The 273451-nt window shown below is 42.3% G+C and overlaps 7 protein-coding genes and 3 long non-coding RNA genes across 15 annotated transcripts; 6 read left to right on the forward strand and 4 right to left on the reverse strand.

Moving 5' to 3' along the window:
- The first annotated feature begins 25182 nt into the window (after window positions 1-25182).
- LOC124271154 (solute carrier family 15 member 4-like) lies at window positions 25183-50767 on the forward strand. Its single transcript, XM_046706227.1, has 11 exons — window positions 25183-25342; window positions 41009-41338; window positions 42456-42554; window positions 44179-44264; window positions 44713-44852; window positions 45578-45747; window positions 46400-46575; window positions 47337-47523; window positions 47735-47935; window positions 49117-49251; window positions 50132-50767. The coding sequence occupies exons 2-11, from the start codon at window positions 41029-41031 to the stop codon at window positions 50362-50364; spliced, it is 1737 nt and encodes a 578-aa protein (XP_046562183.1). The 5' UTR covers window positions 25183-25342; window positions 41009-41028; the 3' UTR covers window positions 50365-50767.
- On the reverse strand, window positions 49510-49776 carry LOC124271195. Its single transcript, XR_006896972.1, has 3 exons — window positions 49715-49776; window positions 49625-49672; window positions 49510-49576 (listed from the first exon to the last, which is right to left on the reverse strand). It is a non-coding gene; the product is annotated as an uncharacterized LOC124271195 (long non-coding RNA).
- LOC124271163 (ankyrin repeat domain-containing protein 17-like) lies at window positions 50715-53862 on the reverse strand. 3 transcript variants are annotated; one of them, XM_046706260.1, is made up of 3 exons: window positions 53634-53862; window positions 51705-51990; window positions 50715-51629 (listed from the first exon to the last, which is right to left on the reverse strand). In XM_046706260.1, exons 2-3 carry the CDS (start codon window positions 51735-51737, stop codon window positions 50772-50774), a joined length of 891 nt encoding a protein of 296 aa, XP_046562216.1. In that variant the 5' UTR covers window positions 51738-51990; window positions 53634-53862; the 3' UTR covers window positions 50715-50771. The 3 variants fall into 3 exon arrangements, with proteins under 3 accessions (XP_046562216.1, XP_046562197.1, XP_046562206.1); XM_046706241.1 differs by having other exon boundaries at window positions 50715-51990; XM_046706250.1 differs by lacking the exon at window positions 53634-53862 and adding an exon at window positions 53303-53452 and having other exon boundaries at window positions 50715-51990.
- A 3832-nt stretch (window positions 53863-57694) lies between these two features.
- LOC124271131 (RUN and FYVE domain-containing protein 2-like) lies at window positions 57695-146401 on the reverse strand. 3 transcript variants are annotated; one of them, XM_046706202.1, is made up of 16 exons: window positions 146189-146401; window positions 123846-124016; window positions 123043-123160; window positions 122182-122286; window positions 120969-121092; window positions 120176-120246; window positions 119760-119834; window positions 111639-111810; window positions 107603-107719; window positions 102895-103062; window positions 83169-83266; window positions 73325-73411; window positions 66258-66387; window positions 64959-65053; window positions 63726-63852; window positions 57695-61922 (listed from the first exon to the last, which is right to left on the reverse strand). In XM_046706202.1, the coding sequence occupies exons 1-16, from the start codon at window positions 146394-146396 to the stop codon at window positions 61785-61787; spliced, it is 2004 nt and encodes a 667-aa protein (XP_046562158.1). In that variant the 5' UTR covers window positions 146397-146401; the 3' UTR covers window positions 57695-61784. The 3 variants fall into 3 exon arrangements, with proteins under 3 accessions (XP_046562158.1, XP_046562164.1, XP_046562171.1); XM_046706208.1 differs by lacking the exon at window positions 146189-146401 and adding an exon at window positions 130814-131333; XM_046706215.1 differs by lacking the exon at window positions 73325-73411.
- LOC124271187 lies at window positions 76909-77295 on the forward strand. Its single transcript, XR_006896968.1, has 3 exons — window positions 76909-76967; window positions 77117-77153; window positions 77230-77295. It is a non-coding gene; the product is annotated as an uncharacterized LOC124271187 (long non-coding RNA).
- Window positions 85830-95050, forward strand: LOC124271176 (prepro-gonadotropin-releasing hormone-like protein). Its single transcript, XM_046706268.1, has 4 exons — window positions 85830-85920; window positions 92988-93174; window positions 93722-93784; window positions 94539-95050. The coding sequence occupies exons 2-4, from the start codon at window positions 92989-92991 to the stop codon at window positions 94593-94595; spliced, it is 306 nt and encodes a 101-aa protein (XP_046562224.1). The 5' UTR covers window positions 85830-85920; window position 92988; the 3' UTR covers window positions 94596-95050.
- A 280-nt stretch (window positions 146402-146681) lies between the features above and the next one.
- On the forward strand, window positions 146682-182062 carry LOC124271202 (bifunctional methylenetetrahydrofolate dehydrogenase/cyclohydrolase, mitochondrial-like). The gene is given in 8 exon segments (XM_046706287.1): window positions 146682-146765; window positions 153553-153611; window positions 160729-160916; window positions 165768-166043; window positions 170575-170682; window positions 173011-173168; window positions 173170-173230; window positions 181283-182062. Coding segments are annotated over 7 exon segments (948 nt in total). The 5' UTR covers window positions 146682-146765; window positions 153553-153579; the 3' UTR covers window positions 181408-182062.
- A 3134-nt stretch (window positions 182063-185196) lies between these two features.
- Window positions 185197-186063, forward strand: LOC124271213. The gene is made up of 2 exons (XR_006896978.1): window positions 185197-185428; window positions 185549-186063. It is a non-coding gene; the product is annotated as an uncharacterized LOC124271213 (long non-coding RNA).
- Window positions 186064-210152: 24089 nt separating this feature from the next.
- Window positions 210153-249535, forward strand: LOC124271221 (paladin-like). The gene is made up of 20 exons (XM_046706302.1): window positions 210153-210967; window positions 215355-215524; window positions 228781-229005; window positions 230054-230212; window positions 231207-231370; window positions 234346-234436; window positions 235052-235179; window positions 236011-236122; window positions 236535-236621; window positions 237197-237292; window positions 238097-238228; window positions 238476-238592; window positions 239734-239913; window positions 240777-240827; window positions 241555-241704; window positions 243046-243201; window positions 243605-243685; window positions 246919-247059; window positions 247873-248028; window positions 249065-249535. The coding sequence occupies exons 1-20, from the start codon at window positions 210898-210900 to the stop codon at window positions 249206-249208; spliced, it is 2610 nt and encodes an 869-aa protein (XP_046562258.1). The 5' UTR covers window positions 210153-210897; the 3' UTR covers window positions 249209-249535.
- A 2380-nt stretch (window positions 249536-251915) lies between these two features.
- Window positions 251916-271035, reverse strand: LOC124271231. 2 transcript variants are annotated; one of them, XM_046706312.1, is made up of 4 exons: window positions 271026-271035; window positions 257468-257789; window positions 255186-255325; window positions 251916-252313 (listed from the first exon to the last, which is right to left on the reverse strand). In XM_046706312.1, the coding sequence occupies exons 2-4, from the start codon at window positions 257547-257549 to the stop codon at window positions 252095-252097; spliced, it is 441 nt and encodes a 146-aa protein (XP_046562268.1). In that variant the 5' UTR covers window positions 257550-257789; window positions 271026-271035; the 3' UTR covers window positions 251916-252094. The 2 variants fall into 2 exon arrangements, with proteins under 2 accessions (XP_046562268.1, XP_046562276.1); XM_046706320.1 differs by lacking the exons at window positions 257468-257789; window positions 271026-271035 and adding an exon at window positions 256242-256327.
- Between the last annotated feature and the right edge of the window lie 2416 nt (window positions 271036-273451).

Here is a 273451-nt window from a genome sequence, read left to right on the forward strand (position 1 = left end):
GGCAACCTGTCTACTAAAGTCAGTGAAAGCGGCAACCCTGTTTTACTACAGCCAGTGACAGCATCAACCTGTTTACTACAGCCAGAGACAGTGGAAACGTGTCTACTACAGTCAGTGACAGGGTTAACTTGTTTACCAGTCAGTGACAGCGGCAACCTGTTTACTACAGCCAGAGACAGTGGCAACGTGTCTACTACAGTCAGTGACAGGGTTAACTTGTTTTTACCAGTCAGTGACAGCGGCAACCTGTTTACTACAGTCAGTGACAGTGGCAACCATGTTTACTTCAGTCAGAAACAGTGGCAACCTGTTTAGTACAGTCGGTGACAGTGGCAACCTGTTTACTACAGTCAGTAACTGCGGCAACCTGTTTACTAGTCAAGTTACAGCAGCAACCTGTTTATTAGTCAGTGACAGTGGCAACCTGTTTACTAAAGTCGGTGAAAGCGGCAACCTGTTTTACTACAGTCAGTGACAGCGGCAACCTGTTTACTACAGTGTCAGTGACAGTGGAAACGTGTTTACTACAGTCAGTGACAGCGGTTAAGCCTGTTTACTACAGTCAGTGACAGCGGCAACCTGTTTACTACAGTCAGTGACATGAGTCAACCTGTTTACTACAGTCAGTGACAGTGGAACCTACGGTGTTTACTACAGTCAGTGACAGCGGCAACCTGTTTACTACAGTCAGTGACAGCGGCAACGTGTTTACTACAGTCAGTGAGGGGTTAACCTGTTTACCAGTCAGTGACAGTGGCAACCTGTTTACTACAGTCAGTGACACAGCGGCAACCTGTTTACTACAGTCCTGTAACAGCGGCAACCTGTTTACTACAGTCAGTGACAGCGGCAACCTGTTTACTACAGTCACTAACAGCGGCAACCTGTTTACTACAGTCAGTGACAGCGGCAACCTGTTTACTACAGTCAGTGACGTGTGGCAACCTGTTTACTACAGTCAGTGACAGGGGCAACCTGTTTACTGACAGTCAGTGAACAGTCAGTTACAGCGGCAACCTGTTTACTACAGTCAGTGAAAGCAGCAACCTGTTTACTACAGTCAGTGACAGTGGCAACCTGTTTACTACAGTCAGTGACAGTGGCAACCTGTTTCAGTACAGTCAGTACTTGCACAGGTTGGCGGCGGCAACCTGTTTACTACAGTCAGTGACAGTGGCAACCTGTTTACTACAGCCAGTGACAGTGCGGCAACCTGTTTACTACAGTCAGTGACAGTGGCAACCTGTTTACTACAGTCAGTGACAGCGGCAACCTGTTTACTACAGTCAGTGACAGCGGCAACCTGTTTACTACAGTCAGTGAGTGACAGCACCTGCAACCCAGTGACTACTACAGTCAGTGACAGCGGCAACCTGTTTACTACAGTCAGTGACAGTGGCAACCTGTTTACTACAGTCAGTGACAGTGGCAACCTGTTTACTAGCAGTCAGTGACAGTGGCAACCTGTTTACTACAGTCAGTGACAGCGGCAACCTGTTTACTACAGTCAGTGACAGCAGCAACCTGTTTACTAGTCAGTGACAGTGGCAACCTGTCTACTAAAGTCAGTGAGAGCGGCAACCTGTTTACTACAGTCAGTGACAGCAGCAACCTGTTTACTACAGTCAGTGACAGTGGCAACCTGTCTACTACAGTCAGTGACAGGGTTAACCTTGTTTACCAGTCAGTGACAGTGGCAACCTGTTTTACTACAGTCAGTGACAGCGGCAACCTGTTTACTACAGTCAGTGACAGTGGCAACGTGTCTACTACAGTCAGTGACAGCAGCAACCTGTTTACTACAGCCAGTGACAGTGGAAACGTGTCTACTACAGTCAGTGACAGGGTTAACTTGTTTACCAGTCAGTGACAGTGGCAACCTGTTTACTACAGTCAGTGACAGTGGCAACCTGTTTACTACAGTCAGTGACAGCGGCAACCTGTTTACTACAGTCAGTGACAGCGGCAACCTGTTTACTACAGTCAGTGACAGCGGCAACCTGTTTACTACAGTCAGTGACAGCGGCAACCTGTTTACTACAGTCAGTGACAGCGGCAACCTGTTTACTACAGTCAGTGACAGCGGCAACCTGTTTACTACAGTCAGTGACAGTGGCAACCTGTTTACTACAGCCAGTGACTGCGGCAACCTGTTTACCAGTCAGTGACAGCGGCAACCTGTTTACTACAGTCAGTGACAGTGGCAACCTGTTTACTACAGTCAGACGACAGCGGCAACCTGTTTACTACAGTCAGTGACAGCGGCAACCTGTTTACTACAGTCAGTGACAGTGGCAACCTGTTTACTACAGTCAGTGACAGCGGCAACCTGTTTACTCAGTCAGTGACAGCGGCAACCTGTTTACTAGTCAGTCAGTGACAGCAGTGACAGCAGCAACCTGTTTACTACAGTCCAGTGACAGCGGCAACCTGTTTACTACAGTCAGTGACAGTGCAGCAACCTGTTTACTACAGTCAGTGACAGTGGCAACCTGTTTACTACAGTCAGTGACAGCGGCAACCTGTTTACTACAGTCAGTGACAGCGGCAACCTGTTTACTAGTCAGTGAAGGTGGCAACCTGTTTTACCAAAGTCAGTGAACAGCGGCAACCTGTTTACTACAGTCAGTGACAGCGGCAACCTGTTTACTACAGCCAGTGACAGTGGCAACCTGTTTACTACAGCCAGTGACAGCGGCAACCTGTTTACTACAGCCAGTGACAGCAGCAACCTGTTTACTACAGCCAGTGACAGCAGCAACCTGTTTACTACAGCCAGTGACAGCAGCAACCTGTTTACTAGTCAGTGACCTGTTTACTAGTCAGTGAAGGTGGCAACCTGTCTACTAAAGTCAGTGAAAGCGGCAACCTGTTTACTACAGCCAGTGACAGCATCAACCTGTTTACTACAGCCAGAGACAGTGGAAACGTGTCTACTACAGTCAGTGACAGGGTTAACTTGTTTTACCAGTCAGTAACAGCAGCAACCTGTTTACTACAGTCAGTGACAGTGGCAACATGTAATTTTCTGAATAAAATTGATATTTTATACTTATCCTGACTCATGCTCTTTTGCTTGTCTTCTTCTTCTTGCGAACATAGTGGAACACTTGTATCTCCCTAATTGAAGCTCCCTTCAATGTAAAATCACTAATTAGTACTCACCAAGAGTTGCCTCCCTCTTCCAAAATGCGCGGGAAAGGAGGCGCCACCTCTTCCCTCATGCTTCACTCTCTCCTGTTTTAGCGAGCCCAACACTTGAATTTACAGGGAAATCCAAAGTGTTATGTGGGGAGGATGGGAGGGCTTACCTCATGAGTCAGGATAAGTATAAAATATCAATTTTATTCAGAAAATTACATATTTTTCCTTATCCTGACTCATGCTCTTTTGCTTGTAGAATCCTACGGAAACGGAGGTGGGAAACAGAATACTTTGGACTTACATAATTAGTGATTTATATATATATGTAATAACCCCCTACGGGAACTTCATAATGGCACTGTAATTAGGATAATTCCTGCTGCTATAAAACATAAGTTCTACCAGCTGCCATAGATGGGGGTACTACAATAATTAGATACTATGATAATAGTAATAATGGTATAAAAAGCGACTTCAAAGTGGAGAAGCTGACCCAAAGTACATTAAACATCAAGTACTGGGCTTAAGACTAATGTGACTTAAGATATGTATATAATTAGCACAAAACTCCGTAGAGTTATAAGCTAGATGATACTGGTATGATATATACATAATAATCTCGTGAGACTATGTCTCATCGTCTACGAGGGACTGTCAACTGCTGTGCGAGGACCATGGGACCGAAATGGTGAATACCTGAGACGTCCTCGGTGGTGATATCTCTCAGATAGTGGTTAGCAAACACCATGTCGGATTTCCAAAAGCAGCCCTCCATAATGGTATTCAACGAGCAATTTCCGTGTAGAGCGAGTGTGGAAGCCAGTGCTCTGATTTCATGTGGATTACATGCTCTTGGAGGGTCGAGTCCTGCAGCCTTGTAGGCACGAAGTATGACAGTTCTGATCCATATCGATATGGTGGTACGAGAGACTTCGGTCTGAGTCGCTGTCGATAGAGGGATGAATAACCGCTTGAGTTGTCGTCGCCTCGTTTTGGATCGTTGTAGATAGATTTGAGTGCTCTCACTGGGCATAATGATAGGTCAAGCGTATCATGAGGTCCGAGAATTGAGGAAAGTGCAGGGACATGGAATAATCTGTCTGGTTGACCTGGCAATTGATTCTTGGCGATAAAGTCCCATCGCAGTCCCATATGCACTATGTTTTGATTGTCGTCGAAACGTATTCTCTCATAATCTAGTGCGTGAATTTCTGACATCCTGGCTGCCGTTGCTAGGGATAACAGGAACAATGTTTTCTGTGACAGAAATTCAAAGGTTGTTGATTCCAGTGGTTCATAGGCCTCACTTGTGAGGTGTTGGAGCACTATATTTAGATCCCATGCTGGAGCGCGAAATCTCTGTTTCTGATCCTCCAATCGGAATGAACGTAGTAAGGCCAGTAACTCTGGCGTTTTCGTTAACTTGACACACGTTCTCATAGTTATCACAGAACTTAGAGCTGCGAGATATGTTGACAATGTCGAGCCTTTTAGACGTTTAGTTTGTCGTAGGTAACACAGATAGTCAGCCACTTGTGGATGTGTAGCATTTCTCGCTGTAAATCCCTTTTTAGCAGCGTATGTTTCAAAACTGTGCCACTTGTCGTCATACAAGTTGCGCGTAGAATTGCGTAAAGCAAGCGTGACTGCTTTCGCCGCTCTGGCTGAATAACCTCTCTTGTTTAGACACACTTTAATACAGTCCATACGTGAAGTTGGAATGCTTCTGGGTTTCCGTGCGCTTGTTTGGTGTGAGGATGTACTAGTAGATTCGAGCGCTTTGGTAGCTGTAGTGTTGGTTGTCCGATTTCTTGAATTAGAATGGGAAACCACGTTCTCGCTGGCCAGTAGGGCGCGACCAAAATCAGTTGGAGGCTCTGAGTTTGTCTGATTTTCTGTAACACCTTTGGAATTAGCGCTGGCGGCGGAAACGCGTACGCGTTGAGGCCTTCCCAGGATATGCTTAGTGCGTCCGTTGCCCACGCTTGTGGATCCGGGACTGGTGATACGAATGTTGTTAGCTGATTGTTGAAGCGAGTGGCGAATAGGTCTACTAGCGGAGCTCCTATTTCCTTGATAATCTGTGCAAAGATTTCTGTATGGAGCATCCATTCTGTCGGTGACGGTAGATGTGGCCGAGAGAGTGCGTCTGCTAGTACATTCTTGGCTCCAGGAATGTGACATGCTCTGACATGTATGTTGAGATCGTCGATTAGATCGAACAGTTGAAAGCATAGAGTCAATAGGTTCAATGATCTCGTTGAGCCTTGTTTGTTTACATAAAACGCCACTGTTGAGTTGTCGGTGTGAATCATCAGATGCGCATTCCTGTAGAATGGTGCTCCAAATGTAGTAGGGCGTTGATTACTGCTTTCATTTCTAGCATGTTTATGTGCAGCTTGCTCTCTTGCTGGTTCCATAACCCTGATGCCGTCCGGTTGGCGAGATGAGCTCCCCAACCTTGGAGCGACGCGTCTACATAGAGATGGGTTTTGAATTCCGGCTCTGTTAAATAGATGCCTTCGCAGACATTCGACCTCCTGGTCCACCATAGTAGATGAGGTCTGATGTGTTTCGGTAGACTGAATGGTTGTAGGTCGTCGAGATGAGCGTTGATGAGGACCTGTAACGGACGTAACTGTAGTCTGCCTCTGACTGTCATGTCTTGGGCTGACGTGAGGAGACTCCAACAGACTCTGCCATTGTCGTAGTGGTAGCGGAGAGAGTAAGGCTTGTGGAATGGTCTGTTGGATCTTGAGCGATCGGTCCTCTGGTACGACGATACATGTTGATGACCTACATTGACGAACGTTGCACCACTGCCGCTGTTACAGGTCATTGGCTCCCTCCCTCTGCAAGCAGTCAGCGTTCTGCTGTTTATTTTGTTGACAGTTACATAGACAGATTCTTTAATACAAATGCATTAAATCGGTGATTTACAATGTGATTAGGTTGTCTGACAAAACATCCACTTGCACAGTTTGAGATCGATTAGATCATTGGATGAAGAGATATTTACAAAAAACCGGGTCCAAATGCATTTCATGCCAAACTATAGTCTAAAATAACGCGATATAAGATTTCTGATGATACAACGATGCAAACAATTTTGGATAAATTTCATCTGATCATTGCATCAAATTTATTTGTAGTTATATTTTGGGGTATTTTTTAACGAATCACTGGTAAATCTGTATAAAATGTGCGTGAGAGATTTGTGTGTTCCACTTCGTTTACGAGAAAATACACACCGTAAGTTACATAATTTCTACATGTAGCACAATACCTATCAGAACAAAACTACCATTTAAAGTGGTGAATCATCACTCTTGTCTAGTATCGTTTGAACTTTGGTGGGATATGGGTTATAACAGGGAGTATATGTTTGTATCTTTCTTGGTCTACAGTTTCCCAGTGCTGTTGAAATAAGAACTATAAGTCACTGGTGTAAAGTCATTACGTCAACACATAAGTTACCTCATGTAGCGTATAAAGCAATGGATAATGTGACGACCTGTGTGGATATTCAATTTGATCTCTTAAAGGTGGTGAAAAGCATGCTTCAACACATCGGGTTATCTTATGGGTTTCACAGTTTTTCCTTCCGCCTCCTGGCTGAGAAATGGTATATGGTCTCTGCTTCAGGCAACTGTTCTAAATCATTTTTGCAAAATATTCCATACTGTTTAAAGGTACTGTTTACACATGAACTGATGTATTGTAAAACAAATTCGTAACGTTGAAAAGATTATTGTCATGAGTTCAATAAATGATAAAAATCAGTGAAAATTGGCGAATTCTTAAAGATCACATATACTCTAGGGGGTACAAATACATAAATCACTAACTGGCATCGCTATAAATGAAACCCCGTCATTAAAACTACTCACTTCGATCTTTAATCAACTTAAATCGACCTTTTTGACAACAGTGCACAATTCTCACCCGCGAACGAAATTTCAACCAACCAGAGCGGCGCGTCTCTGTGACGTCATATGAGGAATAGATATGAGGGCTGATGCAGAATTCATCTACATTTCAGGGGGTAAATTATCTTGTTTACAGGTTTGTATAAACCTGAAATCGTGACAATCGTGAAATCGTGTGGAAAATGAAAGCTATATGTTCTCACAATCTACTGTCATTTAATTTTGTCTCCTGCTTTGCCTAGTTTCCGAGTTACAACTTGTTTTCATAGACGATTCTGTCAAAATCGCTTTCGTGTCGTCAGGCCTTATTTGTATAATGACTGATCCAAATTGATCCCATTTCTGTGTTTTTTTACCTCGATATTTAATCATGTCATGTAAAACTATGACGTCTATTACGTATGATATTAAAAATTGACATTTGATTTATTTGAATCGGTAAACTAAACAACCCTATTTTGCCATTGCTAGAAGAATCTGAAATTTTACTTAGGTACATTGTAAATAGGTACATACAGTTTTAGCACACAGCAAATGCTTATATGTATTTCTTATGCAACAATGAAGTTCTGTTTGTATTCTCAAAACAGTTTCGGCCCGTAAGTTTTCACATGCAATTAAAATTGCATGCAATACAGCAATTGTACTCCCTCGTTGTAATGAATGAATGGTTTATTCTCATGAAGATCACGCAATAGTGACAGAGAAATATACAAATGTACAGATTTGTTTCATGGGAGCATACGTCGTCCGGTTTTCACATAGTTGCTTATTTTTAACAATAGTGCTTTATGCGTACAAGACATGAGGGATATAAATTTATCTAATGATGGATAATTACAATAATAGTTTGGTAGGAATGAATTTCTTACATTACTTAAACATGGACAATATAACATGAAGTGAAGTTCATCTCCTATTGTGTTCTTACACAATGTACATAATCTTTCTTCTTTAATAATATTATACCATCTACCTGTTTCTATTGAAGGTTTATGGTTACAAGTTATAATATGGAGGTAAGCCAAATGCGTACATTAAATGGGAGGTGTAATAGATAACTTTCAAGGTAACCCGTGTTAGGTGGTATAAACCTACACATGTTATTTGTCATCATTCACTTGATGGTCAGTTAATGAATTTATAACAGGTATAATTAGTGGTAACACCACTTAGATTACCCGACAAAGGTTCCCATTTGGCATTTCTTTTGTCTGGAGTAAATTTTCAACATTATAAACATCGATCAAAGGATTAACCGATAACACGCTGATTGATTAATTACTTTGTCTTACACAGCGGATTTGTCAAAATGTAGTGTTATGTATGTAGATTTACTAATCTATACTGAATACACTCTTTTGTGTCTGTGTCTGCGTAAAAACAACGTCCTTCTTTCAAAGGATTAACCGCCAATACAGTCATTGATTGCTCATTATTGGCTAACTAAATTACCGTTTATAAAGAATGGCGGACATTATGCAATTAGTTGCCAGGTGTGCTATCCTGGGTGACCAATGAGACTATACACCAATGTGACATACCTGAAACGATATATCACTTTTTCGTATACTAGACTGTTAAAAGACACATTACTTGGAACAGCTGCAGATGAATGGCATATCACTCGTTTTTGTGGATATTGATGGATACATTCCTCGAGCAAGGTAATAGCCTGACATTGTTCCTATAAATTTAATCTGTTTTAATTTTAATATTTGCATTTTGTTTTTATTCATTTGTCGTAGCATTCAACAGAATCGTTGTTTTCGCCGTGAAGTGTAATGAGACATACACTAGGGCGTGTGTGCGAATTATGATTCACATTGGCAAACTATAAACTGTCTAGATATTACAGTCCTGTTATAAATGCACTATAAGTATCAGCAGATCGTCTGCTTTTTATTTAGTTTAAAAATGCATACAAGTATGATAATAAACTAATTAGGATTATAAGACCAAATATAAAGACGTACATGGACTAGTATCTACATACTGGTGAGTGCACGTTAACCACGTGAATGTAGCAAGAAATTTATCGCGCAGTATTGTCACTTCGACCCCCCACCTCGCTTCCGTGGAAGAAATCGTTATGTTATAAGTTGTGTCATGCAAAATGCTTTTGGTTATGATTCAAATACATATTTAACTACGAGTAGAAAGTAGTTTTGATTTTCCAACTTGATGAAAACAAACCATAATCTCATTAATTCTAACAGACTTTAGCCCGTGACTTCATGATTTTCAAACATGGCGGCGCCCTGTCGCGAACATCCGCCAGTCTGAGTATAAATGCTATTTAGGTTTGTTTTCACCGAGTTACAAAATCAAAACTACTTTCTACTGGTAGTAAAATATGTATTTGATTGATGTCCAATAGGATTTTGCATGACATAGCGTATAACATAACAATTTCTCTCGTGGAAGCGAGGTGGGTGTCAATATAATACTACTTACAGTATTAATGTTACTTCGACCACAACCTCGCTTCTGAGGCAGAAATCGTTATGTTACAAGTTGTGTCATGGAAAATCTTTATGATCATCAATCATATACATATTTTACTACAACTAGTAAGTAGTTTTGATTCTTTAACTTCCGTGAAGCGATCTGAACACAAGTAAGATATCGTTTCAGGCTTCCACAACGCTCGCTTCGCACTCACAAACATAACCCATTTTGCACGAACTGCGGGGTCCTGTGGAAATCTGTGCATGGCGACACCATCGCCCGACCTCTAGGAGCAATTGACGACAACGCAACGATTTGGCATGTCTTCGTTGATGTCGAGAAATCATCAAAATGACGAGCTTGCTACATGCTTTCTATACAACTAACTGAAAATCGTTCCTCATATGACGTCACTGCAGTGCTCTGGCGACAGAGTTACGTAACCTGTCTGGGGTTTCGTTGGCGGGCGAGAGTGAAGCAGGCGACTTTTTGGCAACTTTTAATCGCTCGGTACTAATTAACCACAAGTTTTTAAAGAATGAAATTGGTGTTCCGCATAAGACTGACCACAAATCTTTCATATGTAATAGTTAAAAGAGTGAAAAAAAACAAAGTTTATTTGTTCTTTAACAAAACTTTACACCAAAACGCAGCTGTTTTACATGTACGATATTTGCACATGCTTTTCAGCAATTTGATGCATTATCCTCGTGCAGTTCATCTGCATAAGGTTTGCACTTGGTTCTCCCAAGTTAGTGGAGAAATCAATCTTCGATGTAACCATATATAATATACACATAACATATAGTGAGTGTTTTCAGTAAGTGTAAACTGTGGATGTATATTACCCTACATGCATCAGTGTAGGATCTGAAGTTATTATAGAGTGAATCTGACTTTCAGAGTTTGACATATAACATCAACTAGACTGACATTACTAAGTGCTCGAATATTTACTGTGATGTGTTGCACAAGGTTTTAGATACAGCCGAGCATTCTCTTTCTAGGACGATGTTTCATGAATGCATATCAAACAATGGAATGTGTCCACACTTAAAACAGAAACATCCTCACAAATTACATAGAGACGGGACCCCCATAAAAATTATATCGCTATGATAAATAATTATTTTCGATAAAGTAAAAGGAACATTTCCAATGAGTATATCACAACGATCTCAATAAAACGTATACATACTCCAGCGTTTGGCTGATTTTCATTGGTCGGCTTGAAAGGATCGTGTTTGGTTACTCGGTGGCGTTGACGTTTTATGTTCCATTAAAACTGGTTACAGAACACCCGGTGTTTTCATGACTAAACTTAAAGTCTTAGTGCTTGTACTGCAACACTTCGGGTGTTACCATATGCGTCTCTGTTACGGGTGTTACCATATATGCCTGTGTTACGGGTGTTACCATATGCGTCTGTGTTACGGGTGTTACCATATATGTCTGTGTTACGGGTGTTACCATATATGCCGGTGTTACGGGTGTTACCATATGCGTCTCTGTTACGGGTGTTACCATATATGTCTGTGTTACGGGTGTTACCATATGCGTCTGTGTTACGTATGTTACCACATATGCCTGTGTTACGGGTGTTACCATATACGTCTGTGTTACGGGTGTTACCATATACGTCTGTGTTACGGGTGTTACCATATACGTCTGTGTTACGGGTTACCATATACGTCTGTGTTACCTGTAATGTGGATTCCAGATTTTCTTCTTTTCCCGACTACAGTGTTATTGACAATCAGGAATGTCCATGGCCTTCAATTACTGTGAATGTCCATGGCCTTACACAGTAATTGGTTAACGTAAAGCCATTTCACTATGATATTTTGTACCCATTCCACAGCTGGAAAATATATATAATATACAGTTTTTTCCAGAAATTATTGAGAAAATCTGTGTTTCATAATGCTGATGATAGAATTATAAAATAGATGTTACATAATGTAGTAAGGTTCTCATTATTTGAGGCAACTCTTGTAGGCTTACGGATGAACCATACTACGTCAAGGGTTATCTCCCCTGGTGTAGCAGACGGCTTCCATTGTTGACATGGCGGATTTGAGAGTATAGTCCGTTTGGCTCAAAATCGGACCGATGAATTGCAATCTAACTCGAAAACTACTAAGCATATAATACTCAATGAAACGCTGATCAAAATCAACACATCAGACCAACTCTGTGATTTTTTCTACAAAATTTATGCCCTAAAAATAAAAAAGTTGTTTAACAAACCATCACTAACATTTTACTAACAAGTTCACTACTAGTATTTGTTTGGAGGGAGGACTGCAAAGAGGGGAACAGCCAGGTGTACGCGGAGTACGTGCACAAGTGCCGACAAAATTATTGAATCATGACCTGTGCTGTGCTGTCTCCATCCTTTCTCGCACACCTGGCTGTTTCTGTCTTTAGATTGCAATTACTCGGACCGATTTTGAGCTAAACGGACTTTAGAAGAGAAAAGAAAGCTGATTCTAGATGATTTTGAAAGGGTTGTGACTAATGCTAAAGAGTTAGCAGGTAGACATGGCATTCCTCACATTCCCCTGTCTACAGTATACAGAACTGTGAAAAATATTCAGTCAGGAGTTGGGATTGAGCACAAGGCAGGGACAGGGAGGACAAGGAAGTTCAGTACTACTGATCGCCGGCGACTTGGTCAGATTGTGAGTTGGGGAAATTGAAAGCGTTGAGAATATCAGAAATGAGATGATTAACAGAGGACGTCCTTAGGTATGTAATGCAACCCTTAGGCAAGAATTAACGACCTAACTGGGTGAAAAAGAGCGGAATTCCCTCACCTTTGATGAAAGATGCACAAAAAAGAAAGACGTTTAAACACAGGGGCGTGTTACGCTTAGAAACAGCGTTAGAAAGACATATAGGTATATAGACCCGACCCTAGTACTATATAGTACTAGGGTAGGGTCTTTCTAACGCTGTTTCTAAGCGTTACACGCCCCTGTGCTTTTAAACTGATGTAGGGCTCCCGCAGATCAAGACTGGGATAATGTTGTCTTTTCTGATGAAAGTCCTATCTGTCTGTTTCCGAACTGTGTGAAAATTTGGACCGTGAAACCTATCTACCAACGTCAAGCCTGAAATTTCACTTGTGGGGTGGATATCATCACGTGGAGTGACGCCGTTGTGTATTTCCACTGGTAATCTGACGAAGGAACGATATGTGGGCATCTTAAATGGTAACCTCCTTCCAACGACCCGGTGTGGTGTATGTCTCACAAAGTACTGAAAAGACACTTAGACTGTATGAGAATCATACCTCAACATATTCATTTAAGTAAATCTTTACAGGACATTTTCTTGTAGCCAAAGTGCTAAAAAGACTTTCATTAACGTAAAAGTATGGTCATCCCAAACGGGTAACACGATGCATAGTCCTAATTCCTGCACCCAATCAACAAATACGGTCTCTAGTTTCAGAAACAGAAGACACAATCAGTATCTTGTGTAACCTCCGCCCACCTGGATGACGTTTTGAACCCTCATTGAGTGCACAAGATGCTGAATCCGATGTTGGGGCCACCTGTTCCATTCTTGGTGAAATGTTTGCTCTAATTCATCAATATTCTGGACTGGCGTATCTCTCTGACGAACCTTACGCCCCAGAATGTCCCAAACTTGCTCGATAGGGTTCAAATCAGGGCTTCTGGATGGCCATAGAAGGGTGGTAATGGCTTCTTGATGCAGGAAATCAATGAAGCCGCATGCGCGATGTGACCTGGTGTGATCATCTATAACGATTGGTCTTGTGAGAAGGGAATGATTATCGAAATGAGGCACAACATGCCACTTCAAGATTTGCTCTTGGTATCTTTGTCCATTCAGATCCCTCACTGTGACAAGCTGAAGTTTGCAGTCATACGACACACGACCCCATACACCAAGGATCCTCCGCCGAATGGAACTTCTTCCAGGAAGTTCTTTGAGCATATGCCATGTTCCTCTGTCGCCATACACGCGTTTTCCCGCCAGTAACAAACAGCAAAAACAGATTCTCGTCTGAAAAATGGATCTTCCTCCAAGAAGCCAGGTTCCACCGATGCCGGTAACAGCACCACCGTAATCTTGCATCCATGTGGGCACGTGTCATCAAAGGTCTCCTGGCCTTATACCCTGCTATTTTCGGTCTTTTTCTAACAGCGTTATGACAGAATTGCTGATGTGGAACCCATTGCCGTTTTAACAGTGTACTTGGTGCAAAGGGAAATCGCCGAACAAGTCTAAGTAGGGCTGCGTCTTGTCTAGCTGATGTCTTGCGTGGTCTGCCTGAACGACGCAGATCCTTTATATCGTTTGTTTGGTGATATTTCCTCACTAATCGACTGATTGTTGAGGGGTGGTGACCTGATTGCCTGGCAATTTGTCTCATGGACAACCCGGCATTAACCATACCATATAACTTGCCAACTTTAGGCTGTCTATAGCTGACTGTATTGTCATGACACTGTTCCATTTGCTCCACACTTGTTACCTGCAGCACGTGCATCATGATATGTTGCGTTTGACGTAATAGGTTATTTTTTTCATTTATTTTCATGTTTTTATATGGTACCTTGTGAGATATTGAGAGAAAAAAGTATGGTGTACTTTCTTCCACGCGTATACATACTCAAAGGCAAACATTATCGTGACTGATTTGAATTAGATATGTGAATTAATAACTGATATTCTTATGATGAGACGTTTTTAATATTGCAAGAAAATCATTCCACAATAGAATTGCAAATGACACACTTTAAACTTTTCTGGTTCACACATGCTAATGAGGTCACAGTGAGAGAAAGTTCAAAATGAAATTCACACAGTCAATAACGTGTATGTCCATCATGAGTATTGATTCATGCTTGACACCTACGCCTCATAGAGCCAATCAAACGTCGCAAAGAAGGCATGTGGGATGGCATTCCATACCTGTGGAAGCGCCTGGCAGAGTTCCTGGGGCGTGACTGGGGGATTTGGCCAACGTCTTAATCTCCTCTCCATTCGATAGGGGACAGATCTGGGGATTTAGCGGGCCAGGGAAGGACGTTAACATTGTGCTGCGCCAAGAACTGCTGAACCACCCTGGCGACATTAGGTCTGGCGTTGTCCTGCTGGAAGATCATTCCGGGGCCATTCTGTACCTGAGACCCGTTAAATTTCCATTGATGACAGGCAAAGGTGTACGTCCAGCACTCGTTGTCCGACCCCAAACCATCACTCAACCGCCGCCAATACGGTCGGCCTCAAGGTCACTGTTCCTAACATAACGCTCATCACGTCGCCGGTAAACTCAGTGAAGAGAACATATCTGCACTCATGGGCTCTCCACCGCAGATGTTATCTGCACCACTGCAGGCGTAGACGTTGGTGACGTCATGTCAAAATTTGTCGTCTGGCAGGACATCTGGCACGTATCCCGTGTGCAGCCAGACGCCGGCGAATGGTCCTTGGCGATATCCTGTTGACACCAGGAACTGTTCGGGCTGTCAGTGTGCTTGGTTGTAATCTTTAGCGCAGAAGGGTCGTTCGAATCCAACGATCGTTGCGTGGAGTGGTTACAGGTGCACGGCCGGTTTCAACGACGGCGTTTAGTTGATAACGTCTCCACAACCGGCATATGCATGGTGCTCCTGAGCACGTTAAGCTGCTGTGTATCGTTGCGCTGGGGTGTTCCGGTTTCAAGATGGCTCGCCATCTTTCATTTTCAGTTAGCCATGACATAGAGAAATGCTGGCAGATTCTTCCAAATGTGTGTTTTTCGGACCTGTCGGTGTCTGAACAATGATTTGGTTGACAATGATTCGAGGTTTAGAGCCACACTATTTAAAGGGCACGTTTCATTTAAAGGGCTCTTTTTATGCCCTTTTTCCACGGACTTCTTGAAAGCACAAAAACGCATGCAAAACGAAAACTACCAACAGGGCCCTGTTTAGGTTATGGATTGATTGTATTATAAAGAATATTAAAATCCGTTATAAACATTTTCTCATGTGTTGATCACACTATCATTTGCCGTTGAGTATACTTTGCCAAGTGGTTATCCCCTTGTGTTAGTTACACTATTTATATTAAAGTGTGTGTTTGTTTTTTTCCTTTGTATATAATGTACTTCTGTCTAAAGTAATGAGGTATGTTTTCTGTGTCGCTCTGTACTGTGTGAAAAAATATACTATTGTGATGACATTTTGTTGTGCGACGCCACGTATACCGTTCTGGGCCCGGTTGTTCAATACTCGGTTATCTTAACCGCCGGTTAACTCCTAACGGCCGGTTAAATCCTTAACCGGCCGCTAGGTAACCGAACGTTAAATATGCGTTGTTCAAAACATTGTTAGTCATGCCGTTAGCTAACGTCGCCGTCAAAGTTTAACAGTGTGGTTAACGTCACTGGTTAGCTTCCATATATCCCACAATTCCGTTTTCTGTTTACTTCCGGATTACCAAAAATGGAATCGCGAAATGTCGCCTGCACCCCAAGGAAAAAGAGAAGTCGAAATTTCTCTGCTGACGATGAGACCAACTCTATAGTTTATCATAGGCATGCGAATGTCGTAGCGCTACGAACGCTTGTATTGGAACACAAGGTTCCCGACGTTTGCATATATATTTCAAAGACATGATCCCAGCTCTGTGCGGGACTTACTTCAATTCCGACAACAGAAAAGACATTTTAATGAGAAACTATAGCACAGCTATAGATAAAATATGATGAATCCATGAAAATACATGTAATATTAATAGTAGAAGCATGTTTTCAGTGGATAGAATATTTACAAATATTACAAACAGGAGTTACGCTTAGACGGCTACAGTCTTAATGAATCTTTGAATTCCCACTTATCGCTCACTTTTCACTCCTTAAATTGTCATGACTGTATGGCCAAGTCATTAAGATGCTATCAATATCTTTTATTAATTATTTGCCAAGTCTGTCAAAAATTGTAATGTATGAACACACATTGCCAAATCTTTTAACATCAAACAATATAGATGTTGTGACAATAATACCATTAGCTTTTTATCTGAAATATGCATTCAATGCCAATAGAAACTTAATATGTTACTAGCACCACGTGCAAGTAATCAAACTGTCATTGTACTATAGGCCCCAGGGCCAACACTGCTAAATTTAATCGATCTATTACTCGACCTTACTGTTGACAGGAATCTCAAGAATAAAACTGTGCAATATCGTCATTATCTGAACGCCTTCACAGACGCATATTCCTGAAAGATGTCTTGAAAAACATGAAGCTGCGTCTAATTTATAGATGAACATAATTTCCTCGATACTCATTAATCAGATGAACCTTCATTTAGTTCAATTCACAAGTGACTGCAGAAAATGCATAATTCTTTTTAATGACTTCAAGGTCGGAAAACATGTATTATATTTCATAAGTGTATTATAGAACGCTGTAGTAGATGAACATAATTTCTTCGATACTCATTGATCAGATGAACCTCCATTTAGTTCAATTCACAAGTGACTATAGAAAATGCATAGATAGTTCTTTTCAATTTCTTCAAGGACGGAAAACATGTATTATATTTCATAAGTGTATTATAGAACGCTGCAACGATTCGGCAGAGAAATACTATTGTGCCATTGTATTCCTTATATAAAATACATCAGTGTATAACATTAGCATTCAGATATTGTTATAAAATAAGTTTAACATTCCGAACATTACCGTGTAAAATGACAAGAGATTGAGTTGTGTTCGCTGTGACAAAAAGGGTTTCGATATTCACATATAAAATTTAATCAAAGTGACTACGAAGTAGGCCTGCATATCACTCACAACACACAACGTTTCGTGAAGGCCGGTATTGAGACGCCAATTACATCACATATATTTCATATTCAGCGGCGACAAATGCATCACTGAATTCTAAGGCTGGGACGGGGACGGTACTCGAATCCGGGTCGGGTAAAGCTGGAATCGAGTCCTATTTCTAGGAATCGGGTACCCGGAAAAGGAGAGAGCTCTGTAATGACAAGGGCAGACAATAGCTTGTCTTTTTCGTTTTTGACGTAACACACATTTACATCATTGAGTGAGTGAGTGAGTGAGTGAGTGAGTTTAGTTTTACGCCGCACTCAGCAATATTCCAGCTATATGGCGGTGCTCTGTAAATAATCGAGTCTGGACCAGACAATCCAGTGATGAACAACATGAGCATCGATCTACCCAACTGGGATACGATTACATGTGTCAACCAAGTCAGCGAGTCTGACCACCCGCTCCCGTTAGTCGCCTCTTACGACAAGCATGGGTTACTGAAGATCAATATTCTAACCCGGAAATTCACGGGTTTTACATCATTGGTATTGTCCGATTAATGGAGCATAGTTTTAATGACTGTAATTTATCTGTGCATGAGCAGTGAGTAGTTAAGTTACAGTAGCAGCAGGAACGAAACGTTCGTTGTTATAACGAGGAGTGTAAGTAATGGTGTACTGTCTATATTGGTTAAACAGACGTAAATTAAATAGCTTGAGGTCAGTTTTAATGTCTTATTACCACTTTTTCAAGTTTTCTATAATAGTCTCTGTCAAATCGTGATTGAATATTCAGAGGTTGACCCGAATATTGTATTTCTTATATTTCCGGGTACTCGATATCGATTCGGGTAAGTACATGCGGGTACCTGATTCCCTTTTTCCTACTCGTCCCAGCCCTACTGAATTCCTCATACATTTTAGAATCTAATTACAACTGGTCTTTGTCACCAATACCAAGTGTCTAGATAAACTGAAACGAAAGATATTGGAGGTGGAAACAAATGCTGTGCTCGAAAGACAACACCTGTTTGAAATGTTAAAAAAGAAAATTTCAGACTCTATACTGTGTAGCATTTTCTCAATTTTTAGACACCCATTTGCTTGAAAGAGCATAGTAGCAAGAAATAGGAAATTAAAAATAGATGCAATACAGGAATGTGATGTGTTTATACGAAACTGTCAAGTTTCTGTGCAGAGCGACGCCATGACTGACGCAAAATCACGCAGAACGACAACGGTAATAATCGGCATTTCTGGCCGCTTCTTCTCTTTCTTAAAATGAAAACGATAAAAACATGTAACAATACACAGATAGTCAGAATCATTCTGATTACTAACATCTCATATTTATGTACAAACGATCCCTGAATCAAGGGAAGGGTCCTCGCAAAACCCATGTCTGCCGCCATTTTTTAAGAAATCTCAACGGTAGTGATGTCATACGTCAACATGTTGTACATATTTGGCAATTTCTCTGAGGTGAAGGTCGGTAGAATAAGAGTATACACAATCACCATATCCCGCCGATTACACTATAATGTAATCATTCGGATATTTTTTCATGAAACTATAATTTAATTATCTACATTTAGTCCTGTTCAATATCATATCATACGTGGGTATAGGGTGTACGTGTTTGATTCTTTGAAAGTGTTTGTTTGAATAATATTTACAGAAGAAATTCACACATTTAGTGTAGTAAAACATATATAAACCTTTACACAAGTGTTAAAAGATGAAACGTAGGCATCATGTTCTTGTACAACATGTATTTTAGTTCCTATGAAGGGCATAGTTACATTTTCGTATGTAACTCTTCGTCAGAATAATTTCCAGTATCGAAGTCCAGTCCACGATACACCCTATCCTTTCTTTGCTGAACTGGCCTCATGAAAGCAGTGTTAGCCATGAACGTCATTTGCGAGTTAACCACACTGTTAAAAAGTTAGCGGCGGTCCTTAGGCGTGTTAACTTTACGTCACGTTAACAACCTGTTTAAAGTTAACAGAGTTTTGAACAACAAGATAACCCTCTGTTATTAGTTAACGGTCGGTTAAATGTACTTAACGGCTGGTTAAAAGATAACCGAGTTTTGAACAACCGGGCCCTGGAATCGTTCCGTCAGGCGGTAAGTGTGCAGAAATCCACAGGAACGTAATCCGGACCACGCAGAGCACATACTTGACCAATCACGTCCTCGTGCAGACCCGGACTGGTTTTGAGCAACACAGCTGTGCCAACTGCGTAGATGGATCGATGTCCGTGATGTGTACTACTGAGTGAGGCTCCACACAACATGCAAACCAGTATTATCATAACACTGGATACAGTGGCCTTGTCCACATTCAAATCCCAGTAGGTAGAAGCATGGACGAGCTCAGCAGAGCCGATCGAGTCACAGTATAACTGATGTAGCATCTGGCTGGTACACACCGAGAACCGCCATATTGCCCTGTACAGTTAAGTCAGCTAGCGCTAAGATGGTCATCTGCTTCCATAGTCAGTATCTTTCAACTCGTGCATGTAGTTGTGCTGGTGGAACTGACGTAGTTGATTCTGAGCTTTGGTCATGCCAAACACGACAAAGAAAATTCACTCCCGTGGACAATAACCACAGTGCAAATATAATCTCCGCGCACTCTCGAAGCGTCAGTAAAAGGATGAATGTAGTCCCACTGTGCCTGACATCTCCACGATCCACTGCATGGAATAAGGTGCCATGGAATGAACCAGAATGAAGACAACAGGTTGTAGCTATCAGAAATAGTCAGCTCTTACCTTTACTTGAAAGATACACGTATGATTTAAGTATGTTCTTCATAGTGACATTATTTCTATGGTAAGACATGGCTCCCGGTGCGGCTGGTTATATGGCTACAGGGATGGTAAGCAATGACGATATGGGTAAAGCGGAACTATGAGAGCTGACGTGGATCAGGAGTACGTACTACCTCCCTCCACAGTTTGCCGACATTCATTTACAGGCATAATGTGTGTGTGAATCTCCCAGTGAGGATTTAAAGGTCTGCCCCCTGCTCCTCCTGCATTGCCTGGCCGGAAGTGCAGTAAAGTGACGGCGGCCAATGACGTTGACGCACATGTCTCTTTATCGTGTCCCAGACATGATTAGTGGGGGAAAGGTCTGGATTCATTGCTGGCCACGGTGGGTGAGCATGGCCGTTGTCGCCATGAAAGACCAAATGTCGACCACACGAGCTGTTACCGGGACAACAAGGGGTGTCTGTATGTTGTCCCGACTGTACTGTACAGAGACCCTTCCTTGTACAATACGGAGTGGAGGTCCTTCAGAAATAGAGATAGCACCCAATTCCATAAACGATCGACCGCTACATCTGTCATGAGGTGTGAGGCTGAGACTGGATTAACGTCCAATCTCGCTCATCAAGGGGTTATAATGTGAACCGGGACTTATGTCACGTGACTCTCGCTCAACCTCTGTCGCCCTTCGGTTGAACTGAGGCGGTACATCGACCCTATGCTCTGGCGTACGTTCAGATGACGTCCAACTGATCACTGCGACCCTCCAGGCCTCCAAGACGGCCGGAGCATGGCGATGAACGCACCACATTGCGATTGGGAGCTGTCAGTCATAGCATTTTCCATGTACTAATATTGGACAAAATCATGCCTGACCTTTCGTTCTGCGTTTAAGTTCCTTTCCATATTTTCTTGCAGTCTTATATAAAGGGCTGTATATTGCTAAAACTGTATAAAGGCCATTTAAATGTCATTCAAAGACCTGTATCTAGGCTGTGTTTGTGCACTACACCAATTAACGAACCTGTCACTGACATCGTTCATTTAAAAAATATTGCATTTGTATTGAATGTTTGGCGAATAAAGGAAGTCAACATTTCCATCATCTCCTGTGAGTTTCTGTTTTGTAGAGTGTATTTTATATGGTATTGTAATTATACCTTGGTGAAAGTTAGATCGCTGACTTTATATGCTGGTGACTACAGCTATCTGAGAGTGTTGTTTCGAATCCCGGATAGGTTTCAACCTAAACAAAATGTTAGAATTTGTACTTTACTGAGTAAGTGAAATCCCAACAAAACATATATTACATATTACCACTTTCTAAATAGAAAAGTGCATTCATAGTTTTCGGCCGTGGTAGCCGTACCAGTTTACACTTCTCAGACGGGTGCACAAAGTCCATGGTCTAGACTACCAGTTGCCAAATTGCTGGGTGGCTGAGTAGGTTAAATCGCAGACTTTGTGTGATGGCTATTAGGTGCCTCATTCTGAGATTGTGTTTTCGAGTCCCAGAGGGGAGCGCTACCTAAATTAGAATCTGTACTAATTTAGAAAGTGTAATCCCAACAATAACGTGTTGTTTGGAGACGTTGAGAGAGCAAGTTTGTATCATCTCACGTCATGTTTCCACCCTGTATGTCCAGTCAAGGCCTAGTCTGTATCATCTCACGTCATGTTTCCACCCTGTATGTCCAGTCAAGGCCTAGTCTGTATCATATCACGTCGTTTCCACCCTGTATGTCCAGTCAAGGCCTAGTCTGTATCATATCACGTCATGTTTCCACCCTGTATGTCCAGTCAAGGCCTAGTCTGTATCATCTCACGTCATGCTTCCACCCTGTATGTCAAGTCAAGGCCTAGTCTGTATCATCTCACGTCATGTTTCCACCCTGTATGTCCAGTCAAGGCCTAGTCTGTATCATCTCACGTCATGTTTCCGGCCTGTATGTCAAGTCAAGGCCGAGTCTGTATCATCTCACGTCATGTTTCCGGCCTGTGTGTCCAGTCAAGGCCTAGTCTGTATCATCTCACGTCATGTTTCCACCCTGTATGTCCAGTCAAGGCCTAGTCTGTATCATCTCACGTCATGTTTCCACCCTGTATGTCCAGTCAAGGCCTAGTCTGTATCATCTCACGTCATGTTTCCACCCTGTATGTCCAGTCAAGGCCTAGTCTGTATCATCTCACGTCATGTTTCCACCCTGTATGTCCAGTCAAGGCCTAGTCTGTATCATCTCACGTCATGTTTCCACCCTGTATGTCCAGTCAAGGCCTAGTCTGTATCATCTCACGTCATCATCTCGTCATGTTTCCACCCTGTATGTCCAGTCAAGGCCTAGTCTGTATCATCTCACGTCATGTTTCCACCCTGTATGTCCAGTCAAGGCCTAGTCTGTATCATCTCACGTCATGTTTCCACCCTGTATGTCCAGTCACGGCCCTGTATGTCCAGTCAAGGCCTAGTCTGTATCATCTCACGTCATGTTTCCACCCTGTATGTCCAGTCAAGGCCTAGTCTGTATCATCTCACGTCATGTTTCCACCCTGTATGTCCAGTCAAGGCCTAGTCTGTATCATCTCACGTCATGTTTCCACCCTGTATGTCCAGTCAAGGCCTAGTCTGTATCATCTCACGTCATGTTTCCACCCTGTATGTCCAGTCAAGGCCTAGTCTGTATCATCTCACGTCATGTTTCCACCCTGTATGTCCAGTCAAGGCCTAGTCTGTATCATCTCACGTCATGTTTCCACCCTGTATGTCCAGTCAAGGCCTAGTCTGTATCATCTCACGTCATGTTTCCACCCTGTATGTCCAGTCAAGGCCTAGTCTGTATCATCTCACGTCATGTTTCCACCCTGTATGTCCAGTCAAGGCCTAGTCTGTATCATCTCACGTCATGTTTCCACCCTGTATGTCCAGTCAAGGCCTAGTCTGTATCATCTCACGTCATGTTTCCACCCTGTATGTCCAGTCAAGGCCTAGTCTGTATCATCTCACGTCATGTTTCCACCCTGTATGTCCAGTCAAGGCCTAGTCTGTATCATCTCACGTCATGTTTCCACCCTGTATGTCCAGTCAAGGCCTAGTCTGTATCATCTCACGTCATGTTTCCACCCTGTATGTCCAGTCAAGGCCTAGTCTGTATCATCTCACGTCATGTTTCCACCCTGTATGTCCAGTCAAGGCCTAGTCTGTATCATCTCACGTCATGTTTCCACCCTGTATGTCCAGTCAAGGCCTAGTCTGTATCATCTCACGTCATGTTTCCACCCTGTATGTCCAGTCAAGGCCTAGTCTGTATCATCTCACGTCATGTTTCCACCCTGTATGTCCAGTCAAGGCCTAGTCTGTATCATCTCACGTCATGTTTCCACCCTGTATGTCCAGTCAAGGCCTAGTCTGTATCATCTCACGTCATGTTTCCACCCTGTATGTCCAGTCAAGGCCTAGTCTGTATCATCTCACGTCATGTTTCCACCCTGTATGTCCAGTCAAGGCCTAGTCTGTATCATCTCACGTCATGTTTCCACCCTGTATGTCCAGTCAAGGCCTAGTCTGTATCATCTCACGTCATGTTTCCACCCTGTATGTCCAGTCAAGGCCTAGTCTGTATCATCTCACGTCATGTTTCCACCCTGTATGTCCAGTCAAGGCCTAGTCTGTATCATCTCACGTCATGTTTCCACCCTGTATGTCCAGTCAAGGCCTAGTCTGTATCATCTCACGTCATGTTTCCACCCTGTATGTCCAGTCAAGGCCTAGTCTGTATCATCTCACGTCATGTTTCCACCCTGTATGTCCAGTCAAGGCCTAGTCTGTATCATCTCACGTCATGTTTCCACCCTGTATGTCCAGTCAAGGCCTAGTCTGTATCATCTCACGTCATGTTTCCACCCTGTATGTCCAGTCAAGGCCTAGTCTGTATCATCTCACGTCATGTTTCCACCCTGTATGTCCAGTCAAGGCCTAGTCTGTATCATCTCACGTCATGTTTCCACCCTGTATGTCCAGTCAAGGCCTAGTCTGTATCATCTCACGTCATGTTTCCACCCTGTATGTCCAGTCAAGGCCTAGTCTGTATCATCTCACGTCATGTTTCCACCCTGTATGTCCAGTCAAGGCCTAGTCTGTATCATCTCACGTCATGTTTCCACCCTGTATGTCCAGTCAAGGCCTAGTCTGTATCATCTCACGTCATGTTTCCACCCTGTATGTCCAGTCAAGGCCTAGTCTGTATCATCTCACGTCATGTTTCCACCCTGTATGTCCAGTCAAGGCCTAGTCTGTATCATCTCACGTCATGTTTCCACCCTGTATGTCCAGTCAAGGCCTAGTCTGTATCATCTCACGTCATGTTTCCACCCTGTATGTCCAGTCAAGGCCTAGTCTGTATCATCTCACGTCATGTTTCCACCCTGTATGTCCAGTCAAGGCCTAGTCTGTATCATCTCACGTCATGTTTCCACCCTGTATGTCCAGTCAAGGCCTGGTTTGGACGCTTGACCACTGTGGCTGCGTGATGGTCATTATGATCAGCGACTTTAATGCTATCATCAATGTAATTGCATTATATACTGCCATTGACAGACATATGTAACTGTTAGGTCTTTGAAAAATAAATCTCTCTTCCATATATGTACCTGTTGTATACAAGTACACAGAGTCAATACTACATCTGTGTGAGCGCTCATCGACATTACTCCCATGTCAGCTTGACACCCGTCAGTGTGTCCACCATAGCCGTGGGGCGTGACAGATCACGTGACACTCTGATATGCCATGGTTTCAATGAAAATATCACGTGCGTGGAGTCAATATAGCACAGCGATACAGTGTTATATGCACCAGCAATGCTTCACTTCACACTGTCCCAGCAGCTGAATACATTAACGCGCCTTTCACAAAGTGTTCGAAAACCAGCGTTCACGGACCAGGACGTTCCGATTGTGACACGAGCATGTATAGCATGGTACTATTCAGCGTGTAATTTCTTCCTGCATGACGATAGCTATATATACCACGTCACATGACATGTCACGCGGTGAAATCATTGATGACATAAACATTTTTAGAAAATCGTTTCTATTTCCTGATGGATATGATTAATCATTGGTACTGTCATCTGTGACCCTCAAGAGATCGACTGTCCTCTGAGACAGGGTGTCAATTTGGCTTGTATCTCCCCCAGCAGGTGGATATAGTTCCTCGTCACTGGTTATCACTAAGGTAAGCCGAAATATTTACGCTTTGTGTGTAAGGAAACAATTGATATTATTGACAATCCCACCTTGCTATGAGGTCCCTGTCTCTTGTGTCTGTAATGGAAGGACTGATATCACTGACAGCCCCACATGTGTCTGTAATGGAAGGACTGATATCACTGACAGCCCCAAAAGTGTCTGTAATGGAAGGACTGATATCACTGACAGCCCCCAAAGTGTCTGTAATGGAAGGACTGATATCACTGACAGCCCCAAAAGTGTCTGTAATGGAAGGACTGATATCACTGACAGCCCCAAAAGTGTCTGTAATGGAAGGACTGATATCACTGACAGCCCCAAATGTGTCTGTAATGGAAGGACTGATATCACTGACAGCCCACATGTGTCTGTAATGGAAGGACTGATATCACTGACAGCCCCAAATGTGTCTGTAATGGAAGGACTGATATCACTGACAGCCCCAAACGTGTCTGTAATGGAAGGACTGATATCACTGACAGCCCCACATGTGTCTGTAATGGAAGGACTGATATCACTGACAGCCCCAAAAGTGTCTGTAATGGAAGGACTGATATCACTGACAGCCCCACATGTGTCTGTAATGGAAGGACTGATATCACTGACAGCCCCACAGTGTGTCTGTATATGGAAGGACTGATATCACTGACAGCCCCAAAAGTGTCTGTAATGGAAGGACTGATATCACTGACAGCCCCACATGTGTCTGTAATGGAAGGACTGATATCACTGACAGCCCCAAAAGTGTCTGTAATGGAAGGACTGATATCACTGACAGCCCACAAAAGTGTCTGTAATGGAAGGACTGATATCACTGACAGCCCCAAAAGTGTCTGTAATGGAAGGACTGATATCACTGACAGACTGATATCCCACAAGTGTCTGTAATGGAAGGACTGATATCACTGACAGCCCCAAAAGTGTCTGTAATGGAAGGACTGATATCACTGACAGCCCCACACGTGTCTGTAATGGAAGGACTGATATCACTGACAGCCCCAAAAGTGTCTGTAATGGAAGGACTGATATCACTGACAGCCCCACAAAGTGTCTGTAATGGAAGGACTGATATCACTGACAGCCCCACAAGTGTCTGTAATGGAAGGACTGATATCACTGACAGCCCCAAAAGTGTCTGTAATGGAAGGACTGATATCACTGACAGCCCTCACAAGTGTCTGTAATGGAAGGACTGATATCACTGACAGCCCCAAAAGTGTCTGTAATGGAAGGACTGATATCACTGACAGCCCCAAAAGTGTCTGTAATGGAAGGACTGATATCACTGACAGCCCCAAAAGTGTCTGTAATGGAAGGACTGATATCACTGACAGCCCCACATGTGTCTGTAATGGAAGGACTGATATCACTGACAGCCCCAAAAGTGTCTGTAATGGAAGGACTGATATCACTGACAGCCCCAAAAGTGTCTGTAATGGAAGGACTGATATCACTGACAGCCCCAAAAGTGTCTGTAATGGAAGGACTGATATCACTGACAGCCCCAAAAGTGTCTGTAATGGAAGGACTGATATCACTGACAGCCCCAAAACATGTGTCTGTAATGGAAGGACTGATATCACTGACAGCCCCACATGTGTCTGTAATGGAAGGACTGATATCACTGACAGCCCCATACAAGTGTCTGTAATGGAAGGACTGATATCACTGACAGCCCCACATGTGTCTGTAATGGAAGGACTGATATCACTGACAGCCCCACATGTGTCTGTAATGGAAGGACTGATATCACTGACAGCCCCACATGTGTCTGTAATGGAAGGACTGATATCACTGACAGCCCCAAAAGTGTCTGTAATGGAAGGACTGATATCACTGACAGCCCCAAAAGTGTCTGTAATGGAAGGACTGATATCACTGACAGCCCCAAAAGTGTCTGTAATGGAAGGACTGATATCACTGACAGCCCCACAAGTGTCTGTAATGGAAGGACTGATATCACTGACAGCCCCAAAAGTGTCTGTAATGGAAGGACTGATATCACTGACAGCCCCACATGTGTCTGTAATGGAAGGACTGATATCACTGACAGCCCCAAAAGTGTCTGTAATGGAAGGACTGATATCACTGACAGCCCCACATGTGTCTGTAATGGAAGGACTGATATCACTGACAGCCCCAAATGTGTCTGTGTCTGTAATGGAAGGACTGATATCACTGACAGCCCCAAAAGTGTCTGTAATGGAAGGACTGATATCACTGACAGCCCCAAAAGTGTCTGTAATGGAAGGACTGATATCACTGACAGCCCCACATGTGTCTGTAATGGAAGGACTGACAGCCCCACAAGTGTCTGTAATGGAAGGACTGATATCACTGACAGCCCCAAATGTGTCTGTAATGGAAGGACTGATATCACTGACAGCCCCAAAGTGTCTGTAATGGAAGGACTGATATCACTGACAGTAAAGTGTCTGTAATGGAAGGACTGATATCACTGACAGCCCCCACATGTGTCTGTAATGGAAGGACTGATATCACTGACAGCCCCACATGTGTCTGTAATGGAAGGACTGATATCACTGACAGCCCCAAAAGTGTCTGTAATGGAAGGACTGATATCACTGACAGCCCCACATGTGTCTGTAATGGAAGGACTGATATCACTGACAGCCCCAAAAGTGTCTGTAATGGAAGGACTGATATCACTGACAGCCCCAAAAGTGTCTGTAATGGAAGGACTGATATCACTGACAGCCCCAAAAGTGTCTGTAATGGAAGGACTGATATCACTGACAGCCCCAAAAGTGTCTGTAATGGAAGGACTGATATCACTGACAGCCCCAAAAGTGTCTGTAATGGAAGGACTGATATCACTGACAGCCCCAAAAGTGTCTGTAATGGAAGGACTGATATCACTGACAGCCCCACATGTGTCTGTAATGGAAGGACTGATATCACTGACAGCCCCACATGTGTCTGTAATGGAAGGACTGATATCACTGACAGCCCCAAAAGTGTCTGTAATGGAAGGACTGATATCACTGACAGCCCCAAATGTGTCTGTAATGGAAGGACTGATATCACTGACAGCCCCACATGTGTCTGTAATGGAAGGACTGATATCACTGACAGCCCCAAAAGTGTCTGTAATGGAAGGACTGATATCACTGACAGCCCCCAAAAGTGTGTGTCTGTAATGGAAGGACTGATATCACTGACAGCCCCAAATGTGTCTGTAATGGAAGGACTGATATCACTGACAGCCCCAAAAGTGTCTGTAATGGAAGGACTGATATCACTGACAGCCTGACATTACAAGTGTGTCTGTAATGGAAGGACTGATATCACTGACAGCCCCACATGTGTCTGTAATGGAAGGACTGATATCACTGACAGCCCCAAAAGTGTCTGTAATGGAAGGACTGATATCACTGACAGCCCCAAATGTGTCTGTAATGGAAGGACTGATATCACTGACAGCCCCAAAAGTGTCTGTAATGGAAGGACTGATATCACTGACAGCCCCACATGTGTCTGTAATGGAAGGACTGATATCACTGACACAGCCCCAAAAGTGTCTGTAATGGAAGGACTGATATCACTGACAGCCCCACATGTGTCTGTAATGGAAGGACTGATATCACTGACAGCCCCACATGTGTCTGTAATGGAAGGACTGATATCACTGACAGCCCCAAAGTGTCTGTAATGGAAGGACTGATATCACTGACAGACCCAAATGTGTCTGTAATGGAAGGACTGATATGGAAGGACTGATATCACTGACAGCCCACATGTGTCTGTAATGGAAGGACTGATATCACTGACAGCCCCAAAAGTGTCTGTAATGGAAGGACTGATATCACTGACAGCCCCAAAAGTGTCTGTAATGGAAGGACTGATATCACTGACAGCCCCACATGTGTCTGTAATGGAAGGACTGATATCACTGACAGCCCCCAAAGTGTCTGTAATGGAAGGACTGATATCACTGACAGCCCCAAAAGTGTCTGTAATGGAAGGACTGATATCACTGACAGCCCCAAATGTGTCTGTAATGGAAGGACTGATATCACTGACAGCCCCACATGTGTCTGTAATGGAAGGACTGATATCACTGACAGCCCCAAAAGTGTCTGTAATGGAAGGACTGATATCACTGACAGCCCCAAATGTGTCTGTAATGGAAGGACTGATATCACTGACAGCCCCAAATGTGTCTGTAATGGAAGGACTGATATCACTGACAGCCCCAAAAGTGTCTGTAATGGAAGGACTGATATCACTGACAGCCCCAAAAGTGTCCCACATGTGACAACTACATGTGTCTGTAATGGAAGGACTGATATCACTGACAGCCCCAATGTGTCTGTAATGGAAGGACTGATATCACTGACAGACAGCCCCAAAGTGTGTCTGTAATGGAAGGACTGATATCACTGACAGCCCCATGTGTCTGTAATGGAAGGACTGATATCACTGACAGCCCCAAAAGTGTCTGTAATAACTGATATCAGCCCCTGATATGTCTGTAATGGAAGGACTGATATCACTGACAGCCCCAAAAGTGTCTGTAATGGAAGGACTGATATCACTGACAGCCCCACATGTGTCTGTAATGGAAGGACTGATATCACTGACAGCCCCAAAAGTGTCTGTAATGGAAGGACTGATATCACTGACAGCCCCAAAATGTGTCTGTAATGGAAGGACTGATATCACTGACAGCCCCACATGTGTCTGTAATGGAAGGACTGATATCACTGACAGCCCCACATGTGTCTGTAATGGAAGGACTGATATCACTGACAGCCCCAAAAGTGTCTGTAATGGAAGGACTGATATCACTGACAGCCCCAAATGTGTCTGTAATGGAAGGACTGATATCACTGACAGCCCCCAATGTGTCTGTAATGGAAGGACTGATATCACTGACAGCCCCAAATGTGTCTGTAATGGAAGGACTGATATCACTGACAGCCCCAAATGTGTCTGTAATGGAAGGACTGATATCACTGACAGCCCCAAATGTGTCTGTAATGGAAGGACTGATATCACTGACAGCCCCCAAATGTGTCTGTAATGGAAGGACTGATATCACTGACAGCCCCACATGTGTCTGTAATGGAAGGACTGATATCACTGACAGCCCCACATGTGTCTGTAATGGAAGGACTGATATCACTGACAGCCCAAAAGTGTCTGTAATGGAAGGACTGATATCACTGACAGCCCCACATGTGTCTGTAATGGAAGGACTGATATCACTGACAGCCCCACATGTGTCTGTAATGGAAGGACTGATATCACTGACAGCCCCAAAAGTGTCTGTAATGGAAGGACTGATATCACTGACAGCCCCAAAAGTGTCTGTAATGGAAGGACTGATATCACTGACAGCCCCACATGTGTCTGTAATGGAAGGACTGATATCACTGACAGCCCCAAAAGTGTCTGTAATGGAAGGACTGATATCACTGACAGCCCCAAAAGTGTCTGTAATGGAAGGACTGATATCACTGACAGCCCCCATGTGTCTGTAATGGAAGGACTGTGTCTGTAATGGAAGGACTGATATCACTGACAGCCCCAAAAGTGTCTGTAATGGAAGGACTGATATCACTGACAGCCCCAAAAGTGTCTGTAATGGAAGGACTGATATCACTGACAGCCCCACATGTGTCTGTAATGGAAGGACTGATATCACTGACAGTCTGTAATGGAAGGACTGATATCACTGACCCCCAAATGTGTCTGTAATGGAAGGACTGATATCACTGACAGCCCCCAAAAGTGTCTGTAATGGAAGGACTGATATCACTGACAGCCCCAAATGTGTCTGTAATGGAAGGACTGATATCACTGACAGCCCCACATGTGTCTGTAATGGAAGGACTGATATCACTGACAGCCCCACATGTGTCTGTAATGGAAGGACTGATATCACTGACAGCCCCAAAAGTGTCTGTAATGGAAGGACTGATATCACTGACAGCCCCACATGTGTCTGTAATGGAAGGACTGATATCACTGACAGCCCCACATGTGTCTGTAATGGAAGGACTGATATCACTGACAGCCCCAAAAGTGTCTGTAATGGAAGGACTGATATCACTGACAGCCCCAAAGTGTCTGTAATGGAAGGACTGATATCACTGACAGCCCCACATGTGTCTGTAATGGAAGGACTGATATCACTGACAGCCCCAAAGTGTCTGTAATGGAAGGACTGATATCACTGACAGCCCCAAAAGTGTCTGTAATGGAAGGACTGATATCACTGACAGCCCCAAAAGTGTCTGTAATGGAAGGACTGATATCACTGACAGCCCCAAATGTGTCTGTAATGGAAGGACTGATATCACTGACAGCCCCAAAAGTGTCTGTGTATGGAAGGACTGATATCACTGACAGCCCCAAAAGTGTCTGTAATGGAAGGACTGATATCACTGACAGCCCCACATGTGTCTGTAATGGAAGGACTGATATCACTGACAGCCCCACATGTGTCTGTAATGGAAGGACTGATATCACTGACAGCCCCAAATGTGTCTGTAATGGAAGGACTGATATCACTGACAGCCCCAAAAGTGTCTGTAATGGAAGGACTGATATCACTGACAGCCCCACATGTGTCTGTAATGGAAGGACTGATATCACTGACAGCCCCAAAAGTGTCTGTAATGGAAGGACTGATATCACTGCCCCCAAATGTGTCTGTAATGGAAGGACTGATATCACTGACAGCCCCAAATGTGTCTGTAATGGAAGGACTGATATCACTGACAGCCCCACATGTGTCTGTAATGGAAGGACTGATATCACTGACAGCCCCAAAAGTGTCTGTAATGGAAGGACTGATATCACTGACAGCCCCAAATGTGTCTGTAATGGAAGGACTGATATCACTGACAGCCCCAAAAGTGTCTGTAATGGAAGGACTGATATCACTGACAGCCCCAAAAGTGTCTGTAATGGAAGGACTGATATCACTGACAGCCCCACATGTGTCTGTAATGGAAGGACTGATATCATGGAAGGACTGATATCACTGACAGCCCACATGTGTCTGTAATGGAAGGACTGATATCACTGACACAGCCCCACATGTGTCTGTAATGGAAGGACTGATATCACTGACAGCCCCAAAAATGTGTCTGTAATGGAAGGACTGATATCACTGACAGCCCCCACATGTGTCTGTAATGGAAGGACTGATATCACTGACAGCCCCACATGTGTCTGTAATGGAAGGACTGATATCACTGACAGCCCCAAAAGTGTCTGTAATGGAAGGACTGATATCACTGACAGCCCCACATGTGTCTGTAATGGAAGGACTGATATCACTGACAGCCCCACATGTGTCTGTAATGGAAGGACTGATATCACTGACAGCCCCAAAAGTGTCTGTAATGGAAGGACTGATATCACTGACAGCCCCAAAAGTGTCTGTAATGGAACTGATATCACTGACTGATATGGAAGGACTGATATCACTGACAGCCCCACATGTGTCTGTAATGGAAGGACTGATATCACTGACAGCCCCCAAATGTGTCTGTAATGGAAGGACTGATATCACTGACAGCCCCATGTGTGTCTGTAATGGAAGGACTGATATCACTGACAGCCCCAAAAGTGTCTGTAATGGAAGGACTGATATCACTGACAGCCCCAAATGTGTCTGTAATGGAAGGACTGATATCACTGACAGCCCCAAAAGTGTCTGTAATGGAAGGACTGATATCACTGACAGCCCCACAAGTGTCTGTAATGGAAGGACTGATATCACTGACAGCCCCAAAAGTGTCTGTAATGGAAGGACTGATATCACTGACAGCCCCAAAATGTGTCTGTAATGGAAGGACTGATATCACTGACAGCCCCAAAAGTGTCTGTAATGGAAGGACTGATATCACTGACAGCCCCAAAAGTGTCTGTAATGGAAGGACTGATATCACTGACAGCCCCACATGTGTCTGTAATGGAAGGACTGATATCACTGACAGCCCCAAAAGTGTCTGTAATGGAAGGACTGATATCACTGACAGCCCCAAAAGTGTCTGTAATGGAAGGACTGATATCACTGACAGCCCCAAAAGTGTCTGTAATGGAAGGACTGATATCACTGACAGCCCCAAAAGTGTCTGTAATGGAAGGACTGATATCACTGACAGCCCCAAAAGTGTCTGTAATGGAAGGACTGATATCACTGACAGCCCCAAATGTGTCTGTAATGGAAGGACTGATATCACTGACAGCCCCACATGTGTCTGTAATGGAAGGACTGATATCACTGACAGCCCCACATGTGTCTGTAATGGAAGGACTGATATCACTGACAGCCCCAAAAGTGTCTGTAATGGAAGGACTGATATCACTGACAGCCCCAAAAGTGTCTGTAATGGAAGGACTGATATCACTGACAGCCCCACATGTGTCTGTAATGGAAGGACTGATATCACTGACAGCCCCACATGTGTCTGTAATGGAAGGACTGATATCACTGACAGCCCCAAAAGTGTCTGTAATGGAAGGACTGATATCACTGACAGCCCCACATGTGTCTGTAATGGAAGGACTGATATCACTGACAGCCCCACCTTGCTATGAGGTCCCTGTCTATATATAAACATATTGCAGCTGACCTCCTGGTATAGAGACAAGGCATATGCGAGTGTCAGTTACAGGATAACATCATACACTTCATCATGTTGTACTGCGCAGTGGGATCTGAACTATGGAGACTTGGTATTCTCTTGTGTTGACATGTTACTTGACATACCTGAGGAACACGTCAACGTACTACTACATACAGGAGCAGCGTCAGACCCTATAGTTTAGAGTGAGTGAGTGAGTTTAGTTTTACGCCGCTTTTAGCAATATTCCAGCAATATCACGATGGGGAACACAGAAATTGGCTTCATACATTGTACCCATGTGGCGATCGAACCCGGGCCCTCGGCGTGACGAGCGAACGCTTTAATCACTAGACTACCCCAGCGCCCCTATAGTTAAGATGATGTATAACACAATGTGTTGATCCTCATTATTGTCAATATATACTAGGCGTCATTAATAAAGGGTCTAATGATATAAAGCACACGTAAAGAAACATTTGTCAAAAAATAATAGAACTAAGAGTGTCATCATAATATGTTTAATGTGTTGACAAAGGTGATGCATCGTGACATACAGACAGACAGTTCAGACAGCACTATTAAATCAGTTGTTTAGACCAACCCACCCAAAATGAACATGACAAACATGAAGCACTCGGTCATTCAATATCTTATGTACTCTCCTCGTGCGTCCAATACACAGGTGCACCTTGTTCTCCTGCTCCTTATCAAGTTCATAAAGAAACCTTGCGGAATCGCATTCCATTCCTCTACTAGAGCTCTGCGGAGTCCTGAGAGATCCATTGGTGCTAGGTGACGTGTTAGACTAATGCTTAGTCTCTGAATGGATATAATTTTGATAGTAACAAACAAACCTATTATAAATTGAAAAGGAGACCTAGGGAGACCAGAGATTCAGAACCTGGGGAAATCTAGACTTGCTTCATTTAGGGCTTTAGCACTGCAGGGAAGGCTAGGCGGGAAGGAACATAATGTGGTTCAGGGACTGTGAGACAGACTAGGTGACGTGTGTACACACGTCGACCGAGTTCATCCCAGGCATGCTCAATTGGGTTGAGGTATGGGGAGCATGCTGGCCACTCCATCCGCTCTACACCCTGCTGCCTAAGGAATTCCGTGACAATCCTGGCCCGATGAGGCCTATCGTTGTCGTCTTACAGTCAAAAGGGTCGACCATAAAAGCCATGCATAGCTTGCAGGAATGGTACTGTTATAGGAGCCAGAATCTCGTCCCGATAACTCTGTCCGGCAAGATTTCCGTCGACCACGTGCAGTGGAGTACGTCCAGTAGGAGTTATCCCTGCCCAAACCATGAACGATAGTGAAAAAGCATCAACACATGTGTATTGTCCTCCACTTTCCATGGATAGAGCGACTTGCACGTGCAAATCATTAACATTAAGTGGTTTTCCATATTGACTATTTGAATAAGGAATGTGCCATTTGTAACAGAATGTATCGGTCGTTAGAAAACGTAATAATGATATGTCAACGGCCTGACGTGTTTTTCCATACTGTTACGAAAGTTCGTAATAGATTCAGTTGTTTTATATTTCAAACAAAAACGAAGATTTTGAAACTTTCAAGAAATAGTGTTACCAATAGCTTGACCCTTCATTAATGACGCAGAGTATAATATTCATGATACTCTATACCGACAAAGGACTTCGATATCTTTACAGATGATATGACTCGCAGCTAAGGCGTGAATGTCGACCCCGTGCAGTGAACGTGATAACACATGTGATAACACCAGCTACCGTTAAGCTTAAGTGGGATATCACCACAAGCCTGACGAGAAACTTTACCCGACATCACCTGTACTATGTCAGACTACAAAATGTATGATAAATCTTATAAACGCATTGCTTAGTCACGCCTTTCTAGAAGTGAGACTGTTAAAGGGTTACAGATGCCAAAACGACCTTTTATGTCTAAGTTCATATAAATGAGACAACAATTCTGATACAGAAGGAAAACTATATAGCCTAAGAAAGATGGTTACTATGAATGCCTTGAAGAAGACTTAGCAGTCTGAATAATTCAAAGCGGTTTGCACCCTTGAAGATCCGGGTTAGAATAGGTCTTCAGTAACCCATACTTCTCGTAAGAGTCGACTAACGGGATCGGGTGGTCAGGCTCGCTGACTGGGTTGACACATGCCATTGTGTCCCAATTGTATCCCAATTCCCTGGATTATCTGGTCCAGAATCGATTATTTACAGACCGCCGCCATATAGCTGGAATATTGCTGAGTGCGGCGTAAAACTCAACTCACTCACTCACCCAAAGCGGTTTGGACTTTTACTCACCACTTATGTATCAATTGTGAGACATACAAGACGTGAAATATCAACAGCCATTGCAAATTCAAAATCATCTAACTGTGCCAGACCAGATAACAGTTTTCAGTAAGTTCTCACACCGAGATTCTATTGAATGTTTTGGTTTATATATGTACTAGTTTCAAGCCTCGCTGGTTATGTGTCATGTTTCTGCTACATGTAACTTTGTGACCGATATACAAGTGTTTTCAGTGGACCATATAAACATATATGTAGCTGAAGCCCAAACTCCACAGATATCGTATCCTATTGCGACATTACCAGCGCATCTTTTCAGTCAAAATTATAACGTTTCACGATATTTACGTGGCTTTTAGGAAAATACCCCAAAAGCAGTAGAGGCGCACCCTCCTGTGTACGTCAGTAGACATAATACATAAAGTGTGTGTGTGAGAGAGAGATATTGGCAGTTTGGGGGGCATGCTGATAAAACGCCGAAGGTCAAGCGGTATTGCACGGAGAGTATAGTACAATCAATAACACCGTACAACAAAGGAGATTATTACATTCTGTTACATCTTGCTGTAATTGTATACAACCAGGTATTGACTTGGATGACAAGTTACCTGATAGTTTCGACTGTTCACTCGGTGTACGGCAGGGCTGTTCTCTATTATTCCTTTATTTCTTTAATAAGTGGCATATCAGGCCGGAGCCTTGTCGGGTGCCAGAAATTCAACCCGACCTTGTACACATATTGTACTTTGTGCAGATGCTGCTGATTTGTTTCTGATAATCTCTTTAATCTAAAATAACGTGTTTGCTGAAGGAGTTGTAAATGACACCAGTAAACTGTCAGCGTCGATGAGTTGAGGTGATAGTTGAAGATCAATGTCGTGCTTTACATATACTTAAGCATATATTTGCCTATGTGATATCTACAGCCATTGACATGCTTCTGTGATCCAACCGATATTTAAGTGTTCCCAGCAAGACACAAATTAAATCTTCTCAAGTCAACTAAAAACTGAAACCATAGTCAAGGAGATGTTTCCTTTACGGGGGTATGTGGCTGCTTTGTTGTTGGTGAACAGCTATTGTTGACATCGCAACGGGGATGCCCAAAACGAAACACGTGGTTGTGCAGATTTGAGCCCTTTGCGCGTGCCAGGATCAGTAGTTCAAGTCATGTTGTACGGCCGTTGGTATGACAGCACGTATCTTTGAACTTGTACATATCTAACACCGGCTATTTGGGGTTTTCCGTCACCAGAAAAGTTGTGATACTAACCGGAATAAGTGTGAAAAGACTCGTTAAACTCACTGAACCTGTGGTGTCAAGGCTGAACCTGTGGTGTCAAGGCTAAACCTGTGGTGTCAAGGCTGAACCTGTGGTGTCAAGGCTAAACCTGTGGTGTCAAGGCTAAACCTGTGGTGTCAAGCTAAACCTGTGGTGTCAAGGCTAAACCTGTGGTGTCAAGGCTAAACCTGTGGTGTCAAGGCTAAACCTGTGGTGTCAAGGCTAAACCTGTGGTGTCAAGGCTAAACCTGTGGTGTGAACCTGGTGTCAAGGCTAAACCTGAAACCTGTGGTGTCAAGGCTAAACCTGTGGTGTCAAGGCTGAACCTGTGGTGTCAAGGCTAAACCTGTGGTGTCAAGGCTAAACCTGTGGTGTCAAGGCTAAACCTGTGGTGTCAAGGCTAAACCTGTGGTGTCAAGGCTAAACCTGTGGTGTCAAGACTGAACCTGTGGTGTTAAGGCTGAAAGTAAGTGAATGAATCACTTAAGTTCTTGGTCTGACACGCGCCAACTGATACAGCTGGCATACCAATACGCAATAGAGGTAAAGGCCGCGGGAGCACGCACACTGTGGTATGAAGACAGCAGATTATGGTTACTCGCTAAATATATTCTTTGAAGCGGAGCTATTGGTTGATTAAATTTGAAAAAGAAATGGCTATGAAATGCAACTCACGTTCTCCGGGTCCAACAGTGAACTAGGTAGCTGAAGTTTGCATAAGGGTCCTCATGAAAAGGGCAATAACATAACTGGCAACATATGACTATCGAGGTGGCCAGAAATCTCGCGCAACGTATATGAGATCTTAGTCTTCGCAACTTCTACATAAGATCCGAGGACACCTGTTTCGGATCAAGTCAGAACGATTTTGCGACCGACTGATGAAATGACTACAATACGTCAACATTAAACATCATAAATCTCGGGTTATACGACACTTGTTCAAGTTCAAACTGTCAACTTGCATCCCACACTGCCTTTTAAAAGCAAGTTGACAATGTTTTTTATTCACAATTTGAAAACTGAATACAAGAAGATCCTGGAATGTCCAACAGGTTCGACAGATTGTCGAGAGTGGGTGGGCTATTCCACATCTCATTCCACGCGAGAGATTGACGATGACGTTGACGGAATCGATCGCACAGGACGTAACTGCCCTTCGATATGACCCGTGTTGTATGATCAAAACATGATTCGAGTGTCACTTTCCCGATCTGGTAGCGATACTCTGGTTGGTCGGATGAAAGGTCTTTTTGACGTGACCCTTGATCTGATGTCCTCAGATATTTGTTTAGTAGAATTGAGAGCTGTTGAGTGTATTGTGTCGCCGGTGTACACGTCGATCAGATACACAACACACCCACTGACTATCACTGAGCGAGGTATACATGTTATCCTTTTGTAATAAAAGGACGGATTCTGAAAGATAATTTACTGCAGCGACCACTCTATCACTTCTGTACTACTCCATCAGCGTTCACGTCCTCAACATGATTGTTTCCCCCCGGGCGGAGCGCGGAACACCGGGGACATGGAGTCCTCGTTCCTGGCTCTTCCATCACGGGGACAGAGATTAGAGTTCTGCTGTCGACCGGATACTGTCCAGAAATCCCTCAACGTATCACAGATATACGGAAAATGGTTCTGTGAAAACTGTAGGCGATATAGAACTACAGCTCATGCAGCCTCATATTCAAGGAGAAGTGGTCAAACACTTGGTGACCACACATGTGACCACGGCTTGTAAATAATCACGTCTGGACCAGATAATCTAGTGAACGATATTACGAGCATCGATCTGCGCCACTGGGATACGATGACATCCAACCATCCGATCCCGCTAGTCTCCTCTTAAGCTTACGAGAAGCATATTTTGCTGGACCACTTTCAACCCGTATTTGTACAGGTCATGTAAAACATGGACTGAATTAAAACCATTTTAAACATGTCTCCATTTTCCTGGACATTAATATATTCTATATCAAATTCACATTAAAGTTTTCTTTTCTTTTTGTCGATGTAATACCATTGCGCATGGGAGATGTACAGATTTGGTCTATTTTGTGTGGTGATACCAGGAAAACTGCCCTTCTCCAGCACTGGCATCCTATCGTTTCCCTCTTGTCCATCAGTGCTGTTGGTTGGATCTGGAACTGTGTTTCTACAGACAATGACATTAATTAAGATACACCTTACAACTGACGAACGCTTTATGGTTGAACATGGCAGTCGGCCACGGTATTTAGTTGACAATGACATTAGGTTTCTTATTCACCCTGATATGAGATATCTTTTCCTTGTTGAGCGCTGGAGATTTGATGGCGGACTCTTGCTGTGCATGGCATTACGTGACGGTTCGTTGACCATAGCTTTTTTTCTTTGTTGCTTAATGCCACACTCAGCAATATACCAGGTATATGAAGGAGATCTGTAAATAATTAAGTCTCGACCAGGCAATCCAGTGATTATCATCGTTAGCATCGATCTGCTCAACTGGGATGCAATGACATGCAGGAGACCCTGGCCATCCGAACCAGCATGGGAAGTTGAGGACCAGTTGTAGCCCGGATCTTCACGGCTTTGCTGACACTGGCAATGGGTGACGGGTTCGTATTGAACAAGACGTTAGGTGACGGGTTTAGTATTGAACAAGAAATAAGGTGACGGATTTAGCATTGGACAAAAATTTAGGTGCCGGTTCGTATTGAACAAGACGTTAGGTGACGGGTTTAGTATTGAACAAGAAATAAAGTGACGGATTTAGCATTGGACAAAACTTTAGGTGACGGGTCTCGTTTTGGACAAGAAGTTAGGTGACGGGTCACATATTGGATAAGAAGTTAGGTGACGGGTCTCGTATTGGACAAGAAGTTAGGTGACGGGTTCGTATTGGACAAGAAGTTAGGTGACGGATTTCGTATTGGACAAGAAGTTAGGTGACGTATTGGACAAGATATTCGGTGATGGGTTTGTTGCTGAATGTGAGAGATTATGTCACGAGACTCGTGTTTAAAATCACATAAGGTGACATCGGGACTCTTGTTGAATATGACGGATTGGATGATGGGAATGCAATGGGATTCAAGAGGCTAAAGGGACAGAACTGGTGATATTCCCATGCTGTGTATTGTTCAAAGACTCAAAGCTGCCACTATGCAGGCTCTGATTCCTCCAGCAGATGTCCTGAATGTGCTGATGACCGTTCCATGTCGATGTCGTGTGTTGCCACCCGATGTTGTAGGTGGTGGTTATGTAGGAAGTGTTTCAGGTTGGAACTGTCTTTGACGTCTACATGCAGGTCCATCCGGACTTTCGTGACATGACTATTGAAGTACCCTGGAAACACCTACTAGAGTCCTGGGGGCTCTGGTTCAGTTGTGTGTATATATGTACAGTAGATATACACTGACTGAAACCCTTTACCTTCATGCTGGCTGATAAGTGTGTTTGCTATGCAGGTCCACATATCTCCGTTGATATGCCTCGATCGGACAACACCAGCTATGAGGCTGACGGGGAAACACAGCGGCTCCTTCCAGACGGCAAGATGGCGGCCACGAAGGAGTATGAGAAGTCAATGAATGATTTTTCGGGTTCTGAGAAGTCACGAAGCAAACCCAACGTGACGTTTGGCGCCACCAAAGTGTTTGTGGTGATGTCCATCCTGATCTGCGAGTTGTGTGAGCGCCTGACGTACTACAGCATTGTCGCCAACCTCATCCTGTTCTGCACCAGCACCCTGAAGTACAGCAGTCCAGATGCAGCCACCATCAGTCTCGTCTTCTCAGGTCAGTCTGGGTCAACGGCACACGCATCGCATTTTCACAAACTCCACACACAAAGTCTTTTTTCACAATTCTAATATATATATATATATTAGTTTGGGAAAACACACACATACACAAACAAACAAAAGACACACACAACACACACACACACATATATATATATAATAGTATATATTCCACTGATATAATGAAAGATGCAATTGTAACCAAAGATCTGAGTTATTGAATGCATCATGTTATTTAGGACATAATCAACTGCAGCATATGTTATCTCTGGGATTGCACCTCGGTAAAGTACAGATGTTAGTATTCACTTTCGAATCCCGGGTGGGATTCAAATACAAAAGTATTAGAATCAGTACTTATAATACCAACTAACATATGTTGGGTGTAAACCATTAACGCATTCTGTGATGTAGATGCTTGCTGTTTGTATATGTGTCAATAGTATTCCTGCAAGTACCGGACAGGTTGCAGATAACTGTGGTGTTTTACTGTACTGATGGTCTGTCTGAAACACACCTCATTCCTCCAGGTTGCAAATATTTGACAATGATTAAAGGTCTAGTTTACATATATTGTTTTATGTGCTCTCATATGTGAACGCCGAGAACGATCGTTATCTGACCTTCAGTGTCAGTGATGTGACCCCGCGCCTGTAGCAGATGATACACTTCAGAGGGGTCACCAAGTGTCAACCCAATGTAGCTATGTGCTACACAGCAGGAGAGCTACAGATCAGGTGCAACTTTATGTTACATCATTTTTCCTGAATCCGTGAGTTAGTGAGTGAACGAACACGGCATGGTGCACGAACAAACAACTTATACCCAATCGTGGACTGATGACATCTAGATCGGTCACAAAGCGAAAGCGGGATCAGAACTAGGTGGTATCTCTCACTTCAACTTCCACCGCGCTAACACAAACTCAGCCCTGTACTTGTCTGACACTTTGTCACTTTGCAATGGCGTACTTTCCCAAGGATCCAGCATGCCATTTTATATATATTTTGAAGATTTCCCTCATTTACTTTTCTCAGCTATAGTTAAATGTGTTTTGGAAAATACTATGTTGTATTGTGAGTCACTAACGCGTGCACACTCCATCTGCGCAGGCGTGGTGTACTTCATCCCCGTGGCCGGAGGCTACATCGCCGACTCCATGGCAGGTCGATACAACACCATCCTAGGAGCAGGCCTGATCTACCTCATAGGTGAGTTACGCAGCTGGCCCAGTATTTCCTGGTCTGTCCTTGACGACCGGGCCCAGTGTTTACACAGGTTATACCCCACAGCGTGACAGTACTCATATAGTGTAGGGCGCTGAGCTGTTAGGGGGTGTGTTGATGTTGCTATAGAACTAACGCTGCACTGACGCTCGCATGTGTTTTATGAGAAGAATGTTTCCATGTTGAAGAAAATACGACACCACTCGACTTAGTGCTGGACCTGAAGCTATGGTTGAGTGTGGACCTGTAGTGCTGGACCATCAGTAACGTGTTGGACCTAATGCTGGGGCTGAACCTAAACCACCGGGCAAAAGAAAGTTATCACTGTTACAGTAATTGTATAAAAACTAAAACGCTGGTACAACTTTGAACCCAAGCAGAAGACATTTACAAAAACGCACCATGGTCGGGATAACAACGCAGCTGTGCGAAAACATCGTACGAATCAAAATGTGACAAACATAATTGTGGGACATTGGTCCAAATGCACATGCATGATTGTGGCATAAATACCGGTGTTGGACAGCACGCATGCAGTAACCAAAAACCCCAAAACAAACAAAACAAAAATAAGCACCACGAATATGCCAAGACTTACGTAAGGGCAACAGGACAAATCGGTATGGACAATATAGGGGCTTCACATTCACAGCTGGTTAGACCCTTCAACAGCAGCCAGATCACCATCGCCGGGCAAATTGATAAACCGCTACCAGCAAACTGGCCAGACCCAAGAGCGCCCAAGAACGGGACGATCAAAAAGTCACGACACCGGCCGAAGACCGCTACATCCGGCAGATCCCCTTCAGGTGCAGATTCGTGACGGCGACGTCACTAGGACACGCCATCAGCAGACGAACAGGCCTTCGACGACTTGGTATGGCTGGTGTACGAGGCCTTCCACGGAATGGCCTTGACCCGTCTAAATCTTCAATGCAGATTGCAATGGACATGAACTGTGGGTCGGTGGCAGCGACGTGACTGAGAGAGAGTGCTCTTTACAGACGAAAGTCGATTCGATCGGTTCAGAGCCGATAGCAGAGTTCGCGTGGTTCGATGTAAATGAGAGCGACTGGCGCCAAACAGCGTTCATGAAGTTAATCCGTTCATACTTTAAAAAGTGATAACTTTCTTTTGCCCGGTAGTGTATGTCCGTCTGTAATGTCTGTAATGACGTGGTGAAACTGTAGTGAAGTGCTTGACCTGGAATTGGGATCTAGTTTTGAAACTAGTGTTGTACGTGTGGTGGTGAAGAACTTTAGGATGGTGCCGGACCTGGATCTGTGTCGGTGACCTGGACCCAGTCTTTGGGGAAGAAGTTAGGACCTCGAACCCGTTGTGTAGTGCTACAGTAGATCTCTTGTAAATTGCTCGAACCACTAGTAAACTGTTGGTATAATTCTAGACCTGTAGTGTAGTGTTGGACCTGGCCCTACAGTGTTTCATCTGTGGTGTAGCCTAGGTGGGTGTGGCAGTATATACGCAGAGTAATCAGAGATCACTATATTGGCAAACAAGGTTCAATTTCATGTATGTGTGGGGCAAGAACTTCTATAATCCTAAATGTTTAACACTGGTGATCGAACCCAATCTCACGGCTCCATTGCAGGTCTTGTGATGATCCCAGCCTCCGCTATAGACTATAAAAGCATGTTCGGTAGGTCGGAGGATGGGTCGGCCTATGACATGACACAGGTAAGTTGGAACATCGGGGGTACCTCAAGATATCGGGGGATATATCAGTAGGATACTTCAATATATCAGTGGGTATATTCAAAGATTACTTTAACATATATGGGGATATATATATCGATGCATCTCGGAAGTTTGTCATGTAACGCAGGCATATAAGTCAAATAGCCAGTCTTCTGAGGGACATAATTATATGGTGATATTCAGGAGTTAAGGGCTACTGATTGCAGACAAGTCAAGGGGGAAACGTCTTAAAACTAGCCATCATAGTAGCCAACGACTGCTTAAATCTACAACGATTCTTACACTGCATAGTTTAATACCTGTTTCCTAAATCTGGAATTCATGAGAAACATGTATTTTGTGTGGCCTTATATGGTGCACTTTTAGCGTCTCGAAATCTCCAGATTATTTTAAAACGACCATCGACTCCGAATCCTGCTTTCTGTAGGAGGCGAGACGAGGATTCTTCCTGGGAGGTCTGGCGTTTGTAGCTATCGGAACTGGTGGTATCAAGGCCAACGTCGGGCCCTTCGGAGCCCAGCAGGTTGAGGGTCTTGGTGAAGCTGCCGTTCAGTCCTTCTTCAACTGGTAATCAATGATTGTACATTTAGCAGCTTTTCCTTGGTATGCAATTATATATTTTAATGACAGTTTGTGATAGGGTAGCTTAATGGTTAAAGCGTTTGCCCTTTACGCCGAGAGCCCCGAGTTCGATTTCCTACAGGCGCACATGTCCTCCGCGTTGACATTGCCCAAAACACCACAAATATCGCCGCTGCGAGCACCCCACGTCGGTGTTCATAACCCTGATGCCCACAGCATGCAGTCGTCTCATCACTGTGACTCCAGCGAGGTCAGCACCCGACTGTGCAGATGCTAAATGTGCAGGGGGTGGTCATCTTGCAGGGATGTCATTCTCGATCCCCGAGTTCTGGGACCGTCAGATGTCTGACCAGTCTGGTTGACGCCTCTCACTTGTCTGATGATGGTCTGCCAATGGCAAATGGCCTCTGGATGTGTGGCTTTAACATGTATACCACTAACAGCCTTAATCGACTTGTTTATATAAAAGGATATCTGTGGCTTCTTGGAAACAGAGACATAATGCTTTTAACTTGTAAGTTACAATCAAAGCACTTTTTAAAATATTTACGTTGTTTATTTTTTTTAAATCCCAAAACGCCAGGTGTTTAGCTTGTTTTGTAAGTTAGTGTTCAGTTCCGCGATTTCCTAATCCTGTGGTTGCAAGTCGCAGTGGTTGTGAATCCCCCAGGCTGGTATATGGAATGTTTAGCCGCCGATCTGTGTTACAGGTTCTACTGGTTCATCAACGCCGGAGCTCTGGTCGCCTACTCTGGGGTAGCTTACCTTCAACAGAACTACAGCTGGGCCTGGGGCTTCTCCGTCCCTCTGTTCAGCATGGTCCTGGCTCTCGTTGTATTTGTCCTGGCCAGAAGTCGATACGAGCACCTGCCTCCTGGAGGTCAGTAGATTCTAAGGAATCACTATCAAATAATGATATATCAAGTGATTGCTAAAAGGTCAGCGTATCCTGCTCACCGATGACGCCAGTCATGAACAGGGGGGTCTTTTATACTCTTGGGTTTGACAAAAAATTACAAACGTTATGAAAACGTTACAAGACTGAAACAGACTTTAGGCCTGTGATACTCGATTCAAATGCGTCCCCATTTCCTGTTTGTTTGTGTCAGGACACTCGAGTGTGCCATCCCGTATTTGTGCTGTAATCACGTCCTGCTGTCAGTGATGGCGCTTGCATTTATTACAGATGATCCATGTACTACAATTCTAGTGTGGACGTTTGAGCGTTCATATGCACCACGATTTATCGGAATGGTTCTACGCCGCGTTCAGCAATGTCCCGGCACAGTTGGGTACACCAGAAATTGGTTTTACAAAATATTCCATTTGGGTAATCGAATCTTGACCTTGACGAGCGAACGCCTCAGCCTCAAAGCTACCCCACCGGTCTTGACGCTTATAGTCCACACATTGTAGTTGATTCATGTGTATGTCTTGTCACACAGAACACAGTTTGCATTTCCACATGACGCACAGTTATAATGAGGTGACTTCCGGGTTAGTCGTGCAGTAACAAGTGAGAGTTGTTTCAGAGAGCGTGCTGGCCACGGTGTTCAATGTGTGGCGTAAAGGCTGTGGCGACTTTGAGCGGGTGAGGAAGAGGAACGGCGGGACGATTAATGACGCGACTGTAGATGGCGCTGTCAGTGTGTTGAGAGTCATGCCTGTGTATCTACTCATGATCTTCTACTGGGCCATCTACTCCCAGGTACCCACACTTTATACAATACTACCTGCCATTAGCCTAAGAATAGATATTAACCAAAGAATAACACATGACCCTGGCGTGAACGCTAAAATAGGACCTGACCTTGAAAAAACCCTCATATTAGACCCAGAATAGACCTAATATAAACTGTAGAATATAACTTGCTTTATCCACCAAACACGAAATGACATAACCCTAGAATCAGAGGTAACCTTGACCTTAGAATACGATGTGCGCTACACCTTACACTACCCTTCAATATAGGCAAGGTCGAGCCCAGGGGAATGAGTCAAACAACAACATAAACTGATGTACACAAGAAAGTAAACATTTGCTGGCTTTGGATCATTTTGAAAGAAAGACATCGTAAATAGTTTGAAAAGTGTTCTGATTGTGACTTACAAGTCGCAAACATTCAAACATTGTGTAGATGTTGCCAAAACGCCACAGACATGTCTGTGACTCGTAAGTCAGAAACAAAACATTTTCTAAAAAGTATTCTCAAAACACCAGGTGCTCACTGTATTTTGAACGTCAATATATTTAAGCGTTGGGAAGACCGTCCATTACATTCAAGCACAAAGCAAGCGTATTGCCGGAAACTAAGCCAATTATAGTTGGGTGTAAAAGAGAATGTCAAACCCAGTATTAAAAATAGCGTCATGATTAGATCATCAAAAGTTACCAGTCTTTGAATACAATTTTTACCAAGCTATGTGTCGTAATTTCATAAGATACCGTGAGTATGTTTTGTTATAAAGATGCAGTCAACGTTCTTCTTGCAAGCTGAGAGGATGAACGTCAAGGTGGGGGACATCAAGATCCCCGCCGCCATGCTGAACATCTTCAACACCATCATCATCCTGCTGCTAATCCCCCTTGTGGACCGTGTCTTATATCCTTGCTTCGAAAGGATGGGTCGTCCTCTCACACATCTCCAGCGAATGGGTGAGGCCTTCTTAAATACCAATACCTGTACCACTGATTAACGCCTGGGGTGAACTAGAACACCATTACTTCAATATATCTGCGGCTATATGGGAGATTGGGAGATGCTGGAGCCAAGGGTGCTTCAGGAAACTACTGACGATGCTACCACCATCTAGGCAGTCTGAACGTGAAATGGGTAGAGTTACATAGTATTTCCCCCCTTGTGCAGGTGTCGGTCTCTTGCTTGCTGGGGGATCCGTGGTAGTGGCGGGGATAGTGGAGATCTACAGGAAGAAGGACATCGCTGCCAACGGCGCCGTCGTCCAGGTGCTGGGGCATGAGAGGTTCAACGCATCCTCAATGTCGGTGTTCGTACAGATCCCAGAGTATGCCTTTGTGGGAGCAAGCGAAGTATTTGCCAGCATCACAGGTGAGAGAACATGTCAATTAAAAACAAGTTTGCACAGCTAGCTACACTGACCTTGACACCGAGCCATGTGGGCATAACACTTCTGTACAACATGGCCTCTTGACGTCAGAATTAACGTTACTACATCAAAGTGCCGTGTAGTCAGCTATATCGGTGTATCCTGTAGTCGGGAATATTAGAGCTATATCCTGTAGTCGGGAATATTAGAGCTATATCGCTGTATCCTGTAGTCGGGAATATTAGAGCTATATCGCTGTATCCTATAGTCGGGAATATTAGAGCTATATCGCTGTATCCTGTAGTCGGGAATATTAGAGCTATATCGCTGTATCCTGTAGTCGGGAATATTAGAGCTATATCGCTGTATCCTGTAGTCGGGAAAATTAGAGCTGTATCCTGTAGTCGGGAATATTAGAGCTATATTGCTGTATCCTGTAGTCGGGAATATTAGAGCTATATCCTGTAGTCGGGAATATTAGAGCTATATCGCTGTATCCTGTAGTCGGGAATATTAGAGCTATATCCTGTAGTCGGGAATATTAGAGCTGTATCCTGTAGTCGGGAATATTAGAGCTATATCGCTGTATCCTGTAGTCGGGAATATTAGAGCTATATCCTGTAGTCGGGAATATTAGAGCTATATCGCTGTATCCTGTAGTCGGGAATATTAGAGCTATATCGCTGTATCCTGTACTCGGGAATATTAGAGCTATATCGCTGTATCCTGTAGTCGGGAATATTAGAGCTATATCGCTGTATCCTGTAGTCGGGAATAGTACAGCTACATACGGCTATATCAGGGTACCCGGTAGTCGTAGATAGAACGGCTATATCAGGGTACCCGGTACTCGTGGATAGAACGGATATATCAGGGTACCCGTGAATAGAACGGCTATATCAGGGTACCCGGTAGTCGTAGATAGAACGGCTATATCAGGGTACTCGTGGATAGAACGGCTATATCAGGGTACCCGGTAGTCGTAGATAGAACGGCTATATCAGGGTACCCGGTAGTCGTGGATGGAACGGCTATATCAGGGTACCCGGTAGTCGTGGATAGAACGATTATATGAATTTACCCTGTAGGTTGTTATACCATACATATTTTCGGCAGAATAATGACAATGTCATTAGCTCATTAAACTTTGCAGACTAGACAAGATCCGTGTATATTTCTGCAGGTCTGGAATTCGCCTTCACACAAGCGCCCCCGTCCATGCAGGGGCTCCTTACAGGGCTGTTCCTCATGACTTCCGGATTAGGCAGCTTCGTATCGTCAGCCATTCTCAAAATTGTCGAAGCTGCCACAAAAGCTGGTAAGTTTCAATGGCGTGCAAATAACCCAAATAACTCCAGCTTGACAAGTTGTTGATAGTGCAAATCATGAATCATCGAATTTATCAATTCCGTAACCAAGCAACTTGTACTCATCCTGTTAGCGATTGATGGTGTCCTTGTAGACAACGGAACTACCTTTGTCTGTAAACCCTGAACTACGGGTGTGTATGTCAGTCTATAAGTATGCACTATGTATCGTTGTATTACATCCATGTATGTTACTGCCCATTAACGCTCCCTTTCACCTTGGTACGTACGTACATGTATGTGTGCATGTTACTGACCGTTAACGCTCCCTTTCACCTTGGTACGTACGTGTGTATGTTAATAACCATTAACGCACTCTTTCACCATGGTACGTACGTGTGTATGTTACTGACCATTAAGGCACCCTTTCACCTTAGTACGTACGTGTTACTTACCATTAACGCACACTTTCACCATGGTACGTACGTGTGTATGTTACCGACCATTAACGCACCCTTTCACCTTAGTACGTACGTGTGTATGTTACTTACCACTAACGCACACTTTCACCATGGTACGTACGTGTGTATGTTACCGACCATTAAGGCACCCTTTCACCATGGTACGTACGTGTGTATGTTACTTACCACTAACGCACACTTTCACCATGGTACGTACGTGTGTATGTTACTGACCATTAACGCTCTCTTTCTCCCGTTCATTTTAACTTGTACGTACGTGTGTGTACATTATATAATATTAACGCGCACGTTCATTTTAACGTGTACGTACATTTGCGTATGCAAAACAACATTAACACTGCCTGTCATCTTGGGACGCACCTACGTACGCATGTGTGTATGCTACAGAACATTAACCCTTCCCCTTCAGATCCCTGGTTCCCTGACGACATCAACAACGGAAAGGCGGAGTATTTATTTTTCCTGTTGGGCGGCCTGATGCTCCTCAACTTCTTCGGCTTTGTGCTGGTAGCGCGCTGGTACAAGTATCTGCCTGCCCCCTCTGAGGAGGAGGACACGGGCCCCGACCAGCTGAAAGGCGTGGATAACGACGGTTACACCATCTGTTACGACGAGAAGGACGTCGTAAACACGAAAATCTGATATATGTTCAAAGCATGTCGTCGCAGTTTCCTTGGATGGAAACTTCTGACAAGGATCCTACGCTCATGTGATCGTTACTTCCTGTACGCCAAAGACTAGATGATTCGCGTTTACATACAATCAGAATCTGATAGACTGCACACCTTGGCCAGCCATGGACTGCATGGATACCGCGCCTTGTACCACACTGGTCAACCCTGGACTTTGGCTGATAGCGGATTCATTTGCTGGAGATTGTTATAGAACATTAGCACTGGCACAATATCATGTACATATACGGATTTATCTTGTCACGTCTTCGTAGGCTGACGTCGTCGTGCGTGCTACAATGACGATCAACAACACTGAAATACCGTACAATTATGTTTATCTTGAATAATAAAAAATATACAATGTTCCAAAACGTATCACAAATCTAGCAAGAGTAACTTCTTCTTCAGCTCTGCGGGTACATCCAGTGACTGTAGCCTACAGTTCCTACCCGAGGTGTACCCGACAAGTTGAGACACAGCTCTGTGGCACAGGCTGCCTAGTGAGTGTGGGGTCTGGCAGTTCGTCACCAGCCAAGCCCACACATCCGGGTTCTGTTCTTCAACTCGTTGTCGGAGGTCAGGGACGAGGCTGAACCGGAACAGGTCTGCTTCTGAACACGGCCTGGTTGCCCACAACATACGCACCATGTCAATGCGTCCAGAATACAGGGCCGCGTACATGGGTGTCATGCTCACCCATCGGCGGCTATGAAGGGTCACTGATTCCTTGCACGGGTTGGCGCCATGTTGTAACAAAACTTTCACGCAGCCTTGATGCCATTTCCTCACGGCCACCATCAAAGGGCTCTGGCCGTGAACGTCGGCCATCTCGGGGGACGCACCTGCTCGTAACAGAGCATCCGTACAATCCATGAAGCCTCCGTTACACGCTTCTAACAACGCCGTCTGGCCGCCCCTGTTGGCGTGGTTTACACAGTCGATACGAGCCAGGAGAAAGTTGACTATGTCAATGTGGTCGTTCCTGACTGCATACATCAGTGGTGTCAAGCCCCAAATATTCCGCTCTTCATGTGGATCGAACTCACTCCCTGCTTCCAGTAACCTTTGAAACGCTTGGAGATGCCCTGCCTTGACTGCTATCAACAGGGCGGTATCACCGTGTATGTTCCGAGCAGACACGTCGCATCCACTGTCAAGCAGAAGGTTGATCAGCTCCACGTTTCCAGCATTCGCCGCTATATGCAGAGCCTTATTACCGTAGTCATCCACTGAACATGACACATCACATCCAGCCTTGAGTAGGATCTTTACCAGCTCAACGTCCCCCCTCTCCACAACCTCCATCAACATCGTCGCCATGCTGGTCCATGACGTTAACATGGTGACCCTTCCGACCTATCTATCCCGTCACGGCCAGCTCACCCTAACAGAACACATCTCAAGCGTGCAGTTCCTTAAGTCTTTACTTCAGTGGAGTTTGTATTTAAGAAATGAATGAATCCTCAGGACCCGAGGGTCCATCTCCACCCTATCAATCAATGAGGTTTATGGTATATCCAGGGAGGGACACTGCAGGACAGCTGCTCCACAGTCACCTCTGTGACCTTGTCAGTCCGCGCTCCACACCATGCATCTGCAAAGTGAAAAAATCAAAACCTTAACATGGTGTGATATGGTTTGTTGTTTTACGCCGCGCCCAGCAATATTCCGGGTACAAGACAACAAAACATAAATTAAGTAAAAAACCATAATTGAATCTGGAGCAGACCAGACGTCGACGAGTTACATAGCCGCAGTAGAATAGAACTTGGTAAAGGCCGTCATAGTTACTTAGACGAGTTACGTATTTGTTTGGACAGCCGTGTTTCTTCAACACACTTGACCGCCTGTCATAATATACATCACCACAAAAGCATAATCATAAGTGGTGTTCAAGTGAAAATGAAAATTTGTCTTCACTTTACCTTAACAAATATCTATCTTAATTTCAGTTTTAAAGTTTTGATAAAAACATATATTAATTATTAAATTGTTTGCAACATTTCAAGCAGCAACTTTTGAGCTCTTCCACCGTCACAGTTCACGGAACTCCATCTCAGACTACCAACTCCAAGTTGACATGCCGAGCGACATACTGGGCAACTACGAGTACAGTCATTAACAGTTTTATATTTAGATAGTATTGAGGGCTTGCCCAACCTTTTTAGCAACAATCATGTGTAAGCCCGGGCTGTTTTTATAATGGTAGCTACGCCCCTTATTAAAGGTCTTTTGGTGTGACCCATCCGGGGATCGAACCAGTGACCTGCCGCTCCCCAAGCAGACACTGTATCTACCTACCACGGAGTGGGCTATAGAAGGAATGCTTCAGGGATAGTAAACTCCAGTGACAACGGGACATTTCGGCTTTGACCAGGCTCTTGCATTGCGAGTCGAATATGACCGGCATCTTTATCAACGTGCATAATTCCAGGTTTCTGTCATATAGCTGGGATATTTCACCAAAATGTGGAGTAAAACGACAAATTCTAAGCAACGTATTAAAAAATATATAGAAAATATAAAACAAAAAACCCATAAATACGTTCAGATCTTCAAGTCACATGACTATACGGCAGCCTGTCAACCTGAACTATAATCGCGACTGAGCCAGACAAGCCAATGATTGATATTACCTGCACCGCTACGATTGCAGTGAGTTACAACTAAACATTGCATCGGCAATATTGCAGACGTTTCGCCATTCCTACACGTGTAATTGATCATTAACTAAGACGTCCGTGGGGCATAATTACCATTTTGAATTCAGTAGCTACAGCTTCAGTAGTCTTATCTTGACATGACCTCCAACTTTACGAAGAGCTACATATCTGTTGATATCTCCCGCGAAAATTTCAACTCTACAGCAAATTTAAAACTCAAATCGTTCATAGAAAGATGTTTACCTTCTCAAACGACCGCAACTCGGTAAAAATACCACCAAACTGACATGCGTGCGAGTGTACCGCCAACTTCTCAAATACTTCCAATTTCCACGAAAATCGTACTTCCCAGTTGTGTTGTTATAACTATATCGACTGCGCATGCTCAGGGTCAAAGAGCATGACCTACATTTGGCCGAATGTCTCCTGTCCCACAGAGTACGCGAACCTCTCCAGGATTCATACCGGCATGTATCATTGACCAGAAGGCGGTATGCTCTCTGGCCCCGACACTAATATGCGCCCCATATGTCCACTCGTTACGCGCGGTCATAAGGATCAATTCTAAACTTACCACATTAAAGAGCACCCACTCCGGAGAGGGTGTTGTTCTCGACAGTCGTCTGTCTCACATCGACTGGCGACGCCGGAGCATGTCATTTCTATTTTTAGAACTATTGCTCGTGTAGGTGGGCGGCGATTTTATCGGTAAACATTACGTAATGGAAATAATGACGCTTCCAATGCCACTCCTTCAAATTTGTTATCAATGTGTATGAAGAAATGACAATCCGCACTCTGGCCGAGCCTGCAGTGATCAGGTGGGATATCACTGAGGGGCTTCGATCAAAGGGAGGTAATTTACATTGATACGTTCTCGCGTACACTAGTGTTTTGGTGTTACGTGGGCCTACGGTAACGGTTTTGAGGGTTAAAAGGTATTCAAACAAGCAGGTTTGTGCAAATGTTGTTTCAAAATTCAAGTATATAAATACACGAATAAAGAGAAATATATTGTAAACACTTACTAACGAACGATGCTTGTTCGACATTTATACGGTATCAGGGAGCTGTTTTAATAGAGGACAGTCATTACTCAGCACTGTCGTATAGATATGTGTGATGGAAATATGAAAAAGCATCTGGTAGGCAGACATAATGTTTAAAAGTGAATGAATATGGTTTTATTAATTTTGTTACGATATCCTAGCAATCTCTCTTTTCATATTTTTATCAATTTTAATCACATCGATTCACATTGTATTCTGGGATTCAGGGAGGGAAAATGGAGAAGCCACTGATAATTAAAGGATATTCAGGATTCACATAGTATTCGGGATTCAGGGAGGGAAAATGGACAAGCCACTGATAATTACAGGGTATTCAGGATTCACATAGTATTCGGGATTCAAGATGAGAAAATGGACGAGCCACAAAGCATTCGGGATTCAAGGAGTGTTTAATTTTCATAGTATTTAGATTGTGTGGACATGTTATCCTAATGGACCATTAGCGTAATGGACATTGGGTATTCAGTTACTGGACTCATGACACGCCTTTCCGACCAACAACTTGCAAATGGGCGAGCTTGGTGTAAGCGTTGTAGCAGGGCAAGTCGGCTTAATGCGGGAGGATACGGAACTCGAATCCATGATGTGGATTCTAGCACGTCCATGCACACCGAGACACCTCAGACGCCTTGTGATGGGTGAGGTGAGGTGAGGTGAAATTGGGTTTAACGTCGTGCTTGAGAATATTTCGCTCCTATGACGACGTGCATGCGTGTGTATGTGCATGTGCGGCTGCTTGTACTAGCCCAGACTGAAGCTGGTTTTATAGTGCTAGCCCACTGAGATACCATGCCGCAGTGAAGCATGAATACCCCACTCAGACACATTATACTGACTCCGAGCCGACCAGTCCTTGTTGTACCCATTAATGCTGAGCGCCAGACAGGGACCAACAAGTACCATATTTTAACGTCTTTCGGTATGACGCGGTCGTGGATCGAACCCGCGACCTTCCGCTCCCCGGGCGGACGCTCTAACCACTACACCACGGAGGCGGTCCCTTGTGATGGGAGTGCATGTGATGTTCACTTATATAACTCAATTTAAGTTCCACTTTGTAAGTATGGACAGGTGACGTGCTTGTAGTTCAACTGGGACAACTTCATCGAGCATCGAGGGCTTCCGTTCAACATAGGAATACCAAGGCGGTAGTTTGACCAGGATAACTCCATCCAGTGTGTAGGGTTTAGGTTTAATATGTACATATGAACTTTAATCAAGTAACAACCATTTAATGTTGAGCTGAGTTGGGCTTTACGTCACATCGGCATTATTCCAGCTATTAGTGACGAGATCATGTCTGTATTCATAAACATTTTAAGTACAAAGATCAAATGATTTTTTGATAAAAAACATATATATTCATTACGTTATTATATTTAAACAGAAAATGTCAAAGCCCCAAATTAAAAAACAAGCAATTCGTCATTCACATTACATAGTTACACTTTCTGATACAGATTGATTCAGGTTGTTAGCAATGAGATGCCCACCCCCGCGGGAATACAGATCTTTCAGATTTGTCGCTTCATAATGATAATCCTTTGCATTTAAAAAGTCCGCAAAGTCAAGCAGAATATGCTTGATGGTGAACACTTCATCGCAAGATATACTCATAGGAGGTCCATCTCCATTTTCAGCAGATAGTCATAAGTAAACCGACTGTGGCCAATATGACATCGTAAAGTTACCTCATCACGTCTTGACTGACAACCCAAGTAGGTATAACCAATGGTTGGTTTCAGTTGTATGTAGTCACGAGAACGCTACATGTTCTTTATGTGCGTTAAATACCAAATCCGCGTATTAACTGCTACATATTTTATTCTGATTAATACAAAACCAAAACTGAAATTGAAATTTGATAACAATTCACTCGTGAGGAATTTGAGGACTACACAACAACGTGAATGTCAACAAAATATGGCCACCATGACCAGTCTGTTTGTCACGCAGTTCTCAAGATTACTGAGATTATATGTGCCACCACAGGCGACCACATCAGTATCTGGCGTCAATACCTCTGGCACACATATAACACTGCCAGTCTAATCCTCATACTGACAATCATGCGTCGAATTCTCAGCATCGGAATCCTCTGCCATTACTCGTGAAGTGCCAGCGTCAGTTCAGCTTTGAACGGGAGGATCTACCTCGAATATAGCTTCCGAAATATTCCCCCCGATTTCCGAAGGGGTTCATATCGGGTCTCGGACCATGGTAATGGTATGGTGACATAGTTCTGCAAATGGGCGATGACTACTGTAGCGGTCTAGCCATGAATATCGGAGGACTGGCAAGGGCACGACGGCGGCACCCAGTGGATAACGTTGACCACTGTTGTAACAGGCAGTGTAATGAGATCTAACTTGCTGTCATACCAAACGCAACCTCACACCATCACTGATCGAGCCACCACCAAGGGATTCCGCAGCTTTGATAATCTCCTTGTGGTATGCCTCGTTGCGACGTTTACATACCCGACAACGGCCGTCGATAACGTGAAGATGTCGACTTTCATTAGACCTAAAAAAACAACTCCATGTCCTTAAGTTGCGGTTTTCTCGGAGCCTGCACCTGGTCAGAATGCCTGCGCTTGTCTGTCAGTGAGGGAAGGACGTCTTATCTTACCCTTAGGCCAGCAGCCTCCTTCTGATGGTGCTGGTGAAGAAGTCAGAATTCCGCTCACCATTCCCGAGCAGTTCTTCGGTATGGGTTTGCATTTTGCCAGACGAATTATGCCTCGGTCATCACGGACATACGATCCTTTACTGCACAGGCATCCACGTGTTTCCTCGTAAGTCCACTAACTGTGTGGTTAATGTTCATGCACCGATACTGCGCATGTCATGCACTTCAACAACTTGCCTTTGTGTACTTCCTGAAAGACTAGGTCTTGTCACATCAAGGATAGTTAATCTTTCAATCATGTGCATCAGTTGTGACACAGTCACTGCAACACTGCATAAAACTGCTCACCCAATGCGTCACAGCACGTGAAAATGTGACCCATTGCGTTTGAGGTATTGTGTGAGATATTACATGTGCATTCCAGTTGGCGAAGTAGGCTAAGGAATGACCAAAATTATTAAAACTGCCCTTAAATTCAGGTGGTAATTAAGAAATGCTCATGCCTATAGGAATTCGAGGACTATATAGTTTGGGTTAGATACCTTCATCCAGTATCTCTGTGCATAACAACATACAGTAACCAAATTGCAGAGTCACCTGACAAGTGCTGTTGCCTCTTTCAAGCAGCAAAGGTTGCTTGGGCCCTATTCCAAGCTCGAATCGTTCCACCAGTGAACTTCATACCACCTTAGGGCATATTCTCTACAAAGGTAACAGCATCAAGCCCAAAGGTAGGCAAGACTGGTTTTACAGCAATGTCCCTTGACACATTGATGCATTTACCAGAGCACAGATTCCATCACAGCCACTATGTCTTTGAGTGATGTAATGGGGGTTCTGGGTAACTCAGTCTTTGATTGCTACAAAACCCATTCACACAACAGTGGAAATCTGAAAGGACTTCTGGTCATGGTCCAAAAATGAGAAATAGGAGTTCTTCAAATGCCTTTATTGGTTAGATTTTATAAATCTATATTTGTCCAGATACATACACATACACATTTGTTGAATATTTACATAAATACAGAATACATAAATACATATATACACATAGCCACACAGCCTAGCTGTATACACACACCAGTTCACATGAGTATGATCAGTTTTGTTCTTGGCTGTGCTTAGAGAGAAGAACTGCACAAATCAAGCCAATAAGTCCTTGACCAAGGTCAACTTGTACTGACCAAACCTGACCTGGATGAGCACACTGATGCATATACACTTTAAACGTATAGCAGTATCCACATCACTCATCCCAGGTTGATCTAATGAAGATAGGATGACAATCAATAAATGTCCCATCTGTTCTTATATTACTTCATTTTGACTTTTCTCATCCTAATACATGTCAATCACAATGAAAGCAAATATTTTGAAGATGGTGTTACATATGTACATCCTATACACCTTGCCCTGACAGTGGACAGTACCACTACCAAACCTACCTTATCAGATGTGTTTAACAGCCTTATGAGCTTAAGAAACTGACAGAGAATTGACTTGAAATGAGGCTAATGTTGTGTTCATACTGACACAAAACCTGTCAGCCTGAGGTTTAGGACACCACACACCCTGCACCTGCATGACAATAGCATCAGAATCATCTAATGCTTCCAGTGCACTTACCTGTGCAAAGTCATGGACTCTTCTCATAACTGTTGGCAACTTATATCCATTAACTCAAATTTGCCATATCAGACATGTAACACGAGTGGGTGTCACTGAATTTCTGATCCTATGAAGAGAGTTCTGGAGAACTGTCCCTGTATTGTTTGTATCTGAAAACCCCTTAATGATTAATTCTAACAGAAAGGTTATGACAAGGACCTCGTAACCCCCATGCTCTATTTCGATGAGCACAAAAGGTGGTTCTGTTTGACATTCTAAAACTAATTCAAGTTCTAGCATTCCCTTTCAATCAACTTATATTCTGATGAGAATTATAATCAAGCTTCAGACTACATCTACAAAGCAGTTTACCCAACAACAAAACAACCTTTGGCTACACTGTCGATAATGGCAAAATGGAGAAGTGATCTCACACTACAAGCAGTGCTTTTGCAATATTCTGTTAGTCTCCCATTGGTGACCTCTGAAATGGGTTTCACACATTGTATTCATTAGGGGAATCTAACCAGAGTCTTTCTACAGATGGGTACTTTAATAAACAGTTAAACCATACACAGTGACTGTCCATGAAACAATGTACCCGAAAAAAACCCCTTGGCAACTTGGCAGCAGTAGTACAGATGCACCCGTAATGATGTCAGGCCATCACATGGTGTAGTTATTGGTGGAGTAGTGAGTGTCGAGGTCTGTTTAATGGAACAGGGACCTCAGTCCACTCAGCAATCATAGGGACTACAACTGTCGTAAGTATGTGTTAAAGTATGGGATTTACAGGTGTTTTGGCTACAACCAGAGTGGGAAGTGCCACAGTAGATGACTGGAGAGGGAACACTTTTATCATTCTGTCTGTCAGTATATGAATCTGTCGGGCCAAGGATATGTTACATCATTCTGTATGTCAGTATATGAATCTGTCGGGCCAAGGATACATTACATCATTCTGTATGTCAGTATATGAATCTGTCGGGCCAAGGATACATTACATCATTCTGTATGTCAGTATATGAATCTGTCGAGCCAAGGATACGTTACATCATTCTGTATGTCAGTATATGAATCTGTCGAGCCAAGGATACATTACATCATTCTGTATGTCAGTATATGAATCTGTCGGGCCAAGGATATATTACATCATTCTGTATGTCAATATATGAATCTGTCGAGCCAAGGATACGTTACATTATTCTGTATGTCAGTATATGAATCTGTCGGGCCAAGGATACGTTACATCATTCTGTCTGTCAGTATATGAATCTGTCGGGCCAAGGATACGTTACATCATTCTGTCTGTCATTATATGAATCTGTCGAGCCAAGGATACATTACATTATTCTGTATGTCAGTATATGAATCTGTCGAGCCAAGGATACGTTACATTATTCTGTATGTCAGTATATGAATCTGTCGGGCCAAGGATACGTTACATCATTCTGTCTGTCATTATATGAATCTGTCGAGCCAAGGATACATTACATTATTCTGTATGTCAGTATATGAATCTGTCGGGCCAAGGATACGTTACATCATTCTGTCTGTCAGTATATGAATCTGTCGAGCCAAGGATACGTTACATTATTCTGTATGTCAGTATATGAATCTGTCGGGCCAAGGATACATTACATCATTCTGTCTGTCAGTATATGAATCTGTCGAGCCAAGGATACATTACATTATTCTGTATGTCAGTATATGAATCTGTCGAGCCAAGGATACGTTACATCATTCTGTATGTCAGTATATGAATCTGTCGAGCCAAGGATACGTTACATCATTCTGTATGTCAATATATGAATGTGTCGCGCCAAGGATACGTTACATCATTCTGTATGTCAGTATATGAATCTGTCGGGCCAAGGATACGTTACATTATTCTGTATGTCAGTATATGAATCTGTCGAGCCAAGGATACGTTACATCATTCTGTATGTCAGTATATGAATCTGTCGAGCCAAGGATACGTTACATCATTCTGTATGTCAATATATGAATGTGTCATCAGCCACTAATTACATGCTATTTATACTTGCCTACCTACACTATTTAGGTAGCTTTGAAAAATACACTATATAATATATATCATTAACTTATGTGATTCACTGGATATGTCAATGTAAGAAAACAAACCAATCACTGACAGTAAATCAAATGTATTACAATGAACAAAGCAGACATCCATGTTTTAGCAGGATTAACCATTTACTCTTCTGCACTATGAAGACAACATTATCCTTAAACGATATAAATACTGGATTGTCATTTGACTGATCATAGCTTATCTTTCATAAACATTTGTTGACCATAAACAGTATGGACAAACTGCTTGGATGTAATGGAGACAGACCTCCAAGAGACGATGATCATCTGATGACCACGTGTGTGTGTCCACGCAGTCTTGGGTTTGTGAATGACAATCCATCACCAACCCGACCACAAGCACCTGCTGAACCAGTGCTTTAAACCCAACAATGTTTGGCAAGCATAGGAAACACACAATAGTTACATGAGCTACTTTGCCTGTGTTTCTACAAGCTACTCAGCCATATGAAACATACCCAAGGTAACCTGGTTAGACTAGGATATGGATTGTGGAGTATGGCAATGGCTAGTGAAACAGTGACAGCATACTGACTGAAGCAGGAAGTTGGAGGCCCATATTCAGTTCTGTACAGTTTTATCAAAATTGAAAAGCACTTAAGTTTGGATTATCAAAGCAAAATGCCTTCACATAAACATTCAACTTTCTTGTTCTGACACAGAACCTTTTCCCTTATCATGTCAATGTTCAGTCCAGCAGTGACTCTCTGCATTGACTCCAATCTACAACAGTATTTCTATACTCATTACATTTTGTAGATATCTTGTGAAAGAAATACAAAAATATCACATTGAATAATAGAAAAAATTATTCTGAAAGTGGCTTTTGTTTCTTTGTTTTTCTCAACTGTGAGACCATATGCGAAACTAAATGTCACTACATGTTAAACAAATGATTCCTTCACTTAAACATCTTGATATACATATTTCTTGATGCAAGTGCAACCTGTCTGTGGTCAAGCTCCTAATTTGTTCCACAGTTATACGTATCACAGTTGTTGTCACAAGAGGAAGAAGGGGGTCCATATTGCACCAATAGTCTGTAATCTCAATGTGCCCAGAAACACTCTCTCCACGGTCCTTGACCTCGCATAGTCAACGTCCATAACCAAGCACGATGAAGTGAAGACATATGTATGACACTGGGCAAAGCGTCAGAGCTTCCCCCTGTTCCATTGTGTTTCCCGTCTGTGTGCTGATGTGAAGACATTGAGATAGACCGGGCTATGTGACAGAGCTTCCCCCTGTTCCATTGTGTTTCCCGTCTGTGTGCTGGTGTGAAGACATTGAGATAGACTGGGCTATGTGGCAGAGTACCTCTGCAGGAGGAGTGCCTGGCAGCTGTCACAGACTCTCACAGGCTTTGACGATGATGGAAGAGGCATTTTATTGTCGGAACATTCATTACAAAAAATATCTCCACAGTTTCGACAGTGGTGCTGAAAACAGAGGATATTCACATTACAGGTGCTGTTGAAATAAGTCTAAAAGGTTCATATACAAAATCAGGCCTGTCTTATTAAAATCTCAATACATTTTTGTGAACAATTGAAAAGATCTTTCCTGTACATGGCAAATGTAATGCTACATCACTGCAGTCATGCAAAGTTCTAAAGACAAACACCTCTAGCTCACTGACGCATGACGACAAATGACCTATCCCTTCCCTGACAAATGACTCGTGACCTATCCCTTCCCTGACAATGACAGGTGACCTATCCCTTCCCTGATATGATATGTGACCTATCCCTTCTCTGACAAATTACCTATCCCTTCCCTGATATGACACGTGACCTTTCCCTTCCCTGACAAATGACACGTGACCTATCCCTTCCCTGATATATGACACATGACCTATAACTTCCCTGACAAATGATATATGACCTATCCCTTCCGTGACAAATGAGACGTGACATATCCCTTCGCTGACAAATGACACGTGACCTATCCCTTCCCTGATAAATGACACGTGACCTATCCCTTCCGTGACAAATGACATTTGACCTATCCCTTCCCTGACAAATGAGACGTGACGTATCCTTTCCATGACAAGTGACCTATCCCTTCCCTGATAAATAACTGGTGACCTGTCCCTTCCTTGACAAGTGACCTTTCCCTTCCCTGACAAATGACAATCCCTTCCATGACAGATGACACATGACCTATCCCTTCCCTGACATGGCATGTGACCTATCCCTTCCATGACAGATGACACGTGACCTATCCCTTCCCTGATATGACACGTGACCTATCCCTTCCCTGATATATGACACATGACCTATAACTTCCCTGACAAATGATATATGACCTATCCCTTCCGTGACAAATGAGACGTGACATATCCCTTTCCTGACAAATGACACATGACCTATCCCTTTCCTGACAAATGACACGTGACCTATCCCTTCCGTGACAAATGACATTTGACCTATCCCTACCCTGACAAATGAGACATGACGTATCCTTTCCATGACAAGTGACACGTGACCTATCCCTTCCCTGACAAATGACATGTGACCATCCCTTCCTTGACAAGTGACACATGACCTTTCCCTTCTCTGACAAATGACATGTGACCATCCCTTTCATGACCGATGACACATGACCTATCCCTTCCCTAATATGACACATGACCTATAACTTCCCTGACAAATGACACATGACATCCCTTCCGTGACAAATGGGACGTGACCTATCCCTTCCCTGACAAATGACACGTAACCTATCCCTTCTCTGATAGGACACGTGACTTATCCCTTCCGTGACAAATGACATGTGACCTATCCCTTCCCTGACAAATGAGACGTTACGTACCTTTTCCATGACAGATGACACGTGACCTATCCCTTCCCTGACAAATGACATGTGACCATCCCTTCCATGACAGATGACATGTGACCTATCCCTTCCCTGATATGACATGTGAGCTATCCCTTCCCTGATATGACATGTGAGCTATCCCTTCCATAACAAATGACACGTGACCTCTCCCTTTCCTGATATGAGACGTGACCTATCCCTTCCCTGACAAGTGACACATGACCTATCCCTTCCCTGATATATGACACATGACTCATAAATTCCCTGACAAATGACATGTAACCATCCCTTCCATGACAGATGACACACGACTTATCCCTTCCGTGACAAATGACGTGACCCGTCCCTTCCCTGACACAAGTGACCTTCACCCTGACACATGGCACAAGATCCCTCGGACTCAAGACAGATCAAGAAGTCACCTTTCTCCTGGATATTGAGAAGTCCTTGCTGCACTGTTTACAGGAAGTGGCTGCATTGTCTCCCACCCACTGAGCCTCCTTCAGCACCAGGTTTGCCTCCCGCATGTCCTCCACCTTCAACTTGGACCTGCAACACCATACAGTACGTCAGCCTTCTGTCACAGATCTCATCAATATCTATTAATATGGTCAAGACAAGACAATTCATGTTGTGCACTAGATCCTTTAACACACAACCATAGGTGACCTACTGGAGGACAGAAATGGTGTGCACTAGATCCTTTAACACACAACCATAGGTGACCTACTGGAGGACAGAAATGGTGTGCACTAGATCCTTTCAAACACACAACCATAGGTGACCTACTGGAGGACAGAAATGGTGTGCACTAGACCCTTCAACACACAACCATAGGTGACCTATTGGAGGACAGAAATGTTGTGCACTAGATCCTTCAACACACAACCATAGGTGACCTATTGGAGGACAGAAATGTTGTGCACTAGATCCTTTAACACACAACCATAGGTGACCTACTGGAGGACAGAAATGGTGTGCACTAGATCCTTCAACACACAACCATAGGTGACCTATTGGAGGACAGAAATGTTGTGCACTAGATCCTTTAACACACAACCATAGGTGACCTATTGGAGGACAGAAATGGTGTGCACTAGACCCTTCAACACACAACCATAGGTGACCTATTGGAGGACAGAAATGTTGTGCACTAGATCCTTTAACACACAACCATAGGTGACCTACTGGAGGACAGAAATGGTGTGCACTAGACCCTTCAACACACAACCATATGTGACCTACTGGAGAACGGAAATAGTGTCACTTGGGTGCTTCCACAGACAATCTCATACGCTTCTCACAAAGCGTGATTTCCTTGATGGTGAATGGGGTGACAATGTGGACTACACAAATGCACCGGTTATTGTGCATAGTCCATAGCACATAGATTGTGCATGGGTTGTTTTGGTCACTCTGTCCCGTGTCAGGATGTTGATACTCAAGCCGCTCTGTCCAGTGGTTTGGGTACTGGGCCACTCTGTCCAGTGCTTGAGGAATTAGGTCACTCTTTCCAGTCTGTGGCGTATTTGCTCACTCTGTCCATTGCTTGGTGTATTACTGCTCGGTCAATCTATTCAGTACATGGGATACCATTTGGTCTTTCAGATAAGTACATGGAACCAGTTTGGGAGGCATTTCTGGGTACTACGTACTCGCTGAGATGAGATCCAAGCTCAGACAAGGCCTTCTCCTGTTCCTCACATGTCTGACCGAGCTGCTCATGTTTGTGCCGCAGACTGTCATACTCCTGGAACAAGGAACAATAGTCAACATCATAGTCAATATATACAAGAAGACAAAGTCATCAATATCCCCCGCAATGGCAAAATACTCTTCATGATTATGTCTACGAGGTAATGATTATGTCAAATATTTAGGTGTGTATGTAGAAAAGTGGAAGGAGAGTATTGAAAGGTTTTGAAAGTTCTGCTCCAGAAAGAAGCACTATCACCAATTTCAGTGTAAGTCAAACTTGTTGCCATGGAAATGCCAAAAATGTTTTATTCAGAATTCCAAAACTACCAAAAGGCACAAGTACACCACCAGATCTATCTATGTGCCAAGTTTGGTGAAGAAATATTGAATGGTTTTAGAGTTCAGCTCTGGAAAAGAGCACTACCACAATTTCAGGCTAAGTGAAACTTGTTGCCATGGAAACGCCAAAAATATTTTATTCAGAATTCCAAAACAACCAAAAGGCACAAGTATACCACCAGATCTATCTATGTGCCAAGTTTGGTGAAGAAATATTGAACGGTTTTAGAGTTCTGCTCCGGAAAAGAGCACTACCACCAATTTCAGTCAAAGTCGACCTTTTTGCCATGGAAACGCCAAAAATATTTAATTCAGAATTCCAAAACTACCAAAAGGCACCAGTACACCACCAGATCCATGTATGTGCCAAGTTTGGGGAAAAAATATTGAACGGTTTTAGAGTTCTGCTCCGGAAAAGACAAATGTGCACGGACGGACGGACGGACGCACGCACGGACAGAGTCCATTTAACGGACAGAGTCCATTTTAATACCCATCAAAGCTGCGTTGCGGGGGATAATATGAGGGCAGCATCAGCCTCCCTACATGGGGTCTGGTTTTGAGGGCAGCTTCAGCCTCCCTACATGGGGTCTGGTATTGAGGGCAGCATCAGCCTCCCTACAAGGGGTCTGGTATTGAGGGCAGCATCAGCCTCCCTACAAGGGGTCTGGTATTGAGGGCAGCATCAGCCTCCCTACATGGGGTCTGGTATTGAGGGCAGCATCAGCCTCCCTACATGGGTCTGGTATTGAGGGCAGCATCAGCCTCCCTACATGGGGTCTTGTATTGAGGGCAGTATCAGCCTCCCTACATGGGGTCTGGTATTGAGGGCAGCATGAGCCTCCCTGCAAGGAATGTGGTATTAAGGGCAGCATCAGCCTCTCCACAATAGACCTGGTATTGAGGGCGTCTAATACCTGCTTGATGTCCTTCATGTGCTGCAGCTCCATCAGCAGCTGGCTGCCATGTGTCTTCTCCTCCTCCAGACTGTGCTGCAACGTGCTGCGCCACTCCCGCTCAATCCGCAAGTCTGTCTCCAGGGCCGTGCTGCAACCACAATACATCTCAACTACAGTCAGTGACAGCAGCAACCTGTTTACTACAGTCAGTGACAGCAGCAACCTGTTTAAGACACTACAGTCGGTGACAGCAGCAACCTGTTTACTACAGTCAGTGACAGCGGCAACCTGTCTACTAGAGTCAGTGACAGCGGTCACCTGTTTACTACACTCAGTGACAGTGGCAACCTGTCTACTACAGTCACTGAGAGCACTCAGTAACAGCGGCAACCTGTTTACTATACTCAGTAACAGAGGCAACCTTTCTAATACAGTCAGTGACAGCGGCAACCTGTTTACTAGTCAGTGACAGTGGCAACCTGTCTACTACAGTCAGTGAGAGTGGCAACCTGTTTACTACAGCCAGTGACAGCGGCAACCTGATTACTAGTCAGTGACAGTGGCAACCTGTCTACTACAGTCAGTGAGAGTGGCAACCTGTTTACTACAGTCAGTGACAGTGGTAACCTGTTTACTACAGCTAGTGACACTGGCAATGTGTCTAATACAGTCAGTGACAGGGCTAACCTGTTTACTAGTCAGTGACAGTGGCAACCTGTTTACTACAGCCAGTAACAGCGGCAACCCATCAAATACAGTCAGTGACAGCGGCAACCTGTTTACTAAAGTCAGTGACAGTGGTAACCTGTTTACTACAGCTAGTAACAGCGGCAACCTGATTACTACAGTCAGTGACAGTGGCAACCTGTCTACTACAGTCAGTGAGAGCGACAACCTGTCTACTACAGTCAGTGACAGCGGCCACCTGTTTACAACAGCCAGTAGCAGCGGCAACCTGATTACTACAGTCAGTGACAGCAGCAACCTGTTTAATACAGCCAGAGACAGTGGAAACGTGTCTACTACAGTCAGTGACAGGGTTAACTTGTTTACCAGTCAGTGACAGTGACAACCTGTTTACTACAGTCAGTGACAGTGGCAACCTGTTTACTACAGTCAGTGACAGGAGTGACCTGTTTACTACAGTCAGTGACAGCGACAACCTGTCAAATACAGTCAGTGACAGTGACAACCTGTTTACTACAGTCAGTGACAGCGGCAACCTGTCTAATACAGTCAGTGACAGTGGCAACCTGATTACTACAGCCAGTAACAGCGGCAACCTGTCTAATACAGTCAGTGACAGCAGCAACCTGTTTACTACAGTCAGTGACAGTGGTAACCTGTTTACTACAGCCAGTAACAGCGGCAACCTGATTACTACAGTCAGTGACAGTGGCAACCTGTCTACTACAGTCAGTGAGAGCGACAACCTGTCTACTACAGTCACTGACAGCGGCAACCTGATTACTACAGTCAGTGACAGCGGCCACCTGTTTAGTACAGTTAGTGACAGTGACAACCTGTTTACTACAGTCAGTGACAGCGGCAACCTGTTTACTACAGTCAGTGACAGCGGCAACCTGTTTACTACAGTCACTAAAAGCGGGAACCTGTTTACTTCAGTCAGTGACAGCGGCAACCTGTTTACTACAGTCAGTGACAGCGGCAACCTGTTTCCTACAGTCACTAAAGCGGCAACCTGTTTACTACAGTCAGTGACAGCGGCAACCTGTTTACTACAGCCAGTAACTGCAGCAACCTGTTTACTAGTCAGTGACAGTGGCAACCTGTTTACTACAGCCAGTAACAGCAGCAACCTGTTTACTACAGCCAGTAACTGCAGCAACCTGTTTACTAGTCAGTGACAGTGGCAACCTGTCTACTAAAGTCAGTGAGAGCGGCAACCTGTTTACAACAGTCAGTGACAGCAGCAACCTGTTTACTACAGCCAGTGACAGTAGCAACCTGTTTACTACAGCCAGAGACAGTGGAAACGTGTCTACTACAGTCAGTGACAAGGTTAACTTGTTTACCAGTCAGTGACAGTGACAACCTGTTTACTACAGTCAGTGACAGCGGCAACCTGTTTACTACAGTCAGTGACAGGGGCAACCTGTTTACTACACTCAGTAACTGCAGCAACCTGTTTACTACAGTCAATGACAGTGGCAACCTGTTTACTACAGTCTGACTGATTGACTGAGTTTGCTTTTACGCCGCTTTTAGCAATATTCCAGCAAAATCACGGCGGGGGACACCAGAAATGGGCTTCACACAATGTACCCATGTGGGGATTCGAACCCGGGTCTTCGGCGTGACGAGCCAACGCTTTAACCATTAGGCTACCCCACCGCCCCGTTTACTACAGTCAATGACAGTGGCAACCTGTGTACTACAGGCAGTAACAGTGGCAACCTGTTTACTACAGTCAGTGACAGCGGCAACCTGTTTACTACAGTCAGTGACAGAGGCGTGGTGTGATTACATGCCAGCATAGTAAGCGAGAAAGCGAGTGAGTGAGTGAGTGAGTTTTATGCCACTCTTGGCAATATTCCAGCCATATAACAGCGGGGAGCTTTATTAAGAATTGCTTCAATCTTCAGTTATTCTGTATAAAACTACACCAAGTACTGAAGGTCAACGTTTGTCTATTTCCATGTAATATACATGGACCATGATTCATTCCTTTAGATCAGACATTTTTTCCAGTTGGTCAGACAGCAGGCAATTCTCTATCATGAATTATATTATATTATCATTTTATATTGCATCACACACGTTTCGTTAATAAATCAATATTATAACGTATCTATGTTCAGGTTTGTTCTGCAATAACTGGAATCTGAATATATCTACTGATTGCCTTCATATTAATGCATAGGAAAAGATTTGTGTTTCAACTGTATACTTGTTCTTAGCATATTATATCATAACTTAACAAGACCTTGGTCACAACAGCTTATCAAACATGACAATAAATACTGAAAGGCGAAAGAAATGTTGTAATATTGGAAATGACATTTAAGTATCAATGTAGTATTTGAACTAGACTAACAACTAGTCTCTGAAATGAACATATCATACAGAAAAAAAGCTCATAGTACAAAAAATAAAACATAATGAAAAGGAGCCCTGAGACTTTCTTCATTTTCAGAAGCTGTGGAAATATAGTCTTGCCACATTTTCTAGACTTGCATGGGCTTTCTTGGATAAATTTGATTGGGGTCTGTATGACAGACTATATTTGAACCTAGTTTATTTAAATATACACCGGAAGTCAAGTTTGAGGAAAACATGAATCGTGGTCAACTAAAGTCTGTTTTGCCCAATAAAGTAGTGTTTTGATTGAGGTTTGAATTTTTTATTTGTGGAAAGGGAAGAGTCCGCAAAACAACTTCCAGGAAAGCATGTGATCATGCATGCATTCAGGCATAATGTGCCAGCAACATTGGACTTGTTTTCTGAAACAGCAGGTATGGCTAGGTTAACAAGAAGTGTTGAGTAATAAAGGTAAGTGAGCTGAAAGTGAGTGAGTGAGTTTATTTTTACGCAACTTCTAGCAATATTCCAGCAATATCATGGGGGGGGACACCAGAAATGGGCTTCACACATTCTGCCCATGTGGGGAATCGAACCCGGCCGTCTTCAGCGTGATGAGCGAACACCTTAACCACTAGGCTACCCCACAGCCCCAATATATGACCCTATCAGTCACAAAAAAAAATCAGTGTGACATATTGCGCAGGCCTGGCTGTCTTCATCTAAACAAGCAGCAGTTTTCTGCAATACTTCCAAGTGGCCTCTTGCAATGACACTTTTAACAAATTTGGCAGCCGTGGACAGTAATAGTAAATAGTCAAGCTCAATTTGTGGTAGACAGATAGTCATTCTGAATATGGCCAACTGTTGGTTAGTTATTTAAAACAAACTGTTTTCTAAGTACCACTATAAGATAACTCAAATCATTCTATTTACGGTAAATGTAAAATAAAGTGGCTGTGCTATTGTTTGTAGCTATTTCTACAGCCCCATATATTTACTATGGGATATGTCATGTGGATTTTTAAGAAATAACTAGGTTGCTCTGAATAGCACAATATACACAACAGGTTGCGATGAAGTTAAATGTTTATCAAAACAAGGATATTCTATTGCTTCTTTTTCAAAGAACAACGTGTTTTGTAACCAGTATTTCAAACCAGTCACTAACATGAGTAATTAATCTTGAACATGACCAAAATTTGTTAACTTTTTCACAGCTTGTCCCTTTTTGAATGTTGTAGAACATCTGACCAAAGTACAATTAAATATTGAACAAGAGTAGTGTATAAGTCATGTCATCATGAACCAGATAAAGTTGCTGTGCTAACACTCTTGGTTCTCTATTAAAGTAAAGGCACTAAAACTACAGAGAGGCTGTCTAATTATCCATAACACAGCAAGTGTACCTCCAAGCCTTGAAATTATCACATCTCTTGTCAAAAAGAAAACTATTCACCCTATTGTACATGAACCAATCAATATAATGTCAAATCGATAGCACCTACGCAATGTCCATAAGGGTTACAGGAGCACTTAACAAAAGGACATGCATTTGATGTTCACAAAACACGTCTCTCCTTCCTTTGTGAAAGTTTGAATTGATGTGCAAGTACATTCAGTGAAAGAAGGGAAAATGTATAGTTATCACAGAGACCTGCTAGCTTGTTCACCCCACAAGAACAATGTCAGCAAACAGGTTTCAATTCTGGCAAAACTTTCCACTTTTACGGTAGACTATCATCAAGCGAGGAAAGGAATGCTGCTGGTGAATAGCACAGATAATCACTGCAAACTATTGAAACAATGACCATCCGCTAGAAACATGGAAGAGTCAGTGACGCTTTTCTCTCTGCAAACACAAGACTAGATGCTGCTTTTGGATGATTAAACCCATAACACTTGACATTTATTAAATTGTCATTTTATACAAAAAGACAATGCAAAAACAATGGTTAACATTCTATTTCATGGGCTTATTACAATATTATACACCAAGTTTCTTGTCTACTTCAAGCAATCAAAGTCAGCATCAAAGAATCTTATGATTGATAAACAACTTTCCTCTGATTGAAACCTATTACTGCCAGATGGGAGTTGTTTCAGTTGTTAGGGAAATGTTACAATTGTTACACCACTATGACGGACAGAGGAACTGTGAACATGACTAGCAGGTAATTGTAAGAAAACAATTTCCAACACTTAGTAAACTGTGCTGTCATACTTACAAAATAAATTGATCATTTCAGGCAGACATGCCCCTGAAGGAATCCGGCTCTAACGTATGTTTTACGTGAAACAATAACAATTTCAGTAAGTCATGTCATAAATATCATACATGAGAAAATTCATTTTGGGAGAAACCTATTATCCTTTTCTTGAAATATTGATCAAACAAGGATGTACAGAAGGGATACAGTATAATGGCGGACAGTAATGATTATTGTCCTGAAACAATCACAATTGCCCGTTTCACAATTTGAGTGATCATGTAGATGATGTAGAAGTGTTGTCGCAGAGATGCTGGGGGGCGTTGGGGACACCCACCTGCCCTGTTTTCATGTTAGATACCACCTGATTATATCTATAGCAGCTCAGTGACAGGGGAAACAAGATGTACCACATCTTCTAGCAAGGCCGATGCTAACTCCTTACAAATCACTCTACTTAACACCTACACACAAAAAAACTATCGTGAAGATTGATAATTTGATTTACAATGTGTTTAAAGACAGAAATCTACAAACAATAAAAAAGACAGTATGTACGCAGTACAACCAAACAGAGTAATTATCCTGGAGATAAGTCATTAAACTATGTATCACAAAACAATCGACCTCTACTTAAAGGTAATAATCGGTTGGACATCAAAACGATGATTATAATTGCTTTTTTAAAGGGACATTATCTATCTAATGTTTATTTAAGAATGATCTTTGTAAATGAACGGTGTACACATATTAAGAAAGGTATTATACTGTATAGACGGCAACTTCTTTATTATACTATTAGGCGATGTTTCAACCTCCTAAAATGCCAATCAAACACATGAATCGCATAGAGACAAAACAGGTATACACATATTGACACAGTACCGAGTGCAGATTAGTAAACAATGGAAACGTAACCCCATACAATGCCTTACAGTCATACAGGACCCCAGTCAGGACAACCACCTTAGTCATATGATGTATGACATCCCAAGTTGTAAGTAAGAAATTGGTTACTTTTAGCACTAAGATTATTCTGTAAAAAAGGTCTGAGCCCCATTAGTATAGCCCTAGTGAGGATTAGAATTTACCAGAAAATATACAGTTCGACTTGTCCAACAAAATGATGTGCTACAGAGTTGCCTTCTACAAATGTTAGAAAACTAGTAGTCTACAAGAAAATGTCACTAGACCTTCCAGAAATTAACTCAAAACTAGCGTACTTATGTTAATTTCAGTCCTTGGGAGTGAAAAGATGAATACATATTATGTCCCAAACTGGGCTTTCGTCACCTAGGAAGCAGTGAGGCTTTCATGAGTCAGGATTTCCACATGATTGTCACTTTCCTCACTTGGGAAGCACTGAGACTTTCATGAGTCAGGATTCTCACGTGATCGTGACTTTTCTTAACCTGGGAAGAACGGAGACTTTCATGAGTCAGGATTCTCACGTGATCGTGACTTTCCTAACCTGGGAAGCACGGAGACTTTCATGAGTCACGATTCTCACGTGATCGTGACTTTCCTAACCTGGGAAGCACGGAGACTTTCATGAGTCCCGATTTCTATGTGATTGTCACTTTCCTAACCTGGGAAGCACGGAGACTTTCATGAGTCAGGATTCCCACGTGATCGTGACTTTCCTCACTCATGATCCCCATGTGACTCAGTTTCAGGCATCCAATATTAGCTAAGGATGAAAAACAAATATAAAGAAAACACATAAATTCACATATAGGATCTAACATTGGAAAATAACAAACATGGCATCATTGAGTCCCAAGGGAGATTACTCCTGCTACACATCAGAAATAGTGCATGCCATGACCTTACCGCTTGGCGTCCTTCTCAGCTACGATCTGCCCAAGTTTGCGTGCTGTTTCTTCGGCTGCCATTTTGTCGGATTCAGCTTTTTTATGTCTACAATACGTGCAGGCGGGGCAGCAACCAAACAACATGCAAAAGAAATATAAAAAAAAATCAACAACACAACGACTAAAGCTGGTGAAAGCAAAAACAACATGTAGAGAGTGTCCTACGATAATGACAGCTGGTAACTATGGTAACAGTGTTGGCAATGAAGGTTTATGGGTTCTTGTGGTTTACTCCTCGGGTACTTAAATCTGGGGACCCAAATCATTGATGTTTACCACCAGGGTAATTAGACCAACCCCTTGATTCAACGCTTCATTCTCAGACACTGCAGGACATACCATTCTGTACATACACCAACTATAGAACAACAACCTACAGATGACTACACTGCAACGTATAGTTTCTAAAACCCTTTCTTAACAATTATATAAAAATACAAGAAGAAAAGACAATGCAGTTTAGAATGCTGTACAGGGTTCAATTTCTGCTATACTTCACACAATAGGAATGCTCAGAGCACATGAAATACATTTGCCTTCTAAATCCTTAGTGAAACTGCACCAAGGTTGCTTTTTTCAAGAATGTGACGCCATAACTAATAACAGTTATCACAGAACTTATCCAGTCAAGAACACTGATGCATCACAGATCTGGTCTGGCAGATTTTATATGTTTAAATTGTTCCCAAACTTAGTTTGTGATGAAAAAACACACACACAGGAGGTCAACTTTAAGACTCAATGTGCAAAAAGGAAATACAACATATTTTGGAATTAATAGTTTTTGAGCGCTGAACATGATAATTATGGTAATGACTGCAAAGTGGTGAAGTGTTAAACTACCAGCCAGTCCACTGCACCATGGTGAGTTGAAGGGCAAGGCTCCACAGTTGCACTCATTATCCTTATTTCAGAAAATCACAGCAGGTTATTTCAACATTTTTTTTCATTATTCCAGAATTTCTTTTCATAAATTTAAAGCACATTTACTGAGGTACTGTCTCCCTGAAATTGTTTGACTTGTGTTCACATTGTAGAAATACAACAGAACGTCTGCCCACATATCTATTTGAACATTTAAATCCATAAAAATGACTTCATGTTGTTGTGATATTGTTAATTTACAATCTCATGAATTCCATGGCATACATATTGGAGATAAACAACATATTATGTCAAACACCAAGCGTCATTTAGTGTTGCAACACTTGAAACAGTTGATAGTCATAGATAATTTGTTCGGTACACTTTAAAAGTTAATCATCTTTCAGGATTTCAACTTCATTTGTTCATGCCAACAAGATCACATCTTTATTGCATTTAAGTTGTGAAATATCAGATAACAGAGAAATGTTGATGGTCATATAAACCATTAAGGAAATTAAGAGAGTAGCCATGTGATATTGCAGCAAGGCTATAGAATGTCTTCTCGACTACAGAGACATTGATTTCTGTGTAATGGGGTAAATGATAGGGTATAGGTCAATGCAGAATGAAAATACACGTGAACTCAGAGATGTTATAAAAGACCAGCATCACAATTTTTAACTCGTTAACACAATTTTGAAAGTGTGATCATATATACACATTTCTAACTTGGTATCACACACTGGGGAAATCTTGTGACTGTATCACACACTGGGAAAATCTTGTGACTTTACTGTGGACCCATCCAAGGTAGAGCACAAGGTTCACTAAATTTACTCGGATTGAAACTTTCATATTTAGTCGTTTAGATTCACCAGTTGTACTGGACATTGCAATACCAAGGGAATCAGATTAATGTACACAGTGCCATCCAGGATAGTTAAAACATCAGATGGAACCATAAAGAAACTCTATAGATGCATTACAGATCTGGGATATGTCTCCATTCTCCTGTAATACTACAAGAGATAGAAATATCACATATTGTGATGTGTGTCATAAATATCACATATCAGGAATAAACACTAATACCTATATTACATTCATACTGTTATTTCAGACATGTTAAACTGTGGACAAATACGAAGGTTCAATGTCACTCTCCAAGTAAGGGATGTTCAGGCAACAGTACCCTCTACTTGATTGTACCCGCGAAGGTCCGGGTTAGAATATTGATGTCCAAGATATTTTTATGGATTAAACTTCTTTTTTAACCAATCAGGTCCGTTCATCAGGTGAATTGACGTGAGGGAAATAAAAAAGAGTTTTAATCCATAAATATATCTTGGACATCTATGTACAACTTCTAAATGCCACTGACAGACATTAGAATATTGATCTTCAGTAACCCATGCTTGTCATAAGAGGCGACTAACGGGATCGGGTGGTCAGGCTCGCTGACTTGGTTGACACATGTCATCTGTTCCCAATTGTGTAGATCGATGCTCATGTTGTTGATCACTGGATTGTCTGGTCCAGACTCGATTATTTACAGACCGCCGCCATACAGCTGGAATATTGCTGAGTGCAGCGTAAAACTACACTCACTCACTTACTCTACTTGATTGTGCCTCAACATAGGGCAGGCATATGTTTCTACAGATGCACCCACACGGTGAGCAAGTCTCCAACACGTGGAAAGGTGGGCTAGATGTACTGAGCAAATACACGCCGCATCAATGCATGAAGCTTCTTAAAAGTGGTTCCTGTTAGGTTACCTCACATCACACTACAACACAAAGATCCTCGGATTGGTTCGCAGTATCAAAGGCACTATTCATAAAATGAAATGTATTCTTTAGATCATATCATTAACATATTTTTACAGTGTTCTGTAAACTGGGCTTCTTTCTGGACAATACAAAGAGATTCATGTTAGATTGAAAACTAAACATAATAAACATCAATCTCAACCAATAATCTTCAGCAGAAGTTGGAAGAACATGAAGACATGAAACTTATGGTTGTCAGTTTCTCTATTGTCTGTGACACTGTGTCACTTCAACAAGTCAATGATGAGTAGGTGTACTGTGTCACTTCAACAAGTCAATGATGAGTAGGTGTACTGTGTCACTTCAACAGGTCAATGATGAGTAGGTGTACTGTGTCACTTCAACAGGTCAATGATGAGTAGGTGTACTGTGTCACTTCAACAGGTCAATGATGAGTAGGTGTACTGTGTCACTTCAACAGGTCAATGATGAGTTGGTGTACTGTGTCACTTCAACAAGTCAATGATGAATAGGTGTATTGTGTCACTTCAACAAGTCAATGATGAGTTGGTGTACTGTGTCACTTCAACTAGTCAATGATGAGTAGGTGTACTGTGTCTCTTCAACAAGTCAGTGATGAATAGGTGTACTGTGTCACTTCAACTAGTCAATGATGAGTAGGTGTACTGTGTCACTTTAACAGGTCAATGATGAATAGGTGTATTGTGTCACTTCAACAAGTCAATGATGAGTTGGTGTACTGTGTCACTTCAACTAGTCAATGATGAGTTGGTGTACTAGTCAATGATGAGTAGGTGTACTGTGTCACTTCAACAAGTCAATGATGAGTAGGTGTACTGTGTCACTTCAACAAGTCAATGATGAGTAGGTGTACTGTGTCACTTCAACAAGTCAATGATGAGTAGGTGTACTGTGTCACTTCAACAAGTCAATGATGAGTAGGTGTACTGTGTCACTTCAACAGGTCAATGATGAGTAGGGTGTACTGTGTCACTTCAACAAGTCAATGATGAGTAGGTGTACTGTGTCACTTCAACAGGTCAATGATGAGTAGGTGTACTGTGTCACTTCAACAAGTCAATGATGAGTAGGTGTACTGTGTCACTTCAACAAGTCAATGATGAGTTGGTGTACTGTGTCACTTCAACTAGTCAATGATGAGTTGGTGTACTGTGTGTCACTTCAACAAGTCAATGATGAGTAGGTGTACTGTGTCACTTCAACAAGTCAATGATGAGTAGGTGTACTGTGTCACTTCAACAAGTCAATGATGAGTAGGTGTACTGTGTCACTTCAACAAGTCAATGATGAGTAGGTGTACTGTGTCTCTTCAACAAGTCAATGATGAGTAGGTGTACTGTGTCACTTCAACAAGTCAATGATGAGTTGGTGTACTGTGTCACTTCAACAAGTCAGTGATGAGTAGGTGTACTGTGTCACTTCAACAAGTCAATGATGAGTAGGTGTACTGTGTCACTTCAACAAGTCAATGATGAGTAGGTGTACTGTGTCACTTCAACAAGTCAATGATGAGTAGGTGTACTGTGTCACTTCAACAAGTCAGTGATGAGTAGGTGTACTGTGTCACTTCAACAAGTCAATGATGAGTAGGTGTACTGTGTCACTTCAACAAGTCAGTGATGAATAGGTGTACTGTGTCACTTCAACAAGTCAGTGATGAGTAGGTGTAGTCAATGATGAGTAGGTGTACTGTGTCTCTTCAACAAGTCAGTGATGAATAGGTGTATTGTGTCACTTCAACAAGTCAGTGATGAGTAGGTGTACTGTGTCACTTCAACAAGTCAGTGATGAGTTGGTGTACCGAAACGTCGCTATTGTGAAAATAAAGAAGTTGATCATCCACAAAATATTGTCATCTCTGTACCACAAACAGAATGCCACTCAAACAAATCTTTGAACTGAATAGTTGAATAGCTACATGTGTGCATCCCTCACCTCTCCAAATTACTGATTGGCTGAATAGCTACATGTGTACATCCCTCACCTCTCCCTGTAACTGATTGGCTGAATAGCTCCATGTGTGCATCCCTCACCTCTCCCAGTTACTGATTGGCTGAATAGCTCCATGTGTGCATCCCTCACCTCTCCCTGTTACTGATTGGCTGAATAGCTACATGTGTGCATCCCTCACCTCTCCCTGTTACTGATTGATTGAATAGCTACATGTGTGCATCCCTCACCTCTCCCAGTTACTGATTGGCTGAATAGCTACATGTGTGCATCCCTCACCTCTCCCTGTTACTGATTGGCTGAATAGCTACACATGGAAAACAGGCATTTCCACAGACCGTTCTATAAATGGCTTGTCATGTAAATCATACAATCAGCAGATGCACAGGGTTGGTAGGTTTCATAAGAACTTTTCTGCTATCAAATCTTTAGTTAACATAGCCCCACAGTGAAAACACTGTAGGTTTAGGTTGCAAGTAATGCTTGGTTTACATGGTCCAGTGAAACATACCATATTGCCCTTAGTCACAGGATATATTAACTAATTATGGTCTGTTTAGTCAATACTGGGGTCCCTGACTAATTATTTGTTTCTGTAAATGGCCAATAGAGACTGGACAGGCAGATAATAAGACTCAAGGGTTTAAATGACCACTTTCACTAGACAGCTATAGCCTGGAGGTTGACAAATGCACTTAGTCTGGAAGTATGGCACCGCTTTATCCTCCTCAGTGGTGGGGGAGGAAAACGTAAGCCACAGGGATATACAAGCTGGCACTCTAACCTGCGCTCCAACTTGGCACTCCCACCCTCACTAATGCTAATATGATTAGACCTCCCCTCCCTGCATCCAAACCAATAAACATGTCAAGGCCATCAGCAGGGCTATAGACGCTCCAAGTCATTAATACCACCATGGAGAATACAGGATCTGATTGGTTAGTGAAATCATGAAGACCTCCGACATAAAACCTACATGGCTGCCAGGCTTCACAGGAAGTAACAATAGAACACTGGTACAACATTACATGCTGTTATCCACACAAAGTTTCACGTGTCCATATGTACCTCTAAATGAATAACACAGAATGAAGCTGGATGCTGCCCTTTTTTGCCCAAACACACATAAATCTGAAAAATTCTGGTCAAGATTTGTGTAACGTTTTAGCAGTGACTAAAACATGGAACAACATTCTGGATAATGAAATCCTAAGTTAGGTGACAGAGTCAAATACATTAAAACCCCATGATGTTTAATTACCCAAATTGCATCTCCACTTACTGTCACTTGAAGCGATTCCAGCTGTGTTAATGTTTGTCTGCGAGTGTCAATAACTGGGAATGGGACCATCATGTTTGTTAGGTATTTGTTCTGACACCACACACAGCAATATTTCACCTTCATGAGGGCAGCCTTCAAACAATCGCATGTGGACCAGACAATCCAGTGATTGTTATTGTGACCAATGACCCATGTTGTGGAGTTACCTTGGCAACCTGATCCTGCGGTCTCTTCCGATCAACATTGGTGGCCTACTCCATTCCAGAATCCCAAAGGGTCTTTGGGAATATGCCATGAGTATGTAACTATCGTAACTATGAATGGTGTATCATTTTGTTGATGGAACTATACACTGGCATATGGCATATCCACAAGACATAGATTTCTTACATACATATGTACATCCACAGCTAAGTTGGGTTGAATGAGTAGCAAGACTAAAACTAAGGATGAATCCCGGGTTTCCTTGTCATGAGGCTTATCTTAACAGTAGATATTTTTAGGGTACCCAGATCATGATAGAGTATTAATATTAGTACCACAGTCAAATATTCCAGGACAACTCTTAAAATATACACTGAATTAAGTTTCTGTCACGTTAAATTCACTACCTATGTGAGGATAACATCAATAACATAAATAATTTAACACTTAATGCGAGTGAGTTTAGGACGACTAAATATGTACAACTTTCATAATCAACAGTAACCACAAATGAAATATATTATCCTGTCAAGCTGGTTGCCCTTTCACTTCATCTTGCCTTACTATTAAAGAAAATAATTGATATTTTTGTGTTTTCCTAGAGTGTGATTAGTCTAAAGTAACAACTTAGTTTCATCTGATATAGAATCCCATGAAAGGTTAAAGAGGTATGGACATATTTCAAACTACCCTTTGATCAGTTCTAAAAGTCATTGTAGATGCCAGAAATAAGTTGACATAAAGACCTGAAAGTTTCTTTCCAATAAGAAAACGTTATCAGGTATCAACTGTATTGAAATCTATTGAATTCCTATTCTCTATATAATATGTATTGACCTATATGCATGACAAGGTCCTCATTGGCCATCAGTGAGTGAGTGAGTGGCTTGGGTTTATGTCTCTTTGACTGTTGTTTTAGTAATATCTGAACGAGTGAGCCTGCTGTGGGCGGACCTCCCTAAATGATGCAGTTCTGACACTCACTTCCCGGTGCGACCACCAAGCTTGAGTATGATGCTAAAAACCTTAAAACAGACACAATCAGCTTTAAAAACCTTTGTAAAACAGTGAATGCTTCAATATAGCAATGTTACACTTTCATCTGCTAAAGGCCATGTTGAATGGAACAGCTTGGTAGGACCATGCGTTTTTTCGCTGAACAACAGTGGAATTTGCTTTACCTAACAGCTTGCACTCCTGCCATGTTGAAGTTGAACAACAGTGGACCTGCTGGGGCACTCCTGCCATGTTGAAGTTGAACAACAGTGGACCTGCTGGGGCACTCCTGCCATGTTGAAGTTGAACAACAGTGGACCTGCTGGGGCACTCCTGCCATGTTGAAGTTGAACAACAGTGGACCTGCTGGGGCACTCCTGCCATGTTGAAGCTGAACAACAGTGGACCTCCTGCCATGTTGAAGTTGAACAACAGTGGACCTGGCTGCTGGGGCACTCCTGCCATGTTGAAGTTGAACAACAGTGGACCTGCTGGGGCACTCCTGCCATGTTGAAGTTGAACAACAGTGGACCTGCTGGGGCACTCCTGCCATGTTGAAGTTGAACAACAGTGGACCTGCTGGGGCACTCCTGCCATGTTGAAGCTGAACAACAGTGGACCTGCTGGGGCATAGCGCTGGGCAACTTACAGTTGTCTTTAGGACTGTCAATCTCATGATAACCAATGCACTTATTTTCACACTAGCGATATTTCAGCACAAGGTTTATGTTTGAAATTGACATACTTTTATGTTATAATTTTCACTTAATGTTTTTAATCATTACACCATTGACTACCCAGACTACAGAGTGAGTGAGTGAGTGAGTGAGTTTGTTTTTATGCCGCTTTTAGCAATATTCCTGCAATATCACAGCTGGAACATTAGAAACGGGCTTCACACATTGTACCCATGTGGGGAATTGAACCCGGTTTTCGGCATGATGAGTGAACACTTTAACCACTAGGATACCCTCCTGAGACTACAGAAAGTAGGTCATAATTTTGTTAAAACAAATAATTACTCATGTCAACATCAGCAGATAATCTGAGTCTTGAGCTGAGCCATGTCTCAAGTAAAGTTACCATACCCTAGTTGGCTTGCATACCAACTGTACAAGTAATTTGATATAAACTGCAACAGGGGTGACATCCAAAGTTTTACAGACTAGGTTTGGTCACATCAAGGTATCTGATGACTGACCTGATCTAACAGTGATACAAGAAGACACATCCCACCATGAACTACTAAGACTTCGCGGTCTACAAAAGTATTACACTACATTACACATTACATCTAATCAAAACTGTGGGCATACTTGTGTATCAGTGTAAAGATGACAAAGCCGGGTTGGCCATATCGGACAAAAACACAGCAAAACAAGCTTTTCTTCTTTGAACCACAGATGTTTCAAATTTCTCATCTACACTGCACAGTATTCTTCACAGAGAATCAGCTGGGATGAACACTGTGCCCTGTGAATGAAACATTTACACTGCTGATAAAACACTGGCTATCTGTGGTACATATGTTGTTGTGATGAAAGCACCACGGTAGATAGAACATACCTGCTGTAACTAAATGTTGGCTACAACAACAACTTCTCTAAATCTAGAGTATATATAAAAACAATAAGTCTCATTTCTAAAGGAATATCTAGTACTGCTTGTATGACAATATGTTTCAGTTCTAAATGAATATCTAGTACTGTTGGTATGACAACATGTTTCAGTTCTAAATGAATATCTAGTACTGTTGGTATGACAGCATGTTTCAGTTCTAAAGGAATATCTAGTACTGTTTGTATGACAACATGTTTCAGTTCTAAATGAATATCTAGTACTGTTTGTATGACAACATGTTTCAGTTCTAAAGGAATATCTAGTACTGTTTGTATGACAACATGTTTCAGTTCTAAAGGAATATCTAGTACTGTTTGTATGACAACATGTTTCAGTTCTAAATGAATATCTAGTACTGTTGGTATGACAATATGTTTCAGTTCTAAAGGAATATCTAGTACTGTTGGTATGACAACATGTTTCAGTTCTAAAGGAATATCTAGTACTGTTTGTATGACAACATGTTACAGTGACCTTCATTCGACTGCTGGATACACCCTAAGCTGAGAACTGTATGTGGTACAAGTGGTGAAGTGTGTCGTGACTAACAAGGAATTTCTGGTACACAAGCAGCCTGTAGTACACACATTCAACAACATATAGTGTGATACTGTACAATAATACTGTACAATCAAAATTGGATTGCATAACAAGTACACAAGTACTTCTTTGGATTTGTTCATCTGAAATCATTGTGATTATCACTGGATTTTATCACTCATGATACATTAAATCAAAATGTGTATTTTTTCACTCCCATGATTAAGCGTTAGTATGGTGATTCACGTCGGTCAAGCTTCTCGGCTATTGGATCTTTCCATTCTGAACAGCAAAAGCTGATGAATGGCAGTATTTTGCACTTTGGAAATGGAGAGGCAGAAAACACAACCCTGTGTCAATGGCAGTATATTACTGACGCTTAAAACCTATTTAAAAATATACAAAGATATAAAATTAGCTCCTTCAACATATTTTTTCATACAGAACAATTTATAATATAGCCAAGTCCTTGGCTAGCATGGTGTACAGTCACGTCCCCGGCTAGATAATCTAGTGGTACAGTCATTCACCTTTTCTCCAAGTCCCGCAGGGTGGTCACCAGCTGGGTCGTCTTCTCCTCCAGCTTGCTCACCATGTCCACCTTGTGTTTCATGGATCCCTCACAACTCTGCAAGCCACAAAAACAACATGAAACCATCCTTCCTCATTCCTTCTCCAACTACCATCGTAAAAATATTGAAGTTTTTTTATATACATCTCTGCAAACCACAAAAACAACATGAAACCATTCTTCCTCATTCCTTCTCCAACTACCATCATAAACATATTGAAGGTTTTTTATATACATCTCTGCAAACCACAAAAACAACATGAAACCATTCTTCCTCATTCCTTCTCCAACTACCATCGTGTAAACATATTGAAGGTTTTTATATACATCTCTGCAAAACCACAAAACAACATGAAACCATTCTTCCTCATTCCTTCTCCAACTACCATCATAAACATATTGAAGTTTTTTATATACATCTCTGCAAACCACAAAACAACATGAAACCATTCTTCCTCATTCCTTCTCCAACTACCATCGTAAACATATTGAAGGTTTTTATATACATCTCTGCAAACCACAAAACAACATGAAACCATTCTTCCTCATTCCTTCTCCAACTACCATCATAAACATATTGAAGTTTTTTATATACATCTCTGCAAACCACAAAAACAACATGAAACCATTCTTCCTCATTCCTTCTCCAACTACCATCGTAAACATATTGAAGTTTTTTTATATACATCTCTGCAAACCACAAAAACAACATGAAACCATTCTTCCTCATTCCTTCTCCAACTACCATCGTAAACATATTGAAGTTTTTTATATACATCTCTGCAAACCACAAAAACAACATGAAACCATCCTTCCTCATTCCTTCTCCAACTACCATCGTAAACATATTGAAGGTTTTAAATATACATTTCTGCAAACCACAAAAACAACATGAAACCATTCTTCCTCATTCCTGCTTGAGGTGCCATCTTAAACATATTGAAGTTTTTTTATATACATCTCTGCAAGCCACAAAAACAGCATGAAACCATCCTTCCTCATTCCTTCTCCAACTACCATCGTAAACATATTGAAGGCTTTTTATATACATCTCTGCAAACCACAAAAACAACATGAAACCATTCTTCCTCATTCCTTCTCCAACTACCATCGTAAACATATTGAAGGTTTTTTATATACATCTCTGCAAGCCACAAAAACAACATGAAACCATTCTTCCTCATTCCTTCTCCAACTACCATCGTAAACATATTGAAGGTGTTTTTATATACATCTCTGCAAACCACAAAAACAACATGAAACCATTCTTCCTCATTCCTCCTCCAACTACCATCGTAAACATATTGAAGGTTTTTTATATACATCTCTGCAAACCACAAAAACAACATGAAACCATTCTTCCTCATTCCTTCTCCAACTACCATCGTAAACATATTGAAGTTTTTTTATATACATCTCTGCAAGCCACAAAAACAACATGAAACCATCCTTCCTCATTCCTTCTCCAACTACCATCGCAAACATATTGAAGTTTTTTTTATATACATCTTCAAATTCCACCTAGTTTCGTATGGGAAAAGGGCTTTCTCCTATGTCGCACCAACTCTTTGGAACTCTTTACCTTTAGAAATCAAACTATGTGAATCTCTCTCAACCTTCAAGTCAAAAGTTAAAACTCACCTGTTTCAAAGTGCCTATGTCTGACTCTTTTACTCAATTCTTTTCAGCACATTGAGCATTCATAAGTGTGTGGACATTTGCGCTTTATAAGTGACATTATTATCATTATTATTATTATCTCTGCAAACCACAAAAACAACATGAAACCATTCTTCCTCATTCCTCCTCCAACTACCATCGTAAACATATTGAAGGTTTTTTATATACATCTCTGCAAACCACAACAACAACATGAAACCATTCTTCCTCACTCCTGCTTGAGGTGCCATCGTAAACATATTGAAGGTTTTTTATATACATCTCTGCAAACCACAACAACAACATGAAACCATTCTTCCTCATTCCTGCTTGAGGTGCCATCGTAAACATATTGAAGGTTTTTATATACATCTCTGCAAACCACAACAACAACATGAAACCATTCTTCCTCATTCCTGCTTGAGGTGCCATCTTAAACATGTTAAAGGTACAGGTGTTCAACTTTGAAAGCAACACACATGAAACCCACCTTGTCCCTGCTAAAACTACCATCTTAAAGGTAATTGCCAGTCAAAATATCAAAACATGTCAAAGGAGACCTTACATTAGAAAGAAAGTTATTGGTCTTCTTACTGACCATGTGTATACTGGGGACCTAAGTTCAATTGACGGACTGATTGGCCAGTGCATATGTTGGATCACAAAGGTCTAACTCTAATTACAGGGTAATTTAGATGATTGACGAGGGAGGGCACGGCACCAAGTCTGGCAACAACATTGTCACCATCTGCCCCATGTGCCGCAGGCAACATGCACCAAGTCTGCATCAACACAATCACACGGGATGCACAGTAATTGAGTTGCAGGTGAAGATGCCACTACCCCACTGGGGAGCCATGGAGATGGAGAGCCAGGGAGGAGGAGGGACTACACCCCCGCTCGCCGCAGACTCTCTCTGAAGCAGCGCCCTCTTCTGCGGACTATATATAGTGGGAGCAGGCAGAAGGTAGTGTGCTGAGACACTACAGGCAAGTACCAAGGATCTGTACAGGTGTCCGCGGCTGTTTCCCACCACAAGCACCAAGCTACAGGTAGGCTATCTAGTTACACCACCATTACTGTATATAGTGCACTTGTAGTCAGTATATTGCTTGTTGTGCCTTGTGTATTACTATCAAGTAAGTAAAGAAAAGCGTATTTCAGTACACGGTCCACCAAGTACAGTGTAGATACATGTATTATATGGTAAGTGGTACTACAATAACAAGAGGATGAAAGTGCAGGTAAAGTACCAGACTTGAAGAATGTAAAGAGATCCTTAATGTATCTAGCACATAATGACTTCAGTGTAAGAAGTTCTGAGAGAGTATTTATTTTTAAATTTCTGTTTTAAAATATCCTAAACTGGGAAAACTAACATTAAAAGTTACATGTCTTTTATAGTACATTTACAGAAAGGACAAAATCTAATGTTTCTAGCAACACCCCCCTGCCTGTAATTATCCAATTCTTAATAATTTTAAGAATCTTCTTTGACCTTTTTGGTGTATGTGAAGCAAATATTGTACAATCGCAAGAGCTGATTTTACTTTATACTTGAGTAAAAATCTAAATTTGAGTGCATATTTAAGTTCTAAATAGTGACTGAACACAACAGTCTTTAACTCTTTGATCAAATTCTAAAAGAAATGAATCAATATTTCTGACACTTTTTCCACACAAACTGAAACCAAACAGAGAAAGTTATTTTGTAACATTTGTGCCAATGTAATTCTACAATGTTTGTCCAAACTTTTTTAACTGTTGTAGTAGAGAATTTACCAATACCTAGAATCTATTTACAAAATGTGACATGAAACTGCTCTAAACATGCTAGTATCTCTTATTGATGACAGTCTTATGCCAAGGGTGAATATAAAAGTGAATGAACAGTCTTATATGTCTACAAGTCAGGGGTTGAAATACTTTATTTTCTAAGTGTGCCTTAGGGCACCAGGCAAATATTTTAAATGTGCCTTTCAGAAATCAAGTGTGCCCACATGTTTTAGAATAAATGACTGTAGCAATGATGATGATCTTTTGAAATTTATTGTTAGTAAACAACAAATGTAACCTGTTTTCTGTTTTCACTGATATGTCTTCTGTTTAAGATCATGGCTTTCTTAAGCTTCATTTGTACTAATTTCCAAACACTTTTAATAGCTGAGAATTTTGTGACAGGTAACTGTTCAACATATCTAACATACACAATTTCCTCTTCAATAACCTAACTATCAGTACTCCCATCACTCTTAATGGAAAACAACCAGATTTCTTTACATCATCCATCATAATTCCATTGATTTCCTGGGCGATAAAGTCAAGAAATGTTTTTGCTTGTTTGTCATTTGCATAAGTGTCTTGTTTTGGGGATTAAATGACTAAAGGTGAGTTATGTTTCTAAAAAATTAGGCGTGCCACAAGGGCACAGAGAACAGTTTTTATCCGTGCCATTTCAATATTTACTGTGCCATGGCACCCTAATATATGGAGTATTTCGAACCCTGCAAGTTAATGTATACAAGTATGTTTCAATAAACATATATAATGTTATATACCAGTCCATAAATACTGACAGACATCTGGCACTAAGCATGTGTAACATATTCACAATAATAAGTACCCTGGAAACTCTGACAAAGGGGGCCACTTTTTGAAAGCATAAACAAGTTAATTTTGCAGGAGTATAGAAACTTTAAGTTCAAGTGACAGAAAGTAAGTTTTTGATAAATTACTACAAAGTCCATTATTTACACAAAATAGCACAGAGTGTCGTGTAGATTTAGTAGTAGGTGGTTATGGTGATTACTTTTACTTTTAGATTAGGGAAGAAGTTTTTGAAAAGGTTAAAAGACATGAAACTTATTGCTGCTAGTAGAAGAAATGCTGCCTAAAATCTCTTTTGTTAGGTAATAATTCCATGTTGTCTAAGTGCTGCTTGGGTGTGTGTTGCCTGTTAACTGTCTGTTTGCCAGACCCACTGATAGCCTTACACAGCTCACCTGGACTGATTATGCACAGTGTTGGATATGATAAATACTATTGTTTTGGTGACACTCTGGCAAAACAAATTGTGAGAAAAACTTGGTGGCAAGACACTGCAACTTTTTGAAAGAATCTTAATTCCAGCAAATAGTCTGATCAAGCTAGGTACACTGCTCAAAAGAAGTTAAAGAAAACCTGAATCTTTCCTACTTCTACATTATGCCAGGCCAGACCATCTATAAGTGATGTGAACGTGTTCCTAAAGTTCTACTGAGGAGTACCTGTACAGTGGCCATATTCCTAGTGCCACCAGCATCATCTGGCTTGTAGAAATAGCATCTTCTATACCAACAATGACACCACTTCACATTTTGTCTACAATCATGGCATTACTATCTAACAATTTTGATTAATTCACTTATCCTGGAATAGGAATATATGCACTTTATCATTTTCATAACACATAACCTTAACAGCCTTCATCATTCCATCCAAAAGAGAACATTTCATATATTCATATCACTGAAACATCAAATACAATGACATTAATAATGATAAAATCTATCAAAGATGTGCATATGTTGTGGTTTGTGCAGTCTGCAGACCACAACATAGCTTTCACCTTCATTTTCAGTAGATTCAATGGAACTGTATTTATTATTAGCTGAGCTAGCAGACTAGAGAATGCTACTGGACACCTACTACTGACTACTGGCTAAAGTCAGCGAAACACAGACAAAAGCACAGGGACACATGTTATAAACTGAAACTATAAAACTAACTGTAAACAGAATGCATGACTGAGAATAATCAAGGGTAAAAATAAATATCATAATATATCATAGAAACAAACAATAAAAACCCTTATTATTTATTATTTCATAACAGCTAAAGTTTTAGTTTTATCCATGTTAACACTTCAGAGAAGCTCCTTTTCAATTACACCTCCACAGTTGCCCATAGATGATCCTAATACAATCTCTGCAAGATGTGTACAGGATCCCTACTTGAAGTATACAAGATCCCTTCATGATCTGGGGCGGTGGGGTAGCCCAGTAGTTAAAGCGTTGGCTCGTCATGCCGAAGACCCAGGTTCCATTCCCCACATGGGTACAATGTGTGAAGTCCATTTCTGGTTTCCCCCGCAGTGATATTACTGGAATATTGCTAAAAGCGGCGTAAACCAAACTCACTCACTCACTCACCTTCATGATCTGTACAAGATCCCTACATGATCCACCCTACATGATCTGTACAAGATCCACCCTACATGATTTGTACAAGATCCACCCTACATGATCTGTCCAAGATCCGACCCTACATGATCTGTACAAGATCCACCCTACATGATTTGTACAAGATCCACCCTACATGATCTGTACAAGATCCCTACATGACCTCCACATGATGTGTACATGACCTTCAGAGGATCCCTTCATGAAGACATGAGACCCCAAGGCAAGGGCAAGGGCTGACCCTGACCTGTGAGTCACTGAAACATACCTCCTCATGACTAATGAGGCACAAATAAACGCCATTTCTGTCTTAACAGACAGTCTGACATTTATGATTTCAACACACACATATATTTATATACAGTTCAGAACAGTTCAGTAGGCTGCACTATCATTGAGTACACATCAGTAAACCTGTACACACTTCAATACACTTCAGACTCTAGCAGAACTTCTGTTTGTTAATTGTCAGTGTTAAATAGTCAGTATCACAAGGCTCATACCTGTTGCTGTGTGGAATGTGGTACACAGGTACAACAGGCAAAGCTCAGTGTAGTTGATAAACTTTAGCTTCCTACGGTACACTCAGTAATCAATTCTGATATTATTAGTTTTAAACTTGTTGAAGAATTTTCAGGATTTTTTTCCTCAAACTTATTGGTATTTCATCCAGAGACATCAGGATCGATATTTGAAGATATCAGTTTCTCTAATTCATTTTTAACAATAATGAGTCTGTTCATCTAATTTGTTGCCTTCACCTCAACAGATCTAGGTTTGAGCTTTTTCAATTGGAATTATTTCACAAGTTTCAAACTATAATGCACATGATTACCTCACTGAATATCTAAAGATGTTCACCTAAAACCTATATCAAACAAACTGAATATACCACCATTCCATGTTTTGTCCAACAGCTGCACAGTATCAACCTGTCACACTTCAAAAGACTACTTTGCCAAAATTTGTTACTAACAATAGCTTCTTACATGCTCTTCAGTTTCGCATAAAAAATACAATATCTTGCAAGCCCTTAATATATGAATAAAACTGTGTTTCTATGAGAAGAGCAGGTGCCCCCTTATGAGCAGGCCCCCAATTAATCTCCCATAACTCTCTCTTCTGAATATGCCTGGTGGTAAGTGACACTGAACACTTGCAGTGCTGCACATCCAATAAACTGTGAGTGTCAGCTCAAATACACAGTACAGATAGGGAACACTGAACACAAAACATCAGTCAGTTGTGGAGATACTGAGTGGACCTATAAGAGAGAGACTTGAACTGACTGTACCAGTAGGATCTAGGTGAAGCATGCCTGGAGATGTCACTGTGGAGGTGGCTACTCAGACCATGGTGTGGAATAAATGTGTTAATATGTCAGTAATCAAGCTGGTCCATACTGAAGTAAGACACAGCTTATCATTGGTCAATGATGACATCTGGATTATTCCATGGAACTATAACCAACCAGGCCTTTAGTGAATGTCATATTTGTTAAGAGACTCTCAACAAGTCCTGTTCTTCCCCATGTGAATACTTATATTACAAACACCATCTAACAAAGCAGGATTTAATTGAATTGTTCAATGAAAAAGTAACTACTCAATTTGCTTTTTTAAATATTTTTTCTCTTGATATTAACCTCAGCCAATCAATTATCTGTTTAACTCCCAAAACCCTCTTTTTATTTATTGGAAGAACATTTATTGAATCCTTGGAATCAATGCTCTATGAGTGGGCTGACCACTTTCTCTTGGTTATCTCCAAGGCTTTTTTTACCTAAAGAACATCTCCCAGAAGTAGGTTGGAGATATAATTGTTTAAATAACTCTCCTAACTCAGTTTAAGGGAGGGTAGGATGAAGCCTTAATCTGCTAAGAAAGCCCTCTTTGTTCTCTGCACAATGGCTAAATGGAGAAATATTCCCACGATTGTAAAACACAAAATATAGCTGTCCGTAGGCTTCAGTCGTACCAGCTACGTTACATGAAATATTACTCTATAAGATCTTTGATCAGGGAAAAATTCTAGAAATGGTTCACAAAAAAGAAGAAAAAACATGATCCTTATAATTCTCTAAATATTCTACAATTCCCACATAAAAGATATTCTAATATTCACAAGCCAATTTTAAACTGAAATTGAGCAAGATGGGTTTGTGCTGAAAAGTGGTTACACAAAATTGGACAATCAAAGGGAAAAAAATTAATCACCTCGAGAAATGAAGAAAACAGGAAGGTAGATGAAACGCTCCAGGATAATACTGTCTGATGAAAGAATTGCAGCAATAGTGTCTGGCAGCCAGTCAGGGAAACAAGTGGTGTACAACCCCAACTGTGTAGGGCTTGTGTCAGTATTGTACAACCCCAACTGTGTAGGGCTAGTGTCTGTATTGTACAACCCCAACTGTGTAGGGCTTGTGTCAGTATTGTACAACCCCAACTGTGTAGGGCTTGTGTCAGTATTGTACAACCCCAACTGTGTAGGGCTTGTGTCAGTATTGTACAACCCCAACTGTGTAGGGCTAGTGTCAGTATTGTACAACCCCAACTGTGTAGGGCTTGTGTCAGTATTGTACAACCCCAACTGTGTAGGGCTAGTGTCAGTATTGTACAACCCCAACTGTGTAGGGCTTGTGTCAGTATTGTACAACCCCAACTGTGTAGGGCTTGTGTCAGTATTGTACAACCCCAACTGTGTAGGGCTAGTGTCAGTATTGTACAACCCCAACTGTGTAGGGCTTGTGTCAGTATTGTACAACCCCAACTGTGTAGGGCTAGTGTCAGTATTGTACAACCCCAACTGTGTAGGGCTTGTGTCAGCATTGTACAACCCCAACTGTGTAGGGCTAGTGTCAGTATTGTACAACCCCAACTGTGAAGGGCTAGTGTCAGTATTGTACAACACCAACTGTGAAGGGCTTGTGTCAGTATTGTACTTTGTACAACCACAACTGTGTCGTGCTAGTGTCAGGCCATCCATCGGTCTGAAGCCAGCAGGAATTCATGACACACATCATGAAACACCATGGCAACTCATGCATCTGTACGTACACAATGTCAGTACTGAGGTTGTGATAGCGACTGAACAACAAGGCTTGATAGGTAAAGCATTTTAAATGAATTGTGATTCTTTTCATTTTTAAATTAGTGTAACTGAAATCAAAGGTCAAGTGGGTTGGGCAAGAGTTGTTGAGTTTGGTGTTGATTCCAGTTATATCAGGACCTGTCAAGGTTAAAGCTATGAGAAAGCCCAGACTTCTGCATATTTCATTGTTTTACAACTTTGATGAAAGCCAAAGTAAAGACAAAACAAGAGTTTAAATCCATGATCAAAAGATACATGCACCCTACGGTACTATATGCTGTACTTCAGGTGGCATTACACCTGTGTCCCTTCCTTCCAGGCATCATTGTGCGGGATGCAGATCCTAATCCCATGATGTGGAAGCACTTATATCTTCTTATAAAACTGACTGCCAGCATGTATAATGTGGACCTGATGGTGTGAGGGTCAATATGTCTGGACAGCTGAGATCTCAAGGTTGTGGGTCACGTGTTTCAGAATGTCCGCACTATCCAGTCAAGGGGTGACAGTGTCAGTGTTGCGGGTCACGTCCGTTTCAGAGTGTTGTGGGTCACGCGTGTTTCAGAATGTCCATTACTATCCAGTCAAGGGGTGACAGTGTCAGTGTTGTGGGTCACGTGTTTCAGAATGTCCGTACTATCCAGTCAAGGGGTGACAGTGTCAGTGTTGCGGGTCACGTGTTTCAGAATGTCCGTACTATCCAGTCAAGGGGTGACAGTGTCAGTGTTGTGGGTCACGTGTTTCAGAATGTCCGTACTATCCAGTCAAGGGGTGACAGTGTCAGTGTTGCGGGTCAATGCGTGTTTCAGAATGTCCGTACTATCCAGTCAAGGGGTGACAGTGTCAGTGCTGCTGCTGCTGCTCACGGTACATGCTGTTGCTGGACAGAACTACCACTTCAGCAACGGTTGGCACGCAGGGAGGAAACGTGGCGGGGACAGCACTAGCTGTGTGTTCCGGAAAGACATCCTCATGCTTGTCAACAAGCTGATCATGGTACGTATACCCACATGGAAACCGTTCTGTCAGTTACTATTACAAACGTGTGGAAATCACTTTCGTTTAGGACTCTGTTAGACAAAGCTATATTCAGAAGATAACCATGATAATATTGCATTCAAAGATGGAGACTAAGATTGCAAAGAACCACCTCAGAGACCTGAACAGAATCTTACAAATACATGCATCTGATGGGAGATGACTGTGGCTCTTCATCAGCTTGACTTAACTTAGCTTAGAGGGATAACTAGGGCCTCCTTTGGAACACTGAAAATATACACCTGTAGAGTAATCCTTATTCTTGACAAGTGCACAAGGTCCCAGCATGTGTATATACTAGTCAGTGTATATCAATACCCATCATCAGTGCAGTGTATATATGGGAGGAATATGTATCCACAGTTGACTTCACTTTGAAAGGGTCCTTCTTTACCAACTTGTCAGGCGTCAATCATAGTGCAGCTTGCTTGAGAGACTTATTGTAGAGAACAAAAACAGTTTAGAATTTGTCATGCAGTGATTAATTTATCCACATGTACTCCAGGAGGAATCCTCTCGTGTGGCCCATCGCTGCCAGAATGGAGTGCCTCACATGGACTTCCCTGAGGTGAGTTGAGTTGTAGGGCTGTGCAATATAACTGGTTTACCGGTTCAGACATGAAAATGATACATATTTGCGATACGAAAACTGGTATCTTGACTTGCATTAGGAAAACTTCGTAACACTTGGAAATCTTTAGATATTTCCTTGCTTCATTTGTGCCAAATATTATTCACATTTTTAATTTATCATGATTAAAAGTTGTTACTAAAGCTTAATCAAGCATAGTGATTTTGTTGTGTTTTTGCTGTAAATCAAGCATTAACTCGATTATAAGTATTTTTTTTGTTTAAAAATACTTCATGCAATATATTGCAATACATATCGCAATATATGCTTTCGCATCGCAATATATCGCAATATGAAAATTCTCTGCAATACACACCCCTAGTGAGTTGAAAGTAAAACACACCACGTACAGTAACGGTGAGTGAGTTGGCTTAGTGCCACCTAACATTATTTGGGTTACACCTTGTCATGCAACATTAATCTTGGAGGAAAGCATGATGCTACACAGGTGTTAACCACTGAACGCATTAACCAGTATCAAGATTAATTTTAGACTGTAGCCTTTAATAGAACAGGCATCTTTTCCTTAGTAAACACCTTCGAATGTTTTATCTGCACTTGAGCTCTATACTCTCGATGCTTCAATGTGGCCCAGTTGTCCTTCAAATACCCTTCCCCTAGAAGCACAGAACTAGTTGTCCCATAATAATTTCCCATGACTGTTTAGAGAAATCTGTATTGTTTATTGCAGCCTGATACAGTGGACGCTGAGTCTGACGGCCAGCTGACCGACAAGAGATGGAAGTGAAGACCATGGACCAAGTGCCCCTCCAGCCACCCCCTGCCCCCTTCAGTGACCCTCAGTACAGAAGATGGCCACGAAGCAACCATTCAGCAGTCAAACATCAGCACACCAACAACAACAAAATAGGAACGAACTCTCAATGTTTATTACGTGACCTGATTAGCTCAATGCTCCAATGACCCCCAGATTGTGCTGATTGTTTCCTTGCATGGAAGCTGTCAGGACAGGACAGTCATTCGACCTGTAGCACAAAACCCCCCCACAGCCTCTGCCAGGTGTGCCCAGGTGTGTCCAGATGTGTCCAGCTGATATCCAGGTATATAAGGAGGTGCATGCATGTCGGGTAGGAAGCTGACTGGTCAGACGTGTTCAGTCAACGTGTGACTTCAACCCATGCATGATTTGATGAGGACAGTCATGTACATACTTGCTATGAAATAAACCTGTTTTCTATGGAATTTTCCTTATTTACATATTACGAACATTGAGTGAGAGTGTTTGGTTTTTAATGCTGCTTGGAACAATACTCCAGCTATATCCTTGTCTTTCACCTTGGTGTGGAAGGCAAGCATGAAGCAATGCAGGTTGTTGATGTTTACACCGGACACATTAAGCGAGAACACGCTTTTTACCCAGAGAGTAGTAACACATTAACATCAGCTGTGTGAGGAGGTAAACCAGAGACAAAGGAGGCATACACCATATTGTAGAATACTTGAGTACTATCGAGGCATGTCAGCTTAATGTGAGAGGAGTGACCAACGTGATGATGTGATGACAACGTCAGTGAAACTCACAACCTACAGTGCTGACAAAACAACCTTCATAACTATAGTTTGGCATGAAATGCATGTGGACCCGTTTTCTTGTAAATATCTCTTCATCCAATGACCCAATCGATCCTCAAACTGTGCAAGTGGATGTTTTGTCAGACAGCCTAATCACATTGTAAATCACCGATTTTATGCATTTATATTAAAGAATCTGTGTATGTAACTGTCAACAAAATAAACAGCAGAACGCAGAACTGCTTGCAGAGGGAGGGAGCCAATGACCTGTAACAGCGGCAGTGTTGGGTCATAAAGGTAAATGCACGTGCAGTTCATGATAGTTACCTGTGCACTTCACAGTGATAGACCGTTTGGATCATTCACATTGACTACTTCTAGCTGTCATCGTAAAAGCTTATTCAGATGATGCTAAACATTTAATTAGAAATGTGTTGAATTTTTTTAAACAAGAGAGCAAACGTAGCAAACCGATTTATAAGGTGTCGGATTACATGAACCGTACAACTTTTGCTCTTGGCATGAAAAAGAACATCGTGCTAAAAATTGTGAAAAATAAACCAACGACCAATAAACAAAACCTTGTACAAAAAGGTAGGCATCCAAAGTTAGATTCTTTTGACATCAGGGTCATCAGAGATGTCATTCGCCGGCTATTTGCTAGAAATGAACACCTCTTCATACCTGTCACATGCATAGCTGACCTACATTGACAAACGTTGACCTTTATGACCCAACACTGCCGCTGTTACAGGTCATTGGCTCCCTCCCTCTGCAAGCAGTTTGCGTTCTGCTGTTTATTTTGTTGACAGTTACATAGACAGATTCTTTAATACCAATGCATAAAATCGGTGATTTACAATGTGATTAGGTTGTCTGACAAAACATCCACTTGCACAGTTTGAGGATTGACTGGGTCATTGGATGAAGAGATATTTACAAAAACACGGGTCACATGCATTTCATGCCAAACTATAGTGCAAAAATAAGATTTGAATGTGATCATTGGATCTGTCCATTCCATGAATATGAGGATACCTTCCTCTCTGTAGTGCGTTTAATGTTCATGCTTCAAATCTTAATCTAGGTACAACCGGTACCCTTTAGAACAACACATTTTGGAACTGTCAGGGTTTTACATGAAGCACAAATGTGCATCCAAGACTAATTTTTGCCAAACAAGCTTTAATTCAAGCCCCTTTTCTCATGGATTGTCTCGTCCTAATGTAACAACTGCACTGCTCATATCAATGCCTTAGCCTAATCATGCCATTAAATCATGGCAGTCATTCAGAACTGGATCAGACAAGTCAGTTTGAGCACTGTTGACGCTACTGGTCCGAAAACTGACTACAATGGTGAAAAACATAGTTGCATTACTATTGTATATATAAACAGGCTGATGGGTCTACACAGAATGTTATGGAAATGGTAAGCAATATACAAACTAACAGCATAACATGCCTCGACCTACAGGTTCAGGAAAACACTTGCAATGTCAACATGGATGACGGAAGCTAGCATAACACGGACTTCCTCTGATAGAGGAGGCACTGAGCTTAGCGTGATGATCATGAGATCAGGATGTGCACATTGGGTGAGTGATGTGGAAGGGAGCCCAAAGTGATGCAAGGCTCAGACATTTAACACACATTAAAAAGTTTCTTGTTTACCAAGGGATGCAGCTATTGGCAGTAACTGTCTCAAAACAATCCCTGGAAATGTGTGAGGCTGTGTAAGGCAGTGTGTGAAGCAGTGTCAAGCTATGTGTGAGGCTGTGTGTAGCAGTGTCAAGCTATGTGTGAGGCTGTGTGTAGCAGTATCATGCTTTCTAAGATGCCTAGCAGTTAGAACAATCGAAAAAAAATACATTATCAGACAATAAAGGTATAGTTTTTTGATGACGTAACAATTGAATGACGTTATCCCGTCACTGCGCCATTCTAGTGTGCCCCCTCGTAATCGAACCATTTTACATGTCAGTTGTCATCGCCTCGTACGGCCTCCTACAGTAAACTACTCCGTTGCATCCCGTTTCTTGGTTTGCAGTTGCTTCACGCAGCTAACATCACTGGAAACATTACATTTATGTTTTACGACGGTTAAAATGTGTCAATTCGACTCACAAGTTTTCAGCGACAGGGTAACGTTCGCAATGTGTACATTCCCACAATGCAATCGTGGAATGTCGCTTGACTACTCAGCTTCATCTGGATGTACTGATCTAAACTTACGTTGGTAGTAGAAATGCGACGTTCATATTGCCCCATATGGTTTACGTTAATGACAGATGTAATTAAAATAATTCAGAGAAGATATTTAATCCAAACCGTAAACCGCCATCAAACTGTTATCATTTGGTTTTTTTTGGTAACATTCGTCTTAACGTAGGGGGGCAGACATATCAATAGAACAGCGCCAGTGAGCCCCCAGCGAGGATTCTTAATTTAGGTCCCCGACACCGCCGCGTTTGTTTTCTACCTTAATTTAATCGTAATTATCCTTAGAAGGTATTAAATTTGGCATCTTAGAAAAGAAATACAGTTAAGCTCTACCACCATGTATAGTGTAATAAAGCACACTTTCGCCCTGAACTATTATAACGTCAAAGCACTCGGACGCAAGCGTCCTCGTACTTTAACTATAATAGTTCAGGGCGAAAGTGTGTTTTATTACACTATACCGGACGCAAGAGTCCTCGTACTTTAACTATAATAGTTCAGGGCGAAAGTGTGTTTTATTACACTATACATGGTGGTAGAGCGAACTGTATTTCTTAAATACGTGAGGCTGTGTGTAGCAGTGTCATGCTATTTGTGAGGCTGTGTGCAGCAGTGTCATGCTATGTGTGAGGCTGTGTGTAGCAGTGTCAAGCTATGTGTAGCAGTGTCAAGCTATGTGTGAGGCTGTGTGTAGCAGTGTCATGCTATGTGTAGCAGAGTCATGCTATATGTGAGGCTGTGTGTAGCAGTGTCAAGCTATGTGTGAGGCTGTGTGTAGCAGTGTCAAGCTATGTGTAGCAGTGTCATGCTATGTGTAGGAGGCTGTGTGTAGCAGTGTCAAGCTATGTGTGAGGCTGTGTGTAGCAGTGTAAAGCTATGTGTGAGGCTTGTGTAGCAGTGTCATGCTATGTGTATCAGTGTCATGCTATGTGTATCAGTGTCATGCTATGTGTGAGGCTGTGTGTAGCAGTGTCAAGCTATGTGTGAGGCTGTGTGTATCAGTGTCATGCTATGTGTAGCAGTGTCATGCTATGTGTGAGGCTGTGTGTAGCAGTGTAAAGCTATGTGTGAGGCTGTGTGAAGCAGTGCCATGCTATGTGTGAGGATGTGTGTGGAGCAGTGCCACTCTGTATGTGAGGCTGTGTGCGGAGCAGTGTCAAGCTATGTGTAAGGATGTGTGTAGCAGTGTCGTGCTATGTGAGGCTGTGTGCAGCAGTGTAATGCTATGTGTGAGGCTGTGTGTGAAGCAGTGTCAAGCTATGTGTGAGGATGTGGGTAGCAATGTCATGCTATGTGTGAGGCTGTGTGTAGCAGTGTCATGCTATGTGTGAGGCTGTGTGTAGCAGAGCAAAGCTATGTATGAAGCTGTGTGGAGCAGTGTCATGCTATGTGTGAGGCTGTGTGTGAAGCAGCGTTTTGCTATGTGTGAGGCTGTGTGTAGCAGTGTCATGCTGTGTGTGAAGATGTGTGTAGCAGTGCAAAGCTATGTATGAAGCCGCGTCAAGCTATGTGTGAGGCTGTGTGTGAAGCAGTGTCAAGCTATGTGTGAGGATGTGGGTAGCAATGTCATGCTATGTGTGAGGCTGTGTGTAGCAGTGTCATGCTGTGTGTGAAGCAGTGTCAAGCTGTGTGAGGATGTGGGTAGCAATGTCATGCTATGTGTGAGGCTGTGTGTAGCAGTGTCATGCTGTGTGTGAAGATGTGTGTAGCAGTGTCATGCTGTGTGTGAGGATGTGTGTAGCAGTGTAATGCTGTGTGTGAAGCAGTGTCAAGCTATGTGTGAGGCTGTGTGTAGCAGTGTCATGCTGTGTGAGGATGTGTGTAGCAGTGTCATGCTGTGTGTAAAGCAGTGTCAAGCTATGTGTGAGGCTGTGTGTAGCAGTGTCATGCTGTGTGTGAGGATGTGTGTAGCAGTGTCATGCTATGTGTGAGGCTGTGTGTAGCAGTGTAACGCTATGTGTGAAGCAGTGTCAAGCTATGTGTGAGGCTGTGTGTAGCAGTGTCATGATATGTGTGAGGCTGTGTGTGAAGCAGTGTCAAGCTATGTGTGAGGATGTGTGTACCAGTGCAAAGCTATGTATGAAGCTGTGTGTAGCAGTGTCATGCTATGTGTGAGGATGTGTGTAGCAGTGTCATGCTGTGTGTGAGGATGTGTGTATCAGTGTCAAGTTGTGTGTGAAGCAGTGTCAAGCTATGTGTGAAACAGTGTCATGCTATGTGTGAGGCTGTGTGTAGCAGTGTCATGATATGTGTGAGGCTGTGTGTGAAGCAGTCTCAAGCTATGTGTGAGGATGTGTGTAGCAGTGCAAAGCTATGTATGAAGCTGTGTGTAGCAGTGTCATGCTATGTGTGAGGCTGTGTGTAGCAGTGTAACGCTATGTGAGGCTGTGTGTGAAGCAGTGTCAAGCTATGTGTGAAGCAGTGTCATCCTATGTGTGAGGCTGTGTGTGAAGCAGTGTCAAGTTATGTGTGAGGCTGTGTGTAGCAGTGTCATGCTATGTAGCAGTGCCTCTCTATATGTGAGGCTGTGTTCAGTAGTGTCATGCTATATGTGAGGCTGTGTTCAGTAGTGTCATGCTATATGTGAGGCTGTGTTCAGTAGTGTCATGCTATGTGTAAAGTTGTGTGTGGAGTAGTGCCACTCTATAAGTGAGGCTGTGTGTGCAGGTGTGTCAAATAGTGTCTGTAACAGTGTCAAGCTATTGGTAAGGCTATGTGTAGCAGCACAACTCTATATGTGAGGCTGTGTGTGTTGCTGTGTCAATCTGTGACGAGCTCTGTGAGAGATTGAGCTCTCCTTGGTCCAGTGACATGACATTTACAGAAAGTCCTCAGTGGAAATGTACTAGAACCAGTTATTCAGTAAAGAAGTGACACAAGTTCCACACAACAAGTGAAAATTAACAATATCACGGGATGAAGTATGTCCTGGGCTGAAAATAGTTAACTGGTCCCCTAAATTTGGTGCTACCTGGGGCAACTGGTACAGCCCTTGTCCTGAAGGAGGGCCGGGGAACAATGCAGATCACAGGGAAGGGGCACACATCCTGACTATTTGCATGTGTTTAACACATCAGTGCCATTGATCACAACATAACGAGTGTTTGCCACTAACATGGCAATATGGCCCACCACTAACGAAGAATGAAATATAACTTATTTACTAGTTTTTATCTTTTGGTCTCATGGAAGATTACCTTTTGTGTGATGTAGTTATCGCGTTAACAAGATTTTGAAAAGTGTCATGTGACCATGAAAAAAAGGGTTAAGGTCACCCTGAAATGACTAATGTCTGCGTAATCCCCCAATGTAAGCTGTCGACATAATTGAAGACATTGGGTGTGACTTTTTATGAGAAAAGTGGGCAAAGTATCGTGGTGACCTTTAAAATAAGGTCAAGGTCACCCAAATTGACTGGTGTCTGTGTCATCCCCCAATGTAGGCTGTCGACATAATTGAAGACATTGGGTGCGACTTTTTACGAGATATTGTGTTTACATAAGTTTGAAAAGTGGGCAATGTATCGTGGTGACCTTTAAAATAAGGGCAAAGGTCACCCAAATTGACTGGTGTCTGTGTCATCCCCCAATGTAGGCTGTCGACATAATTGAAGACATGAGATATTGCTTTAAGAAGAATTGTGACGTACATGTAAACATACGGACGCTGCTGAATACATAGTTCCCTGTTCCGCGCTGCAGTGGTGGACAACAACTGAGCCGTAAGACAGTAATCCAGTACTTGAAGCTGTGACTTAGCCTCCTTACTGCTGTAGCTGAACTACTGACTTACCACGCTACTTCAGCATACTCCGTCACTACCTCTTTCTGTAACATGTCACAATAGGATTCAGTACTCTCCAGCATGGCATCCCACAAGTTTATTCAAGAAAAAAATGTACAGAGGACATTTGATTATATTAAATCAAGGTGTCAGATCATCAAGTCCTAGATAAAAGTTCAGTTCAGTGTCAAAGGTGTGTTAAGAAACACATGCAACAAGCCATAGATGTTTTGCCATATTTAAAGGGGCACTGATCCAGAACAATTGTTACACATGTTTTCTCTGTGGGTACCTGGATGATATCCGAGAATTCTTGACTGATTCGCAACTTCTGTCGGTCCTCCCAGCAAGTGAAATTGATAGTATACAGGTGTATCCTCACACTGATCAATAAAGGTGAATTAAGTTTCATCGTGGAATTAATAGGGAAATGTAGTTATCTTTCTGATCATATTTCAGTTATTTCACAAACTGACGGCAACATATGTCCATCTATTTTATTATGGCTTATCTGGCTAATTCTAGAAGAATTTGTCTAATATTTTGTCTTTATTCACTTTGGAGCTTCACTAATCTTTTTAGCTGATCTTCTTTTTAGGTGAATTTGTAAAATAACTGTAATATCTTGCATTCCAAATTTTTCTACATTCATCTAAGGTCTCATTGGTCAGCTGAGATAGCACATGTGACAACTATTTTCATGATGTCCATTGTTCATTAAAAAACTCTTTTGGTTAGACAACAATCAGCAATCAATCACCATACTATTGGTTAATACTTTGAACAAAGGAAATATATTTTACACCACCATCTACAACAGGCTATTGGTGTATTCTGTTTGCCTTAGTAAACCTACATACATAAACAAACCTTTGACAGATCCATTGTGCCAGATAACAGTGATTAATCAGTCAATGTAGTTAATCCTGTGATCAATGTTTCTTTTAATTTAACTGATAATTCCTCTCTTGCTGTGCTTCCACATCACATAACATGCCAGGGGAGGAAATAACTTTAAAATTGCTAGTGTACTCCGGTAAAGTGGCACATGTAAAATCACTTGCCCTGATAACTTTTCCTCTATACCGGCCGTTTGAGTAATTATCTGAGACACCAGGTGTCAAATGGAACCTTTATCCGGCAGTCCGAGTGGGGTTGTCACTGATTATGATGTTTTAACTTCATTAACTGAGCATCAAGTGAAGGGCGACAAATACACAGGTGTAGGTTTATACCACCACACAACAACAAGGGAGTAGTATAGGCAATTTACTTGTCCACAATGGCAGGGCTGCTGAACGTCATCAGTGATAAATAGCATCATTGTGTAAAATTCCCAGATCCACTTTCAAAATGGCACATAGTTACATTGTATTAACATGGCATAACTTTGTATACACAGACAGCAGTAGTTTACTGTGTAACGTTACAAGTTAAATGCAGCGGGGCACATGTTGCCACCTCAGTGTTCATGTCATGTGACAGGGGCACCTGTCACGTGTCGCTCACCTGCAGTTTGTGGTACATCTCCTGGTTGATGGACTTGATCTCGTCCAGCTGCTGACGAAGTGTCACAATGCTGTCCTGTTTCTCATGGATGTCCCTCTCGAGGAGCCGCATTGCAAGCTCCATCTCTGTCTTCATCCCAATCTGGAGCTCCAGCTCACGTTCTACATCCTGTAAACATTGATAGCATACAGATACACAAGCTGAAACAATCACAGATTTCAAGAATGTCTTCAGCAGTGGTGGCGCTTGACAAATCACCATTCACATCTGTGTCACCCCTGACAAATCACCATCCACATCTGTGTCACCCCTGACAAATCACCATCCACATCTGTGTACCCCCTGGCAACTCACCATCCACATCTGTGTCATCCCTAACAACTCACCACCATCTGTGACCCCTGACAACTCAGCCACATCTGTGTCCCCCTGACAAATCACCATCCACATCTGTGTCCCCCTGACAACTCACCATCCACATCTGTGTCCCCCTGACAACTCACCATCCACATCTGTGTCCCCCTGACAACTCACCAGCCACATCTGTGTCCCCCTGACAAATCACCATCCACATCTGTGTGCCCCCTGACAACTCACCATCCACATCTGTGTCCCCTGACAACTCACCATCCACATCTGTGTCCCCTGACAACCTCACCATCCACATCTGTGTCCCCCTGACAAATCACCATCCACATCTGTGTCCCCTGACAACTCACCATCCACATCTGTGTCCCCCTGACAACTCACCATCCACATCTGTGTCCCCTGACAACTCACCATCCACATCCATCCTCCTGACAAATCACCATCCACATCTGTGTCCCCTGACAACTCACCATCACATCTGTGTCCCCTGACAACTCACATCCACATCTGTGTCCCCCTGACAACACACCATCCACATCTGTGTCCTGACAACTGTGTCCACATCTGTGTCCCCTGACAACTCACACCATCCACATCTGTGTCCCCTGACAACTCACCATCCACATCTGTGTCCCCTGACAACTCACCATCCACATCTGTGTCCCCCTGACAACTCACCATCCACATCTGTGTCCCCCTGACAACACACCATCCACATCTGTGTCCCCCCTGACAACACACCATCCACATCTGTGTCCCCCTGACAACTCACCATCAGCCACATCTGTGTCCCCCTGACAACACACCATCCACATCTGTGTCCCCCTGACAATTCACCATCCACATCTGTGTCCCCCTGACAACACACCATCCACATCTGTGTCCCCCTGACAACACACCATCCACATCTGTGTCCCCTGACAACACACCATCCACATCTGTGTCCCCCTGACAACTTCACCAGCCACATCTGTGTCCCCTGACAACACACCATCCACATCTGTGTCCCCTGACAACTCACCATCCACATCTGTGTCCCCCTGACAACACACCATCCACATCTGTGTCCCCCCCTGACAACTCACCATCCACATCTGTGTCCCCCTGACAACACACCATCCACATCTGTGTGCCCCCTGACAACACACCATCCACATCTGTGTCCCCCTGACAACTCACCAGCCACATCTGTGTCCCCCTGACAACTCACCATCCACATCTGTGTCCCCCCTGACAATTCACTGCCCATCCACATCTGTGTCCCCCCTGACAACACACCATCCACATCTGTGTCCCCCTGACACTACACCATCCACCTATTTTCTCCACATCTGTGTCCCCCTGACAACACACCATCCACATCTGTCCCCTGTCCCCTGACCAACTGTGTCACCATCCACATCTGTGTCCCCCTGACAACACACCATCCACATCTGTGTCTGTGTCCCCTGACAACATCACCATTCCACATCTGTGTCCCCTCACCATCCACATCTGTGTCCCCTGACCCTCACTCATCCACATCTGTGTCCCCTGACAACACACCATCCACATCTGTGTCCCCTGAGACTAATTCACTCTGTGTCCTCTCACACTCACCAGTCCATCTGTGTCCCCCCTGACAACATCTGTGTCACCACATCTGTGTCTGTGTCCCCTGACACTCACCATCCACATCTGTGTCCCATCCTCATCCCATCTGTGTCCCCCTGATCACACACCATCACCATCTGTGTCCCCCACCATCTGTGTCCATCTGTGTCCCCCTGATACCACATCATCCACATCTGTGTCCCCCTGACAACCACCATCCCACATCTGTGTCCCCTGACACCTCACCACATCCACATCTGTGTCCCCTGACAACACACCATCCACATCTGTGTGTCCCCCTGACAACACACCAGCCACATCTGTGTGTCTGACAACCACCATCCATCTGTGTCCCCTAGACTGTGTCCCCCTGCCCATGATCCACATCTGTGTCCCCTGACATATTCACCAGCCACATCTGTGTCCCCCTGACAACTCACTCACCATCCACATCTGTGTCCCCTGACAACACACCATCCACATCTGTGTGTCCCCTGACAGCCACTCACCAGCCACATCTGTGTCCCCTGACAACACACACCAGCCACATCTGTGTCCCCTGACAACTCACCATCCACATCTGTGTCCCCCTGACAACCATCCACCATCCACATCTGTGTCCCCTGACAACTCACCAGCCACATCTGTGTCCCCCTGACAACTCACCAGCCACATCTGTGTCCCCTAGACAACTCATCAGCCACATCTGTGTCCCCCTGACAATTCACCAGCCACATCTGTGTCCCCCTGACAACTCACCAGCCACATCTGTGTCCCCCCCCTGACAAACACACCAGCCACATCTGTGTCCCCTAGACAACTCACCATCCACATCTGTGTCCCCTAGACAACTCACCAGCCACATCTATGTCCCCCTGACAAATCACCAGCCACATCTGTGACCCCACTGACAAGTCACTATAGTCCATTTGGTTTAAAAGCACATCGATGAATTGCGATCTAACTCGAAAACTGATAAACATATAATACTCAATGAAACACCGCCCATAATAAATACATCAGACCAACTCTGTGAGTTTTTAGCAGAATTTATGTCCTACAAGTCAAAAAGTTGTTTAACAAACTACCATTAAAATAGTTACACAGTTCACTATTTGGCATGAGGGAGGAATGCAGAGAAAGGGACAGCCAGGTGTGCGAGAAAGGATGGATACGGCACAGCTCAGGTAAATGAATCAATAGCTTTGTCGGCACTTGTGCATGTGCTCCCGACACCTGGCTGTTCCTGTCTTTGCCCTCCTCCCTCGTAACAAATAGTGAAATGTGTCAAGATTTTAATGATAGTTTGTTAAACAACTTTTTTATTTTCAGGACATAAATTCAGAGTTGGTCTGATGTTTTGATTATGATGAGCGTTTCATTGAGTATATGTTTATCAGTTTTGAGTTAGACTGCAATTCATCGGTCCGCTTTTGAGCCAAACGGACTATAACCATTCCTCTGTCGCCCTGACAAGTCACTAACCATTCCTCTGTGCCCCTCGACAAGTCACTAACCACTCCTCTGTCCCCCTGACAAGTCACTAATGATTCCTCTGTGCCCCTGACAAGTCACTAACCATTCCTCTGTGCCCCTGACAAGTCACTAATGATTCCTCTGTGCCCTGACAAGTCACTAATGACTCCTCTGTGCCCCTGACAAGTCACTAACCATTCCTCTGTCCCCCTGACAAGTCACTAACCATTCCTCTGTCCCCCTGACAAGTCACTAACCATTCCTCTGTCCCCCTGACAAGTCACTAACCATTCCTCTGTCCCCCTGACAAGTCACTAACCACTCCTCTGTCCCCCTGACAAGTCACTAATGACTCCTCTGTGCCCCTGACAAGTCACTAACCATTCCTCTGTCCCCCTGACAAGTCACCAACCATTCCTCTGTCCCCCTGACAAGTCACTAACCATTCCTCTGTCCCCTGACAAGTCACCAACCATTCCTCTGTCAAGTCCCACCATTCCTCAGTCACTAACCATTCCTCTGTCCCCCTGACAAGTCACTAACCATTCCTCTGTCCCCCTGACAAGTCACTAACCATTCCTCTGTCCCCCTGACAAGTCACTAACCATTCCTCTGTCCCCCTGACAAGTCACTAACCATTCCTCTGTCCCCCTGACAAGTCACTAACCATTCCTCTGTCCCCCTGACAAGTCACTAACCATCCCCTCCTCTGTCCCCCTGACAAGTCACTAACCATTCCTCTGTCCTCCTGACAAGTCACTAACCATTCCTCTGTCCCCTGAGTCACTAACCAGTCACTAACCATTCCTCTGTTCCCCTGACAAGTCACTTCTGACTCAAATTCCTCTGTCCCCTGACAAGTCACTAGGTCACATTCCTCTGTCCCCCTGACAAGTCACTAACCATTCCTCTGTCCCCTGACAAGTCACTAACCATTCCTCTGTCCCCTGACAAGTCACTAACCACTCCTCTGTCCCCTGACAAGTCACTAACCATTCCTCTGTCTGTCCCCCTGACAAGTCACTAACCATTCCTCTGTCCCCTGACAAGTCACTAACCATTCCTCTGTCCCCCTGACAAGTCACTAACCATTCCTCTGTCCCCCTGACAAGTCACTAACCATTCCTCTGTCCCCCTGACAAGTCACTAACAATTCCTCTGTCCCCCTGACAAGTCACTAACAATTCCTCTGTCCCCCTGACAAGTCACTAACAATTCCTCTGTCCCCCTGACAAGTCACTAACCACTCCTCTGTCCCCTGACAACTCACCAGCCTCATTTCGGTCTCTCCTTCGAGCTGCTGTTTTACGCCAGTGTACATGCTCTCCAGCCCTGCCCGGTTTGTCTGATATGTCTCACGCTCCACATCAATGTCTTGCTTGGTTGCCTATAAAATCAACAGACCGAAGTGAAATTCACAATCAAATGAAACCAAAGTACCCTGTTAGATTTTCTGAATTAAGTGAAGGTCGTATCAATAGAATACAGCCCTGTTGCATGAAGCCATCTTGTGATAAGATGATAAAACCCATTGCATACAAAGTACAGTACAACCAGAAATTATTGAGAATTTAAGGTTGTAATTTTATATATTTTTTTCACTCATTACTCACGATTAAATGTGAATATTAGCAGAACATAACTCCAGACTCAAAGACAGGTGAATAGTTAGTATTTTGTCAAGTCACCATGGGCAGCAATGCAGGCTTCAATGCAGCGGGGCATACTACTGATCAAAGAAGTTAGAAAGTCATGGTCCATGCTGTCCCAATATCGGACCACCTCTTCTTTCATTTCAGCAATATTTGTCAGATTTTTCTTATTGACACTTTCCTTCATAAGTCCCCAAACATTTCTATTGGATTTAGGTCAGGGCTATAGCTTGGCCAATCTAATAATGTCATATTTTGGGTCCGAAACCAGGCCTATGAATGCGTTGAACAATGTTTTCGGTTGTTGTCCAGCTAGAAAAAACAAACATTTCCATAGAACACGTGAGCAGATGGAAGTAAATATCCCTTGAGAATATCTGAGTACCACTCACTGTTCATATTCCCTTCAAATACACAGAGGGGAGTTGCCCCTAACACAGATATGCCACCCCACACGTTAAATTTCGGACTGTACTTTGGGCGCGCTGATACAAAGGTTTTTCAGTTTGTTTGGTCCAGAATTTCAGTGTATTAGGAAACAGCCACACAGAACTTTCATCTGAGAAAATCACATTGTCCCAGTTAAAATTTCTATGCTGTAAGCACCAGTTCAACCTTCGCTCCTTTTGTTCAGGTTTCATGATCGGTGATGGAATTCCTCGACTTTTCTGCCAACCCATTGCATGCAGCTCAGTTCTAATTGTCTCCTTACAGACAGCCACAGTTCCTCTATCAATCATATCCAGCCTTAAGTTTTCTAAACTCCTTCGTTAGTTTTTAGAAACAAGAATACCAAGCCGCCTCCTGTCACTGACAGTCAATTTTCTGGGCCTATCTGCGCCTCCCTGGTGCTGAATGCCATATCCATTTGCAATATTTTTCAAAACACGATAAACAGTGGACAAAGGGATGCCTGTTCTACTTGAAATCACTTTAGCTGATCTGATGTCCTTGTTATAATATTCTAAAATCAACTTCCTCTTCTCTAAAGTCATCCATACTGAGGATCACTGAAAATGTCGTCTGCTAGCAAGTAAACAAAGGGGGATAACTCTTCACAAACTAATGAAAAAGGATTAACAGAGTTGTCTCTCTTGAATGAAACAAGCACTTGATAGCTGGTCAAGGTTGTTTATACTAGAAATCCAATTAAACATATTCCTAAAATTCTCAATAATTTCTGGTCATACTATATTTGTGTGCCTACAAAATAACAAAACAAAACAAAACATAATGGGTAACAGATTGTTTGTTGTTTAAACTTAGTAATATTCCAGCTATCTGATGACTGAATACACAATACCATTTAGAAAGTGGTCAAATGTAACATATGTTATATTTGGGAGTGTACTTTCTCTGTAAAGTACAGATTCTAGAACTTTAGTTGGGTTGAGTCCCATCCAGGATTCCAACCCACACCCTCACGCACCTAATCGCCAGCACACAAAGTTAGACACTTAACCCACTCAGCTACTCTACTACTACACAAATATAACAGGTGTTATATATGATGACTGCCTTTAACAATGGTGTGACCTATACTGTCTGGGTAGAGGGACACTTTAACAATGGTGTGATCTATACTGTCTGGGTAGAGGGACACTTTAACAATGGTGTGATCTATACTGTCTGGGTAGAGGGACACTTTAACAATGGTGTGATCTATACTGTCTGGGTAGAGGGACACTTTAACAATGGTGTGATCTATACTGTCTGGGTAGAGGGACACTTTAACAATGGTGTGATCTATACTGTCTGGGTAGAGGGACACTTTAACAATGGTGTGATCTATACTGTCTGGGTAGAGGGACACTTTAACAATGGTGTGATCTATACTGTCTGGGTAGAGGGACACTTTAACAATGGTGTGATCTATACTGTCTGGGTAGAGGGACACTTTAACAATGGTGTGATCTATACTGTCTGGGTAGAGGGACACTTTAACAATGGTGTGATCTATACTGTCTGGGTAGAGGGACACTTTAACAATGGTGTGATCTATACTGTCTGGGTAGAGGGACACTTTAACAATGGTGTGATCTATACTGTCTGGGTAGAGGGACACTTTAACAATGGTGTGATCTATACTGTCTGGGTAGAGGGACACTTTAACAATGGTGTGATCTATACTGTCTGGGTAGAGGGACACTTTAACAATGGTGTGACCTATACTGTCTGGGTAGAGGGACACTTTAACAATGGTGTGACCTATACTGTCTGGGTAGAGGGACACTTTAACAATGGTGTGATCTATACTGTCTGGGTAGAGGGACACATTAACAATGGTGTGATCTATACTGTCTGGGTAGAGGGACACTTTAACAATGGTGTGATCTATACTGTCTGGGTAGCGGGACACTTTAACAATGGTGTGACCTATACTGTCTGGGTAGAGGGACACTTTAACAATGGTGTGACCTATACTGTCTGGGTAGAGGGACACTTTAACAATGGTGTGATCTATACTGTCTGGGTAGAGGGACACTTTAACAATGGTGTGATCTATACTGTCTGGGTAGAGGGACACTTTAACAATGGTGTGATCTATACTGTCTGGGTAGAGGGACACTTTAACAATGGTGTGATCTATACTGTCTGGGTAGAGGGACACTTTAACAATGGTGTGATCTATACTGTCTGGGTAGAGGGACACATTAACAATGGTGTGATCTATACTGTCTGGGTAGAGGGACACTTTAACAATGGTGTGATCTATACTGTCTGGGTAGAGGGACACTTTAACAATGGTGTGATCTATACTGTCTGGGTAGAGGGACACTTTAACAATGGTGTGATCTATACTGTCTGGGTAGCGGGACACATTAACAATGGTGTGATCTATACTGTCTGGGTAGAGGGACACATTAACAATGGTGTGATCTATACTGTCTGGGTAGAGGGACACATTAACAATGGTGTGATCTATACTGTCTGGGTAGCGGGACACTTTAACAATGGTGTGATCTATACTGTCTGGGTAGAGGGACACTTTAACAATGGTGTGATCTATACTGTCTGGGTAGAGGGACACATTAACAATGGTGTGATCTATACTGTCTGGGTAGAGGGACACTTTAACAATGGTGTGATCTATACTGTCTGGGTAGAGGGACACTTTAACAATGGTGTGATCTATACTGTCTGGGTAGCGGGACACTTTAACAATGGTGTGATCTATACTGTCTGGGTAGAGGGACACTTTAACAATGGTGTGATCCTATACTGTCTGGGTAGAGGGACACTTTAACAATGGTGTGATCTATACTGTCTGGGTAGAGGGACACTTTAACAATGGTGTGATCTATACTGTCTGGGTAGAGGGACACTTTAACAATGGTGTGATCTATACTGTCTGGGTAGAGGGACACATTATCAGTGAAGTCACCGAGTCCGACCACCCACCCAAACCGTCACTGTCTATGACCAGCAAAGGGGACATATATTATCATTCGGAATCTTCATTATGGAAGAGAGAAGATGTGACATAATGATATAACTATGAATCGTGGTAAATCCAAGTAAATTAATCCTTAGAGGCACCATGTCTCCATTACTCTGCACAGCTACCCAGCCAACTGCAGCCATCATCAACACTGATATAAATAAGGTGGCATGCTCTAACAACTCCAGAAAGGACTGGTGCAATGACCATACCTCCATCTGTTTCTGCAAACCCTCAGTCACTACGTCCCGCTCTCTGCGGAGAATGTCGTTTTCCTCCTGGATAGTCAGAATGCTGTTTTTGGCGATGGCGAGATCTTCTTTCATGAGTGCATTATTTGTCTGCAGGTGCTCCATCTTCTGCTGGAGGTTGGTCACAGTTGCACTGTAATATAAACATTACAAGGATATAGAAGCCAATACACTATACACTGGCCAATACTAGATTACACCCCATAGAGAGGGCCAATACTAGAATAACACGGGTCATTACCAGAATACATGCATAGAGAGGTCAATACAAGCAACACACAGGTCATTACAACAACAGAGGGGTCAATACCAGAACACAGGTCATTACAAGTATACAGGTCATTACACCCATAGAGAGGTCAATACAAGCAACACACAGGCCATTACAACAACAGAGGGGTCAATACCAGAACACAGGTCATTACAAGTATACAGGTCATTACAAGCATAGAGAGGTCAGTCAATCAATTCTTTATTGTATGAAGTCAATCAATTCTTTATTGTATGAAAGGCCATAGGCCCATATACAAAAAAGATACACATTAACAATGGCATATATAATCAACTTTCCAACTAATCAATTCTTTTCTTAACAAAAATGCACTGTAAATAAATAGGGCTGTGTTGTTTTGGAGGTTCTTTGCAGGAAAGTAAGGAAGACAATAGATTAACATTGATTTGAGATAAAGACAGTTGCGGTAGATACTTATTTCTGAGATTTTCATATACAGGACAAATAAACATAAAATGGAATTCGTCTTCAATAATGTAACAGAATGGACATAATCTTTGGTTGTTTTCCATAAAAACGTATCTTCCACGGTTAATTAATAAATCATTAAGGCCTAATCTCAAACGTATAAAAGCACTGCAAACATTTCTGAAGCGAAGGTGAGCAAGATAAGACTCTGGCTCAACCAACAACTTAAACTGACAATATGAATCAGATCTTGAAGTTTCATTAATAGTTGAATGCCATTCCTGCTTAAACATATCAATAGCCCGCATACGGAACTGTCTAATAAACATATTTGCATTGCCAACTGTCTGTGATAACCAAATACAACCAAAACCATATCTAAATAGTAAGGTGCAAATATGAGATGTCCAGTTATTCTTTCCAAGATAATCAAGATGTAAAAGCATATTGAAGGATTTTTTAGGTAAACGATGTTCAGGCATATTAATTACTTTACACCAGTATTTTAAACGATGACAATAACATGATATGTACTGCCTCCCACATGGAAACCTCCCACATTCACCATAAACCACAGCATTTGGTGTTGACAAAACATTTAGAAACTTTTTACAGGCAAGCAAATGAATTTTTTCTATAGTATAATACTCTTTAAAACCCCATATTTCAGATCCATACAGTAAAATCGGTTGTATGTGAGAATCAAATAATTTGAAGTAAATAGTCGGTGGAACAAGACCGAGCATAGGAACAACAGAGTGAAGTTGTAAAAGAGCTTTCTTGGCTCGCCTCGCCAGGATAAGTACAGACTTATTCAGATTCAGCGTATGGGTAAATAATATGCCAAGTTATTTATAATCATTCAGAACATTCATACATTTATCTTTAAAAAAACATTTCTCTCTGGCTGACAAAGGACCACCTCTACGGAATATAACAATGTATGTTTTATCACGATACCAGAACAATTATCTCAAGATTACAAGCACAGAGAGGTCGATACCAGAACAGGAACAATTACATGTATTGTTAGTAATTGTTAGTAAACTTACCTCTGAATTATGGTAGCCTTATTCCTGTGGATTCACAGAATACATACAGAAAATCAAAAGAAATTTTAACACTAAGTCATAGCTATTCCTAGTGGTATACCTAATCTACCCCTGAGTTATCTCCCTTGATCCTGACGTCACTGTATTGTTCTCCTAGAACCCTTCATAATTTTTCTAAAAAACAACACATCAATGACATTTTCTAAGGACAAATTTGCGGGGAGGACACAGGGTGGGAACTACTCCCCATAATCCAGAGGTAAGTTTACTAACAATTACTAACAATACATGTAATTGTTCCTAATTATAACGTAAACATTCCCTCTGGATTATGGTAGCCTGAATCCCAAGTAAGGAAGGAGGGTTACCCTTGGAAGATACTACCCTCTATACCACTAACTGAGAGTTGATGACTCAACCTCCAAAGAATAACTATGACTTAGTCAGAGATAAATAATTTATCTCCAGATTGGTCAGTAGCAGTGGGGGAATACATTCCCAGAGATGGAGAGTCTTCTAACTTCCTATAGTTATGGTTGATATGATAGATATCATGATTATCCTCATCTGTATTAGTAGGAATTATATAATTCCTAACTCCTTAAATCCGGATTATGCTAGATTCCTATGAATATATAATGATTCTATTCGAATCCCGAATTGTGTCATTAAACATAATATTCCTTAAACTTATGACATCACTTCCGGTAATTATGATGTCACTTCCTGTTTGATGACCTCACTTCCGGTCTAATGACCTCACTTCCGGTTCCTAGAGACAATCTCTATGATGTAATGCTAATTAGTTTGGGTGACGTCACTTCCGGTCGTATGACGTCACTTCCGGTTCTATGACGTCACTTCCGGTTAACTATCATTAGACTATAATTGTGTTCAACTTAACCTTAGGTAACCACCTTGAGCTCATAATCATATTCTAACGTGAAGCCATCAACCATAGCTCAGAAGTTAGAACTCTGTCCATATTGTGCTCGGTTAGGTGATATATCTAAATGTAAATTCTCTTACCATGTCAACTTGTCTGGCTACATGCTGTCCCTGTAGATGCCAGGTCAACTAAGTACTAACGCTAAATCCCACTTAGGAAATATTGCTGGAGACAATATATCCTTAATCTGAAAAGATCTGATCATTTTGTGAAGCGATGTATCCGAGCCCAAAGATAAACCTTGAACATCCATGACTGAAGCAATAGCTGATCGATATCCCTCAATAGTATTATGCTTCAAATGTTTCTGTTCTCTTAGGAACAAGATAAAATCCGCTGTCATTGGAATGGTGACAGGTACATCCAAGATTCCACACTCATGTCTCCACTGGATGAATCGTCGCCACTTAGCATCGTACAAGGCAGCTGTGGAAGGTCTAACGGATCCTGAAATAGCTCTGGTAGCTTCAATCCCTGATTCCTGAGTGACCTTGAGATAGCTTCCATATGTGTAGCGCAAGTTGCCTGACATTCTTGTGAAGTCTGTTGGACTTGGGTTGACTGATTAGATTGTGCCACAACAGAAGACATAGAGGTTTGTCCACCAATAGTTGTAGTAGGGTGGGAAACCAAGGTCTGGCAGGCCACGCTGGTGCCACTTATAAACTAGACAGTAGTGTTGTTTAATTTTTAACAGAACCTCTGGAATTAGTTTGAACGGAGGAAACGCATCATCCCCTCCCATGATATGGATAGGGCGTCGACTGCCTATGCCAATGGATCCGGTACTGGACTCACAAACGTTGGTATCCGAAAATTCCTGGAAGTCGCAAATAAATCTATGTTTGGAATTTCCCACTTCTGTCCTATCAAATCGAATGCCTCTTCCTTGAGAGTCCATTCGGTCGAGATCACTGTGTCCTGTCGAGATTCTTCCGACCTGGAATGTGGCGCACTCTGATTAAACAATTTATAGCGTCCACTGTTTGATACAGATCCTGAGTGATCCCGAGGAGCTGTTGAGATTTGGTACCTTTCTGTTTGTTGATGTATGCCACTACCGTAGAATTGTCCGACACTAACATGAGACTCTTCCCGTACAAGCGATTCCCCACGCAACGAATCGCTTTCAACAGTGCTAACATCTCCCGACAGTTTATATGCAGATTCACCTCTGACAGATTCCACACACCTTGAATTTGCCAAATGTCCGTGTTCGAGGCATCCGCATAAAGTGTCAGATCCGGTAAACGAGGATGTAATGAAACTCCTGGCAACATATTCACGTCCACCGTCCACCATAATCTCCCTTCGGACTCTGTCTGGACAGGCTATGAGCAGTTCCAAGTCCTCCATCCGAGACTGGTTGAGCCAGATCTGCGGGATTCTCAACCTTAGTCTTTCTCTTACAGTATAATCCTTGATTGAAGTGAGAGATCCTAGAAGGGACATCCATGAACGAACTGATGCAGTTGGCGTCTGTAACATATTGGTTATCATGGTTGATATTTCCACCCAACGATCCTGAGGAGTATAAATACAGCCTGCTCTTGAGTCAAAGATTGCTCCCAGAAACTTGATTCTCGTAGAAGGGACCAGTTCTGACTTGGTAGGATGAACTATTAGACCCAGATGTGTAAACACTTGGATTATAAAGTTGGTTTGCTTCATGAGAACCGCTGTCACCACATTCCTTGCCAAAAAATCGTCCAGATTGCTGTGTATCGCAATCCTTCGTTGATGAAGAAAAGCCAGAATCGGGGAGATTATTTTCGTGAACCACCAGCACCCTGAACTAAAACCTGCGACCGTTCACCGCAAATCTTGGGCATTTGCAAGATCTTGGATGAATAGATACGCATCCTTTAGATCTATACTTAGAAACTTCTGACGAATCAAGGTGCGTAGGTTTGCAATTGATTCCATCCTGAACTTTGGACTCAAAAATAGCTTGTTCAACACTTGCAAGTCTATTATCATGCGCATTTCATCCGAATCTTTCAAGGGGACTAGGAATACCGGTGAATAAAACCTGCATGTCTCATCCCCTGGAGGAAGTTCTATGATTGCCTGTTTCTCCAGTAGCTGATTTATTGCTACGTTTGCCCCCGCTAAACGCTGGCCTTGAAGACAAAACCGACGACCCTCTGGAAAACAAGTCACTGGAGGTTGCTTGTGCCAAGGAAGAATAAACCCCCTGCTCACTACAGACAGGACCCACTCGTCTGATGTTATTAGTTTCCAATTGTCTAAGTATTGGGCCAATCTGACATACCCCTACTGGAGATTGTGTCACTTGAGTCAATATTTCGGTTGATTCAAGTTCCTTTGATGTCAAAGGCATCTCTTTAACGTTAAGCAATTCTTAGACTTCAATAGCCTGTTGACATTGTCCATTAAAGGTGTTATCCGATTCCAAAGGCTGGTGCAATAGAAAATCCCTTGAAACATCCGGTAAATTCCTCACTGAATCTAGCCGCTCAATAGCTGTAAGTCGCCAATATATTCACTTGACTCGCCATCGCATCGGCTAAGGATTGATAAACTACATCCAGAAAGGAATGCACTAACGCCACCTCTTGAGCAGTCATGGAAATCAAAGTGTCTTTCTTAACTACCGTATAATCTTGAAACATCAGTGGGAGCAAAGCACGAACTCCCGCAGAAAACCAGTTTGAATAAGATAGGGTATCAATCGGCGAACAGGCTGCCATATCTAATTCCTTACAATTCTTGAAGGTACAGAACGGTGCATATTCACGAGAGCCTCTAGCATCCTGTAACTGTTTAAAGTCCTTGTCTAAACTTGGTTGATTGGCAGGGATAACATGATCATGAATGGAATAAATGGGTTTATTAGAAACCGTAGGCAAAGAATTCAAGTTGTAGCCTTGGAGAGGCCTAAGTTGTAATTCTCCAACACTTTCTTAAGTGATGATGAATGTGGTAATGACAGCCTGGGCATCCGTTCTGGGGGAAGACAACCTGATAATCTGAGTTCCACGCGAATATCTATCTCCTGTTCGTCCGACGGTGGTGGTAGAGTATTAGGATAAAGTCCGTGCAAAAGTTCCAGCTTTTCTTTAAATGACCAGCCCGGCTTAAAATCCTGTGCTGACATGCCCATAGGATGTACCGTCAACAAGCCTTCTTTCATGGAAAACTCCGGTTGTGAAAAAGGATACACCGATAAATCTTCCTGATCCGTCACATCAGACACTAACGGAATTAAGGGCGGATTGTCCGTGTCTAAATAACCTAGCCGTGTCCTCTGAACCGCTAGGCCTGTGCAAATCAGACTGCTGGGTTGATACACCGTTATCCATAGCAGCCGATCCAGTGGCCTGGCTTGAGCTGGGGCGGGAATCATGTGCCGTCTGAGCCGAGTCAGACCCGTGAAACTCAGCCGCCTGGTCTCCCCGTGGGAGAAGGTAGCAGGCTTTATGCGACAGGGATCAGCCACGGATGACTGGCTCCCGGGGAGAAAGGATGCGGGATGTATGGCCTGAGCCACGGTCACCCCGGATCTGGAGCCGGCTGGGATGACTCCATCCCCGTCGCTTGAAGCCCTAGGCTTCTCCCCCTGTGGGGACCGGCCTCCTATGTACGCCAGGGCGTGATAACCGCTTTTTCCAGTCAGAGCACCCCTGGTTTCCGTAGGAAGGGACTTTGGCTCCCGGCTCTTGCCATCGACCACCAAGCCCCTACGGCTGTCTGCCGTCTTGCCGGGTAATACAAGATCTTCCAAATGTCTTGACAGGCGATCAAATTTTTCGTTATTCCTCATCTCCATATCCCGTACAGATTTATCCATGGCCGCCTGGATATCGGATTTAAATCCCGCCAAAAGTTCTGAGAACGCAGCTATATCCAACTGGGGAGAGGTTTTTGATTTAGATCTAGAATGAGACAGATTTTATAGATAAAGGCGGAAATCCCTAAACTTTCTTCAACATAGAGCATTCTGATGACGATGAATGTTTACGCTTCCTAACTAGGGAGCGAGATTTTTCCATCAACAACCAATCTTCTTCCGACATTTCCTGACACAATAAGCATCGATCTGATATTGAGCAAGGTAAGTCTTTATAACAGGAAGCACGCAGAGAGTGGGGATCAACATCCGCCATGAATTTCTGACATTGTAAACATTTGCTCTGCGCCATACTTGTCAATCAAAAAGGGCGGGAAAACTTCAGACCCTAAATACGTTGGAAATATATATAATATAAATGCAAAACAGCAATGCGATTGAATATTAAATGGAATGCGATTTGTAATTGACCTACATATGAAGAATTGAAGACTTGATTTGAAATGAAAATTTCACTCGATTTTCTGCATGTGATGCATGTGGACCATACAGAAAAATTATGAAGGGTTCTAGGAGAACAATACAGTGATCTCAGGATCAAGGGAGATAACTCAGCGGTAGATTAGGTATACCACTAGGAATAGCTATGACTTAGAGTTAAAATTTCTTTTGATTTTCTGTATGTATTCTGTGAATCCACAGGAATAAGGCTACCATAATCCAGAGGGAATGTTTACGTTATAATTACTGGTCATTACAACCATACAGGTCATTACCAGCATTGAGAGTGAGTGAGTGAGTTTGGTTTTACGCCGCTTTTAGCAATATTCCAGCAATATCATGGCGGGGGACACCAGAAATGGGCTTAACACATTGTACCCATGTGGGGAATCGAACCCGGGTATTCTGCATGACGAGCGAATGCCTTAACCACTAGGCTACCCCACCCCACACAAGCATTGAGAGGTCAATACCAGAACACAAGTCACTACAAGCATGCAGGTCAATACAAGCATAGAGAGGTAAATAACAGAACACAGGTCATTACATGCATAGAGAGGTCAATACCAGAACACAGGTCATTACATGCATAGAGAGGTCAATACCAGAACACAGGTCATTACATGCATAGAGAGGTCAATACCAGAACACAGGTCATTATAAGCGTACAGAGGTCAATACCAGAACACAGGTCATTCCAGGCATAGGGAGGTCAATACCGACACAGGTCATTCCAGGCATAGAGGTCTGTAAAGGTGAGTTTAGTTTAGACCAGACACTCAGCAATATTCCAGCTAAATAATCGGGTCTGGAGCATGAGCATCGATCTGAGCGCATTTGGGAACCAATGACATGTGTCAACCAAGTCAGATAGCCTGACCACCCGATCCCATTAGTTGCCTCTTACGACAAGCACAGTCGCCTTTTGTGGCAAGCATGAGTTGCTGCAGACCTATACTACCCTGGATCTTCACGGGTCCGAGGCATAGGGAGGTCAATACCAGAACACAGGTCACTACAAGCAGAAACAATACTGATATGTACACAGGGAAATCTATCCACTTACTTAAGGTGTCTGTTGAGTTCTTCCAGATAGTTCTTCTGATCCAGAATGGTTGCCATTTTTGACTTGCCTTCCGAGCTACAACAATCAGGTTGAACTGTGTCAAGTACACAATTGTTCAATTACATGATGTAATTCAGTGGTATGTTTAGACAGGGCTCCTCACCAGCTTGAACTGTGTCAAGTGTCAGTTTGTTTAAAAGTTTCATGAAGAGGTTGCCCACCATGATTGCGTGTTGCCCTTGATAACCTTGTCAAGACTACAGTCATGGTGTTATTGTTTGCTGATGAGTTATCTTATTATTTCAAGGTGCAAGGCTCGCCATATTGATTTCATGATTTACAGTAACTACTGCAATGTTTGAGTAACACAAACCTGACACAATAAGCAACTATTCAACAAACATCAGCTTCCTCACCTTTCTGAATCATCGTTGTCGCCATTGTACTTGCCTCCCTTCAGGTACAAGCTAAAGTCAATCACACCCATCTGAAGAGAAACCCACTTGTAAGTATAGCATAGAGCCAGAAATGTATGCACCCAAGGTACATATTGGGACCCTGTCCCACGCCAAACACTGTGACACATCTCTGATGTATTTTGGCAACATTGAGCTCTAGAACAAATCTCTCCAACAGCAGATTTGCAGACTTCCTATCCTAGCCTATCTTAGCCTGTCCACTTGAACCAAGCAACCTTTTGCCAGCTGCGGAACATGTAGCACATGTTACATTCGGGATCACACTTTCTCCGTAACTTTCTCATTGTGTATTCATAACTACAGAACAGTTATGTATTCCACCTTAGTGTATTTACTGTTAACTTCGTGTGCATATCTGCTGCATTCTCTTCAATAATGGTCCTTCAGCAGTTGTTTACCGCAGTTGTTTTCCCCAGTAACCTGGTTCATTTTGTCATTGATTTTCAATACAAAACAACACTTAAGTCATTCACATTTTAGTTGCTGAACATCCTCTAGAAAACAGCAATTCCTGAAGTTATCAGGCACACTGTACAAATCAAAGTTGTACTAACATATATTAACAATCTAATACAACAATTATTTATAGATCTGTTGGTTCCACAGGACCTACAACCTGGTCTAACTAAAACCTAAACATCCACTTACATTTCATCTGCCGAAACAAAGAAATGCAAGAAGACTGACTGTTTGATTACACTCCTGACAAAAGAAGTAAGTTTTTACTGACCGGCTGGTCCAGATCCTCCTCCTTGATGCAGAGGTTGCAGTCAATGACGTTGAGCCCCACCAACAGTCCGGCTATCACCATCCCTTCATCCTCCATCATCAAAGCCCCATTTTCATAGTAGTCACTGAAACATGTGTCACAAGAATTATATACGCCAATGGAACTAATCACTTCACTGTTGTTCCTCCTTCCTAGGGAACCATGCTTCAATAACATGACAAGTATGGCCTGATAATGTAATTATTAAACCATGTTCATTAATTTACATTACAAAAATAAGGAAAGAAGTCACAGAGTCCTGGCCATCATTCTTGATGATAGATTATCACGACTTAGAAACAACCCCCCACTCTGGGACTACCTGCAGAACTATCATGACTTAAGCCACACTTAGAAACAATCCTCACACTCTGGGACTACCTGCAGACATGATGAACTATCATGACTTAAGCAACTCTTAGAAACAATCCCCATGCTCTGGGACTACCTGCAGACATGATGAACTATCATGACTTAAGCCACACTTAGAAACAATCCCCATACTCTGGGACTACCTGCAGACATGATGAACTATCATGACTTAAGCCACACTTAGAAACAATCCCAACGCTCTGGGACTACCAGCAGACATGATGAACTATCGTGACTTAAGCCACACTTAGAAACAATCCCCACACTCTGAGACTACCTGCAGACATGATGAACTATCATGACTTAAGCCACACTTAGAAACAATCCCCGCACTCTGCACTACCTACAGACATGATGAACTATCATGACTTAAGCCACACTTAGAAACAATCCCCACACTCTGGGACTACCTGCAGACATGATGAACTATCATGACTTAAGCCACACTTAGAAACAATCCCCACACTCTGCACTACCTACAGACATGATGAACTATCATGACTTAAGCCTCACTTAGAAACAATCCCCACACTCTGCACTACCTACAGACATGATGAACTATCATGACTTAAGCCACACTTAGAAACAATCCCCACACTCTGCACTACCTCCAGACATGATGAACTATCATGACTTATGCCACACTTAGAAACAATCCCCACGCTCTGGCACTACCTGCAGACATGATGAACTATCATGACTTAAGCCACACTTAGAAACAATCCCCACACTCTGGGACTACCTACATGCACGTGTAAACCATCTTGCCAAACCCCAAATAGCTCTTGTTTTGTCTGCTCACCTCAGTAAATTATCCTTCTTCTCTATCATGATCTTGAAGTAGTCAGCCAGAGTCTTCTGCATCAGGGCAAGGCGGATCCATGCTCGTGCTCGGCCCAGCGGCGTTCTGCAACACAGTCAGTCATGATTAATGGAGAACAATGATTAGCACCAAACAAAACTGGCCCAGTCTCAAACCAGGGGTAATCAACATAATTGTAGTAGCCCTTTGCTCAGTAGCCGTGCACAAAGAAATGAGCAGCTGGTTTTATTTTAATGCATCTCAACTTGACCTAGGATGCCTGTCTATAGATGGGAACAGGTTTAGATGAAATAGAGACATTTCAGAAAACTGGGACCTCTTAAGTGGCCAATATTTTTCTTTTGGAAAATGAACAAAATCACTAAGTTTCGCACGGAGTAGAGCTCATTTGACTTCCCATTATGTACATACAGCCTCATTTGATTCGCTGACCACAACTAGACTGTGCATCAGATGATGCGGGAGGGAACGAGGGAGTCTAGCTTCAGGCTGCCAGGAATATGCCAGCTTACTGTGGGCACAAAGCCTGAAGTGATGCAGGCTTCAGATGTTTACCCCAAGCAAGGATATGATGCTTATGAACCAAGAAACAAGAACTGGATCAAGATTACTGGTTTCTTGTGTGAACAGCAGATTGCTGTGTGTCTGATGACAGGGTCACCTGTTCCCCTGACATGATGGGACAGAGTGTATAAATACATACCCCTGAAATACTGACAATTCAGTTAATGTTTGTCAATATGTTTATTAAAGTTAAGTTCAATGCAAGTTTAAGGAGGCCCTCATATGAATATGCTCTTTCTAAATCAGTGTTGTAGTTCCCTGAAGTCCCTCACTCACTTGATGTGTGGCATGTCCCGCACACTTGTAGTTATCTCCCCTGCTTCAGGGGCAAACTTCTCGACAGCTTCCAGCACACCCCAGAACTCTTTCCGATCTCGCAAAATACCTTTCCTGGCTGAAAAAATTATCACAACCTTATGGCCCAACAATCACATGCTGAAATATATCAACTGTTGGTATAACAAATATGGATGGACAAAGTACTCAATATAGACAGCACAAAGAACCATAGACGATCACTAAAAGAATTGATTTCAATGTTTTCCTTCTCCTTCTAGCATCATTGATAAAGATCATTGCATTCTCCCTACCTTGTTGCTGACTCTCAAGTATAAAGTATAAAACAAAACGGGTGACAGGGACCCTTTGAGTAGAGGCTGTAACGTGGACCACAACATCGAAAACAATCCTCAAATCTGTGGTACCGACCCCAGCTGACATAGCTAACTGATAACTGTGACATAAGTGTAGTTAAAAGCAACGATATATAAACTCATTTTCATGACAGATATGATTGTCACCACTACTTAGCTCTCAGGAATCTCAGACATGAACTTGATGGCACTTCCTCCAAAGATCGGAGTTTGTATGTACATCATTGTGCATTAACTCCTCACACACATGACTAACGGGATCGGGTGGTTGCCACATGTCATCGTATCCCAATTGCATAGATCAATGCTCATGCTGTTGATCACTGGATTTTATGGTCCAGACTAAATTATTTACAGACCGCCACCATATAGCTAGAATATTGCTGAGTGCGGCGTAAAACTAAACTCACTCACTCACACACATACGTTTGAGGCCATGTCGAAGCACATGTTCCAGCACCACGAAGAACTGCTGTAGTGGCACATGGTCATCATCCAACATCCGCCCATGAGCCAAGGAAGAGTCAATCAGTTCCTTCACAATAAGTTTGGACACATTCAACAAGTTGGCTCTTTCAATCGTCCTTGGGTCCTTTCCTGTAACAAAACAAAATACAAAATAGAGCAAACAACCTTATTCACATTCAAGGAATACAAATGATCACTAACAGCTGAGGAATGATGAAACTTTGTCCATACAAGCAGCCAGAGGGTTGTGTTCTTCAAGGACTGACACATGGTGCTCCCACACAGTATCGGTCAACACTTACAGGACCTGGACATGTTGGAGGGGATATTATAGACGAACAACCACACGGAAGAATATAAACGTGAAGATCCAGGGATAGAATAGGTCTTTAGTAACCCATGTTTGTTGTAAGAGGCGACTAATGGGATCTGGGGGTCAGACTCTCACTTGGTTGACATATATCATCATATCCCAATGACATCAAAGCTTGTGCTGTTGATTAGTGAACCGTCTGGTCTGGACCTGATTATTACAGACCAACGCCATATAACTGGAATAATGCTGACTGCAGCGTTCAACAACAAACAAACAAAAACAGAAAAAGGAAAAAGGATGTTGAAATGACACCATCCATGTTGATTACCCTATAATAAGGATGAATGTTCAACATTACTGCATATCTGAGTATACTGTGGATTATATCCAGCCATTGTAACTGGCCAAAACATTCCCCTCGTCAGTACTCCATGGAAGGTTTGGCCACATTGGGCCAGACTTCCTTGTTTGTGTCATGGACAATATCTGAGAGAACATAAGTGAAGGTCGCCAGTGCTCAGCTTCAATACTGCGAGTGATACTATTAATGTTTCTGTAAATAGGACTGCTATTTGTTAAAATAGATACATGAAAATGAAACTCTTGTGCTTAAAGGCTGTTTCCTGTCATCACACATCAATGCATTGAAAAATTATTTATCACTTACAATACTTACTGCAGGTTTGTCTCACTGTTTTACATACAGAAATACTATGTTATCTTGTTTCCTGGGCCTGAAATCTCAGGCGTTTGTGACATCACATGTGTAATGTTACAAACTGAAAGGCTGGGCCTATCTCACTGTACATACAGTAACACTACAAACTGAAAGGCTGGGCCTGTCTCACTGTACATACAGTAACACTACAAACTGAAAGGCTGGGCCTGTCTCACTGTACATACAGTAACACTACAAACTGAAAGGCTGGGCCTGTCTCACTGTACATACAGTAACACTACAAACTGAAAGGCTGGGCCTGTCTCACTGTACATACAGTAACACTACAAACTGAAAGGCTGGGCCTGTCTCACTGTACATACAGTAACACTACAAACTGAAAGGCTGGGCCTGTCTCACTGTACATACAGTAACACTACAAACTGAAAGGCTGGGCCTGTCTCACTGTACATACAGTAACACTACAAACTGAAAGGCTGGGCCTGTCTCACTGTACATACAGTAACACTACAAACTGAAAGGCTGGGCCTGTCTCACTGTACATACAGTAACACTACAAACTGAAAGGCTGGGCCTGTCTCACTGTACATACAGTAACACTACAAACTGAAAGGCTGGGCCTGTCTCACTGTACATACAGTAACACTACAAACTGAAAGGCTGGGCCTGTCTCACTGTACATACAGTAACACTACAAACTGAAAGGCTGGGCCTGTCTCACTGTACATACAGTAACACTACAAACTGAAAGGCTGGGCCTGTCTCACTGTACATACAGTAACACTACAAACTGAAAGGCTGGGCCTGTCTCACTGTACATACAGTAACACTACAAACTGAAAGGCTGGGCCTGTCTCACTGTACATACAGTAACACTACAAACTGAAAGGCTGGGCCTGTCTCACTGTACATACAGTAACACTACAAACTGAAAGGCTGGGCCTGTCTCACTGTACATACAGTAACACTACAAACTGAAAGGCTGGGCCTGTCTCACTGTACATACAGTAACACTACAAACTGAAAGGCTGGGCCTGTCTCACTGTACATACAGTAACACTACAAACTGAAAGGCTGGGCCTGTCTCACTGTACATACAGTAACACTACAAACTGAAAGGCTGGGCCTGTCTCACTGTACATACAGTAACACTACAAACTGAAAGGCTGGGCCTGTCTCACTGTACATACAGTAACACTACAAACAAACTCAAAGGCTGGGCCTGTCTCACTGTACATACAGTAACACTACAAACTGAAAGGCTGGGCCTGTCTCACTGTACATACAGTAACACTACAAACTGAAAGGCTGGGCCTGTCTCACTGTACATACAGTAACACTACAAACTGAAAGGCTGGGCCTGTCTCACTGTACATACAGTAACACTACAAACTGAAAGGCTGGGCCTGTCTCACTGTACATACAGTAACACTACAAACTGAAAGGCTGGGCCTGTCTCACTGTACATACAGTAACACTACAAACTGAAAGGCTGGGCCTGTCTCACTGTACATACAGTAACACTACAAACTGAAAGGCTGGGCCTGTCTCACTGTACATACAGTAACACTACAAACTGAAAGGCTGGGCCTGTCTCACTGTACATACAGTAACACTACAAACTGAAAGGCTGGGCCTGTCTCACTGTACATACAGTAACACTACAAACTGAAAGGCTGGGCCTGTCTCACTGTACATACAGTAACACTACAAACTGAAAGGCTGGGCCTGTCTCACTGTACATACAGTAACACTACAAACTGAAAGGCTGGGCCTGTCTCACTGTACATACAGTAACACTACAAACTCAAAGGCTGGGCCTGTCTCACTGTACATACAGTAACACTACAAACTCAAAGGCTGGGCCTGTCTCACTGTACATACAGTAACACTACAAACTGAAAGGCTGGGCCTGTCTCACTGTACATACAGTAACACTACAAACTGTAACACTACAAAAAGGCTGGGCCTGTCTCACTGTACATACAGTAACACTACAAACTGAAAGGCTGGGCCTGTCTCACTGTACATACAGTAACACTACAAACTGAAAGGCTGGGCCTGTCTCACTGTACATACAGTAACACTACAAACTGAAAGGCTGGGCCTGTCTCACTGTACATACAGTAACACTACAAACTGAAAGGCTGGGCCTGTCTCACTGTACATACAGTAACACTACAAACTGAAAGGCTGGGCCTGTCTCACTGTACATACAGTAACACTACAAACTGAAAGGCTGGGCCTGTCTCACTGTACATACAGTAACACTACAAACTGAAAGGCTGGGCCTGTCTCACTGTACATACAGTAACACTACAAACTGAAAGGCTGGGCCTGTCTCACTGTACATACAGTAACACTACAAACTGAAAGGCTGGGCCTGTCTCACTGTACATACAGTAACACTACAAACTGAAAGGCTGGGCCTGTCTCACTGTACATACATACAGTAACACTACACTACAAACTGAAAGGCTGGGCCTGTCTCACTGTACATACAGTAACACTACAAACTGAAAGGCTGGGCCTGTCTCACTGTACATACAGTAACACTACAAACTGAAAGGCTGGGCCTGTCTCACTGTACATACAGTAACACTACAAACTGAAAGGCTGGGCCTGTCTCACTGTACATACAGTAACACTACAAACTCAAAGGCTGGGCCTGTCTCACTGTACATACAGTAACACTACAAACTGAAAGGCTGGGCCTGTCTCACTGTACATACAGTAACACTACAAACTGAAAGGCTGGGCCTGTCTCACTGTACATACAGTAACACTACAAACTGAAAGGCTGGGCCTGTCTCACTGTACATACAGTAACACTACAAACTGAAAGGCTGGGCCTGTCTCACTGTACATACAGTAACACTACAAACTGAAAGGCTGGGCTGGGCCTGTCTCACTGTACATACAGTAACACTACAAACTGAAAGGCTGGGCCTGTCTCACTGTACATACAGTAACACTACAAACTGAAAGGCTGGGCCTGTCTCACTGTACATACAGTAACACTACAAACTGAAAGGCTGGGCCTGTCTCACTGTACATACAGTAACACTACAAACTCAAAGGCTGGGCCTGTCTCACTGTACATACAGTAACACTACAAACTGAAAGGCTGGGCCTGTCTCACTGTACATACAGTAACACTACAAACTGAAAGGCTGGGCCTGTCTCACTGTACATACAGTAACACTACAAACTGAAAGGCTGGGCCTGTCTCACTGTACATACAGTAACACTACAAACTGAAAGGCTGGGCCTGTCTCACTGTACATACAGTAACACTACAAACTCAAAGGCTGGGCCTGTCTCACTGTACATACAGTAACACTACAAACTGAAAGGCTGGGCCTGTCTCACTGTACATACAGTAACACTACAAAGAAAGGCTGGAGCCTGTCTCACTGTACATACAGTAACTACAAACCGAAAGGCTGGGCCTGTCTCACTGTACATACAGTAAGGCTGGGCCTGTCTCACTGTACATACAGTAACACTACAAACTGAAAGGCTGGGCCTGTCTCACTGTACATACAGTAACACTACAAACTGAAAGGCTGGGCCTGTCTCACTGTACATACAGTAACACTACAAACTCAAAGGCTGGACTATGTTGGCGAGTTGCTGAATATATAGGAAATCTTAGTAAGTGTGCAATATAATGAAACACCTTGGTTTACAGTAGCATATCATCTTTGCACATCTTGGCATATTTACAGGACTCAAAATTAGTTTGCCTGAGAATTATATTTGTGGAGAGGTATAATTTTCTATGTCCCACATCATATTCCATGAGGGACATTGACTTGATATGAAAAGGGCACTAGGTTTGTATCCTATGTATTTCTCAACACTACAAGAATTTAATAAAGCCACCCTAAAACATTGGTTGTGTTCTCTCCATTACAGAGGGATGAAAATGTCTGAGAAGGAAAACCTATTTCAGAAAATCCTTGCACATAATACTTGCACAACAGCTATAACAGCATTAAACATGATGTTTCTTATACCAATGTGATTGTACTACATCGATCGCTTGTATTCTCAGTCTGGCAACAGTCCCAACACAGTTGACAGTAATCCTGTATGTTGTCATAGAGTAAACAAAGTATGTACCTTTGAATTATCTAGAATAGGAAAAAGACAACAACTAGAGTTAACCACATAAATCAAGGAAGACTTTTTGAATGGCACTATTGTTTGTTATGATGTGAGTTGTGATGCAGTAGTATGTGAGTGTCTAAAGCATGGTCTGACAAGCACTTTGGTCAGTCAACTTTAGCATGCTGGACTATGTTTTTCTCCATACCTTGAGGTGTATTTATTATTTTCTGGTAGCACATTAGTTCATCACTTACGAACATGCATTTCTTCTAAGGATGTTTTCACAGCAAATATGTTGAACATGTTCAAGGGTTTAACAACCTTTCGAGAAATGTTGCAATCAATTTTCACCAAATCATTGATTTTCACAAGCGTCTTCAGTGGGGCTTGACTCCTTATACACACAACAACAGAAACAAATATTCTTATTTTAATCTCACATGTACTTTAGTGAAATAGGTTTCAATACAACCTAAAAACTCTTTTGAATGATGTATTTTCACATAAAAGCTCCTTCTAATAAACTTTTTGTTGATGTTTTCATGAGATTCATAGCTTTGTTCACTTAACAATGAAACATTTAGATGCAACAGATGTAATAGATAATTGATGTAATAAAGTTACAGCAAGGTGAAGGTTCATGATCTCATCCTATCAAATTACAGCAAGGTGTCCTGACACGTTTCACATGTTACATCTTTACAAAGTAGCCTGTTGTAATGACATGGAATATCTCCTTATATCTTGGCATACAATGGTATATTGTGATTTATTACATACCCTGTGGTGCAAATTGTGGTCTGTGGTACAATTGAAAGCATGCATGCTTCATTGTTTACTTTGATGTAAACTACATAAATCTGACACTTTCCGGGGCCTCAAACATACACAAGGAAACCTCACATGACCTGATCTTTCTATGCATGAACAGTGGCGATGTTAACATAAGGAATCCTAACACTGTACTGCAGGAACTCCAGGATTCTGACATTATAACAGAGTACATAAAACACCAATAATTAGAGATTCATGACACCGATATAACCACACTGATATAATGACACTGTGTTCTATTAACGACCTCATCTAACACTAATTATCTCATCAGATGTCAGCTCTTGCAGTTATACTTTCATGTTTCTGCCAGTGACACATGTATCATCTCCAGGTGCTAGGTTTAAGGTGGGAACTATTCTTAACTCTTGGTTACCATGGTTACTCTTATCTCTGTTGACAACACAAAGAATGCTGACTATTTTGAACTGTTTCCAGTATTCACACGTTTTACACATTTAACCATGTTCAATATAATATATGCATGATCTTCATTCTGAACTAAATTTTAATTGATGACATAACCAGTTTAGGTCAGACAGATTCTGCCAACATGAACAAATTCCTAATGACACAGGAAAGCCTTCAGAAAATAATCAATATGTTGTTCATCCCAGTTTATTATTGAGACATACCGCACATGTGGAAGATGGTGAACTGACACTAACGTCTAAATGTCACAGATTAACATCAACATAATTTGTCTTCCTTGGACACCTGACAACACCAGCCTGTTGCATGTCAGTCAAATATACAACCAATATGTTTGTTGACACTACAACAATTCACAATTATGTTTGTTCAAATATCATATTTCTCTTTCCCTGAATTCTAATTAATGTCTTAATATCACATACTTATAGATTGTTCACCATATTCAAACACCATAAATTAATTTGAAAAATTCCATCAATGGTATGAACCATATAAGAAATGAGTCTACCCACCTACCACCCTACCCCGCCCCCTCCCCCTGCCTACCATCGTCGGAGGAGACAATCATCTCATCCTGCATCTGCAGCTGGACATCACTGAGTTCCCGCAGACACAGCCAGTCGCCATCAACAGACACACGGAAATTACACAAATAGATTGTTTCTTCTGCCATGGTCCCAATATATGGGGAATCAGTGAATTAGTCAGTGAGAGAGTGCCCCTCCACAGAATATTTAGTGTATGTCGCCAGAGGCAGCTAGAATTGCCAGCAGGCAGGGGACAGTGTGTTCTTCCTCCATGTTGTCTCCCCACATACCAGGAACCTGCTGTCTCAGAGTACAAGGTATTGATCTCAGCCAATGCACACAATCATTATGCTAATATACCCTGGCACCAAGAGCCTCCAGCCTGGCCATCCACTTGCTGGCGAGATGGTGATCACTGAGCTGTAGCAACACGCTCCCCTAACTGTAGCTGCTATTCTTGTCAAGAATGGTGTGGCCAGGTAGCTTATGTTCACTGCTCACCAGTGATGTGAAGCCAGCATCTCATGGCTGACAGCTGAAGCTTCATACATTATGACAATTAGCAGTCCAAGGGAAGCAACTCTTGTTACTTGGCATATTCTAGGACATTCTGATACAGTCGTATTGAAAGACCATGTTCAGAACCAGTGTTTAACTCAAATTTAGTTTTTAGACAGTATGACATTACCAGTATCTTTGTGAACTAACTAGACATTCATTTTTCAAAATGATGCAAAATTAAAACAAATTCTTAAAACTTGCCTGTCTGCAACAGGGATTTACCTTGAGTCCTGTATTTGAGGATCCCTGGGACTCATACTCTTAGTTTTCACGGGTCCTGGACAACAAAATGGGGGTCCCAGACACTTAAATATTATCATTAATACTGTTATTGTATTGTGTATCATGATCATCACTTAATGATTACAGTAACTAAATTGCATATGATACCATAACCCAACTAGTAGCAAACTCCGTGATAACCTATTATATACCTACTCACTGGGACGTGACAACCCATACACCCACTCACTCAGACGTGACAACCCATACACCCACTCACTCAGACGTGACCACCCATAGTCACTCACTCACTCAGACGTGACCACCCATACACCCACTCACTCAGACGTGACCACCCATACACTCACTCACTCGGACGTGACTACCCATACACTCACTCACTTTCGGCGTGACTCACTCACTCACCATACACTCACTCACCGGACGTGACCACCCATACACTCACTCACCCAGGCGTGACTACCCATACACCCACTCACTCAGGCGTGACCACCCATACACTCACTTCAGACGTGACCACCATACACCACTCACTCAGACGTGACCACCCATACACTCACTCACGTGACCACCCACACACTCACTCAGGCATGACCACTCCACTACACTCCATACTCACTCACTTCGGCGTGACCACCCATACACCCACTCACTCAGGCGTGACCACCCATACACTCACTCACTCGGATTCGGACGTACCCATACACTCACTCACTTTCGGACGTGACTAACCCATACACTCACTCACTCAGGCGTGACCACCCATACACTCACTCACCCAGGCGTGACCACCCATACACCCACTCACTCAGGCGTGACCACCCATACACTCACTCACTCAGGCGTGACTACCCATAAACTCACTTCAGATGTGACTACCCATACACTCACTCACTTTCGGACGTGACCACCCATACACCCACTCACTTTCGGACGAGACCACCCATACACTCACTCACTCAGGCGTGACCACCCATGCACTCACTCACTCAGACGGTGACCACCCATACACCCACTCACTCAGGCGTGACCTACACTCACAGGCACTGACCACTCACTCACTCTTTCGGACATGACCACCCATACACTCACACTCACTCGGAAGTGACCACCCATACACTCACTCAGGCGTGACCACCCATACACTCACTCACTTTCGGACGTGACCACATCACTCACTCGGACGGGACATGACCACCCACGCTCACACCCATACACTCACTCCTTTCGGACATGACCACCTATACACTCACTCAGGCGTGACTACCCATACACTCACTCACTGGGACGTGACCACCCATACACTCACTCACTTTCGGACATGACCACCCATACACACTCACTCACTCGGACGTGACCACCCATACACTCCATAGCACCACCCATACACCCACTCAGGCGTGACCACCCATACACTCACTCACTCAGACGTGACCACCCATACACTCACTCACTCGGACGTGACCACCCATACACTCACTCACTGGGACGTGACCACCCATACACCCACTCACTGGGACGTGACCACCCATACACTCACTCACTCAGGACGTGACCACCCATACACTCACTCACTCAGACGTGACCACCCATACACTCACTCACTGGGACGTGACCACCCATACACTCACTCACTCGGACGTGACCACCCATCACTCACTCACTGGGACATGACCACCCATACCCACTCACTGGGACAGTGACCACCCATACACTCATTCACTCACTTCAATTTTCATCCCACTGTGACATGTATTTCATGATTCGGGGTATATTTAACATGTTTCAACCACTCCAAGTTATATCAGTTCAGTATGATGAAGAACAAGAAACAATCAGAGAAGTTCAATTATCAATTACCACAAGAACAGAACTCAAACTTAAGGCTAAACCAAAAACAAGCACTTGAAATATGCACTTTATCCCTGGGCGACTGTGAATGAATACAAACAGGCATTCACACCATAGATAACTGAAAAATAATAGTTCACTCTCATTGATGAACAAAAGTCTAAAATGCTAAATTGGAAATAATTGGGAACATCTCAACTCCTAACCAGGCAAACAATCCAGAACTGACCTGCCAGGTTTAACCTGAAGACGTATGAATACTTCAGATCATTGTATTAATGATACCCCAGCAATGATACCACGTACACTCCAGCAATGATATCAATTATCATGTATACCCAGCATTGATATCATGTATACTCCAGCAATGATACCATAGCATTGATATCATGTATACTCCAGCATTGATATCATGTATCAATGTATGCCACATTTCTCCAGTGCTAAAGAAACTTCATTGGTTGAAGGTGGCAGACAGAATCACTTATAAAGTGCTCCTGTTAACCTTCAAAGCAAGGACAGGCCTAGCCCCTGTGTATCTCCAGGAACTCCTCCAGGAATACAAGCCAGCCAGGTCTCTTAGATCCATTGGACAAAGCATGCTGTGTGTTCCACATGCAAGGACCACCACCTATGGAGATCGATCCTACGCCAGAGCAGCTCCACGACTCTGGAATGATCTGCCAATAAAACTGAGACTTATAAATAACTTGGCAACTTTTAAAATCAATCTCAAGACTCACCTATTCTCAAAGACATACGCCTAGACCGAGTGGACCTTGCTGATACATGTGACATGCATCCTCTCAAATGCTTTTGAGCAGTTATACTGACTGGATTCTTGCGCTATATAAGTTCCTAGTTGATGATGATGATGATGTATAACCCAACAATGATACCATAGCACTGATATCATGTATACTCCAGCAATGATATCAATTATCATGTATACCCCAGCATTGATATCATGTATACTCCAGCAATGATACCATAGCATTGATATCATGTATACTCCAGCATTGATATCAATTATCATGTATACCCCAGCATTGATATCATGTATACTCCAGCAATGATACCATAGCATTGATATCATGTATACTCCAGCATTGATATCATGTATAACCCAACAATGATACCATAGCACTGATATCATGTATACTCCAGCATTGATATCAATTATCATGTATACCCCAGCATTGATATCATGTATACCCAGCATTGATATCATGTATACTCCAGCAAGGATACCATAGCATTGATATTATGTATACCTCAGCATTGATATCATGTAAACTCCAGCAATGATACCATAGCATTGATATCATGTATACTCCAGCATTGATATCATTTATCATGTATACCCCAGCATTGATATCATGTATACTCCAGCAATGATACCATAGCATTGATATCATGTATACCCCAGCATTGATATCATGTATACTCCAGCAATGATACCATAGCATTCATATCATGCATACTCCAGCATTGATACCATGTCTACCCCAGCAATGATACCATAGCATTGATATCATGTATACTCCAGCATTGATATCATGTATATTCCAGCATTGATATCATGTCTACCCCAGCAATGATACCATAGCATTGATATCATGTCTACCCCAGCATTCATATCATGCATACTCCAGCATTGATATCATGTCTACCCCAGCAATGATACCATAGGTCAAATTTGTTGTCTGTCTATTTGTTGTTACTACTAAACCCCCCTGTTTATTGAATTCATCACTCGTGCTGTTTGTATTTAGTTCCCTACTGGCCTCTTCCAATAGACTGATCCAGTCCTAGCCGATAAGCCCCGCCCACCTTGTTTTTGACGTTAGGGGGGACAACCACTGACAAATCACAATGGCGTCACCGCCGGCGAAACGTACGTGTTTGCGAACGTTGTTGATGAATTCTGCTTGTGATCGTTTGTGAATGTTATTTAAAGAGGCAAGTTATACGTATGTGATTTTTAATATAGTTTAGCTGGCAGATTGCAATTGGTGAAAATCAGTTACATGCCCGATGAAAAATGGTCTCAACTAACTACTGAGACTGTAGGAAGCGTAATTTCTTTCGAATCAATTAATCTATCTGGCAATTCACCTCCATCACAGATATTAGCAGGGGAAGGGTAACTGAATTTTGTTGTTTGGGTTTTATAATTTTATAAAAAACGTGAACACAACCACATGTTCATGTTGCAGATCGTTTCAGTATCTATAAATAGATTATCAACACTGCATGGGCGCCTTTACTTGTAGTTATCCGTTGGCATTCAGATTTAGTTCAATAATCTGAAAACATGGGTTTCTATCTTTTAATGAATTAAGCAGAAAATATTTCCCATCTACTACTTCGTGCACCTTATCTGTCTGTATATAATTAATGTAAACAAATCCATCACAGCATAACCTATTTGATCTTATTTGGAAACCTGGAAAAGGTAATTGGGCTTGTAAACAGTATGTTTCCATGGTCGTATCTGGACATACCCAGAAGCAAATATTCAACAGCTGATCTGCAGCAATTCTCAGTAAAGTTTCCCTCTTCAAAATCTGTACACCATGATAATATGACACTGAATATAAGGAAATCAATTTTTTAATCATCATTTCCATTTTATTTTTCTATATGTACTTTGTTGTGGAATCCTAATTTACATACAAACTTCCACAATACTGGACTTCATGAACAGTGTTCACGAATAGCGTCCGACCCTCTGACAAATCGGGCAAATTCGCCAACGGTCTGATAAAAGTCTACATCCCGCCAGCCCCAGTGTCTGGCTATATATTTCACAATGACTTTGACTGAAGTTGTTATATGTGACATGTGTCACTTGTTTACTGTTTATAAATCTTATGTTTGTTAATAATTTCAATGCCAATTATGAGAAATGATAAATCTGAAATGTTTATTTAATTTTATTCTATGGGTCCTGTGAATTTTCAATGGGTCAGACAGACATATGAAACTTACAGGACCCAATGTCTTGTTATTTGAAACACCATTCGTGAACGCTCATGAACTGCCAGCGTTTATGTACAGGTATGTCACAGCACCAGAACACAAAGAAGATCCAGGATACAGTCTGCACCTGTACACTGACCCATCTTCCAGAAATAGGAAACCTGTGATGCAAAATCTTAGAACAGAGGATCCACAGTTATCCGAACAATTAGCTAGCATTGAAATAGAATGTTACACAAAATACAAATGTATTTTTTTTTCATCAGAGATGTTTAACTGCTGACTACTAGTGTAAATAAGGTGCAAAGAATATATCCTATGTTCAAAGCTTTTTGTCAATACAATTACATATTGACATTATTGCTTCTTAAACAATGATAATCTTGGTTTTATAAGATCTGAGACCATATCCCTAGAGGACATAACACTGATTTTGATCTATTTCCTTTTCTCAGATACTTACTATTGACAGATTATTATTTATTTTATTACCCTTCCATGTTTACTAAAAATGCAAGATTCTTAAAACATACCTTGCTATCATTTCCAGTGTATTAATCAATATGACAGTTGTAATATTACTCCTAAAATGTACCAATATATGTGAATAATTCATGTTGTAACAAAACTTGAGATCATTATTAAGATATACACTTTATTTCACTCCGTCCAATACTCCAGAAAGTCACTATTCTTCTCACATAGTTTTCGTATTCGATCAACATGGAGGAAGGTAATTCAATTCAAAGTCCCATGCATCTCTTTATAAAAATTCTGAAATATTTAAAGCATGGTTTTATAGGCACTCATATCAATTAATTTTGATACTTGGATATTGCATGATAGGCAACTGCTGACACTGACAATATTTCCGTTTGAATAAAAAATATTACTCCTCGAATATTTCGCTCTGTTAACAAGATACTGTAGGCCTTCAGATTGTGCTTATGAAACTTAAAATATCCTAAAATGTGTGACAAATTTAAGAATATCTAAGATGGAAGGGGACAATATCTGCCACATTGTTCTTTCATGTAACAAGTTTTGCTATTTCGGTCGACCCTTACCGAAATCAGATTGCCGTCAGATTTGTTTACATTGTGTCACGTGTTTCTTGCCTGTCTCATATCAGTTTTATGGCGTACCTAGTAGTGACTAAAAACGTTAAGCAAAAACAATTTTGTAGTTACAAGAATTGTCCGTGTTTATAACACTTGCAAAGTCTTAAACTGCTATTTGTTGTCATCAATTGGTAATGATTTTGCACATGTGCAAAAGTGTAGAAATTCGTGCAAATTCTCATCAGCAGGCAGAAGTAGGTTTCGTGAACCATGGTGCAGACATTTAACTGATCGCTAGGCCTATCGCGCTCCTTAATCTGCCTCCATTTATTTTTGTCTTGACCGTAATGATTTTGTTAAAGGTACACATCAAATTGCAGCATTATGTAATAAATATAGCGAGTGTAAATGGCGTAATTCGAAGCACATCGCTTCGGACGCAATAAGTATGACAAATCCACACAGCGCGCCCGGCCTGCTGATTGGCCAAAATTGAGGCATGCGCCAGTTTAGATTGACAGACTGGATCGGTCTATTATGTACCACTTGTTATTTCTATTACATGCTATTGTTAATGTTAATCTGCTGCTTGTCACAACATACCATGTATATATGCTCCTCACCATTTGGTTGTACTCACTTTTAGCTTGATAACGATGTAAGAATCTACATCGAAACGTCGCTCAACGCAAATAAACCAGAAGTTGTCATCCATAAAGTTGTATGTTTCATTTGTTGACTCACCAACTTCTAGAATGCCGATCAAACAATAAATGCTAAATAATGACGTTGCTTTTAAGTATCGAACTGAGAAAGTCACTCGGTAAGAAGAATGTGTGGTGAAATAGTCAAATGAAATTATATAAACAGTTAAATCGGTAATCTACTGTCATAACATATAAAAAGCTCGCACCTGTGAAATATCAACAAAACATTAGAAAAATAGCTCACATCAAAGCCTACTCCGAGTACTCACCGCCAGTGAAGGTTTACCGTCTTGAAATGTCAAACGCTTCACTGGTTGACACATAGCTGAGTAGATGTAGATCCTTAACAAGGTTCTTTTATGTAACGAGTAGATTATTTACTATTTGTTGTTTGTGTACACAACCAAGATTAGACTACTCCTGCTCACGACCTTATAATCCGAGAATCCCCGCTTCAAGCTGCGCGAACCTATTCACTGCGCATGCGCTATGGTCCGCAGCACAGTTGTTGTAACCACTTTTCACCCCAGCTGGGGGTGAATTTAGTGAATCGATTGCAGGTTTTTTTCCATCACATTATTTTTCTTCAACTTTATAAGTTGAATTTGCATTTTTGATAATTTGTTACTGTAAGTCCATACTAAAAGGTAACAGAATCTGCCTTGCAAGTAAGCTTTAAGTATAGGATAAAACATTACCCAAGGGAATGCCCAAGGGCCGTAGGCCAGAGGGCATTCCTTGATGGAAAACATCCTTACTTCTTAATAATGCCCGCAGGTCATGTTTTATCCTACTTATAAACCGACCGAAGATATACTTTAGATATAATTTCAATATTATGAATAAATAGGTTTTTATTACAATAGGACTTTTTTTCTGGTACTTTTTACCAAGGACTTTTTTTCCTACAATCACAACATACACCCGTGTGGGTCTCAACAGGAAGTATCCAAGATTGTCTTCACAGCGGGGGACACCACAAATGGGCATCACACATTTTGCCCATGTGGGGAAAATGATACCATGTATACTCCAGTAATGATACCACATATATTCCAGTAATGATACCATATATACTCCAGTAATGATACCATATATACTCCAGTAATGATAACATGTATAGTCCAGCAATGATACCACATATACTCCAGTAATGATAACATATATATATGCATATACTCCAGTAATGATACCACGTATGATCAGTAATGATACCATCATGTCCAGTAATGATAACATGTATACTCCAGTAATGATAACATGTATAGTCAGTAATGAGCAATGATAGCCATGTATACTCCAGTAATGATACCCACATACTCCAGTACTCCAGTAATGATACCATATATGTAATGATCCAGTAATGATACCAGTAATGATACCTCTCAGTAATGATACCACATATCCAGTAATGATACCATGATATACTCCAGTAATGATATATACTCCTCCAGTCCAATGATACCACATGTATAGTCCAGTAATGATACCACATATAGTCCAGTAATGATACCATGTATACTCCAGTAATGATACCACATATACTCCAGTAATGATACCACATATATACTCCAGTAATGATACCATGTATAGTCCAGTAATGATACCATGTATACTCCAGTAATGATAACATGTATACTCCAGTAATGATACCATACTCCAGTAATATACTCCAGTAATGATAACATATACATAATGTATACTCCAGTAATGATACCACATGTATGCTCCAGTAATGATACCATGTATACTCCAGTAATGATACCATATAGTCCAGCAATGATACCATGTATATAGTCCAGCAAATGATACCATGTATACTCCAGTAATGATACATGTATACATGTATGATACCATGTATCCAGTAATGATACCACATGTATAGTCCAGTAATGATACCACATGTATAGTCCAGTAATGATACCATGTATACTCCAGTAATGATACCACATATACTCCAGTAATGATACCATGTATAGTCCAGTAATGATACCACATATACTCCAGTAATGATACCATGTATACTCCAGTAATGATACCATGTATACTCCAGTAATGATACCATGTATACTCCAGTAATGATACCACATATATACTCCAGTAATGATACCACATATACTCCAGTAATGATACATGTATACTCCAGTAATGATACCATGTATAGTCCAGTAATGATACCACATATACTCCAGTAATGATACCATGTATACTCCAGTAATGATACCACATATACTCCAGTAATGATACCATGTATACTCCAGTAATGATACCACATATACTCCAGTAATGATAACATGTATAGTCCAGTAATGATACCACATATACTCCAGTAATGATAACATGTATACTCCAGTAATGATACCATGTATACTCCAGTAATGATACCACATATACTCCAGTAATGATAACATGTATAGTCCAGTAATGATACCATACCATATATAGTCCAGTAATGATACCATGTATACTCCAGTAATGATAACATAATATATCCAGTAATCATACAGTCAGTAATGATACCATGTATAGTCCAGTAATGATACCATGTATGCTCCAGTAATGATAACATGTATAGTCCAGCAATGATACCAGTAATGATATACTCCAGTAATGATACCATGTATAGTCCAGTAATGATACCACATATAGTCCAGTAATGATACCATGTATAGTCCAGTAATGATACCACATATAGTCCAGTAATGATACCACATATACTCCAGTAATGATACCACATAGTCCAGCAATGATAACCAGTAATGATACCATGTATAGTCCAGTGAATGATACCACATATATCCAGTAATGATACCACATATAGTCCAGTAATGATACATAACATGTCGCATAATGATAACATGTATAGTCCAGTAATGATAACACATATACTCCAGTAATGATACCATGTATACTCCAGTAATGATAACATGTATAGTCCAGTAATGATACCATGTATAGTCCAGTAATGATACCATATAGTCCAGTAATGATACCACATATAGTCCAGTAATGATACCACATACAGTCCAGGAATGATACCACATATAGTCCAGTAATGATACCACATATAGTCCAGTAATGATACCACATATAGTCCAGTAATGATACCACATATAGTCCAGTAATGATACCACATATAGTCCAGTAATGATACCACATATAGTCCAGTAATGATACCACATATAGTCCAGTAATGATACCACATATAGTCCAGTAATGATACCACATACATATATAGTCCAGTAATGATACCACATATAGTCCAGTAATGATACCACATATAGTCCAGCAATGATACCACATATAGTCCAGTAATGATACCACATATAGTCCAGTAATGATACCACATATAGTCCAGTAATGATACCAGTCCATATGATCCACATATAATGATGATACCACATATACTCCAGTAATGATACCACATATACTCCAGTAATGATACCACATATAGTCCAGTAATGATACCACATATACTCCAGTAATGATACCATGTATACTCCAGTAATGATACCATGTATACTCCAGTAATGATACCACATATAGTCCAGTAATGATACCACATATACTCCAGTAATGATACCACATATACTCCAGTAATGATACCATATATACTCCAGTAATGATACCATATATACTCAGTATAGTCCAGTAATGATACCATGTATACTTCCAGTAATGATAACACATATACTCCAGTAATGATACCACATATACTCCAGTAATGATACCCAGTAATGATACCACATATAGTCCAGTAATGATACCACATATACTCCAGTAATGATACCATATATACTCCAGTAATGATACCATATATACTCCAGTAATGATACCACATATACTCCAGTAATGATACCACATATACTCCAGCAATGATACCACATATACTCCAGTAATGATACCACATATACTCCAGTAATGATACCATGTATACTCCAGTAATGATACCATATATACTCCAGTAATGATACCACATATACTCCAGTAATGATACCACATATACTCCAGTAATGATACCATATATACTTCCAGTAATGATACCACATATACTCCAGTAATGATACCACATATAGTCCAGCAATGATACCACATTTAGTCCAGTAATGATACCATGTATAGTCCAGTAATGATACCACGTTTAGTCCAGCAATGATACCATATATACTCCAGTAATGATACCATGCACACCCAAGAAATGATACCATGTATACCTTGGCAATGATACCACATATACCTTGCAGCGATACCATGTATACCCCAGTAATGATACCGTGTATACTCCAGAAATGACACCATGTATACCTTGGCAATGATACGTGTACTCCGGTAATGATATCATGTATACTCCAGCAATGAAACCAGACCATGTATACTCCAGAAACTTCACACAGTATTATCAAAGAATTCATTTTCTTAATGTTTCCCTGAATATATTAAATAAAACATCAACTGCTGACTTGTTATTGTATTTGTTACCAAACATACATATTATTATAATTCGTGATATCAGGCATCATATACTCCTCACAAAAAATTAAGCAACAAGTATTTTCAGTGTAATATGAATCTCGATAGCAATTTTTGCTGACATGTTACTGAAAGGTAAATATTCAAAATACATAACCTTTAAGTGACTGTCAAATTGATTTATCTGATAACACTGACAACACCCCGTGAACACAACCACACTCAGAAACAACATGCAAAATGTGTGGCATGAATGTCCTCCACTCTTCACACATGCACCCTGATCGGTGTAAACCTACCTGTAATCATTCCTCTGACACAACAAGCGGGTCCTAACTTCATTTTTATGGACGATAATGCCCGAGAAAGAGTTGTTAACGCAACATCACACATATGGACTGGCCTGCAGGTTTACTTGATCATTATCCCATTGAACAAGCTTGGGACATTATTGGAAGTCGTGTTTACTGTCTCCATGTTCACCCCCAGACTCTGGATGACCTTGAACAGGCGTTACAGAGAGAATGGCAGAACATTTCACAACAGCAACTTTAAAGGCTCATTTGGTCAATGCAAAGACGTGTAGAAGCTTGCATTTGTGCTCATGGTGTTCATATGTGTTACTGAACACTGCTTCACTGTCCAAAACTGACTTGAACCCTAATGTTAACATTTTACTCCATCAATGTAGCACATTTTGCACGACTGTTTCACGGGTACATGCTTTTGATGATTTGTAAGTCTATTATTGCTCAATACCATTTCATTTCATTTTGCTAATCATGTCTACATATGTTTCACCTTTCTATTGCATCATTCCATGATTTGCAATTTCAATAAATGAAAATGTAATGAGAGTACAAATTTGTGTTGCTTAACTTTTGGCGGAGTATATTTGCCTCATAGTGGATTAACTGCTGTCCTATTCTTGACTCTAAATATTTCTGAGCAGGTTTAAAAGGAAAAGCTAGTTGTTGAAACATGTTTGTATCAGTGACTCTTAGTAGTGAACTTGGAAAAGCAATTACAAAAGATTTGTTTAAACAGGTAGACAGACAAAATGCTTGAGAGTCATTGAAAGGGTAGAAGTCATTTATTTTAGCAAGTTTATGACCTTGTTGTGATACTGCTAAAAACTTATTGTGCACATAAACCCACAATGCACCGATATATAGTTTCACTCCTCCATCTATATTCATCTGCATATTTCTAATTGTCTTTATGTCTTTATTAAGCTGCACAAATTCACAGTCTGAGCTAAAATCTTTTGAGTCTAAACATGCCTCTGAACCTTATTTTCAAAGGATTTGAGAATATTACGAGCTCAGTTTACCAGACGAATCAGGTGTTAATCAGACTAACATGACAGTGTCTTAGCCCATGTTTAACATGGTGCATGGATTATCTCCCTTAGACCACGGTGATGCTGATAAGTTCTTCTGAACCTTTGTCCTAGATACTGCTTACTTCCAAATGCACATTGCACGTGAAATAGAAAGAGCAGCAAATATGATGCCCTAATACACAATGCACTACTCAGTGGAGCGTACTTTGCAATGATGTTACAGGGTTTTACACAGACTTTTAAAAATGGGAGTCATGGTGACTCACAAAATTTACTTTTGGGAGTCATTTTCAATATTTGGTAGTCATGAAAATTTTAATATTTCTTTATGTTAATCATTCTCAATATGTAACTGTGTATGTCACACCACCAAATGAAACTACAGCATTGTTCAATTCAAACAGCCAGGATTACTGTCTCCTCTGAGTACTCTGGAACAATCTGACAGCTCTGTGAAAGTCAAACTATCATCGAACAATATCTGTTTTTGCTTATCAAATCGATTTTATTGAACTGAATTGTGAGGGCCACCCATAAAACTTGCGTCAAGCTTGACTCGTATGATAATATTTTGAGAGTCGTTTACAAAATTGTTGCGTCAAATACGCAGGAATCCCGCATCATGTAAAACCCCGATGTTTGGAGTGTATTGTTGCAGACAAGAAACACTCAGCAGATGAAAAAGAAGTCAGTTAAGTTTCTAACTTACAACAGAAAGGCATGCATATGAGATACCACATTCATACACACTTAAGATCAATTAGGACACTGCATACCAGCAACAAGACTATGAATCTTTTAAGTTTGATCCTCCCTCAACTATATTCTGTCTCTACAGTTTGCATAAACTGATCAACATTATACCTGCTTATTTTTAAAATGTAATAATGGGATACTCTATGAGATGACATAAAAGAAAATTCATTTGACACCCTACTACAAGAACAGGTTTGACTGTAAATTTCCTGCTCCTGAATATGCTATGATAAAACAAAGTTAACAAAATTGCCTTGAACAACTTTTGAGAGTGAAAGCCTGCAAGATTATTTTATTACATTAACTACTGATATATGTAACTGAAGATATTATATGACAATGACATACCCCACAGGTTATCAAGGTAAACACTTTTCAAAATGCTGCCTTAAAAACATCATTGAGAAGGATAAGACTAGGCAAAGTGCATGTCAAAACAGGATTCAACTGATTAAACTAATCAACAAATTTTGGAACACACTCAGGAATCTTCCAGCTATATGCTGGTGGTCTGTAAATAATCAAGTCTGGACCAGACAATACAGTGATCAACAACATGAGCATAGATCTATGCAGTTACAATGACATGTCAACAAAGTCAGCAAGCCTAACCATCTGATCTCAACAGTCGCCACATTTCATGATTACAACAAGCAAGTATTACTGAACATGTTGAAGACCAATTCTAACATGGATCTTCACAGGTACACTCACTTATTGTACATAAATAAGCAGATACACTATGGCAGTTTACTGTGGATGAGTAGTTGCATAGAGTGTCATCATGTTTCTCTGCTATGTCATGCATACAGATTAATGATCAGCACACAGCAAGCTGCACAATATCAAAATAACCAATAGATTGTTTTGCAATTATTCATTTCTCTCTCAGACAATAGGAGGTGAAAATAGCAGAAATACCCAAATGCTTTATGGCAAAACAATTTAACTACCAAAAGTGGAGACATGGCAATACTTTCAGCTTTAATGAAACTGAGGTTGAAAAGTGGGAGGGTTTTTAAACTGTTGAAGCATGCCCAAAAGGAAACTCTCAGCCATAATCATTCACACAATTAATAAAAACACATGGCAGGAAAAATTTACTCCCGTCAAGGGAAATGTGGATTAATATTTATAACACCTATAGCATCTATAAAAAACAACAACCCAAAAATCCGATACATATGACACTAATTTCCGGAAGTTTCGTACCGGTTTCTAAATCTCAAGTTAATGAGTTTCATCTTGCCAAATAGGTTGTCACACCTTTTCATGCATTGTCATCACCCTATGTTTATGGTCAAGTACCTAGCATGGGCGGAAATAAGTGTTGCATCTTTTCCTAATCAAAATACAAAATTAAATATGAGACTGAAAGATAAATTCAGATGACAAGTATCCCTTGCTAAACTCACGCTCTCGTTTGACTCTCGGTCGCGGCTGGTTTTCTCGTGGAGGTGGCTTTTGTACTGATTTAGCAACCTTTTTTTCGGCAGCTACTGCAACTACCGGTTTGGGCCACGCATCATCGTCAGCTTTAGGTGCACATGCCGCGAGCTCCTCTTGTAAACTTAGGGTGTTTACACCCCCCTTCGGATCGTGTTTTGATTCTGCAGTCGCCATATTGAATGACCTGACCTGCGACCTCTCGAGGTCGCGGGGTTATGTGTTTCATTTACTACAGTGAAAATAATTATGATTTAGAATGATAGATATTATGAAATGTTAACATTTCAAACAGAAAACATTAGCTTTTTGTGTTTAAAGTTCATATTCTAAATCTCGTCCACGCGAACGCCGGAATATTTCGTCTGCACAAGACCAAAGCGTGGCAAAATTACCAAACGATGCCCGGTTTGTAAACTATGATAGCCAGGCTGTGACAACATACATATAGCTTGAGAAGATGTACTTTTCACCAGCTAGACACCTTCATAAACCAGTGACATCGTATTTGGTGCACTTTCGAAGAGGTTTACATTTAGATATCAGGTAAATATGTTTGAACGTGAACTAGAGTAAAGTGATCGTGATGGTTGTGTACACAGGGTAACACACCACATTACCTAACTGGGCCTATTTATTACCGTTTTAAAATAGGACTCAGGCGCTGATGGAAGTTTTGCCCTTGTAATAGGTTTGTTGTCATAGGAAGGAAGAAGACACGAATATACCTGTCATCTTTTACACAAATTTTGTGACAAAAGACTCGTATTCAGATTAATTCGATTTAGCATCATCAATCATTTTAACTATGCAGGATATTTCATCAGTCTGATATTACACCATGAACGCTTTCTCCACTGTTACTTCTCTTTAAACAATAATCGGAAACCAATGACTGAAAATAGATAGCCATCCCATTTCATGACACACGTAACAAGGATGAATTCGGTGCTGATTTGGTAATGGGTTGGAGATGTTGATGAGTGATGTTCCAGGATGATTTGGTGGTGACAGGTGTATTTGTTTAAATTAAAATAGAAATATCAATAATCGAGGTATAGTTACATGGATACAACAGACACCTACCCCAGACATTCTCATTGTACAGAAATGTAATCTAACAAAGTCCAGATACTGAAGGGTATCGACCCGTGAAGGTCCGTGTTAAAATTGGTCTTCAGTAACCCATGTTTGTTGTAAGAAGCGACTAACGGGATCAGGTGGTCAGGCTCGCTGACTTGATTGACACATGTCATCCATTCCCAATTGAGCAGATCGATGCTCATGCTGTTGATCACTGGATTGTCTGGTCCAGACTCGATTATTTACAGACCGCCGCCATATAGCTGGAATATTGTTGAGTGCGGTGTAAAACTAAACTCACTCACTCACTGAAGGGTATCTGGGATGAGCCCATTTCTCAGTACTTTAAACATGTTCCTTCCATGCTTGTGTAGACCAGACTTTCTGTAGTTTTCTGACCTTGGAGGTTTTCTTCAGTTTTCTGAACCAGAACTGTGATACTGTTGTATGAGATCCATTCCTCTGCACTTAATAAATACAAGCGAACACAGTGTTGCAGGTCTGCAGTGCATAGCAAACATTCTTAATCCATCTGGGAATTGCAACTTGAACTGCTTTCAGTATGAAGTATTAGGTCTCATTCATTGTTATGGATACCAGTGTTCTGATTTTGATTAGGTTACATATTTGTGAAGCAGAAGGTAGCTGGGGTACTCAAACCCCTGGGGTCTGTAGTACCCATGCCAGTCACAACCCTTTCAGCTATAATTAAGGATTAAGTGACTGCATTACTACTGGAATGTACACTTAAATGACTAAAAGGATAAATGTTCAAATAAACTGACTACAAATACACTTGTTGGCTGGTCATGAAATGTACTGATTGCATTCACATTGACTTATTTTGTGTATGAAACTGAAATAGAATAAAATGTCAACAATAATTGAAGACATCAGACACAAGAAAATGTCAAATGTGATAGTTATGGGGTTAAATTAGACAGTGGCCATGACATGTGTATGTCTAGTGTCAGGGTATGAAAACTTTCAGCCAGACCACAGGGCTGGTTAGATGTAAAAGTTGCCAGCCCTGACCAAAACTTATCTGCCCACAAAATATCTTCATATGCATGTCTAAATTTTAACCCAACCATCAGACAGGTGAATTTGAGAATCTGGCTGTCAGTGTTGAAAATAACCCGCCCCGGTTGGTCTGGCAGGCAGGTATTTAGAGCGTTGCTAGTGTGTAATTGAAGGTAACCTTCATTCTGCCTACACTTTATTTATTGGGGGATTACTGGTAGTTCCAAATGACTGAATGCATACTAAACAACTTTCTTTCCTCTGTCATAATACTAAATAGACATACTCTTTTTGCACAAAGTATAAAGACCAGTATGAAATGACTAGGACTACACAATATTACTGGCTATGTGCCTTTCAAATGATATGTATTGCAATATTTTCTTCTGACAACTGATATACAATGCCATCCGGTAATTCTAAGCACATTGATCGCAACACGGCAACTAATGTCTCTTATTTTTTGTGGTTTACGTGACTAAACATGCTGGTATGCATTATAGTTACCTACAAATATAAGTTTTATTGACGACTATAAGATTCTAAAGTTGCATTATGCCATACAGTTGACCTAACCGGCATTCTGTCGACATTGCTTGCTGTCCGGTAATTCTGCGCAGCAACTGATGCGCATGACATCCAGCTGGAGATCCGATTATTTTAAAAAATCACTTCATCAATGTAAGGAAGAGTGTTTCATATTAAATCCAATTATGAATAATGAAGAAAAAGGTTTAAAAGTTTGAAGAAAACAAATTTTCATAAAACTGTCAATTTATCTGTCAATTACTGTTATTTACTTACCTTTAGTGATTAAAAGCCAGTCCCTTGTAGAAATGTCCCGATTTCAAGCGTAAATGTGGTAGCAGACGATTTTACCTTTGATACGGAAGTACGCTATTGAAGCTGCGCAGAATTACCAGATGCTTGGAATTACCAGACTCGCTTGTATTAATAATTAGATAAAACATTATTACAAGTTTTGTCATCATCTTTATGGTTTAAGATAAACTCTTATCTACACAGACAACATAGTGTATGGTTTACGTTAAAATCTACACAAAACAACATGGTCTGTGGTTTAAGATAAAATCTACATAAAACAACATAGTCTATGGTTTACATTAAAATCTACACAAACTTTCATTCACCTCCAATCTTTCTCATTGTAAGTATATATGCTATGAATTATATAAATAGGAAATTGTCCTTATCTATCCAACCATAAGATGGACGTTATCAGAGCAATGCCATTTGTGTTTTGGGTTTGGTTGTAGAAAATAGGATCCTTATCCTCATTATCATTGTGAACAAATTAAAGTCGTTGAACAGCATTTTGAAAGGATATACATAAATGCAAAAAGTTATGGGATTATTTCCCTTTTTGTGATTAAACTGTTTTATTATTAAGATTGAGGTTATCTTGAATATCCTCTTGATATCACAGTCAAGTTACATATAAACACTTTGCTGTTGCCTTTTCATGTCTGACTGCCTTCGTGGTGTAGTAGTTAGAGCGTCCGCCCGGAGAGCGGAAGGTCGCGGGTTTGATCCCCGACCGCATCATACCAAAAGACGTTAAAAAATGGCACTTGTTGGTCCCTGCCTGGCGCTCGGCATTAATGGGTACAGCAAGGACTGATCGGCTCGGAGTCAGTATAGTGTGTCTGAGTGGGGTATTCATGCTTCACTGCGGCATGGTATTTCAGTGGGCTAGCACTATAAAACCAGCTTAAGTCTGGGCTAGTACAAGCAGCCGCACATACACATACACGCATGCACGCCGTCATATGAGCAAAATATTCTCCACCTCGACGCAAAACCCAAGTTCACCTCACCTCACCTTTTCATGTCTATTGGGTATTTCAGAAAGCTGCATCAGGTTTATTAGGATACAGATAGCAAATATGTCTGTCTTTTTCATGTGGAAAGTCGTCAATTTGTGTGGAGATTTCACACATTTGTATCAACGAAATGTGTTTGGTTGGCCTGCTCCTATTACTTGCTAGAACTTAATACCACAGCACCTGTTGTAATTTATATGTTGCAATTAGTGATACCGTATGTACTTTTTACTTTCATACTCAGATAAGCTTTCGTCCCTGTTGTCAGCTGTTCAACTAAAGGAGATAAAAATCTCTGCTTAATCTGCTCTCTTTATGTGCCGATTTGCAGTCAAGGTCCAGTTGTTGTTAGCACAGTATAACTTTGACAATCTTAACAAAATGAGATTAATCATGAGCCATACCAACCACAAGATGGATACACAATGGTTAGCAGACATACAGTGTTTTATAAATTGTGTTAAATAGAACTGGTGAGCGTTTATCAGCTGGAAGTTGTTGTCATTCATTTCAGAGTTCCCTCCCTTACTTTGATGTTGAATTTACTTTATGCTTATAGAATTAATCTCTTCCTTTGAAAAATATGTTGCAACAAACTATACAGCAGATGAAAATATAGGACAGTATGAAAGTACAAACCGTTCAGTATAATATTCAATCCGTAATTAAAATTAACTACTTGGAACAAATCAAAGTAATAAACCTGAATTTGCAACAGAACAGACACCAAAATAAGGAGGTCTAGTGACCTTATACTCGGCTGTGTCATAAGTCAGGTGATGTGTCTGTCTGTGATCCCTAGTTGTCTCAAACTGTCACATAGCAAATAACAGGATACATTCTCACAAAGAATCCCCATGATGCATTCGGTTTATCTGACAAATGAGATTTATGCCTCTTTTTTCATATTTGTGTGACACTGAGAGTGTTTACAGATTGATGGTATTAAGAAACTAATAATACTGCAAACATTTAACAGCAAATTTCTCTTTATGTTACGACAATTCTAAATTTGAAAGAAGTGATTTGTACATTTTTATTGACATATAAAACAAGTGAGATTACATTATTTTGATGTAATTAAATCAGATTTTATGTACCGGTAACAAGATGTAATGTTGATAGTCATCTCATCAATTTATTGTACTTAGGCCTGTGATAAGTTGCCAGACACGCTATTCTACAATATTTTACAAATAATTCTACAGATTACAGGACCTATATATGCATATTGTGAAGCAAGGATCTATCACAATGCAGCTAGTTGAAGCTAGCTGAGGGCAGGCTGATTTTCCAACACTTGTGTTGGGTTTCTATCATATGGTATCAATATTCTGGCAATTACACTTTCCAGGTTAATGTGTGTAACATTGGACATCTGCTGTTCGGTCAGACTGTTGCTGTTTTACGTCTAAGTTGCTCTACAACAATATTGCTTATTTATGTTTTATCACGAGTCACATGTGTTTGCAAACATCACCCATATTGTTGTAGACAACAGGTTGAGATATTCGAGGTTTCAAACCTTTTAAAATTCTTCAGTCTGATTTCAGTTTATTGGAATCATGTCTGTTTCCCTTACATAGAGTTTGATTTCATTTTGCAGTAGATGTGTAGTTTTATGTAAGCTGTGTGGACACTAATTACTATAACATGATATCTCTGCATGTTTAGTCAGGGTTCACTCACCATCAGCTTGGCCAGGGTACCTGGGAGTCTACATTTCATGTGAGAACCGCTTCCGTGGTGTAGTGGTTAAAGCATCCACCCAGAGAGTGGAAGGTTGCAGGTTCGATTCCCGGCTGCATCATACCAAAAAATGTTAAAATGTGGTACTTGTTGTTCCCTGCCTGGCGCTCAGCATTAATGGGTTAAACGGTTATCTCCCATTTGACAGACACCCATTTGACAGACACTGAACTAGAAGGTTATTTAGGGTAACACCTACAGGCATAATGGAACAGTCCACTTTCTAGTGAGTAGAGCAGGGTGAGCCTGAAACAGGTTCGTTACTGAGAAGTTTGATTGTGGGTAAATAGAACTTTGTTGTGACTAAATGATAAATGATTTCTCTTCTCAAAATTGATTTTACTATCAAATACTATCGAATATGAAAACAGGTTTGTCACTGAGAGGTTTGATTGTGTTTATTGATAAAAAAAGGCCCCTCCCAATAATAGCATATGTACAACAGAAGTTAACTGAGAAAACGTTTTGTTGGAGAGATATAAATATGTACATGTTTGAAAACATTCTGATTGCAGTAAATGAGACACCTGCATTGCCATGTAAGATACGATTAATACCAATCAGTGTTCTAATTTTAACAATACTTTCTAAAGATTGTAACAGATTATGTCTTTGAATAGTATACAATGGACATTCAAGGAAGTAATGAAAAACATTCTCACATCCATGGCCACATTGACATGATGCGTCATATTTTAAATATTTATTCTAAATAAATCGTAATGAAGTGCACTCGTCATATATCTTAATATTTCATGCAATAGATATAACTTATTTATTCCATATGAATAATATTTAGGTTCACATTTGTTTTTATTTGATTAATATGATACAACAGTGTCGCAATTTCTAATAGCTAAGCTAATGTTTTCAATATGATGATGCCGACTCCTGTTAGACTAGAAGGTTAAACCAAAATGTTTTTGAAAATAAACTGTTTTATATTGCAGCAATAAAAATTCAAATTACTGTCTTTTCGTCCATCTTTCAAAAAGAATAATATAGCTTCAGTTTGTTCCTATGTTTTTATTTGGACTATTCCATTATAACGTGTAGGTAACAGGTAGTAGATAATCTGTTCACTGAGCCGTAAATGTTGTTGTTTTAAGGTGTCTGTGAACTGGCTGTCTGCGTAATGGGAGGACATCGGCTAAACAATACTGGTCAGCTCGCAGTCAGTATAATGTGTCTGAGTGGGGTTTTCATGATTAACTTTGGCATGGTATCTCAGTGAGCTAGCACTATAAAACCAGCTTAAGTCTGGGCTAGTACAAGCAGCCACACATACACATGCATGCACATCGTCATATGAGCAAAATATTCTTAAGTACGACGTTAAACCCCCATTTCACCTCACTCACCTCACATTTCATGTTAACTAGTTGTTCGTTTACTTATTTTCCAGAACATACAATAGAATCAATTATTCACTGAACTTTAAAATGTTTTACTTTAGTTGTCCTTCATGACTGTCAAATTTAAATGTCAGTCGTAGGTCAAAGGTTATTTAAAAGCTTAAGACATTTGAGTCTCTTTCCTGTGAACCCTGAAGGTTTTTAGGGTTATAATAAGTCCTCAGCAACCCACACTTTATGTGATTGGTTGGTTTTAAGCCACTTTTATCAATATTCCAGCAATTATCACTACAAGGACCACAAGAGATGGGCGTCCCACATTCTGAGGAATCTGTCCTGTAAGCCATTGTTTTGTCTTGACCAGACACAAATTACTAACATAACAAAACTTGATAATTCACTCACTAAAACATTTTTTTATTAATACATTGTATGGAAAGATGTTGAAAGTTTACCATGAATAACTTTCACCATCAGTAAAATCCAAGAGGTCTTTTGTGTTAAGGTGTTCTTCAGTCTGGACTTTACGACTGTTAAAGAACAGAACAACGCCTAGCTCATTCAGTGTGTTTGTTCAATCCTAGGAAACGTTTGGTTGAAATCTCAACTTGAACACACATTGCTCTGCAATATTATGTAATGTAACAGAAGTGGGTGAAATTTAGAACCAAGTTACTTTTACATTGTCTAATATAATGTATCCTATCCGATCAGCATTACTAAACATATACATGTATTTATGCCAGACATAACATGTAGCTTTTGGCTTTCATTAATTCAACTAAAAGTTCACTGCAGCGTAATACAATTATTCATCACGTGCAAGTTATACATATTATTCTAAAGCAAGTTCTATATATAACTAACTAAAAGTGGTTGTTGCATACAAAAATAACAATAGCAAAAAGATGTCCTAAATAGATTAACAGGAACAACAAAAACAGTATTCCCTCTTTGGAATATATTTGTTTGATGATGTTTAACGGGATCAATAGGCTGTTCACACTTGTATCATCATTCATCATTACTGGTTATATAACCCGCGTATCTGACTGGCCAGCCACTGTTTACTTAAAGCCCATACAAGGCATTGACCTGCCTCGGCTGGATAAACATGACGATGTCATCTACTCGGTTTTACAGTTTGAGTTACATACGGTATCTATTGTTGGTTGGCAGACCTGATGTCATGACACAAACATATTGCCATGGAGATTACATCTCTGTGAACACAGAGTTATATGTTATTTACATGCAGGGTGTACAGGATTGCAACAGTATGGACTTATACATCATGAAACCATACTCCTGGCCCAAGACACGTGTAACACTTAACATCAGTCCATCTCACTGATATTTGCACATGTTCTTTACCAGAACAGACCATGTACTGGTTGTCAGTAAGGCTGTAACGATTCACTCGCATATTCGAATTGAACCGTAGCCCTTCATGAATTCAATTTGTTATTCGTGGTCAACAGAACTGAATACTGATGAATATTTACGATATTTTTAAGGGAGCATGTTTTACTTGAACCCTTGTGTACTTTTGGAAAGTGAGATATGCAAGGATTGAATATGTACTAGCCTTGCAGTAGAGCAAGTCATGTTAGCTTGCCAAGGCCGCACATGGAACTGTCAATTATAACTATTACATACCAAATTTGAGTGTCATGAGATGACTGGTTATTGCTGTGACAAATCAAAACTGTCAACATGGGCGTACCATATTGTACATCAATCACTTAACTACAATACTGTATTTGTAAATAACTATTCGTAATCGTTACCCAATATTCATGATACGTATCATATTCGCCACATAGTGTATTCGTTCCAGCCCCAGTTGTCAGGGCTTTACAAAAAGAAACATATTGTGTCCAATATGCATACAACTTGTGAATAGACACAACTAATTTAATGTGCAATTGCAAATGACTGTTTGAATAATTAAGCTTTTCAATACTGTAGATTACACGTCACATATAACAGACATTTCTTTTGTAGTAAGAAACACACTAAACCATTCAGGATCCTATTTTCAGAATCAGGCCTGAAAACCCCTCTGAGAAAAGCAGTCGTGTCTTGCACTTTTACAGCATGAAAAGTGTTTGTCAAGTAGTTTCAAAGCCAAACCAGTACAGATTATATCATTAGTAACTAATTTACTTTTTGCATTTTATTGATTCCTTTTTGCACATTTACCGAGAGTTCTATGTCCACATTACACACCATGGCTTATATCCCTTGCAAATGACGTCTTTGATGCCAAACTGATAAACAAATGACATCATTACACCCCATTAGACCCATTTCTAATAGGTGTAGGTGTGGTTCTTGTGTCTCGATCCAGAGCCTACTGTTTTAATTCATCAGCTGGCTTTGTGTACAGATCAGTTCCACACTGTGATAATGTTGCAGTTTGAACAAATATATACATTGTACAAAAACTGTGACCACGTAATCCAATCATATAACATTCAACCTGACATTCAACAGTATCTTCTGTCAGCAAAACTAAAACATATACCATGCACTACATCTAGCTAGCCAGCGGTGAATGTGCCGGCATTTTAAGTTTGCTGCTTAATTTCTGCATAAATCATACAATATAATTGTCCCTGCTCTTTAAGTTAGTTCAACCCTCATTTTTATGCCGAAACCATATCCAAATGCATCAAGAAGATAAATGCTCTTTACAGTTTTGATGTTCGCTTTATCTCTGATATCATCCACTCATTTTAGGGAGGGCAAATTACTGAAAATTACATATACATCGTAAATCTCACCAGTTTTGACACATCATCACTGAACCAAGAATCTCTGAGAATGTTTTGGAAAATACGCAAACATGAACATAGACATGAACTTTTAGGCCTTATTGCAGAGTCTTTGTAAACTCATGTCACACATATGTTGGTTTTGTTTCGCCTATAGCATCGCCTATATAATTTGAAATCGTTTCCTTCTTCTAAAACCTGAATTCCTCACACAGTTCAAAATAAAATGACAAATGGTCTTTGTCACCAACAGCAAGTGTCTCAGTGAAATCTAGAGAAATATCACTTCCTGATAGCTATGTTATACCTACGTCAACATTGTTATACATATTTGATATTTTCATTGAGGTGAGGTTATGAATGAAAATACACATGATCATTTCTATCTTGCTGCTTACATTTTCAGTTTTAATGCTTCTTTTTCGTATTTTTACATACTTTTATTCACGTGATTAATGTCAGTATTTAGATCTTTTGCTTTGAGACTAGACAGGAGACAAGGTGAAATGAATTGGCAGCAATTATGTCATAATCAATGGGCGGTAACTCTGGTCTGTTTAGCTCAGCAACAAAGACCTCATGATGGCATAACATTTCAGCAATTATAATGAGGGTTATATTTTCATTGTAGAAAAAATGAGTGTATATTTTCAAACTAATTAAAAAATCCTTCTCGTTCACATAAGACTAAATGTGATTCGTGTACACCACCCCTTTAAAGTGTTACCATGCTCTGTCTTTGGTGCTTACTTCTTGTTCGGGTTCAGAGATAGTGCCATGAGTGCTGTTTAGATATGATTACACAATGCCAATTTAGAAAGTGATCAAATGTAACATCTCGGTGGCTGAGTGGGTTAGGCAGCTGACTTTGTGTGCTGGCGATTAGGTGCCTGACTCTGAGGGTATGGGTTTGAATCCTGGATGGGACTCGACTCCAAAAAGTACTAGAATTTGTACTTAACTAAGAAAGTGTAATCCCAAATATAACATATGTTACTGTTTAGATGTATCAGTGATAACAGCCAATCAGCAGTGGCTGGATTTACCTCCTACATCCTCAAACAAACATAATTTGAACAATTTGAATCCAGTGTGCAGGGAAGGAGAAGGAAAATATCTTTGATATGCCCGAAATAGCCTCTCATGTGTTTCAGATTAGCCTCAAAATACTAGCATTGCCTTGACATTTCATCAAAGGATATTTGTTTGCCTGATTAAGTTGCAAGCACATGAGATGCCTCAAGGCTCTTCCTTGGCTGAAATATGAAAATTCCAGATAACTGAACAGTTGACAAGTTTGGAATCTACGATGGGAACATATTATTTGACATAATGGCTTAATTTGTGTCTGTTGAGGCACTACTATTTTGTTTCTGGCGTTTTTAAAGAGAAAGTTCCAGGTTGCAAACCTTGGACATTTGAGAGATGTTTTTGGTCTTTAAATTGTGCCCTGTGTTTTTGTTATGATCATGGCATACCATGTTAACAGTGTAAGTTTGCTTGTTGGCTTTGCGGTTCTCACACTATTGTGGCCAAAAATATTTTGCATTGGATGAAATAAAAAATGGTATTTTTTAAGATAAATCTTCCCGACATTTCACTATTTTAGAGTTGGAACCTCCCTTTAAGTACATGATCTCACTTTGTGACTTTACTGGATGCTTATGATGGACTCTTCAGACGGAGTCCAGACTGTGTAATAAGCACTCCTTTCACATTGAGATGATGTCTGTTATTTGTTTGGTAACAAATTCGTTTCAGACTGAATGATATTATCAAACTGAGTTAACATAGGATGAATCGTGCCTGTTGGTGCAGATGGACTAGCTGCCAGATACTTAGAATAAACAAGCCAATCAGATGGAAGGAGTGTTGAGCTGTTCACATGCATTCCTTGTTTTATATTTCAGATTATTTGTCCTGGACTCAATACTGAATTTCTAGTCTGACCATTGCTAGAAAACGTGATTTTTAACAATTTATTATCTTTTAACAATTTATTATCTTCTTAACACAAAGATATGTTAACATCTTTACTTGACAAGATGGTAACATTTGATCTTGTCAACATGTTACAGTCTTGACTTTACAATATGTTACCAGCTTGTCTTGAAAGACAAACTAAGATATTCATAAAATATCTTTATTTGCCATTTGTATAGATGTAACATATATCATTATTAATTAATTTTAATTGTTCGTGCAGAAGTTTATATAGAAAATCTAATAGTTTGACACCAATCATGCATTGACTGCAGTGTGTAAATATTTCCTTCCATGGTGGTAAGGATGATGTTAAAATGTTTTATTTTTCACGTACTGACAGAAAGAAAGATATTGATTGAAAACATCTTTTTATCAATAAATCCTGAGAACTTGCTGTGTGTTTGCGGCTTCTGTTCAGAGAGAGAGTAAGCTGATGGGGCACCTGCGTATGCCCTTTTATTTCACATCTAAGTATTTCCCTCATAATTATGTAGGAGTTTCCAAAATACAACCCCCATTAACTGTTTTTGTAATGATTAAAACCCTGCCACATTTTCAATGGAACCAAACCCAGTAAATCATGCAGACTGCAACAAACCAAGTGTGTGTGTATTGAGTTGGCTGTAGTCTCAGTTGATGGGGTTGTGTCTTGTTGACAAGGTGGACATACTCCATAGTTGGGCTGCCATCTGTAGGCTTCCATTGGTATTATTATAGGATATTTATATAGCACACATATCAATGCAACTTGTACATGCTCAAGGTGCTGGTATTTTTTCCCTCGGTCATTGGATGTCAATCTTAACGGCACATTGCATTGTCAATCTCAACTCCCTGGGGATCATACAACTTTTGGTATGCCTGATCATGGTAGGCCTGATCAAACACATCAGAAGTTGACCAAATATCATATTTAACATACACAAAATAAACTGACCTCTCTCAATCTGAAAGATGTACTGAACAGTAGCTTCCATCTGAATAGTTCAACCTACAACATCACCAGTAAATGTATGGTTGTTTGAGGGAGCTGTTACCCTACTATGTTGTTTGTTTATTGTTTGATGAAGCACTCTGCAATATTTCAACTCTATGGCACCTGAAATAACTGAACCAGACAATCAAGTGATTGATATCATGAACTGGAAGCCTTAATTCTTACCCGGAATCCCTACTGGGATCAATTATTGGTTTTAGCTTGTATAGATCATAGAGATCGACAATTGAGAATGTCTTAAAGAAATGAATATGTTTCACATCACTGGTGAGTGGTGACATGTTTTTGCATGGATTATTAACAAAACAGCAACATAATTTAGAAGCAGACCATGAATAAAGTCCAAAATTTGTATATTGTGTGAGAAAATTAAACTTTTTTTCCATCGCAAAAGTTAATGTACTCTATTACAGAGCTACAGGTAACTTTTTGGGTCACTGAGTTATGTACTCACTTGTGTTCATCTCAATTGGGTATCCTAATTTTCCTTTGAGTAACCAAATAAATTATACCCACCTCACTCAAACTCAAGTGGGTATTTTGCCATTTTCCATTATTTGTGAAAATAGAATGAAGTTTAAATGTTAAATGTTTGCGTGTATATTATTTATATTTGATTTGTAATATGAGAAAAGATAAGAAAGACTGCAAGTTGTCAAGTGCTGAAGTAGAACCTCACAATATACCTCAGTTATTCTATCTATCCCCAGTAACCTCCATCTGTAGTGCATGGGTCTGCTTACTTCAAATTCTAGTAGTTTTGCTGAATGCCTCAGTATGCAAGCTAAGATTTGACATTTTTGTGTGTACACATGTAAGATCAAATTTATTGAGCATTTACAAAAATTCAAGCATACTTGTAAGCAATAGACTTTATAGGAATTGAGTTTTCACATAAACATTTGCATAATTTACGCGAATACGCAGCTTAACTGTACCTCTGTATTATTGATAATTTTATTTTCATATTGATAATCACTAATAATAGTTGCTATAGTATAGGTGATATTTCCAATTATTGACCATTTTAGCCAGCCCTAATTACTGATCCATGAGGAAGGAGGTAGTGAAGGTGTTCTTAATCACGATGAAGACCTGCTTTCAATTCCCCACAAGGGTACAAGGTGTGAAGCCCATGTCTGGTGTCCCCAGCACCCACCAACCCACTCACCCACTCACCCACTCACCCACCCATACAGTCATACACCCACTCACCCACCCATACAGTCATACACCCACCCACCCACCCACCCACTCACTCACTCACTCACTCACTCACTCACTCACTCACTCACTCACTCACTCACTCACTCACTCACTCACTCACTCACTCACTCGCTCATGCACTCATTCACTCACTCACTCAAACATTTTTTGCCATTTTCTATTCATTTTCAATGTGTCTGGTTTGATAAACATGTTTTATTCAATGTACAGAATAGTCTGTGTTTTTGCTACAGCTCTGGTACAAAGAGTACCAGCAAACAGTCAAAGCATGGTGCTCAGATAAGTGGCAAATAACAAGACATCCCCTTTAATTGGGTGTTTGTGCACATGCAAGATGTGTTCTGGGCATGTAATTTACAAGTTGTTGGATTTATCAACATTATTGATTTTCACTCTTTGAGTCACATTACCAATGTTGTTGACAGTAATTGAAATGATAAACCTAATTCTAATGAATGATTCCAGATTGGCCTCAGCTTGTGTTATAGACGGGAAATCAGTTGCGAAGGCAATCCGTGAGGAAGTGAAATCAGAGATTGATGAGGTGGTGTCCAGTGGGCGTCGCCCTCCCCATCTGTCTGTGGTCCTTGTTGGTGCTGACCCTGCCAGCCAGGTTTATGTCAACAACAAGATCAAAGCAACAAAGCACACTGGTCAGCAAACACTCTGTCTTCTTCAAAGTAATTACTCATGTTGTATTTCAGGATGTTATGGGGTTCAAAGATCACAAATCATCAATATAGTCAGATCTTTCAAAGGAGGTACACATTAAAAAAAATCTTTCAACAGAATTTTGGTGTTTCCACGATTTCCTAGTCAAGGCCTTGGATATGTGGATATTTTCTCTTGTTAATGGCAGTGTGATATGATTGCGTAATTAGCCTTTCTGTTAATCAATTCAAGTAATGGTAATCCGCCTTTGTCTGTTGGAATTAGGCTCCTGCATGATGGTTTCAGTATGTGTGTGACCTGAGCTGCATCACCAGTCACCATGGTCATCAAATTGGTTTAAAGCCCATCTCGCTTGCTCATTTCATTAAGAAAGTTTGAAATATTCCCACTAAGGTTAGGCAGTAGACATGTTTGAAATCATCCCACTAAGGTTAGGCAGTAGATATGTTTGATATAATCCCACTAAGGTTAGGCAGTAGACATGTTTGATATAATCCCACTAAGGTTAGGCAGTAGACATGTTTGATATAATCCCACTAAGGTTAGGCAGTAGACATGATTGATATATTCCCACTAAGGTTAGGCAGTAGACATGTTTGAAATAATCCCACTAAGGTTAGGCAGTAGACATGTTTGATATAATCCCACTAAGGTTAGGCAGTAGACAAGTTTGATATAATCCCACTAAGGTTAGGCAGTAGACATGTTTGATATATTCCCACTAAGGTTAGGCAGTAGACATGTTTGATATAATCCCACTAAGGTTAGGCAGTAGACATGTTTGATATAATCCCACTAAGGTTAGTAGACATGTTTGATATAATCCCACTAAGGTTAGGCAGTAGACATGTTTGATATAATCCCACTAAGGTTAGGCAGTAGACATGTTTGATATAATCCCACCAAGGTTAGGCAGGTTAGGCAGTAGACATGTTTGATATAATCCCACTAAGGTTAGGCAGTAGACATGTTTGATATAATCCCACTAAGGTTAGGCAGTAGACATGTTTGATATAATCCCACTAAGGTTAGGCAGTAGACATGTTTGATATAATCCCACTAAGGTTAGGCAGTAGACATGTTTGATATAATCCCACTAAGGTTAGGTTAGGCAGTAGACATGTTTGATATAATCCCACTAAGGTTAGGCAGTAGCAGTAGACATGTTTGATATAATCCCACTAAGGTTAGGCAGTAGACATGTTTGATATAATCCCACTAAAGGTTAGGCAGTAGACATGTTTGATATAATCCCACTAAGGTTAGGCAGTAGACATGTTTGATATAATCCCACTAAGGTTAGGCAGTAGACATGTTTGATATAATCCCACTAAGGTTAGGCAGTAGACATGTTTGATATAATCCCACTAAGGTTAGGCAGTAGACATGTTTGATATAATCCCACTAAGGTTAGGCAGTAGACATGTTTGATATATTCCCACTAAGGTTAGGCAGTAGACATGTTTGATATATAATCCCACTAAGGTTAGGCAGTAGACATGTTTGATATAATCCCACTAAGGTTAGGCAGTAGACATGTTTGAAATAATCCCACTAAGGTTAGGCAGTAGACATGTTTGATATAATCCCACTAAGGTTAGGCAGTAGACATGTTTGATATAATCCCACTAAGGTTAGGCAGTAGACATGTTTGATATAATTCCCACTAAGGTTAGGCAGTAGACATGTTTGATATAATCCCACTAAGGTTAGGCAGTAGACATGTTTGATATAATCCCACTACATGGTTAAGGCAGTAGACATGTTTGATATAATCCCACTAGGCAAGGTTAGGCAGTAGACATGTTTGATATAATCCCACTAAGGTTAGGCAGTAGGCATGTTTGATATAATCCCACTAAAGGTTAGGGCAGTGTTTATTCCCACTCAAGGTTTGATGATATAATCCCACTAAGGTTAGGCAGTAGACATGTTTGATATAATCCCCCATGTTTGATATAATCCCACTAAGGTTAGGCAGTAGACATGTTTGATATTAGGCAGTAGACATGTTTGATATAATCCCTAAGGTTAGGCAGTAGACATGTTGATATAATCCCACTAAGGTTAGGCAGTAGACATGTTTGATATAATCCCACTAAGGTTAGGCAGTAGACATGTTTGATATAATCCCACGTTAGGCAGTAGACATGTTTGATATAATCCCACTAAGGTTAGGCAGTAGACATGTTTGATATAATCCCACTAAGGTTAGGCAGTAGACATGTTTGATATATTCCCACTAAGGTTAGGCAGTAGACATGTTTGATATAATCCCACTAAGGTTAGGCAGTAGACATGTTTGATATAATCCCACTAAGGTTAGGCAGTAGACATGTTTGATATAATCCCACTAAGGTTAGACAGTAGACATGTTTGATATAATCCCACTAAGGTTAGGCAGTAGACATGTTTGATATAATCCCACTAAGGTTAGGCAGTAGTCATGTTTGAAATAATCCCACTAAGGTTAGGCAGTAGACATGTTTGATATATTCCCACTAAGGTTAGGCAGTAGACATGTTTGATATATTCCCACTAAGGTTAGGCAGTAGACATGTTTGATATATTCCCACTAAGGTTAGGCAGTAGACATGTTTGATATAATCCCACTAAGGTTAGGCAGTAGACATGTTTGATATAATCCCACTAAGGTTAGGCAGTAGACATGTTTGATATAATCCCACTAAGGTTAGGCAGTAGACATGTTTGATATATTCCCACCAGGCTAGGTTAGGCAGTAGACATGTTTGATATATTCCCACTAAGGTTAGGCAGTAGACATGTTTGATATAATCCCACTGTTAGTAGACATGGATATAATCCCACTAAGGTTAGGCAGTAGACATGTTTGATATAATCCCACTAAGGTTAGGCAGTAGACAAGTTTGATATAATCCCACTAAGGTTAGGCAGTAGACATGTTTGATATATTCCCACTAAGGTTAGGCAGTAGACATGATATAATCCCTAAGGTTTGATATATTCCCACTAAGGTTAGGCAGTAGACATGTTTGATATATTCCCACTAAGGTTAGGCAGTAGACATGTTTGATATATTCCCACTAAGGTTAGGCAGTAGACATGTTTGATATATTCCCACTAAGGTTAGGCAGTAGACATGTTTGATATAATCCCATTAAGGTTAGGCAGTAGACATGTTTGATATAATCCCACTAAGGTTAGGCAGTAGACATGTTTGATATAATCCAACTAAGGTTAGGCAGTAGACATGTTTGATAACCCCCGAAACACCAAAATGATCTTCTTTGTCAGTTTACTAATGAATTGACAAAGTCAAGTAAACTTCTGTTTGGTCTCGTAATTTCAGCTAAAACTAGCTTGTTTTTGCAATAAAATCTGCTAAAAAATGTTGCTACGAACTAAGGCTGTAACGATTCACTCGCATATTCTGTGAATCGAACCGTAGCCCTTCATGAATTCAATTCGTTATTCGTGGCCACCAGAATCGAATATTAACAAATATTTACGTTTTTTTAAGGGAGCATGTATTACTTGAACCCTTGTGTACTGTTTGAAAGTGAGATATGCAGTAATGGAATATGTACTACTAGCCTTGCAGTAGCCCAAGTCATGTTAGTTTGCCAAGGCCACACATGGTACTGTCAATTATAACTATTACATACCAAATTTGGGTGTCATGAGATGACTGGTTATTGCTGTGACAAATCAAAACTGTCAACATGGGCGTTCCATATTGTACATCAATCACTTAACTACAATATTTTAATCGTGAATAATTATTCGTATTCGTTACCCAATATTCATGATACGTATCATATTCGCCACATAGTGTATTCGTTGCAGCCCTACTACGAACCGAATTTGTAGACTCATTCATAACTCACAGACTGGCTTTATAGTTTGAAAACTGGAAATGAATTCTTTGGCTGTTCCTTGAGGTCCATGTATCAAGTTCCTTGAGGTCCATGTATCAAGATCCATCGCTGTTTCTAATTTTCTGTCTTGAGTTTATCATGTGCTTTGTGGGTGTACAAATTCATTGTGTTATGATTATGATATCTTAAAGTGACAGTCAACACAGGATTGATTTCTTTCATTAAGACATTTTGGTACAGATATTGGCCTGTACCAACAAATTTTGCAAAATTAATTATCCCACATATGCGGGGCCACATATGCTTGAAATGTATTGTAGCCTGGTGTAGGGATTTGCTTGGATGTCATATGAGAGGTTTGTAGTCAGTATTTATCAGACTGTAGGGTGAAAGAATGGTGTATTTATTTAAAAATATATATGAATAATGTCATAAATTGAAATAATAAATATGAAAAAATGATTATTTTTTTTATGTTGAATAGAATTTTGGATGTGGCTTTTATTCATTTATTCCTTATGCTCTATGTGCCACTAATCATTGTTTTGCTTCTCTTTGAACTCAGTTACATCTTAGCCAAGACTTGCTTTGATATGACATTCTCAACAAGAGATGACTTTATTCTGTTTTATATTTATGTATAAAATTTGTGTATCGAGTTGAATAATGTATTGTACACCAACACTAAATTAGCATTGTAACAGTCTTTTTGTGTGTACCTATTCAGACACACTTTGCATTATCATTGATGTTGTCTAAATCATACAACGAACTGAGCTTTAATCAGATATTTTGTTGCAGCTATCTAATGAACCTTGCTACTGGAATAATGCTTGAATCCTTGAATTAATCTGAAATCCACAAGTCAGTCCTGCCATCAATATTACAGAAGGAGATCAATTTATTGTATGTTTTGATTTACAAGTTTCGTAACTTCACAAAAACTGAGCAAATCATTATTGATTCTGACAGGTATAACAAGTTCCACCCTCAAGCTGCCATCCAGTGTGACAGAGGGGGAACTGTTGAGTCACATTGATTCTTTGAACAAGTCAACGGAGGTGGATGGAATCCTAGTCCAGCTACCAGTTCCACCTCACATCCATGAACGTAAGGTCTGCAATGCTGTGACCCCTAGCAAGGATGTGGATGGTTTTGGTGTGGTGAATATCGGCCGCTTCTGTGTGGATCAGACAGCCTACATCCCAGCAACTCCAGCAGCGGTTCTGGAGATCATTCGCAGGACAGGTATAGTCTTCATTGTCTTTTGTTGCTTCAAAACGTTTCTCAGGTATCACAAATGGAGCCTGGCTTTTCTATATTCTGTAAGTCTCTCCTGATTCCATTGTTCTAATCTGTTTTGAAAAGCTCAAGGTAATGTGTGTGAACTGCTGTGTCTCTGCTCACAGCGGTACATGGACTGTATACCACAAGCTCCTGCTACTGGATGAAGTATGATAAGGGCCTTTCTTCAACCATATGCTCCAGCTGGCTTATGTATGACAGTGAAATTTTTCAAGTAATGTTAAACGGTTTTGAACTTCACTTGATTTTGCACAAGGCTTATGTGATAAACTGAGTGGAAAAGGCAAATGTTGTAACTTCTGGGGCAGATCTGTGATCCAACACAGAATATTGGGATCATATGATTGATAAGATAAACATTTCTGACATATCTAAACCATATGTATGTAATATGAATTTGCCAGTTAACATGCATACCAAATTATAGAAGTTTTAGGCTGCATTTCTCTGATAGAGCTGTTATCCTGTGTTTCCTTGAAGCAAAGAGTCTACCAGAATCACCTCAACTTACATATACTCCTCACAAAAAGTTAAGCAACACAAATTTGTAGTCTCATTACATGTTTATTTATTGAAATTGCAAATCATGGGGAAAAAATGAGCCTTTAACCCCCTGGATGCCACAGGGACATATATGTCCTTCCCCGTCAACCCTCAATTTGAAGTCCAATAAAAATCAAAATATCCCACGCATACAAATAGACTTCACAGTTTCGAATTCTGCGGGAAATTTCCTGTTTCTTGATACCATCCACTATTATTTTAGACAAAGCTCAAGTGCTGAAAATGACCTTTCAAAATAGGCTTCATCGAAAATGTCGCCATTTTTGACACAGTATGAAATAGCGATTCACAGTGTTTTTTGCTGTATGTTTTGAAATGTGAAAATCGGATAATTCCTGGGAGTACTGAATTTCAAAAATATCATATTCATGATCATTGATATCAGTTTTACATGAAATCGCTAATTATAATTCTGAAACGTTGCCGATGAATCTAGAATCGGTTGGGATGTTTTCGAAAATGCACTTACACGAACGCCGTAGAGCGCTTTCCGCCATATTGGATAGTGTTTACAAAATCACGTTTCACGAAGGCTGGTATTGAGACGCCTATTGCATCACGTATATTTCATATTCAGCTTAGAAAAATGCATCACTGAATTCCCCATACATTTTAGAATCAAATTGCAACTGGTCTGTGTCACCAATACCAACTGTCTAGATAAAATGAGACGAAACATATTGGGTGTGAAAACGAATGCTGTGCTCGAAAGACTGCGCAAGTTCGATATGTAAACAAAGACAAATTCCGATTTTACACTGCGTAGCATTTTCTGAAATTTTCCAACATTCATCCGTCTATTCATAGCTCAATACCTTTTGAATATGCATGGAAAGAGTATCGTAGTAAGAAATAGGAAATTATAAATAGATACAATGCAATGATTTGATAATTCATAAGAAATTGTCAAAGTTTCCGTGCATGACTGACGCAATATCACGCAGAACGACAGCTGTAATTATCAGCATTTCTGGCTTCCTATCTTACTTACAGTGAAAACGATAGAAACATATAACAATACACATTTATTCAGAATCATTCTGATTACTTACATCTCATATTTATGTACAAACGATCCCTGAATCAATGGAAGGGTCCTCGCAAAATCCTGTGTATCCTTGTAAGCAAAGCCGCCATTTTGTAAGAAATAGGTCATCGGTAGTGATGTCATACGTCAACATTGTTGTACATATTAGGCAATTTCTTTGAGGTGAAGGTCGGTTGAACAAGAGTAAACACAATCGCCCAATCCTTCCGATTACACTGTCAGTATTATGATGTATATTTTGCGGATAATTCAGATACTTTTTCATGAAACTGACCTCAGTATCTACATTTAGCCTCGTCCAATATCATATCATACGTGCATATAGGGTTTACAGTGTTTTATTCTTTGAAAGTTTTTGATTGTTTGAATAATATTTACATAAGAAATTGACACAGTTAGTGCAGTACACCATATTCTAAACCTTTACTCAAGTGTTAGAAGATCAAACGTAGCCATAACTTCAATTACTTTAGTTCCTATGATGTACAATATTCAGTGCATTTGAACTATTATTGCAGTTTCACATGAACAGGTTAATGAACGGCGATTTGATTAAACCTTATAAGTAAAACCTTATAAGGAATTGTCTTGTTCATTGCACATTTTTGTGTCGTTTTATAGAGAAAACAATGATGTAAATTGATTGGCCAGGTGCGCGTTTGTCGGAAACGTTTTATGATTCACTATCATTGTTTTCGATAATATAATCAATTCATATTCGATTTAAAAATATTGTGATGACAGGATATCAAACTCTAACTATATTTATATGAAAATTGTTTAAAAATGTATAAAGCATGCCATGTCTTCATTTGGACAAATCTTACATCCATATTCTAATATATAGTACATACTAGTTCCATATATAAAAAGCTATCTTTTTTGCATCTTCCATTGCATGCGTATGAAGAGAAATAGCTACATGATCATAAATACAGAAAATTCCTATCCTAAACAAAATATTCAGGTGTTGTGAAATGTTATTTTTCATTTACGTTAAATTGATGCCAAACAGGTGCGCGTATTGCTCATGATAAGATACACAGTCAAACTCTAATTGTTGATATATTCAGGACACTATTTAAAATGGAAAAAACAGTCATTTTATGTTTTGTCTAAAGAGTGTTAATTCTGACAAAGAAGCCGAGACCTTTCACACAATTCATGGAAATTAGGTGAGATATATACTAATCAGCATACCAATGTCAGTCACTTTCCGACGTATTAAAAAAATGCATAAAACAAGCAATGACGCCGACTAAAATGTTGTATTATTTTCAGCAATTTCAATACATTTGAAGATATGGCTAGTGTTCTGGTAATAACGATGCAAAATTAGTCAAAATACATCTACACAAACAGGAGAATATGGGAATCTAAGAACTAACTTATATATCGGATAGGGCCATCCAAATCGCTATTACGTGCTTTCACATGTAGTACGTTGTCATCTTTTCTTATAAATTGTGAAACTACCAAAGCGTATCTGCTCACATTGGGGAACTTTGAACTGGAATAGTTTGGTTCACCGTGAACAAACAATAACAAAAATATAGTGTCTGTATCCACAACAAATACTCTCCATGTGATCTGAGTTACATTGACCTAGTGTTAAGCATAACAGAGTTATGCCCCCTTATCATTATACGTGTATGACCTCTCTGTCGTCGTTTGACGTCGTAGAAGAAAATCCATTTTTGACATTTGTTGCGAGTCATTTTTAATGTTGAGCGTATAATGTTATGCATAAGCACATAAATCCAATTCATATACACTTATGTCGTTCAGATATCAGGCTGTATTTTCTTCGCTCACACTTTCCGTAAAGATGCCAAAATAGACAATTTGTAGCACAGTGCTTTTATCAGTGCAAGATAAAAAGCGGAGAAATTTACTGTTTTTTAACACATAACAAAAATTTGGACAACATTTAGCAAGGTCTATTTTTCAAACCGCCGAGGTAGTTGCACTTATATTTATACCAACGGATAGGAAATTTAATATTCTACATTTCTGTGTAATTTTATAGCCGTACGTAGATCCAGGACCACGCAAGCGCAATTCTCGCACAACGTTCACTTTTCAAACCGTATGAAAATATGCGCCTGAAAAAACTCGGCATCAAGGGGGTTAAAGTTGATGTTGTGGAATGTTCTGCCATTCTCTCTGTAATGCCTGCTCAAGGTCATCCAGAGTCTGGGGGTGAACATGGAGACCGTAAACACAACTTCCAATAATGTCCCAAGCATGTTCAATGGAATAAAGATCAAGTGACCTTGCAGGCCAGTCTTTATGTGTGATGTTGATCAAAACAACATCGTTAACAACTCTTTCTCGGGCATTATCATCCATGGACGCGCATTATCATCCATAAAAATGAAGTTAGGACCCGCTTGTTGTTCTGGAGGAATGATTACAGGTAGGTTAACACCGATCAGGGTGCAGGTGTGAAGAGTGGAGCACATTCATGCCACACATTTTGCATGTTGTTTCTGAGGGTGGTTGTGTTCGGGTGATGTTGTCAACGTTATCAGATAAATCAATTTGACAGTCACTAAAGGTTATGTATTCTTTGAATATTTACCTTTCAGTAACTTGTCGGAAAAAATTGATAAAGATATTACACTGAAAATACTTGTTGCTTAATTTTTTGTGAGGAGTATAGATATGACTTGCATTGATGGAGGCTCTCTTCACCATGAATTGGAATGTATTAAGTGTCCAGAACCAATGTCCATTCTCTCTCATGTTAGATGCAACTGGACAGAAACAGATGCAATGAACAAACTGCACCAACAATACTGCTTTTTTATAGAAACGATACATTCATCTTTCTAATTGTCTTCTCACTTTTGATTCCAGGTATTCCTACATTTGGAAAGAATGCTGTAGTTGTTGGCCGATCAAAAAATGTTGGCCTTCCCATTGCCATCCTTCTCCATGCTGATGGCCGCAATGACACCAATGCTGGTAAGGGTTTAAGGTTGTTACTGTAGTACATGGCCGCAATGACACCAATGCCGGTAAGGGTTTAAGGTTGTTACTGTAGTACATGGCCGCAATGACACCAATGCTGGTAAGGGTTTAAGGTTGTTACTGTAGTACATGGCCGCAATGACACCAATGCCGGTAAGGGTTTAAGGTTGTTACTGTAGTACATGGCCGCAATGACACCAATGCCGGTAAGGGTTTAAGGTTGTTACTGTAGTACATGGCCGCAATGACACCAATGCCGGTAAGGGTTTAAGGTTGTTACTGTAGTACATGGCCGCAATGACACCAATGCGGTAAGGGTTTAAGGTTGTTACTGTAGTACATGGCTGCAATGACACCAATGCCAGTAAGGGTTTAAGGTTGTTACTGTAGTACATGGCTGCAATGACACCAATGCTGGTAAGGGTTTAAGGTTGTTACTGTAGTACATGGCCGCAATGACACCAATGCTGGTAAGGGTTTAAGGTTGTTACTGTAGTACATGGCCGCAATGACACCAATGCTGGTAAGGGTTTAAGGTTGTTACTGTAGTACATGGCTGCAATGACACCAATGCCAGTAAGGGTTTAAGGTTGTTACTGTAGTACATGGCTGCAATGACACCAATGCCAGTAAGGGTTTAAGGTTGTTACTGTAGTACATGGCTGCAATGACACCAATGCCGGTAAGGGTTTAAGGTTGTTACTGTAGTACATGGCTGCAATGACACCAATGCCAGTAAGGGTTTAAGGTTGTGACTGTAGTACATGGCCGCAATGACACCAATGCCGGTAAGGGTTTAAGGTTGTTACTGTAGTACATGGCTGCAATGACACCAATGCCAGAATCTCCCCACTTTTCATAGAAAATAGAACAAGATATCCTAGTTTATACAGGGGGGAAAGTTTGGCCTAGGGGGGGGGGGGAAAACTTTAGCCTAGCCCAAACTTTCCCCGGGGTAAGAATATCCTAGGACAAAACCTCCGCCGGGGAAGTTTGGCCTAGGCCAGATTCTCCCCGGGGAAAGTTGAGACTGGGGAAGAAATGGCCTGCTACACCGGTAAGGGATTAAGGTTGTTACTGTAGTACATGGCCGCAGTGCTCTGAGGAAGAGGAGAGATTTTTCATGGAATGAAAAGACTGACATGTTTGCAGTTCAGGAACTGTTTCACTCTACAACTTCTACGTTATGATGTTCAATGCTGCAAATTATTTCCAGGCCCCTTAGAGTCTCTACACAAAATTGCTTTGTCTATGTAGGCCCTGTTATGGAGTTGAGTGGAAGATATTGATTTGGACTCTAATTGTCCGATTGGGAACAATGTGTTTTGGAACCATTATAAGATACAAGGATGATATTTGTGTACATTATCGTAGAATAATCATGTTGATCTAGTTCCAAATTCAGCATTACAGAGTTACCGGTATTGTCCTTGTTTGATCGTTTGGAACTGGTGCACGGGACCGTCAATGGTTCTGTCAGATCATAGATCAAAGGACATTTGTATGTCATCAGATTATATGTTTTTGGACATCATGTGTGTTTGGATGGCAGCAGTGTTTACTTGCTCTATAATGATGTGCGTCATTAAGGCATTGTAAATACTCTGCTGATGGCCTGTTTTACTGTTGTTCATGGGATGACATGGAGATGAGTGTTGCTTACATGTCCGAAAACCCATTATACGAGGATACATGGATGAGTGCTTCTTTTTCAATTTAATACTTATTACTAATATGTTTTCATGAAATATAATATTGGGAAAGGGTACTCACAAACCTCTTGCTAATGATAGACTAGTGAAAAGATTTAATGAAAAGACAATGCTTGTTATCTTACCTCACACATAAATGTCGATTTCTGATTGGCTGAGCGCTCTTCTATTATTTTCAATGTATCCCGCTTACAAGCGAGTAACATTTCAATGTACCCCGCTGTCAATGGCAACTCATTTGGTACTTCGTGGTAGTAATTCTTTATCTCGAATTACATTGAATCACTTATGATGTACAGAAATTACCGATATTTTGCAAATGCAAATCGATGGAAGGGAGATAACTCTAAATCTGTTTTTCTTGTCAGCAAAATCTAGCGATGGCTACAAAAAGATTTGTACCCGTGCTTCAATCAATTCAAAATTAACATTAAGGTGTTCAGTAAGATAAATACATTGTTCACTGGTCCCTCGGGGCCCATGGGTTGATGTACCCTCGATGTTTGTTTATATTCCCCTAGCCCTTTGGGCTCAGGGAACATAAACAAACATCGAGGGTACATCAACCCATGCCCCCCTCGTGACCAGTGAACAACTTATATTGTTCCAGGTGATGCCACAACGACAATCTGCCATCGTTTCACACCCCCAGACCAGCTGAAGGTGTTCACTTCCACTGCAGACTTTGTCATAGCTGCTGCTGGAGTGCCTCAACTCATCACTGCCGACATGATCAAACCGGGGGCCACAGTCATCGATGTGGGCATTCAACAGGATCAAAGATGAAGAAACTGGTAAAACCAAGCTGGTTGGAGATGTAGATTTCCAAGGTAAGTTTGATAGCAACCATTACCTACAGTTAAAATGTATTTTTCATTTGATGTGACATGGTTGTTTGTAAACATAACCTAAGGTGTGTCCTATTGTTCACTTTCTTTTCAAATCTTAAGGATGTTACTTGAAAAAAATATTACTTTCTCTTCCCAGTAATTCAGCTAAGGCTACGTAAGCTTACAAAGTTGCAATTTGTTTGCTGTCATGCCCCTTCAACCAAAGTGGTTTAATAGATCCAGATAAAAACATGTTTGAGGCTTCTTCCCTCAAATGGGTGATATTAAAAAGAAAAGCAAGTATAAAAGCTTTATATTATCATGTACTTATTTTTGTATTTCAATAATTTACTTATCCCCACTTCCTCCAAAATGGCTTATTTCAAAATCATTACTATATTCGAAACTTTAACTAAATACCCAGTATTCACTTGGATGTCTATATCCATTGAAAATTTTATTCCCTCACTCATGGGTTTAAATATGGCATCCATCTCGCGACATCAACTTAACAGTTGGAAGCAGACATAAACCTCAACACAACAACAACAACACAATATCTGTATCAAATGCTGTATCATCTATCATTCCACTATATTGCCTTATTCTATATTCAAAAGACAAGGTTTGATAAGGGGTTTACTTGGCCCATGGATATCTGAATCATATTTTATTCACCGAAAGTGATTATGGATTTGTAAAAAAGCTTATGTGAATAATGTTCAATTACATTTATACATAAATACAACAAATATTAGATAATAAACAGCATGATAAGAGAGCAAGCAACCTGTGTATATTACATCTTATTTACGCATCAAATGTGCGATTGAATGTTTACATCTTATGGTGACATGATTTGGACAGATGAAGAACTAATGCAATGTGTCTTCATAGGAATGGCAACAGGAGCAGGATGGATTTAGAGATATGTGCTGTTCAAACATGTATGCATTCCCCCAAGTCAGAGCCAAAAATGGACCATTTGGCAAAAATGTGCACCAAAATAGAATTTGAAACTACTGTCGGTTTACAAGAGCAAGGGTGGGGAAGAAGTAGCCTAACTATGCCAGAATCTCTCCCTTTTGATATAAAAACAGGGGTTGGGAAGAAGTGGCCAAGCTAGGCCAGAATCTTCCCCTTTGATATAAGAGCAATTTTGGGAAGAAGTAGCCCTAGCTTAGGCCAAAATCTCCCCTTTGATATAAAAAAAAGTGGCTAGCTAGGAAAGAAGTTGCCTAGCTAGACCAAAATCTCCCTCACTTCTCAGGGCAGAAAACAGAACAAAATATCCTAGTTTAAACAGGGGAAAAGTTTAAACAGGGGAAAAGTTTGGCGTAGGGGGGGGAACTTTAGCTTAGCCCAAACTTTCCCCGGGGTAAGAATATCCTAGGACAAAACCTCCCCGGGGAAAGTTTGGCCTAGGCCAGATTCTCCCCGGGGAAAGTTGAGACTGGGGAAGAAATGGCCTGCTACACCCGGTTCCATTCCCCACTTGGGTACAATGTGTGAAGCCCATTTCTGGGTGTCAACCGCCGTGATATTGCTGGAATATTGCTAAAAGCGGCATAAAACCATACTCACTCACTCACTCTTCCCTCAAATGATTATGGCCCAATTTATTCAAGAAATTTTGAGTCCTGTTTTCATTATTGCCAGCTTCATGAAGCAACCGCTATGTAAATGGGGATTCTTTAAGGTTTTGCCTGAATTCTCCTGACCTTTTTATTGAAACCATGAGGTGTTTTCTGTGGGATATCACAGTATTGTTACCTCACATATACATCTGGGAAAATATTTTTGACGCTTCATCTCCAGGATCATTCCAGGCAGAAAATGGTAAGCTGTTGGTAAGTGAAACTTGTAGTAAAAGTCATCAAAACAACAATATGATCATCAACAACTCAAGCAGAACCTGTTTATGTATGGGGGTGATGAGGTCACTTTGAAAAACTTTAAAGCTTCATAACGTTTTCCTATTATCCCAGGGGCTGTGGGGTAGCCTAGTGCTTAAAGCATTCACTTGTTACGCCAAAGACCCAGGTTCGATTCCCTACATAGGCCAAATGTGTGAAGCCCATTTCTGGTCTACCCTGCCATGATATTGCTGGAATATTGCTAAAAGTGGCGTAAAACCATACTCACTCACTCACTTCTAGTATTCCAATTGTGTAAATTGATGCTCATGCTGTTGATCACTGGATTGTCTGGTCCAGACTTGATCCCCACACAGACTGAGTGAAGCCATATCTGGTGCTCGAATATTGTGGAAGATTGCTAAAAGCGGCATTAAACAACATCCAGTCCAATCCTTGTTTGCTCCTGCCATCATTATTACCATCAAAAGAAATAGTTCCAGTATAATGATGGCATGTTGTCAATAGATGTTTTCAAAAGATTGTTTTTTGTATAATGTTATATATGTTGATTCCCAAGCAAATAAATTGTGCTGTAATTAACAACCAAGTTCACAAATCAATGGTATTACTTTGGAAGTTCAAATTAGTTCAAAGGTAATATTATACAAGAGCAGTGATTATAGCAAGAAAGACAATGATGGTTTGTCAGTTGAGCACAACAGCTGATTTGTTGATATGCTATTACTGATGACATGAAGATGTGTGATCACTGGAGAACGTTTTCATGGGAGACACTGAAAACCCATGCAGTTTACACACTGTGGTATCGCAATGAATCATCAAATACAATGCTGGTCTTCTTGTGGCTTGAGATGTGTGATAAGAGACAATTGCAGGTTCAGCTATGAATTTCTACAATTCAATACAAAGCTGATGATTCTGAAATAAGTTCCTTGGAGCACTTTCCAGATCATTCTGTCTAGTTCTAATACAGGTCTGAATATAGGACACAACTACCCCCTACTTCATCTACATTTACAATATATACTGACTGACTGAGTTTGGTTTTACGCCGCTTTTAGCAATATTCCAGCAACATCACAGCAGGGGACACCAGAAATGGGCTTCACACATTGTGCCCATGTGGGGATTCGAACCTGGGTCTTCGGCGTGACGAGCCAAAGCTTTAACCATTAGGCTACCCCACCACCCCTTTTCAATATATAAGTTATAACAGTTGAAGTGTTGAAATTCTTCAAAGGCATTTAGAAGTTGGTGTAGTAATACAAGACAAATCTTATGGATAACAACTTCTTGATTTATTTTACACAACGTTTCTGGGCTAGTTCTTGCCCCTTCGTCAGGTGGATAATGATCATAGTGAACAATACAGTATATATCTATTGATGTACAGGAAGCCAGATATGTAAATAAGTATATACAAGCGCAAGGGGGCGAAGGAGATATAATTAAGTATGTACAAACAATGCAGTGAGATGAAAGAGAAGAATACAATGATAGGGTATGTTTTTACAATAAGAACAATAAGAACTGCCACATTGGTCCCGTCACTAGTTGTGTAACAGCTGGACTAATGAAATTCCTTTCTCTCTGGGGCAACTTAATAGCAGCTTAACAAACTACAACGAGTTCAAAATACTGCAGCAAGGATTGTTACACTGACTAGGAAATCAGAGGACATCACTCCACAACCTTCACTGGTTCCCTGTGGAACACTGAATCACCTACAAGCTCCTTTGTCTTGTCTTCCAGTCTCTGTCCGGTCAGGCTCCTCCCTACATATCTCATCTGATTAAAGCCTACACACTGGCAAGAACTCTATGTTCCCAAACCAAAGCCATGCTCCATGTTCCCTTGTAAATAATCCAACTCATATCACAATATATCGAACCGAACCCCACTTATGTATATGAGACTCAAGTGTGAATAACATTAGTGTTATGACGTTGGTATGGTTCAGCTGATATATTGTGTTGAGAATTGTTTGTTAAAGTTTCATTGATTATCCGTATTGTTTTCATCCGAAATGATTAAAACTGTTCATGAAAACTATGTAGTGTGTATTGGTATAACTTTGAATACTATTTGTTTCCTCACAGTCTCAATGTCGTAACAATGATGTGATCAGCACAAAATAAACTATGTTTGCGGCCATTTGTTTTTCAATTTAGAGGTTCATAATCAATTTCTTTTTAGTTGGTATTCTATTTTTTCGTGATCAACACCCTTTAAATGTCTAAAAAGGTCAGGTTTCAACATTTAGAAAATAGATATAGTCACAGGTGATGACATACCGTGCACACCTACCGCTACTTGCGGCCACTATGGCGGCCATTATGTTTTTCAAATTTCAGGTCCAAAAAACATTTTTCAGCTTGGAATCCTATTTATTCATGATAAGCATCGAAATACACCATGCCATTTAGAAAGCGGTCAAATGTAACATATTTTATATTTGGGATTACACTTTCTTTGTAAAGTACAGATTCTAGTACTTTTGTTGGGTTGAGTTCCATCCGGGATTTGAACCCACACCCTCAGAGTCAGGCACCTAATCGCCAGCACACAAAGTCATAAGCCTATACTGCGGTGGAAGCTGCGGTGGCTGAGCGGTCTAGGCGTCTGACTTTGAGTGCTGGCGATTAGGTGCCTGACTCTCAGGGTGTGGGTTGGAATCCCGGATGGGACTAAACCCAACAAAAGTACTAGAATCTGTACTTTACTAAGAAAGTGTAATCCCAAATATAACATATGTTATATGATAAGCATTCTTTAAATGTCATAAAAGATCAAGTTTCCAAAATTTTAACAATAGAGATACAGTCAGAGGCGAAAATACTGTACACACCTACCATTATTTTAGGCCATTTTGGTGGCCATTTTGTTTTTCAATTTTGAGGGTCAAAAACATTTTTTTCAGCTTGGTATCCTATTTATTCATGCTCAGCATTCTTTAAATGTCATAAAAGATCAATTTTCCAAAATTTAAACAATAGAGATACAGTCACAGGCGAAAATACTGTGCACAGCTCCCACTATTTTAGGCGATTTGGCAGCCATTTTGTTTTTCAATTTTGAGGGTCAAAAACACTTTTTTCAGCTTGGTATCCTATTTTTTCGTGATCAGCATCCTTTATATAGGTAAAATAGCCCGGACACCAAATCCTACTAAAAATGCCTCTTGCATTACTTTTATCCACAATCGGTGCTAGTCTAATTGGTTTAAGCGACTATAGACAACAAGAAAATAAAAAGACTGACAGAAGCTCAACGACACAACGCCATCAGCCGTTTACAAGGACAGGCATCGCAGCATGAGGTTGCAAGGTACTTCAGCGTGTCCAGACAGACCATCTCAAACCTATGATGAACCCGATACAACAATACTGGGAGTGTTAAAGACAGACCCAGGTCCGGTCGACCTAGAGTTAAAACCGCCGCCCAGGATCTCTACATCCGGTTGAGACATCTTCATTCAAACACCACGGCCGCATCATCCACAACAATCCCAATATCCGGACTGCGCCGCATCTCCGACCAGACAGTGCGCAAATGGCTATGGGAAGCCAGACTTTTTGCCAGAAGACCAGTTCAACGTCATATCGTTCCCTTCATCAACATCAACGGTTGATCTTTGGAACATGACAATGCTCGAACTCACGTTGCATGTGTTTTGACAGGACTTTGGCAAAACAATGTTCAGGTGTTAGCTCAGCCTCCTCGATCATCCGATTTGTCCCCCATTGAACATCTATGAGATACTCTTGATCGACGCTTGCGCCAGCGTATTCCGCAACCTTAGACACTACAAGAACTGCACACAGCAGTTCAGCAAGAGTATCAAAACGTTCTTCAAGACAGCATTCAGCATCTCCTTTCTTCTGTTGGTCGCCGCTGCCAAGCTATTATCGATGCTCCTGGTGGTCACTCCAGATACTGACCAAGTGGCTTTAATAGCCCTCTATAGTTTTACCAAACACTTTCTGGATAAACATGTTTTGGAAATCTTTAAAGTGATGATTTTACTGTAATCGAGCAATGATGTCATGTTTGAATCAGTTATATGCATTCAGTAAGTAAACTTTAAAACAGCATGTCAAGTTTCTTTTTTTGAAGAGTATATTTTCAGGTGCCTGTTTATGTTAATTTGACATTTGGAATGATGGCTTTCAAGGAAATATTACTGTGGAGTATGACTTAGTGGTCATAATTCTTTTGTCAGCAAAATACAAGACCATTCAATGAAAGCCATCAGACATTTTTCTTAGCACTTACAATCGTTAATCTGCCTCACTTTGTGGCAAGGGCCCCTTGTTAAGTGGCTGTCATTGTTTACCACAGTACATTGTAAACTGTTGACAGCAAATACCAGTGCAGGTGAGCTACAGGGCTCTGCCACTGTGTTGTATTATTCTCTGAAACCAAAAGTGTCAACAACCTTACACTTCCCATGGCAACAAGAGCAACTTGAAGGTTGAGTCTGTTTTCAGAACATCCTTGAAAGAGACAGCAGAAAGATGGTGTTTTCAGTAGATTTGATGTATTGGCTTATCTCTCAAATTATACTTGATTGAGCTGGAGTGAGCATGCTTGCAAAAAGTGCCTAGTCTTGACACTGGAGAACACCTTGTGGGTTAGTAATATGTTAGCCAGGAGTTTCATAGGATAAAAAAAGGGAGGAAAAGCCCATTAATCTCCTGGCAATTATGCCAGTCTGCTACCCACACAGAAAAGAGTAATGATCACAATTGTATTTTCCCCCATTATCCATGTATATTGATCTATAAGATCTGCAAAGAAGGATAGAAAACTGTTACCTGTTCCAGAATCATTTTAGTGACTCAGTTGTAAATGTTAGTTGCCATAACAACAAAATAGGTCACATTAGTGACTAAGTGAGTCACATGTTTTAGCTCTGAAGTTCTGTTAGGCTAATCTCTTTAGCGAGACTAGGCTTTATAAGATATTAATGCTTCTCTGTGACATGTGTTTACATAGCCAGCTCTTGTACAGTGAACAAGAGACAGTGCATTATGTATTAGAGAATCATTGAGAGGAATCTCATTTAACATGGAACCTTGTAGATCTCTTTCACCACAGCTAGTCATATCAAAGTGGTGACTGGGCAAGAAATTAGGTGCTTATTTATTGTATGTCATCATGTCTCAGTGGAAGTAGTGGTGGCTGAGCGGGTTAGATGGCTGACTTTGTGTGCTGGTGATTAGGTACCTGACACTGAGGGTGTGTGTTCAAATCCTGCATGGGACCCAATAAAACCACTAGAGTCTGTACTTTATTAAGAAAGTGTAATCCCAAATATAACATATGTTACATCACGTCTCGTGTCTTTGAGGATGTTGAGGGTCACAAAATCTCTGCAGAAACCCAAAATGCAATGATTCCGGCAAATCATTTCAACCTTGTGTGAATGGGAATTAAATCATAAAGAGGTCCATGCACTGCTGATGTACTGGACAGTCAGAGATAACTTATTGAATTGGGCAGTTGGACATTGCCTTGGCTGCTCATAATGAGGATTACTGGTTTGTCTGGTCCAGACTGAAAATTGCTGACTGACGAGGGGGCCATGGGCCATTTTGCACATGAGAATAGGAAATGGCCCCTTAAAATTTTGAAGTTTACCATTGATACAAGGGTTTTGGCCCATTTTAAATTCAGAAAATGGCTAATAATCCTGAAAATGGCCCATTTTCAAAGTTCTCTATCCCAATCCCTGAGCAACACAGATGGTCCTTTTGGGTACAGTCATGCATTATTAACAATTCACAACACCTTCACTCACAGTACATTTCCATACAGTAAGTAAAATAAATATCCATGCAGTGGTATGCAATGTTAGCTTCAGGCTGAATTCCTAGTCTTGTAAAGTGCAGTCAGCTAGTAATAACCCATAAGTACTGGGAGAAATCTGTTTAGAATTAATCATTCAAGAAGACAGTAGGATGCTTTAGTAGAAGTGTGACTCTGGCAAGTTGGTGATTGCCTGTGTTGATTGTTTCAGCAAAGTCATCTCAAGGGTATTAACACTGTTGGCTTGTTTAGTTCTTCCAAGCCATGTTCCACACCTGTTGTTTATAACACTTGGTGCCATGTATATTTGATGTACGCCTGGGCCCAGTGTTGTTGTGACAGATGTCCTCCATTGTTACAGGTGTGAAGGAGAAGGCCGGTTATATCACCCCAGTCCCTGGAGGGGTGGGGCCAGTCACGGTGGCCATGCTGATGAAGAACACGCTGCTGGCATACAAGAAGGACATTGACTTTGAGATGACGTAATCTGTGGACTAAAGTCCCAACATGTTTTGAACAAACGATGTCATTTAATCAAAGGAACAAAAATGATGTGATGTTAGTGTCTGAGAATTCTCTTGTTTTATCCAAGAGTTTGACAAAATGATTGAAAATCATCAAATGACCATAGTTAGTGTTAAGAGTTCTTAGACTTGTTATCTGGGATTGATACAAATTGGTCAAGTCCCAGAGAATTCTCTACTAGGAAATGGACCATTGTAACAAACTGTCTCTGTAAGATTTTATATTTATATTGCAAGAGGCAATCCATCATGACAAGGAGGTTTATGCTTGAGTGTTTTTATCTAGCTTTGTAATTGTCCAAATACTCAAAACGTAGTAGATACTTGTTTCCATTAACTCTGGAACTAGATATATCAGTGTTTTGTTTCAATTAGTTGATTTCATATGCAGCATCCTGACTGTATATTCATAGACTGTTTGACTTTCTGGTACACACATTAACAGATGTGTATCTCTCATTAATAATGCAGTGAAACTGGCACTTGTCCTTTCCCCACGAAATATCTGGATGATAGAAAATAAGTATTGAGTTTGTAACTTAGCTTTTTGTCTTGATTTTGTGAAAATCAATGTCTGTTTGAGTGTTTATGTTTTGAGGGTGAAATAGGAAGCAAAATGAACATCAATTTTTACATACAGGAATATTTCTTAGCTCACAAAGAGGCAGTAATACAATCAGTAAGAGGTGAATGTCTTGATTTTATTAAATTTGTGCTCTAAAACAGCACTTGTCCCTTTCATAGCTGCAGAAGTTCTGCTTGAACAAGTAAAATCTGCAGTGCACTGTTCAAGGTTGGGTCTTTCAAGATTTATAAGTTTTCCTGAAGCATTTAGAATATCTTGAATGCATTATATTAATTGTGCAAGTATATTTCTAGTAGACGTCATTGTTAAGGTACAGTTACAGGGATATTGATGAAAATAGGACATAAATGCCTCTGTCATCATATAATTTCCTGTTACCTTTTCCCCATCTGAATGATAAATGCGACTTCCTGCAATAAAGCTCCATGAACTGTACTGTTGCAGCACCTACATAGGGATATAAGCTTACTTTAAATGATCAATTAGCAGTGTCTCATGTGCCACAAATATTTGTCTATGCTCAATGTGAAAGGTTATAAACAGTTGGTAGGATTTGAGATCTTCTGTGGATTATTAAATCTCTACGTTAGATCTATGGTAAATCTTACTAATTTCTATTACTTTTCGCATTGAAAAAGTATGTCCAGAGAAACACTAAGGATCAGTTTGAGAAATACTTTAACATTTTTATTTTACTTGCTGCTGTAAGTGAGACAAACTCACAGTTCCTATGTCCTATGTCACTGTGTAGAACACACTGCTCTGTGTAGATGTTATGTTTGCATGATCCTTCTGTTGTGTGTATCTTACTGTGCACTGCATCACTTGTGAAACTTGCACTCTGGCAACCCAAAGTCCATGTATTTGTTGGTCTCAATGTTATGTCATCCGTCCATGTGCAACAGAAACACCATTAGGAGGGTTTATTTTAAATTATGAATGCCCAGATGTCTATCAACGCTGTATTTACTTAGACCCTTCACCAAAGCATTGATAACCACTTAGTTTTAGAAATACACTTTAGATTTACAGATATAGGTCCAAATGAGACCGCCTCCGTGGTGTAGTGGTTAGAGCGTCCGCCCGGAGAGCAGAAGGTCGAGGGTTCGATCCCCAACCGAGTCATACAAAAAGACGTTAAAATATGGTACTTGTTGGTCCCTGCCTGGCGTTCGGCATTAATGGGTACATCAAGGACTGGTCGGCTCGGAGTCAGTATAATGTGTCTGAGTGGGGTATTCATGCTTCACTGCGGCATGGTATCTCAGTGGGCTAGCACTATAAAAGCAGCTTCAGTCTGGGCTAGTACAAGCAGCCGCACATACACATACACACACATGCACGTTGTTATATGAGCGAAATATTCTCAAGCACGACGTTAAACCCAATTTCACCTCACCTCACCTCACCAAATGAGTCTGTTTGAGAACAAAAGAACTTGAATGTCTATGGTTAATCTCATGGAAATCATATCTTTTTACTCTGATATGATACTTTTGTGCATCGAGATCTGAGGACATCTCAAGAAGTGAACCTAGAGTGAACTTTCTATGGCTTCATTTTTTACCATTTGTACAACTCATACACACCACACATATTCCTTTGATGGTCCTCCCTTTTGGGTATAGATGCTAGATAAGATTACTGATAACGGATAATTCAGATTGTACTGACAACTTAGATTCCTTGATGCTGGGTGGCTTATTATTAAGTTTACCTAGCATGACTTTCAGTGGAGGTGTCCTCATATCCTACTGCAGAGAGCTCTTGTATCTGTGTAAAAGATCTGATTTAAATTACTTTCTTAGGGACCGTTCATAATTTATATGATGATTTTTTATATTTTATTATATTTTTTATTAATTAATTTAAAAAAATATTATTTTTTTTATTTTATTGTTATTATTATTATTTATTTTTTACATTTTTTTTGGGGGGGGGTCACCCATTTTGTTGTGGGGAGGTAGGGGGTCATCAATTTTATACATCCACATATTAAAAAATTATGCTTAAAAATTATGGGTAGGGGATGGAGGGGTCATTGATTTTGTACATGACACGCAAGGAAGGTCTCTTACTTTGTCCATAAATATTAGGGCTGGTCATTCACATTTTACATGCCTCTCCATAACACACATGCACGCATGCACACAAACACACACACAAACACAAACCCATAGCTATTAGACTATGTGTGCAACAATTCAGTCTTGTTCTCAGAAAATTTTCCTACACATGTAGCTATTGTCTTCACCTGTTGGTACTTGGGAACAATAACGTGAAGAGGCTTGTTTGATTATTATTTTGATTGTTTTCCTCATCTTCAAGACAAGCCTCAGAGGGATTCTAAAAGAAGATACAAGGCTCTATATATGGACTCCTTTTGAATATCTGTCTGATATCAAACAACTGGGAGAATTTTTTACACAATTTCAAATTCATTAATTTCCAGAGGAGGATGATATATATATTCAGGCAGGAAAATAGGTTGATAAAAAAAGACAAATATTAAGTGGGTCTGTAATTAAGAAGTAGCAGGATATGATAGCAAGTTAAAAAAAATATGGTCTCATAAGGTTTCTATTTGGAATCATTTAGATATCATTTGGGACTAAAGATGTTGATTTCAGTCTGACTGTGAGATTATTCCAGCTGTTTCTAATCTATGGAAACATAACAAACACTCTGTACATTGTGACATGAACCAGCTGATAGAGGTGGACTCTGCAAACCCTATTTAACGATTATTTTTATTTATAAATTCTTTTTGCATTGAAAGATAACAAGGTTTCCTGAAACAGCATACTATCTGTGTCAGTGAGCCAGAAGGGAGGTCACAGAGCCTTCCTTTGACAGGATAGTGGGGAGGGTTGCCGGTAGTGAGACTGAGGTGAGGTCACAGAGGCTTCATGTGACAGGGTAGTGGAGGGTTGCCGGTAGTGAGACTGAGGTGAGGTCACAGAGGCTTCATGTGACAGGGTAGTGGAGGGTTGCCCATAGTGAGACTGAGGTGAGGTCACAGAGGCTTCATGTGACAGTAGCAGTGGAGGGTTGTCCATAGTGAGACTGAGGTGAGGTCACAGAGGCTTCATGTGACAGGGTAATGGAGGGTTGCCCATAGTGAGACTGAGGTGAGGTCACAGAGGCTTCATGTGACAGGGTAGTGGAGGGCTGCCCATAGTCTGATGTCACAGGGCTTAGTGACAGGGTAGTGGAGGGTTGCCCATAGTGAGACTGAGGTGAGGTCACAGAGGCTTCATGTGACAGGGTAGTGGAGGGTTGCCCATAGTGGCTTCATGTGACAGGGTAGTGGAGGGTTGCCCATAGTGAGACTGAGGTGAGGTCACAGAGGCTTCATGTGACAGGGTAGTGGAGGGTTGCCCATAGTGAGACTGAGGTGAGGTCACAGAGGCTTCATGTGACAGGGCAGTGGAGGGTTGCCCATAGTGAGACTGAGGTGAGGTCACAGAGGCTTCATGTGACAGGGTAGTGGAGGGTTGCCCATAGTGAGACTGAGGTGAGGTCACAGTGGATGGGCATTTGAAGGTAACACTGTCAGGTTGTGTGAGAAAGCTGCAGATCAAGATGGAAAATGACCAGATGTTTCCTAGGTTTGGAAGAGTTGCATACAAGATGACAAACATTTGTATTGATTACTCATCTGTTACCACACTACAAACAATTAGAAGTATTGTTTTTGTTTTGTTACCATGTGTACCCAACATTTATGATATATATGCTTATTAATATGTGCCATGTCGTTGGAGACAGTGTCTTAAATTAAATTGGTTTTAGGTGTACTTACCTTTTTGTTTGGTGCAGCATTAACCTACCAATCAAGAAGTGCTTGGTGGCCATTGGGTAAACTAATCCATAGCTATTTTAAAGCCAATGCTTTACATAAATATCTTAGTGCTGCCTGTGGTGTGGATGCATGTCATTGTTTTATCAAGGAATATGAATCTCTTAAATCTCTTTAAATATTATATTTTTAATAAAATATATATATATATCTATATATGTTAAGAGATATAGATTTGTTTGTCGTTTTTTTTAAAGATTCAGGTTAGTCCATCGGGAGAACATGCACCACACATAACTGTTGATTAACTTGTGTATGGTTGTTCTAGGTATTGCCCACCATTTCGTTGAAAGAACTACTTGGGGAGGTGTTGGTTGGTTCTGAGTCTCAGGCGAAAAAAACGTCAACTTGAGATTATCCGACAAATGAGTGAGTGATTGTTTGGTTTTACAGGGCTATAGCTATATTCCAGCAATACCACGGGACACCAGACATGGGCTTCACACATTGTACTCATGTGAGGAATCGAACGTTGGTCTTCAGCATGACCAAAGAACGTTTTAACCATTAGTCTACGACCGCCTTCGTGGTGTAGTGGTTAGAGCATCCGCGGGGAGAGCAGAAGGTCGCGGGTTCGATTCCCGACCGCGTCATACCAAAAGACGCTAAAATATGGTACTTGTTGGTCCCTGCCTGGCGCTCGTCATTAATGGGTACATCAAGGACTGGTCGGCTCGGAGTCAGTATACTGTGTCTGAGTGTGGTATTCATGCTTCACTGCGGCATGGTATCTCAGTGGGCTAGCACTATAAAACCAGCTTCAGTCTGGGCTAGTACAAGCAGCCGCACATATACATACACACGCATGCACGTCGTCATATGAGCGAAATATTCTCAAGCACGACGTTAAACCCAATTTCACCTCACCTCACCATTAGTCTACACCACAGCCCCTCGTACAGATCCTCTACTGGGGAACATGTTCGGACTCGAGCGACCCCAGCTTCCGTCAAAAAAGAAAAGAAAAAGACAACCTGGGCATAAAATTGTATGCATTTTCATCTTGCAGATAAAATTTTCTGGCATTTATTCCAAGGAATTAATCAACGACAAATGTCAAATGACCACTCATAATAACCAAATACGAATTTCTGTCATGTTTGATGCCAACCCTGATACTACAACGTTACCCATACCGATATGACCAAGAACTGTCACCCTGGCATACCGCTCGCGCTACGTCATTAACATGGTTTTCTGCCGTCTGTGAAACCAGGGATAATCTACAACAGGGATAGGTCATTCGCTTGCTTTCTTAACCATTTGTACTAATTAGCGTGTGCCTCGTCATGCTCCAACGCACACAGTGACTTGGTTCGCTCCCAGCGCAACTTCGGCTGCGTTTAACAGTACTTCAGCCAGTTTATTGTATCAGTCGGGATTTTACACTGACTGACTGAGTTTAGTTTTACGCCGCTTTTAGCAATATTCCAGCAATATCACGCCGGGGGACACCAGAAATGGGCTTCACACATTGTGCCCATGTGGGGAATCGAACCCGGGTCTTCGGCGTGACGAGCCAACGCTTTAACCACTAGGCTACCCCGCCGCCCCTCGGGTTTTACAATGAATGAATGAATGAATGAAAGAATAGCAAGAGTGTTATGTGAATAAATGAAAGAAAGAAAAAGAACAAAAGAAAGAAATACATATGAAATAAATAAATGATACACCACGGCCACCCCTCCCCAAACATGTTAAAGAACGCAAAACTATCGCTGGAACACATGTGTTAACATCAGCTGTCCTTTTTTAAAAAAAAATCTACTTTGAGACATTTTTTTACATTAGTAATTAATTCAGATATCTTATTGCATGTGTGGAATGGCATGGGCATTGACAGAATGTTAACTGACACTGTCACACATCCCTCAAAAACAGAAAGTTTAGAACTATCACAAAGCGTTGTAAACACCTTTCCAGTTTTGTCAAATACTAAGATCAACAAGAAAGAAAGAAGTTTTAGAACTATAACACTCAAGCATCACAAGGATCGATGGTGGATCAGAACAGATCGGCGATATGTCATATTTTTCACACACCTCAAATACACCCTAACAATTTTTACTTGCACTATTACTTGCAAACACCTTTCAACTAAATGTATAATGCCCTTCTAATAATTAAACGAATATGTGAAAGAAGGTTTTAGCGATAGAATTTAGTCTTTCTTCGCTGTGTACCGAGAACTGAAGCCAGTGAGCCTTGAAACTTTACTACAAATCTACTGTACTAATACTGACACCTAATAACAATTATTTGACTTAAAATGAAGTCACAGAATAGGTAACTTATCTTCTACATGTAGGTTTTCAGTTGTCACAACACACAGCGAATGTAATCAGCTGTTGAAAATAAACCGGGCTCAATCTTAAAAACTACGCCGCCGCCATATTGGCTACACTGGTCACGTGACGAGCCGAGGCATACGCTAAGGTTTTTTTTCGAGGAGTGACCACTTCCCGTTATATAATCTCCCTGGTGAAACTGAAGCAAAACCTTGATTCATCTGTACATGACCACTCCTCGTTATATAGTCTCCCTGGTGAAACGGAAGCAAAACCTTGATTCATCTGTACATGACCACTCCTCGTTATATAGTCTCCCTGGTGAAACGGAAGCAAAACCTTGATTCATCTGAAGAACACTCCTCGTTATATAGTCTCCCCTTGATTCATCTGTACATGACCACTCCTCGTTATATAGTCTCCCTGGTGAAACGGAAGCAAAACCTTCATTCATCTGTACATTGGTTTACCGATAGTGGCACACAGCAGTGGGGTTGCCTTGCCTACGCCAGTCTTTGCCGCCTATGGTAAGTTGTTAGATCACACCAGGGTGAAGCCCTCCATATCGCTGGAATCCAAGCATTCCAGCGTTCTTGACTGGACCTTTCTGGTGTCCCCCGCCGTGATATTGCTGGAATATTGCTAAAAGCGGCGTAAAACTAAAACTCAGTCAGTCTTGACTGGACCTTCGGGATTATGAGGAACATTATCAGCAATCAACTCTATCAAAGTAGACCATCAAAGTTAGCATCAGAAGTTTTCAGCAAACCCTCGCACCATGGCCTGGTTGTGTTTCAGTGTGATCGAGAGATGCAGTATTCATCAGGATGTAATGAAGGATACTGCTTTGAGGGAATGTAAAGAAATGTAATTATGGTTGTTTTGTTATTCAAAAGTGTATACTTGAAAAGGTCATAAATTGAACTAAACTAAACTGGCGTGGCAGTGAACGTAGAGAGTTGTAAAGTATTTGCTTGTCATGCCAAATATCTAGGTCATGCTATACAATGTTTTAAGCCAATTCATGGTATACTTTCACTATTTATAAGATAGAGTTGCACTTCACTGAGTACACTCTAAAATACACTGAGTGCAATAGCTGGTTTCATCTCAAACATAATAATGATTCATCATCGAATTGTTACACAGGTAAATGGCGGATTACTATGTACACATCGTATATGGATAACCACTGCGTTATTAGTTCTTCGGCAACGGCCCAGGCCATACAAATGTAAGCGACAAAGTCTGGGCCAGACTTTCCAGTGATTGACACCACGAGATAAGACGACAGAGTAAGTATTTATGAATCATTATCAAAGAATGATGATACCAGGCGCTCGTGAAACAGTGAGCGTATCCTGCCCCACCGGTGGCACCCGTCATAGATATATGCAAAGGCTAGTCAACTGTTCACCTAATGAAATGCAGGAACGTATGGTACAAGTCAAAATAGGGAATTGCATCGGGCATTATTTTTGTCACTGATGCATCATATTTTGAAATGTTCTCCACATGTCTACCATAACACTTTTTGAAAGCTTTACTGAGGCTTTGAATGTTGTAACCTTGATCAAACAACTGAGCAAAAGTTGGTTTGAAATTTGGGTAAAATGAGCATGTTCGATTGTACCTGAACAGTTGTGATATATTTACATAGATAGCATCCCGGTTGATGTGGCGAACCACTAGGTTACAGCTCCATTGTGATATATTTACATATATAGCACCCCGGTTGATGTGGCGAACCACTAGCTTACAGCTCCATTGTATGGTTTCTCGACTAATCACCAGATCACGTAAGGTCTGATACATTCGAGCCGTTTACATCACAACCCTACATTGATACAGGTCTGATGTAACGTCTCTAATGACGACTGGAGAGGTCAACCACTGGCCAGTATGGCCCTTTGGGATATCTGGCCTATATCCGTGTACGACTTCAGGATATAGTGCCATACTTGTATCAACGGAAACCTTTTGCAAGTTCCCCTGCCCGTAAACAGCTGTCACACCAGGCCTGCGACCTCACAGATCCCGCGGCGTCCACTGAAAAGCAGAACGCCGTGGTGCGCTCAGTAGGGTCTCCTACAGCGCCCAGCAACGTGGTGGCATCTCCATTTGGTGGGGATCGCCTAGAACACAATGCGACGGCGCGCACTTTGAGCATGCACTAAGTAGGTGCCGTTGCTCTGCTCCTGACATGTGCGCAGTAGGAACACCTTAGGGTCACCGTAGCAGCGCAGTAAGGTCTCCTACAGCGCCACAGGAGCTCTGTGGGCGAGCACCAAGGACGCACATGATCGCAGTACGTACGGACGCAGCGGTAATCGGGGCGCTTGCACGGAGACCTCACGGAGTGCTTAGTGATGTCACTGGCGTCCTTATGGCGCGTCTACGCCATTTACACGGAGTGTTATTTATTTTACTGCACTCCCACGGCGACGGTACGGAGTGAGTGAGTTGGGTTTTACGCCGCTTTTAAGCAATATTCCAGCAATATCACGGCGGGGGACACCAGAAAAATGGGCTTCACACATTGTACCCATGTGGGGAATCGAACTCGGGTCTTCGGCGTGACGAGCGAACGCTTTAACCACCAGGCTACCCCACCGACCCGCGACGGCACGGAGCTGCCACGGCGATCATTACGCTCCCACAGCGCTTCTGCCGTGTACATCAGCGTTGGCATGGCGCTTGCAGGGCGTTGCCAGAGCGTTGTGAGCCAACCCCATAAAATGCATTCTCATTTGCCTATATGCATGCGTTTAGGGCACGCCGTCAGCGCAGTGGACGCGTCGTGGATTAAAGATAAAAAAAATGTATATATACACCTGGAACTTAATTAAGCACCCCCTGATATATTTCATGATAGTAGAGCAACTGTTAACCATCGTGAACCATGAATGATATCTCTGTATTACAACACATCTCTAGTAGTCTAAAAGGTGTTTCAGTTCCTGTGCACTCGTCACAATGCATCCCGTGTGCACGTGAAGCATACAACCCACACTTTTCCCAAAATTCAGTTTCTCTGACATGCAATTTATGGGTATAAAAGCAGACAAATTTGTAACTGTCTCCATTAATGAATACTGAAATGGCGAGGAGAAGACTTTCTGAAGCACTAAGGTGGCAAATTGTCGGCATGCATGCAACAGGCATGTCCTTCAAAGCTATTGGACGACAACTGGGCTACAGTCACTCGGTCATCAGCCGACTTGTCCGAAAATATCAGATGATAGATGTGAGAGATGGTCCAAGGCCTGGACAACACTGGAAGACGACGGCCCGTGATGATCGCAGCCTGGCACATCTGGTAAGGCGAGAACCCTTTGCCACAACTTCGGTTTTGAAGCGCCTGTGGTTACCCTACAGACAATTATCCACCAGAACCTTCAGAAATCGCCTTAGGGCACTTGGTATGAGGTCCAGAAGAGTCATCCAACGTCCTGCTCTGTCTGATCTCCATTAGAGACGACGTCTGGAGTGGTGTATGGCCCGTCGCCAGTGGAACCTGAGGACATGGAGGAGGGTCCACTGGTCAGATGAGAGCAGGTTCCTCCTCCACGTTACAGATGGTCGAATGAGAGTGTGGAGGCATAAAAACACTGCTTACGTGCCCAGGAATATCCACCCTACTGTTCCTTATGGTGGAGGATCGGTTATGATCTGGGGTTGTCTTTCACACGACTGTAAACTTCAAATGGTGACTGTCCGAGGAAATCTTGATGGTCAGCAGTACATCCGGGATATTCTCCATCCAGTTGTCGTGCCTCACTTTGACAACCGCCCGTTGGCTACTCACCCGATATTCATGGACGACAACGCCAGGCCGCATCGTTCACGTGCTGTGACCGCACATCTCCAGAATGAGGCTATCATGACATTACCTTGGCCAGCAATGAGCCCCGATTTGAATCCTTTGGAGCACATCTGCGACTTTCTTGGATGCAGTGTGAGGTTGAGAGAACCCCCTCTCCAGCATCTTGCACAGCTGGAAGCTTCTTTGCATGAAGAATGGCGGCAATTGCCACTTGATCGTATCAGAAGGTTTATGAGTAGCATGAGGAGGAGGATTCAAGCTGTCATCCAAGCACGTGGGAGACACACCTGCTATTGATGCCAGACCCATCAGATGTTAACATGTGACATTCCTTGTGCATCATTTCTTGTAATAGTCAGCCATTGACAATGCTACGACCATACTTGTTCAGTGACTATTTTCATCAAGAATCAATAGTGACCAAATCACATTGGTTACGCTATTAAAACAACACGTATTGGAATCATTGTCTTGTTTTTCATTTGCCAATAGATCGTATGTTTCACAATAGCTAAGGTTCCACTATCTTTGGAATAGTGACTGAGTTACTGCAAGGTTTTGTTTCTCATCATCCAGAAAATAGGGGGGGTGCTTAATTAAGTTCCAGGTGTATATATTTTTTGATGCTTTACAGTAAAATAAATCATGATTTATTTTACTGTGACGCATTTCGAGTCGGGGTCATCTCAAAATAATATTTTTTAATCTTTAAAAATCCTTGCAAAGACACCAGGACCTGTGAGCACGCCATGAGCACTCTGTGAGAGCGCAGTCAGTCGCCTCCTATAGAACTCCGTGCAAAACGCGGTAGCACGCCACGGGTGCTTCATAGAAACGCCTCATTCGCCGCAAGGACACCGTTACATCTCCATCTTGTGAAAATATTAAATATAAGTGCAACATTTTTCAGAATTTCCCTCCGATCCTACGGCGCTCTGAGAAAATTCACAACGCCGTGCCAACTCCGTGGAGTATGACAGAGCTTTTAGAGACAGTAAAGCTTGTTCTGGGTAGAAACATGCAACGTGTTCTCCCAGCTTAAAGACTGTAAAACGAGATCTCTCTCTCGGTGGAAACATGCAAGGAGTTCTCCCAGCTTAGAGACTGTAAAACGAGATCTCTCTCGGTGGAAACATGCGAAGATTCTCTCGGTGGAAACATGCGAGGAGTTCTCCCAGCTTAAAGACTGTAAGACGAGATCTCTCTCGGTGGAAACATGCAAGGAGTTCTCCCGGCTTAGAGACTGTAAAACGAGTTCTCTCTCGGTGGAAACATACGAGGAGTTCTCCAGCCGAGAGACTGTAAAATAAGTTCTCCTCTGTAGACCTTACTGGACGTACTTCATGTTTCAAGTATGACATTGTACAGAATAAGTAATTTCATTAACTGGTCAACGGGGACACAGGAACCTGTCATATCTATGCTGTCTCCCAGAGGAGCCGTATGCTGCGACGCCAACATCTGGACGTGCTGAAGTATTCAGTTACACGCGGGAGCAAGAGACAGCCACAGTTTAATGTCAGCGAAGTGGAGCATTAATAGAATAAAATGTTTATCAAACCGTTATGAATGGATCTAATTATTCGCTATATTTCCTATAACCTTAAAGAGCAGCACGACTATAGACTGGGCGTAGATTACTGAGTGAAAGTAATTATCGGTTCTTTGTTACTGCGCCTAATGACACCATCCTCTCCTCTGTTGCCAGGAGACATCAGCGGATTGCCTGTCTCAGCTGGTCACGCAAGAATGCATATCTCACTGTCAATGTAGGTCACTTATTATTACAGTGAAAAGGTAATGACAGTGTTAGTTTCAGAGGGTATGTCAACACATCCTTACGCTTTGACTATGAGTATAAATAGCACCAGTGCTGATTTGAAGACGTTTCAGCTGATTCATAGACTGCTTGATGACGCATAAGCTTTCTCAGATCGAACACTTATTCGGTATGGCTGATTTTCTACATCAGATAAAGTTACCTTTACAATTCAAATATTAAGCACTATCCTACTTTCACCCAGAACGCTTAAAACAGTTAAAATGACCGTATGTCAGGAACAGGTCTCGTACAGTTATGTAGACACCACAGTCGTATGTCGGGTACATGTCTCCTACAGTCATGTAGACACCACAGTCGTATGTCAGGTACATGTCTCCAACAGCTCTGTAGACACCACAGACGTATGTCAGTTACAGGTCTCCTACAGTCATGTAGACACCACAGACGTATGTCAGGTACAGGTCTCCTACAGTCCTGTAGACACCACAATCGTATGTCAGGTACATGTCTCCTACAGTCCTGTAGATACCACAGTCGTATGTCAGGTACATGTCTCCTACAGTCCTGTAGATACCACAGACGTATGTCAGGTACACAGTCTGTAGTACAGTCGTATGTCAGGTACAGACACCACAGACGTATGTCAGGTACATGTCTCCTACAGCCCTGTAGACACCACAGACGTATGTCAGGTACATGTCTCCTACAGCCCTGTAGACACCACAGTCGTATGTCAGGTACAGGTCTCCTACAGTCCTGTAGACACCACAGACGTATGTCAGGTACAGGTCTCCTACAGTCCTGTAGACACCACAGACGTATGTCAGGTACATGTCTCGTACAGCCCTGTAAACACCACAGTCGTATGTCAGGTACATGTATCGTACAGCCCTGTAGACACCACAGTCGTATGTCAGGTACATGTCTCGTACAGCCATGTAGACACCACAGACGTATGTCAGGTACAGGTCTCCTACAGTCCTGTAGATACCACAGACGTATGTCAGGTACATGTCTCGTACAGCCCTGTAGGCACCACAGTCGTATGTCAGGTACATGTATCGTACAGCCCTGTAGACACCACAGTCGTATGTCAGGTACATGTCTCCTACAGCCCTGTAGACACCACAGTCGTGTGTCAGGTACAGATCTTCTACAGCCCTGTAGACACTACAGTCGTGTGTCAGGTACAGATCTCCTACAGTCCTGTAGACACGACAGTCATATGTCAGGTGTCAGATGTACTACAGTCCTGTAGATACCACAGTCGTATGTCAGGTACAGCTCTCCTACAGTCCTGTAGACACCACAGTCGTATGTCAGGTACAGATCTTCTACAGTCACTGTAGACACCACAGTCGTATGTCAGGTACATGTCTCGTACAGTCCTGTAGACACCACAGTCGTATGTCAGGTACATGTCTCCTACAGTCCTGTAGACACCACAGTCGTATGTCAGGTACATGTCTCCTACAGTCCTGTAGACACCACAGTCGTATGTCAGGTACAGATCTCCTACAGTCCTGTAGACACCACAGTCGTATGTCAGGTACAGATCTCCTACAGTCCTGTAGACACCACAGTCGTATGTCGTACAGATCTCCTCAGACACCACAGTCGTATGTCCTACAGATCTCCTACAGTCCTGTAGACACCACAGTCGTATGTCAGGTACAGATCTCCTACAGTCCTGTAGACACCACAGTCGTATGTCAGGTACAGATCTCCTACAGTCCTGTAGACACCACAGTCGTATGTCAGGTACATGTCTCCTACAGTCCTGTAGACACCACAGTCGTATGTCAGGTACAGGTCTCCTACAGTCCTGTAGACACCACAGTCGTATGTCAGGTACAGGTCTCCTACAGTCCTGTAGACACCACAGTCGTATGTCAGGTACATGTCTCCTACAGTCCTGTAGATACCACAGTCGTATGTCAGGTACATGTCTCCTACAGTCCTGTAGACACCACAGTCGTATGTCAGGTACAGATCTCTCTACAGTCCTGTAGACACCACAGACAGTATGTCAGGTACAGGTCTCCTACAGTCCTGTAGACACCACAGTCGTATGTCAGGTACAGGTCTCCTACAGTCCTGTAGATACCACAGACGTATGTCAGGTACATGTCTCCTACAGTCCTGTAGACACCACAGTCGTATGTCAGGTACATGTCTCCTACAGTCCTGTAGACACCACAGACGTATGTCAGGTACAGGTCTCCTACAGTCCTGTAGACACCACAGACGTATGTCAGGTACATGTCTCCTACAGCCCTGTAGACACCACAGTCGTATGTCAGGTACATGTCTCCTACAGCCCTGTAGACACCACAGTCGTATGTCAGGTACATGTCTCCTACAGCCCTGTAGACACCACAGTCGTATGTCAGGTACAGATCTCCTACAGTCCCTGTAGACACCACAGTCGTATGTCAGGTACAGATCTCCTACAGTCCTGTAGACACCACAGACGTATGTCAGGTACATGTCTCCTACAGTCCTGTAGAGACACCACAGACGTATGTCAGGTACATGTCTCCTACAGTCCCTGTAGACACCACAGTCGTATGTCAGGTACAGATCTCCTACAGTCCTGTAGACACCACAGTCGTATGTCAGGTACAGGTCTCCTACAGTCCTGTAGACACCACAGACGTATGTCAGGTACAGATCTCCTACAGTCCTGTAGACACCACAGTCGTATGTCAGGTACAGATCTCCTACAGTCCTGTAGACACCACAGTCGTATGTCAGGTACAGGTACATCTCCTACAGTCCTGTAGACACCACAGTCGTATGTCAGGTACATGTCTCCTACAGTCCTGTAGACACCACAGACGTATGTCAGGTACATGTCTCCTACAGTCCTGTAGACACCACAGTCGTATGTCAGGTACATGTCTCCTACAGTCCTGTAGACACCACAGTCGTATGTCAGGTACAGGTCTCCTACAGTCCTGTAGACACCACACAGTCGTATGTCAGGTACAGATCTCCTACAGTCCTGTAGACACCACAGTCGTATGTCAGGTACAGATCTCCTACAGTCCTGTAGACACCACAGTCGTATGTCAGGTACAGATCTCCTACAGTCCTGTAGACACCACAGTCGTATGTCAGGTACATGTCTCCTACAGTCCTGTAGACACCACAGTCGTATGTCAGGTACAGATCTCCTACAGTCCTGTAGACACCACAGTCGTATGTCAGGTACAGATCTCCTACAGTCCTGTAGACACCACAGTCGTATGTCAGGTACATGTCTCCTACAGTCCTGTAGACACCACAGACGTATGTCAGGTACATGTCTCCTACAGTCCTGTAGACACCACAGTCGTATGTCAGGTACAGATCTCCTACAGTCCTGTAGACACCACAGTCGTATGTCAGGTACAGATCTCCTACAGTCCTGTAGACACCACAGTCGTATGTCAGGTACAGGTCTCCTACAGTCCTGTAGACACCACAGACGTACATGTCAGGTACAGACACCACCGTATGTCAGTCCTGTACAGTCCTGTAGACCACAGTCGTATGTCAGGTACATGTCTCCTACAGTCCTGTAGACACCACAGTCGTATGTCAGGTACAGATCTCCTACAGTCCTGTAGACACCACAGTCGTATGTCAGGTACAGATCTCCTACAGTCCTGTAGACACCACAGTCGTATGTCAGGTACATGTCTCCTACAGTCCTGTAGACACCACAGTCGTATGTCAGGTACATGTCTCCTACAGTCCTGTAGACACCACAGTCGTATGTCAGGTACAGATCTCCTACAGTCCTGTAGACACCACAGTCGTATGTCAGGTACAGGTCTCCTACAGTCCTGTAGACACCACAGTCGTATGTCAGGTACAGATCTCCTACAGTCCTGTAGACACCACAGTCGTATGTCAGGTACAGATCTCCTACAGTCCTGTAGACACCACAGACGTATGTCAGGTACAGATCTCCTACAGTCCTGTAGACACCACAGACGTATGTCAGGGTACAGGTCTCCTACAGTCCTGTAGACACCACAGTCGTCGTATGTCAGGTACAGGTCTCCTACAGTCCTGTAGACACCACAGACGTATGTCAGGTACACAGATCTCCTACAGTCCTGTCGTATGTCAGGTACAGATCTCCTACAGTCCTGTAGACACCACAGTCGTATGTCAGGTACATGTCTCCTACAGTCCTGTAGACACCACAGTCGTATGTCAGGTACATGTCTCCTACAGTCCTGTAGACACCACAGTCGTATGTCAGGTACAGATCTCCTACAGTCCTGTAGACACCACAGTCGTATGTCAGGTACAGATCTCCTACAGTCCTGTAGACACCACAGTCGTATGTCAGGTACATGTCTCCTACAGTCCTGTAGACACCACAGTCGTATGTCAGGTACATGTCTCCTACAGTCCTGTAGACACCACAGTCGTATGTCAGGTACAGATCTCCTACAGTCCTGTAGACACCACAGTACGTATGTCAGGTACATGTCTCCTACAGTCCTGTAGACACCACAGTCGTATGTCAGGTACATGTCTCCTACAGTCCTGTAGACACCACAGTCGTATGTCAGGTACACCACAGTCCTGTAGACACCACAGTCGTATGTCAGGTACATGTCTCCTACAGTCCTGTAGACACCACAGTCGTATGTCAGGTACAGGTCTCCTACAGTCCTGTAGACACCACAGTCGTATGTCAGGTACAGATCTCCTACAGTCCTGTAGACACACCACAGACGTATGTCAGGTACATGTCTCCTACAGTCCTGTAGACACCACAGTCGTATGTCAGGTACATGTCTCCTACAGTCCTGTAGACACCACAGTCGTATGTCAGGTACAGATCTCCTACAGTCCTGTAGACACCACAGTCGTATGTCAGGTACAGGTCTCCTACAGTCCTGTAGACACCACAGTCGTATGTCAGGTACAGATCTCCTACAGTCCTGTAGACACCACAGTCGTATGTCAGGTCAGGTACAGATCTCCTACAGTCCTGTAGACACCACAGTCGTATGTCAGGTACAGATCTTCTACAGCCCTGTAGACACCACAGTCGTATGTCAGGTACATGTCTCCTACAGTCCTGTAGACACCACAGTCGTATGTCAGGGTCAGGTCTCCTACAGTCCTGTAGACACCACAGTCGTATGTCAGGTACAGATCTCCTACAGTCCTGTAGACACCACAGTCGTATGTCAGGTACAGGTCTCCTACAGTCCTGTAGACACCACAGTCGTATGTCAGGTACAGATCTCCTACAGTCCTGTAGACACCACAGTCGTATGTCAGGTACAGATCTCCTACAGTCCTGTAGACACCACAGACGTATGTCAGGTACAGGTCTCCTACAGTCCTGTAGACACCACAGACGTATGTCAGGTACAGGTCTCCTACAGTCCTGTAGACACCACAGTCGTATGTCAGGTACAGGTCTCCTACAGTCCTGTAGACACCACAGACGTATGTCAGGTACAGATCTCCTACAGTCCTGTAGACACCACAGTCGTATGTCAGGTACAGATCTCCTACAGTCCTGTAGACACCACAGTCGTATGTCAGGTACAGATCTCCTACAGTCCTGTAGACACCACAGTCGTATGTCAGGTACAGATGTCCTACAGTCCTGTAGACACCACAGACGTATGTCAGGTACATGTCTCATACAGTCCTGTAGACACCACAGACGTATGTCAGGTACAGGTCTCCTACAGTCCTGTAGACACCACAGACGTATGTCAGGTACATGTCTCCTACAGTCCTGTAGACACCACAGACGTATGTCAGGTACATGTCTCCTACAGTCCTGTAGACACCACACACGTATGTCGTACATGTCAGGTACAGACGTCTCCTACAGTCCTGTAGACACCACAGACGTATGTCAGGTACAGATCTCCTACAGTCCTGTAGACACCACAGACGTATGTCAGGTACAGATCTCCTACAGTCCTGTAGACACCACAGTCGTATGTCAGGTACATGTCTCCTACAGTCCTGTAGACACCACAGTCGTATGTCAGGTACAGATGTCTCCTACAGTCCTGTAGACACCACAGTCGTATGTCAGGTACAGATCTCCTACAGTCCTGTAGACACCACAGTCGTATGTCAGGGTACAGATCTCCTACAGTCCTGTAGACACCACAGTCGTATGTCAGGTACAGATCTCCTACAGTCCTGTAGACACCACAGTCGTATGTCAGGTACAGATCTCCTACAGTCCTGTAGACACCACAGACGTATGTCAGGTACAGATCTCCTACAGTCCTGTAGACACCACAGACGTATGTCAGGTACAGATCTCCTACAGTCCTGTAGACACCACAGTCGTATGTCAGGTACATGTCTCCTACAGTCCTGTAGACACCACAGTCGTATGTCAGGTACAGTCTCCTACAGTCCTGTAGACACCACAGTCGTATGTCAGGTACATGTCTCCTACAGTCCTGTAGACACCACAGACGTATGTCAGGTACAGATGTCTCGTACAGTCCTGTAGACACCACAGTCGTATGTCAGGTACATGTCTCCTACAGTCCTGTAGACACCACAGTCGTATGTCAGGTACAGATCTCTCTACAGTCCTGTAGACACCACAGACGTATGTCAGGTACAGATCTCCTACAGTCCTGTAGACACCACAGACGTATGTCAGGTACATGTCTCCTACAGTCCTGTAGACACCACAGTCGTATGTCAGGTACAGATCTCCTACAGTCCTGTAGACACCACAGTCGTATGTCAGGTACATGTCTCCTACAGTCCTGTAGACACCACAGTCGTATGTCAGGTACAGATCTCCTACAGTCCTGTAGACACCACAGTCGTATGTCAGGTACAGATCTCCTACAGTCCTGTAGACACCACAGTCGTATGTCAGGTACAGATCTCCTACAGTCCTGTAGACACCACAGACGTATGTCAGGTACATGTCTCCTACAGTCCTGTAGACACCACAGACGTATGTCAGGTACATGTCTCCTACAGTCCTGTAGACACCACAGACGTATGTCAGGTACATGTCTCCTACAGTCCTGTAGACACCACAGTCGTATGTCAGGTACAGATCTCCTACAGTCCTGTAGACACCACAGACGTACACAGACACCATGTCAGGTACAGGTCTCCTACAGTCCTGTAGACACCACAGTCGTATGTCAGGTACAGATCTCCTACAGTCCTGTAGACACCACAGTCGTATGTCAGGTACAGATCTCCTACAGTCCTGTAGACACCACAGTCGTATGTCAGGTACAGTCTCCTACAGTCCTGTAGACACCACAGTCGTATGTCAGGTACAGATCTCCTACAGTCCTGTAGACACCACAGACGTATGTCAGGTACAGGTCTCCTACAGTCCTGTAGACACCACAGTCGTATGTCAGGTACAGATCTCCTACAGTCCTGTAGACACCACAGTCGTATGTCAGGTACATGTCTCCTACAGTCCTGTAGACACCACAGACGTATGTCAGGTACATGTCTCCTACAGTCCTGTAGACACCACACATGTCGTATGTCAGGTACAGATCTCCTACAGTCCTGTAGACACCACAGTCGTATGTCAGGTACAGATCTCCTCTACAGTCCTGTAGACACCACAGTCGTATGTCAGGTACATGTCTCCTACAGTCCTGTAGACACCACAGTCGTATGTCAGGTACAGTCTGTCTCCTACAGTCCTGTAGACACCACAGTCGTATGTCAGGTACAGATCTCCTACAGTCCTGTAGACACCACAGACGTATGTCAGGTACAGATCTCCTACAGTCCTGTAGACACCACAGTCGTATGTCAGGTACAGATCTCCTACAGTCCTGTAGACACCACAGTCGTATGTCAGGTACAGATCTCCTACAGTCCTGTAGACACCACAGACGTATGTCAGGTACATGTCTCCTACAGTCCTGTAGACACCACAGTCGTATGTCAGGTACAGATCTCCTACAGTCCTGTAGAGACACCACAGACGTATGTCAGGTACAGATCTCCTACAGTCCTGTAGACACCACAGTCGTATGTCAGGTACAGATCTCCTACAGTCCTGTAGACACCACAGTCGTATGTCAGGTACATGTCTCCTACAGTCCTGTAGACACCACAGACGTATGTCAGGTACAGATCTCCTACAGTCCTGTAGACACCACAGACGTATGTCAGGTACAGATCTCCTACAGTCCTGTAGACACCACAGACGTATGTCAGGTACAGATCTCCTACAGTCCTGTAGACACCACAGACGTATGTCAGGTACATGTCTCCTACAGTCCTGTAGACACCACAGACGTATGTCAGGTACATGTCTCCTACAGTCCTGTAGACACCACAGTCGTATGTCAGGTACATGTCTCCTACAGTCCTGTAGACACCACAGTCGTATGTCAGGTACAGGTCTCCTACAGTCCTGTAGACACCACAGACGTATGTCAGGTACAGATCTCCTACAGTCCTGTAGACACCACAGTCGTATGTCAGGTACAGATCTCCTACAGTCCTGTAGACACCACAGTCGTATGTCAGGTACAGATCTCCTACAGTCCTGTAGACACCACAGTCGTATGTCAGGTACATGTCTCCTACAGTCCTGTAGACACCACAGTCGTATGTCAGGTACAGATCTCCTACAGTCCTGTAGACACCACAGTCGTATGTCAGGTACAGATCTCCTACAGTCCTGTAGAGACACCACAGTCGTATGTCAGGTACATGTCTCCTACAGTCCCTAGTAGACACCACAGTCGTATGTCAGGTACAGATCTCCTACAGTCCTGTAGACACCACAGTCGTATGTCAGGTACAGATCTCCTACAGTCCTGTAGACACCACAGTCGTATGTCAGGTACAGATCTCCTACAGTCCTGTAGACACCACAGTCGTATGTCAGGTACAGATCTCCTACAGTCCTGTAGACACCACAGACGTATGTCAGGTACATGATCTCCTACAGTCCTGTAGACACCACACACGTATGTCAGGTACAGGTCTCCTACAGTCCTGTAGACACCACAGTCGTATGTCAGGTACATGTCTCTCCTACAGTCCTGTAGACACCACAGTCGTATGTCAGGTACAGATCTCCTACAGTCCTGTAGACACCACAGTCGTATGTCAGGTACAGATCTCCTACAGTCCTGTAGACACCACAGACGTATGTCAGGTACATGTCTCCTACAGTCCTGTAGACACCACAGACGTATGTCAGGTACATGTCTCCTACAGTCCTGTAGACACCACAGACGTATGTCAGGTACATGTCTCCTACAGTCCTGTAGACACCACAGACGTATGTCAGGTACAGATCTCCTACAGTCCTGTAGACACCACAGTCGTATGTCAGGTACAGATCTCTCTACAGTCCTGTAGACACCACAGACGTATGTCAGGTACAGATCTCCTACAGCCCTGTAGACACCACAGACGTATGTCAGGTACAGATCTCCTACAGTCCTGTAGACACCACAGACGTATGTCAGGTACAGATCTCCTACAGTCCTGTAGACACCACAGACGTATGTCAGGTACAGGTCTCCTACAGTCCTGTAGACACCACAGTCGTATGTCAGATACATGTCTCCTACAGTCCTGTAGACACCACAGTCGTATGTCAGGTACAGATCTCCTACAGTCCTGTAGACACCACAGTCGTATGTCAGGTACAGATCTCCTACAGTCCTGTAGACACCACAGACGTATGTCAGGTACAGATCTCCTACAGTCCTGTAGACACCACAGACGTATGTCAGGTACAGATCTCCTACAGTCCTGTAGACACCACAGTCGTATGTCAGGTACATGTCTCCTACAGTCCTGTAGACACCACAGTCGTATGTCAGGTACATGTCTCCTACAGTCCTGTAGACACCACAGTCGTATGTCAGGTACATGTCTCCTACAGTCCCTGTAGACACCACAGTCGTATGTCAGGTACAGATCTCCTACAGTCCCTGTAGACACCACAGTCGTATGTCAGGTACAGATCTCCTACAGTCCTGTAGACACCACAGTCGTATGTCAGGTACAGATACAGTCCTGTAGACACCACAGTCCTGTAGACACCACAGACGTATGTCAGGTACAGATTTTCTACAGTCCTGTAGACACCACAGACGTATGTCAGGTACATGTCTCGTACAGCCCTGTAGACACCACAGACGTTTGTCAGGTACATGTCTCCTACAGTCCTGTAGACACCACAGACTTATGTCATTTACATGTCTCGTACAGCCCTGTAGACGCCACAGACGTATGTCAGGTACATGTCTCCTACAGTCCTGTAGACACCACAGTCGTGTGTCAGGTACAGATCTCCTACAGTCCTGTAGACACCACAGACGAATGTCAGGTACAGATTTTCTACAGTCCTGTAGACACCACAGACGTATGTCAGGTACAGATCTCCTACAGTCCTGTAGACACCACAGACGTATGTCAGGTACAGATCTCCTACAGTCCTGTAGACACCACAGACGTATGTCAGGTACATGTCTCCTACAGTCCTGTAGACACCACAGTCGTATGTCAGGTACATGTCTCCTACAGTCCTGTAGACACCACAGACGTATGTCAGGTACAGATCTCCTACAGTCCTGTAGACACCACAGACGTATGTCAGGTACAGATTTTCTACAGTCCTGTAGACACCACAGACGTATGTCAGGTACAGATCTCCTACAGTCCTGTAGACACCACAGACGTATGTCAGGTACAGGTCTCCTACAGTCCTGTAGACACCACAGACGTATGTCAGGTACATGTCTCCTACAGCCCTGTAGACACCACAGACGTATGTCAGGTACAGATCTCCTACAGTCCTGTAGACACCACAGACGTATGTCAGGTACATGTCTCCTACAGTCCTGTAGACACCACAGACGTATGTCAGGTACAGATCTCCTACAGTCCTGTAGACACCACAGTCGTATGTCAGGTACAGATCTCCTACAGTCCTGTAGACACCACAGTCGTATGTCAGGTACAGATCTCCTACAGTCCTGTAGACACCACAGTCGTATGTCAGGTACAGATCTCCTACAGTCCTGTAGACACCACAGACGTATGTCAGGTACATGTCTCCTACAGTCCTGTAGACACCACAGACGTATGTCAGGTACATGTCTCCTACAGTCCTGTAGACACCACAGACGTATGTCAGGTACAGATCTCCTACAGTCCTGTAGACACCACAGACGTATGTCAGGTACATGTCTCCTACAGTCCTGTAGACACCACAGACGTATGTCAGGTACAGATCTCCTACAGTCCTGTAGACACCACAGACGTATGTCAGGTACAGATCTCCTACAGTCCTGTAGACACCACAGTCGTATGTCAGGTACAGATCTCCTACAGTCCTGTAGACACCACAGTCGTATGTCAGGTACAGATCTCCTACAGTCCTGTAGACACCACAGACGTATGTCAGGTACAGATCTCCTACAGTCCTGTAGACACCACAGACGTATGTCAGGTACAGATCTCCTACAGTCCTGTAGACACCACAGTCGTATGTCAGGTACACAGACGTATGTCTCCTACAGTCCTGTAGACACCACAGACGTATGTCAGGTACAGATCTCTCCTACAGTCCTGTAGACACCACAGTCGTATGTCAGGTACAGATCTCCTACAGTCCTGTAGACACCACAGTCGTATGTCAGGTACAGATCTCTCCTACAGTCCTGTAGACACCACAGACGTATGTCAGGTACAGATCTCCTACAGTCCCTGTAGACACCACAGTCGTATGTCAGGTACAGATCTCCTACAGTCCTGTAGACACCACAGTCGTATGTCAGGTACATGTCTCCTACAGTCCTGTAGACACCACAGTCGTATGTCAGGTACAGATCTCCTACAGTCCTGTAGACACCACAGACGTATGTCAGGTACATGTCTCCTACAGTCCTGTAGACACCACAGTCGTATGTCAGGTACAGATCTCCTACAGTCCTGTAGACACCACAGACGTATATGTCAGGGTACAGATCTCCTACAGTCCTGTAGACACCACAGTCGTATGTCAGGTACAGATCTCCTACAGTCCTGTAGACACCACAGTCGTATGTCAGGTACAGATCTCCTACAGTCCTGTAGACACCACAGTCGTATGTCAGGTACAGATCTCCTACAGTCCTGTAGACACCACAGTCAATTGTCAGATACAGATCTCCTACAGTCCTGTAGACACCACAGTCGTATGTCAGGTACAGATCTCTTACAGTCCTGTAGACACCACAGTCGTATGTCAGGTACATATCTCCTACAGTCCTGTATGTACACACCACAGTCGTGTGTCAGGTACAGATCTCCTACAGTCCTGTAGACACCACAGTCATATGTCAGATACAGATCTCCTACAGTCCTGTAGACACCAAAGTCTTATGTCTCCATATAGCTGGAATATTGTTGAGTGCGGTGTAAAACAAAAACCAAACCAAACTCCACCGATTGCCAAGTGTTTCCTCACTAGTCGACTACTAACCGCGTTAATGTCCAGTTGAGCAAAGGTGTTGAGACAAACTATCGATCCAATAACTTGCTATCGTGTATGTTGTGAAAGTCTACGTCTTGCCTTGTCAAGAAAGGTTAATATGCAGTAGATTCTACTGCCGTATTATAATTCAGTTGGAAAAACTGCAGTACACCTACTGTAATTATGAAATATATAACCCAATGTACTTGGCACTTTCGCAGCATATGAACATTCAACCCATAGCTTCCGAGACATTGAGTGAATCACGAGAATGATAGAATGTGTGAACAAAGATTATAAAATTCCTTTCGATTCAGGTGGCGCATAAGTAATGCACATGTGTATGTATCATATGCTTCCAGGTGTTTCTCACTGGTCGGATACCACTGGACTATTCCGAACGCCCTAAATTCTTCCAGCCCCCAGATTTGCTCTGCATATAATAAGTAGCAAACCACTGCTCCCCAACACCCTTACAGGTAACAATGGAATTCAATAGCGACTATGTCTCACAGAGAATAACACTGCCTCATTACCTCTGAAGACAACAAATGTTCTGTCAAAGATAGATATTGGACAGTCTTTGGACACCACAACATTTGCCAGATATCGGACAACCTTGCAGACATTAGTGTCGTTTGCCAGACAGTCATATCAGACACCTCTGTAGACACACCAATCCGACAACCCGGCAGTGCATCAACACCGAAACATTACCTGCAAGTACTTGACATTTCGAAGCAATCACACAGAATATCAGAACAGTCGTATGACTATTGTCTGTACCAATCATCGGAGCAAACCTTTGTCATATGAACCTCTTTCCAATCACTTAAGCACACCTTATCAAGCCAGCTGTGTTTCAATCACTTTAGCACACCTTATCAAGCCAGCTGTGTTTCAATCACTTAAGCACACCTTATCAAGCCAGCTGTGTTTCAATCACCTGAACACTAATTTGTCAAAACAACCTCGTACCAATCACTTGAACACACCTATGTCATAACAACCTCGTACCAATCACTTGAGCACATTTATGTCAAAACAACCTCGTACCAATCACTTGAACATACCTATGTCATAACAACCTCGTACCAATCACTTCAGCACATTTATGTCAAAACAACCTCGTACCAATCACTTGAGCACATTTAGGACAAAACAACCTCGTACCAATCACTTCAGCACATTTATGACAAAACAACCTCGTACCAATCACTTGAACACACCTATGTCATAACAATTTAACACCATTACAATGGTGTGTCATAGCCTGACGCAGTTCCAGTATATATTACAATGGTGTGTCATAGCCTGACGCAGTTCCAGTATATATTACAATGGTGTGTCATAGCCTGACGCAGTTCCAGTATATATTACAATGGTGTGTCATAGCCTGACGCAGTTCCAGTATATATTACAATGGTGTGTCATAGCCTGACGCAGTTCCAGTATATATTACAATGGTGTGTTATAGCCTGACGCAGTTCCAGTATATATTACAATGGTGTGTCATAGCCTGACGCAGTTCCAGTATATATTACAATGGTGTGTTATAGCCTGACGCAGTTCCAGTATATATTACAATGGTGTGTCATAGCCTGACGCAGTTCCAGTATATATTACAATGGTGTGTCATAGCCTGACGCAGTTCCAGTATATATTACATTGGTGTGTCATAGCCTGACGCAGTTCCAGTATATATTACAATGGTGTGTCATAGCCTGACGCAGTTCCAGTATATATTACAATGGTGTGTCGTAGCCTGACGCAGTTCCAGTATATATTACAATGGTGTGTCATAGCCTGACGCAGTTCCAGTATATATTACAATGGTGTGTCATAGCCTGACGCAGTTCCAGTATATATTACAATGGTGTGTCATAGCCTGACGCAGTTCCAGTATATATTACAATGGTGTGTCATAGCCTGACGCAGTTCCAGTATATATTACAATGGTGTGTCATAGCCTGACGCAGTTCCAGTATATATTACAATGGTGTGTCATAGCCTGACGCAGTTCCAGTATATAATACAATGGTGTGTCAAAGCCCTGACGCAGTTCCAGTACATATTACAATGGTGTGTCATAGCCTGACGCAGTTCCAGTATAATATTACAATGGTGTACAATGGTGTCGTAGCCTCGACGCAGTTCCAGTATATATTACAATGGTGTGTCGTAGCCTGACGCAGTTCCAGTATATATTACAATGGTGTGTCGTAGCCTGACGCAGTTCCAGTATATATTACAATGGTGTGTTATAGCGTTACGCAGTTCCAGTATATATTACAATGGTGTGTCATAGCCTGACGCAGTTCCAGTATATATTACAATGGTGTGTCATAGCCTGACGCAGTTCCAGTATATATTACAATGGTGTGTTATAGCCTGACGCAGTTCCAGTATATATTACAATGGTGTGTTATAGCCTGACGCAGTTCCAGTATATATTACAATGGTGTGTTATAGCCTGACGCAGTTCCAGTATATATTACAATGGTGTGTTATAGCCTGACGCAGTTCCAGTATATATTACAATGGTGTGTTATAGCCTGACGCAGTTCCAGTATATATTACAATGGTGTGTCATAGCCTGACGCAGTTCCAGTATATATTACAATGGTGTGTTATAGCCTGACGCAGTTCCAGTATATATTACAATGGTGTGTTATAGTGTTACGCAGTTCCAGTATATATTACAATGGTGTGTTATAGCCTGACGCAGTTCCAGTATATATTACAATGGTGTGTTATGGCGTTACGCAGTTCCAGTATATATTACAATGGTGTGTTATAGACTGATGCAGTTCCAGTATATATTACAATGGTGTGTCATAGCCTGACGCAGTTCCAGTATATATTACAATGGTGTGTTATAGCCTGACGCAGTTCCAGTATATATTACAATGGTGTGTTATAGCCTGACGCAGTTCCAGTATATATTACAATGGTGTGTTATAGCCTGACGCAGTTCCAGTATATATTACAATGGTGTGTCATAGCCTGACGGAGTTCCAGTATATATTACAATGGTGTGTTATAGCGTTACGCAGTTCCAGTATATATTACAATGATGTGTTATAGCCTGATGCAGTTCCAGTATATATTACAATGGTGTGTTATAACGTTACGCAGTTCCAGTATATATTACAATGGTGTGTCGTAGCCTGACGCAGTTCCAGTATATATTACAATGGTGTGTCGTAGCCTGACGCAGTTCCAGTATATATTACAATGGTGTGTTATAGTGTTACGCAGTTCCAGTATATATTACAATGGTGTGTTATAGTGTTACGCAGTTCCAGTATATATTACAATGGTGTGTTATAGCCTGACGCAGTTCCAGTATATATTACAATGGTGTGTCATAGCCTGACGCAGTTCCAGTATATATTACAATGGTGTGTTATAGCCTGACGCAGTTCCAGTATATGTTCTTGTGCTGCGTTGTGACGCCATCTACGCTGACAACAGTGGTCTATATGACGTAACAACCCGCCTTGGTTTGCCTGGACCAAATGCGACCTGTTACGTCTGTTTGACCTTCGCAGTGTGTGCTGCCTCCTCTGGAACTACTCGACGTCGTCTATGTAGGAAAGATAAATGTTTTATCTTCGGGTTTGCTGAGAAAGTTCTTCAATTTTGATGAAAAACCTCGTTCCATCGCCGTCTCTGTTTTGTATGATTCCGCCCGAAACAGTGGAGGATAATGTAATTACTGGGTGATGTTTGCTGCAGCTCCACCGTCAGCTTCGTGCTGAATTAAAAGCGACATGCAATCAGTCCCATGAGCCAGCGCTTCAAGGTGATCACGTGACTTTATTTACGGTTTATCACGAAACTATGTTCCCCGGGCAAACACTGCGTCAATTTTCGGGGCTCCATATAGATCGAGAGCCACCATTTCATTGTTCATTTTGATCTAATGCACCCTATTGTGGCCATTACAGAGAAAGGAGACAGAAGGTGTCGGCAGACCGATAATTACTGCTAGTCAGCTGTATGGTTAGCGGTACCATCGCGGCGCTCACCCACGACCGCTGCTACACTGCGTCCCTTTATCCTGCTCGCCACGGACAACGCTGGCACGGCAGGAGGAGACCGTTGCATCGGATCAGTGTGGACAGGTGTTGAAATACGTTACGCTAATCAAGTTTGTTTTTAGTCACCTGTTTCTTTAAGTGGACAACCTACCTGTTAAGAGACACCATAAGGGAAATTTAGCACCACCACTCGGTGTCGTGTCACATGTCTCCATAGCAACCTGACTCGGGCCTCTAATTATATACCTGTTATATGTGTTTCCATGGTGATGTCCACTACTGTAGACTTCAGTTCTGTACTTCTACTAACAGTGATAACAGAGTTTAAGAAGCGAGGGAGCCTTCACCGTTCGTGATCGCGCGCCCTGAGTTACCGCCTCCCTACCATGCAGATCGGCAGCGCTGTGGACTCGTAAACATCTCTCGCACATTAGACTATGGGAACATGACACTGCAGGAAGCCCCATGTTAACATGAACACAAGCAAACAGGACAACCTCTTACGGAAACGTTCATATTTGGAGGACTAGTAGTGATTTATCAGCATATCGTACAGTGTGGAGTGATTCTCAGAGGTAGTACCATGGGAAGCGCTGCCAGCAATATCAGCCCTCCTCCGTCCCCAACCAACCGGAATCACATCCCACAGCAAGGTAAGGGATCATATTGTCACGGATCACATCCAACGGCAAGGTGAGAAATCACATTGTCACGCATCACATCCAACGGCAAGGTGAGAGATCATATTGTCACGCATCACATCCCATTGCAAGGTAAGGGATCACATCATCACGGATCACATCCCATAGCAAGGTAAGGGAACATATTGTTACGCATCACATCCCATAGCAAGGTAAGGGATCACATTGTCACGGATCACATCCCATAGCAGGTAAGGGATCACATTGTCACGGATCACATCCCATAGCAAGGATAGGGATCATATTGTCACGGATCACATCCCACAGCAAGGTAAGGAATCATATTGTCACGGATCACATCTCGTAGCAAGGTGAGGGATCACATCGTCACGGATGGCATCCCACGGCAAGGTAATTGATCACATTGTCACGGATGGCATCCAACAGCAAGGTAAGGGATCACACTGTCGCGGATCACACCCCACAGCAAGGTAAGGGATCACATTGTCACGGATCACATCCCACAGCAAGGTAAGGGATCACATTGTCACGAATCACATCCCTCAGCAAGGTAAGGGATCACACTGTCACGGATGGCATCGAACAGCAAGGTAAGGGATCACATTGGGATCACAACACTGGGATACGGATCACACCCCCCACAGCAAGATAAGGGATCACACTGTCACGGATGGCATCCAACAGCAAGGTAAGGGATCACACTGTCACGGATCACACCCCACAGCAAGGTAAGGGATCACACTGTCACGGATCACATCCCACAGCAAGGTAAGGGATCACACTGTCACGGATGCCATCCCACAGCAAGGTAAGGGATCACACTCTCACGGATCACACCCCACAGCAAGGTAAGGGATCACACTGTCACGGATCACACCCCACAGCAAGGTAAGGATCACACTGTCACGGATGGCATCCAACAGAAAGGTAAGGGATCACATTGTCACGGATCACACCCCACAGCAAGGTAAGGGATCACATTGTCACGGATCACATCCCACAGCAAGGTAAGGGATCACATTGTCACGAATCACATCCCTCAGCAAGGCAGGACTCCACCCCATCACATCCTGCAATAAGCTTTACACACCAGAAACCTGTGATCATGGTTTCGGATACAAGGTGGCCCCGATGATGCTGCAAGGTCTGTAAGGATCACATCAGGTATACACCACGAATCACACCCCGATGATGCTGCAAGGTCTGTGTATACACCTGCATCACCCCGATGATGCTGCAAGGTCTGTGTATACACCTGCATCACCCCGATGATGCTGCAAGGTCTGTGTATACACCTGCATCACCCCGATGATGCTGCAAGGTCTGTGTATACACCTGCATCACATTGTCACGGATGCATCATCCCGATGATGCTGCAAGGTCTGTGGATACACTGCATCACGGATCGATGATGCTGCAAGGTCTGTGTATACACCTGCATCACCCTGATCATGCTTTACACACCAGAAACCTGTGATGCACCTTTCTGTGATACATCACCCCGATGATGCTGCAAGGTCTGTGTATACACCTGCATCACCCCGATCTTCCCTCCAACATTAAGCTGATATACCTGGGAGACGGTGTAAAAGCGGAGTTAACCAAACTGACTTACTCACTACCTTCAACACTGTAACATTCGTATATACACTATTTAATCAACCAGTTCAACCCTTTGATTCTACTCTGTAACCATTGACTTAATAGAATGTAAGCAAAACTTAAACCCCTTTCCGAAAACGCAGTAACCATTGTCTTGATATCAGGCAATCACGTAACCCTTTTCCCGTTAATCATATTTCGCTTCTACTCCGAGCACGGCGCACGGCCTTCATCGATTATTGGAGCAAACAGAGTCACACATCTAAACATTGTTATCTACCATTCTCGTTATTCTCCATACCTCACATCTACATTGTCAATATACCATCTACCATTCTCGTTACTCTCCATCCATCACCTAGAAAACATTGTCAATATACCATCTACCATTCTCGTTATTCTCCATACCTCACCTCTACCCTGTCAATATACCATCTACCATTCTCGTTATTCTCCATACCTCACATCTACATTGTCAATATACCATCTACCATTCTCGTTTTTTCTCATACCTCACCTCCACAATGTCAATATACCATCTACCATTCTCGTTATTCTCCATACCTCACTTCCACAATGTCAATATACCATCTACCATTCTCGTTATTCTCCATACCTCACATCTACACTGTCAATATACCATCTACCATTCTCGTTATTCTCCATACCTCACATCTACCCTGTCAATATACCATCTACCATTCTCGTTATGCTCCATACCTCACATCTACACTGTCAATATACCATCTACCATTCTCGTCATCCCCCATACCTCACTTCCACATTGTCAATATACCATCTACCATTCTCGTTATTCTCCATACCTCACCTGAACAATGTCAATATACCATCTACCATTCTCGTTATCCCCATACCTCACCTCTACATTGTCAATATACCATCTACCATTCTCGTTATCCTCCATACCTCACCTCTACATTGTCAATATACCATCTACCATTCTCGTTATCCTCCATACCTCACTTCTACATTGTCAATATACCATCTACCATTCTCGTTATCTCCCATACCTCACCTCTACATTGTCAATATACCATCTACCATTCTCGTATAACCCCCATACCTCACATCTACATTGTCAATATACCATCTACCATTCTCGTCATCCCCCATACCTCACTTCCACATTGTCAATATACCAGCTACCATTCTCGTTATTCTCCATCCATCACCTAGAGAACATTGTCAATATACCATCTCCCATTCTCGTTATCCCCCATACCTCACCTCTACATTGTCAATATGTCATCTACCATTCTCGTTATCCTCCATACCTCACCTCTACATTGTCAATATACCATCTACCATTCTCGTTATTCTCCATACCTCACATCTACACTGTCAATATTCTCCATCCATCACAACATCAATATTTCATGTACCTCTCCATTTTCCCTTGTATTGCCAACACTGCTACCGATATACCATATATCCGGCTAGTTTCCCCTTGTATTGCCAACACTGCTACCGATATACCATATATCCGGCTAGTTTCCCCTTGTATTGCCAACACGTCTACCGAAATACCATATATCCGGCTAGTTTCCCCTTGTATTGCCAACACGTCTACCGATATACCATATATCCGGCTAGTTTCCTTGTATAATATCCGGCTAGTTTCCCCTTGTATTGCCAACACGTCTACCGATATACCATATATCCGGCTAGTTTCCCCTTGTATTGCCAACACGTCTACCGATATACCATATATCCGGCTAGTTTCCCCTTGTATTGCCAACACTGCTACCGATATACCATATATCCGGCTAGTTTCCCCTTGTATTGCCAACACTGCTACCGATATACCATATATCCGGCTAGTTTCCCCTTGTATTGCCAACACTGTCTACCGATATACCATATATCCGGCTAGTTTCCCTTGTATTGCCAACACGTCTACCTTGTATTGCCAACACGTCTACCGATATACCATATATCCCTTTGTATACCATATATCCAGCTAGTTTCCCCTTGTATTGCCAACACGTCTACCGATATACCATATATCCGGCTAGTTTCCCCTTGTATTGCCAACACGTCTACCGATATACCATATATCCGGCTAGTTTCCCCTTGTATTGCCAACACGTCTACCGATATACCATATATCCGGCTAGTTTCCCCTTGTATTGCCAACACGTCTACCGATATACCATATATCCGGCTAGTTTCCCCTTGTATTGCCAACACGTCTACCGATATACCATATATCCAGCTAGTTTCCCCTTGTATTGCCAACACGTCTACCGATATACCATATATCCGGCTAGTTTCCCCTTGTATTGCCAACACGTCTACTGATATACCATATATCGGCTAGTTTCCCCTTGTATTGCCAACACGGATACTAATAAACTATCTACCTCATAGTTCCCAACTTTCGATCCCCGACATGTATGCTGAACTGTGTTTCTACCATTGCTTAGATTGACATAGTTCCTTGTCAGTATCGCCACCTCCTTCCGCCTCCCCTGGTTCAGCAGCATGCGCCTATCTTGTTAATTGCAGTATCTACAGTGCGGGTAGTCGCGGTGTGGACTCGCTACCTGTGTCATCGAGCTCTCGTGTGTTCCAACACCCACTTTGTTTGTACATCATAAATATGACATACTGACGGTTATATTAATGTAGGTTCATTATGCAGTTTAAGCTGTAGCCCCAGTCTGTATTCAATAATAAGCTTTATACAGCGAGTTCAGTGGCCGGTAAAGTGACCAGCACTCAATCGATATACCGTCATCACCTTCACTTTCAGCCCACGGGGATACAGGGAATGGACAAGACCATGTGCTCAAGTCACGTGACCAGGTTGCCCCGATTGTCATCAAGGACTGTCGAGAGGAGTTCCAACGGTTGTCAAAGTTCAAGGACCCTATCGTGATGGGTAGGATAGGTGACGGCATGCCACGGCATCCGCTCATCAAGGTACACCCGAGTCGTACTCACATAACATTCCTGGTGCTAACCCAGTCCAGGGTGACAGGCTCAATTGACGGGTAGATCAAAGAATTTAGGTGTAGACATGTAGACAAATTTTGGAAAGTATATTCTGTTTAGATAATTGGTATGTGTTAGTAGATAGCGATCTGGGCCTAGATTTTCGAAGCTCTCTTAGCGCTACGATAGTCGTAAGTGCCATACTATCTTAGCGCAAATAGAGCTTCGAAAATCTAGGCCCTGGTTAGTAATGAAAGCTACGGAGGAATGGATACAGGGATGTGTGTTACAAATATAGAGCATGGATAGAGGGATGAGTGTTACAGATGGAGGGCATGGATAGAGGGATGGGTGTTACAGATGGAGGGCATGGATAGAGGGATGGGTGTTACAGATGGAGGGCATGGATAGAGGGATGGGTGTTACAGATGGAGGGCATGGATAGAGGCATGGGTGTTACAGATGGAGGGCATGGATAGAGGGATGGGTGTTACAGATGGAGGGCATGGATAGAGGCATGGGTGTTAGATATGGAGGGCATGGGTGTTAGAGGGATGGAGGGTGTTACAGATGGAGGGCATGGATAGAGGGATGGGTGTTACAGATGGAGGGCATGGATAGAGGGGGATGGAGGGTGTTACATATGGAGGGCATGGATAGAGGGATGGGTGTTACAAATATAGAGCATGGATAGAGGGATGGGTGTTACATATGGAGGGCATGGATAGAGGCATGGGTGTTACAGATGGAGGGCATGGATATAGGGATGGGTGTTACATATGGAGGGCATGGATAGAGGCATGGGTGTTACAGATGGAGGGCATGGATAGAGGGATGGGTGTTACAAATGGAGAGCATGGATATAGATGGGATGGGTGTTACATATGGAGGGCATGGATAGAGGGATGGGTGTTACATATGGAGGGCATGGATAGAGGCATGGGTGTTACAGATGGAGGGCATGGATATAGGGATGGGTGTTACAGATGGAGGGCATGGATAGAGGGATGGGTGTTACATATGGAGGGCATGGATAGAGGCATGGGTGTTACAGATGGAGGGCATGGATATAGGGATGGGTGTTACAAATATAGAGCATTGATAGAGGGATGGGTGTTACATATGGAGGGCATGGATAGAGGCATGGGTGTTACAGATGGAGGGCATGGATAGAGGGATGGGTGTTACATATGGAGGGCATGGATAGAGGCATGGGTGTTACAGATGGAGGGCATGGATAGAGGGATGGGTGTTACAGATGGAGGGCATGGATAGAGGATGGGTGTTACAGATGGAGGGCATGGATAGAGGCATGGATAGAGGGATGGGTGTTACAGATGGAGGGCATGGATAGAGGGATGGGTGTTACAGATGGAGGGCATGGATAGATAGAGGGCATGGATGGGTGTGTTACAGATGGAGGGCATGGATAGAGGCATGGGTGTGTTACAGATGGAGGGGGCATGGATAGGAGGGATGGGTGTTACAGATGGAGGGCATGGATAGAGGGATGGGTGTTACAGATGGAGGGCATGGATAGAGAGGATTGGGTGTTACAGATGGAGGGCATGGATAGAGGGGATGGGTGTTACAGATGGAGGGGCATGGATAGAGGGATGGGGGTGTTACAGATGGAGGGCATGGATAGAGGGATGGGTGTTACAGATGGGAGGGCATGGATATAGGGATGGGGTGTTACAGATGGAGGGCATGGATAGAGGATGGATAGATGGATAGGGCATGGATGTTACAGATGGAGGGCATGGATAGAAGCATGGGTGTGTTACAGATGGGGAGGCATGGATAGAGGATGGGTGTTACAGATGGCATGGATAGAGGCATGGGTGGATAGAGGGATGGGTGTTACATATGGAGGGCATGGATAGAGGCATGGGTGTTACACACATGGATAGAGGGATGGGTGTTACATGGCATGGATAGAGGGAGGGGTGTTACAGATGGAGGGCATAGATAGAGGGATAGAGGGGTGTTACAGATGGAGGGCATGGATAGAGGCATGGGTGTTACAGATGGAGGGCATGGATAGAGGGATGGGTGTTACAGATGGAGGGCATGGATAGAGGATGGGTGTTACAGATGGAGGGCATGGATAGAGGGCATGGGTGTTACAGATGGAGGGCATGGATAGAGGGATGGGTGTTACAGATGGAGGGGCATGGATAGAGGGATGGGTGTTACATATGGATGGGGGCATGGATAGAGGCATGGATGGGTGTTACATATGGAGGGCATGGATAGAGGGATGGGTGTTACAGATGGAGGGCATGGATAGAGGGATGGGTGTTACAGATGGAGGGCATGGATAGAGGGATGGGTGTGTTACAGGAGGCATGGATAGAGGGATGGGTGTGCATGGAGGGCATGGATAGAGGGATGGGTGTTACAGATGGAGGGCATGGATAGAGGATGGGTGTTACAGATGGAGTGGGCATGGATAGAGGGATGGGTGTTACAGATGGAGGGCATGGATAGAGGGATGGGTGTTACAGATGGAGGGCATGGATAGAGGGATGGGTGTTACATATGGAGGGGCATGGATAGAGGGATGGGTGTTACAGATGGGGGGCATGGATGGGAGGATGGGGATGGGTGTTACAGATGGAGGGCATGGATAGAGGGATGGGTGTTACAGATGGAGGGACATGGATAGAGGCATGGGTGTTACAGATGGAGGGCATGGATATAGGGATGGGTGTTACAGATGGAGGGCATGGATAGAGGCATGGGTGTTACAGATGGAGGGCATGGATAGAGGGATGGGTGTTACAGATGGAGGGCATGGATAGAAGGGTGGGTGTTACAGATGGAGGGCATGGATAGAGGGATGGGTGTTACAGATGGAGGGCATGGATAGAGGGTGGGTGTTACAGATGGAGGCATGGATAGAGGGATGGATGGAGGGCACAGATAGAGGGTGTTTACAGATGGAGGGCATGGATAGAGGGTTGGGTGTTACAGATGGAGGGCATGGATAGAGGCATGGGTGTTACAGATGGAGGGCATGGATAAAGGGATGGGTGTTACAGATTTAAGGTATGGATGGACGTATAGGTGTTACAGATACAGGGCATGGATGAGGGGATAGATGATGGAATTACAGATCAGACAGACAGACAGATAGATAGATAGATAGATAGATAGATAGATAGATAGATAGAGATAGATGGCTCGGCGGCCAGAGCGTGTCCGCCCTGAATGGCCACTGGCTTCTGCTATATGCAGATGATTACTGTGTTACCCTGGAAATTGCATTGAGGTTTTGAGTGATGGTTGAGTTGAAAGATGTTGATGGATTCAGCCTTGACATGTTTCTATTAGCGTCAGATAGTGTAATGAGATAGATGCGAATCACAAGAAAAGCCTGGAACATTTCACGTTCAATTTTGATTAAACGATATTTTTATAATTAGGGCTTGCGATGTTAAATACATGTATTCAGTTGAAAGGTGTCTTTTTCTGGAAAAATGTTTTAATTCAATTTTGGGATAGATGTTTATGGAAATACCAGAGCGTGGTCATCCCGAGGGATGAGCTTGAAGTAATCGCAGCTATCGCTTGGCTACACACACCAGTGTCCTGATCAGACCGATACTCTGTGTAAATATGAGCGCAGGAGTACACCGATTTCCTCTTACCACCAAATGGAAGCCACACTCTGTAGTCCGGAAGCCAGATAGAGGGCAGCACGGGAGAGCAGGGATTCTATTGATGGACACATTGGGCAAACATCCCCGCAGACAGTAGCCACAGTGGACTGCAGTCGACCTCATACTTTACATTGTATTTCGTTGAAACATCCGCCTCACGTTCAAAACCAACTTTCACTTTGATTGAGAGCATTATCAATGTACAAATCTAACATGAAACATTTAGATAAGATCAAATGAAAATTGATCCCCTTTGCAAATATTTGACTCTAGTAATACTGTTAGACACGGCAAAAGTGAAACATTACAAAGAATACGTGAAATTCCAACGACTTTTAAAACACGGAGCATGAAGGACTTATTTGTGCTTGCATGAAGTGAGTGGCATAATGTGCATTTTTGATTTTACGATGTAGAAAAAATACACAAAAACTGAAACATTAATTCTACTTGACGTGAAATGACGCTGTGTGAAAGAGGGACCTGTTGTGTCGTTGAGCCTTGTTAAGTCGAATTAAACATAAGATGGTTTGAAGGCAAACCATATCTTCCAGTGTCCTTGAACCTGCGGTCACACGTCTGTAAACCAAGCTGAAGTAGCGTTGATTAAGTGTTTTAAGCTGGGGCGATCTCTTCGCGAACACATAAACACAGACTCCAGTAATCCAATTTGGCCATCTCTGTACTGGAGCCCTAAACATATTAGGCTTGAACCCAGTGTGTCGGCCGTCGTCAATACGGTGTACTTTGGCTGGATGTGGTTGGGAGTGGTGGACACTAAGGCTGTGGTAAACTTCATCACTGCACGTTCAGGCCACATCAGTAAGCGGGCGTTGTCTTCTGTCGCTGGCTCCTGTTGCATATTCAGGCACGAGCACCTGCCACAAACAAGACAAACGAGGCATCAATTAAAACCTATTGGATTCTTGGTGTAAAAATAGGTTTACATCTCCAGCTGAAACCAATTCATGTATGCGGCGGCCTGGGCAAGGTGTTGTGGATGCATACCTGGCACGAGAAAAAACCGTTTTGTAGAAACAGGTCTCTTGATTCCAAACGGTTGTTTGAAAGATGTTTGTGTGCCACGAAAAGGATTTGGTTCTATAGATACAAACATAAAACTCGCTTTTACCAATTTTCAGTGATTGTTCCAGAATGATTCTTTGTATACAGGAACATCTCATACACTACTGGAATAAGGAAACTGTGCATTAATCGATGTTATGCCATTTTTAATGCAAAAAAGATAATAACATGATTTGTTGTGATTTCCTTAATCACTGAGTAACTGTTGGCAGGAAAATATCGAAATCTGTATGATTTGACACTAAGCATAGTGACACGCCCATGAAGAGATGTGGTGTCAAAAGTCCGTTCACAAATTCAGTATCGTGTGTGTCCACCATTAGCGTTGATGCAGGCTTGACAACGACGACGCATGGACGACACTAAGCGACTGAAGGAAGCTTGGGGAATGTTGTTCCATGTCTGAACCAACGCTTGTCCCAATTTAGCTAACGTCAATGGCTGATTCTGGGCTTGACGTAAACGTCACTCCACTTCATCCCACGCGTGCTCGATAGGCGACAGGTCCGGAGAAACAGCTGGCCAGGGGAGTGCCTTAATGTTCTTCTTTGTCAGGAAATCTGTCACAACACGAGCGACATGTGGACGGGCATTATCTTGCTGAAGCGTGAAGTTACTTCTCTGACCTTGAATGAACAGTTGCACATGAGGTCCTATGATCTCATCCCTGTATCGCAGACCTGTCAGATTGCCATGGACAATAACATCTTGCGCTCGACCATGAGATCTGATGCCTCCCCATACCATAACGCTCCGCCACCAAACTGTCGACGTTGAACAACGCATGCGTCAGCATACCGTTTTCCTTGCCGTCTGTACAACCTTGCCCTGCCATCTGAGCAGCCCAGGTAAAATCTTGACTCGTCAGTGTTCAAAACACCATCCCAATCCTGGAAATGGTTGGACGTAAGCCAGCAATGGTCCGAGCAGTCAAACTTAGACGGGCCAGCCGAAAGTGATTGTCTTGCTGACGTGACGTCGCGCGTGGGCGACCGGTTCGAGGCAAATCTGCCGTGTTCCCATTATGTTGAAAACGTCTCCATAGAGATGAGATCGTGTTTCGATGGGCACCCAGATGTCTAGCCACTTCATTTTGGGCCATTCCAGTCTCCAGCATACCCACGGCTGATTTTCTGTAAACCGTGGCACGACGTATACGCAGTTTAGGTTGAAATTAACGTGTTTTCCACAACTTTCAGGCTAGAGAATAATCAACCGTTCTTCAATTTTCAATATCAGTGTGTGAACTTCCTGTTTCCAAAAGCATGCAAAAAGTGAGCGAGTTCATTGTGCACAAAGTGCACGTGCCACGCGCGATACGTGATATCAAACTGCATGCAAAGTACTTTGCTACATGTTTAATGAGGGTTGTTTTTATAACGTTTCAAATAACTTTTATTTTGTGAAATTTTATGTTATGCATAGTTACTTTTTCCGTTAGTATATTTAAGATACCTCACGCTGTTCTCAAGGTTAAAAAGTGCTCTCTCTATATATATGCTCTCCCAACAAAGAAACGCATAGGTGTATTTTCACTAACTTAATCTGCTAACTTAGAAGTGAAATACAGATATACAGTATAAAAGATCAAATGTCTGCTACCACGTTTAGCTTATAAAAGTTCAACAATTGAAGGCGTCCGCTCCCAGTTGGGCGCTGTCTTCAGACTCTATTGTGCCAACCATGAGTCCCCCCAAAACTGCTCTTGGCATGGACTGAATAAGTCTTTGAATTCGACCCTGTGGATCTAACATATACTGAACATCATTGAAAACGCACCACCTGTAAATTTTGAAATATGGTAATAGGATTGTTTTGAGAGTGAAAATGAACGTTGGAAATGTTGTTAATAACACAAAAGACAATAAATAATGGTGTACAGTAAATAACGGATTGCCCGAACACATCATGGAACACATCACATGACAACAACAAAATTCATGCACAACACACACGAAAAGCACAAACTGCATGCGTAAAACATGCTGATTAGGGGTATAAATGACCGTCGGCAAAAAAACGTTCTCATTTTAGCTGTACCTCCGCAAGTAAAGTTTATTTTGCAATGCGAAGATTGTCATCAGAGGAACGAGAACGGGCGTTGGGCATGTTGCAGGTTGGCACATCAAGCAGGATTATTGCCAGACGATTTGGTTGCCATCATTCCACCATCATAAGACTTGCCAACAGGTACCAACAAACAGGAACAACCAGGGACCGCCAACGTCCCGGCCAGGCACGTGTTACCACCCCTCGACAAGATCGAGACATTGTTTGGCGCCATATTCGGGATCGTACGTTGCCGGCTGCCAGAACCGCCAACGCTGTCCAAGGCCGACGTGGTTTGATCAGTGCTTCCACCGTCCGACGCCGTCTCCGCGCGGCAGGATTACGGTGTCGACGCCCTTATGTTGGACCCATCCTGACTGATAGACATCGCCGTGAACGCCGACGATGGGCTGAACAGCATCGTTTGTGATTGTTACGACGTTGTCATGGTGTTGTGTTCTCCGACGAGTCACGTTTTCACTTGCGAAATGCTGACGGGCGTCTACGGGTATGGCGTCGACGGGGAGAACGTTACCATCAGGACTGTGTTGTGCAAACAGATCGGTGGGATGGAGACAGCATTATGGTGTGGGCAGGGTTCAGTTATCATCTCAAACCCGCTCTGGTAGTTTGTCGTGGCAGAGTGAATGCCCTTTACTACCGTGACACCATTCTTCAGAACAACGTCGTTCCCTTCTTTAACCAACATCAAGATCGGCACACATTCCAGCAGGACAATGCTCGAGCGCACGCTGCACGTGTTGCAACACAGTTTCTGGCAAACAACAACATTCCTCTACTTCCATGACCTGCATTGTCACCAGATTTGTCTCCCAATGAACACTTGTGGGATTACATCGGCCAACGCCTCTCACGTCGCCCACAGATCAACAACCTTGGGGAACTTGAGAATGCCTTGCAACAAGAGTGGAATGCATTGCCTCAAAACATTATTCAGAGACTTATCAGTTCATTGAGGAGACGTTGCACAGCTTGTGTTGCTGCTAACGGTGGTCATACACGTTACTGACTTTCCAATTTGAAATCCATCTTTCTTTCCATGGTCAGGTGCATTAAAACTTCACTGTTTTGCTGGATTGGTTCTTGTTTCTTTTCTTTACCAATCACTGGACTACAAAAGTATGTACAATTTACACCGATTGCTCATTTATGCTCTTGGAAATCCAAACTAATACAGGTGGTGCGTTTTCAATGATGTTCAGTATATATTCTTCCTACACGTGATGAGTTTGAGGTCTGGCGATTTGGAAGGTCAAGGAAGCACAGTAACGTTCTCATTCAGAAGATGCCTGAGGCCTGGCATTATCTTGCTGGAACAACTCTCTCTGGTGGTCAGTGATCGGAACCATGTGAATCCTTAAGATTTCGTCTCTTTACGAATAGTAGTTAAATTGCCCTGAGAGCACACACATTTAGATTTCTACGTAATCATGACATGACGCCACTATATCGGTCAACCAGGGCGACACAATTCTAGGCAAAACGTTCATTTCGACGTCGATAGACACGTACGCTTCCGTCACGACAATGAACCATACATGTCGCCAGTTTTGTAGATTCATGAATCGAACGTTATTGCACCACTGGACCTGTCGACGTTGATATAGTTGTCGCAGCATATGGCCAAAATAGGGTCTTCCGGCTCGAAGTCCAGCTTCTCGTACACGATTACGAATGGTTTGCGCCGACAGTCACCCCACACCAGGCACTGCAGTTGCAGTTGCAGTTTCTGTGACAGTTTGATTCCGCAAATGAAGTACCCGGATGTACCATCCGTAATCCGAGGTCTACCACTTCGAGGCCGATTTTGAGTGGAATTGGTTTGTTGATATCAGTCCCATTAACGACTGATGTCGCTATGCATTCGTTCCATGTACACAAACCAGCCTTACAATGGCGAAATTATAAAAATCAAACACTTTGAAAAATATTTGTAATTTCATATATCAATATCACCTATGTGTTTCGTTTTGGAGAGTATATCCTAATGTACTCTGTTTTCCGTAGTTACTCTTAGTAGTGAGGTTAGACTGGTCCGATCTTAAAAAATACGTCTTGATAACTGTGTGAACCTTGGACACGTCCAATCTGAACCTGTGAGCGAGGGGTGACACTTCGAGTCATTCAGTCCATCAGTTCAGACTGCTAATATCTGGACAGTCCTGACAGAGGCCACTCACTATATGGAACAGTTCAGTGACACACAAATTAAGAACATATCCATGGTATTTTTAGGACAGTCTAAAATTATCAGCATCGCTGCACGAACTATATATGGTCTCAAATTAAACTAAACGCGGTATGCGTGCTTAAATAGATTCTACTTTGAATGTTTTAATGGGGACAGAGCTGTTTTCTCCATGCATTCTCACCGATTCACTGAGAGTTGTGAAGAAGCACGTCATGTAGAGCTGTCTACTAAATGTCGTGATATAAGCGAGTGAAACACTAGATATCTGACACGCTCTGGACGACAGAAGCCACATCTGTCCATGAAGGCTTTGTTTTGTATTATCACGATGCATCCTTTCACACATCTCGGGTCACGTTATTAGCGCCGTACTCCACGCTGCAGCCGGCATTAGAGCGGAATGGCCTCGGAAGCAGCAGATTGCCGCTTAACCCAACAACGACTACAACGTTGTAGATATTACCCACATCCCCAGCAGCGCTGTTCAGATCAGAGAAGCCATATTGGATTCTGTCAGCGACCATGTGTACAGTCATCACTGGCATCTGAATATCACTGTAACAGCGATTGTATCCATTTCCTTTAGAGATGGTTCATAGCCCTGGAATGCAATCTGAAAACAACAATAATGACTGTTTCATTTAGCCTTAAAGTCCCTGGAATATTCTAAAAACCCTCGACAGGGAACCTGGCAACAGACGAGGTCCTTTCATTTAGTGAATGTCAAAATCCTTCGGAACGCCAGTTACGAAAAACATCATCATGTTGTGTCTGTTTAAGGATAAGTTCCATCAAAATTGTTTCTCGATGAAACAACAACATGTGTAGAAATAACGGAATGTGAAATTCGGGGGGAGGCGTGTGTATTGGCAAAATTTGTTCGCTACACATCACGTCATGTCACATGACACATTACCCCCAGGTTTCCAACCCAGGTGTCACTACTCGCCAGGATTCAATTACTGCAGCAGTAGTTCCAGAATATCGACGTTGTCAGGTACAATTTTATCACGTTTTACTCTGTTTGTTTAAATCCAACACGTGATGGTGTTGTGGAGGAAGACCAAGCAAGGCTGTAATGACGCCTAACGCTGAAGGGCGATGGGGGAATTGCCCATTGACCCTGTATTGTATCAGAACAACGTCTTCTCTAGTTTATGGATTTTTCCAAATGACAGCTTCTCACATTTCGCATTCGTATTATGCACCTACGAAAATATCGACGAGATTGCTTCTGGTATGATTTTGTCTAGAACTTAAGTGCTATAAAATGAGAACTGACCAGTGTTCCCCTGCAGGCGTGGCTGTGCTTGTAGGTCATGTACAGACACTACCAGTACATGCTGCGAACCAATAACAAATGAAACACACTGAAACTTGTGCGTTATCACATACATGTATATGTTATCAAACATATACCCAGTGCCAGGATCATATGTCAAACGGGTTTGTCACAGCGTATTGATTTTATTCTGCGGATAATGGCCGCTGCAGAGAAATCAAAGGGGCTTCAAGCGAAGTCTGTCAAGTGCAATTGAAACTAAACATTTCACCTATTGTCAAGTCCGGCATCCATGTCGTGTAGCCTGTCACCCTGGTTATCTGTGGCACGTGGGTGTTTTTTCCCCAGTAATGACATCTCAGTTATCAGTTCTCTCATCGGTCAAAGGTGCCATTTCTGAAAATGATATAACCGTTGTGTTTTCTCACCTTTCATTGTTTAATTAGTGTTCCAGTTAATTGAGAAGGTGTTTTAACCTTTAATTGTCTCACCTTGATGTAACGCAATGTCACCTCAGTGTAATCGTGCCTATCACGACAGCAGGTACGCCTATATAGCTGTATGTCCTACCATTGGTGATGACAGCTACGGCTATATAGCTGTATGTCCTACCATTGGAGATGACAGGTACGGCTATATAGCTGTATGTCCTACCATTGGAGATGACAGGTACGGCTATATAGCTGTATGTCCTACCATTGGTGATGACAGGTACGGCTATATAGCTGTATGTCCTACCATTGGAGATGACAGGTACGACTATATAGTTGTATGTCCTACCATTGGAGATGACAGGTACGACTATATAGCTGTATGTCCTACCATTGGAGATGACAGGTACGACTATATAGCTGTATGTCCTACCATTGGAGATGACAGGTACGGCTATATAGCTGTATGTTAAAGTCAAAGATGTTTATTGTACAAAAGGCCTCCGGCCCATATACATTGGAGTTATACATATACATTATACATATGGCGCAATAAGTAGTAATTAGTGATCCAAACAGCAAATCATGATACAGGCAGTAAATTATGTACAAGTAGTGAAATACGATGGACATACAACACTTTTTATCAGATTGTTACGTTTAATAAGAGCATAATTGATATAGTACGACAGCTTTATTATTACATGCTGGTCAGTTGATGAAAGAAGTAGTTTAAATGCTAATGTAGGTGGCTTACGTAGATAATATTCAGCTATATATTTCGTACGCAAATCTTTATACAAAGGACATACAAGCAAAAAATGGATTTCATTTTCCACATCTATATTACACTATGGGCACATTCTCTTGCATCGTTCAATATAAAAACGTCTTCCTTCGTTTACCATTATGTTGATCAAACCTAACCTAAACCGTATAAATGGATATCTTAATTTCTTTGATGTTAAAAACGACAGTTATTTCTCCGGCTGGAGTAGTGATTTGTATATTCTATAAGAGTCGTACCGTGAACTATTATGTATTACTGAATGCCATTCTTGATTAAACATATTAAGACTTCTTTCTCGAAACTGAGTTAAAAACAAACTTGCATCACCAACTGACTGACTTAACCATACAAAACCATAACCATGTGAAAACAGAAGATTTCTTACATAAGATGCCAACGTCACTTTACCAATGTTGTCCAAATGAACAAGCATGTTATAAGCCTTTTTGGGTAATCTATGGAGATGACAGGTACGGCTATATAGTGGTATGTCCTACCATTGGAGATGACAGGTACGGCTGTATAGTTGTATGTCCTACCATTGGAGGTGACAGGTACGGCTATATAGCTGTATGTCCTACCATTGGAGATGACAGGTACGGCTATATAGCTGTATGTCCTACCATTGGATATGACAGGTACGGCTATATAGTTGTGCGTCCTACCATTGGTGATGACAGGTACGGCTATATAGTTGTATGTCCTACCATTGGAGATGACAGGTACGGCTATATAGTTGTATGTCCTACCATTGGAGATGACAGGTACGCCTATATAGTTGTATGTCCTACCATTGGTGATGACAGGTACGGCTATATAGCTGTATGTCCTACCATTGGAGATGACAGGTACGGCTATATAGCTGTATGTCCTACCAATGGAGATGACAGGTACGGCTATATAGCTGTATGTCCTACCATTGGAGATGACTGGTACGGCTATATAGCTGTATGTCCTACCATTGGAGATGACAGGTACGGCTATATAGTTGTGCGTCCTACCATTGGAGATGACAGGTACGGCTGTATAGTTGTGCGTCCTACCATTGGTGATGACAGGTACGGCTATATAGTTGTCACCTGCTGGTGTATGATATATTCATCAGTGTGTCACCTGTGTTGCTGGTGTATGATATATTCATCAGTGTGTCACCTGTGTTTCTTGTGTGTGATATATTCATCAGTGTGTCACCTGTGTTGCTGGTGTATGATATATTCATCAGTGTGTCACCTGTGTTTCTGGTGTGTGATATATCCATCAGTGTGTCACCTGTGTTGCTGGTGTATGATATATTCATCAGTGTGTCACCTGTGTTTCTGGTGTGTGATATATTCATCAGTGTGTCTTGTTTTCCTGGTTTGTGATATATTCATCAGTGTGTCACCTGTGTTTCTGGTGTATGATATATTCATCAGTGTGTCACTTGTTTTCCTGGTGTGTGATATATTCACCAGTATGTCACCTGTGTTTCTGGTGTGTGATATATTCATCAGTGTGTCACGTGTGTTTCTGGTGTGTGATATATTCATCAGTGTGTCACCTGTGTTTCTGGTGTGTGATATATTCATCAGTGTGTCACTTGTTTTCCTGGTGTGTGATATATTCATCGGTGTTTCTGGTGTGAGGTGCGTCACCTGTGTTTCTGGTGTGTGATATATTCATCAGTGTGTCACCTGTGTTTCTGGTGTGTGATATATTCACCAGTATGTCACCTGTGTTTCTTCAGGGCAGGTACTTCCTGGTTGTAGATGGAATTACAGGAAGGACAGTTGATAATGACAACAAATACCTGCACGCCTCTCAGTCGACCAAGTCAGCGTCTGGTGACCAGGCACCGGACAAATGTGGTGACTTCATACGGACAGACAATACGTACCCCGTGTACGGGTGTGCCCAGCCAGATCGGGAGGGTGTATTCAGCATTGTTCAACGCCTCATCTCCAAACACAAGGTACTTGCTTCTCTTATCAGTAAGTAACAGTCTCAAAATCTTGCAGAATATCTCCAATTCCGGAAGCTTCATTTTATCCGCCTTTCAAGGTGAGTTAGTCCAAATGCGCTCTGTACAGTATGATCAAGCGTTAAGAAGACACATTTCAGCGTAGATACAGGTTAATCGAGTATCGAAAAGACACATTTCAGCGTAGATACAAGTTAATCGAGCATCGGAAAGACACATTTCAGCGTAGATACAAGTTAATCGAGCATCGGAAAGACACATTTCAGCGTAGAAACAGGTTAATCGAGCATCGGAAAGACATATAGCACCGTAGAAACAGGTCAATCAAGCTGTTTTGCAGATAATAACAGCGTATGTAAAGTGTATGCTTCAGGGGAGTTAGGGTTACACAGCGTATGTAAAGACTTACTTCAGCCGAGCTACAGCTAAATTTAGAGTTTGTGTACCGCACATCGACGGCGATTAAATTCAATTGTGGTGAGGAAGGTGGGTGGGGATGAGGGAAAGAGGGAGGGATGTCTGTGTGTGTGTATGGGGGTCCGGGAGGGTGTAAGATAGGATTAAGATTGAGACTGAATGTAGTTGTAGATTTACAACGCCTTCCAACATCTTGATCTTGTCAGTAGGCGTTCCCCGAGGTCAAAACGCGGCCAAAACTCAAACCATCACAAACATCACCTTGGGCAACAAACCGTATTGGTAGTTTGTTAACCACATCACATATTGGATATTGGACCAAGTTTCGGTGTAAACCTGTGGCATTATACACCTCGATATCCCTCATGTTCCCGTTATGTTGTTACCGTGTTTCAGATACAATGGCCGAAGGACACTCAGTGTACTCTCATTATATACTAATTGTCCTGCGAACTGTGGCCAATGTCTGTAGGAACTGCCGTGGAGTCAACTGATTTCCACACTGTGCAGGAACATGCATATATATTTACAGTAATCCTCTCAGATGGGGACACGAGCTATATGATCTAACATTATTAACCTACACTGGTTGAAGATGCATCAACAATGTCTTCCCTCGCAGAGACTCCTTCTGTTCAACACGCGGGAGGAGGCTGTACTATTCCCCACCGCCGTGAACGCAACATACACCATCAGACACGCTGATCACCTCCACGACATCGTCAACCTCGGCCAATCAGACCCCGAGGCGAGCGAGAGAGAAGCGCGCATCAGGAAGGAGGTAGGAACGCGCTTGTCCACAGTATGGTATACTCGTGACCGTTCACAGCACTGCAACATTTAATTGCCAACAGTAAGCTGACATCTAGCTGAAACGCTTACATTAACGTCACGACATTCAGCTGACAACATTAGGCTTACAGTAGAAAATTGACAACTTTGAGCTGACATCAAGCAGATGGCATCAAGTTGTCAGCATTAAGCTGGATACACTGAAATTACAGCATTCAGCTGGCAACACCAAGCTGTATACATTAAGCTGACAGCCATTACGAAGTGGACAACATTAGGCTGACAAAACCAAGCTGACAACGTTAAGAAACAACACTGAACTAACAACTTTAGACTGACAAGACCAAGCTGACAACGTTAAGTAACAACACTGAACTGACAACTTTAGACTGACAAGGCCAAGCTGACAACGTTAAGAAACAACACTGAACTGACAACATTAGGCTGACAAAACCAAACTGACAACGTTAAGAAACAACACTGAACTGACAACTTTAGACTGACAAGACCAAGCTGACAACGTTAGGTAACGACACTGAACTGACAACATTAAAACGGCACATATCAATATAACTGAAATACTGAACAATGGCTGAAAGGTCAAGATGCCTGTGGTCTGAACAGTCTCTCTATACCACTGTAATTCTACCAGCTATTTACCTTAAATGGGCTATCAGACAATACCTGATACGACGTCATTGATTCCTGATTAATCTTTGAAATGTCTCCATTAACACTTAGAACATCTCACAAACTGACCCTTGCATCCTTTGCCCTAAAGCCATCACTGAGATGAGCGCGATGTCTGTGCAAGTAGCGACACGTCATTAAACTATTTCACAACTGTTGGCATGTGTGTTCTAAACAGTGGGTCGATTGGGGTATGCGAATCTTTAAATCATTGACAGTTTTGATTCTCATTATGGTAACAAGATGCCAAGTGTTAAATCAAACTCACTCACTAACTCTGGTCTGTTTGTCAGGTTGTGGATCTGAGTACTCTTGATGACGTCAACAAGTTCTACTTCTACAACAGCGTCACATGTCTAGACGGGGAGCCCCACGTGGTGGACATCAAGTGCGAGGACGACTTACTAGTGGCGGAGGAGGTGTACACGCGCCTCTGCTTTACCTTCCCTGACTACAGGTCAGGAGCCGGCTCCATGTCACCTCTCTACATACAGACTCCATGTCACCTCTCTACACACAGGCTCCATGTCACCTCTCTACATACAGGCTCCATGTCACCTCTCTACATACAGACTCCATGTCACCTCTCTACACACAGGCTCCATGTCACCTCTCTACATACAGGCTCCATGTCACCTCTCTACATATTGACTCCATGCCACCTCTCTACATACTGACTCCATGCCACCTCTCTACACACAGGCTCCATGTCACCTCTCTACATACTGACTCCATGCCACCTCTCTACATACTGACTCCATGCCACCTCTCTACACACAGGCTCCATGTCACCTCTCTACATACTGACTCCATGTCACCTCTCTACATACTGACTCCATGCCACCTCTCTACACACAGGCTCCATGTCACCTCTCTACATACTGACTCCATGTCACCTCTCTACACACAGGCTCCATGTCACCTCTCTACACACAGGCTCCATGTCACCTCTCTACATACAGACTCTATGTCACCTCTCTACACACAGGCTCCATGTCACCTCTCTACATACAGGCTCCATGTCACCTCTCTACACACAGGCTCCATGTCACCTCTCTACATACAGGCTCCATGTCACCTCTCTACATACTGACTCCATGTCACCTCTCTACACACAGGCTCCATGTCACCTCTCTACATACTGACTCCATGTCACCTCTTTACATACAGACTCCATGTCACCTCTCTAAATACAGACTCCATGTCACCTCTCTACACACAGGCTCCATGTCACCTCTCTACATACAGACTCCATGTCACCTCTCTACACACAGGCTCCATGTCACCTCTCTACATACAGACTCCATGTCACCTCTCTACACACAGGCTCCATGTCACATGTCTCTCTACACACAGGCTCCATGTCACCCTCTACACACAGGCTCCATGTCACCTCTACACACAGGCTCCATGTCACCTCTACACACACAGGCTCCATGTCACCTCTACACACACAGGCTCCATGTCACCTCTCTACACACAGGCTCCATGTCACCCTCTACACACAGGCTCCATGTCATCTCTATACACAGGCTCCATGTCACCTCTCACACAGGCTCCATGTCACCTCTCTACACACAGGCTCCATGTCACCTCTCTACACACAGGCTCCATGTCTCCATGTCACCTCACCTCTACACACAGGCTCCATGTCACCTCTCTATACACAGGCTCCATGTCACCTCTCTATACACAGGCTCCATGTCACCTCTCTACATACAGACTCCATGTCACCTCTCTACACACAGGCTCCATGTCACCTCTACACACAGGCTCCATGTCACCTCTCTGTACACAGGCTCCATGTCACCTCTCTACACACAGGCTCCATGTCACCTCTACACACAGGCTCCATGTCACCTCTCACAGGCTCCATGTCACCTCTCTACACACAGGCTCCATGTCACCTCTCTACACACAGGCTCCATGTCACATCTCTATACACAGGCTCCATGTCACCTCTCTACACACAGGCTCCATGTCACCTCTACATACAGGCTCCATGTCACCTCTCTGTACACAGGCTCCATGTCACCTCTCTATACACAGGCTCCATGTCACCTCTACACACAAGCTCAATGTCACCTCTCTGTACACAGGCTCCATGTCACCTCTCTACACACAGGTTCAGTGTCACCTAGCTCTCTGTACATAAGGTCCATGTCACCTCTCTACACACAGGTTCCACATCACCTCTCTACACACAGGCTCAATGTCACCTCTCTACACACAGGCTCCATGTCACCTCTCTATACATAAGGTCCATATCACCTCTCAATACATAGGCTCCCTGTCACCTCTCTACACACAGGCTCCACGTCACCTCTCTACACACAGGCTCAATGTCACCTATCTACACACAGGCTCCATGTCACCTCTCTATACATAAGGTCCATGTCACCTCTCCACACACATGCTCAATGTCACCTCTCTATGATTCCCTATGATTGCTGTCTCTAGGTAAACTAACCATATGACTGAAACTGTATGACCCTGTCCTTCCCAGCTAACACACAATGTTTTCGCAACGTTGTGGGAAGGTTGTAGATTGGTAACGTCATGAGACAACATTGTCACAACGTAAGTTTTACGTCATTTTATAATGCCATGTCACAACGTAATAACAACGTTGCAAATTTACGTTGAGGAAACGTTACGCTTTGGGCTCCTCACAACGTTAAAAAACGTTTCTTATAACTTGTCACAGAGTTTTCTGTAAAATGTGTCACGTTGAGATTCTTTCTTCACTATTCAGCTACAGCTTCAGAAAACACACGACCAAAACAAAATGCAAATCGATGTATAAACATGGAAGTGAATTTCTGCTTTGTTCTCATGTAAACTACGCTAAAGAGAACGTTAAGACAACGTAAAATACGTTAGCATCGAATAACTTTAGCTTATGGCGACGTGAAAATGACGTAGGACAACGTCACACCAAAACGTTGTGACAACGTCCACAGAAAACCGTTGTAAACAACGAAAGCATGACGTTGCGACAACGTGAAATTGTTAGCAGGGTTGGATCTTGCTGGTTACTGCTGGGTTAGGTGCTTCCACAGTAACAAATTACAACGCCTTTAGAAGAACCTTTAAACGTTGGACTCAGCCGACTGCATAGTACAATTATACAATTGCCACTGAAAAATATCCCTATATTTTGTTTCTGCTGAGCGTAGAGCCAAAATATTGTTCAAACAGTCTCCGTCCTTTTCCCACTGTCTTCGAAGTTATGAACAATGGCAAAGATATGAGAGATTAGACCTGCCTCAGAGCGAACACCGCCCGCTGTCCCGATCCCGAGTAGCTTCTCCCCTGCCCCCAATTTCTGCCGATTTCTGTGGCTGTTTAAGAACAATATATTTACACATCCCAGTTATCGTAGCAATATGCGCTAATGACGTCAACTGCCACACGTGTTATCTTCTCCAGGGCTCGCCGCCTGTGTTTCCCCGTGTCCGGAGCGCCCTCTATAAAGGAGATCGACAGCTTCCTGGCAGAGATGAAGCTAAATGTCAGACTTGTGAGTGTTTGAATCATTGTCTTCAGTTCACATTTCTCCAACACGCTCATCTGATCCCGCTCGGATTAATGACGCTAGAAATGCCAGCATATCTCCACCAGCTTACTGCCACAATTTGCATCGTTACTATACATCGTGGAGATATCGTCTGATGTCAGCTGAATAAAAAGGCATCAGAACCAATTGAATGATGGCATCTCTTGTTTACTTGCTTCCTTTGTCGACACTGTAAGCGTGTTGACGATGTTAGTGTAGTGTAATGTAGTGTACGCCTGTCCACAGTCCACCTGGTTCGTGTCTTGCCAATTAATGACACGGCCACATGTGTACGACTCATTAACCGTACCACTACAATACACAAGTGCGCTCAACTGACGCCCTTTGCTGGCAGAAAGTGATGGTTATTTGGACATTTCAAAGTATATCTTTCCGTGGCACCCTACATTCTGTCATTATGTTGGTTCCAAGTACTTGTAATAGTGTGGTAATCACATGTATGTCATTACCACGTGTTAGTCGACACATATTGGTTTGGAATAAAATATATGAAAACCAAACCGGACGGAGTTTATGAATTCTGTATGCATCGCTTGAAGACATGTTCCTTGTGTGTAGTGCGACCGAACGCCCGACCTCCCCGCGGTATTGTTCGTGTGTGACAACGGCAAGGAACGGTCGACTCTGGGGATGGTACTGACGTCACTGTTATACACGCACCTGTCCACGTCCCCCGCACAGACCAGGTAACCATCATGCTATCATCTGATCTGCAATAACTACACCTACAACCTGGAGACATTGCATGTTAACGTTCAGTCTGTGTACAGCTTCACATCTCAGCATCTACAGGTGAATCCAGGCGTGGTGTTTCTATATCCATCTCATAAACATCTTACGTTTGCAGTTACGTTTCAAATTTTGGAAAGTTGGCGATTCTGTAGATGTTATCGTACGTTAGTGTTGCTGTGCGATAGTGTACCTGTGTTGTCGTTCGTAAGAAACCGCATTCGTGGTGTAGTGGTTAGAGCGTCCGCCCGGACAGCGGAAGGTCGCGGGTTCGATCCCCGACCGCGTCATACCAAAAGACGTTAAACTATGGTACTTGTTGGCCCCTACCTGGAGCTCGGCATTAATGGGTACAACAAGGACTGGCATTTCGGAGTCAGTATAATGTGTCTGAGTGGGGTATTCATGCTTCACTGCGGCGTGGTATCTCAGTAGGCTAGCACTATAAAACGAGCTTCAGTCTGGTCTAGTACAAGTAGCCGCACATACACATACACACGCATGCACGTCGTCATATGAGCGAAATATTCTCAAGCACGACGTTAAACCCAATTTCACCTCACCTCGTTCGTAAGTGTGGCTGTATTGTCGTTCGTAAGTGTGGATGTGGCTGTGTTGATGTGCGTAATTGCCGTTGCGTTGTCGTCTGTAAGTGTCACTGTGGTGTCGTGCGTAAGTGTGAATGTGTTGTGCGTGAGTGAGGATGAGTTGTCTGTAAGTGTCACTGTGTTGTGGTGCGTACCTGTCGCTGCGATATCGACATGTATCCGTCCTGATTGTGTTTTCAGTAAAACCGTCTACCAGATAAACGACAGGTGCCCCCACTACGGCCGCGGCGAGTTCCAGGCTGTTCGGGAGCTGGTGCGAGCTCTTCCCGACGGAGCTCTGCTGAAACACCAGGTGAGTTGGCGAGTTAATGTCGCTTCAGCAACATTTCAGCCGTATAAAAAAACAGTTACATGACAAACCCTTAACAACTTATATACTCTAGAAAGCAGGAGGATACTGTGAAATAAATTGAAATAATAATGAACATTACAATGAGTACTGAACTATGAAAGTAGAAATGATGAGATGCGTGGTGCTATTGCTTGCGGCACGTGCAAGGTACGACATGTGTTTAAGTGTTAAGTTATGCACACATAAATATTCTTGCATGGGACTTTTCGAATAATAAGCATTAGTATTAATGTTTTAATGATCCGCTACTTTTTATGTGCATATGTTTTGGCAAAACGTGTTTGCCCAAGACAAATTGCTGTTGATGTTGTTCTGTCGCTCGGGGTATGGTATGTATATTCTTCTGTGGCAGGTGGACACCGTGATTGACCAGTGCTCCGCGGGCACCAACCTGAGGAGCGCGATCCTGCTGGCCAAGCAACAGCTGGAGACGAGCAGAGTAAGTCTGCGTGCAGTATATAGGGAGTCTGCGTGCAGTATATAGGAAGTCTGCGTGCAGTATATAGGAAGTAAGGGAGATTGAAGCTGTAGGTAGAACACATAAGGGAAAGCCTAGCAGGACGTAAGGCATAGCATAGCTACACGTAGGTCGGAGCGTAGGGGACATCGTATAGTGTTACCCTGAGAGAAGACGTGGGACGTAGCACAGTGGACCTAGAACACAGCATGCGCGATACAGCATATGGTAGAGTGTAGCATTACAACCTTTCTTGTGACATATTAACTGAACACAACAGGGCGTTCATGAAGCCTGTGAGACGGGATCACGGGAATAGTGAAGGTACCCGAGGTATCTTCACAGACAGTTGTAACAGGGTAAAATAAAGAAGATGTGTTTCACGGTGCTTCCTCCACCAAACCTCTACAATATAGGACAGTGAGAAACATACGAGAAACATACCATACCGCCAGACACTTTGTGCTCTTTGTTGACAAACCTCCGATTAAATGAGTATTTAAATAGTGATATTGTAAAGCATTCTTAGTTATATGGGTATGTTTACCTGTCAACAGGACCAGGCACAGAGGACAGAGTATCGGAGCGAGTGTTCATCCCTCCTGGAGCGGTACATCACCATCATCTGTTTCAACGCATACCTCAAGGAACAGGTGAGAGCATCTCGTTGTGGAGGGCTGTCTCCCTGTACAGGTGAGAGCATCTCATGGTAGGGGACTGTCTCTCTACACAGGTGAGACCATATTGTGGTAGAAGGTAGTCTCTATACACAGGTGAGATCATCTTGTGGTAGAAGGCAGTCTCTATACACAGGTGAGATCATTTGGTGGTAGAAGGCTGTCTATCTATACAGGTGAGATAATCTTGTGGTAGAAGGCAGTCTCTATACACAGGTGAGACCATGTTATGGTAGAAGGAAGTTTCTCTACAGAGGTGAGACCATATTGTGGTAGAAGGTTGTCTCTCTGCACAGGTGAGATCATTTGGTGGTAGAAGTCAGTCTCTCTACACAGGTGAGACCATATTGTGGTAGAAGGTTGTCTCTCTGCACAGGTGAGATCATTTGGTGGTAGAAGGCTGTCTATCTATACAGGTGAGATCATATTGTGGTAGAAGGCAGTCTCTATACACAGGTGAGACCATGTTATGGTAGAAGGCTGTCTCTCTGTACAGGTGAGACCATATTGTGGTAGAGGGCCGTCACTATGTACAAGTGAGATCATCTTGTGGTAGAGGGCTGACTCTCTATACAGCTCTGACACATGTTAGGTGGCATGTAAGTAAGTGAAAGGTTTTCCTATACTAACATAAAGCTATCACTGGAAGCGGGAACGCGCAAATGGACGTAAGACATTGCACCCTCGCGGTGACAGAGCCTTGCTGTGAAACCTAAAATGGTGTTAAACATGTAACTTCTAATATAGGTATTAGTGTCTGATATGTTCGCTCCCATCCAGGTCCCCATGGGTCTCAGCATTACGTTCTCTCAGTGGATGCAAACTCACCCAAATCTCGTCCGAATCACTTGCCGTGCTGACAACAGCGAGAGGTCGCCACAACAGCTCCTCATCCCACAAACTAGAGTTTTAGTAAGTAGTAGACTGTCATCTTGTCAACCGAGTAGAAGCACAGTGACGCTCACGCAGAACAGCTACTGTCTGGATGAAGGGTAATGTTCTAGGCCTTTGTCTTCCGATCTATAATACAGGGTATTTCAGACTCTTACAGACCAAACCACCATAATTAAGTGAATGCCTGTCTTATATGGAATCACTCCGTAGTACTAACGTGTTTCCCTGGGAGCAGCTTGAGTCCAACACAATGTTTGTGTTGTAGGTAGCGGACGACTACATAGGTTTGGATGTGCTGGGGTCCCAGTGTGATGTCCGGGTGGCCAACTTCCGCAAGTTGATGGGGCTCCCGATCTACGGCATGGCGCAGGTCTCACGGGACGTGAGTACACAGTGGGACACAAAGTGGGACACCTTCCTGCAGGCAGGAGGGACGGGTTAGACAAGGTGCTACCAGGTGTGACACCTTCTTGCAGGCAGGAGGGACGGGTTAGACAAGGTGCTACCAAGTGTGACACCTTCTTGCAGGCGGGAGGGACGGGGTAGACAAGGTGCTACCAGGTGTGACACCTTCCTGCAGGCAGGAGGGACGGGGTAGACAAGGTGCTACCAAGTGTGACACCTTCTTGCAGGCAGGAGGGACGGGGTAGACAAGGTGCTACCAAGTGTGACACCTTCCTGCAGGCAGGAGGGACGGGGTAGACAAGGTGCTACCAAGTGTGACACCTTCTTGCAGGCAGGAGGGACGGGGTAGACAAGGTGCTACCAAGTGTGACACCTTCTTGCAGGCGGGAGGGACGGGGTAGACAAGGTGCTACCAGGTGTGACACCTTCCTGCAGGCAGGAGGGACGGGGTGCAGGCAGGAGGGACAGGGTAGACAAGGTGCTACCAGGTGTGACACCTTCTTGCAGGCAGGAGGGACGGGGTAGACAAGGTGCTACCAAGTGTGACACCTTCTTGCAGGCGGGAGGGACGGGGTAGACAAGGTGCTACCAAGTGTATCACCTTCTTGCAGGAAGGAGGGACGGGGTAGACAAGGTACTACCAGGTGTGACACCTTCTTGCAGGCAGGAGGGACGGGGTAGACAAGGTGCTACCAGGTGTGACACCTTCCTGCAGGCAGGAGGGACGGGGTAGACAAGGTGCTATCAGGTGTGACACCTTCCTGCAGGCAGGAGGGACGGGGTAGACAAGGTGCTACCAGGTGTGACACCTTCCTGCAGGCAGGAGGGACGGGGTAGACAAGGTGCTACCAGGTGTGACACCTTCCTGCAGGCAGGAGGGACGGGGTAGACAAGGTGCTACCAGGTGTGACACCTTCCTGCAGGCAGGAGGGACGGGGTAGACAAGGTGCTACCAGGTGTGACACCTTCCTATGTCACCGTCCTCTAGACAAGAAGACACAGGTGATGAATACAGCACAGTGTAGAGTACTTTCACCCAGTGTTTACCTTCCGCTATTTAAAGGGATACCGACTACCACTGGGAGTGCTACTGAAGTTTGATGTTGCTGGTGTTTCAGGGTTTGTCCCGGGTTGTCAGTCATCTACTAGACAAACGCCAGGGCTACAAGCACGTGGCGGTCATAGGCCTCAGGAATGACGTCACAGTAGAGTGTGATGGCGCAACGTACAACGTGCGTGACGTCAGCAACCTGGAGGAACCTGTCCTGGTAGTGGAGACCACTGCAAATGAATTAGAGGTAGGCCTACACATTCTGGTCGCCATCGATAACTGTCAGAAATATTTATATAATTCAGAGGAGTCTAAAAACACACCACCGGTCCCATAGTCGGACCGGTGGTTAGCCTCTCGGATAAAACGTTCTCCCCTAAAGCAGAATACCCGGTTTCACAAAGTTAGGCCGTTCGTTATCCCAGCGGTTAAAGCGTTCGCTCCTAACGCAGAATACCCGGCTTCAATTGCCTTCAGCCACTGGGTTAGCCCAGCTGATATGTCGTCCCGCAAACAGCAGACAGGGTTCGAACACACACCCCTCCCTGTGTCCGTTATATTGATTAATTCTGTGAAAGCCCATTTTCTCAAACAAAACGGTTATGATCATTAGTTTAGTCTACAACTGTGTTTTATTAGTGCAACGTCCGAACAGTTTAGAGACTGCTCAGTAAATTGACAATGTAAGGTCTACAGAAAAGCGCCTGCTCCACGTGATAACTTTCTTCATTCAGGTGCTGCTGTTTTCGCGAAACATTCGACAGGCATACGTCTCCTCGAGACAATCTCGCCGAGTTATTAGTTGTGTGATTAGGACAGCTCGGTAACAGGGACTGACAGCACGGCGCCGCCGTCAAGATTGAATCAGCATCAACTGATCTCTAAAAGCAGAGGGCGACATTGTCGCCGCGGGGATTTTTCGCGCTCCTATTATGGCGCTAAGTTAGGCAGCAGTGGAAGCGGGAGTATAATGCCTGGAGTATTTTTAGCCCTGTAAATCGGTCCGTGCTATTGATGGTTGTTTATTCGGTGGCTCAGACAAAGGTTGTTATCAGACAGGTTTTATTCGACCAATATCGCCCTTTGATCATCTTGTGTCGACTGTTTCAGGAAAAAGAAGAAACGTTGAAGAAAGAAGTGAAGTCGTATAAGGAACTAGAGGTCAGTAGTATGTGTACGCTAATGACTCATCAGATTCTTTCTTACGGTTCTAGTTATACAAAACTACAGACATTAATTATTTAAAGGATCATCATCAAAATTATCAACAACAGCAACAACAACAACAACACTATGTTATTTAGTCCTTAAAGGGCCACACTCAGTATTTGAATGACGAAGCCGATACTGGCCTCAGCGGTCGGTGGTGCACAAGGAATGTTGACGTATTTTGGTAACTACCGCATTGCATACTAGAATTCATGGTCACATATTTATCATTTTCTAAAGTTAATTAGATCTATATTGATTGATTAATTATTACAGGTATATATTTCATTTCTGCATTAGACTGTGACATCATATCTTTTGTGTTTCCCAAGGAGACCCAAGTTCTTGTTCGGGGCAGGTTTCAATAAAATATTACACGGAGGATAACCACTGTGAACACAGAGCTGTAATAATCAATACAACAATATTGAAGTGAAAATATGTTTAAAGATGGTAATTATACGCGGGGCATGTATAACTTAACATGGTGTCTGGTCAGCATTACAGGCCGGGTCTATACCCAGTATAATCAGGCCTTTATCAGTTTCGGTGCTGACAGGGGACCGCCTATGTTACAACACCGTGTTATGTATACATGTATGGTTAAAATTGGGAGATATCTCTATGTTGTTAGACATCTCAGTCAGTCTTCATTAGAATAAATACGGTACATTCTCAGGTATACACGGAGACCAGCAGACCGCCAGTTGCCATGGAGTTTGGCAGCGTCATGTCGCCGGAAGATCTGTGGGAACAGCAGAAGCTGCAAACACTTGATATGAGCTATACCAGACTACCTATACAATACGACCACTCCCCTACTGAGAAGGTAGGCCTCCCTCTGTTGTTGGAGACAGGACACATACACATCGCTTTCTACTGTAGGAGATGTGACAATGTCCTTCTGGTGCCCAACTTCTGTAGAGGGGTGTTAAGACCAAACAAGGTTATGCAGTGGGTCAAATATGTGGCAATACAAATATACAGCAGGCCATATTTAATAAGTCATATTTAATAAGTCATAGCAAGCAGGACTGTCCAAGATTTGAGCTGTGTGAGGCCCGTACTTGAGTCAAGGAAACAGTGTTGGAATCAACCACTTCCAGAGTGGTTGGCAGGCAGGTCGATAACTCACAGATCAGATAGTTGTTGGCCTCGGATTGCAATCGTGTATTTTGTATTTTGGTAAAGCCTGCCTTTTAGAAACTGTTACCTCGCGAAATTTCTCAAATCAAACAAGTGTTCTCGGAAGTGAATTAACGTCTGTAAATAAGCTGTATTTTGCATATTCGGAGGGTTTCCAAAGCGCTGGGAGATCCATCTACTGCCACTGACAAAAATCAGGAATCATATCACATTCAATACTACCACATTACAGCTTTGCTGTTACATTGTGTGAGACGTGACCCTATACTGCTACATTGTGTGATACGTGACTCTATACTACTACATTGTGTGAGACGTGACCCTATACTGCTACATTGTGTGAGACGTGACCCTATACTACTACATTGTGTGAGACGTGACTCTATACTACTACATTGTGTGAGACGTGACTCTATACTGCTACATTGTGTGAGACGTGACTCTATACTGCTACATTGTGTGAGACGTGACTCTATACTGCTACATTGTGTGAGACGTGACTCTATACTACTACATTGTGTGAGACGTGACCCTAAACTGCTACATTGTGTGAGACGTGACCCTATACTGCTACATTGTGTGAGACGTGACCCTATACTGCTACATTGTGTGAGACGTGACCCTATACTGCTACATTGTGTGAGACGTGACCCTATACTGCTACATTGTGTGAGACGTGACCCTAGACTACTACATTGTGTGAGACGTGACTCTATACTGCTGCATTGTGTGAGACGTGACCCTGTACTACTACATTGTGTGAGACGTGACTCTATACTGCTACATTGTGTGAGACGTGACTCTATACTACTACATTGTGTGAGACGTGACTCTATACTACTGTACTGCTACATTGTGTGAGACATGACTCTATACTACTACATTGTGTGAGACGTGACCCTATACTGCTGCACTGCTACATTGTGTGAGACGTGACTCTATACTACTGTACTGCTACATTGTGTGAGACTATACTACTGTACTGCTACATTGTGTGAGTCATACTACCTTCTGTATTGTTCAGGAGTTGGACCAGATCCAGGCTGCGGTCTGCAGCCATCACACTTCCCAGCAGTCGTGGAGCGAGGACACAGTCGGTCTGGTGTTCACCTGCCGAACAGGGAAGAGCAGGACCTCCCTCGCCATGGCTGTGGCGGGACTCATCTTCTACCACAAGCGGGTAGGATCTTTTTCACGGATATAACATGTTATGTGGGATGACACATGATGTAATACCACCAAGAACCATGCGAGAAGACATCACCGATATAACACGATACGGCCGATATAGCTCGAAGCCATTGATATTTATGCAATACCAGCATGACACCAATATTACACGATATCACTCACAAATACTACCATGTCATTGCTACAACCTTACGCTTGTCTTAGGCCGACGTCTTCTTGATCAGTGCTTGTTTTAATTGGTATAAATAGTGACAAAGTGACAAGAAGTATCTGCAGTCGAATGTTACTGGCAAATATGTTTTCCAAGCGTTTACTACTTCTGTACACCACATGCAGTTAAACAGATCTATAGTCACAATTAGTTTACTCATCCCTTCATCCTTCTTCCTCAGGGAATCCCCTATGGAGCCAAACCAGGGGAAGAGGAGCGTGTGTCATGCCCGAACGCCGCCTACACACAGGGAGACTTCATTGTACGTCATCTCCTTGTATAACTAGTTCACCTCCCATATATACCTACACACAGGGAGACTTCATTGTACGTCACCTCCTTGTATAACTAGTTCACCTCCCATATATACCTACACACAGGGAGACTTCATTGTACGTCACCTCCTTGTATAACTAGTTCACCTCCCATATATACCTACACACAGGGAGACTTCATTGTACGTCACCTCCTTGTATAACTAGTTCACCTCCCATATATACCTACACACAGGGACACTTTATTGTACGTCAACTCCTTGTATAACTAGTTCACCTCCCATATATACCTACACACAGGGAGACTTCATTGTACGTCATCTCCTTGTATAACTAGTTCACCTCCCATATATACCTACACACAGGGAGACTTCATTGTACGTCACCTCCTTGTATAACTAGTTCACCTCCCATATATACCTACACACAGGGAGACTTCATTGTACGTCATCTCCTTGTATAACTAGTTCACCTCCCCATATATACCTACACACAGGAGACTTCATTGTACGTCGTCACCTCCTTTATAACTAGTTCACCCTTGTATAACTAGTTCACCTCCCATATATACCTACACACAGGGAGACTTCATTGTACGTCATCTCCTTGTATAACTAGTTCACCTACCATATATACCTACACACAGGGACACTTCATTGTACGTCATCTCCTTGTATAACTAGTTCACCTCCCATATATACCTACACACAGGGAGACTTCATTGTACGTCACCTCCTTGTATAACTAGTTCACCTCCCATAATATACCTACACACAGGGAGACTTCAGTGTTAATGTAATAGCAGTGTGACGTGTGTATGGTATAGCATCGTGACGTGTGCATGTCAGAACCGTGACGTGTGTATGTTATAACAGTATGGCGTGTGTATGGTATAGCAGTGTGACGTGTGTGTGTTATGTCAGCGTGACGGGTGTACATTATATAAGTGTGACGTGTTTACATTATAGAAGTGTGACGTGTGGATGTTACAGCAGCCTAAAGTGTACATAATAGAAGTGTGGCGTGTGTATGGTATGGCAGTGTGACGTGTGGATGTTACAGCAGCGTAACGTGTGTACATTATAGAAGTGTGACGTGTGTACATTATAGATGTGTGTATGGTATAGCAGTGTGACGTGTGTACATTATAGAAGTGTGACGTGTGTATGGTATAGCGGTGTGACGTGTGAATGGTATAGCAGCGTGACGAGTGTATGCTATTGAAGTGTGACGTAGTACATTATAGAAGTGTGACGTGTGTATGTTATATCAGCGTGACGTGTGTATGCTATTGAAGTATGACGTAGTATATTATAGAAGTGTGACGTGTGTATGTTATAGCATTGTGGCGTGTGTATGTCATAGAACCGTGACGTGTGTACATAACACAAGTGTGACGTGTGTACATTATAGCATTGTGACGTGTGTATGGTATAGCAGTGTGACGTGTGTATGTTATGGGACTGTGACGTGTGTATGTTATAGGACTGTGACATGTGAATGGTATAGCAGTTTCACGTGTGTACATTATAGCAGTGTGACGTGTGTACATTATAGGAGTTTCACGTGTGTACATTATAGCATTGTGACGTGTGTATGGTATAGCAGTGTGACGTGTGTATGTTATAGGACTGTGACGTGTGTATGTTATAGGACTGTGACATGTGAATGGTATAGCAGTTTCACGTGTGTACATTATAGCAGTGTGACGTGTGTACATCATAGGAGTTTCACGTGTGTACATTATAGCATTGTGACGTGTGTATGGTATAGCATTGTGACGTGTGTACATTATAGCAGTGTGACGTGTGTGCATTATAGCAGTTTCACGTGTGTACATTATAGCAGTGTGACGTGCAAACCGAAACATTAGTCTCATTAACCTATTCAGACAATTACCTACTCTTAAGCCGATCCAAATTTTCTCGTGTAAAAGTGAAAGGAGACACCACAAACAACTATGGTTACACTGAATTCCAATTCCTTATTTCATAAGAAAATGGTATTTACAGTTAAACTTTAATTTTAAACTTTAATAACATCGTATTTCTATATTTTATGGCGAGGTGTAGGCAGCATGACCTTAACTAAGACGTCACAGACTGCCCCTGTTTGATGAGGTCGTATAATAATTCAGAATTTATCTGGCTCACTGGTTACACCTGTTATGTTTTTTTGTGCTTATTCAGTGTAACGCACAATGTGATTGATATAATATCCAGTCCGTACCAGACCTCTAAACTTTTCTAGCGGCAGAGCCTCGTTTTGGGATTTCCACGATTTCCAGATTTCCGTCTGTCAGAGCACACTGTACGACAGAGCACGCTGTACGACGTGTCTGTATGGATTAGAAGGAGCGTAGTGTTGCAATATACAAGTGATTAGATGTATCAAATAATACTGATTAATATTTATGTATCCAGTTGAATGAATTGGTCTCAAAATTGTACTGGTTATTGTACTATGTTGGGCAATAGGACGAAACCAAGTCAACAGGAAACGACACTGTTGTGTAATCAATGTTTTGACTTCGTATGGTATAGCAGCGTGACGTCTGTATGGTATAGCAGCGTGACGTCTGTATGGTATAGCAGCGTGACGTGTGTATGCTTGTTCAAGCAGTGTGACGTGTATATGGTATATCAGTGTGACGTGTGTATAGTATACCAGTGTGACGTGTGTATGGTATAGCACTGTGACGTGTGTATGTTATAGCAGCGGGACGTCTGTATGGTATAGCAGCGTGACGTGTGTATGCTTGTTCAAGCAGTGTGACGTGTGTATGGTATAGCAGTGTGACGTGTGTATAGTATACCAGTGTGACGTCTGTATGTATGTTATAGCAGCGTGACGTCTGTATGGTATAGCAGCGTGACGTGTGTATGCTTGTTCAAGCAGTGTGACGTGTGTATGGTATATCAGTGTGACGTGTGTATAGTATACCAGTGTGACGTGTGTATGGTATAGCACTGTGACGTGTGTATGTTATAGCAGCGTGACGTGTGTATGTTATAGGATCGTGACGTATGTATGTTATAGCATTGTGATGTGTGTATGGTATAGCAGCGTGACGTGTGTATGGTAAAGCACCGTCACGTGTGTATGGTATAACAGTGTGACGTATGTACTTAATAGAAGTGTGACGTGTGTACATTATTGAAGCGTGACGTGTGAATGGTGTGCGGGTCATCCAGTCTGATGCAACTGTGTTTGTGTCCAGATCGTCCAGAAGTTGGTGCGTCTGTTACCTGGGGGTCAGCAGGTGAAGCGTGAGGTGGACCTGGTGCTGGATCAGGTGTTCGAGACCATGAGCCCCATGCACTTCCACCTCAGAGAGGTGATCTTCGTCACCTACAACAAGGTCAGATACCTCTACTGTCAACTGACGTAGCCCTATTGTTGTAGTCTAACCTGTTTACCATGTATGTGCAGAGAACGAAAAGCGCCAGTAAAATCACGCACAGAGTCGTCTTACTGCACCCTACACGGTGTCTTTCACAAATATTTAGCTGCAACTGTGTATATACGACCATAGTTTTGTAGTTTTATTTCTACGATGGCATCTGTGCATTAAAACGTTCCAATCACCGACGCAAGCAACCACGGAGTGTGTTGACACACTAGTCTCGCACTGTTCAATATACTCTTGGGTGAAATAAACCGACTTGGGTTGGATGTGTTTAAGCGCCCATTTCTCTCCTTGTAATATGCAGTATATAGGTAGAGGTAGAGCTACGGGGATATTCCACTCAAACGGTAATGACGGTAATATGTTTTCAACCTAAATTTGACACAACATTCTTTTCAAACTAATGTGTTTGTACGTATCTCGATATAATGCACATTTCCATGATTGAAAGCTGTTGTTAGTCCCTTGGGTAGGGAGATATAATACCCATGAACTTCGTATACACGTCGAATGACTGAACTGTTGAATCGGGTTGAAATGTGTAAAAGACCTGTTTCAATCTTACATTAACCATTGGTGAGGATTGAGGAAGATCCCCTGTATAATCAGCCTGTATGTTACCATTACACCCGGTGTCAGCAGGGGCGTTCAGTGTTCCATTCATATGATCTTCACAGTTATATTTTACACCACATGGAAACTGTGGACTGGGTAATCATTTGTTCTGGAGACGTCATGGTGACGTGTTGATTGCTGTCCTGGCAGATCAAGAGTGCCCGGACCGAGAGTCAGAGACAGAGCGTCCAACGACTTAGCGTGGAACACCTGGAGAGATACCTGCTACTGATTCTCTACAACGCCTACCTCCATCACCAGGGGGACTCAAACTGGGACACGACATTCAGCCAGTGGATGTGTGAGGTAGATACACCTTCAGTTAGTGGAATTGTCGGGTAGATACACCTTCGTCAGTGGATGTGTCAGGTAGATACACCTGTCAGTGGGGTAGATACACCCTTTCAGTTAGTGGATGTGTAAGGTAGATACACCTTCGGTCAGTGGATGTGTCAGGTAGATACACCTTCAGTCAGTGGATGTGTGAGGTAGATACACCTTCAGTCAGTGGATTTGTCAGGTAGATACCCCTTCAGTTAGTGGATGTGTCAGGTAGATACACCTTCAGTCAGTGGATGTGTGAGGTAGATACACCTTCAGTCAGTGGATGTGTCAGGTAGATACACCTTCAGTCAGTGGATGTGTCAGGTAGATACACCTTCAGTCAGTGGATGTGTCAGTTATAAACACCTTCAGTCAGTGGATGTGTCAGGTAGATACACCTTCAGTTAGTGGATGTGTCAGGTAGATACACCTTCAGTCAGTGGATGTGTGAGGTAGATACACCTTCAGTCAGTGGATGTGACAGGTAGATACACCTTCAGTCAGTGGATGTGTCAGGCAGATACACCTTCAGTCAGTGGATGTGTCAGGCAGATACACCTTCAGTCAGTGGATGTGTCAGGTAGATACACCTTCAGTCAGTGGATGTGTCAGGTAGTTACACCTTAAGTGGACACCTTCAGTCAGTGGATGTGTCAGGTAGATACACCTTCAGTTCAGTGGATGTGTCAGGTAGATACACCTTCAGTCAGTGGATGTGTGAGGTAGATACACCTTCAGTCAGTGGATGTGACAGGTAGATACACCTTCAGTCAGTGGATGTGTCAGGCAGATACACCTTCAGTCAGTGGATGTGTCAGGCAGATACACCTTCAGTCAGTGGATGTTTCATTGAACTTGTACATTGAGTGTTCCCTCGTCACCAAGATGGCTTACTGATCTCATATACGTTGCGGTGTCTGTGTCTTGTGTGATGTATCGTTTGTAAATATTGTTTGAGACAACCCACTGCCAGTTGTTTGTTGTCACAATGATATTAAACTTATGTTTCCTCTGCTAGGTGGCTGCACGAGTGGGGGTGTACGAGCTGTTGGACAACCTGGCCTTCTACGACTTTGAGCAGACACTGTCTCAGTTCCGGACCCGGCGTGAGAGATGGAGAGCGCGGAGACAGAATCTCCCCTTCCATGGGCACTTCATCTGAGTGCTAGATGTTCTAGATCAGTGTCTGTCTTCTAATGCTCCGTTGTGCTTGGCCAACAGATATGCCAGAATCCCGAGGAGTCACACTTCACTAAACCTGCTCGTTCCACATATCAAATGACCTGTTCTGAGGCACCTTCAGTGTTTGCCGCCCTCTCACCTGGAGCAGTACATGCGCAGCATTCTGGGTACAGAACATCCGACGACGTCCCTCTAACGCTCGCCTGGTAATCTCAGTGGTGGCGACTGATGCACCTCTGTCACAACAAGTCCCGTACTTTATTACCTATCCATGTTGTGTGTTGTGAAATATATAATTTTCATACACTGCTCGAATTTGTTTTTTTATACGTTTGATGTTGTCCGCTGGAAATCCAACGACTCACCACGTTATAGAAACGTATGGATATCATCTAATCCCTTGGCAGCACACTCCACCACGTGACCAAGCAGTGTGTTCGATCCGTGGAGGTATTACGCGTATGAAACGAACGAGGTAATCACTTTACAGATGGAATAGCAGTCACCTCATTTATCCAGTCAAGGATATCACACAATATTCAGAACTAACATCATATGTCTGTATTTACAATCCTTTCTCGAAAATCGATGAATATACGTACAGACAGAAATACAAGAAAGCATATTGTACATCTATTTATTAAAGTTTGTCACAATTTGCATAGAGGGTCATGACAACTAATGTGAATCTACTGTATTACCGCTATTCAAGAACATGGGACACGTGAGTGAACTATGATATATATATTGTAGGCACAAATGTATTATTATAGAAGTAGAAGATATGATATGATAACTATTTAGAGAAACGATGGCAAATCCTAAGAGACAAAGAGAATCAATTATAAAAAAAGGTGAATATGATTAAATAATTTTAAGTTCATTCGACGCCATCTGATAAGCATCCACAAACATGAATTGCCAACAACACTGCGAGGGGAGGCAGAGGGTTGCTGACATCAACCTCGTTCCTGACGTTGACGTTACCGTAGCCGTTTCATCAAAAGTGCAGCTTTAGCAATTTACAAACATATTTCTGAACGAATTTTTGCAATAAATGATACTTAAGGTCATTTTAACAATTGAGTTGTAGGTATGCGCCTCCATTTCATAAAAGAGTGGGGTTGGTTTGTCGCCAAGGCTCGTGTCCACTGCCCCGGTCCCTGCGACTGGCGTGTCAGTGTTGACCACAGTTTAACCACAGTTAACCAGTCGTAGGCCAACATGTAGCGGAACCACAGCGGAAACGTTCACTTTGTCAGTAGCCTGTGTCAGACTGCAGGCAGAATGAAGCATGTGGAACAAGGACATGGTGGTGATTATTCATGGACATGCAATAAACATCATAATCTACATCATGTATTGTGCGTCTTCTGCATTTCACGGTGTACTCACAAAAAGGCTGATACTCTAGTGAGCTGGGTGTAATGAGACTAGCATGTCAATGATGGCCATCACGTTGAACTCCCCGACGTTAGGTATGGTCCGATCTTAGAAGCCCCAGATGAGTTTATGTTTCGTACAAACAACTTAAAGTTTCTTGAAGAATGAGGACTATTTTTAAGGATATACAACTTCTTTATTCTATATTCTATAATCGAGCACTCACCTTAGATTCTATGTCGAAACGTCGCCTATATAGAATAAAGAAGTTGTATATCCATAAAAAATAGTCCTCATTCTTCATCTACCCAACTTCTAGAATGCCAATCAAAGAAGTTAAAGTTTCTTGTAATTGTCACATATTTCTTGTTACGTATTATAATTCTCTGGTGTATTTTTAAATTTGGCAGCCTGCACATGCCCTGATTCCTGCAGGAAAGTGTGGTGCTATTCCTAAAGCACCCTCGCGATCTAGACCCAACACACCCGGATTTCAGCTGTGCAGTTTATAGTTAGGATTTAAAGGTATATATATTATTATTATTATTATAATTATTATACTTTTACAACTAAATACAATCAACTGGAAATATCAATAGGGTGATATAATGCTGATGCTATGATGTCTATGAGATAACAAGGACTGGGCCCCGTTCCATAAACCTATTTCAGCGCTACGGTGATCGTGACTCCAATGCTTTAACATAGACTTACGACCATCGTCGTGCTTCAATCGATTTGTGGAAGGGGGTCATGTGGTAGTATATATGGCATGGCTGGCTATGTGTAGAATTCAAGGGAGGTAAACTCGTTTTGCCTGTAGATAGCTCCTGTAAGGTGTCTCACATACTGATGTGTGTTCATGTTGAGATGAAGTGTTTATAATATGTGACAATGTATATAATTTGTTCCATGTCGGTGATACTGTATATCGAATGTTGCTGAAAGTGTATATGATATGACACGACAGTGTATTTCATGGATGCTGTGCAGGTGCCTGAAACAAGACACATACATTCACTACCTGCATCACAACCCCTTGTCGGCAGTCGTGCAATAAAATAACACACTTAAAGAGAGGCTCTCAATGTGAATGTTCAGTCACGTGCAGCTCACAAAATACTGAAAAGGCACACCACCTTCAAAACAAACAGTTTTTATAGGACCTCTACAACCCAAACCGTATTTCCTTGCAACTCTAGTGGGTATGATATATAATGTGTGTGTGTGTGTGTTGTTTTGTGTGTGTGTGTGTGTGTGTTTGTTTCGTGTGTCTGTATATCAGACTGGACCTGTTTTTTTTGTTCCTATTCTGAAGCGTATTATGATTGTAAATATACGGTTTGATCACAATGAAATGTTTTTCAACAATTTCAGATTTTTGGTATATGCATGATTTTGTTCAAGGAAACAAATATTTAACGAAAATAACAATCCCATTAGATTTTCAGAAACAGTCAGATCCAGTCTATCTACAGCCAGATCACATGACAGTTGTCATTAAAACAATTAACGCAGCTGTGAGTGTCCCGTGCCACGTGACGTAATGGCGTTGTGCTGTGTTGTCGCTGTTACACTTGTCTGTTGTGCAGCAGGAGACGCACCGAGTCCGGAACAACATGGTGGTACATCCGGGTGTGCAGTCAGGACTGCAGGTGCGCTCGAACACTGTCTGAGACTTACGGTTGTTGATACGGCGAACCTGAAACATATCGACAGGGGTACGGAGGAGCCTGGGAGTACATCCGCTGTTTGATACACACATTCACGCTGGTTGGTCGGAAACATATATACTTTTTTCTCCCACACTTCCGACCTGACAATGCCGAAACACTGTTCAAAGCGGAGTCACACACCAACAACATCAGACCATATCTGAAGCGGAGATCATTCACCGACAGCAAATTACGAATATAGTGGCAAATATTTGACATCAACAAAACAACACAATGTCGACTAGGTGAATGATGTGAATACAGTAATATGTTGATGATTTTTAGATCTGACTACAAGTAAATGCCTAGTTTCTATCATTTTGATAAATCAGTAAGAATCCGAAGATGTACACATTCCAAATATAACCGACCACGTCATCAGTCAAGGTTGCTGTATATACGAGCACTCATCTTGCAGAACCACCTCGTCAGTCCAGGTTGCTGTATATAGGAGCACTCACCTTACAGAACCACGTCATCAGTCCAAGTTGCTGTATATAGGAGCACTCACCTTACAGAACCACCTCGTCAGTCCAGGTTGCTGTATATAGGAGCACTCACCTTACAGAACCACGTCATCAGTCCAGGTTGCTGTATATAGGAGCACTCACCTTACAGAACCACGTCATCAGTCCAGGTTGCTGTATATACGAGCACTCACCTTACAGAACCACGTCATCAGTCAAAGTTGCTGTATATAGGAGCACTCACCTTACAGAACCACGTCATCAGTCCAGGCTGCTGTATATACGAGCACTCACCTTACAGAACCACGTCATCAGTCCAGGTTGCTGTATATACGAGCACCCATCTTACAGAACCACGTCATCAGTCCAGGTTTCTGTATATAGGAGCACCCACCTTACAGAACCTACTCATCAATCAAGGTTGCTGTATATACGAGCACTCACCTTACAGAACCACGTCATCAGTCCAGGTTGCTGTATATAGGAGCACTCATCTTACAGAACCACGTCATCATTCCAGGTTGCTGTATGTAGGAGCACTCACCTTACAGAACCACGTCATCAGTCCAGGTTGCTGTATATACGAGCACCCACCTTACAGAACCACGTCATCAGTCAAGGTTGCTGTATATAGGAGCACTCACCTTACAGAACCACGTCATCAGTCAAGGTTGCTGTATATAGGAGCACTCACCTTACAGAACCACGTCATCAGTCCAGGTTGCTGTATATAGGAGCACCCACCTTACAGAACCACGTCATCAGTCCAGGTTGCTGTATATAGGAGCACTCACCTTACAGAACCACGTCATCAGTCCAGGTTGCTGTATATAGGAGCACCCACCTTACAGAACCACGTCATCAGTCCAGGTTGCTGTATATAGGAGCACCCACCTTACAGAACCACGTCATCAGTCCAGGTTGCTGTATATAGGAGCACTCATCTTACAGAACCACGTCATCAGTCCAGGTTGCTGTATATAGGAGCACTCACCTTACAGAACCACGTCATCAGTCCAGGTTGCTGTATATACGAGCACTCACCTTACAGAACCACGTCATCAGTCCAGGTTGCTGTATATAGGAGCACCCACCTTACAGAACCACGTCATCAGTCCAGGTTGCTGTATATAGGAGCACTCACCTTACAGAACCACGTCATCAGTCAAAGTTGCTGTATATAGGAGCACTCACCTTACAGAACCACGTCATCAGTCCAGGTTGCTGTATATAGGAGCACTCACCTTACAGAACCACGTCATCAGTCCAGGTTGCTGTATATAGGAGCACTCACCTTACAGAACCACGTCATCAGTCCAGGTTGCTGTATATAGGAGCACTCACCTTACAGAACCACGTCATCAGTCCAGGTTGCTGTATATAGGAGCACTCACCTTACAGAACCACGTCATCAGTCCAGGTTGCTGTATATACGAGCACTCACCTTACAGAACCACGTCATCAGTCCAGGTTGCTGTATATAGGAGCACTCACCTTACAGAACCACGTCATCAGTCCAGGTTGCTGTATATAGGAGCACTCACCTTACAGAACCACGTCATCAGTCCAGGTTGCTGTATATAGGAGCACTCACCTTACAGAACCACGTCATCAGTCCAGGTTGCTGTATATAGGAGCACTCACCTTACAGAACCACGTCATCAGTCCAGGTTGCTGTATATAGGAGCACTCACCTTACAGAACCACGTCATCAGTCCAGGTTGCTGTATATAGGAGCACTCACCTTACAGAACCACGTCATCAGTCCAGGTTGCTGTATATACGAGCACTCACCTTACAGAACCACGTCATCAGTCCAGGTTGCTGTATATAGGAGCACTCACCTTACAGAACCACGTCATCAGTCCAGGTTGCTGTATATACGAGCACTCACCTTACAGAACCACGTCATCAGTAGGTTGCTGTATATAGGAGCACTCACCTTACAGAACCACGTCATCAGTCCAGGTTGCTGTATATAGGAGCACTCACCTTACAGAACCACGTCATCAGTCCAGGTTGCTGTATATAGGAGCACTCACCTTACAGAACCACGTCATCAGTCCAGGTTGCTGTATATAGGAGCACTCACCTTACAGAACCACGTCATCAGTCCAGGTTGCTGTATATAGGAGCACTCACCTTACAGAACCACGTCATCAGTCCAGGTTGCTGTATATAGGAGCACTCATCTTACAGAACCACGTCATCAGTCCAGGTTGCTGTATATAGGAGCACTCACCTTACAGAACCACGTCATCAGTCCAGGTTGCTGTATATAGGAGCACTCACCTTACAGAACCACGTCATCAGTCCAGGTTGCTGTATATAGGAGCACTCACCTTACAGAACCACGTCATCAGTCCAGGTTTCTGTATAAACGAGCACTCACCTTACAAAATCGTTCGTAGTCCCTGCACTTGGTCACCTTGATGGCGGTCAGATTGGCCAGAGTCTGGCAGTTCTTTTCCATCTCGTAGCAGTCGTAGCAAAACAAGGGCTTTCTCACTGCCACCTCCACGGTTTCGTAGCCTGGGGAAATGTGGAAATATTAGTCTTTGTCCTTGCCACAGACGCCGGTTACTCGAATGGCACGTTTCACGAATCTGTGTCTCAAGTCACAACTGAATGATAGGTCACACACATCTGTGACTTACGTCATAGTCAGATATATCAATAGTTATATCGCCACAACCTTCAGTCAGATATATCAATAGTTATATCTCCACAACAATTGTCAGTCCGTAGCCAAATATATACCTCAGCTCTATGACACCAGATTGCAACTTTTTAACATGTACCTTTGATGAAAATGAAGAATTAGATGTTTTAATAAACTTTGTCCAAATCATTATATTCTGGTCGTATCCAGATGCCAGACATGCAGTTCGACGTGGATCATATAAACCATCGGTCTATACAGTGGGCATCGAACATCTGCTACATGGCATACATCAGCCATCTCATGGTCGGTGAAGGCGGAACATGGGTACTGTTGCCCAACAGTGTGTTCACGTACAGTTTACACACTATACACGTTGAATTAAAGAGTCAACTAGGTACACTGATTGTTAGGTATGCACCTTTTTACAATTCTGCCCTGTTGTACAACATCCTGGTTATCTGTCTGCGCCCGTGGAAACAGCTGACGTGTGCTGTCCAATATTTGCTGTGTAGGTCATGATGACCTGTCAACACAAGGCCGCACAGTCCTCAGGATGAACGAGGAGTCGACACGCATCCTGACAAGAACCGATACACTCTGTGTGCTGAAGATCGATCCCCATCCAGGCTAAGACACACGTGCGTCTTAAAGCGTCATCTCCAGTTATAAATATTGATCTGACAATTGCCTCGCACAACAGCGCCACGGAAACAAATACGTGTTGTGTACACAACGTATAAACTGACACTAGTCAGCTCCTTCCCGTGTGAGCAAACACGATACCTGTATATATGTATGCTGTACAGAACACCTTGATGTACAGACACATGCACGCCATCGGCTGACATCATCAGTTACAAGGCACAATATGTGATGGTTATGTTAGCTGTTACTGCTGCATCTATACCTACAGGCATTGGATATGTCACAAACAATAGATCCCTATTCAGCACCGATGTTACAGTGTGTGTCACATGGCATGACTGTGTTACAATATCCGTCGTTATATACCCGATATCTAGCAGAATAAATATTCTCATGCCAATAATGGTTGTCAGCCCCTTCATTTTTTTTAATTGGAGGGTGTGGGGTGGGGTCTGAGGTGTGTGGGGGTTGGGGTGGGGAGGGGGTGACAACCATTATTGGCATGAGTATAATTGATATATGACATATAAATGGATTATGACATCTAATGCAATATGTCATTATTATATGTCATCTAAACAGAATTTCGCACGAGAACGTGGTACAAGTAACGGCGTGTTATATGTAGGTATAATCTCCAACACACGGTCACACTTCAGCGATTATACCCTGTGTGTGATTTAAGTGTGCCAAAGCCATAAACACAGACAGACGGAAGGACGGACGGACGGACGGACAGACAGACAGACATACATAATCACGTCTATTAATAGTTATAGATATGTACCCGCAGACATATGCATACATATATTTTACATACATGTACAAACACACACATACACACACGCGCACACAGAAATGTGTGTGCGTGTATACGTAACGTAAGTGTATATCAATTTTTACATCAGAAACATATGCGCCAGGTCGATATACACGTGAATCTTCACGCATTCATGCAAATAAGAAGAGACATTGACGACCTTAAACATTCTAATTACGCTCTTCCAACTCGAGTGCGATCACATTAAATTAATGATTTCAATTCTGGAACTGAACTGGAACATCTGCGCATGCGATATTTCACTCTGTGGAGTGACAACACATCAAACAACACATCAAACAGAACTATTTCCCTAAAGACAACTAATGTACAAGTCCATAAGTCATTGAGTGCATAGTGCTAGTACCATCATCATCATCATCATCATCATCATCATCATTATCATCTGCCAACGTGTCGTGAACACAGTCATGAAATAGGTCTCACCAAGAGGAAAACGTAAGAATTTATCCACTGACTTTAACGAGTAGCCAAAATCCTCATTACTGAACACAAATATCGACCCTCTCCTCCAGGCACTTACCTTGTAAATCGGCAGCCACCTGTCGGCCTATCTGTAGAACGAGGACAATGAGGGGCACAAGGAGCTCGTACTGCAGGTGCATGACGAAAAATGGGTGTCACGTAGGTCTTCAAGACTATTTCCGGCGGCTGTGGCGCACCATCTATTTACATCCTGGAGATACAAGGCTGGATATCTCCCCGAGACCCTCTGACCCTCCTCCTGGTAAGTCTTGGGTCTAGGCAGGTGAAAGGAACACCCTCCTTCTGATACCGACTTACTGTTTGGGGTTAACTAGCCACCCGGCTACCCGGCTGTCAAGACGACTGCAATTCCTACACGTCTCTCCCGCCTCTTGCCACTTCGCCGTTGTCAATGGTTTATCCCATGGCATGGCCCTATTACCATAATCAATATTCCAGTTGCTGTACCGCCAACCATTCCAGTGTGGAGCGGGCTGCTCGCCTCTCTTCCTGAAGCGGTAACCAAGTCATTGTCCTTAGCAAGACGTATGGACTTGAATATTCAATGCATAGTTACGATGCATGGCTAATGTATTGGCCCAATGTAATCAGTAATACTGGATCTACTACAAGGAATGAATTGACCCATTTACGACAGACTCAAGATGCCAGCATTCTGTTTAATCAGTTCCACGTCAAATGATTCCGTCTCTATGGTACACTGTCTCTGTTAGACCTCAAATCGGATGCTCTACGTGCCATTATTCAGATGCTACTATTACGTAACCGGGCAGTTATGGTTATTACGCAAGATGTCTTAGAGCCTGGGGCCTCCATTCGCCATCTGGATTCAGTGGCGTTCAATTCCTGGTAATAGGCTCTATTGTATAACCTATTAGGCTTATGATTAATGATACCAGGGTTCCAGTTGGCCATTACCGTCACATCAATAGCGACCGTCAGAATGTCCAATTACTGGAACTCCACTGTGGTCATACCTGTTCCCCGGTCAACAAGACAGACTTCGTAGAACAACCACCTCCCTGACTGGCCGTATCAGTCAACACAGTCTGATGGTCTATTGATTATAGGAATACAAACAAAGGATGTTTTCTCTTACAACGGCGAATATAAGTGTTGCTCTACAATCAGTACATATTGAAGGTAGTCATGCATGTTCTGGGATCAACTAATATTTTCAATTACCGTTACTTAATTCCACAAGCCACTAGTACCAGGTCAGGCGATATTGTCGGCTCACAAGCCACTAGTACCAGGTCAGGCGATACTGTCGGTTCACAAGCCACTAGTACCAGGTCAGGCGATACTGTCGGCTCACAAGCCACTAGTACCAGGTCAGGCGATACTGTCGGCTCACAAGCCACTAGTACCAGGTCAGGCGATACTGTCGGTTCACAAGCCACTAGTACCAGGTCAGGCGATACTGTCGGCTCACAAGCCACTAGTACCAGGTCAGGCGATACTGTCTAGTACCAGCTCACGAAGCCACTAGTACCAGGTCAGGCGATACTGTCGGTTCACAAGCCACTAGTACCAGGTCAGGCGATACTGTCGGTTCACAAGCCACTAGTACCAGGTCAGGCGATACTGTCGGCTCACACGCCACTAGTACCAGGTCAGGCGATACTGTCGGTTCACAAGCCACTAGTACCAGGTCAGGCGATACTGTCGGTTCACAAGCCACTAGTACCAGGTCAGGCGATACTGTCGGTTCACAAGCCACTAGTACCAGGTCAGTACCAGGTCAGGCGATACTGTCGGTTACCTGCCACTAGTACCAGGTCAGGCGATACTGTCGGTTCACAAGCCACTAGTACCAGGTCAGGCGATACTGTCGGTTCACAAGCCACTAGTACCAGGTCAGGCGATACTGTCGGTTCACAAGCCACTAGTACCAGGTCAGGCGATACTGTCGGTTCACAAGCCACTAGTACCAGGTCAGGCGATACTGTCGGTTCACAAGCCACTAGTACCAGGTCAGACGATACTGTCGGTTCACAAGCCACTAGTACCAGGTCAGGCGATACTGTCGGTTCACAAGCCACTAGTACCAGGTCAGGAGATACTGTCGGTTCACAAGCCACTAGTACCAGGTCAGGCGATACTGTCGGTTCACAAGCCACTAGTACCAGGTCAGGCGATACTGTCGGCTCACACAAGTTACAAGATATTCAGTTCAGTTTCACCCCTTTATCGAGAAAGAATAGACTAAAAAGTAGAAAATGGTAGCCGGTAAAATCCAAGCATTCGATGATGTAGAATGGAAAGATTATTTGGAATACAGATTGACTGTTTGGTTGGTTGTTTAACGCCGCGCTCAGCAGTATTGCAGCTTTATGGCGGCGGTCTGTAAATAGTCAAGTCTGGACCAGATAATCCAGTGATCAACAGCATGCGCATCGATCTGCACAATTAGGATACGATGACATGTGTCAACCAAGTAAGCGAGCCTGACCACCCGATCCCGTTAGTCGAATATATACGACAAGCATGGGTTGCTGAAGACCAATTCTAACCCGGATCTTCACGGGTCTGGAATACCGAGGGCATATCTTCCATTATACTGCTCAAGCTTCAAGCGCGCCTTTAGAGGCATTGCTAAGTTGGGAAAGTCTTGGCCACACATCACATATCAACGCTCCCTGTAGTACCATCATTTCATGCAGTTGGTTGCAATTATCAGACGGGTGCGCTAACTCTTCCATGACACATTCTAATCACTATGGAGAATGATATGTGAAAATATAGTTATAATTAGTCATGGGAGCCATTAATCGTATTTGGATGACAGGACATCCTCCATTGCCCAGGGCAATGACGTCGTGTTTCATTGTGATACATGTATTTGGTATCAGATTCAGATTGCCCAGGGCATTGACGTCGTTGTTTCATTATGATACATGTATTTGGTATCAGACTCATATTGTCCAGGGCAATGACGTCGTGTTTCATTGTGATACATGTATTTGGTATCAGATTCAGATTGCCCAGGGCATTGACGTCGTTGTTTCATTATGATACATGTACTTGGTATCAGATTCAGACGATAACCAGATCTACAATTTCTGATATGCATGCAACAGTATGGCTATCATGACATTTAGTAAACATTGATATTTTCACACAAATACATTAATCCGACATTCTCGGTAATCCGACATATTTCTCTGCAAACGTAATTGTCGGATTAACGAGAGCTAATCAGATTCAAATAACACGACGCCGTTGATCACAATAATAATAATAATAATAATAATAATAGTGGATATTTGTAAAGCGCCATTGTCCACCCACTCATGCATGCTCATGACGTCACAATGGGAGCTCCTGTTGTGTCACAGAAAAATATCGCGTTCCCAGACCAGAAAGTTTTGTCACGAAACAATGGCGCTCCCTCACGTTCCACTGTCTATGTTAACATATGACTTATTTGCCTGTTTGTGCAGTTAGTATTTCATTTCCATAACACTGTTGTGACATTCGGCTTTGTGTGTCACCGGTTATGTTTGTGTGGCGGTCGCCTATAAGTAATGTGTATCCAACACCCAAACTACAAACAACATGTTTTATATGCACTACTGTGTTGCCTATCTCGAAGTGCAAAACACTTTGAAAACACAATACATCTCGTACAATGTCACCGATATCTAGCGATGTGTAACAGTCACTTAACACTTAAAGTATTTAATGACTATGTTATGACGCATACAAAGTTCAGTTGGAATGGCTATGTCCAGTCTCAAAGCTAATCGCTTGCGTAACGGAACTTTTGTACATTACGGGTATAACCAACTCGAAGGCACCACTAATTTAAGTTCGTCATAAACGTACTTCGTAATACACATTTCAACTGAAACATGCAGGACGAGGCCGGGATTAAACAGCTACGTTATAAACGTACATTACTTATAGATTGCATATCCATTGGCGTTCCGTCCTCATGTTTGTACTGTATCACTGTATCACTGGCCTCCTGGGGTTTGTATTCTATATCTTATCACATCTATTACCATGTTGTTTTAGTGTATCACTGGTCTCATGTTTGTATTACAAATGTTTTCTTTGTAGTGCTACAATGTATATATATTCCCCATATACTCTCTACCATTCACCTGATAAAGGGGCAAGCAAACACCCCGAAACGTCGGGTTATTCACAATAAAGAAGTTGACATCCATAAATCATGCTTTTCTTATGCATTCCACTTCTGAAAGCCCTTCAAAGATTTGAACGTAGATTACGGTTGTTTGTACTGAAGCTATAATTGTGTTTTGTATGGCAGACTCACAGTTTCATCACAATGTTTATATAACTGGCGCTTTATATTGGCTCTGTGTACATAAACAATGTATATAATATACATGTATACAGACATATATTTCAGACAATACGGTCCTCTCCAACAAATCATTACGTAATGTTTTACGAGAAGTGTTTTATTGTTAGTGTGTGGGTCAGCCTAACCTAGACAAGCAGTGTACATTACACATATAACCCGAGCAGGAAGTTTTGCTGTGACCTGTCTCCGGGGTGGGGTGGCGGTGTGTGTGTGTGTGTGTGTGTGTGTGTGTGTGTGTGTGTGTGTGTGTGTGTGTGTGTGTGTGTGTGTTTTGGTGTGTGTGTGTCTTGGTGTGTTTTGGTGTGTTTTTTAAATGTGACCCACTTCAGTAAAACATTCGGATAAACAGATGAAATGGATAGGCACTGCTTTCTTAGATGGATCCAAACTGTAGATGGGCAGTCATGCGTGCAAACAGTATCAGCCCTCCTTCTTCAAATACGGCATACATTAACCTAATTTTAAAGCTGTTTTGAAACAACGATGCGATCTGGGATCTGCCCCATTGTTCATTGTGCATACCCCTACAGCAGATACCACTGGCGTGAATGTTTGACGAGTCGGCCGTGACGACAAAACGACGTGGGAACAGCGAATCAAACATTTTATGTAGTTTTATACTGTTCTATTATATATCATTATCTTATGCTGTCTGGGTAGAATTATTCTTCTTCATCAGTAGATCGTATTGCCGTTTCTGTGGAGCTGGGTCTGCTACTGGTGCTGCTTCTCGAATCTCCAGAGTCTCATCAATGTCATTTGGTATTGACAGACTTTGACTTGAGAAGAATGTTGTTGCCTGAGGCAAAACCAGTTGTCTACAAAGAGCCATAATTCTAGGCATTTACAAACTTACTACTCGTTTTTCATATGGTTTACTTGGTATTACACTTTCCTATAAAGTACAGATTCTGGTTTGAGTCCGAGATTCGATTCCACAATCTGATTGTGAGTCATCTGATCGCTGTTGATGATGTGGACTACTGTCTAGTTAACACAGCGAGTATGCCACACAGTAAACGGTCCATGTGTCGACCAGTCCATGTTCTAGTCCCTTAAAGCGGAGCGCCAGGCGGTGTAACAAGAAGTACCATTCGTTAACGTCTGTTGTTATGATACTGAAGCCCGCCATTCCGGTCTCCAGACAGACGCTCTATCCACAGTGCCACGGAGGCGACAGGTACTTCTCTGGAGATTCGGATGAGTATTTAGGTCAATCTACCACCGACTGTACTGGATGTTTGTAGATAGTCCGGTGACAGTACTGTGTACTGTACAGTGCACTGTCACCCCGTATACAATGTCAACAGCAGGGCTCCATGAGACATACGATTACCAATGACAACAGTAGGGCTCCATGAGACATGCGATCACCAATGACAACAGCAGGGCTCCATGAGACATACGATTACCAATGACAACAGCAGGGTTCCATGAGACATGCGATCACCAATGACAACAGCAGGATTCCATGAGACATGCGATCACCAATGACAACAGCAGGGTTCCATGAGACATGCGATCACCAATGTCAACAGCAGGATTCCATGAGACATGCGATCATCAATGTCAACAGCAGGGTTCCATGAGACATGCGATCACCAATGACAACAGCAGGGTTCCATGAGACATGCGATCATCAATGTCAACAACAGGATTCCATGAGACATGCAATCATCAATATCAACATCAGGCGATCATCAATGACAACAGCAGGATTTCATGAGACATGCGATCATCAATTTCAACAGCAGGATTCCATGAGACATGCGATCATCAATGACAACAGCAGGATTCCATTAGACATGCGATCATCAATGTCAACAGCAGGATTCCATGAGACATGCGATCATCAATGTCAACAGCGGGGTTCCATGAGACATGCGATCACCAATGACAACAGCAGGATTCCATGAGACATGCGATCATCAATGACAACAGCAGGATTCCATGAGACATGCGATCATCAATGTCAACAGCAGGGTTCCATGAGACATGCGATCACCAATGACAACAGCAGGATTCCATGAGACATGCGATCATCAATGACAACAGCAGGATTCCATGAGACATGCGATCATCAATGACAACAGCAGGATTCCATGAGACATGGGATCATCAATGTCAACAGCAGGATTCCATGAGACATACGATCACCAATGACAACAGCAGGGTTCCCTGAGACATGCGATCATCAATGTCAACAGCGGGGTTCCATAAGACATTCGATCATCAATGACACCAGTAGGGTTCCCTGAGACATGCGATCATCAATGACAACAGCAGGATTCCCTGAGACATGCGATCATCAATGTCAACAGCAGGATTCCATGAGACATGCGATCATCAATGTCAACAGCAGGATTCCATGAGACATGCGATCATCAATGACAACAGCAGGATTCCATGAGACATGCGATCATCAATGACAACAGCAGGATTCCATGAGACATGCGATCATCAATGACAACAGCAGGATTCCATGAGACATGCGATCATCAATGTCAACAGCAGGATTCCATGAGACATGCGATCATCAATGACAACAGATTCCATGAGGCAGGGTTCCAGCAGATTCCATGAGACATGCGATCATCAATGACAACAGCAGGATTCCATGAGACATGGGATCATCAATGTCAACAGCAGGATTCCATGAGACATGCGATCATCATCAATTCCATGAGCAGGACATGGGATCACATGAGACAGGCGATCATCAATGACAACAGCATGAGACATGCGATCATCAATTTCAACAGCAGGATTCCATTAGACATGCGATCATCAATGTCAACAGCAGGATTCCATGAGACATGCGATCATCAATGACAACAGCAGGATTCCATGAGACATGCGATCATCAATGTCAACAGCAGGATTCCATGAGACATGCGATCATCAATGACAACAGCAGGATTCCATGAGACATGCGATCACCAATGACAACAGCAGGATTCCATGAGACATGCGATCATCAATGACAACAGCAGGATTCCATGAGACATGCGATCATCACCAATGACAAACAGCAGGATTCCATGAGACATGCGATCATCAATGACAACAGCAGGATTCCATAGGAGACATGCGATCATCAATGTCAACAACAGGACGATTCCATGAGACATACGATCATCAATGTCAACAGCAGGATTCCATGAGGACATACGATCACCAATGACAACAGCAGGATTCCATGAGACATGGGATCATCGATCATCAATGACAACAGCAGGATTCCATTAGACATGCGATCACCAATGACAACAGCAGGATTCCATGAGACATGCGATCATCAATGACAACAGCAGGATTCCATGAGACATGCGATCATCCATGACAACAGCAGGATTCCATGAGACATGCAATCACCAATGACAACAGCAGGATTCCATGAGACATGCAATCACCAATGACAACAGCAGGATTCCATGATCATCAAAGACAACAACATACCCGAAATGCTCAACTAATTACATCACTAGCTTATTGTTTGAAGTTTGAAACTGGTTTCTGCTCTGAAACACTATATAAGATTAATGTAATCATTGGTTTTTTCTGAAGCATGAATACGACCTTTCATTCACTGCTAAATCCGACAGCCATTCATGTCGTCAGGTCGCGATACTTGCTGGCCGCGCTAAGCAGGGGACATGGAGATCGTGCTCCTCAACGATTTACACCTGTACAGGTTTTGCATTATTAGAGTTCAGATTATTTCCGCATGTTTTAACATAAGTGTTGTATTTGAGTGGGTTACAACTCGATCTATTCTGTATTTACGCCGTAACTGATGACGTAAGCGACTTATTCTCCAGCAGGTGGGGATCTCCATTGTCACGTTCACCCCGCTGGGCTAGGTGTATACGGTGCACCGGGGCAGGTTAGTGTATCAGCCAGCTCTCAGACCATCCCTTCAGCAGTATTACCTAAGATTGGAGATGTGTCAATTATGTTTTCTTAAAATAAATCCACTCTTAAGCTCATCAGCTCTTTACGAGCTGTGAAAACTATTGGGTTTAACCGACTCTTCTTGTCCTCGCCTGTGACAGTGAACTCTTCATACGGGAAATAACTTATATAACTAGGTCAACTGACAAGAGAAATATCATCCTGAATGTTGTAGTGATGTGTGCATACCGCTGCAGCTTGCAACGTGTCTAGAGACGAATAGAACCGGTCTGAAGGAGCTTAACTTTGTTACCAATGTTTGGATTATGATGGGGAGAATAAAGATTTCCATAGAAAGGTGTGCAGCCTTTATGAGGTTGCATATAGTGCAGCTGTAGGCCCAGAGAGAATTGAATTAGTCGCTTGTAATGAGTCAGTTAATTCTTTTCCAATTATTGGGAATATCATTTTACACTCTGTTATAGTATAAAGCTATCACGTTCGTGTTATACATGCTTTAAAGTTAATTTGAAGACTATCCAGAGGAATGATGTATTGTGCATCGCATATATCCTATATATAATGTATTCCTTTCCTGTACCAACTTTCTTGGATACAGGCAGGATCATAAGACCAGGGGTTTAACCAGAGCGGTTCTGATCAAATATCCTCAACTGCTTGCTGATTTGTTCCATTCTGTAACATCTTCCCGAAATCTGAAGTAATTCTTTCCATAACGGATCATTAACCTTGTCAATGATCAGACATGATCAATACTTGCTCCCTTGTTGAAGATTTCCATGAATGGAAACAAGGCGGGACTAATGATAGCCATTTTTAAAACATTATCTTTGCAAATTGGGGAGCTTTAGAGGTTCAATAAAATATTTAAGTTTATCCAGATAATTCTTTAGCAAATAAATTCTGTCTTATTCAGTTTAACATTCAAAATACATTTCAGTAATATCTTGCTTAGTTTATCATGAAACGTCTTCGGTCGATTGAGCAAAAGTGAAATAATCTGTACACGTTTTGATAGACTAAGAGAGTTTTAATTACTGTATTTTTTGCAGTTACTGTTAAATTTCTTTTTTTCCAGTAAGCTAACAACTTTTTCACACAATCAAACCCCTGTTCAAACTATTTACGATGTTCTTTGGCAAATGATCAGGTTCGTCGTTTGTTTTCTATTCAAAGTAAGAACACAAAGAAATTGATTTGCGTTCAAGTTTCATGATCAAAAGTATCAGAAAAATTAAAGAAGCGCCTAGTATGTATTCCAATTCGGAATCATCAAATGCTTTGAAGTATTTTTTTCACGCATTGTGCCTGGTAAGAAATTCCAATTTGCTGTATGTATTCCACTCTGTGCTAGTAGGGTTGTGTTGAGAACATTTGTCAGTTGATGTCGGAATGATCACTTTCTAGGGTAACATTAAAGATTTCTATCGATATCAGAACAAACTCAAGGCTTACTTGCCCTGGACGCGCCCCACCAGGTAAACTACATGTCGTGATTCAGGGTTATTTACAGTTATAATGTTCAAGATCAACAGAATGGTTTAGAACCATATACCAGTACCTAACAGATTACTGTAGCTTCTGTACACATGAATCTGTAATGTTGCCGGATGGTGTTTCGTTAAAGGCTGGATCATCTATATTAGTACCAAATACATGGGGTCGTGCTTAATCCCTCACTACAAAAATCTACTGTACCATTATTTACAGTTAATCTGTTTTGTACCTAAGCATCTGAATTTAGTAATATAACATCATCTCTGTCTTTATATTAGAATTGGGCGCATAATCTCCCTAGAAGATATATACTCCGTAAATACTTTTAAAAATGTGTTTAATCTGTGTTCGATAATTTAAAAGCGTTTTGATGCCTAAAAATTGTTTGAACCCTAAATGTGTTCGAAATTGTCTGGACTGAAAGCGTTTAAGATGCACAATGATACACTGTAAAAATAATCATGTACATTTTGTCGAAATATCTTTCGTTTAGACAATGTAATCATTTTGTTCTATTAAAAAGTGTGTAATTATTCTCTTAAAAATTATAACACAACGAACCATGTATTGATTTATGCATGCTATTTGTATGTAGAGTCACTCGTATTTAAGGAAGAATATTAATTGTCTTTTCTTAAATATACCTGTCAAATTTACAAGGATTATTCAGAATAATTAGGTCAAAGGTCACACACAACCCACCACCCACCAAAGCTTCTGCTTGACCAGATCCAAGTTTACTGAAGAAACCCACACCACTGACCAATGATCAACGCTATAACTGATAAAGACACTGAGCTGCAGGGACATGTTGGTTCCACTCTCCGTTGTTTTGGTGCTCACCATATAATAATGCTGCCTTATCATAATGTCTCCTTAATATGCACTCCGACAAATGTGTTTGGTGTTTACGGTCCTGATCCCGCTTGATGATAGAATCACATAAACGTCTGTTATATGTATATAGTTGCATCTATGATACACACACTGAGAACACATCAACAATATTAAAGAAATTTACTAATGTAACACCATGTTAAAAGATCTCTTCACTTTTTCCCAGAGGCGTGTCTGACATCAGACTCGTATTGTTTTTAATTGATAGCATACACCTAGCAGGAATTATGTTTTTCCCCGGTTTTATTTTATTTTTTTTATTTTCAAATTAAATTCGAATACTAATATTATTTGGAGATTAGGCTTTTAAAATGCGCTTCCCTCCTTGAATGAGAGCCACATTCGCTCTTCCCCGCTGGTGACTTAGACGTGCCAGTAGCCAGTCGCCAGAACCTCAGTATTTTCCCTTCCGCCCGACCGTTTCTGCAATGCAAAGGTCCAAAATGAAGGTCTCAATTCACTCTGATTCAGAACCACCGACTGGGGCATCGAGTTCAAAGGGGCGCATTTTCAGTTTAAATGGAATTATATTTTTCTATCAAAACTACCCAGGTTCAGAGACTAAGCGTTAGACAGGACCCTGTAATTATGGGTCGAAACATGCCCCGGTTATGCTCATTGCTTGTTGAAGATCATACCTCTATTTCACATTTCAAACTGTTTGAATATTTAACTTGCACTCTCTGCAGGCTGTTCATGGTGTGTGGTTTATGTCTGTGTTGATTGTTGTTTCTTGGAGGCTCATTAACATGAAAGCTATTTAAACAGTATATATCGATTGTTTTGAGGCTAGCGAATGAAGTGCCCATTTTACTTCTACCATAAATTCCAGTTTTTTATGGTAACTTGTCTTTATGTGTTTTGCAACGTGGAGGGCAGAATGTTTTAAACCCGTTACCATGGCTATTTCACAAAAAACATGTGCAATAATAGAATCGCATTTGAAGTTTATCAGTATATTGAATATGTGTTATATTCTATGGAATTTGCAAAGGCTAACATAATGCTTTACTATAACGCATATGTGTTCGTGTACACTGTATGTGCGATGTGCTTGTGCGATCTCATGCTCGTAGCATTGTATTCTTCAATTATCTATGGGGGTAGTGGAAACAGGTGAAGGGTGTAAATACATTGATACGTCTCAATACCTCCAGATAAGCTGCGTATTAGCTTAAAATACACAGACCATACATTTGAAAACAAGCATAACTCTTTTAACTCCGAGTTGAATGACCGAAAAGGAGAACACCACGGTTAAATACCCACTACTAATGTGTTTCTAAGCAGGTTGCGAACACAAATATTTCTAGAGATGTTTTGTTGCAGTAATCATGTATTCAAGAACTTTACACGAATAATACACGAATGACAAACATCTCACATATTGTAATGCTGTCATTGGTTAAAAAAACCCATACAAACCGGAGGAGAATAATAATATCTTGTATAACCTAACAACAACTATCCAACCCCAATGTGAATGAATGTGAAAAGGAAATGAAATAGTTTTATGTTCTTCCTTAGTAAACGTAGATGAGATTCGGAATTTTCATCAACTCTTACAGTTGAAAGGAACGTATTGTAAAATACTCGATGATCAAGCATTTCCTGACGTATCACTTTTTAATTCATGCGTGCAAATCCGTCTGCAAATCCGGTCATTGCATACCTGAAAAAGGGGCCTTTGTATACAGCACTATAAGATGAGTATATTTGACAAAGATGCAGTTTCATATGAAAAATGCGCCCCAAAATAGGAAATCGGGAAACGTACGCAAATCCGGTCATAGCATGTGTATTTCCTAATGTATTTATATTTTTTATTTCAACGGTGTACTATCTGGCTGTTGGTCCCGTGTAAGCTGATGGTTAGTTAGTAGTAATGAACTGATAATCTTTGTCGACTTTACAGGATAATGTTTGTCGACTGGACAGATCATCCGTTTTGAACGTGTTATTCTTTCAGCCTGAGGAAGCTTTTCTACTTTGTATCAATCACGCTAATGTCAGACCAATGTATATTTATCACATTGACGTTTCACTACTTTCACTTAGGATGAACGTACTCAACTCACTTGCTAAGGGTATACATGATAACAATGCTGGCCCTATTGTGGAGGACCACATACCTGCCATGCATTCAGACTTGATCTTCTCATTATTTTACATAAACGCCTGTAGCAATCTGTCACGTCAAAATGAAGAATACATTCAAATGATGGTGAGTGCCTCAAGAGGAATTGAAGCGACTGGTGAAGGGCGTGTGTATCCTAGACACAGAGTATTAGACTGCCGTTATGTCGGGAGATCACTGGAACAACAACACAGGGCTATGTCGAGGGACATACCCGAACACAGCATCGTCTAGCTCACAGCACCAGCAACCTGCTTCCTTCATATGTCATGTCACTTTCAATTTTCAGGCCTTGGTTTAAGGATTGGTACTAATGAGCCTTCTCCCTATCACAATAAACTGTTGAATTTGTACTGCCACTCAAACCATTTGCGGTGATTTGTATCGGGAAACACCACTGACAGTTTCGATTTAAGTACTGTCACTCCAACCCTCTGTAGCGGTTTGTATTAATTTGTAAACTTAATGAAGTATAGATACATTTGGGCGACCATGCACAGTATAGATACATTTGGGCAACCATGCACATTATTCTTTACCGGAATGATTTCTTGTTAACGTTAGTTTCAACTTGAGAATCAACATATTATAGATACATTTAGACGACCATGCACAGTATAGATACATTAGGGCCACCACACATGCCCAGTAAAGATACATTTGGACGACCGAACATGCCCAGTATAGATACATTTGGACGGTCACACATGTCCAGTATAGATACATTTGAAAAACTCAATATGCGCAGTATAGATACATTTATGACAGTATAGATACACTCAACATGCACAGTATAGATACATTTTGGACAACATCAACATGCCCAGTATAGATACATTTGGACAACTCAACATGCCCAGTATAGATACATTTGGACAACTCAACATGCACATATAGATACATTTAGACATTTGGACAACAACATGCACAGTATAGATAGACACATTTGGACCACAGTATAGATACATTTGGACATGCACAGTATAGATACATTTGGACAACTCAACATGCACAGTATAGATACATTTGGACAACTCAACATGCACAGTATAGATACATTTGGACAACTCAACATGCACAGTATAGATACATTTGGACGACCATGCACAGTATAGATACATTTGGACAACTCAACATGCACAGTATAGATACATTTGGACGACCACACATGCCCAGTATAGATACATTTGGACGACACACATGCACAGTATAGATACATTTGGACGACCACACATGCACAGTATAGATACATTTGGACGACCACACATGCACAGTATAGATACATTTGGACGACACATGCACAGTATAGATACATTTGGACGACACATGCACAGTATAGATACATTTGGACGACAACATGCACAGTATAGATACATTTGGACGACCACACATGCCCAGTATAGATACATTTGGACAACCACACATGCCCAGTATAGATACATTTGGACAACTCAACATGCACAGTATAGATACATTTGGACAACTCAACATGCCCAGTATAGATACATTTGGACGACCACACATGCACAGTATAGATACATTTGGACAACTCAACATGCACAGTATAGATACATTTGGACAACACAACATGCACAGTATAGATACATTTGGACAACCACACATGCACAGTATAGATACATTTGGACGACACACATGCACAGTATAGATACATTTGGACGACTCAACATGCACAGTATAGATACATTTGGACAACTCAACATGCACAGTATAGATACATTTGGACGGACCACACATGCACAGTATAGATACATTTGGACAACTCAACATGCACAGTATAGATACATTTGGACGACCACACATGCACAGTATAGATACATTTGGACAGTATAGATACATTTGGACAACTCAACATGCACAGTATAGATACATTTGGACAACTCAACATGCACAGTATAGATACATTTGGACAACTCAACATGCACAGTATAGATACATTTGGACAACTCAACATGCACAGTATAGATACATTTGGACACTCAACATGCACAGTATAGATACATTTGGACATGCAGTATAGATACATTTGGACGACCATGCACAGTATAGATACATTTGGACAACTCAACATGCACAGTATAGATACATTTGGACTCAACATGCACAGTATAGATACATTTGGACAACTCAACATGCACAGTATAGATACATTTGGACAACTCAACATGCCCAGTATAGATACATTTGGACAACACAACATGCACAGTATAGATACATTTGGACAACTCAACATGCACAGTATAGATACATTTGGACAACATAACATGCACAGTATAGATACATTTGGACGACCACACATGCACAGTATAGATACATTTGGACAACTCAACATGCCCAGTATAGATACATTTGGACAACTCAACATGCACAGTATAGATACATTTGGACCACACATGCACAGTATATGCACACTTTATCTCTATGACTGTAGCATAATCGCTGAGACACCGCCATGTTCTCATGAATAACGCCTCTGTAACTACACCGGTTTAGGCCCCACCATATACTGCTTCCCATGTCGGATAGTCTATGGCGTACAGAGATACATGGTTGCACTGTGGAGAACCAGACATGGTTCTGTTTGGGGTGAGACAGTTGGTTCTGTATAGGGAATGACAATCGATGGACACAAACAACTGTTTCTGTACATGGTTTGTTTGTTCTGTACAGTATCAGGAAGGTTCTGTACATAGGTCAGGTCGTTTGTTCTGTACAGTATCAGGAAGGTTCTGTACATAGGTCAGGTCGTTTGTTCTGTACAGTTATCAGGAAGGTTCTGTACATAAGTCAGGTCGTTTGTTCTGTACAGTATCAGGAAGATGTTGGCGTATACAATGAGAAGGTTGGTTTGTACAGGGTCAGGTTGTGTGTTCTTTACAGACAGTTTGTTCTGTATCGGGTAAAACTAATTGTTCCGTCTTGACAACTCAGTTGGTTTTGTATAAATCAGGCAGTTGGTTTGCTCTATACTGGGCCAGGTAGCTGGTTCTACATTCGGCTATGGCCAGTGGCCTGATGAAGTGGGCACGTCATGTCGTGGTATTTCAGTCAAAGCGAGTCCGACTGTACGAGAGGTCAGCGGGGATCAGGCGAGGAGGTCGCTTTAAAGACTGTCCCCTCGTTCACCTGTTTGCCGAGGAGGACCACACCGATACCGTACTTGGTCCGAGCTGCTAGCGATTCCACATTGAATACCATCATGTCCAGGTCATAGCTAA

Source organism: Haliotis rubra, unplaced genomic scaffold, assembly GCF_003918875.1.
Source record: "Haliotis rubra isolate DU_JTF1 unplaced genomic scaffold, ASM391887v1 Scf1023, whole genome shotgun sequence".
Taxonomy (NCBI): Eukaryota; Metazoa; Mollusca; class Gastropoda; order Lepetellida; family Haliotidae; genus Haliotis; species Haliotis rubra.

Excerpts from the sequence above, each read along its gene's own strand:
- LOC124271231 (XM_046706312.1), bottom strand. The coding sequence starts at position 257,549 with ATGCACCTGCAGTACGAGCTCCTTGTGCCCCTCATTGTCCTCGTTCTA. Across the intron at positions 255,326-257,467 it reads GGTGGCTGCCGATTTACAAG|GCTACGAAACCGTGGAGGTG; the intron begins GTAAGTGCCTGG and ends ACATTTCCCCAG. Across the intron at positions 252,314-255,185 it reads ACTACGAACGATTTTGTAAG|GTTCGCCGTATCAACAACCG; the intron begins GTGAGTGCTCGT and ends GATATGTTTCAG.
- LOC124271131 (XM_046706202.1), bottom strand. The coding sequence starts at position 146,396 with ATGGCGACTGCAGAATCAAAACACGATCCGAAGGGGGGTGTAAACACC. Across the intron at positions 120,247-120,968 it reads AGGAGGATCTGGACCAGCCG|ATGGGTGTGATTGACTTTAG; the intron begins GTCAGTAAAAAC and ends GTTTCTCTTCAG. Across the intron at positions 61,923-63,725 it reads TCTCAATATCCAGGAGAAAG|CACCACTGTCGAAACTGTGG; the intron begins GTGACTTCTTGA and ends CTCTGTTTTCAG.
- LOC124271176 (XM_046706268.1), top strand. The coding sequence starts at position 92,989 with ATGTCCGTACTATCCAGTCAAGGGGTGACAGTGTCAGTGCTGCTGCTG. Across the intron at positions 93,175-93,721 it reads TTGTCAACAAGCTGATCATG|GAGGAATCCTCTCGTGTGGC; the intron begins GTACGTATACCC and ends CATGTACTCCAG. Across the intron at positions 93,785-94,538 it reads CTCACATGGACTTCCCTGAG|CCTGATACAGTGGACGCTGA; the intron begins GTGAGTTGAGTT and ends TGTTTATTGCAG.
- LOC124271221 (XM_046706302.1), top strand. The coding sequence starts at position 210,898 with ATGGGAAGCGCTGCCAGCAATATCAGCCCTCCTCCGTCCCCAACCAAC. Across the intron at positions 234,437-235,051 it reads TGAAGCTAAATGTCAGACTT|TGCGACCGAACGCCCGACCT; the intron begins GTGAGTGTTTGA and ends CCTTGTGTGTAG. Across the intron at positions 243,686-246,918 it reads ACACACAGGGAGACTTCATT|ATCGTCCAGAAGTTGGTGCG; the intron begins GTACGTCATCTC and ends GTTTGTGTCCAG.
- LOC124271154 (XM_046706227.1), top strand. The coding sequence starts at position 41,029 with ATGCCTCGATCGGACAACACCAGCTATGAGGCTGACGGGGAAACACAG. Across the intron at positions 41,339-42,455 it reads CATCAGTCTCGTCTTCTCAG|GCGTGGTGTACTTCATCCCC; the intron begins GTCAGTCTGGGT and ends CCATCTGCGCAG. Across the intron at positions 47,936-49,116 it reads AGTATTTGCCAGCATCACAG|GTCTGGAATTCGCCTTCACA; the intron begins GTGAGAGAACAT and ends ATATTTCTGCAG.
- LOC124271163 (XM_046706241.1), bottom strand. The coding sequence starts at position 51,737 with ATGTTAACGTCATGGACCAGCATGGCGACGATGTTGATGGAGGTTGTG.